The 288358-nt window shown below is 32.9% G+C and overlaps 10 protein-coding genes and 1 long non-coding RNA gene across 12 annotated transcripts; 3 read left to right on the forward strand and 8 right to left on the reverse strand.

The window, feature by feature from the left end:
* Window positions 1–24303: 24303 nt before the first annotated feature.
* Window positions 24304–32368, forward strand: LOC135126530 (endocuticle structural glycoprotein SgAbd-2-like). Its single transcript, XM_064052555.1, has 3 exons — window positions 24304–24326; window positions 24487–24770; window positions 31980–32368. Exons 1-3 carry the CDS (start codon window positions 24318–24320, stop codon window positions 32320–32322), a joined length of 636 nt encoding a protein of 211 aa, XP_063908625.1. The 5' UTR covers window positions 24304–24317; the 3' UTR covers window positions 32323–32368.
* A 14817-nt stretch (window positions 32369–47185) lies between these two features.
* LOC135126531 (transmembrane protein 127-like) lies at window positions 47186–48594 on the forward strand. The gene is made up of 4 exons (XM_064052556.1): window positions 47186–47342; window positions 47392–47628; window positions 47677–47844; window positions 47896–48594. The coding sequence occupies exons 2-4, from the start codon at window positions 47406–47408 to the stop codon at window positions 48201–48203; spliced, it is 699 nt and encodes a 232-aa protein (XP_063908626.1). The 5' UTR covers window positions 47186–47342; window positions 47392–47405; the 3' UTR covers window positions 48204–48594.
* A 38-nt stretch (window positions 48595–48632) lies between these two features.
* On the reverse strand, window positions 48633–50065 carry LOC135126532 (nuclear receptor-binding factor 2-like). The gene is made up of 3 exons (XM_064052557.1): window positions 49917–50065; window positions 49244–49841; window positions 48633–49195 (listed from the first exon to the last, which is right to left on the reverse strand). The coding sequence occupies exons 1-3, from the start codon at window positions 49938–49940 to the stop codon at window positions 48984–48986; spliced, it is 834 nt and encodes a 277-aa protein (XP_063908627.1). The 5' UTR covers window positions 49941–50065; the 3' UTR covers window positions 48633–48983.
* A 292-nt stretch (window positions 50066–50357) lies between these two features.
* LOC135127346 (uncharacterized) lies at window positions 50358–117538 on the reverse strand. Its single transcript, XM_064053791.1, has 2 exons — window positions 117170–117538; window positions 50358–50534 (listed from the first exon to the last, which is right to left on the reverse strand). The coding sequence occupies exons 1-2, from the start codon at window positions 117386–117388 to the stop codon at window positions 50358–50360; spliced, it is 396 nt and encodes a 131-aa protein (XP_063909861.1). The 5' UTR covers window positions 117389–117538.
* A 4025-nt stretch (window positions 117539–121563) lies between these two features.
* LOC135127032 (platelet glycoprotein V-like) lies at window positions 121564–122972 on the reverse strand. The gene has a single exon (XM_064053328.1). The coding sequence runs from the start codon at window positions 122554–122556 to the stop codon at window positions 121621–121623; it is 936 nt and encodes a 311-aa protein (XP_063909398.1). The 5' UTR covers window positions 122557–122972; the 3' UTR covers window positions 121564–121620.
* A 198-nt stretch (window positions 122973–123170) lies between these two features.
* LOC135127033 (phospholipase A2 inhibitor-like) lies at window positions 123171–181455 on the reverse strand. Its single transcript, XM_064053329.1, has 2 exons — window positions 181326–181455; window positions 123171–124053 (listed from the first exon to the last, which is right to left on the reverse strand). The coding sequence occupies exons 1-2, from the start codon at window positions 181420–181422 to the stop codon at window positions 123227–123229; spliced, it is 924 nt and encodes a 307-aa protein (XP_063909399.1). The 5' UTR covers window positions 181423–181455; the 3' UTR covers window positions 123171–123226.
* LOC135126595 (uncharacterized) lies at window positions 125980–152371 on the forward strand. 2 transcript variants are annotated; one of them, XR_010280073.1, is made up of 3 exons: window positions 125980–126152; window positions 151908–152151; window positions 152211–152371. It is a non-coding gene; the product is annotated as an uncharacterized LOC135126595 (long non-coding RNA). The 2 variants fall into 2 exon arrangements; XR_010280074.1 differs by lacking the exon at window positions 125980–126152 and adding an exon at window positions 141422–141493.
* Window positions 160498–161465, reverse strand: LOC135127031 (leucine-rich repeat-containing protein 15-like). The gene has a single exon (XM_064053327.1). It carries the CDS (start codon window positions 161417–161419, stop codon window positions 160562–160564), a length of 858 nt encoding a protein of 285 aa, XP_063909397.1. The 5' UTR covers window positions 161420–161465; the 3' UTR covers window positions 160498–160561.
* On the reverse strand, window positions 164958–170244 carry LOC135126777 (toll-like receptor 6). The gene is made up of 4 exons (XM_064052915.1): window positions 169352–170244; window positions 167422–168218; window positions 166278–166562; window positions 164958–165868 (listed from the first exon to the last, which is right to left on the reverse strand). The coding sequence occupies exons 1-4, from the start codon at window positions 170202–170204 to the stop codon at window positions 164984–164986; spliced, it is 2820 nt and encodes a 939-aa protein (XP_063908985.1). The 5' UTR covers window positions 170205–170244; the 3' UTR covers window positions 164958–164983.
* Window positions 170401–172641, reverse strand: LOC135127034 (leucine-rich repeat-containing protein 70-like). Its single transcript, XM_064053330.1, has 2 exons — window positions 172588–172641; window positions 170401–171296 (listed from the first exon to the last, which is right to left on the reverse strand). The coding sequence occupies exons 1-2, from the start codon at window positions 172612–172614 to the stop codon at window positions 170466–170468; spliced, it is 858 nt and encodes a 285-aa protein (XP_063909400.1). The 5' UTR covers window positions 172615–172641; the 3' UTR covers window positions 170401–170465.
* A 693-nt stretch (window positions 181456–182148) lies between the features above and the next one.
* LOC135127035 (leucine-rich repeat-containing protein 70-like) lies at window positions 182149–183331 on the reverse strand. Its single transcript, XM_064053331.1, has one exon. It carries the CDS (start codon window positions 183306–183308, stop codon window positions 182253–182255), a length of 1056 nt encoding a protein of 351 aa, XP_063909401.1. The 5' UTR covers window positions 183309–183331; the 3' UTR covers window positions 182149–182252.
* Between the last annotated feature and the right edge of the window lie 105027 nt (window positions 183332–288358).

Genomic DNA, 288358 nt, shown 5'->3' on the forward strand with positions numbered 1-288358 from the left:
CATCCATTATCACAATAACTAGTAATAAAACTTTTAGCTAATATTTCTCTCGCCCATGACCACGTTTAATTACCATTTTAGTTAGAATATACAAAGATGTGGTTATGTTGTTTTCGTAATAATTTGATAAAATTTCTATTGACAACAATGTTTGCCTGATTTAAAACGAATGTACAAATCAGCAAAAATCGGGTAAGCAGTTAAAAATGTTTGACGTATCAAAAATTGTCAAAATTTTCAAAACCCTACGTTTAAACAGTTAATTTTAGGTCCCCTGGTCTTTTATTTTTTGATAAATTTAAAGCAATTTGGTGTTTTGTTGTTGGATGAAGTTGAAACAATCTTTTGAGGTTTTAGTGTTTTATTTTTACGAATTTGAAAAAGTCTTGGGTGCCGCAGTGTTTGGGTACCCATGGTGTATTACGAGTTGGGAGCTTTTTTGTAAATTGTTTAAAACAGTTTTGTGTTGGTGTTCTATTTTTGAAAAATTCTGACCTAACTTTTTTTGAGTTAATTTTGGGACCCCGTTTTTTTTTGAAAAATTTAAAACAACCTTGAGGTTCCAGGTATTCCTGTTTGGAAAGAATTTGAAAATGTTTTGGTTTTATAATAATTTCATTAAATTTCTTAGAGCATACGTCATTTACTAAAATCAATCTTATCTTAGCAGGTACTAACCCCGCCCACCCACCTTTTCTTTTCTTAGAGGGTATCTCATTTGCCAAAATCAGTTTTCTCTTACAGGTACTAGCCCCGCCCACCCACCCTCTCTTTTCTTAGATGGTATCTCATTAGACAAAATCAGTCTTAGCTTAGCAGGTACTAGCCCCATTTACCCGCCCTCCCTTTGTTAGAGGGTATGTCATTTGCCCAAAATCAGATGTTTCTTTGCTTTATTTATTAATGAAAAATTTTGTTTTGTTAATTATAATGCACATGGTGATTGTCCTAAAAAAATAAAAGGTGGATTTCAGTCACCATCGTTACTAATAAATCAGAAAGTAAGCCGGAGGTATTTACGCATTAAGTGCGTGCAGTGTTGCCAATTTTACTTTCATAAAATTATGTTTCTTTATCATTTTTTTTGGGACTTCCGAAACCCCCTACATAACATCCTGAAGAGTTAGTTCGCCATTTTCCAGACACCCGGTATAGACGGGCACAACATTACAATATCTCAAATTTTCGCGGAAATAGGGTAAATCGCTCTTGATTTAATCAATAACAAAATCGTGACCGAACCAGTGACATTTTCACGACACAGCCATGCAGCAAAGCGGATTCATAAACCACAAGTACAGAAGTATGCTACTTTATAAAATTTAAATGGTGTATACTAAAACAATTCTGAGTAGAGATCGTCAGATTGTTTACATAGATCACTGGCCAAATTTTGGTTAGCATTTTACCATCTACACGATATTCCTAAGGCACATATAAAATTTGACAACAATCGAGGTAACATTAAAGTAGCCATTCGCCCTATGAAACCTGTTACAATACTTCCTTGGTTTACACTCGGGAAGTAAAAATACTGCCCATGTTGTGGTATTTATTCTTCATGAAAGAGATACTTTTAATATAAAAAGCACTACATTAAAAATACACGAAAGACATGAAATCAAATCCAAATGTTCAGCTATGGATCACTGACTATTCGGAACTGATTTTTAAACCGTTACTGCGGCAAACATAATAATAAGTTATTTTTTACAAATGTCAGATTTCATGTTGCTGTTTCAAAGTTCATAGAACATGAAAATGCAGGTTATATTTTTAAGCCTATACTTCGTTATAGGTTTGAGATTTCAAGCTGATCACCTAGTAGTTTCGAGGGTTATCTGTTTAATAACATCAAGAGACGATAGAGAAATAGGAAGACAAAACCTGCATTTTTGTATTCTCTGAATTTGATATGAGCTTTAGGTATTTAAAAATATTTTGAAACGTGGTGCCAAATTTTTTGAGATAAATGGACAATTGTTTTTCAGCCAATGACCTGCTGACCACAAATAAATAGACAAATGGAAATAGGAAACTAAAATTTTGTACTTTGTATACGAGATTAAGCTATCACCAAAATGATGCACGAAATTTTATAATCGCTTATTTCTGTGATAAATAGAGATCTGTAATATGTGGACTTCATTTTAGTGCTTATCACAAAAACTATTTAAATATTTTTCTAAAATCTTGAAAACACTGTAAGTTGCAGTAAGCGTCACACTGTAAATGTCAATGTATATAAAGTTATCCCTTAAAAGTTTGATGAAATTTTTTTTAAACAAAATAAATAAGTTGTTAAAATTATTATAAAAAAGAATGTACTCAGAAAGCAAGTATCTAGTTTTTCTAAAATTCTACATTGTACACAAATTAATATTTTTTACCATAATATACAATAATTCGTCTGTCGTTTAGCGATTTATTTACCGAACCGATACTTGTATTTGTTATGTTCACAGAACAAGTTTTTTTTTAAGTAAACACTTCGAATAAATCACTGAACTAAACCATATCACGCAGAACTGCCGGATATTAAAATCATGCAGACAAAAACCTATAAAAAAGCAACTCAATATTTTTGAAAAACTATTGAAATCAAGCTTTCTGTACTGGAAACACCCAAAAAAGTCGTATAAAGTTTTTGCTTGTCTTTTTCTGCGTAGAGTTTTCGTGAATACAGAATTATTGAATAACAACAAAAATTTAAATATTGATAAGGAGACATGACAAGACTGATTTGTTTAGATGCATATTATATTTTGAATCTTAAATATAATATAAATATTTTTTAATGTTAATTGTTATTTATGCATCCACCTTCATTTTTTACCCTAGGCATTCAGATTTTAGCAAAAAAGATCCAAATTACATCGTCACATTTTATACCAGTATAACACCACTAGTTGGGCCACATTTTTTTACACCGTAACTGGTACGTAATGGACTGCACGTGTCGGAATTGACATACATATCCTAGCTGTAATATTGATCAGAACATTGTTCAATGGAAAAACTCACTAGAAACGAGTACAGTATTGTATTTTATCGCTGCATTCTACATTTGGAGCATTTGTTCGAACGTTCCCTCGCTTTGCCCGTACTCCGCGCCAGACCGTTTGAATCCAAGGCAGTGCGGAGTATGGGTGATTAAAATATGATACACTTACGATTTCAGAAAAGCAAACTCTACGAGAATCTCTACAAAAATACAAACAATTATATTTTTATTCCCAAGCATAAGCTACTCTTTTATATATAGAGGTTATAAATAAAATTTATCAAAATCAAATTTTATCTTTTCTTTTTTTCAAAGCACTTGTAATTTACTTAAAACATTTTCCAGTGTACAGGTTGTTCGATTTATATGTTACACAATGAGACAACCAACATAAAAACGTCCTCAAGTTGGCGCTTGACAAGCAACCTATTTTTTCATCGTGTATACTGGTCACAGTGGGAAAGAAGAAAGATTTAAAGATTTGTATTGAAAAAAAAAACATTAAATGTTATAATTATTTCAAATAAAGTTTATTTAAAAAACACTACTTTTTATTTTTACCTTTCCCATCCCCCAAAAAGGGTAACCTTATTAACAACGTTCAATTTCTGGATGACGACAGATCAGTAGAACATCTTTCTGTCCATTGCAGTAACATTTTCGGCTGCTGGCTTTTCCACGATAATTTAACATAATTTCCATAAATTCCCACTTTATAAGTTGATAAAAAGTCTTTTTGTCAGTTAAATTCGAAGAGAAAGTTTTAAAACGAGAAAAGCTTTCCTCATAGTTGTATTTATATCGATTAATCACGCCAGTTCACTCGGTCAACTTCCAGCAACAACGCGACGAAAATCAATTTTCTCACACAGCCCAACTTTGCGTTAAAAGTCATTTAAATTACAGGCAATCTTGTCAGTCTTAGTGGCTTCGCCCTCAACACGCCGTCTACAAAACACTTATTTGCCCCCAAACGCTCAAGTTTGGTTTTTAGAGCCCGCAAGTTTTGCTTTCAGGCACCAGCTGCTTGGAGGACTTTCGCCAGATTCTCCTTTCCGCCAACAACCTGCCCTTACATCACCAGTTCAAATTCCCATTTTGAAACTACAAAACGACAACAGCGGTGACGGTGACTATAAATTTAGGTCAGTTTGAAGGGTGTAACCGCCATTAAACTTTAACCAACAAAATTAATTTTAGCTTTGAAACTGCAAATCATATTGTTCGGCAGGAAACAGGTCGAGTGAAAAGCGCTGATTTCGGTATGGTGTAGGGATCTTACTGATATACAGGTCTTGTGAGGTTGCACAGTGGCCGATGGAAGGGTTTATCGTGCTGAAGAGGCTCATTTACCCACGGTGGCTCCTATTTGAGAAGTTACTTTGAAGCGTTTGCAGTTAATGTTGCTGAGGTAATTGCCGTGTAAGCAGATGCACCGAGTAATCGATAAGTGTCGCTTTCTAAAATTTAATTTATGTCTGGAACTTACTACTAAAATAATATCATTATTTATGACACGAACGTTGAAAATTACAATTTAATCAAACAAAATATAGGATAATGCAGTTTGTTAAAATTGTTTTGTCCATTACTTCTAAATTTATAGTAAACTACATTTGTTAGAAAACTTCTGACCAGCAGGTGCGGATCTAGACACTACACCAACGGATTTTAAATTGTTAGTTACATCTTACTAACAGTAAATAAATCACAGAGTGTTGGACAAGCTGAAACAATAGAAATTAGTTATATATTGAATAAACTTCCACTACTTTATCAGTGTGTCAAATTTTGAAATACTGTAAAATAAACATCACAGAAATGTACAAGCTATAGGTTAAAAGTCAAGATGTCGTTAAAAGAAAAAACTACCACTGATCACACTAAAAGGGTATATAAGTCTTGATTAAATTCAAGATCTCGCTACCAAAGCTTTGAGTGGAAAGCTGTTACCACCTGTGAACTCGCAAATCTTTTTATTACTTTTGTTTTATTTGTGTCGTTAAACTTTTACAAATATATTCTGCATTGTTAATAAAGTAAATTACTATAGCCCTCCACTGACTCGGAAATTACAAGCATGGCAGGGCTTCTTGTTAGTTTTTAGTATTAGGTTATTTTAATCAACATAACCAGGCTGTTCGAACAATTTAGGGAAAATAACTCAGTTTCTGACCGCTTTTGACTTTTGACGACTACTGATTTGTTAAAATTTTTAACCAGAAAATTTTCAAATAAAATTTGACGGACCAATACGTAAAATCTGTATGTCCACGTACAATGACAAAATGCAAAACAGCCCTGTGTATCAAAATAGAATATATGTCATACTTTAGTATCATGAAGCCGTCCAGAAAACATGAAAGTAGCCACTTAAATTTGTTAATCTTTACTTCTCAAGTCTAAGCTGTAATAGGTCTATCAGACGAACGGATAATTTCATGTTTTATTGACATTTCCGCCTGGCTGTCGTCTGTTTGTCTGTCATTTGTGACAATATTTATTATAGATAGTCTCCGAATCTACTGAACCGATTGTTGTCAAATTTTTTATGTATCTTAGTAATACCGTGTAAATAGTTGCACGCTAACTAAAATTTACCAAATTGCCCCTATTAACAATGTGATAACGTCATTTCAAAATCTTGCCTTATAAATGTGATTTCAATTTCGTTTGCACTTGTGCTCTATGAATCATTCTTTATTTCTTAGTCTACACATCCAGAATTTTTAAATTTTATATTAGCACAGGGTGCAAACGCCGTACTTCATAAATTTTGAACGTCGAACTTCATACATAATAAAGATCGTACTCTATAAGCAACACAGGGTTTACTTTATACATTCTATACGCTGTACTTTAAAAAGATTGAATGCCGTGCTTTATAAACGATGAAGAGTTTCAGTTAAAGTTTTATGGACCACGATAAAATTTTTCGGTTTCCTGTTGGTAAGGCAATGTTGAGAATATTTTTCGTAACTTAGAAAGTGTATTTTATCTAGAGGGGTAATGTTTCAAATAACAAATTTAATCTAAAGTTATTAACATTTGGGTCATATTTTTATTAAATTTCGTTTGTTGCTATTTTTTATATTGTATTAAATGTAAGGTAATTATGAAGCCATAAAAATTTATTTGATTATTTCGTATCAAAAATAGGTCGAAAAACCTAGTAGAATCTACCGTTCCTGTTAATTCGAAAACGTTTGTCTGTACATCTGACATCGACACAACGGAGTTTTAGCACAGGCTCCTCGTACGACCTTCATGGGAACTCAAATACAACAAAATATTGTAATAAAAACGAATGGCTACTTTCATGTTTTCTCAACCTTGCGGTTATTCATTATACAGTTGTTTCCGAAACTACTGTTGTCATATTTTATAGATATTTTAGGGATGTAGTTCTGTACTTGTGGTTTATGAATCTGCCTTAATGTTTACATTATTCATCCAGAGTTTAACAAAACTATCAAAATTGTATGAAAAGATTTTACAGTAATATAAGAAGAACAGTGAGCAACGACCGATTACCACAGTTGGTTAAAGCTTAGTGTCAACAACCATTTTTTTCTTACAGTGACTGGTATTATCTAATTTTTTTTCTACAAAACTGGAACTGTTTAATTGTACTTGAGAAGTGAGGGAAGTTCTGTGTAATAACATTAAACCAATTTTTTACTTCCCGAGCAAAGAAAGTATTGTAATCGAGTCCGTCAGCCGACTCTCTACTTTTACATTTTCGCGGTCTTTCATGAGCCCTAGAAGACGAAGAACTAGGTCTCCCGTTTCCGTCTGTCTGTCCGTCTGTCCGTCTGTCCGTCTGTCCGTCTGTCCGTCTGTCCGTCTGTCTGGCCCGGATTTTTATTAGACAGATAATCTCCGAAAGTACTGGGCCGATTGTTGTCAAATTTTGTATTTATACGTATATCATGTAGATGGTAAAACGCTAACCAAAATTTGTCTAATCATCCCCACCACTAATGTGATGACGTCACTTCAAAATTGTACATAGTAATTGGGTTTTAAATTGTATCAAATAACATAGTCTTACACATGACTCCGCATTGAGATTTTACCCAAAACGTCCAGATTTTTGGGAAAAAAATCAAAATTATGAAACAACATTTTAACATTTAATTTGGAATCTACAAAACCGAATGCTTTGAAATCTTGCAGATGGTTTACAGTTATGATAAGCATGATAAAATTTTAATCACAATATATTTAGTTATCCCCTCCAAAAAATTGATGACGTCACCCCAAAATTTTGCTGAATAAATCCTATCTAAAATGTACCAAATATGATGAGTCTCGTCTTGTGATTTATCATTCCATTCATATTTTTTGGATTTGCATATACAGGGTGACTCAAAAAATTTAATAAATGGGCAAAATTTATTTTATTGATTTAATCAAGAACTACAAAACCGAATGCTTTCAAATCTTGGAAATGTTTTAAATTTATCATAAGCATGGTAAATTTTTGATAAAAATATATTTGCTCATCCCCCCTAAAAAATGAATAACGCCACCCCAAAATTTTGCTCAATAAATCCTATCTAAAATGTACAAAATATGATGAGTCTCCTCTTGTAATTTATCATTCCATTCATATTTTTTGGATATGCATATAATACAGGGTGACCCAAAAAAATTTATGAATCCGTGAATTTATTTTATTGATTTAATCAGGAACTACATAAATGAATGCTTTGATATCTTGCAAATATTTTAAGGTTATAAAGAGGATAATAAATTTTTAGTCAAAATATATTTGCTTATCCCCTCCAAAAAATTGATGACATCAGCTCAAAAATTTGCCGAATAATCCTAGCTAAAATGTACAAAATATTATGAATCTCTTCTTGTAATTTATCATTCCATTCATATTTTTTAAAATTGCATATACAGAGTGACTCAAAAAAACTAATGAGTGAGCAAATTTATTTTATTGATTTAATCAGGAACTACAAAACCGATTTGAAATCTAATGCGAAAAAAAAACATAATAGGCATGCAGTCGTCACGTTTCCGACAGCGAGGGAAGTACTGTCTAAACTCTTTAGACCAATTTTTATGCGTATCTCAAGGCAAGGTGACTGAAAAATCACGTATAAAATTTTTAACCCCTATCACTAAATATGATGGATTTTTCATTTCTGTAAATAACCAATTGTTCATATCCTCCATAAAAATGGAAATATTTTTAAAACTGTTGACCAAAAAACTCTTTCAACGAATGTCAGTTTTATTCATAAAAAAAATAAATGATCGAAGTTTATTTACACAGAAAAAATTACATCTTGCTATGTTTATTTTTATGATAACCTCGACGAAGTAAAAACTATAGGCATAAGTAACACTTCCGCAGCCTCTTACAAGTACAAACAATATAAAATATATTTAAAACAGATAACCAACGGGAAAAATGGTCTCTTAGTAATAATAAAAAGCTCTAACTTCAAGTATTTGTTTATGCATCGGAAGAATGTCACGTAGGAATTATTACTTAAGCCACCATCCAACAGAATGTTTTGAATATCATTATTTTTGTTGTGACGTCATAAGCATACATAGTACATAGCGCGAGAGGAAAAAAGAAACGACCAAGTTTAACATCGAACGTACGACCGCCGGTCCGCGTGCTGACGCTTTAATCGCATGGCCACGGCCGATTATATCGTGAGTTAGGGGTTAAATGTTATTATTTTTTGTTATATTTTTGTGCACATTTGACGGTTTAGGGGAAAAAACTCAACGTGGATTCGTACACCACAAGTATAGGAGTGTATTATTATATAACATTTAAATCTTTTTGAAATAGAATTCTTTGAAATGACATCATCAAATTGGTGATGGTGATGATTTACCTAATTTTAGTTAGCGTCATGATATTCCGAATATACACTGACCGCCAAAAAAACCGGCCACCCTAAAAAATTTTGCGAAACCAAACTTAAAAAATTATATTAATCTTACTAGCGATCGTTATTTTATTAAAGAACCATTCACTATTAACACCTGATGTATAAATTAACAAAAAAAAAGAAGTCCAATAAAAGCAGAATTCAGAATTAAATTTAATTTAACAAAATAACAGAAACAGAACGACAATTTGAGAGACGTCTGTAAGAGTTAATGGAATTGTTTTCGCGTGAAAACGTTTATTAATTGGCAAAATTATAATCAAATGATGAAAAACACTGTTTACAACAACAGCCTCCTTTTTTGTTTTTTTTTTTTTTAAGAAAATATCGTACTTGGTCTGTTTCTGTTATTTTATTAAATTAAATTTAATTCTGCGATGATTTGTCTTCTTCTTGTTTTTTGCTAATTTGTACATCATGTGTCAATAGTCAATGGTGCTTAAATTAAATCGATCACTAGTAAATTAATAATTTTTAAAGTGGTTTTGTGAAATTTTTTAGGGTGGCCGGTTTTTTTTTGCCGGGCAGTGTATTTACAAAATTTAACAATAATCGATCAAGTAGTTTCCGAGATTACGTGTCCAGTAAAAACCTATACAGGCGCCAGAAACAAGAAACTATTTTTCCTCGTACTCTGGGGATGGAGAAAACAAAAAAGTAGCCATTCGTCCGATTTAAGATGCATATAGTGTGTTTCACCTATTTATCCGTGTCACAACTTCTTCAAAACAAATTATGATTGAGAAACCTGAAGGCACAGTTTAAAATCAAATTTGCTTTAAAAAGTATATAATTTATATACCGAGTGAATCACTAAGGGCGCCGTCATCGATATCTCATTAATTACTACAGATTTAAAAAAAAGTTAAAGACTAAAGTTATGTAGTTCTTTTATAGACCTAGATTTTTTTTAATGGAATACCCTATATATGTATATTTTACAAACTCTGGTCGACCCTATTATGACCATACTTTATTTTTGAGATTTCAATACGACATTTAAAAAAAAAACCCTATTGCTATTTTTGCGAACCTCTCCATTGGTAAACAATTTTAAGAAAATTGGAGTAACGTGACAACGTTGCATCACAATTTCAAAAATAGAATACGATTTTAAATCCTAGGAAGATACCGATAAGAATATCTTAAAATATATAGGTGTTCTATTTAATTATTGTGTGTTATCTCTCAAAAACAGTCTATACAGTTAAAAATAATTTTAGTGCATGCTTCTCAAAAAAAAAAAAAACTTACAACTTTGGTATCTGACTTTTTTGTTTTCCATATTTAATGAGGTCTCCATTAAGCTTCGTCTGACCTTGATCATTTGATAAATGATATATACTACTCTGATCTAGTCTACTGTATGATCGACATGATCAGACTGATCACGAAACTTGCGAAAATGTCACAAAAATGCTTTTTTGTAATTTTACTTTAGGTTTATATCTATTTTAACAGAGTTTTCAACTAGTTTGATTAACCAATTAAAATAAAATCTTTGCATTTTTCAAGAGTTTTTTTATTAATTTCGGAACTTATATTTTATATTAAGATCAATTATAACTACACACTCAAAACTAATATTAATACAACAGTTTAGCAAAACTATTATAAACACAAAATTCATTCGATACTTTAGTAATTGTTAGCAATATACAATTTTTTTAAGTACGGACCGACCGTTGCCAGAAACCACAAATTGAAAATGTAATCTTTATTCCCCCCAGAGTTCTAACTAAACCATCTAAAAGTATCCACTCACAAAACACCGTAACAGTTTTGTGGCCCAAACAAAGTTCAGTTTAAAGCAGAAAATTTAATTTACTCTAAATTACAATCTCTACTTCAAATAAAAGTTGGACTACTTTAAGCAAAAGTGGTTGGGGTAAATATTGCAGTGAATATCTAAATACCCCGTGTACACTTAGGTGCAGGTCCAAATCCCTGTAAAGGATGCTCACTTTTAGTTACTAAAATTAATTCCTGTTGAGCACGGTCTCAACGGTACATAAAAAAACACTTACAGAGTCAATAAATAAAAAATGAAACCAAGGTGACACGTATGCACGTGGCAACTCTTAAAATGGTGGCTGTTTTATACATGTAATATTAAAAGTCCTAGAATTACAGTGTCCGAAGGTCCTCACTAAATTCGGGGTAGATATACTTAGTTTTACGCGCTTTTTTTACAGTTTTCGTATTAATAATTACCGTATGAAGCCAAACAGTCCCTCTGTTTTTCACTAATCTCCACATTAAAACACACTACTATATAGACAGTTCTAGTTTCTTCAGGTTTTATTTCTTTTGTATTCGACAAATCGTTAAGCGTAAAAGCCGCGTGTGAAAAACAGAGCTTACAATTGATCATATTCTTTTCCATGCAGCTTACGCATCCATCATTCTTTATGCTTAACCTCCGTCTTGTCGATGGAAATTTCCTGCGAAATTTTACATCCATAATTTGGTCGGTTTAGAATCTCAAGACTACTTACATAATCAAACGATTTATTTTGAAATAAGACCGTGTAATATTAACTAAAGCACAAGTAATTAAGCCAAACTACGGTCTGTGGTTTAACTCAGACAAATTGCAACATTTTTCTTGTAAAATCCTCCATGCATGCGCAGCCAATTTTTAGAAAATAAAAATTTATATCCGCAGTTTAGTTTAGCCGGGAAAAAAATTTTTAATCCAAATTTTCTCCAAAAAAATTACGTTTGTAACGATCCCGCGCGTTTCATCAGTAACACAGCTTCGAACTTCGAGTACAGTTTTAAATATTAACACAATGTACTTTTCAAGCGAGTGAAATAATTTACGAGAAATATCCGCGCACGTAGGGTTATTTATTATCTTCCGATGTAATAAAGTAGCCCAGGTTTCGCATTCTGCGACTAAATCATTATTATTCCAATAAATAATCGATCAGAGCGTCACCGTGACATCCAATTTATGTACATCTAACCTAAGTACAGCGATAAATCTCCGATTGTAATTTCAGAAAGGAAATTCTACTCCCTTTACGACGACAACATATCTTTTATTATTTACCATTTGCAACATTTTGACTTCTTCTCGGCGAATAAATCGACCCTTCCTGCGCTATATTTGAGGACGATTTAAGTTCTATTTGGTGTGTGACTGATTTAAAGTTTTATACCTAACATCTCTGCAATTTTCAAGCGTGTCGCTTTCCGAACCTCGGCGGCAACACGTTTTACCGAAAATTGCGAAAAAATGGGCGCAAAAGTGTGGTGATGAAACTTTAATGGAACTCGTACTGATTTCTATCTGTCTTTTGTGTGCGACATCTTCTTAAAGAGAAATTGCTTTAAGCAGTCACTAGAGCAACTTAGAGTAATTAAAAGTTTAACTGGCAGTTTATTCATAAATGTCTCCTGGTATTTACCGTTGAAGCTTAGTTTGCAAGTAAGTAAAACATGAGTGCAGTCGAAACTGATTAAAGAGCAACCTGCAAAGGTTGTGCAGGCTTCGAGTTGCAAAGCTTTTTCCCGCGGAGAAAATTACTACATCGTTGAAAACGGAATACAAGCCGATTTTCGTTATAAGTAATTCGATACATTATTGAAAAATTTATTAAAGCACCTGGAGGCTATCAATAGCGGTTTAATTAGAGGATATTTTCGCGAGAAACCACCCACACTGTACATGGAAAGACACGCAGCCACAATGTTCTAACTTCGACAGCTAACTCGGTTTTGATTTTAAGAGCTAATTAACTACTCTCAACAATTTCCTATATTGAATGAAAACGAGCAAAATATTACAGAAATAAATTTGACATCGCTTAATTGTCAGACTTCCTGTTCATTTTACGTCGATAAATCAGTAAAACAGGGACGTAATTCTGTATAACATTAGTCTAGTTAAAAGCATTTTTCAGTTTGAAACATGTCCCAAAGGTTTCTGCTGACGCAGTTTGGAACTGCACGACGATTCTTTGAAACATCACTCCTTTTCAAACTTCGTCGTAAAGATGTAACGTTTAATTCAACTTTTTTACGACAACGAGATTGTTGCACACGCCCCAAGTGTAATACGAGAACTGAAAGCCGGAGAAGTTTTTCAGCTTTTTATTTTTACTCCACATCGTAACATCCAAGACTTACGTGACTTACAATTAGTGTAGGTTGTGTTCATTCAGTTGAAACAGGAATTGTGTCGGTACAGCATAATTCAAATGCGTTCGTCAATAAATGGAGGAATTTTGATTTTTCAAGCATAATTATTAAATAAAGACAGTCTCCTGTACTTCACGTGAGATTAGATGAGAATGAATTTTTAGCAATTTCAAAATTCCAAAAATATATCGAATGTGAGCATATCGAATTAATTTCTACCTTTTAAACAAAAAATATGTTTACTGAATTTCAGCAGCCCTTGTCATGCGTAATATATTTGGGCCTCAAAAGCGCCTTTGCTTTAAATCTTAAATGAAACACATGTCAAAATATTACAAAAGAACGTTTGATGTTGATTTGTCGTTTTCATTTTATTTGATTTTGTAACACATGTGCTTTGCATTCCTGATTCTGTGACAATTTATTTGCACTAAAGAAATTATTTTTAGGTATATGAGTTATCCAAAGTAACGTATCTCTAAACGAAAAAATTGGTCTAAAGGGTTTAGACAGTACTTCCCTCGCTGTCGGAAACTTGACGACTGCATGCCTATTGTGTTTTTTTTCTCATTACATTTTTGTAGTGGGAATTTAAAATAAAATTGCGATGACGTCATCAACATTTTTGCAAGGACACGTATATCAGTTTGAATAGATGTAGTGTAATACTAAGAATAAAATTATTATATTCTCAAATTTTCGGGAAAATGAATTGGGTCGTTTTGAATATTGATTTGTAATAATCAATAAAATAACGAAACAATTTACTCACGTATACGTATCAGAGGCAACTGAAAATCGTGTATGTATAAACATTCTTAATTTAAGATGACATGCGTAACAGCATACGTGAGAGTCAAACAGAGAAACTGTAAACAAAACGACCATCGGTTTTATTGCTTCGACTTCCGCTTATTATATAAAACATTGGGTTTTATTTTAATTCTTGACGGTGAAATTCACAATTGGTTGATTATAAACATGTCTATTTCACATTCGCGGAACCAAGTGAGCGCATAAAACAAATGCAGGTCTGTAATGTTAAAGTCGATGTAAATAAGCGTGCTACCCTTATGTTTCAACCGAGTTTTTCCTTTAACAAATTTTGTGTACCAAATTGGGTTGGTTGGGGTGTAATACTAATAATAAGTGTTGCCTTTAATTTAATCAATAAAATAAATTGACTTCATTAATTTTTTTGAACCACCTATTAAGAAAATCTAAAAAATATGAATGGAATGATAAATCACAAGTACAAACTCATCATATTTTTTGCGTTTTAGATAGGATTTATTCAGCAAAATTTAAGGGTGACGTCATCAATTTTTTTAGGAGGGATGAACAAATACATTTTGAACAAAAGTTTACCATGCTTACAATAACTTTAAAATATTCCCAAGATTTCAAAGCATTCGGTTTTCTAATTCCTGATTAAATCGATAAAATAAATTCACGCCTTCATTAATTTTTTTGAGTCACCCTGCATATGCAAATCCAAAAATATGATTGGAATGATAAATCACAAGTACAGACTCATCGTATTTTGTACATTTTAGATACGATTTATTCGGCAAACTTTTGAGCTAACGTCATCAGTTTTTTGTAGAAGATAACCAAATATATTTTGACTAAAAATTTATTATGCTCTTTATAACCTTAAAACATCTGCAAGATTTCAAAGCATTCGGTTTTGTAGTTCCTGATTAAATCAATAAAATAAATTTACGCTTTCATTAATTTTTTTGAGTCACCCTGTATATGCAAATCGAAAAAATTTGAATGGAATGATAAATCACAAGAAGAGACTCACCATATTTTGTACATTTTAGATAGGATTTTTTCAGCAAAATTTTGTGGTGACATAAATTTTTTAGGGAGGACGACCAAATACGTTTTGATCAAAAATTTACCATGCTTATGATAATTTTAAAATATCTTCAAGATTTCGAAGCATTCGGTTTTGTAGTTCCTGAGTAAATCAGTAAAATAAATTTACGCTTTCATTTATTTTCTTGAATCACCCTGTATATGCAAATCCAAAAAATATGAATGGAGTGATAGATCACAAGTACAGACTGATCATATTTTGTACATTTTAGATATGATTTATTCGGCAAATTTTCGAGCTGACGTCATCAAGTTTTTGGAGGGGATAAGCAAATATATTTTGACTAAACATTTATTATGCTCTTTATAACCTTAAAACATCTGCAAGATGTCAGAGCATTCCGTTTTGTAGTTCCTGATTAAATCAATAAAATATATTTACGCATTCATTAATTTTTTTGAGTCACTCTGTATATGCAAATCCCAAAAATATGAATGGAGTGATAAATGACAAGTACAGGCTCATCATATTTTGTACATTTTAGATATGATTTATTCGGCAAACTTTCGAGCTGACGTCATCAAGTTTTTGGAGGGGATAAGCAAATATATTTTGACTAAACATTTATTATGCTCTTTATGACCTTAAAACATCTGCAAAGATTTCAGAGCATTCGGTTTTGTAGTTCCTGATTAAATCAATAAAATATATTTACGCATTCATTAATTTTTTTGAGTCACCTGTATATGCAAATCCAAAAAATATGAATGGAGTGATAGATCACAAGTACAGACTCATCATATTTTGTACATTTTAGATATAATTTATTCCACAAACTTTTGAGCTGACGTCATCAAGTTTTTGGAGGGGATAAGCAAATATTTTTTGACTAAAGATTTATGATGCTCTTTATAGCCTTAAAACATCTGCAACATTTCAAAGCATTCTGATTAGCAGATTAAAAATTAAATTTCAAAATGTTGTTTTATAATTTTGATTTTTTTTCCAAAAATCTGGACGTTTCGGGTGAAAAGTTGATTCAGAGTTGTAAACTACATGTGTAGGACTATGTTATTTTATACAATTGAAAACCCATTCACTATGTACAATTTTGAAGTGACGTCATCGCATTAGTGGTGGGGATGATTAGACAAATTTTGGTTAGCGTTTTACCATCTACATGATATTCTTAATATAAGTACAAAATTTCACAACAATCGGTCGAGTACTTTCGGAGATTATCTGTCTAATAAAAATCCGGGACAACAGAGGGACAGACGGACAGACGGACGGACAGACGGACGGACAGACGGACGGACAGACGGACGGACAGACGGACGGACAGACGGAAATGGGAGACCTATTTCTTCGTCTTCTAGGGGTCATGAAAGATCGAGAAAACGTAAAAGTAGAGAGTCGGCCGACGGACTCGATTACAATACTTCCTTTGCTTACGCTCGGGAAGTAAAAATGTTTATATAAAGCAAATATTACACCAAATTTTTTGAAACTTATTTAGAAAGTGGATGTTGTTATTTTTACGTACTCCTGTACTTGTTGTTTATGAATCCTCTTTAGATTTTCCCCGAAACAACAAAATTTGATCACGTCGAGTGTTCGGTTTCAAATAGGTGACGCGAAACTCGCATACGTTCGATGTCGCATGGGGTTTTTTGTTTTTATATGTTGTATTGAACAAATCTCTTTTACTAGTATTACATTGCACGTGTCAGAATTGAAAGACAGTGTCCTTGTTGAAGTAATCTTGATCGGACCATTCTCAAAAAGGAAAACTCATTAATATAGGCATAACCTTGCCCTTTATCAATGCATTCATATTTTTTTAACAATTGTTAATCCGTTTCTTATAATAGTCACTTCAACCTAAATATAAACTATGTATGTTTTCGTAGCATAAGGCGTTCGAATCAGACAAGAAGTTGGATGCCGTACACAAACAAACAAAATTATAGGCTGTCATAGCAAAAAAGTTCGCAAAATCAAAATTTTTAAATTTTTTATCACGCCGTATTTCAAGGATGAGCGAAGTCCTGTGTAAATAATCTTCTACCAACTTTTATAAATAAAGTTGTATACGGGGCGATATTGAAAAATTAAAATTTTTGAGAAGTTGGCCAAATATCCTCAAAAAATTTTAAGATATAGACATAGACGAAGTGATTCGAAAAAGACAAAGTGTTAATGACCCCGGCCAATATTTTCCTAAAATTCGATTTGAATATTTGTTCAATTTTTCAAATATCTTGAAAACTCAAAAAAAGGTTAAAAAATTGATACGTATCGGGGATATATTGAAAAATTGATCCTCAGCAAATTTTGGGATATAGATCTTGACGAGCTGATTGGGAAAACATAAAGTGTCAATGGTACCCCCACCAAGAGTTTCGAAATATTCGGTTTGAAAATGAAATTTTGTAAATATATCTCAAAATCTCGAAAAACGTCAAAACATTCATGTTCATATCGAAAAATCGGGATTTTTGAAAAGTCGCCCAAAAATTCTCAAAAATTCTAAGACATAGAAAAACATAAAATGTTAAAAAGTCCTCGACCAAGATTTTTAGAATTTTTTTTAAATAACTTTAACCTGCGAGGAATGTCAAAAAATTTAAAGGAGAATATTGAAAAATTGGGATTTTAAAAAATTCAACTCTCAAAAAATTCTGGAATACAAATTTCGTCGAGCTGATTCGAAAAACACAAAGTGTCGATTTTAAGTGAAAGTTTTCCAAAATTCGGTTTGAAAATATTTTTTGCTTAATATTTCGAAAGCTCGAAAAACGTTAAAATCGTGTATTGAGAAGTTGAAATTTTTGAAAAGTCACTCAAAAATCTTGAAAAAATTCTGGGATATAGATCTTAACGAGCTGATTCGAAAAACAAAAAGTGTTAAATAGTTTTCGACTAAGATTTTCTAAAAATTCGGTTTGATTATGAAATTTTTTAAATAAACTTAAATTGCGACGAATGGTCAAAAAATTCATATAAAACCACTGAAAAATTGAGATTTTTAAAAATTCGCCAAAAACTTTCACAAAATTCTCGGATATAGACCTCGTCGAGCTGATTTGAAAAACATAAAGTGTCGATTTTAAGTAAAGATTTTCCAAAAATTCGGTTTGAAAAGGTTTTTTGCATAATATTTCGAAAGTTCGAAAAACGTTAAAATCCTGTATTGAGAAGTTGAAATTTTTGAAAAGTTGCTCAAAAATCTTGAAAAAATTCTGGGATATAGATCTTAACGAGCTGATTCGAAAAACAAAAAGTGTTAAATAGTTTTCGACCAAGATTTTCTACAAATTCGGTTTGATTATGGAATTTTTTAAATAAACTTAAATTGCGACGAATGGTCAAAAAATTCATATTTTAATTGAAAAATTGAGATTTTTCAAAAATTCGCCAAAAATCTTCACAAAATTCTGCGATATGGATCTCGTCGAGCTGATTTGAAAAACATAAAGTGACGATTTTAAGTCAAGATTTTCCAAAAATTCGGTTTGAAAATGTTTTTTTGTTTAATATTTCGAAAGTTCAAAAAACGGTAAAATCGTGTAAGTACTGAAAAATTAAAATTTTTAAAAAGTGGCTGAAAAATCCTTAAAAAATTCTGGTATGTAGACTTCAATGAGCTGATTTGAAAAACATAAAATGTTAAATGGTCCCCGACCAAGATTTTCGAAAAATTTAATTTGATGATTTTTTTTAAATATGTAACTTTAAATTGCGAGGAACGGTCAAAAAATGCTTATGGGAATATTGAAAAATAGAAATTTTTAAAAATTCGCGAAAAATGTTCACAAAATTCTGGGATATAGATCTCATCGAACTGATTCGAAAAACAAAAAGTGTTAAATAGTTTTCGACTAAGATTTTCTAAAAATTCGGTTTGATTATGAAATTTTTTAAATAAACTTAAATTGCGACGAATGGTCAAAAAATTCACATTGAGCCACTGAAAAATTGAGAATTTTAAAAATTATATTAATATAGACCTCGTGGAGCTGATTTGAAAAACATAAAGTGTCGATTTTAAGTGAAAATTTTCCAAAAATTCGGTTTGAAAATGTTTTTTTGTTTAATAATACGAAAGTTCAAGAACGGTAAAATCATGTACTGAAAAATTGAGATTTTTGAAAAGTGGCCAAAAAATCCTTAAAAAATTCTGGTATATAGACTTCAATGAGCTGATTCGAAAAACATAAAATGTTAAATGGTCCTCGACCAAGATTTTCGAAAAATTTGCTTTGATGACGATTTCTTTTTATAATTTTAAATTGCGTGAATCGGTAAAAAAATGCATACGGGGATATTGAAAAATTGTGATTTTAACAAATACTCTTTACTCCAAAAAATTTTTGAAATACAGATCTCGTCGAGTTGATTCGAAAAACATAAGGTGTCAATTTTAAGTGAAGATTTTCGGAAAATTCATTTTGAAAATGTTTTTTTGCTTAATATTACGAAAGGTCGAAAAACGGAAAAATAGTGTAGGTACTGATGAGTTGAGATTTTTTGAAGATTTGCTCAAAAATCTTGAAAAAAGTCTAGGATATAGATTTTAAGTAAACATTTTCGAAAAATTCGGTTTGAAAATGTTTTTTTGCTTAATATTTCGAAAATTCGAAAATATAATATCGTAATATAGTATAATCGTGTAGGTTTTGAAAAATTGAGATTTTTGAAAAGTGGCCCAAAACTCCTCAAAAAATTCTGGTACATAGACTTCAATGAGCTGATTCGAAAAACGTAAAGTATTAAATAGTTCTCTACTGAGATTTTAGAAAAATTCGGTTTGATGATGAAAATTTTTAAATAACTTTTAATTGCCAGGAGCGGCCAAAAAATGCATGCGAAAGTATTGAAGAATTGAGATTTTTAAAAATTTGCCAAAAATATTCACAAAATTCTGGAATAAAGATCTAGTTGAGCTAATTTGAAAAACATAAACTGCTGATTTTAACTAAAGATTTTCGAAAAATTCGCTTTGAAAATGTTTTTTTGCTTAATATTTCGGAAGTTCGAAAAACGGTAAAATCGTGTATTGAAAAATTGAGATTTTTGAAAAGTGGTCTAAAAATCCTTAAAAAATTCTGGTAAATAGATCTCAGTGAGCTGATTCGAAAAACATAAATTGTTAAATGGTCCTCGACCAAGATTTTCGAAAAATTTGGTTTGATGATGATTTTCTCTACAATTTTAAACTGCGAGGAACGGTAAAAAAATGCATACGGGGATATTGAAAAATTGGGATTTTAAAAAAATACCTCTTCCCCTAAAAAATTTTTGAAATACAGATCTCGTCCAGTTGATTCGAAAAACATAATATGTCGATTTTAAGTGAAGATTTTCGAAAAATTCAGTTTGAAAATGTTTTTTTGCTTAATATTACGAAAGGTCGAAAAACGGTAGAATAGTGTATTGAAAAATTGAGATTTTTGAAAAGTGGTCTAAAAATCCTTAAAAAATTCTGGTAAATAGATCTCAGTGAGCTGATTCGAAAAACATAAATTGTTAAATGGTCCTCGACCAAGATTTTCGAAAAATTTGGTTTGATGATGATTTTCTCTACAATTTTAAACTGCGAGGAACGGTAAAAAAATGCATACAGGGATATTGAAAAATTGGGATTTTAAAAAATACCTCTTCCCCTAAAAAATTTTTGAAATACAGATCTCGTCCAGTTGATTCGAAAAACATAATGTGTCGATTTTAAGTGAAGATTTTCGAAAAATTCAGTTTGAAAATGTTTTTTTGCTTAATATTACGAAAGGTCGAAAAACGGTAAAATAGTGTACTGAAGAGTTGAAATTTTGCGAAGAATTGCTCAAAAATCTTGAAAAAATTCTGGGATATAGATTTAATATATCAGCTTATACAGAGATAAGTGGATTCGAAAAACATAAAGTATTAAATAAATAGTTTTCGACTAAGATTTTCGAAAAATTGGGTTTGATAATGAAATTTTTTAAATGAATTCATATTTCGAGGAATGGTAAAAAAGTTCATATAGGAAAAATAGAGATTTTTAAAAATTCGCCAAAAATTTTCACCAAATTCTGGCATATAGATCTCGTCGAGCTGATTTGAAAAACATAAAGTGCCGATTTTAAATACAGATTTTCAAACAATTCGGTTTAGAAATGTTTTTTTGCTTAATATTTCGAAACTTCAAAAAACGTGCATTTCCTGAAAAATTGAGATTTTTGAAAAGTGTCCCAAAAATACTGAAAAAATTCTGGTATGTAGACTTTAATGAGCTGATTTGAAAAACATAAAATGTTAAATGGTCCTCGATCAAGATTTTCGAAAAATTTAATTAAATTTTTTTTTTTAATATGTAACTTTAAATTGCGAGGAACAGTCAAAAAATGCTTATGAGAATATTGAAAAATAGAAACTTTTAAATATTCGCCAAAAATTTTCACAAAATATATATAGATATAGGTAGATCTCATCCAACCGATTTGAAAAACATAAAGTGCCGATTTTAAGTAAACATTTTCGAAAAATTCGGTTTGAAAATGTTTTTTTGCTTAATATTTCGAAAATTCGAAAATATAATATCGTAATATAGTATAATCGTGTAGATTTTGAAAAATTGAGATTTTTGAAAAGTGGCCCAAAACTCCTCAAAAAATTCTGGTACATAGACTTCAATGAGCTGATTCGAAAAACATAAAATGGTAAATAGGCCTCAACCAAGATTTTCGAAAAATTTGGTTTCATAACGAATTTTTTTAAATAACGTTAAATTGCGAGGAACGATCAAAAAATGCATACGGGGATATAGAAAAATTGCGATTTTAAAAAATACTCATTATCCTAAAAAATTTTTGAAATATAGGTTTTGTCGAGCTAATTCGAAAAACCAAAAGTGTCGATTTTAAGTAAAGATTTTCAAAAAATTCAATTTGAAAATGTTTTTTGCTTAATATTTCGAAAGCTCTAAAAACGATAAAATCGTTTATTGAGAAAAGTTGAGATTTTTGAAAAGTTGCGCAAAAATCTTCAAAAAATTCTGATTCGAAAAACTTAAAAAATGTTAAATAGTTTTCGATTAAGATTTTCGAAAAATTCGGTTTGATTATGAAATTTTTTACATAACTAAATTGCGAGGAATTGCCAAAAAATTCAGACGGGGGTACCTATTGAAAAATTGAGATTTTTCAAAATTTGCCAAAAATCTTCACAAAATTCTGGGATAAAGATCTCACCAAGCTGATTCGAAAAACGTAAAGTTCAATGGTCTACGACCAAGATTTTCGAAAAATTTGGTTTGAAAATAATTTTTTTTTTCAATAAGTATTTCGAGAGCTCAAAAACCGGTAAGAAAATTTGTTGGTATTGAAAAATTGAGATTTTTAAAATATGACTAAAATAACTCCAAACGTTCTAGAATAGAGATTTGGACGGATTCAGATCTTCGAAAAATTTGTGTTTTTTTTTTCTCGGAAAAAGCTCAGGTTCAGAAAAAAATCTGACGAAGGTTATCTCACTACACAGGATGTTATAAAAAAATCTATACTATTAAGTATTATAATTTCGAATATCGATTATTAAATCTTAACAATAATATGAATACAACACCCTGTATTTTATCGTTCGTTTGATATGTTGCTGTGTCTCCTATAAAAAAGTGAAAAATCGCAGAAACTATCTATTAATTTTTTTGATTAGTAAACAAGCAGTATTATTTATATCAAGCCTCATTTTTAATGAAAATTGATAAAATATCTTTTTTTAGGTGACGCCATAAAATTTCTGTAAGTACAAATTGTAAAAATTGATGAAAACATTTCTAGAAAAAGCAAAAAGTGGAAAGTTAAAATTAGATAACAGTAGCTTGTTATGTTTTATTTTTACGAGTACTTTATTTAACGAAGGATTTTCGCTTCAACGAAAATATGTATTTTCGTATTCTAAAACCTATAAAATAGGAAAATAACATGAAAAATTGTACAAAATGACTGCATTATAATAAAAAAATACAATAAAAAAATGTACACAATATAACTATATTTAAAAATCTAAGAATTGACTTCACTATTGCTTTAAAGTGCTTACTTAAGTGGTGCTTTACATAAGCCTAGATGAGAATATTAATTTATTAGTTTTAAGTAATAATAATAAAAAAATATATTTTTGTTTTTATCGTTGCAACATGATAAATTCTTCTTGTGTTAAGATATAATTTAATCTTTCTTTTTAACTGTGTTTAACATAGTCGTAACCACATTTTCGATTATTTTAAGGCGTTTCGTCTTTGTAAAGATCGTTATTTTCTCATACAGAACACAAATTCATTCATTATACTTATGATAACAAAATTTTTAAGCAATTTGAAACAAATGATGATTTTATTCAGAACTGAAAGTGACCATCTTTCAAATATTGCTAAACAGACTTTATTTTGCATATTCATCAACGTATGACTGTTTTCGTTACAAAGTAATTTTAAAACAATTTGATTAATCAGACCTTCTATTTTTCCTTTTTTGCAGTCTGACTGAAGAATTTATTAAACACAAAATATGATAATCAAAAAATCAACGTTACTCTGCTCCAAAGCGCTTTTACGAGCTTCTTTATTTAACAAACGGAAAATCAAAGCGCTATTGTAGCTAAGTTTATAAACGAGCTCGGTCATCTGGAAATTTGAGCGTTTATTTTAACGACCACTACCTTCGGCTCCGTCTATTTAATTAAACAGTTCCTAGAAAATATCAATTACCAATTACGGCAACTAATTAAAGCACCTTTTAACTATAGACTGCTAATTTATAAAGTGTTAGTTTATAATGAATGCCAAGGTAGCTACACTTATTTATCGATTAATTCCATATCACTGTTACCATGTAGTCAAGTACCTCTACATAACGAAAAAATTTTGGCTGTACCTACGCCATCCTCTCCTTTTCAATCAAACCATTTCAGATGCGTCGGCTTCTCAATCTCTTTAATTCGATTTGAATATTGACCTTTTCAAATTTGACATACTTAAGTTTGGATGCTATCAAAGTTTTTTCCCTCTTTGAAGTCTTTATTAAAAGCGTCTACCTCCCAAAGCAATCAAAGCTCCTTAATTTTTCTCGGCTAATTAATAGCCGTTTCTCTATAAAAGGAAACCGCTTTTAAATTAAAACCCGAATGACATTTGTAATAATTGATCCGAATTATGGGAGAATTCGCAATCGTCCACAATAGCATTTCTAGGTCACTTATGATGCATGGAACCTTTCCTTATTCTCCACACCTTCGAGATGAGTACACTGTTATGATTACCTTGAAATGAAGCTCCCGAAATCTCCAAACCGATTATTATCTATAAAAGCGAGCGACTTATTCTCTTGTTCATTGTATCTTCAGCAGTGCTAAAACCACCACAATGAAATTGGTAAGTCTTCAGCGTTTAGTACACATTTAGCACAATAGTTGTAATACAAGAAAAAAAAATAGTTTTTGTTACATAGCAGAAAAGTTCGTATTTTTCTTTTGAATATGAAAATTTTCGCAGCACGTGGAAGCCCCACTTGAAAATCCATGAATAATTTCAGGTAGCTTTGATCTTCGTGGTCTGCGGGGTGGCGGCTAACCGCTTGGAGAACATATATCTGCCGCCGGTGGCGGCGAGAACGGCTGGCGGCGGCGGCCTTTTAGCTCCTCCAGCTTTCGGCGCTGGAACGGCGTCGTCCTACGTCCCTCCCGCGTCTGGACCAGTTCCATCCCAAGTTTATAACGCACCATCTGCCAGGACTTATTCAGGACTCGCAGGGGGCGCACCTGTTGCTATCCTTCGTTTCAACAATGACAACAGTGGAGACGGAACTTACAGATTCGAGTGAGTCGGTTTATTTTACAATTTAATCCGGAGATTACGCGCCACCTGTTACCGACACACGGAAACATCCACTGAATGACGTAAATAAATTGCACGAATATCCGGTTGTATGGTGCTATTGATTTGGGCCGAATTTCTTCTTCGGAAGCAGAAATTGCCAGGGCATGTGGAAATCGAACGTTATGAACAGAAATCTTTGAGGGTCGAACCAACAAGCAAATTTTAGATATGAAGTGCTTGCCAAAACGTCACAAATAAAACGATATTTCAAATTGTTGTGTTGAATAAGGCACATTTTATTAGAGTTTGAACGCGAAAACGAAAAGTTACTTTTTTTCTGAAAAGCTGTATTTTGACTGTAAGAAAACTAAGTTCAGCAAAAATGAACCAATTTCAATATTAAACAAACAAAATATATTTATTAAAGCTATGAAAAATGTCTGCAATATTTGCACATTTTTGAGAAATGAAGCGATGTGTGTATTTACATAGAGACATTCAATTACATTTTCTTCTACTGCTGTTTTTTTGTTGATTTACTAGTTATTCAAAAAAGTCCCCACTAGAGATAATTAGAGAGATTTTTTATTTTTTTCATAGTAAATCATGTGAAAAATAATTGCTGCTATTTTTTGCAGTTTCCTTCATGCGTTGTTTGCATACAGTATGTAAAAAAAGTATTATAACAATGTCACGTAGACGCATATAAAACACAATAATAGAAAAATCCACAACGTAAAATTCTCTACAGGTTTTCACCCTAATGCCACCTGCTTGTGTCGTAACGTGCAGATGAATAATCTAGCACACGATGAGGGAAACGTATTTCAAGCCGAACAGGTCATGCATTTTTTTATTTCGCGTACTAACGTAGCTATAATGTATTCCACGTAAATTATGAAGAAAAGAAAGTTACGTTACCTATTCTTCATGTGTGTATGTAATTTTATGTACAAATGATGTAACAAAATTACTGTTGAACATGCAGTAAAACTAAATTAAATTTAATGTTGAATAATGGCGCCGAAAACGTATAATGGCGAGCGCGGCTCAAAACTGCCACCTCTAGATTTTTATTTTTAATTACAACACAGGATTTGCTTCTCCTAAATAAAATTTACTTACACGTTGTTTTTGACAAAATGACCTACCTATTTTTTTAACGTCGAATGGTCCGTGATGAAATTCTTTTAATAAAATTCGTGGCAAACCGTTTGTATTTTAAAATGATTTTTGAATGTTATACAGAAATATACTCCTATACTTGCAGTATACGAATCCGCTTTCAGTTTCTTCGCTAAACGGTCAAATTTTTTTGGAAAATTTTTGGAAATTTTGATTTCAATTTTAATGTTTATTGGAACAGATATCCTGACGGTGGTTTGTAACTGGCGGATGATTATCTACAATTTGATACCAATTATCGATCGATTGAACCCATTTTAGACATTTTTTTGGAAAATTTTTGAAAATTTTGGAACCATAGATTACCTTTATTTCCATAGATGTTGGGAAGGCGATTTCGGATTTTTTACCGGTGGAAGATTATCTACAATTTGACACCAAGTTTCGGTTGATTGAAGACATTTTAAGCAAATTGTTTGTAAAATTTTTGAAAATTTTGAACTCACTTTTTGTGAACATTTATCGCAACGGTGATTTCAGCTTTGTAAATGGCGGAAGATTATTTACAATTTAACACCAGTTTTCGATCAATTGAACCAATTTTAACTATTTTTTTGGAAAATTTTTGGAAATTTTAATTTCACTTTTCGTGTTGCTTGAAACAGATATCCTGACGGCGATTTGTAACTGGCGGATGATTATCTACAATTTGATACCAATTATCGATAGATTGAACTCATTTTAGCCATTTTTTTGGAAAATTTTTAAAAATTTTGGAACCACATTACCTTTATTTCCATAGATGTTGGGAAGGCAATTTCGGATTTGTAACCGGCGGCAGATTATCTACAATTTGACACCAGTTTTCGGTCGATTGAACCAATTTTAACTAATTTTTTGGGAAATTTTGAATTCACTTTTCGTATTTATTGGATCAGATGTCGTGATGGCGATTCAGATTCGCAACGGGCGGAAGATTCGATATAGTTTGAGACCAATTTTCAGTCGATTAAACCCACTTTAACCATTTTTTTTTTAACATTTTTTCGAAATTTTGAATTCACTTTTCGTATGTATTGGAACAGATACCCTCACGGCGATTTCAGATTTGTAACTGGCAGAAGATTGTCTAAAATTTGACACCACTTTTCGTTTGATTGAACCAATTTTAACCATTTTTTTTAGAAAATTTTGAATTCACTTTTCGTATTTATTGGAAGAACTATAGTGACGGCGATTTCAGATTTGTAATTGGCGAAAGTTTATCTACAATTTGACCCTAATTTTCAGTCGATGGAACAAATTTTAATCTTTTTTTTTAATTTTTGAAAATTTGAATTTACTTTTCGTGCTTATTGGAACAAATATCGTGATGGCGGTTTCAGATTTATTACTGGCGAAATAATATCAACAATTTGGCACCAATTTTCAGTGGTTTGAACCAATTTTAACCTTTTTTTTTGAAAAATTTTGAAAAGTTTGAAATCATATTTTACTTTTATTTCAATAGATGTCGTGAAGATGATCTCGGATTTGTAATTGGCAGAAACGGATCTACAATTTGACACCAATTTTTCAGTGGATTGAACCGATTTTAACCATTTTTTTTTGCAAAATTTGTGAAAATTTGTGAATTCATTTTTCGTGTTTATTGAAACAGATATCCTAACGGCGATTTCAGATTTGTAGGTGATGAAAGATTATCTAGAATTTGACACCAATTCTCGGTCGATTGAACCAATTTTAATCAGTTTTTTGAAAAATTTTTAAAAATTTTGAATTTCCTTTTCGTGTTTATTGCAGCAGATATCCTGACGACGATTTCGTATTTGTAATTGCAGGAAAATTATCTACAGTTTGACACCAATTTTCGGTCGATTGAACAAATTTTACCCATTTTTTTTAACTTTTTGGAAATTTTAAATTCACTTTTCTCGCTTATTGGAACAGATATCGTGGCGACGGTTTCAGATTTGTTACTGGCGGACTAATATGTGCAATTTGGCACCAATTTTTAGTGGTTTGAGCCAATTTTAACCATTTTTTTGAAAAATTTTGAAAATTTTGAAATCACATTTTACTTTTATTTCAATAGATGTCGTGAGGACGATTTCGAATTTGTAATTGGCGAAAGAGTATCTACAATTTGAAACCAGTTTTTCAGTGAATTGAACCGATTTTAACCATTTTTTGGGAAAATTTTTGAAAATTTGTATTATTGAAACAGATATCCTGACGGCGATTTCCGATTTGTAGCTGATGAAAGGATTCTCTAAAATTTTACACCAATTTTTGGTCAATTGAACCAATTTTAACCATTTTTTTGGAAAATTTTTGAAAATTTTGAATTTCCTTGTAGTGTTTATTAGAACAGATATCCTGAGAGCCATTTTAGATTTGAACTGGCGGAAAATTATCTACAATTAGACACCAATTTTCGGTCGATTGAATCGGGAATTTTAACCTTTTTTTGGAAAGTTTTTGAAAATTTTGGAACCATATATTACCTTTATTGCAATAGATGTTGTGAAGGCGATTTTGGATTTGTAACTGGCGGAAGATTATCTATAACTTGACACTAATTTTCGGTTGATTGAACAAATTTTAACCATTTTTTTGGAAAATGTTTGAAAAATGGAAAAACTAAAAAATTGAAAAATCAAAAAATATTAAAATAAAGAAAATAAAAAACCGAAACGAAAAATTGTAGATAGAAAATTTGGGAAATGAAAAATTGAAAACTTGAGACATTTTAAGTAGAAAAACTCATAAATAGGAACTTGAAAATTCAAAAAATCGCAAATCGATAAACTTAAGCAACAAGAAAATTAAAAATTGAAGAATTGAAAAATTCAAGTCCAATAAAGCTGCAGAAGTGTTATTTACGCCACTGGTTTTAGCTTGATGGAGGTTATAAAAACAAAAATCGCAAAAAAATTATGAAACGCAATTTGTTGGGTTGCAGTTTAGGGGCGAAGGAAGTTCTGTCAAATAATCTTCGACCAATTTTTACTTCCCGAGCGTAAGCAAAGGAAGTATTGTAATCGAGTCCGTCGGCCGACTCTCTACTTTTACGTTTTCTCGATCTTTCATGACCCCTAGAAGACGAAGAAATAGGTCTCCCATTTCCGTCTGTCTGTCTGTCTGTCCGTCCGTCTGTCCGTCTGTCCGTCCGTCTGTCCGTCTGTCCGTCTGTCCGTCCGTCTGTCCGTCTGTCCGTCTGTCCGTCTGTTGTCCCGGATTTTTATTAGACAGATAATCTCCGAAAGTACTCGACTGATTGTTGTGAAATTTTGTACTTATATTAAGAATATCATGTAGATGGTAAAACGCTAACCCAAATTTGTCGAATCATCCCCACCACTAAAGCGATGACGTCACTTCAAAATTGTACATAGTAAATGGGTTTTCAATTGTATAAAATAACATAGTCCTACACATGTAGTTTACAACTCTGAATCGACTTTTCACCCGAAACGTCCAGATTTTTGGAAAAAAAATCAAAATTATAAAACAACATTTTGAAATTTAATTTTTAATCTGCTAACCAGAATGCTTTGAAATGTTGCAGATGTTTTAAGGCTATAAAGAGCATCATAAATCTTTAGTCAAAAAATATTTGCTTATCCCCTCCAAAAACTTGATGACGTCAGCTCAAAAGTTTGTGGAATAAATCATATCTAAAATGTACAAAATATGATGAGTCTGTACTTGTGATCTATCACTCCATTCATATTTTTTGGATTTGCATATACAGGGTGACTCAAAAAAATTAATGAATGCGTAAATATATTTTATTGATTTAATCAGGAACTACAAAACCGAATGCTTTGAAATCTTGCAGATGTTGTAAGGTTATAAAGAGCATAATAAATTTTTAGTCAAAATATATTTGGTTATCTTCTACAAAAAACTGATGACGTCAGCTCAAAAGTTTTCCGAATAAATCGTATCTAAAATGTACAAAATATGATGAGTCTGTACTTGTGATTTATCATTCCATTCATATTTTTGGATTTGCATATGCAGGGTGACTCAAAAAAATTAATGAAGGCGTGAATTTATTTTATCGATTTAATCAGGAATTACAAAACCGAATGCTTTGAAATCTTGGGAATATTTTAAAGTTATTATAAGCATGGTAAACTTTTGTTCAAAATGTATTTGTTCATCCCTCCTAAAAAAATTGAATAAATCCTATCTAAAATGCAAAAAATATGATGAGTTTGTACTTGTGATTTATCATTCCATTCATATTTTTTAGATTTTCTTAAGAGGTGGTTCAAAAGAATTAATGAAGTCAATTTATTTTATTGATTAAATTAAAGGCAACACTTATTATTAGTATTACACCCCAACCAACCCAATTTGGTAGACACAAAATTTGTTAAAGGAAAAACTCGGTTGAAACATAAGGGTAGCACGCTTATTTACATCGACTTTAACATTACAGACCTGCATTTGTTTTATGCGTTCACTTGATTCCGCGAATGTGAAATAGACATGTTTATAATCAACCAATTGTGAATTTCACCGTCAAGAATTAAAATAAAACCCAATGTTTTATATAATAAGCGGAAGTCGAAGCAATAAAACCGACGGTCGTTTTGTTTACAGTTTCTGTGTTTGGCTCTCACGTATGCTGTTACGCCTGTCATCTTAAATTAACAATGTTTATACATACACGATTTTCAGTTGCCTCTGATACGTAGGTATACGTGAGTAAATTGTTTCGTTATTTTATTGATTATTACAAATCAATATTCAAACGACCCAATTCATTTTCCCGAAAATTTGAGAATATAATAATTTTATTCTTAGTATTACACTACATCTATCCCAACTGATATACGTGTCCTTGCAAAAATGTTGATGACGTCATCGCAATTTTTTTTTAAATTCCCACTACAAAAATGTAATGAGAAAAAAAACACAATAGGCATGCAGTCGTCAAGTTTCCGACAGCGAGGGAAGTACTGTCTAAACTCTTTAGACCAATTTTTTATCTTCGCGATACTCTTCACATCTGTTTAAAATTTTAGTATAACCTATGAAACCTCTGAGATTAGATATCCCTCAAAATGACCCTTAGCTATCGTTTGGGAGGTAGAGGAATTGCTTACTGCCCTTGCCTTTGAAATAAATTGCAGTAAAATTTTATCCTCTCCATAAAGTAATAAAATGTTATAGAACTCGATGTTTTAGTGTTTTTATGGTAGCGGATAACAGGTTCCTCCTACCGCAAAAATGAAAAATTTTTTTGAATAATGTTTTTATAAAAGTGTTTAAATGTTTGGGTTTATTTTGCATGTGGATAGACGCAAGCGACGTCAATTCGCTGTCGGTTTTCAATTATTCTACACAGTGTTGACATAACTTGCGTCTCAGATGTGCAAGCAATTTAGTAAACCGACAATCAATTAACCTGCGTGTTGATTTTGCTAAGTGTACTTCCTCCTGGGTATTATTTTTCAAAAATATTGACAATATTTTACTTAACTTATTTCAAGACTCGACATAATTTGTCACCACATATTTTCATTTCTGTCACAAAATCCTTCTAAATTACTATAGAGATAAAATTAAAGGCTTCAAACGACGTGTTTTTACTGTAGATAGATTAGTTGTCTGAAAATGTGTTTATGATGTACGCCAAAAAAAAAAAAATTCGTCCGTTGAGTTGTGTGAAAACTTATACAAAAGCTTAAAGCAATCCCTTTCACCAGTCTGATGATCGTTTTTCTAGCCGCAAATCCAGACTCCTCTAAATTTTCCCCATTATTTCGTCTAACGATTTTCAACTGTTAACAACTATGCTCTAAGTTTCATGTAGCAGACACTCAATCATGCTAAAGCACCATTACTTCCACTTTTTACGAAACGAGACAACAGCAAAAAGCATCCCCGAAAAAACCTATGACAAAATAAATTTATATACGGTGACAGCCGCATTAGACATGTCTACTAAGTTGTATCTGCTCTGGGCCATCAAATGTACAATTTATCACAGTAAACAGCCAGTAAAACCCCCTCGACGGACTATCCTTTGAAATATATTTCTAATTACTCGCATGTTGTCCTCAGATACGAGACCGAAAACCGCATAAGTCAACAAGAATCCGGCCAGCTAAAGAACTTTGGGACGAATCAGGAAACGAATGTCGTACAAGGCACTTACTCTTACACGGGTCCCGATGGGGTTACTTACACTGTTAACTACGTTGCGGACGAAAATGGTTTTAGGGCCAGCGGCGATCATCTGCCCACGCCGCCCCCTGTACCTGCCGCCATTCAGAAATCTCTCGAGATTAACGCCGCTTCGAGCCGTTCCGGTTATTCTGCCACGGACTCGTTTACGACTTCCGATCCTAGCAGGCAGTACCTGGCACCGCAAGCCGCCCAGCGTACAGCAGGATACAACTACTGAAAATACTTGACATTGTATATATCTAAAATAAAGAATTAGTGATGTACATTTGGTGTTTAACTTATTTGAAATATGCATCCTATCTTTTTGAGTGAGAAATTTATCCAAAATTTTGGCGAAACAAGGATATTGTAATTCAAAAAGATTCAAAAATCATAAATTAAGATATGAAAATCTTACTCTTGTGCCAATAGGATTCTGATTCTGTTCTAAGACACATATAAATAAAAATATCGACAGGAAATTCAAATTTTGACGCTTCTTCTAAGCAACATACACCATCCATTTTAAAAAATTAATAAAAACTTAATAAATTTTAATAGGCTAAAAACTAAACCTATATCTAAATATCACAGCTGTTCCAGAATTTTGGGCTATTTGTGCAATTTAAAATTTCGAATGTTAAAAAAGTCACTTTTACCCCATGAAGTAATTTTCGAATAGTTTAGATTTATTAAGTAAAACATGTGCCTGATACGTCGGATAATCTAGGACTAATTTAATGTTTTTTTACGTTTCATATCTGCTAGAATATGAAAAAGGAAAACTAGGTCTTCCGTTTCGGGTATCTGTCGTCATTCGTGTGTTGGCGATTTTATTAAACAGACAATCTTCAAAAATACTGAACTGACTGTTGTGATTGTTATGAAATTTAGGCATATTTCGAAAATATTATGTAGATCGTCAAACGTGGATTTTATAAATTGTTAATCAGAATTCATTTGTTCATCCCTTCCAGAAACTTGATGACGTCATTTAAAAATTTTGTTAAGTAAATCTTGTTAAAATTTACATATTACCATATGCCTTTTATTATATATAAAATCATAAAAAATAAATTTTGTAAATAAAAATTAAAATTTATTTGCTCATTAAGTATGAAATCGCAAAAATGTCTAAATCTAATATCTTCGTTATTAACAGACTTATTGTTATGAAATTTTAAACTTGGCTTGTCCAAAATTTTCTCTATGTAACACAATGGCAGTTTTTTAATGGTTTACCAACATAATTCTTTTTAAAATTTTGGTGAAATGTTTCATCACGTATACATATTTAAAAGTCAGAGCTTTTACCTTACAAAAATACAAAAATTACAAACGAAAAATTACCTGCTTAAAATCTACTTTTACTGTATCTCATTTCAGACAAAAAACGTCAATAATATTTCTTTTGTAGTTTCTAAAGTTTTGTAAGTTGAAAACAGTGGTGAAATGTACCCTTCGAAATTTTCACAAATAACTTTAGATTCTGATATCCCTAAAAAGATTAGACCGTCGGTTTTTACAACTTGGCTCAATGATTACACAGGGTGATTTTTTAATTTCTGGTCTAGTTTCCGCTGCCCAATACGTCACTAGATATTGTAAATCGTCTCTAATAAGAATATACAACTTGTGTTGTAGTAGGTTGTGTATAATCTGGCCTTTTAACATAACCTGAGTTGTGCTTTGGTCTCATTTTTCCAAATTCAAATTACGACCTAATTTTCGGCCAATTTGTTTTGTCAACAAATTCTTGGGTAACTCGAAGAACAGATATTAAAAAGATCATCAAATTTTAACATTGATTTAGAGATTAATCAGTACTGACTAAAATTAATTTATCTCCACCAAAAAGTGCATGTCATCTCAGATTTATTTATACAAATAAATCTTTAACAAATAATGAATCTTGAATTGAGCCATCCCTAGTATTTTCCTAACATATTTATCTTTTACATTCCGAGCCCAAGCTAAGGAAGTATCGTAATAGAGTCGATTCGGCGAATGGGTGTGAAAGTACATGAAAGTGTCTTCCCAATTTTTATTAGACAAATCATTTCCGAAACTACTAAAATTTTATACGTGATTTAAGAATATCGTGTAGATAAAACACCAACAAAAATCATCACCAACAAGTAAATGAGGTAAAACAAATTTTTTCATAGTAACTCCTATTTTCGCTTTATAAAATAACATACTCCTGTACTTGTGGTTTATGAATTCGCTTTGATTTTTATCACAATTACTTTACAAAAATCTGTGTCCAATATTTAGCCACAAGTGTCACAAAGCAGATATTTGTGTTACGCAAATGTGTAAATAACTTTGGACCAATTTTTTTTTAGACTTTGAGTTAGTTTGAATGTTTGGCCTCAGATACAAGGGAAATTCGTTTTAAATAACTTTAGACCAGTTTTTGTATTGTAATCGAGTCCAACGGACGACTTGTTACTTTCATGTTTTCTCGACGCTTTATGACCCCTAGAGTACGAAAAAAGTGGCCTCCGATTTCCGTCTATCTGTCGCCTGTCATTTGTGTCCATTTTTATTAGACAGATAATCTGAGAAACTACTGGACCGATTGTTGTCAAATTTTATATGTGTATGAAGGATATCGTGTCTGTAAAACGCTTAACAAAATTTGGCTAATCATCTCCACCGACAATTTGATAACATTCTCTCTTTATATTGAGCAATGAACATTATTTAAATATTATGAAATAATATATTCCTGTACTTGCTGTTTATGAATCTACTCTGATTTTCTTTGTTATTATTATATTTTTTATTGTTTAATCCGTCTTATTCTTTACACACATAATGCGAACTTCTACAAGCGGATCAATGGTAGCGTGCCTGCTTGATAGATGAGAAGTTTGTGGTTGGAAGTCTAAATTTTAAAGTGATCAAATGAAGAACGAGTTAGCCATTTTTCTCGAAAATGAGAGAATACAGTAATGTTACGGAATAAGAAATATAATACTAATATTCACAACATTCTGTTCCATTGTAACTTAATTAATAAGTTTAGTCGCCTCCTCTATTTTGAAAAGACAAATAACTGATTCAAATGAAACAAATTGGTACGTGCTTAATCGTCAGATTCTTTCGATGTATAAACATAAACAAACGAAATTAAACATGTACACAGAAGACACCTTAGACCAATTTTTTAGGGTCACTTCCAAATTTTGTCTCATAAAAACATTGTTACGATGATCGGTGAATCGGCGTGGGTGTAAAACTCAACAATTTATTTCTTACTAACTCGAATTTACACGACTAACTATTACAGGGATTATGTATAAAATAATTCCGGCGCAACTTCTGTTAACTCAACTGGCTGAAATTATTCAACGATTATTAAATCGTTCCCGAAGGTGGTTTATAGTTAAGCCCATACTTCCGCGATCGAGGTATTTCTCGAATATCCATCGCGACTTCCGCTTCCAGGCTTTTCGAACGCGCCTTCGAGACTTTCCTGGACGTCGCAATCGAGACTTCCAGTAACCAGCTCCAGACTTGCCTTTATGCGATCGCCGCTCGGCCGTTCTGACTGATGATGACTCACCCATCATCTTCGTACATTCTAAAAAACCCATAGGCGTCGTACCGGGGCAGCGCATGCGTTTATTTCATAACAATATTTTGTCCATTATTTCAGATATAACTCACTCAGTTTCTTTAATTTTTTTATAACCTACAACCTATCAAAAATAGCAAGCTAAACCTATTTTTCTTAAGCAATTTTGTGTATTTTCTACCGTATATATTCAGACGGAGTTGTTACCTATCTTACTAACAGTATTTTGCCCCCTAATAACGACTCCCTCATGTGCCTCTTCTTTTTTCAGGTACAAAAACATTTATTATAAAGGATTTTTTTTTAAATAATTGTAAACAACCACAATTTCAAAATAAATAGTTCCAAAATTGAAAAAATGACAACGAAACAAAAAAATTTCTGCAACCAATGAAAAACTGCAATTTAGAGCTACTCCTCAGTGCAAAACTTAAAAATTCATTTTAAAATCAAAAAAACTTTATTTCACCCCAATTTTTTAAATATAAAATTAAATACTTCGTCTCTTAGGGTATGTTCGTATAAAATTCAAAACAAAACACAAAAAAACATAAAACATCAACTACGTGACCGACCAATTAACACAGTGAAATGCATTTTTTTTAATGCTTTTTTGGATACTTACTCATCAAATTTTACGAAACTTGCTACTATGAGGTCCTTTCATTCGTTTATAAAAACGGAAGGGTTATATTAATTCAAAAATTGTAGTTAAAAATGTAATTTTTAATTTACCTGCCGTGAGTTTGATCCCCCTCGGTGCAAACTTAAAGCTTAAAATCTTACCTGAATCACGCCAATTAAGTGTAGTCTCCAGTGTTCAATAAGAACACTTGAGTGAGATAAGTAAAGTCTAAATTAAGGCAAGGAATAAATCATTCATTAACCCCAAGTGAGTATTCTTATAAACTGTGATTTTCATTGCCATTGTGATATTTAGCAGAGGCAAAATAGACGCGAAGTTACTTAAAAGTGCAATTTTTGTTTCAAATTTTGAAATAACAAAATAAACTCATAAACCTGCACTTTCGTGTTCTACGAATCAAATGCCACAATACTTCTAGTTACCATAAAACTCTCATTATATTTATGTCAAAAAGACAGCTATTGTTCCAAAAACTCTTGGATATCATAAATTCAAAGACCCAGTTCTATGTTCTCTTTATCTTCAATCACGTTGTTATAACTTGTGTGGATTTTGCACGTTATATAAGTTGTTGGTATTGTTATTTTGAGCCGTATTGTTATTGTTCGTGAAAATTACGAAGTATAAACAACTATCAACAAATTGTAGATCTAATACCAATTTAACATTATTCTCGAAAGTTGTTCCATTCAACAAAATCCTTAAAGTTCCCTTTATTTATTTTAAAGTTTATGTATTTTATGAAACACGCTCGAAGGGAAACTGAGAATTTGTAAAAGTGGTAAATCTAAGACAATGAATACACAAAATCGTGGAACACTAGTTGCTACAAATAATGTTTAAATCATTTTTATACCTAAATATATGTTCTTAAATTCTTAAAACGATTTGTTAGCAAGAAAATAAGAAAATAATATTGGTAGGATAATATTTTTAAGACTTTAAATATATATTTTCACGTCCAAAAATGGCACGATTAAAAAAGAGAAAATCTGAGCAGTAATTGACAAACCATCGGTAAAATAAAATCAAATCTTAGTTTTCTCTTTTTTGATTCGTCATGTGATAAGAGAGACAGAATCCAATATGTATTCCACAGTAAAAAAAATTAAACATGCAGAAAATTATATGTTAATTCACAGTACATTCTAACTTGTGCAAACTTGTAACTTTATAGAGACTGAAATGCATCGAAATGAAGCTGTAAAACATCAAGGAGATACTTTAAAACTTATGTTTTATATATTCCTGTTCTTTATGTCTTTCTCATCACGAAAAATTATATTTAAAATAACAGTCACGGAATATATTGAGAAATTCTTCTAGAAATATGTAGAAATGAAATATTTTAAATTAAATTTAAAAATATAGTAAAAATTCGTATAGAAACAGACACGTGCTTTCCTAAATTGTACGTATTTAGTATAATTTTTTGTTAATTTTTACGACAGCAGAATTCTTACTATATTTCCCCAAAGATCATCTCTAAATTCCACGAACCAAATTCCAAGTTTGCAATGCATACGTTTAAGTGGAAGCCAGACTTGAAAAATCAGCAACCATAAAAGCTGCTCTTTGTGGAGTATATCAGAATTTAACTGCAATATTTTCTAGAATGCACTTTAAGAATTTAATTAACGTACTACGGTTATTTTAGAGTAAATGACAATTTTAATTAAAAATCAAGCCGTAATCCCTAACGAACAAAGCATCAATATTAATATTTAAATGAGCTTTAACATTGTAGTTAATTATTGCTATCCGGTTTGACTAAACTGTGCCATTAGCTGTTGCAATCAATGCCCTTAATAGTTGCATTATCTAATTAAACAGTTGTCGATCATTTAAATTAGCAGCTACGTTTCTCCGAAATTAGAGGACATGATGAAAATTTAATCCGCAGCTGCATTTTGCCTATAGGAGAAAAGGGAAAAACCAAGTTATCTCTTAACGAATTTCCATAATAAAACTTTTTATAATCCATCTTTAGAAGTTTAAGTACCGATAAAAAACTTTAACGTGAAAAACTTTAAATCAGTAAGTACAGAGGAAAGCATTCGCCGTAAAAAAGATAATGTTAGTGTGCATACTTTAGAAAATTATTTTAGTTGGAATGTTAATAAGAGAAGTTGCGGACATTCCACACGTCTCACTATGCAAATGACCATTTTATATTTTCCGCAAAAATTTTAAGCACTCGACAAAAAATATCATAGTCATAATCTCGCAAGGCTAGCGGAAATTATTATGTTAATATTATTGACTAAAGCTAATATTTTTTTATACTTAGGTATGTGTGTTTTTTATCAAACTCTGTTTTATAGTGGCACTAATGCAAAATGCAGCCACATTTAAATTTATACGGTTGTATTATTAGGTATTTGTTTTGGTGAGATGTCGAGAACGTTGAAAGTTGAAAGTCGTGAATTTCGAATATCGAAAGAGAGCGGCAACCCACAATTCCAGAGCGCAAATTGGTTCTATATCATGATGTGACAGCACACATTAAAGGTGTTTATAAAAGACTAATCCATCAACCAGAAATTTACAGGAATGTAACTTTTGTCTCACGTCGCTATAGCAACATTTAATAAAAATAATACTTAATGTTTAACATGTAAGGTCAATTCACCAATTGATTAAAATCATTATTTCAATAAAGCGGCCAAAGTGAATGGTTGTTATGATGAAATGATAATTTCTGTAAGATTTGCCCAAAAAACGAACTATTCTGGCATATATAGTATGTTTTATTGTCTAGAAGACTTAACGTGGTTACAAAGTTTGAAGTGCCAAAATTTGTATTTAACTTTTTTTTTCTAGTTAAATGTGTTTAAATTTGTAATTATGTTCAACTTTTATCATTAACATATTAAAGCATATAAAAACATTCTTTAACACCTTCGCAAAAAATTAAAAAATAAATTTTTATTCTCACTTTCCCGGCTCCTCCACCATTTTTGCATCACACGATTTATTTCTCTATCCTAAAATTCCGTTTCTATGTACTTTTAATTGCTAAATTTATATTTATTAATTATCTCGATGACTAATGAAAATGTTACAAAAAATTCGATTTTAATTTATACAGTTTTCAAAATATTTTCATAACAAATCACGAAAGTGATACCAAGGAAAAATCAACAAAGCAAACGGAAGTTAGAATATAAAAAAGTGATCTTATGTTAATATACCGAAGTTCCCTAGCTCCTAAAGTATAATCAAACAAATCCAGCTTTTTAGAAGAAAAAAAAAAAAACAAAAGATAATATCAGTCACAGTGTAACAAAAAAAATGGCGCACGAGGAGTTCAAACCCACATCCTTCGAGTTATTAGTACGCCATTTGAGCTAAAAACAGTTGCTAAACGTTCTACTTATATCGGGTGATTCTTTTAATTTCTAATTTAGTTATCCAAGAATTTGTGACAAACAAATTCATACGAAAAGCAAGTCATATTAGTAAAACGTTAAATTTTTTATCTTTTCTTTTGCCAAATTCTACATGCTGAGGGCAGAAATTGAAGGCGGATTACTAAACCACTAATACAGAAGTATGTTATTTTATAAAATTTAAGTAGCAAACAAAAAAAATTGGACGAAAGTTCAACAATTTCCTTATTTTTAAAAAATTATAAAATTTAATTTTGGATTTTTTTCTGATAGCGTCTATAAAGTAAATAATATTAATACGTTGATAAAGCATAAGCATAGACCCATAATATTTTGCTTATTTTAGATGGGATGTATCGAGCAAAATTTGGCGGTTACTTCAATTTGAGGGAGCGGGCAGAGATAAAATTTTGTTATCGGTTTAAAGTTTTCTTGACTTTTTAGGAACTTCAGATAATTTTTATCATACTAAGTTAAATAGTAAATGTTGTCATGTGATTTTTTTTTTTTTTTTTTTCAAATATCTAAGTAAAAACTGAACACGGATTCATAAACCACAAGTGTAGGGGTATGTTATTTTGTAAAATGTAAATAACACTTTTTCTGAAAAATTATAACATGAAGTCATCAATTGGGCGGGGTGGGACATAAATGTGCGGTTTAGTTTGTAGGATTACGTCATCATTGTGAGGGAGAGGGCTATAAGCGGATAAATTTTGATTAACGATGTATCATGCTTCCGATAACCTTAAAATGTTTGCAAGATTTCAGAGCATTCGGTTTTGCGATTTAAAACCTAAATTGTAAAATATTGTTATTAATTTTAGTATTATTATTTTTTTAAACCTGGACGTCTAGAATAAAAACTTAGGGCGAATCTCTAACCCACAAGCGCAGGAGTATGTTATTTTGTAAAATTGAAATACTATTTATTCGGCAAAATTTTCAAATGACGTCATAAATTTTTAGGAGGAGATAAACGGATAAATTTTATTTAACGTTTTACCGTTCTTACAATAACCTTAAAACGTTTGCAAAGTTTCAGAGCATTTAGTTCTGCAGTTTTAAATTTACCTTGAAAAATGTTGTTGTACAATTTTGATTTTTGTTTCCAAAAATCTGAAAACATAGAGTAAATAGTCAACACGGATTCATAAACCACAAGTATAGGGGTATGTTATTTTATATTATTTAAATTAATTAATTATTGTAAATTTTTGAGATTACGTCATTTTATTGTTGGTGGCGATGATTAGACAAATTTGGCATTTTGACATGTACACGATATTGATAATCATAACATACATTATTTGACAACAATCGGTCCGATAGTTTTGAAAATTATATGTCTAATGAAAGTCTGGACAAACAGACAAACGGACGAACGGACTCATTTAGTTTGGTAAATAAAAAGTCACTACAGACTCCAAAGTGAATAGTTTTTGGAATCAAATTTTTACTGTTTTCATCACTGCAATCATATTTTAATTTATTTTATTCCAAATATCACTCATAACTTTATCTTAAAATCAAATTTTATGTTAGCTACCTGTTGAGCTGGTAGCCGAGAAATTTCTAAAGATGTTAAAAACTCGTTTTTTATTTTATCGCCTTAAAACGTTTTTCTAATGTGTTTTTTTTCTTTTTTTTGTGTTTTTTTTTTATTGTTACAAATGTTTTAACAATTTTATTTCAATAAGCAGTTAAAATACAGGGTTATCAAAATTGATTGAGAGAATTGGTAAACCCGAACTTAAATAATTTGGTTTATTAAGTTGTACAAAAATATTATCCGTTAGATTTAAAGTTTCAAATTTCAAAACTCAGTGACGTCTTTTTTCGATTTTTTTTTTTTTGATAAAAAATATTAGTTGTCAGATTTGAAGTTTCGAACTTTATATACGAGTAGCAATAAGGTATAGGGTGCGCATCGACCAAGGCGATTCCTACAAACGTTAAAGTTTGTCCAGAATTATAAGAATTTTATGGACTCCCAACGTTAATTTGTTTCACAGCTCAGGCGTCAATTCTATTGTAAAGGTAAAGAGCCTGTCAGGGGAAAGCCGATCTTTTCTGTACCTGAGTTCGCCCCGCCATTGATTAAATACATATAGATAGACCCATGCTATTGTTTGGAGCGAACAGGCCAACGGCCGGCGAACAAGAGATGGCGCACCAACAGTCGGCCGTCAAACGCCGGCGAAAAACTTGGACACCAATCGCGCGCGTAGATAACCCAAATCGCAGCAACAATACATTTAATAAAGCTACCACTCGACAGAGGGCGACGAAAACAATGTGTAAAAATCTCATAGTAACCATTTATATAATTTGCAACGTTGCCAGATGAGCCTAGCACAACTTTGCCGTTATTTCTAGTCGATTAGATTTTATTTCGTTTAAAAGTTTCTGGTGAATAAATGGAATTATTATAATGAATAAACAATACAAACAAATTATTACTTGTTATTTTAAATACTTGTTAGTGTTGATGAAAAAATAAATGGTAATTAAAGTTATTCTAAATACGGTCCGGTCCGGTAGCTCAAATTTTACAGTACGAGTGATATGTTTCAGGACGAGTAGGTAGCCGAGTCTTTAATTTCGAAACGAGTACTGCGAAAAGAGTTACCGGACGTATGTTGTTATGTATTTTATTTCATACTGTCAACATACTTTTTTATTCGATAATATTATTATTATTTTGAGAAAAAATCCAAATCGAGTCACTTTTTCTGACATCGTTAGCAACCGCTCTTTGGTAAATGTTTTAATTTGTTTATTCGTGCAAATCAGCATCATATGTTTAAACACATAGTACTTATAACACTTTACAGGACTTATTGTTTTGTATAATCCGACTCGATGGACGAATGTTTTGTGCAATCCGTCTCGAAGGAGCAATGTTTGTGCAACTCGGCTCCTCCTACCAGTATTTTTTGTAATCTGGTTGATACGACAATGTGATACCGAATTGTACTTTGATATTGCTCCAAGGACCTTTGTTTTCTTGCGTGCGAGATAATAGACAGCGTTCGGTTTCGATGTTTAATACAGGACGGTTACAGAAATACTAAATTTACATTTGTATTTACAATAACAGGTAAAGCAAAAGAGACCCAAAAGGGTCAGTGGCCGCTTCCGGAAATGGAACACTTGTCCTTTTTGGCTCAATTTTATCGCACTTGTCCGTTTTTTTGATTTTACCGGAATCGTTCGATCCAGTAAAACGTCAAACTTGACATAGTATAAAGTAAAATAAATAAATTTTATTCAATTTTGACATGTAAACAAACGTTTATTTTGCCGTCAGTAGGCCACTAAAGCTTTGGTTTATCCGGTAGCACCATAAAATTTTTAAACCGCTGTCAATTCTGACGTTTCTCGAATGTGAACTTTGAATCACCAATTTTTTCACAATTTGGGACTTGGGGTTGTCAAAATTGAATAAAAGTTTGTATTACACTCGCGCTTAAAATGAATGTGTAACTCGTGGTCTTAAGGCGCTCGCGGCATACGCCGCTCTCGCCTTAAACTGGCCGCTCATTAAACATTCACTTTAACCGCTTGTATAATAAATAACTATTATGATGTAAATACAATTGAGTATATCGATAATTCGCTACTGAAAATTTATTGAAATATAATTTGTGTTAAAAAAAGATTTTTGTGGTTTTATGGTTTATTAACATAATTTACTTATTTGAAATTAAATATTTTTAATACATAGCACAAGTTCTTGATATTCTTTATTTTTATTCCAAGTAATAATTGTGTTTCCTTTAGTTTTAATCAAGAAAATTTTTCGGTTATTATCTAACATACTTTTGTACATTAAGAAACTCCATTCCACGTCACAGGACGTTACAGGACAATATTTAAATAAATAAAGAAGTCGTTTTATGTGTTTTAAAATTCACTCTTCGGACTTTAGACTTTTTGGTGTTTCACTTCGGCACAAGAACTAGTCGTATCTCAAAGAAAACAAACAGTGGAATATACCGTATTGTACCTATATTTCATAGTAAAAATGTCTAAATTTTTTTATGAAGAGACAGACTGTTCTAGGAAACTTTACTAAATCTTTTCATTTACGAGCTATTGAAAGTCCGCCGGTCTCACTGATACTTCTTACTTGGCTCCTACGAATGAAGCGAAAAATGCACAGATTGAAAATATAGTAAATGGGGTAGTATGTATGCGTGATATGTCGTTAGACATTAGGTATTTTGCAAATAAAATTTATTTCATTGAAAACAGAAACAATAAAAAACATATCTGTACAAGTTTGGAATCGATATGGCCAGTTGTTTAGAATATGCAAATATGCTTTTGTTCGTATTTACAATTATTACGAAACAGGTTATCAAATAATCTATTTTCACATGGCGAGACTTCAAGCGGCCGAAGAATTAAAAACCATAAATTTTCATTGAAGAAACAAACTCTTCCAAGAAAATGACCAAATCTTTTAGTTTACGCACTATTGGACGAGCACTCCTTAAAACGGTCAGTATACCTAATCGCATTATTCCATTGATACCTACCTACCGAAAACGTTGCCAGATGAGCCTAACACAAATTTGCGGAATTTCTCGTCAACCAGATATTATTTCATTTAGAAGTTTCTGGTAAATAAATGGGATTATTGTAATGAACACATAAAACAAATAAATTGTGATTATTATTTGTTGTTTTAACCCATTAGACGCTTATAGGCTTATAAGCATACTTTTCTTGAAAAATCTGTAATAAATTCAGTGAAACATCTTTGTGCCTTAATTCCTATTGGTAAACTGGGATTTTGAATAGAGGTCGCAGGAAAATTTTGTATGGTTTTATGGTTTATTTACATAATTTTCTTATTTACAATGAATGTTTTTGATATATAATACAAGTTCTTGATATTATTTATTTTAATTACATTTAATAAACCATAAAACCACAAAAATCTTTTTTTAACACAAATTATATTTCAATAAATTTTCAGTAGCGAATTATTATCGATACACTTAATTGTATTTACATCATAAAATTTATTTATTTTACTTCATACTATGTCAAGTTTGACGTTTTACTGGATCGAACTATTCCGGTAAAGTAAAAAAAACGGACAAGTCCGATAAAATTGAGCCAAAAACACGGAGGTAGAAGACACTCTTCTACCTCCGTGGCCAAAAAGGACAAGTCTTCCATTTCCGGAAGCGGCCACTGACCCTTTTGGGTCTCTTTTGCTTTACCTGTTATTGTAAATACAAATGTAAATTTAGTACTTCTGTAACCGTCCTGTATTAAACATCGAAACCGAACGCTGTCTATTATCTCGCACGCAAGAAAACAAAGGTCCTTGGAGCAATATCAAAGTACAATTCGGTATCACATTGTCGTATCAACCAGATTACAAAAAATACTGGTAGGACGAGCCGAGTTGCACAAACATTGGTCCTTCGAGACGGATTGCACAAAACATTCGTCCATCGAGTCGGATTATACAAAACAATAAGTCCTGTAAAGTGTTATAAGTACTATGTGTTTAAACATATGATGCTGATTTGCACGAATAAACAAATTAAAACATTTACCAAAGAGCGGTTGCTAACGATGTCAGAAAAAGTGACTCGATTTGGATTTTTTCTCAAAATAATAATAATATTATCGAATAAAAAAGTATGTTGACAGTATGAAATAAAATACATAACAACATACGTCCGGTAACTCTTTTCGCAGTACTCGTTTCGAAATTAAAGACTCGGCTACCTACTCGTCCTGAAACATATCACTCGTACTGTAAAATTTGAGCTACCGGACCGGACCGTATTTAGAATAACTTTAATTACCATTTATGTTTTCATCAACACTAACAAATATTTAAAATAACAAGTAATAATTTGTTTGTATTGTTTATTCATTATAATAATTCCATTTATTCACCAGAAACTTTTAAACGAAATAAAATCTAATCGACTAGAAATAACGGCAAAGTTGTGCTAGGTTCATCTGGCAACGTTGCAAATTATATAAATGGTTACTATGAGATTTTTACACATTGTTTTCGTCGCCCTCTGTCGTGTGGTAGCTTTATTAAATGTATTGTTGCTGCGATTTGGGTTATCTACGCGCGCGATTGGTGTCCAAGCTTTTCGCCGGCGTTTGACGGCCGACTGTTGGTGCGCCATCTCTTGTTCGCCGGCCGTTGGCCTGTTCGCTCCAAACAATAGCATGGGTCTATCTATATGTATTTAGTCAATGGCCCCGCTCTTCTGCTAAACAATAAAACTGACAACAGGGCTATAAAATTGAATTAACTTTGGCAGTCCATAAAATTCTTATAATTCTAGACAAACTTTAACTTTTGTATCCGCAACTGATTCAGGTGAGTTCTACAATCAACTCCCAGTTCTCTTGTCACGCCACTGAATTCATTGCCACATAACCTTAAACAAATCTGCCATAAGGTTGACAAACTTCACGACAAAAACAGGGAGTACCAACTCTCTCAATCAATTTTGATGACTCTGTATACTTTTTTCTGTAAATTAACAAATATTTATTTTGTTATTTAGAACAAACAACTTTGTTGATATCTTTTATGGTACAGTAGTTGGCTCCAGAAAAAACAGGAACGGAAATTGTGTACAATGTAAAATGTACCGATCACTTGTCAATTTTACAAATCTGTTAAATATTTGTCATTATTTTGAAACAAAATGTTTGCAATGTCATTACTGTTTTAACCTATTTCAAAATAGTCCCGTTTAAACTAGGAAAATTCACACAGTGATCTGTCATAATAACTTTGACAGTTTCCGTTTTTTCTGGAGCCAACTGTACTGTTTTACGTTTATATTTTAGGCTGCCGTAGTCACCATAGAATTGGTAATATTATTACAGAAATTTATAAAAATAAATTTGTTTGATTAATTTCAATTTAATTTGAAATTTTCAAAATTTCTGTTCTTTCTAACAAGTACTAACATATTTAAAATAATTAACACAAACCGTTTTTTATTCACCAACATCTCTAAATATGACACTATTCTGACATCTTTGACACCACTTAAGAGACCACTCATAAGTTACAAAAAGAAATATTCAAAAAGTCATCTACTTTGGAACAGAAATTTTCCTGCTGTCGTGAAAATCTTAGTGTAATCTGAGGATATAAACCACGATTTTCCAGAAGCATTTCGAGGTCATAATGTTGAGTATCTGAGAAATATAGCACTATTATTTTGACATTTTTGACACAAATTAATATAGCACGAGTCTACAAAAAAGCACTGTATATTCAAAAGATGTCCACCTTTGGAATCATTCATTTGTGATTGGCTTTAATGAAGATGCTTAATCTAAATAAAATTTTATACTTTGTTTCGTTCATTTTTCAACTTAATTTTAACTCCATCGCCCGAGCGCTCTAGGGTACGCCACTGCTCCCACAGTGCGTTGAGTTGGCGATTGGCACACCTGATGTCACCGTATTTTGACGTTTGACGTTTGTCAAAATAAACATCTCGCCGAAATATCCTCGAATAGTTATTTTTAACCATTTTGCCCCCAGTTGTACATTTTGTTCACCATGGATTAACCGACACACTTAATTATTATGCTTTAATAGTATTGATTAGTGCAAGGTGAGCATTATTAATTGGCGCAAAATCAACCTTCTTCCTGTTATTTTAGGTAATTCCAACACCATGCCAAGGTCGTTTCTAACATCAGCTTTTCAAAGACTAAACCCCAAAGACGATGACCGCAATTTGATCTCGGCAACATTCCATATGATAACAATAACTTTAATTAGTATGAGCCTTGTGGACTTGACCTGGTTTACCATGACAGGAGACGTCGCTGTACCTAATCTCAGCTTGGGGCAGTTTTTTTGGTTTGGGTATGCAGGGGCTGATATTAATTACGCAGGTAACGTGAAAATTGTCTGAGGAACATGATTTGGATTGTGTTTTGTAGATTACGACTTTATTAATTCAACTATTGTAAATATGATGAGGACAACAATTCTTCTGTGTTTTATGGCAATCATTTTTAGTCTGGCTGGGTTTTTCCTTGATATTGTTGGTCCAAAAAGTATTTTATATAGAATGATAAGAAAGTATGCAGTACCTGGGACATGCACAGGTATACTTTTGTCTTAGTATTATTTTTTTTTTTTTTAATTAAACGTTTTAGTATTGTGGATAATGGCGATCGTCAGCGTATCATATTACATAGTATTGTTATTAGAGGATTCGCTCGCCAAGTTATACTCTCAAACCAATATTACAGTTTCATATGGTTATGGGTTTTATCTGTTGGCTTCAGCTGGTGGAATTGCGTTGGTTGGAATATTTTATAATTTGATACTAGCGCATCATCCTGTTGGGTATTATAGGGATGACGATAGGTGCTTGATTGGGTTTGATGATGGCTTAGATACTTTCAATAGTCCCACACCACCGCCGCCTTATAACGTCCCTCCTCCTCCTTATACCCCTTGATATCTGATTGTCCAACTCTACAATAAAGTACCATAACTATATACCATTAGAACCTATATTTTGCTAAACTTTATGTGATAGATTATAATTCTAGTCTGCTTAATTAAGATGGTACATCGTCACCAAAGAGAATATATTTTTGTTTATGACCTGTGAAAGTCCATAGGAATTTTTCTGTAGAAACTTGTTTTGTTTAATTTCTCAAAGAAACGTAATTTTCAGTCAAATTTCAGATATGCTGTATGTTAAGCAAAAATAGCATTACTTCAGTATACAGGGTGTAACTCCATCAGATATGTATTATTTTTATCAAATTAATGTAGGTTTCATGTTGATGCAAATTATTTGCTTCATGAATGTATCCATCAATATATTTTTCACAAACTTTAAATTAATTAATTTTCTGATTTCACCTTCCTCAAAAAAACCTTAAAATTTTCTGAATGTTTATTGACTTAACAAGTTAATATTCACATCAGTTTTAAAAGGGTGTAATAGATTAAAAAATATTTTCATTAAAGCCTCACAAAAATAAAATAATTTAAAAATAACAACTATAGGTAACATAAACACCAAATTTGAATTTGCTACATGTTTCCAACCACAATTTTGAACACAATTACATTGTTTTTTTTTGTAAATATTAATACTTATCGGTCACGAGAGAAATCAACAGAACGTCAGCAAATTCTGGTGGTTTCTCAGTTTTAAGGACCAATATAAAGGCTTTCCCTTGTAGGGATGCATAACAATTTTTTCCTGAAGCACAGTTCATGCAATTCAGTTATTTGTACCATTTAGGTTCAGGTTATTAGTGTTCTTTATTAAGCTCGAAAAGTCAAAATTGGGCATTTCTAATGGAGCTAAAGATGGAAGACCTCGAATCTCATGGACTTCAGGACTCAACTCACTACATGGTGAAAACACATATGGAGAAGTACCCCCAGAGGAGTCAGTAATCACTTTCAAAGTATTACTAGTCTTGGCGCCATCTAAAAACCTTTTTTAGAAAACACATCTACAATTAAAAATCACTTTACCTTTATTCTTCTCACATTCCAACTTATAAACCGTGGCTTTTAATCGCGCAATTTCGTTTTCTCTCTCTTCCAGTTGAACTACAAGCGCTTGTACCAACTCTCGTAACTTTTCACTCAACCCTCTAAACTCTTCCAGATGTGTCATTACATCAACTTGTCGTTTTTTCCCAGAAATGTTTAGGCCATCACAAGTATCACTAGTGGTAGTTTTCTCCTCGTCAGTTACGTACGTCGCCATGTATTCATCATCACAGTTCCTCTTAATAAGAACTTCAATCAGAGAGTCATGTGTTTCCATCGTTCTATAAATTTCTTGCTGAAGCGTCTCCCCACTCTCACACTCAAAATTTACAACCCTGTTTTTCACCGATTCCTGATACCGACGCAAATCTTCAAACTGCGTTTTCTTTATTTTTAACGAATCGACGAGCTTTTGGTGACTGTCTATCTGAAGCTGGAGTGATTCTCTCGACCGTGCGTTGTCTGTTAACTGTAGCGAATCGTGCAAATATCGCATAGCGTCTTTGTGGCATTCCATGCTTTCGTCGAATTTTTTCTGTTTTAAGAGAGCTTCGGCCCGTCTGTCCAACTGGTGAGCCTACAACATGTAAACAAAAACAAGAGGTCATGACCTAATTTTACGCAGGATGGAATATCGGTGTGATAAAGTTACCTTATTTAATGGAGAATTTTCCATTGTAGTTGACGAACTTGGCTAACAACTAAATTTGTCATAAAAATATAAATAAAAGCAAAAATGTTGTTGCACTGCTATAAAAATAACTGTCAATGATCTGTCATATCACGTGAGCGCTGATTGGCGGTTGGGATGAAGAGGAAAACATAACCTATGATAAGTTTTATTTATAAACAATATTTTCGTAATATGTAAATTTTTTGTTTTATTTAGATTTTGGTGATACCTACAATTAGTGAATACAATTTCATTTACAATGAATATTATGGAAATACGTTTAATGTTGCTTGGTGTCATTTTGTACAGCTAGCAGTGGTCAGTGGTTCTAAAACGGTTTCTCTGAAACAAAATTAAACCAGTAGACCACAATAAAATGCCAAACTGGACTCACTCAACTCACCTGACATATAAAACTTGTCATTTGAATGAATTTTCTTCACTTGTGTTAATACCACCTACATATTTAGTGGTCCAAAACCCAAAAATCTGATCCCTCCATAAAATTCTGGATATAAAATCGCGATCTTTTCTATAGAACCACTCCCTAGTGTAAATTTTCAAAATTTGTTTGGTGTATGTGACCTTGACGGGTTTCTGGGGGAAAACATATGTGTCAAAAATTTGACAGGTTAGATGGCCCAATGTAGATATTTTATTTTAATAAATAGATGAACAGAACATACAGTCTGCACGGGATACAGTGCGGCATAGCTGAGGGCAACCAAAACATTCGTGTTGTGCAAGGTTAGTTAATAGAGAACAGGTTACCACATAAACGAGTATGTGGGCAAAATCGCTTACGGGGGAGGAGAGGTGTCAGCCCCATGTGACGTCAAAATGAGGTTGGTATTATTTGGGAATTTTTAGTAACTTGTAATTTTGAGTTGGTGTGACCGATTAGCTGATGCCTTTAATCTGTACGATCTGTACCGCTAATTCTGACGTTTGGTGTTGGTACTGCGACTCGTGTAACCCTATTTTGCCTTAAATTAAATTTATTTGTGTTTAAGCTAAAATGAAATGTTTTGATATATTACTAGAAAGGAAAAAGTAAACCAGTAAATGATCTGAAAAAAGATTTTCAGATTTTTTTGCATTAAAAAATCAGTTAATAGCGTCGCATTTGTTATTTTCAAGTTCTACTGGCAGCAAAACATTTTTCTTAAGGTTTATTAAATTGTTCTTTACACAGGATTGAAATTTGCGAAGTAGAAGCGGTCACTTGATTAAAAGTTTCCGTTTTTAGTGCGTTACTCGAGTATTTAAAACGGGCAATTTTCGCGCCATTTGAGAGCCCCTTGTGACGTATCAATATGGCATCCCAATGTGGCAACCTTATCTATTAAATGACTGCGTGTTGTGCAGAGATTTCTTAGTAACCTAGATACGGCCATGGGCAGCAAAGTGTGGAAAAACATGTATGAAAATAGTGTCGACATACTTTCAGTTCTCTGTCTTTCTCTTACTCGTTGTAATGTGCACTACATGCTAGTGTTATCATCGTCTAATTCTAGCGACTGTTAACATTGGTTGATAATTTGGCGCACTGATTTAAAATGGTATAAAAGAGAATCATAACTCGAGTTTTTTAACAAGTGGCAAACGAAAAGTTTCTAAGCAATCTCCAAAATGATTTGTAATGTTAAGATTAAAATATTACACGGACAAGATCGTTGGAATAAATTTGACTGTCGACTTCCCTTTTTTCGTACTTTTTCTTTATCATTCACACCGGCGAAACTCTTGAAAAATGACATAATACAATTTTCTTATAGGCAAAAGTTTTTGTTGCCACGAACGTTTCTAACATAAATAGAGAATCGTATTGTATTTATTTGCATGCACAATGTTGAGAGCTTAAAACGAAAAAGAAAAAAGACGTACAGCTGTGGTATAAATTTATTAACATTATTATTAAATATTGGTGATTTAATGTAATCTTAGTTACTCATTAAATAAAATGTATTTTACTAATTTACTTCTTATTTTCGCCTGTTTTGAAGCAAAATTTACCAGTTTTGCTTCGTGTTGCAAGCGGACTTTTAAATTAATAATTTTAAATTTGCGCTATTGCCTTCATCAATTGTATTTTGTGATTATCTAGTAATCCCTGAGAAATGCACTCATTGTTCATGTCGGGATTATTAAAAATCTTAAATATTTTTGCGAAACAAAAGAATTATTAGATCTTTCTTTGCATACAACACACACACACACTCTGTAACCCATTTTTAGAAATTCTATGCAATTTAAACATATAACCGTGATATAAATCTTATAACCTAAGAAATCTCTTAGAACAAACTAACAAACACACAAACACCGGCGATTGTATGAATTAAGAACCGACTTGCGCTAGCAGAATTTAAGGGTTTACTGCGCAAAATCGTAAATTGCTAGGTTTAAACAAAGACCTACAAAATCATACTCCTGCGTTCCCATGCTGTAAAAGAAGATGGAAAGCAAAACGCATAGTGTACATGTTGGCCAAGAACGTATGTTCGCTTTTGCATAGGATCACCGTATCTAGGTTACTAAGAAATCTCTGGTGTTGTGCTAGTTTCGATTGCCTTATCAACTACCGCTACCAACCGCGTTCGGCGTAAAGTACTAGATAACAGGGCTACCAACTTGACTTTTTATCGAGTGGTTCCGTAGAAATGACCGCTACTGTACCTAAATCAATCAATTCATATTTTAACCAACCTTTTGATAATTTTTACTTCCCGAGCGTAAGCAAAGGAAGTATTGTAATCGAGTCCGTCGGCCGACTCTCTACTTTTACGTTTTCTCGATCTTTCATGACCCCTAGAAGACGAAGAAATAGGTCTCCCATTTCCGTCTGTCTGTCCGTCTGTCCGTCCGTCTGTCCGTCCGTCTGTCCGTCTGCCGTCCTGGATTTTTATTAGACAGATAATCTCCGAAAGTACTCGACCGATTGTTGTGAAATTTTGTACTTATATTAAGAATATCATGTAGATGGTAAAACGCTAACCAAAATTTCTCTAATCATCCCCACCACTAATGCGATGACGTCACTTCAAAATTGTACATAGTAAATGGGTTTTCAATTGTATAAAATAACATAGTCCTACACATGTAGTTTACAACTCTGAATCGACTTTTCACCCGAAACGTCCAGATTTTTGGAAAAAAAATCAAAATTATAAAACAACATTTTGAAATTTAATTTTTAATCTGCTAACCAGAATGCTTTGTAATGTTGCAGATGTTTTAAGGCTATAAAGAGCATCATAAATCTTTAGTCAAAAAATATTGCTTATCCCCTCCAAAAACTTGATGACGTCAGCTCAAAAGTTTGTGGAATAAATCATATCTAAAATGTACAAAATATGATGAGCCTGTACTTGTCATTTATCACTCCATTCATATTTTTTGGATTTGCATATACAGAGTGACTCAAAAAAATTAATGAATGCGTAAATATATTTTATTGATTTAATCAGGAACTACAAAACGGAATGCTCTAATATCTTGCAGATGTTTTAAGGTTATAAAGAGCATAATAAATGTTTAGTCAAAATATATTTGCTTATCCCCTCCAAAAACTTGATGACGTCAGCTCGAAAATTTGCCGAATAAATCATATCTAAAATGAACAAAATATGATCAGTCTGTACTTGTGATCTATCACTCTGTGGTGACCGAATTTAAATCAAACTTTTCGCGCTGAAATTAATTGACAACGGCGCGAAATCACATTTAAATAATTTTAATTTGAAAAAAAAAGAGTTCAATCACAAAAAGGAAATCCTTAAACATAGGCAACCAAATATGCATGGATGGTCTAATGCACGTAGCGCTTAGGAGTTAGTTGCATGATCTTTGGGTTAGATGGCAGCACGTAGCGCTAGGGTAATTTCAGTTAGAGGGTTGGTAGAAAAGCGGCATGGCGGTAGAATGTGTCATTCTGGTGTGTTTCGTGTAAGTGTAACCACGTGGTAAGAGCTAGGTTTAAATTAGTTGGTTTGGTAGTTAATAAAACGGGAGGAAGCCTTTGTTTAACGACGATCAAACGTATTTTTCATAATGATACAGTTGTCCCCAACCCGCGCGGTAAATTCTTGCGCCCCTTTAATCGAAAATTGCAGACTTCCGGTCGGACGCGAACACGTGTTGTGAATCTGTTTCTTTGTTTGTAAATTCACCAATCAAGCTAGTTTTTCTTAATAGTCAGCTAGTGCAAACACAATTTAACAATCAGGATTATTTAAATTAACCATTTGCTAGAAGATTTCATGAAATTCACTTAGTCAGGAAAAACACCTTATGTTTAATTACGAATAGGTCTCTGGATGCATATACGTAAGTGTTACATTATAACACTTCTAAATTCTTCACACAAGATTGCTAATAGTTCATTTACGGCAGTTAAACAAGTTCATTATACTGCGGACTGGCGGGGGGGTTATGATATTTTCTCCCCTTAGGTGGTTATCATCGTTATCACGATTAATTCATCGGGGCATGTTTCGCAACGCCAGATTGATTAATTAATTAAGGCATGCCCCCAACGCTACAGAAAATTCACGTTACCGAGACGCTTTTTCCTCGCAACGATTTGGGATTTACATCACCGAGACGCTTTTTCCCTCGGAGCGATGATTGGATATTTTTGTATTTGTTTATTATGTGTTTTGTTGGGGTAACCAGTTCGTAGTATTTTAACTTCTCAAAGTAAATTATTTTTGAAGTAACCAATCATTTAGATCATGATATAATTTGGCATAATGTAAACTCTTTGTTTGAACTGTTGATAAAGTGTGGCAAATATTAATCTCCTGTAAATTATGTTAACTCTGCAATTTTTCACATCGTACTATATTTCTTAATCTCACAATCTTAACCTCAGTAATTTTATTTGTTGTATAAATTTAATTGAACGTAAATTTCATGTTCTACAGTTCTAACCTCACATAACATTTCTATTTGTACAAGTTTATTTCACACCAGATCTTTCGTCTCATAAATCCTTGCTAAGTTTTGTTTTGTAAATACTTTGTTGATGAATGTTTTCTATCATATAAATTATTTGATGTCCAACTTTAATCCCACATAAGAATTATTTGTTGTTTAAGATTTCACAAGACTGTATGGCGAATTTAAATGTTGTTTATTGCTCTTTGAAACTTTAACACTTGTTCAGTTGTTGTTAACATCAGAGTTATAAGAGATTGAATGTTTTAAAATGGAATTGAGGTTAAATGACACAGAAAACGTGGCAGAAGCGAGGTTTGGTTCCTAGTCGAGCTGGCGAGATTTATCGCGCCACCTGTACAAGTCCACAGGTTTGGATAGATTCAGGGGGCGGCCGCCGACGTTGTGAATTTCTCGATTTGGCCCAATAGTCGAGATCTTTGCGGGTTGGACGACCGTAATGGCCTAGTTCCGCAGGGCAAAGTTCGTCATGGGATATGCGTGTGGGGTAGGCTTTGCGATAGATAGAATCATCGTCGCGGGGGGAGAACAGTTCCAGACCGGTAGCTCAGACTCCGCTTATGCTACAACGCTCCAGGGGTACTTTTGTTGTGCTCCTATTAACTGCCGTAACTTAAAAAGGGAAAAGAGATCGGCCGCCACACGCCTGTAATAACTTGTGTACTTGCATCCAGTTACTTGATTCGGTTTTTGCTTTGTTTTATTAAACTTGTGATATTCCAATATTTGCATTGATTCCAAACAAATGTACAGAATTTCCGTTTGTTCGTTTTTCGTGTGTGTATGTCTGTCAATTCGCGAGTGTTTTTCTTTCACATATCTTAAGGTGTTTGAAATGTAATAATATGTCGTCCGGGAATAAAAACCAAAGGGGGTTTTTGCGCTGAGGAGTAAATCTTCGAAGCGTCTTTCCCCCTGTGAGGGTGCCGTACTCGCCCTCCAAAACAATTTTGTCTATTATTTCTTGCGCTCTCGACAGTGTATGCACTTGTATGAAAGAACTTCTTCCCGCCATTTTTCAAAAACAAAAAAAAAACACAACGTAGGTTCCTATTTGTTAGACGATCACAGCCAAGGCCAAACTTTGAATTTTTGAATTTTTCGCGGGCCTTTCAAACTGTTTCAAGGTCAATTTTTAAGGCGGGAAGTTTGGGTTATCACAACTCCATTCATATTTTTTCGATTTGCATATACAGGGTGATTCAAGAAAATAAATGAAAGCGTAAATTTATTTTACTGATTTACTCAGGAACTACAAAACCGAATGCTTCGAAATCTTGAAGATATTTTAAAATTATCATAAGCATGGTAAATTTTTGATCAAAACGTATTTGGTCGTCCCCCCTAAAAAATTTATGACGTCACCACAAAATTTTGCTGAATAAATCCTATCTAAAATGTACAAAATATGGTGAGTCTCTTCTTGTGATTTATCATTCCATTCAAATTTTTTCGATTTGCATATACAGGGTGACTCAAAAAAATTAATGAATGCGTAAATTTATTTTATTGATTTAATCAGGAACTACAAAACCGAATGCTTTGAAATCTTACAGATGTTTTAAGGTTATAAAGAGCATAATAAATTTTTAGTCAAAATATATTTGGTTATCTTCTACAAAAAACTGATGACGTCAGCTCAAAAGTTTGCCGAATAAATCGTATCTAAAATGTACAAAATATGATGAGTCTGTACTTGTGATTTATCATTCCATTCATATTTTTGGATTTGCATATGCAAGGTGACTCAAAAAAATTAATGAAGGCGTGAATTTATTTTATCGATTTAATCAGGAATTACAAAACCGAATGCTTTGAAATCTTGGGAATATTTTAAAGTTATTATAAGCATGGTAAACTTTTGTTCAAAATGTATTTGTTCATCCCTCCTAAAAAAATTGATGACGTCACCCTTAAATTTTGCTGAATAAATCCTATCTAAAATGCAAAAAATATGATGAGTTTGTACTTGTGATTTATCATTCCATTCATATTTTTTAGATTTTCTTAAGAGGTGGTTCAAAAAAATTAATGAAGTCAATTTATTTTATTGATTAAATTAAAGGCAACACTTATTATTAGTATTACACCCCAACTAACCCAATTTGGTAGACACAAAATTTGTTAAAGGAAAAACTCGGTTGAAACATAAGGGTAGCACGCTTATTTACATCGACTTTAACATTACAGACCTGCATTTGTTTTATGCGCTCACTTGGTTCCGCGAATGTGAAATAGACATGTTTATAATCAACCAATTGTGAATTTCACCGTCAAGAATTAAAATAAAACCCAATGTTTTATATAATAAGCGGAAGTCGAAGCAATAAAACCGATGGTCGTTTTGTTTACAGTTTCTCTGTTTGACTCTCACGTATGCTGTTACGCTTGTCATCTTAAATTAAGAATGTTTATACATACACGATTTTCAGTTGCCTCTGATACGTATACGTGAGTAAATTGTTTCGTTATTTTATTGATTATTACAAATCAATATTCAAAACGACCCAATTTATTTTCCCGAAAATTTGAGAATATAATAATTTTATTCTTAGTATTACACTACATCTATCCCAACTGATATACGTGTCCTTGCAAAAATGTTGATGACGTCATCGCAATTTTTTTTTAAATTCCCACTACAAAAATGTAATGAGAAAAAAAACACAATAGGCATGCAGTCGTCAAGTTTCCGACAGCGAGGGAAGTACTGTCTAAACTCTTTAGACCAATTTTTTTGAATACATTTTCATTTTCTTTAAATATTACCACTGGTGTATGGAAACGTATTGCTTAATATTAGTTGAAACCCCTTCCATTGTGATAGTAGGGTTTGAAAATCCGAAAATAACAACGTTATCACAGTTTTGTGCTTGCATATTAAATGCGTCGCCTGCGTTGATAGTTTTATCCTTCACTGACATTTGACCAATTTGACTGTAAGAAGAAATTGTTGATTTGTTGGTGAAGTTTTTCGTTGATTATTGATTGATAAAAAAGGTTTCGGTTAATTCTTACACCTCTCTCTTACACACTTGTTGATCGCGTTACACATCATCAAGACAAAAATTTTAGTGAAATAAAAATGAAAATTTACTCAAAGTTTAAGGGGCTAACTTGCGTATGTTGACCGATTTATCAACGTACTCCAATACCAAATAGATTAGCTGGAAATTAGCGGTTGATGACTTGTTTCATCAATCATCACAATTGAGAGGGGAGGGTGGGCGGGGTTTATATTTGGAACATTTTTTTTTTTTAATACACGAAATCTTTTCCCAACAAGAAACTAAAAACATATTTAACTATCTTGTTGGTCAACTAAAACTATAAGTAATTTAAAATAAATCCAAGGGGCGGAGCGTAATTGCAAAATACATATTTCCCTACAACATTTTTGAATATGTTTTAAGTTGTTGTTTATGAAAAGAAGACTACGTATATTAAGAAGAAAGGGCAAAATATAAGTGTCACCCACTCACCCTATCTCATTTGTAAGAATTTTTTTTATTCGTTAGCAGACTCAGCGGCGGAGTTGAATTGCAAAGTGCATATTTCTTTACAAAATTTTACTCATTCAAGAACATATTTCACATGGTAATTTCTTGTAGAAAAATGAGGTTTTTGCAGCTAAGCTCCTCCCTCGACTCATGATAAATAAAAAAATCATCACAATTGAGAGCGAGTGGGTGTGCGGGGCTTATATTTTGTACATTTTTTCTTAATATACAAAGTCTTCTTTTCTTGATAAAACAATAAGAAACTGAAAACATGCTTAACTATTGTGTTGTTCACAGAAAACGATATACCTATATTAAGAAGAAAAAAAAACAAAGCTTAAGCACGATCCACCCGTCTCGATCTCAATTGTGATGAAATTTTCATTCGTCGTCAGACCGAGGGGCGGAGCGTAATTGCAAAATATATACATATTTCTCTACAAAAATTTACCGTTTTGAGCATGTTTTAAGTTTTTTGTTGTGAAAAGAAAACTACGTACCTATATTAAGAAGAAAGAGCAAAATATAATATTATTTAATAGTTAAAGAATGCAAACCTCTCAAATTTTCCCCAAGAGTGATACTTTTTTATTCACGGGGAAAACCTCTGCTTCTGTGTTGGGAACTCGTGGTAGGTGAAATTTGTATCACTGTTTAACCAGGATGGTATACAACAATGCATTTGCGTGTTTTACAAAAATTACATACAAACAACAATTGCATCAAATTCAAATTTGAACTGTCATCCAAAAATAACTAGCGCCCTCATAATGAAAATGGCGTCGAAAGTAACTACTGGGTTATCTGTCAAAAGTGGCTATTCGGCAGGCTTTAGATCATTATTTACTCATGCTGCTTAACATGAAAAATAAATCCAGGTACTTTTGCTCTGTGTAGGATCGTCTAATTCATATCTGAGTCTAATTCTGTAAAGTAGAAACTAGAAATTATCATAAAATATAAAAGTTTCTGTTAAATACACAATTTTTTTTTTCTTTGGGAAGCCGAGAAGCGGTCTTACTAACAAGATTTTATTGTACTTATTATGAATTTTGTATTTGAAATCGAAATTTGTAAAGGTGTATACGATAAACCACATCTAGGAGTATTTATTAACTGTAGAGTTTCTAGATTTAAAGTACCTATCATCATAAAATTATGTATCTATTTTTCTACATTGATGTAAAAGTTTTCGGTTCGGTGGACAAAATTTCAAAAATTAATACAAATAAAATTCAAATTTATTTGCAAAAGCCAAATAATTTTTTATGTGGTCGTTTTTACAGGAGAAACTTACAAGTCCATTTATAAACAATCAACAATAAATAAATGGCCAACAAAATGTAATTTGTGCATTCACGCTTAGAATCACCTAGCATCTTTTCAACGGAGGGAAGAACGTCAAGAAAGAAAACGATTTGCCTTAGCAATAGTCTTTCTATTGATCACAAGAGGGCGCGCAGTGTTTAAATCTTAATATGAAAGCGGTTACCAGTGCCGGATTCAGGAAAAGTTAAAACACGACATGAAAAGTAACCCTACAAAGTAGGCGAGTATATATTATACAGAGTACTTTTTTGCAAGTGCTCGATTTTATGAAAAAATCGCAAAGTTTAGTCTTAATGAAATATCAAAAGTGGCTACTTCCTCTATAAATTTCATTCACGTATTTGCAGCTCGAGCTTTGAAACTGGATTGTGTATTGGATTCGATTTATTCTTAATTGGAATTTAAAAAAAGAATTTGTCGCTTCCTTACTTTACAAAACAGTTTAATGCGACCTAAAAGAATCATATTTCAAATTTCACAAAATTTCACAGCCAACTTGATGTACAGTTTTTTATAAGTACCTTGTACAACATTTATCACGTCTTTGAAAATGAACTAAAACAAAATTTAGGTATAATTTTCAATGCTATCATAAGAAAATTTGTTCAACGTAACATTGGGTTGATAATTACGGAATTTAGACAACCATCTGTTGGTACCTATAGCGATAATTTCCATTAATGTTTACTGTGTTTGTCACAGACTTTAGTCAGTACATAGTACCTAATAGAAATTTTTGGAGCCTTAAATTAAATCCATAAATCCCCATATCTCTCAATAAAAAAGTAGGTACAATGTTCTTATTCAGTTTTGTTGATTAAAGTCGAAGGTTTTCACTATTTTGCAACAGTTTTGTATTTTCTTTGAACTCCTTTCAGCAACCATGTTTATAATTATAATTCTCATTTTTCAATAAAAAAACTCAGTGCTATGAGGTAGCTAAGAAGTACAAAGAATATAATAGGTAGGTACATAAATACATATCTCCATAATTCCTAATTTTCAAAAACTGGTAAGTATTTTTTTTAGAAAATTTTAAAGCACATTTTTTACTAATGAACAACCTGAGACCTATTTCATCTTATTTCTACCGTAATCACAGTATGCGTAATTTAATATGATCCCAAGGATACGTAGGGAAAAACGCATGTGTTTTATTAATCCATATCTATTGCTGTGTATAATTGACATTTGACAGTGTGGTGTTAATTTTATTATACGAAAAAGAGAGGTTAGGTTGTGCCATTCCGAGTTTTCAGCTTTCCTCGATTAAATTTGAGGGTTCCCATTTACATACAAAAAATCAAAGCCAGCTTGATAACTTTTTCAATTGAATACTCGATACTTACGAACACAACGAAATCATGGGTTATAATGATAAAACTGAATAATAAAATTTTGTAGCTGAGAAGGTGAGGGTGGTGAGAAGAATGGAAAATGGCTAACCAAACAATAAAAAAAAATAGAAATACCCCGAACCTGGAAGTACAGTTTTATTGCCAATATTTTTTGCAAAATAAAACTTTTAAGTTGTCGTACTCTGACAAGATAGAAATTCAAGAACAAATCTTCAAACATCCATGGCTGTCTTTGATCGTGTTTTTTATTGACATCTCGGTCGTTCTCTTTGGATTTAGTTTTCAAAAAAGTACAAACACTAATGTAAGAGATATGTATTGTTTAATGACCGTATTAAAAAAAACATTTTCATAATTTTTAATAAAACGCTTAAAACAACGATCTAACAAAGCTGTTGTATTAGCTACTAGATAGTACCATGTCAATAAAACAAAAACTCTTCGAGTAGATCGTGCAATTTATTTTTAAAATAATGGTGTTGGCAACACCAAGGCGTTTCTTATTCAGTCTGAGAGTTTGACACTTACGGTCAAATAAATGTCATACAAAGGATCAAATAGCTGCAATGCCAAGTTTATTATTTTAAAAATAAACTACACAGCCCACTAGACTAGTTTTTTCGATTATATGGTACTAAGTCAATCAATCAACGGGTGTTTAAAAACTTTCCAGATTAGGATGGTTTCTTTGATGAAACCGCCAAGATATTAAAATTAAAATGGAAACGTAAGATTTAAATTATTTAATGTTGCAACTCTTTGCCGAGATGGAATCGTTTTTCCATAGGCTACCCTATTCTAAAAATTTTTTGATCACCCGTTATAACAAGTAACCAGTTTTAAGAAAGTCTCTACGTTTGGTAAACGGGATTTTGAACACATTTTCATAATGTAGTAGATATCTCCATTATTAACAGACTTGTTATGAAATTTTAGAAACGTGATATTTTTCATCACGTATCTTTAAAAAACAATATCTCAGTTATTTACGGAAATTCGGAACGCGGTTTTCGCCATTGTTTTTGGTTTACACAATCATTAGGACTTTTTTGTCGGAAATGGAATACGGTGAAAGCAATTTTCCAGACCAAAACTAATTTTTAAGTTTTTCTTTCCTCTGTGAGGTGTTAGTTTTTCTTTCCACTTGTGTGATTTGGAGCTCTTTTGAAAACTGTTATTTTTTTTGGTTTTCTATTTATTCTATACTATTTCTCATTCAAACCTGTTTAGATAAACGCCATTAGAGAATTTTATATGGCTATTAACCTGACAACATCTAGGTGAATAAAATTTTGAACGGCGTCTTGAAATAAATAAATACAAAAAAAGTCGAGTTTCCTAGACCACAAATTGGTACACAGTAACCTCCAATTTTTTTTGACAGTCTGACTTCACAATGCTTTACTTAATCTAGTCCATACTGTGTTAACACATTGTGTTTTATTACAAAAATAATTACTGTCATTCAATATTTCCTACTCAAAACTCTTTGAATATAATTTAAAAAGCGAAGTAAATTTCCATCCCTGTTTTGTGCAAGTTAATTAGAATTTCCGCGTGAGCTAGTTAAAAGGTACTGTTTCAATTCTTAAAACGTGAAAGAAAAAATGAGAAACCCGTAAACAAAAGTAAAAAAAATTGTGTAACCGTGCCGAGAATTTTTCACACTTGCTAAAAAATTACTTCCGACTCTCCTTTGTGTGCAGCCCCCGGCGACGCCTTTGAAGTTTCATAAAACATCTCAGCAACAATTTTTAATGGTTGCGTTCAAGAAGGGCACCAATAGTTAACCCTCGAGTTCCCACAGAGATTTGTAGCTGGCCGTCTGGCGTTTTACTAAATCAAACCAAGCCCATTCCCCAGAAAATATGCAGTTGTTTTCAGTATTGAAGTGTTATGTAGCACGTGCTGAGAGCTCAATAATATGAATGAGTTGTGGTAAGACCGACCCTTTTCATGTACAGCCACTCTATAATTTAAAATCAGAACCTGCAAGTTTTTATAGTGTACTTTGTGGTGAAGAAGGTGTGCTAGATATATTTATTATGATTCACAAGCCCATATAAGGATCCACAAATTATTGCTCACACTGTATACGTGATCGTTTTTCCTCGCCATTAAACGCTTTTTTCTCTATACGAGCTGTCTTCTTTTTTCAAACAAAAGGTAATTTGTGCAAATCATTGTAAATTGCAGCAGTGCAAAGCGGCGCCAGGTGATTAGCTTAATCGTAATGTGATATTATCCTGATTATGGTAGCTGACGACGGGAGGAAATTGAGGATCGCCATTTACGGAAATGTTTAATAAACAAAGAAGTCGAAGAAAAAGGCATCAATTAAAACGTAAGGATTTGCAGAATAAGGCTGTGAGAGGTTGGGCGCAGCCCACGGTTGGATCCCCTTCTGCTGGCATGAGCACCAATAACAACAAGAATTGTTACGTCACTCTTTACTATATTTGTAACAAGAACGATCTTGTAAACAACTGCGATAAACAATAATTAAAACAATGTAGCTGGATGCACATGATGCAAACTCGGTATGGTAGCGCATTAGATCGGAACGTTTTATCTTTCTTGCAAACAGGTTGAGTAGACGTTTCATTTGATTTTCAATAGATTAGCAAAAAGTTCGCAGAATGCAGTACAAAGAATTCTAAGTTGTACAAATGAGAAAATGATGACACTGATAAAGACGATTTTTTTGTGGTAAAGTACTAAATAAAATATAGCGTTATGTGAACTGTGAAACACAGTTTTTTTCTCTGCTTTTAGTTTTATAGCAAATATTCTTGCAATAATTTGCAAATATACACAACTCTCACCAAAAAAAAAGACATAAGAGTGCTTTGTAAAATTGTAAATTTTATTTGTAATATTAACGCAGTTGAAAAATTAATTTAAAAAGCTTGTGTAACAGACTTCTTGTATTACTAACATAATTAGTTTCTGATGACCACCCACTTTATCTAAATTTATGATTCTTATGTAAGATACAACAGCTCTTGATTCTGTCCATTTTAGGCTTGTACCTTTCATAAATAATACATACATTTTTTTTCTGAACATTTTGAAGATAAGTAAATTCACTGTCAAAGATTTAATCATAAAAAAGTATGAAGTATTCAGAAAATTTATGGATACCTATAGATATGTATTTTTCTCACTTTTTCCCAAATTTATTGTTGACTTTTCCAAAATCGACAAATGAAATGTGAGAAATTTTAGAATTTAAAAAAAATTTATGTTCAGACCGAATATTTCGAAAATTATTAATATACATATACCTGTGTCTGGAAAATGGTGGATTAACGACGTACGTTATGTACGGGGTTTTGAGAGTCTCAAAAAAATTATAAAAAAATTCTTTATGATATTGATTACGAAAAAAACATAATTTTATAAAAGTAAACTTGGCAACACTGCACGCACCTAATGCAGCTTACTTTCTGTTTTCTTAGTAACGATGGCGACTAAAATTCACCTTTTATTATTATTATTTTTTTTTTGGACAATCACCACAACAACCAGTAGTCCTTAAACGTTGTTCAGTAATAGATATTAATAAAACAAGTTGTTATTTTTCATTAATAAATAAACCAAAAAAAAACATGTAGTAAGGCATTTATAATTTATAAACAAAACAAACGTCTTTGTTGCTGACTCTTTCACTTGAATGTACTATAGTCATCAGTACTTGCTCAGATAAAACTGATTTTGGCAAATGACATACTCTCTAGGAAAAGAGAGGGTGGGTGGGCGGGGCTAGTACTTCCTAAGATACGACTGATTTTGGCAAATGACATACCCCTCTAAGAGAACAAAGGGCGGGTGGGTGGGGCTAGTACCTTCGAAAATTACATTGAATTTGGCAAACGAGATACTTTCTTAGAAAAGAGAGGGCGGGTGGGCGGTGCTAGTATAATCAGCAGAATCGTCAATAACTGAAATATGGCAGTTTGTATGTTTTTGAAAAAGTATCTTTTAAACTGAATATAAAGTTTAATTTTGCGATGTTTTTGTGATAATCTCTATATGGTAAAAAATATCAGTATATCGATAAACAATATTGACACATTTTAGGTGGGATGTATCGGAGAAAATTTGGCGATAACCTCTTCAATTTGGGGGGAACAAGGAGTTCAAGGCTTATTTTACGTTTTACCGTGCGTACGATACCTTAAAGCGGCTGGATTACAACATTTCCTTAGCTTACCCTCGGGAGATAAAAATCTACAGTAATACAAAGACCAACACTAATATTTAAAGAAAAGATCTCCAGGCTTATGGCGTAAATGGCAACTTTTGAAGTTAAAATTTTTATAATTATGTGTAATAAACATAATTAAGGTGTCATATTTATAAGAAGTAGTAATAAAGGGAACATAGATGACCTTATTTTGGCTACTTAAATTAATTAAGTTAATTTGTATTTAAAGCTTTGACACATTTGACGACACTTAATATTACGTTTGTATCACAAATTTCAAAATTATGTTGGTAACAGGAGACATTTTAAAAATTTTACAATATAATTTTATGTATAACTTTCTAGATTCAAAGAATTACATGTTTTTATAATCTGGCCTTCACAGACTGTTCCAAGTTTTTATTTTTATTTCCAAAGATATATGCAAATTATTATAATTATAGTAATAATAACCCTTAAATTTAACACTGACTTGTTTTTCAGCTGCAGTTGTGCTTCGATTTCCTTGATGTTTACATGATAAACACTAATTTATTGATTTGTAGACTTTATTTTTTATTTATTTATTAATACCGAATGGCTATTAATGTATGTGATTTTTTTATCAAGTTGGCAACTTATTTAAAATTTTATGATGGAGTACCTGATTGTCACATTGGCATTTATTACATTAAGTCACGTTTGTAGTCAAATGATTATGGATATGTAAGTATACATATACAGGGTGGCGCACATCAAATGAAACTTAAGGTGCACTAATTTAATGTAAATTTCACATTATTAGTTTAACACTGCACCATTTCAAACGTATGCTCATTGTTCTTATACTGGTATAAAATGCTATTATATAATTTGGATTTTTTTGTGAAAAATTAGATGCATAGGGTAAAAATTTAAGGCAGATTCATCAATCACAAGTACAGGAATATGTTATTTTACAAAATGTAAATGTCGGTTACCAAGCAAAATTTTGAGGTGATGTCATTAATTTTTATTAGGGATGATTACACAAATTTTAGTCAGCGTTCTTCGAATTTTTCAATGACAACAGTCCGGTTATTCTTTACTTCAGACTTTATTCAGAATATTGTTTTTTCTGGAAAGCTTCCATTTCTCGATCGTTGCCATTCGGTTTAGGCTTAAGTTCGTTTCTTCGTTAACAATAAATTCAAGAATCTCTATCCAGCATTTTGCGGTTATTTATTTTTTCATGATCAGTTCCTGTTTTCAATGCAAATCCTCTTCCTTTTTTCTCCTTGGAATAGAAATTATTTTCGGTGTTCAAAAAAATTCTATAATTCAAGTTACGTAACTCTCTCTTCATTCAACGAACATAATCCTTCCTTGAGTTTCTTTTTCTCAGTTCTCTCAAAAACAAACAGTTTAATATACTGTGATAACCCAAACATACCTCCAAAATTTGACATGAGCATAAAATTTTAAAACCCGCAACAAATTCAAAATTTGGCCTTGAGTTGTGATCGTTGACAAAATGGAACCTACGTTGGGTGTACGCGTTTTTTTGTTTGGCGGAATACATTCACTACAAAGTGGTGAACCCCAGGGTTGGAAAAGTGTCCTTAAATCAAAATGGCAAAGATGAAGCGCAAATTATTTATTCTTCCATTCTGGAGATAGCAAATAAATCGTATTGAAAGTAACTGAAACTGGAACCAAAGACTGTATCGCACTCCAAATCATGGACCAGGGTTTCGGAATCGATGCCGCTGATCAAGGCGATCGAGCTCTCTTCAGTTTTCAGCGTTACGTTGCGATATTCACGACCTATAACAATACGCATCCTCATTTCACAAGGGAGTAGGTACCTCAGGCTAAAACGGAAATTAGAAAAAAAAAGGGTTAACGAACCAACTTACGCTAAAATTCTCTCTGCCAACATTATTGCAATTGATCAATAAACTTCAACTTGTTCATTTAGTTATTGTTGATTAAGAGTCCAGATTCCAGGTGTCGACATGGATAACAAATTACTGTCCGCGTTGACATCCCTTTACACAGGTTACCGCATTAATCTGAAATCTGTACTCCCGAAGGTCTGATGATTAAATTAATTAGCTGGAACTGTAAAGTAATTGTACCTTTGTTACGCCACACTGTAGCAAAATCTTTAAACAAAGAGTTTACATTACGTTAAATTATGCATTAAAGTTAAGTTTAATATACGTATCCTTCTTGCCACAGCAAGAATGAACATGTTTAAAATGGTACATTTTTGTAGGGGAATATGGATTTTGCAGTTATGCTCCGCCCCTTGGTCTTACAACGAATGAAAAATTCATCACAATTGAGATTGGGGCGGGTCTAGGTGGGGCTTAAACTTTGGGTTTCTTCTTTATTTAATAATTATATGTAAAAAGAAGAAGCATGTTTTATTTTTACGTAATACTCACCTCTACCGGAAAATAAATCAAAATTAATTATTACAGTTTTCTTAGAACATGATTATTTAAGAACATGTTCCACATGGTAATTTCTTGGAGAAAAATGAGGATTGCAATTAAGCTCCGCCCCCTGACTCACGACAAATAAAAAAATCATCACAATTGAGAGAGGGCGGGTGGGCGGGGCTTATTATTTGCATTTTTTCAATACCTATACGTCGTCTTCTTTTTACAACAAGGATCATAAAACATGGTTAAAATGGTAAATTTTTGTATGCAAATATCGATGTAATTATGCTCCGCCCCTCGGTCTAACAACGAATAAAAAATTCATCACAACTGAGATAGGGGCGGGTGGGTGGGGTTTAATTATTGGCTCCTTTTTCTTAATCTGCACCTATTTTAGACAACACGATATTTAAACCATAATTATAAACTCAAATTTACCATTTGATATTTGAAGTATTTTATTGTTGAAGGAAGACTATGTATATCTACTAAGAAAATCAAAAGTTAAGCCCCACCCACCCTCCCCATCTCAATCGTGATTAATCTTTTTATTCGTCGTGAGGCGGGAAGTGGAGCTTAAATGCACAGTTCGTAGTTTTCTACAAGAAAATAGCACGTGGAACATGTTTTAAGTATACCGTGTTGTTGAAAGAAAACTACACATTTTAAGAAAAAAGAGTCAAAAATTAAGCCCCGCCCACCCGCCCCCATCTCAATCGTAATGAATTTTTCATTCGTTGTGAGATCGGGGGGAGGTGCTTGACTACAAAGTCCATATGTTTGAGGCATGATCATATTGTATAAAATAGACTATTTTGAGGAAAAATAGGGAATTAATATTCTTATTCTCTCAAAAGCAAAAGAAGACGAAAGTAGAGAAGAAACTATACAAAAATAAAAATTTTTAAATTCACAACTTGACTTTGCTGTAAATTTGTAGCACGAATCTGTAGATCTGTCAATACTGGTGACGCAAAATTCATCACAATTGAGGTCGGAGTGGTTATAGGTGGAGCTTAATCTTTGACTTTCTTTTTGCTTAATACATATAGTTTGCTTTGAACAAGACGATTATTTAAGAACATGTTTCACATCATGGTAATTTCTTGGAGAAGAATGAGAATTGCAATTAAACTACGCCCCCGACTCACGACGAATAAAAAAATCATCACAACTGAGGGCGGGTGGGCGGGGCTTATATTTTGTTTTTTTTTTTAATGTACGTGAGCTTCTTTTCACAACAATAATCACAATTGAGATAGGGGCGTGTGGGTGGGGCTTAATTATTGGCTTTTTTTTCTTAATTTACACCTATTTTCGAGAACACAATATTTAAACTAATTCTATGTGTATGCACTAAGAAAATCAAAGGTTAAGCCCCGCCCACCCGCCCCGGCTCAATGATTAATCTTTTTATAATATAAAAACTAAACAAAAACATCCAGAAGAAGATTAGAAATATCGTTAATCAAAATAAGTTGAGCTTGAATAAATGAATTTCGACCACGTGTTTCACAAGAGCCTTTTCCATAATTGCAGTTAAATTGTATTTGCGCCATGAACAGTTAAAAATCTTAACATGAACTGTAAATTTGTAAACAATAAAATAAAAATAATAGTTCTCCAAAGTTTCACAACATAATTATCAGATTAGAAAATCGTTAATTCATTGGTCTTACACTAATTACGCTTAGTGGGAGGGGACTATGACGTCGAATGCGACTCATTTTTGTTTAAACAATTGCCCTCTTATAAAATTAGAGCGTAAATTTTATATATCTTTTCTGTTTACAAACATCGTGTCACTAACAGTACAAAACAAGTGACCTTTTTGAAGACTACCTGGGTTACCATAGCTTGGATAAAAGGGGAAAACTCAATCAACCACAAGTGTAGGAGTATATTGTATAATATTTTAATAATAGTAATCTACAAACTTTTGCGATGACGTCATTAAATTATTGGTGGGAATGGTTAGATTAGATTAATTTCGGAGATTATGTGAGGAAACATACGGAAACGGGAGACCTGTTGTATAGTAGTCTAGGGGTCATGACACGTTTAAAAAAGCAGCAATCGGGAGATCAAAGGCTGAAAAATAGTCAAATAATTCAAGAAATGCTTAGAAAGACGTCATGCTCCAGACTTCCTCCATAGGTATGTTTCTAAATCATTTGGGTTAATGTCTAACCTAACCTTGTTTTCATGCAAATGAGGGTAAATTTATACACTGGAATTATACAAACAAAGTAATATATTTTCAGTGTGTCTGGTTTATAGATTATACTTTAAGTTACAACTGCAATACAGACATTTAGTAGAGATTTAAATGCTTTACGATTATTATGGCGCAAATTACGTTCCCTATAACGACAAAATTAGCAATTTTCAAAAGATTTGCTGTCACAAATACAGCAGGAGGTTGAAACTGTTTATGCGCACGTGGAATACTTGTTTTTGTTGACAGTAGTTTACACCACAACGAAAATATATCAACAGGAAACGTCCTCAAGTTGGCATTGGATGAACAAACTGTGTTTTCCATCGTCTAAAATGTAACGCCAACGACAGGACTGTGGTTGTTGCTAGTACATTACTTGAATCTGCAGGACAGACATCAACCATATTGACATACAATTGTACGATTTTCCTCTGTAAACATTCGTTTGACAATTATTTTGAGTTTGGAACAAATTTGGTGGTTAGATCTGTGTCTAACTGTACTACCACAGTACATCTGTTTGGTCTTCGTGGTTTCAAAATCGTGCGATTTGCTCCACTGCGCACTTTAGATTCTCTGATCGATTACCCCTCAAAAAATATGTTAAAAGCCCAAGATCAAATCGATTACGGTCCAGATTTACAGATCTAGATACGGGCCCAAATTTCCCACAAAGGTTCCGCCTCTGTCCTTCCAATACCTGAAATTGTTGAACCTGTTGACCGCAGGAGAGTCAGCGCGTGCCGACTTGATGAAAGTTACGTCAGTGTAACTGGCGCCTGATCGCCCACGTACCAAACAGATAAAAACACGAATATTAAAACGGATATTATTATTATGAATGTAAAAACTTGTGCGCTTTAACATGCTCCATTAATCGAATCCTTTTCGTCATTCATCTGGACGACAGACAATGGCACAGCAGCAATTTGTAATTAGCGGTAACGAGACCGGATGTCTTGCTTCTAATTGGATGATAACACTCAAAGATGCGTCGTAAATTTTTGTCTGTCTTCAAACGGCACTCGATCCGGGTCTGCTGCAACCAGAAATTCCCGTCGATTAAATTAATTGTGAATTACAGCAACGTTGCAGCAATTAAACATTAAAACAACTGTTATGTAACTGTTCACACTTGAATAAATAAAGGCGCTTAGCTCGAACACATTGCGGCTAAATTGTCTACCTGTGCTGTCTCAATGAGTAATTTAGTTCTACGAGAGTTTTCTCGAGTTAGTACATTATTCAAGTGTGGCGAATAATTAGGCATGTTGGTAATTACGGATTTGGAAGATAAGTTACTCGGGGAAAAATTTTTGGCGTCGATCGCTTAAACCAACTTGGACGAGAAAACGGTGGTCCAATCTTGTTTGGCCATTTACGCGAAGAATTAAGTGATTGCTGGTTCTTAATCTTGACACAAATTACTTTCGAAAGCAGAATTCGATTAAATTCCCATTTTTGTCGCAAACAGGTGTTTGGTTATGTGTATTTCTTTATTCCGATAAGAAGATTTCTTCACACTGAACAAGGATTTTTATTTCCAGAATTCTTAGAACCTGGTTCTTAACCAAATGGATGTGTATGTTTATATTGTGGTGACCAACAAATAACAAGATATAAATAGAGGAAACAAGCGAAGTTGTTTGTAGGCATAGAAGATCCTAGTGACGATATTTTTCGTGCAGTTAATTATAGATCAAATAACAATTGACTAACTCTGAAATGAGTCATGGCATCGACGTTTTTTTTTCAGTTTTTAATAATTCATTCACTATTTGCTCAAAAATGTAACGTAATTGAATAGGTGCTTGAAAAAGGTATATTAATTAAAATGTTAAATTAAAATTTCATCATTCGTGCCCGAAGATAAAAAATGACAGGTAACCAGTTGCGCTTTCATTAAAAGATAAAAAAACCGACTAGACACAATAATGAAATAGTCGTCGCCATTATAAATCAATACAAATAAACTCTCGCAATTAGTTTATTGCTAAAATTTACGAAACGTGTTTGACCTCTTGAATGATTTTTTAACTCGGCTGCGCCTCGTTAAAACAACTTCATAATCGTGTATCAAATTATATTAGACATTCTTGCCTTGAAAATAGGTCTTAACAAATGTTCAGAACTACATGTAGGGCTAGCTAAAATACATTTCGTTATCTCACATTTTTTCTTCTTTAAATGCCCCACTGTTTGGCGAAAAATTTAATTTTATCTTAGAAAAATAATATATAGTAGTGTTATGTAGGAGATACATTGTCTGTGATAATGTGAAAATGCGTTAAGAGTGCACTGGAAGTGTGGATGGACAATCGATAATCGTTTGGTGATGGAATGCTCGAAATGCGGAAACAGGGTGTAGAAATAAATAGTTGATACTTTAACCATTGTAGAAAAAGGATATCTGTCAAAATCTCGTTCATTATTACAACATTGTTACCAATAGTAAGATTTGAAAATCAATGAAATCAGAAGTAGATTAGTAATAATTAAATATGTCAGGAATTTTTTTTTGGAAACGGAAAAGAAATTTTGTTTCAGAAGAAAGAGAATATAGCAGGTTGAAGAGAGAACTAGAATCTAGAAAATTCTGGGACATTTGAAACCCGGAACTCACACTTGAAAAGAAGTTGTTACCCCGACAGTCCCGAACACTTTTGTCACCAAATAACGAAGTCAATAATTGGTCTAAGATCCTAGATAGAAATTCTCTTGTCCCTAGAGTATAGTCCAACAATTCTAGCTTTTTCGAAAAATGATAAAAATTTAATTTTGTAAATTTTATTTTTTTGTCAGCCCCCATAGATTAAAATAAAATATGTGTGGACTGCTAAAGCACAGATAAATAATCATGCTATGTATATGTTTCAAGTGAGTTCTTACCTATCAAAATTTTGTGAAGACCTCATTGTATAATAAAAATTAAATATACGGTATTCAAAATTTGTAGTAAAATACCACGTATAGAGTATACAAAATTAGACTTTGTGGTTTATAAAGTAGTGCGTTTAACATTTATAAAGTACCGCGTTCAGAATATACAAAGTACAGCTAAAACAAATTCTAGATATTGTAATGTTCCGGTTTTATTTAAAATTTCGTGCTGAGAAAAAAAAATCCATTCAAATAATTTGAATTTGGAAATAAAAAAATTGATCAAACTTACGCAACCATGTGTAAAGATCTTCAGTTACAGTCTACCTAGAGAATAAGTGAATATCACTTTTTAGGTTGGTAGTTGATTAGGGGTTGGCAATTCAGGGAGGGAGCGTCCCCGCAGGTTAAATTTAGTTTGTAGCCAATTAATTGTTAATGTTTTTCTAATTTGAAATGTGTGAAATTTTGACAATGTCGTCATCACGTGTTAATTTTGTTTGATTGTTTGTAAATTCACAGTCGATGTTAAAATTTTTGACTGTTTTGCGTTCAAAACAATTAACAGTCATTAGATTTTTCATATAAACCACGTGCTAGGAAATTCACTTATTCAGACTTCAGTCATTATTTGTTCATCGCGTTATATCAAAGTTTCTGAATGTTTAGCACACTTCTTATCTTCTCACTCGAGATTGTTAATGGTCTACAGGATCCAATGTGTTTTATTTTTTAAATAATTTGAGAGAATCTCGAGAGCCTTTGGTGTTCTATTTAATGGAAAATTGGAAAGAATCTAGAGGATTAATTATGTTTCATTTTTGAAAAAATCTGAACGAATATCGGGGGCCTCCAATGTTCTATTTTCTAGAGAATTTGACAAAATTTCGGGGAATCCTGATATTTTATCGTTGAAAAAAATTCACAAAATCTCAAGAACCCCAAATACTTGACTTTTTTTTTTTTAAGAATGTCGGAGCCTCCTAGTGTTTTGTTTATACAAGAATTTAAAAGGAGCTGTGTACGAGATCCCTGTTTTTTTAGAGGTATTTGAAAAAATCATGAAGTTTTCTGGTGTTTCAGTTTTGAAAAAATTGTAAAGAATGTTCAGAAAGTTTGGTATTTAGTTATTGCAATAATTTGAAAAAATCTTGGTGGTCCCTTGGTGTTTCATTCTTGAAAATATTTAAAGAAATTTAAGGAGTATTTGGTGTTTTCTTTTTGGAAGAATTTAAAAGAATCTCGGGAAGTGGTGTTTTATTTTTAAAATAGTATAAAAGAAACTCGGAGACGTCTGGTGTTAGAAGAATTTGAAAGAATATTGAAGATTAATGATTTTCTATTTTTGAAATACTTATCTTTAAAGAATTTTCGAACATTCGGTGTTTTGCTTTTTGAATAATTGGAAAGAACTTTAGGACCTTGGACGTTTTACTTTTGGAAAAATTCGACGAAGAATTTGAACGATTCTTGAAGATTCCCTTGGTGTTTAGTTTTTGGAATTATTTGAAAGAATCTCGGGGACTCCTGGTGGTTTCTTTTCTAAATAAGTAATTTAAAAGAGTCTTGGAAATTCCTCGTGTTTCATTTTTGAAAAAACTTGAAACAATCTTTGGACGTCTGATATATTATTTTTATTTTAAAAGAGTCTTCAGAATCCCTGCAGTTTTATTTGTAGAAGGATTTGAAAGAATTTTGAAGAAAAACAATAATTTGAAAGAATCTCGGGAGCCTTTGGTGTTCTATTTTATGGAAAATTGAAAAAATCTAGATTAATAATGTTTCATTTTTGAAAAAAATTGATTAAGATTAAATTTTTTGAAAAATTTTTGAAGAATTTTCAGGAATTTGATTTTTGCTTTTCGAATAATCGGAAATTGGGGATCCTTGGTATTTTTATTTTTCATTTCTATAATAATATTCGCTGGTTTTTGTTCTTGAAAGAAACTTGGGTATCTTTGGTGTTTTATTTTTGGAAAAAATTGATGGAATCTTCGCAATCCTTGCGATTTATTTGTTTAAGAATTTGTAAGAATCTTGGAGATTAATGGTGTTTTACTTTTTTAAAAATTTTACAGAATCTCGGAGCCCTATGGTTTCTGTTTTTGGAAGAATTTGGACACCTGATGTTTCATTTTTGAAATACAAAATATTTAGGTCCCCTGGTGTTTTATTTTTATTTTATTTTTTGGAGGATCTCCGAGGCATCCGATTTTTGTTTTTAGAAAAATTTGAAAGAATTTTAGTCTCCTGATTTTTTTAATTTGAAAGTGTCTCAAAACCCCCAGTATTTTGTTCTTGAAAGAATCTAAAGGAATTCTGGGAATCCCTATTGTTTTTTTTTTTAATTTGTAAGATTCTTGATTCCCATGTTTTAGTTTTGAAGAAATTTTAAGAAATTTTCAGTGTTTTATTTCAAATTATTTTTATGGGATTTAAACTAATCTTAAACGCTGATCCATTGTAAGAGAAAAAACCTTGAAATTTCAATCAGTCATTAATATCCTCGTGGATTCGAAAAAACGGCCAGGTCTCATTATTCTTTTGCAAGTTTAATAATTTTCATGCAGCTTGAATTCGAACAATTATTCTTGATGGCGCTGCTCTAGAGCGCAGCGTTTCTGAGACCAGCTTATTGTAATTTGATGTGTTTTTTTTTTGTTTGTTTGTAGATATATGATTGGGAGTTTGATCCTAAATCCTTTGTTTAAAATTGTTGATAAGTGTGACTTAATTTAACGTCATGTAAATTCTTTGTAGGTTGAAATTCGTGGCATCTAGTTAAAGTTTGCAATTTTGTCGTTACCCAAATAGATGTTGAAATTGAGACTTCATTGGGAGACTCGTATCCGCGTCAAACGCGCAGCTGGCTAGTTTACGTAGACCGGGTAAAGAGTATAATATGCGGCAGGTTTTTGGAGTTGAATCAAACACATTTTCGTTAGCGTTTTATTCCGAATATTCATATAAAATTAAATAACAATCGGTCCAGTAATTTGGGAGATAATAAATATCGACACTGACGACAGACAGACCGGCAGACCAACGGGGATACATTTTTTCATACTCTAAGGATTATATTCTAGGGAGAAAATGTGAAGTTAGCCGTTAGCTCACGCTCGAGAATTGAAAAAGGTTCTCCAAGGATTTGTCTTACAAAGTGCAGGAGAAGAGAACTGAGTCATTTGGCAAATAATTTTAAGAAGAGAGGGAACGAGGCTAAATTCATGAAGACAGTTTCCTAAATAATTCAATTATCGCAAGCGAATAAGGTGAAAAGGTCACTCTAGAAAAGGGAAATTTTGATGTGGTAGAAATATTTGAATAAGGACATTTCTCATATTTCATGGTAATAGCCAAGGAAAAGAAGTCCGGGAGCTTCCTGGAGATGACAGAGTATTCCAGAAGAGGATAATTTTAAATAAAGTTTAAACCAAAGTTTGATAATGGACTCCGGCAGAAGAAAAGAACTATTGTAGAGAATCTAGAAGTAGTGAACTACCATAAGGCTGTTATCTACTAAGACGTATGTTTAGAGCTCTGTTAAGTTTCCAAAATTTTCAGTCATCATTAGGACATAAAGACTTCCAAAAAGAAAATTAAGACAAATAACTTTCATTGTATTTTTTAAATTTTTGAAGCTTGAGATCTGTTCAAATGTGAGATATTGCCTTTTCTGTAAATTATTTATAAAAAAAAACCTACTAGGAAATTAGGTCGCTCTGAGTAATTTTTCACTGCATTCTGTAGTTTATTGTTCAAGTGTTGGTTGTTAGTGAGTTTACAGATGGGTCGAAGTAGGTCATGGAAGCGTGCCGCCTATCACTATATGGAATTTACTAAACGCCAAACGACTCGCGACAAATACCACACGCATCTGTATAAATGCTTCATATTTGATTTAAGAATAAAACTAATTCATTACAATAAAAAGAAACAAATTTGTAGCGATTTAATATCACAATAAATGTTGAAACTGTTCACCTTTTGTTCAATGCATTTGTTCACTCTCTTTTTAATTTCAAAAATATTCTGTAACATCCTTTCGTCAATACTTTGGACCCATTGTTCAATTTTATGTTGCAACAGGAATTCCTGACTGCTGACACAATCTTGTCAAAGATGTTTGCGGATTCTACTTTAATCCTCTCAACAACTTCCTCAGATACTAAAGGTCATCCAGATGATTTTCCTTTGTTTCTTGAATTTGCAAATCAGGTATTTAGCCAGATACCCTTGTTTACAAGGGGTTACAGAATACACACACTTTAAATGACAGGTTACAAATAACATTAACGACAAGTGAAAACTGTCATACTGAGGCATAATTACGCCTTTACAATCATTTATAAAAACCCTGTATATTTTCGATTACAAAGTGTTGTTCATATAAATATTTAGATTATACCATTACAGTGAGGGCTATTCTGATTTTATGGAATATAATCAGCTTGATCTTTTCTTTTAGTTGCAATATAAAAATAAATTTAGCATTTAAATGATTCCTTTCATCATTAAATAACTAATCTGGCCTAAGTTATCCAAGACGAAATATTTTACACTTTGCATATTTGGTAAATGAATTGTGATGTTATAATACTAATAAAAACGAATTGAATTCATTTTACCCTATGCTGTACCTCCACTTTGGTGTTTATAAATAATTATAAAATGTTTTAATATTCAAAATTAAAAGTTCACTTTTATACACATAAATATCAGTTTACAATTTTATTAAAAATGTAGCGGTTTATTTTATGATGAAAATTATTTTGAAACAATAGTAGTAAAAAGCTTGCATTTGAGCAATAAAAGCTCTATTTTAATTAAAGCGTCTCCTAGTATGATGTAAGTGAAAAATCAACCATGGGTTCATTACTCGAGTGAATTTTATGGTACTACATAAATACCATCACCTTGACAAGAGGAATCAAGATGTGTGTCTACTAAAGTGACTTACCTAGCGCCATAAGCAATAAACTGCAATTACAAGTTTGCAAATAAAAGTCTTTTGTCTTTTCATTTATCCTCCTCTGTATTTATGTCTTAGAAAGTGTGATAATTTTCTTGATTGCGTTATGACTGACTATGCCGTCGCCTTGGGTATTAATTTTCAAACTTTCCATTTTCCACACTCGTCATTCTCATTACAAAGCTACACAAATTCAATCAATGATCATCTCCACCTAAACGTTAATGAATAAAGAAACCTGTTCGTTCCTCACAGACTCCATTGAATAAATTAACAAAAACCAATTCTTCGTTATCGAGCAACACATAATCTCTAATATCTAGTAAAAGTTTTAAGAATTAAGGTCATCGAGTGGGTTTTATGAATGGAAAGATTCATGGAGGGGTATATTGTGGGAGTGGCAAATAAAAATAAAATACACAGTGTATACCGCACAAGTGCTAGAGCCTGTTGTTTTAGATAAGGTCAGTTAGTGCGTAGGATGTAAAAATAAATCCCCGGACACCCCAAAACAACGTGATACTTCTGCTCGACTGGACACCTGTTGAAACTATAATATTTCAAGAGAACCGCACAATTCAGAAGCCCAAAAATATGATAATGGCGGGCACAAATTACACGGGTTCATGTGGGCAACACTTAAATTTACTAAACGATGGTCGTCCGACGGGCATCAAGTCAGACTTGTCGTGGGTCTGCTCTTTCTTTCTCTTGCGAAACCACATAATTAAGGAATTAATTTTGATTCGCCATATTCGGAAATGTTACTTTTAATTTAATTTTATTTCACTCCATTTAATCTGCTAATTTGGGGTTTGGGCGTGGGTGGAGATTTAGCTGGACTGGTAGGTATGAAAAATTAAGTTAGTGTCATGTTTTTGGTATAATAGCATGTCGCGACAAATTTCTGTCGTCTGTAAAGATATAATAAGGGCACATTACGCACAAATTTTCATTCGTTATCGTTTTTTGAAACTCACGGAAGAATAAGGAAAAATTAGTCTAAAATTATTTCGATCGAACTTCACAAGTGTAGCCAAACAAATCCTGCTACTATGAAAAAATATAAGAAATGTTTGTGATTTTTGTTTTCTGATAACTTCTACAAAGTAATTTCTGAACCTCTATAAAATACCACCACGGGACGCAAATTCCAAGGGGACGCGGTCCGTACAAGTAAGGACAATATGAAATATATTTAATGCATATAATGTGCGGGAAAAATGTTTTGAAAAATCGCAAAACTGAACCAGTCGAAAAATTGAAAAATCGAAAAATCAAAATGTTGAAAAATCGAAAGATCAAACAATCGAAACATAAAAAAATAAAAAAATTGAATAATCCATGAATTGAAAAATTCCTAAAATAGAAATATTGAAAATCGAAAACTTAAAAATCACGAAATCAAAAATCGAAAATTTTTTAGAATCATCACACCAAGACGTCGAAAAATTGAAGTACCTATTAAAAATTAACAAATAGCTAAATCCAAACTTCAGAAAATCGTAAAATTGAAAAAGGTAGAAATTAAAAAATAGAAACATTGAAACACCAAAAACCGAAAAATTGAGAAATTAAAAAATCCCAAAACTGAAAGAAATCTCGAAAAACTGGGAAATCGACAAATTGAAAAGTTGAAACGTCGAAAAATTGTAAGTCTGATAAATCGAAAAGCAAAAAAAAAAAAAATCTGAAGTTTGAAACACCGAAAAATTGAAACATCGAAAAATCGAATAATCATTAAGTCGAAAAACTGAGAAATCAAAAAATCGGAAGAACGAAAAATTGAAAAATTGAAACGTCGAGAAATCGAAATATCAAAAGATCGAGAAATCGAGAAATTGAAAGTCGAAATGCCAAAAGCTGCCAAACTGAGAAATCGAAATAGAAAATTAGTAATCGAAAAATCGGGAAATTGAACATTTAAAAAAGTCGAAAAATCTGAAGTTTGAAACACCGAAAAATTAAAACATCGAGAAATTGAATAATGATTAAATCGAAAAACTGAGAAATCAAAAAATCGGAAGAACGAAAAATTGAAAAATTGAAACGTCGAGAAATCGAAACATCAAAAGATCGAGAAATTGAGAAATTGAAAGTCGAAATGCCGAAAAGCTGCCAAACTGAGAAAAAGAAATAGAAAATTAGCAATCGAAATACGGGAAATTGAACATTTAAAAAATCGAAACTTCAAAATCTGGATAAAGTAAGAAATCAAAAATTTTAAAAACTGAAAAATCGAGAAATTGAAAAACCCAAAACTGAAATGTTGAAAAATTGGAAAATTGAAAAGTTAAAAAATCCAGAGATTTAAAAACCGAAAAGTTAAAAAACTGAAATATCAAAAACTTTAAAAATCAGAGACCGAAAAACCTAAAACCGATTAGCGAAAATTCGAAATATCGAGAAATCGAAATATCAAAAAAATTAAAAATCTACTAATTTCTTGTTTATTGACGTAACTGTAAGTCATTTACATAACAATGTACATGATTTATTAAGTTGTAAATAAATAAAAAAAATTATGTAAATGTAAAAAAAATTCGAAAAATAAAAAAAAAATCAAAAATTGAAACCTTGAGAAATCGAACGTTGAACAATCGAAATATCAAAAAGTTGAGAAATCGAAAAATGGGAAAAGAAAAAAATTTAAAAATTTAAAAGTCAAAAAATCAAAAAATTGAAAAATTCAAAAATTCCAAAATTGAACTATGGAAAAATGAACTAAACTGAAAAATTGAAAAATCGAGAAGGTAAAAAATCGAGAAATCGATAAATCGAAACGAAAAATCGAAAAGTTTAAGAATCGTAATGTTGGAAAATGCCAAAACTGAAATATCGAGAAATTGAAAAATCGATAAATCCAAAAATTGTAAAACTGAAAAATCGAAGAAAAATTGGGGGATTGAAAAACTCGAAAACTGAAACATCAAAAAGTTGCGAAATCGGGAAATGGCAAAAACAAAAAATCGAAAAATCTAAAAGTCTAAAAGCCAACAAATTTACTGAAAAATTCAATAAATCGTAAAACGAAAATATCGGAGAACTCAGAAATCAAAAATTAAAAAGTCGAAAAATTGAAAATTTAAAAATATCAAGAAATTGAAGACTCGAAAAATCCCAAAATTGAAATATAGAAAAATGAAATATTCGAAATATGCAGTAATCAAAAAATTAAAAATTGAGAAACTGAAAAATAGAAAAACCAAAAGGTAAAAAATCGAGAAATCTAAAAATTGAAACGAAAAATCGAAAAGTTTAAGAATCGAAATGTTAAAAAATCCCAGTACAGAAATATCGGAAAATTAAAAAATAGATAAACCCAAAAACTAAAAAATCGAGAAAAAATTGAAGAAATGGAAAGATTGAGAAATCCAGACGCCGAACAATTGAAACATCAAAAAGTTGAGAATTCAAGAAATGGGAAAATCAAAAAATCGAAAAATATAAAAGTCGAAAAATCAAAAAATTTATTGGAGAATCCAATAATTGACGAATCGAAAAATTGAAAAATCGTACAACGAAAATATGTATCTAAAAATCCCAAAATTGAAGTATACAAAAATGAAGTAAGTATTTGAAAAATGAAGTAATCAAAAAAATCGAGAAACTAATAAAAAAATATCGAAAAATTTATAAACCGATAAATCGAAGAAAACTTGAAGAATAGGAAAATTAAAACCAATCTGACGCGTATTCGTTCAAAGATATCCCTATTGATTATTATTATATCGCTTGTTTAAAATATACACACTATATATTATAATTTGACAACTTGTTTGATTCACAGACCAAAGCGCGCTCAGGCCAATGTCGACTCTAAGCGTTCAGAATATCTGCGGGAAATAGTTATTATTTAGATGCTTTTATTTACAAACATAATATCACATCTCGCATGTTTCACTCAATTTTTAAAAACTTTTAGCAATAATAAGCTCTCAGTGATCGAAAAACTGAAAAATTGACTTTATCGAAGAATAAAAAATTTGAAAAATCGAAAAACTGAAAAAGCCAGAAATTGAAAAGTTCCCAAAACTGATAATGTTGAAGAAATAGAGAAATCGTAAACTTAAAAAACTTGGGAATCTAAAAATCGAAAAACCGAAAAATTTTCAAAATGGAAAACTAAGATGGTAAAATAAAAAAATCGAAAAATTGAAAGCTAGAAATATTGAAAAATTGGAAAATCTAAAAATTAAAAACAATTGGAAAATCGAAATATTGAAAAACTGAAAACTCGAGATGTCGAAAAACCTAAAATTTTAAAAATTTAAAAATTATAATATAAAAGTTAAAAAATTGACAAATCGAAAAATCCAGAACCTGAAAAATTGAAAAGTCGAAATACTAAAAAATCTCAAAACTCAGATATCGAAAAATTGAAAAATAGGATTGAAAAAAACAGACATCAGAAATTAAAAAAAGCGAAGTTGACAAATCGAAAACTTAAAATTTCGGAAAACAGACAAATCAAAAACTTGATCGAGAAATCGAAAAGTCGAGAAATAAAAAACCTGAAAAATAAAAAAAATGAAAAATTGAAAAAACGAAAAGTTCAAGAATCGAAAAATTGAAAAATTGTAAAACGGAAATATCGGAAAGTTGCGAAATCGAAAAATGAAAAATCCAGAAATCGAAAATTATGAAAAAACGGGAAATTGAAGAATCGAAAAATCGAAGAATCCAAAAATTTGAAATATCAAGAAATTGGAAGTTTCGAAAAGCCGAAAAATTGTTATAAAATTTTGATATTTTTTCAAAAATCTCGATGTTTAGAATAAAAATTAAAAACGAATTCATAAACTACAAGTTATTATTTACTTGATAAAGTTCTATCAATTCTAAGGGGGGTGAACGGATCAATTTTGATTAACCATTTGCCATGCTTCCGATAAACTTAAAACGTTTGCAAGATTTCAAATGATTTGTCTAAAGATGAATTGTAAAATGTTTTACATTTTTGATTTTTTTTTTCAAAAATCTGCACGCCGGGGCTGAAAAGTCGACACAGATTCGTAAACTACAAATGGAAGATTACGTAATTTATAAAATTTAAATAACGTTTACATTGGAAAATTTGGAGGGGGCATATGATGTCATTCTGTTGTTGTTGGGGATGATCAGACAATTTTTTGTTAATGTTTTACCATCGACACGATATTCCTCACATACATACAAAATTTGACAACAATCGTTCTAGTAATTTCTAATAATATCTGCTTAATAAATCTGCACAGACTGCGGACAGACAGACAGGCAGACGGACAGAAATGGCAGTCCTATTAAAAATAGGACATATTGTATGGGTCATGAAACGTCGAGAAAACATGATAGTAGCCAGTCGCTCGAAGGAGTCGATTACAATATTTTCTTAGCTTACGCTCTGGAAGTAAAAATGCAAAGAAATGGAATACTTCGCTGTTATTACTCGTATCCATTCTCCCTTATTTTATGTTTATTGGACAAAAACGTTTTATCCTTCCCGGTGTGGTTCTAGGGTCAAAAATCAAGGCGGATTCGTAGAACACAAATATGTTATTGTATAAAATTTAAACAGCATTTACCATGCAAAATTTTGAAGTGTCATCATCAAATAGTTGGTGGGGATAATTAAACAAATTTTGGCTAGTCTCAGCGTTTTACCATCAAACGACATTCCTAAAGTACTGGTGCTAAAATAAATCGTCAAAAAATACAGGAAATGAAATTCTTTACTTTTTTTAAAACGCTTAATTATAAAATCAGTCGTAGAAAAAACGACATAATTGGAGTAAGCGGTTTTTGTGAAATTTCGCCATTTAGATTAGTCATTTAGGAGGCAACGAACGTTTGCGTTATCCTTAATAACACAAATTGTTGTCAACAGTTCAGCGAAAACGTGGTTTTAAAATGCTAAACCATAGATTTCTCGCTACAGTTACCGTTATACGATTTTATGTTTCTGAAACCTGTAGTGCAAATCAACGCAGCGTGCTTTTTAGGCTTTTGGTAAATACCAAAAGTTTAAGTGACTCACATACAAAGAAAGGTCAAATAATCCTCACTCCATCCCGCCTCAAATTTTAATTAAAATTTGTAAAATCTCAGAAGCTCGTAACCTTTTAAACGGTAAGTGAAGCTGACATGTAGGCTGCGGTTGTCGACTTTTTATGCAAATGTTAGCCCCTCCGTAATTAAGTTAATTAATTTTCCAATAAAACTGTTGAAGATCCTGATAACCTTCACCTTTTCTATAATTTGTCAAACCCCGGCCGCAAATCATCCCGGAGTTGGAAACCGTGACTATATAAAGCAATTGTTTTTGCTTCGGAGAATTCCTCGCGAAGACATGCCAATAAATTAGCGGCAAAATTAATCCAGGTCTAAAATAGGTGTTTGAATGTTGCGGTTTAGAACCCGTCAGTCTAGTCTCTTCCATGATGTCATTCATACCTCTCTAATTTTTTGTTACTTCAATATCTGCCATAACCGACCGGAAACATTCATCGTCGAATTTTTTTCTCCTTTATTTAAATAATAAAATAGATGGCCTTCGCTGTATAGCGATTTTGCCAACTTAATCGCTATCTCGAGCCAAACCCAAACCAGAATTTTGCATTTTTTATGGGTACAGCACGCGAGCAAACGTATTCATGAGGATTTTTTTCGCCAGCTACATTCATTGATGGCTTGTGATTCGCGCACACCTGAATTTCCAAGACGAGTTTTTTGACCGTTAATTGTTTGATCAAAATGGTGGAGATTGTTAGATAATGTGGGACTCGCTCGGTTTGTTTTTTTAAATGTTCAAGTGGTCGGTTTTTAAAAATGCTTTCGAGTATTAATCATTGCGGTATAATTATGACTTTTTTCACCTCCCTCCTGCCGCTATCGGTGATTAATTATTGCAATGGATCGAACATCTTTGGATCGGTGAATCGTAACTTAACATTTATCGAAGAATGCGCTTCCAGGTCATAAATTTTCTTTTATTGCTCAAAAAATATATCATCAAGATGTTATGAAACAAGAGTAAATGGCGAAAAATAACCGATATGGGTTCACTAACTGCTAATAATGTTAATGGCTAGTTGTAATATCAAATTTTAACTACCATTAAATTTGTTTTACTTCACCCAGACACCATATGCGTCTACAAACCAGTAGCCAAGTAGATGTAAAAATTTCAATATTTGATCTTCGTGGCGAAAATATTCATCATTAAAATGTACTTTTGTGGGATTGACTTCAAATACTTATATTTAACTAACCATTTGAATCTTTCGAGAGTCCGTCGGAAAAAAGTTAAGTTGGCTTAACTTGACAGTTATCTTCTGATATTCTGATATTATTATTTTTATATTTAGAAAGTGCACGAACCTGGCTAAAAATAATCACTTTAGTATTAATTCCACCAGTCCAATTTTTCCATAGAACTACCCATCTTGTGGTTCACTTTTTAAACTTGACAGTAGGTGGTTCTATTTCAAAATTTAAGATGGTAGGGAACTCTGAATGAAAAATACGTTCTACATCAAACACTAGACGGATTTTACTGCTGCTATTATAGAAAGATCGTCCTGAGAGTTTTTTGCTGGAACACCCTGTATATGTATCTTGCCGAACATTTTTCTAAAAATATGTCGGAATGATTTTCAACAATTTTATATACTTGGTTGAGGAATATTTTTCACAATAAGTTTTTAAGTAAGGTTGTTTTTCGACTCGATATTCAGCATAACGAGAAACTCAAAGTAAACAAATGTTAGGTAATCGCATAAGCCGTGTCTGCGACGCTTTTATACCAAACAAACACTGAATTTATTTTTAACGTTAAAATAGTGAAGTGGAGAATTTGCATTGCTAAAAACTATAAAGACAATGACATCTCTGATTTTAAAAATGTTAAAATTATACTAATTTGTTATCATAATATTTTAAATAAACAATATTCCGAACTTCCTAGTGCAAAGGTGTCTTTACATAACGAGATAAATTTGTTAATATATTGTGATATTTCTACTTAGATTCTTTTTCGATATGAATTATTTGCAGTAGAGTAGGTCTACTATATTTAGATATAATTTTTTTCAATTTTTTTACAATCTTCGTTTTACTACATGATAAAAAACATGCAAAGTAAAAATATAATTAATTTAGTTAAACATTTTCTTCAGAATTTTGTAATTTTGAATTTATTAAATTTTCTATTCAAGAATGTACATATAATACATTTGTATATGTTCAGGATAGACATCTAAACTCATTAAAAATGACATCGTGCTATTTATGAAATCTTTGGTTTCAAACCATTTCTATTTGACAAAAATGATTGTTTTTAACTTTCACAGTCAAAGCATGCTTAATTAAAATTTCTCTTAATCTCAATTGCCAAAATCAGTTTTATCCTAGCAGGTACTAGAAACGCCCACTCACCCTCTCTTTTTTTAGAAGGTATGTTGTGGGCCAAAATCAGTCTTATTTTAGAAGGTACTAATACCGCCCACCCGCCCTCTGTTTTCTTAGAAAAATCTCATTTGCCAAAATCAGTCTTATCTTAGTAGGTACTGGCCCCGCCCACCCACCCTCTCTTTTCTTAGGGGGTACATGATTTGCCAAATCGATCTTATTTTAGAAGTTAGTAGCCCCGCCCACCCACCCTCTCTTTTCTTAGAGGGTATGTCACTTGCCAAAATCAGTTTTTTTTCGCAAGTACTAGGATTAAATTAAATTTGACATTATAATTCCTACACAGTTAAAAAAAACATTCGCTAAGAATGGAATTCGACCTCAGACAGCTGGAGTCCAAGTCTGAAAATCTACTACTGCATGAGTGAGAAATCGGCTACATAAAACATATTGCACAAAAAAAAAATTGTAAGTAATTGTGATAAAAATTAAAACGGATTCATATGCCACTAGTACAGTATATTATTTTATAATATTTAAATAACCTTTACTACACAAAATGATGAGGAGATGTGACCAAATTGTCGGTGGGAATGACTCTACAACTTTTTGGTAAGTGTTTTACCACCTACACGATATTCTTAAATCGTATATAAAATTTGACAACAATCGATACAGGCAGAGGGAAATAGAAACCTATTTTTTTGAGCACTAGGGGTGATGAAACGTCGAGAAATGATGAAAGTAGCCATTCGCCTGATGAACCCTATTACACTAGGTGCTTCCTGAGTTTATGCCCGGGAAGTAAAAACTCAAATTGGCGTCGTACGAAAAAGTATCTTTCTCGCCGCATTTTATTCACAATGTATAGTGAACAATTACTTTACGAAAAAAGAGAAACAAAGGAAAACATTATTGCTACAATTTTGTAATATTAATATTACTGCCTAAAATATGAGTCTAAAAATACCAAAAAAATACGTAAAATGCTCTGAAATAAAAAATAAGTCGTGAATAATATATTAAACATTTCAGCAATTCCGCATCTTTATCCTGAATTGAACAATTACTGATATGACGTCACAGGCAGATCTCGGAACCATTTAATTTTTATAACAGGATAGTTATTCTTTTTTAAGAGGAATCGCTGGGTTTGGTTCATGGGATTTCCAATACATTTTAAGAACAGTCTATCTCCATTATTAAGGCCAATCGCTACATTTTCTTCATGGAATTTTCTGCACATTTTCATAATGTAATGTCTCCATTATTAACATTTCGAGACCTATATCTCAGAATTGTTTGTGATTTTTAGACAACTTTTTCAAAAATGAAATTTCACATGGTAATTTATCGTAGCAAAATGTAAACCCGCCCACCCGCCCTGTCTCAATTGTAATGAATTTTTTATTCGTCGTCAGCCAAAGGGGCGGAGCTTAACTGCAAAATACTTCTTTATAAGAAATTAAAAACATGTTTGAGTATCGTGTTGTTCAAAGAATACTATGTATAGCAAGAAAAAAAGGCAAAATATAATTAATTTTTTGTACAGAAATACGGATTTACTAATTATGCTCCGCCCCTAGGTCTAGGTGAGGCTTAATCTTCGGCTTTAATTTTTCTTAATATACATAGTATTGTTTGAACGACACGATACTCAAAAACATATTTTTAATTTTTTGTAAAGAAGTAAGTATTTTGCAGTTAAGCCCCGCCCCCTTGGTTCACGGCGAATGAAAAAAATCATCACAATTAAGACAGGGCGGGTGGGCGGGTTTACAGTTTGTCTTTTTTTCTTCGTATGTGTAGTCATCTTTTCACAACAAGAAACTTAAAACATTTTAAAAATGGTAAATTTGTATAGGGAATGAGGAATATCGATTTTGCAATTACACTCCACACAACGAATGAATAATTCTTCACAATTGAAATCGGGACGGATGGGTGGGGCTTCTCTTTTGGTTTTCTTTTTTAATTACATAATACATTTAGTTTTCTTTGCATAACATATTACTTAAGAACATATTTCGAATGGTAATTTCTCATAGGCAAATATGGATTTTTAGCTTCCATTGACTCACGACGAATAAAAAAAACCATCAGAATCGAGACAGGGCGGGTGGGCGGGACTTATATTTTGCCTTTTTTTCTTAATATACATGTCCATCTTTTCACAACACGAAACTTAAAACATGGTTAAAATGGTACATTTTTGGAAGGAAATGTGGATTTTTCAATTATAGAGCAAAGCCTAATTGCACAATCGATATTTCCTTATACAAATTTTCCATTTGAAACATGTTTTAAGTCTCATGTTGTGAAAAGAAGTCCACAGATATTAAAAAAAAAAGGCAAAATGGTTGTGAAATTTTGAATATAAGCTGTCCATAACTTTATTTTTTGTTAAAAACAGTTTGTGATCATAATTTTTTTTTCACTTTTGTGAAATTTTTGTATAACATATTTTAAAAAATAATCAAAATAAATATCTAATTACTGTTTTCAGATTAAAAAACTCCAGAAATTGTACCAGATATATGGTTGATTTTCTTTGTTAGAAACTATACAGAGTAAAAAAGCTTGTAGAAACGTTTATTTTTACTATATCTTAGTTCCAACAAATAAAGTCGAAAATATATCTAGTAGGGTACGAAGTTTTGTAAGTTGAAAACAGTGGTGAAAACCGGGCTCCAAAATTGCCATAAATAACTGAAATATTGATTTTTTAAAATACATGATACAAAAATTTCAACAAAACTATTTAAAAAAACCTGTCCTCGCATTAAATAGTGAAAGTGCTGGAAGGTTACATTTCAAATTTCATAACAATAAGTGTGTTAACAATAGAGATATTACACTGTGAAAATATATTAACAACACCGTAAGAGTCAAACGTAATGACTCCTCTGTTAAATATAACCTGACTGTTTTAAAAAAAGTTTATCTTTTTTTTAAAATTTTGCTAAAATTTTTAGTCACGTATCTTAATTATTATCAATAGGTATGGAAAATTCGAAATGCAGTTGTCACCACTGTTTTCAGCTTACACTACTCTATAAATCGTAGGGAAAACAGCAAGTTGTGTCGAGGAAACGATTTTTTACTGAAATTCATTTTAGATAAAAAAAAGTCGTTAATGTTTTTCCAATAATTTTTGCAAGCTGAAAACAGCGGTGAAAACCGTGTTCCGAATTTTCCATAAATAATAATCATTGCGATATTGAGTTTCAAAAGTACGCGATGAAAAATTTCACCAAAAAAATTTTAAAAACAAAATAATAAACTATTTAAAAAAATGGCCCCTAGTATTATACATAAAGAGAAAGTTGTAAATATACTAGAGTTAAAATTTTATAAAAAGTCTATTAATAATGTTAAAAATATATAATAATGACATGGGCCAAACGGAGCGAATCCTCCCTTTAGATACCGTTAACTAAAACAGTTAAATAATAGTAACACGAAATAATAACAGAAGTATTTAATAGAGAACGTTAAAATGTTTCGTCACGTATCTCATTTATTATCAATAATGGAAATTTCGAAATGCGGTTTTCACCACTGTTTTCAGCTTACAATTACTCTATAAAATCGTAGGAAACAGCAGGTTGTGTCGAAGATGCTACTGTTTACTGAATCTCATTTCGACAAAAAAGGTAGCAATGTTTGCTTTTCTTATAACTTTTGTAAGCTGAAATCAGTGGTGAAAATCGCGTTCCGAAATTTTTATATGTAATGGTAAGGTCATTGAAGAAAAAAATCACCAAAATTCTGAAAAAAAAAGATGAAGTGTTAATAAAAGTGTCCTTGCATTATGTAGAGAAAGTTGTTGCAGGTTATATTTAAAATTTCATAATAAGTCTGTAATGGAAAAATCCTATGAACCAAAAGCGGCAACACCTCGTCTTAAACACAATTAACTAAAACAGCTAAACCAGAGTAAAGTATTTTCAATGAAAATGTTATTCAGAATTTATATTGTAATATTGTATTGTAACAATTTTGTAAATCTTTTCCGTTATTTGTGTATCAATTTTTTTCTAGTCAAGGCCTCCAAGTTTTATTCAAAAATTATTTGATCCATTTTTGTTATGTTTTCAATTACCTATATTTGTGACTTTCCTGCTACTAATCATTGCAGTTAACGGAAAGTCTAAATACTTTTATATTCCTTTTAGATTTTCAGAAAAACGTTAGTGAAAATTATTGACGACAAAATATAAAGTACATTTTTGGATTTTTTTATGGGATAATATTTATTTTGCGCAAAATAAATTATTTACATTTATATCACATATGCCAGCATACATATTTATTTTAAACAGTAAACACACCGGATTGGAAAAACATGAAGTCTTATATTAAACAATTTTCAAGCCCAAAAGCAAAAATTCTAAATTTCTTTGACTGTGTAAAATTACTTTTGTTTTAACGTTTTGCACGCTCGTTTAATCTGAATATATGGCGATTAAAACGAACAAAGAAATCTTTTCCCCAATACCCAGGCAGGTAAAATCTGAAACCAATCAGAGGTTGGTCAAGCGAATGCCTTCCATTAAAAATCTTGCAGCACCAAATAAGTCTAAATTTATTTGCTTGTCTACAATGTTGTCAATGTAAGCTTGTCTGTCCCTTTCACTCCTACTAGGCCTTGTGATGTTACCATCATGTTCACAGATGAGCTAATTAATGCTACATTCAGTGCAACCCTAGTAAAACAGATGTGTTTACTCGGTCAAAAAACGCCAAAATACTTCTCCCATCATTACCAATCAAACCTTAGAATTGCGCAAATAAATTGAAAATAGAACACGCTGCATATTTATAAGAATTCGCAATTTATTATGCACAGTTTTAATGAGTTCATGAAACCAGCAGGTATCTTGGAAATCATCCAATAATTCAATTAGCATGCTGCACTACCGCTTTTTTTACATAATTTCTTAATTACAACTGTCGAGTTAATGCAAGTAATAATTAATACAACTGGTGACGTTAATCCAAGGTAATAAACGGCACGCACAGCACTCGCAGTTTCATTCATTATGTTTGTTCTTTAAGTCTAATCCACCAATAACAGCCCAATAAATTAGCACTTATGCCTCAATGAAAACAACGTTAAAAACTAGCGAAAAAATGAACGCGTAGGTTTGTATTTATTAAGGTCGTTATTTCACATTTACCTTATTTAATCGCGTAAAGTTCTGAAACCGCGCCACTTCAAGTGACGTAATTAACAGCTAATTGCCGCACAGACGCCAGATTTGGAATGAGTAATGAAAATTTATGTAAATGAAAATTTTCGTCATAAGGAGTCATCATTCCGGAAGTCGCAGCGATTGGAAAGACAGCTTTTACAAAGTTGTAATAATGCTAATGGTTGTTGTAATCGTAATGTTACGTTTGAAGGTGGTTTTTAGATAATAATTCTTACGTTGAAGTGTCCACAAATGTTAATGGTATGTTAATGCGGCTAGTAATATAAATGGATTAATATTATAAGATCCCTGTACACCAGTGAAGTGAGCGCAGATTACTTTTAGAGTGGACAACAACAAAAAGGTTAAAGTGACTTGAATGCATGTATGCAATGTCGTAAAGGTGATAATAATGTGCAGAAAGTTTTTAATGAAGGCTCATATGCGCATTAAACTCTGCAATAAAACTGATGGAAACAATAAATTTTTTGAAAATGTTTGTATGGAAAGATTTATGTTTTAATTACTCAACTACGAGTAGTTTCTGTTGTTTTCTTCTGGTTAATATTCACAGACTTCGAAGACGGACTCGTTATTGCTATTATTGGTTACTAGAAATTTGAAAGTCCAAATATACACATAGTTACTGTTCCAACGTAAGCATACTATTATATGTTTTATGTCATTTTTGTAGTAGAACTTACACGAGTTCGACAGTGTTCGATCAAAAGTGGAACTCGTAAATGTCATTGCAGTTAATGAAACGGAAAATGGAATAAAAGTGTAAGGAACATAAAATCTAGCTAGTGGTTTCAGCTATCAGGGAAAAATATTTTTTTGTATTTTAAGCAACGAACATTTGTTTGTTGATGTCAGTAAAATTTCTGCATATTGTCTTGTAGTTGGGATTTGGTACCATTTAACTTAAAATCCAAATTTTAGCTGGACATTATTCGCCTTGAGGTCTCCAGCAATCGATTTTTAGAAGATTTTTGTCCTCATAGCTTGATCTTCAGACCAGATGCTCTATTAGCTTAGTATGAGGAGACGAATATAACACGTGGAACGGGTGTCATTTATGAATTAAAAAACTATGCTACAAATTGTAACAGGACATAATTCCAGATTGTTTTAAATTTCCGCTGCTGGCGGTTTTCAGCATTTGATTCCTCGAAGTTTTCTAGTCTTACACCCTAATTTTCAGACTGAAAACTCTGGCAGTTTACTGTGGAGAGATGAATGAATATATGCGGGACGGATGTCATTTATGATTTATAAATTATTAAAAAAAAATAACATAACTCCAGAACGGTTTAAGTATTTGCTTTGTGGTTTCCAGCTTAAGTTTGCTAGAAAATTTTTTCGGTTCTCAATTTCGAGGAATCATAAATTTTCTAGTTCAGCGGTATAATTTTCAAACCGGATACTCTACTGTCTTAGTAGTATGTAAAATGGTACCGTTGTTATTTGTAAATCAGAAACAATATTCCAGAATTTAGCGGGACATAACTCTAGAACTCCAGATTTTTCGAGGTTTTCTGGTTACCCCGGTTATTAAATGCGATAATTTATCAATTTAGGATGAAGACACGAATGTTATGGGATGAATATCATTTGTGAACTAAAAAAAAAGAATTTATATACTAGTGGAATTAACTCAAGTATTCGGTCTAAAGTTTTCAGCATTCGATTCCTGGAAGTACTCTAGTTGTTGACATCATTTTCAAATGGGATACTCTCCCAGTTTATTATGGAGAGAAGAATATATATGGGACGGTTGTAATATTTATTAATTAAAAACAATAAAATGTTAGGATCATAACTCTAGAACTGTTTTAGTGTTAGCTGTATGGTTTTAAGCATTCTATTCCTCTAAGTATTACAGTCTGAAACACCAAAATCCTCATTTTCTCAAAACACCAAAATCCTCAAATCCTCAAAACACCAAAATCATCAAATCCTCAAAACATCAAAATCCTCAAGTCTTCAAAACACTAAAATTCTCAAATCGTCATAACATCAAAATCTTCAGATCCTCAAAACACTAAAATCCTCAACTCCTCAGAACACTAAATTTCTCATACCCTCAAAGCATCAAAATCCTCATTTCCTCAAAATATCAATATCCTCAGATCTTCAAAACGCTAAAATTCTCAAATCTTCAAATCCGCATAACACCAACATCCTCACATCCTCAAAACACCAAAATCCTCATTTTCTCAAGACACTAATATCCTCAGATACTCAAAATACCAAAATCCTGAAATTCTCAAAACGCCAAAATCCTCAGATCTTTAAAACATCAAAATCCTCAAGTCTTCAAAACACCAAATCCTCAAATCCTCAAAACACCAAAATCCTAATTTTCTCAAAACACCAAATTCCTCATATCCTCAAAACCCCAAAATCCTGAAATTCTCAAAACGCCAAAAACCTCAAATCTTCAATACTTCAAAATCCTCAAGTCTTCAAAACTCCAAAATCCTCAAAACACCAAAATCCTCAAATCCTCAAAACATCAAAATCCTTAAGTCTTCAAAACGCCAAAAACCTTAAATCCTCAAACACCAAAATCGTCAGATCCTCAAAACACTAAAATTCTCAAATCGTCATGACATCAAAATCTTCAGATCCTCAAAACACTAAAATCCTCAAATACCCAAAACACTAAATTCCTCATATCCTCAAAACATCAAAATCCTCATTTCCTCAAAATACCAAAATCTTCAGATCCTCAAAACACTAAAATTCTCAAATTCTCAAATCCGCGTAACACCAAGTTCCTCATATCGTCAAAACACCAAAATTCTCATGTTCTTAAAACACCAACATCCTCCCATCCTCAAAACACCAAAATCCTCATTTCCTCAAGACACTAATATCCCCAGATACTCAAAATACCAAAAATCCTCAAATCTTCGAAACACCAAAATCCTCATTTTCTCAAATTCCTCATATCCTCAAAACACCAAAATCCTGAAATTATCAAAACGACAAAATCCTCATAGCTTCAAAACTTCAAAATCCTCAAGTCTTCAAAACACCAAAAACTTTAAATCCTCAAACACCAAAATACTCAGATCCTCAAAATACCAAAATCCTCAAATTCCCCAAACACCAAAATCCTCAAGTCTTCAGAACACCAAAATCCTCAAATCCTCAGAACACCAAATTCCTCATGTCCTCAAAACACCAAAATTCTCGTATCCTCAAAACACAATTAAAAAAATTTTTAAAATTTTAGCATGTCATAACTCCAGAACTGTTTAAATATTCCCTTTTCAGCATTTTATTTCTTGATGTTTCGTAGTCCTACAACCTGATTTTCGGACTGAATCTTCTGCCAGTTTAGTATAGAAAGACGAATACTCGTATATATGGGACGAATGTCATTTATGAATAAAAAAAATCAGAATGTAGCGAGAAATAATTCCAAAACTGCTTAATTATTCCCTTAGAACCTTTCAGCATTCGATTCCTCGATGTTTTTAGATGTGGGAACCTGAATTTTAAATGCAACACTGTACCAGTTTAGGATTTGTTGATTTAAAAAAAGTCTAAATTTTAGAGGGATATAACTCTAGAATGGTTTTAGTATTCCCTATACGGTTTCCAGCCCTCTATTCCTCGAACTGTTTTAGTTTTAATGCCTGATTTTCAGATCTCATACTCCAACAGTTTAAGACGGAGAGATGATTCTATATGGGACTTGTGTCATTTATAACTAAAAATATATCAAATTTTTGCGGGACATAACTTCAGAACGGTTTGAATATTCGCTTTGAGGTTCTCAACATACGATTCCTCGAAATTTTCTAGTCCAGCCGTATGATTTTCAGATCTGATACCTAGTAGCCTAGTAGTATGGCTAGCCTAGTAGTATGGAATGGTATGGTGGTCATTCTAAATCAAAAACAACTGATAATTTAGCGGGACAGAACTCCAGAACGGTTTAAGTATTCGCTACATGGTTTTCAGCATTCTATCCCTAAATGTTTTAAAGTACTACAACGTGATTTTTGGACTGGGTAGTCTGCCAGTTTAGTATGGAGAGAGGAATATATGGGACGGGTGTCATTTATGAAATAAAAAAACAAGTTCAGACTCTACCGGGACATAACTCGAGAACCATTTAAGTATGCGTTTTATACGGTTTTCAGTATTCGAAGTTTTCTTAGTACTCCATAGTTTAGTATGTAGAGAAGAATTTATATGGGATGATTGTAATTTATAAACTTAAAAAAAATAAAATTTTGTGGGACGTAACTTCAGATCGGTTTAAGTATTCGGCGTGTGGTTTTCACCATTATATTCGTCGAAGTTTTGTAGTCCTAGGACTTGAATTTCGGACCGGAGACTTTATCGGTTTAGTACGGAAAGACGTATATTATATGGGACGGGGGTAATTTATTTTTTAAAATTCAAATTTGAAACAGTCAATTTCAGAAGAGTTTAATATTAGCCTTGAGGTTTTTAACATTCGATTCCTTGACGTCGCCTAATCCTATGATTGCATTTTCAGACCGGATGCTCCACCAGTTTAGCATGGAGTGTCAAATATATGAGACGAATGTCATTTACGAATTAAAAAACAATTTTCAAATTTTAATGGGACATAAATACAGAACGGTTTAAGTAGTCGCTATTTAGTTTTGAACATTCGATTCCTCGAAGTATTGTAATCATACAGCCTGATTTATGGACCCGATATTCTACCAGTTTTATATAGAGAGACTTGTATATACGGGACGGGTGTCATTTATGAACTAAAAAACAAGAAAATTCTAATTTTGCGGCCCATAACTCCAGAACGGTTTGGATATTCGTTGTGGGGTTACAATTTCACTAGCACTGGAAAGTACTAAATTCAATAATGAAAATATCTTGGAACTATCAACATTCGTATTCGTATTGCACGCAAGACCACTGCAAATGACAAAAAATGAATAATGCATGAGTAATTTCAAAAATTTGCAGAAATGCATGACTTAACATAATTCTTGATTAACATCTTTATCCTAACCACAAAATGTATGAGGTCAGATTAAGGAACTGTCAAATGAATCTTTATTAAAAAATTTACGTTTAAACTGCAGTCATTAATATCGTTCCATTCATACGATTAAAGTTGTACATCACAGGCATTAAAATTTGTCATTCGATTGTGTCAAAATGATTTTTAAGAATCAGCCTGCTTTTCCAAAAACCTGTTGTCGTAGGTAATTTTGTCATTTTGTCACCGCTCTGTGTAGTCCAGGGCTAATTTGTCAATGTTACGTTGACGGGCCACGGCAAAAAGTATAATTTAAAGCTAACCATTAGAGAAATCAATTACCATTGCCCATTACTCCCAAAACTTGTGCCTCTGCCGGAAGCGTTCCATCGCACGTGTCCTCGATGGCGAATCGAGATTGCCGCGCTCCGGGCGCTCCGGACTCCGGTGTCATTGCGTTGCGTAAGCCATTCACAAATCTCCGCACCCGTTCTGTCACCCTTCTAGTTCATTCATCTGTTGCCATATACGGCGAATTCTTGCACAATTTTACTCTCCGCTTGCTCAACGCTCTTCAAGCCCATTCATGTCTGAACGCATTAAAATACAGCGACAGCAGTTATAATAAGATTATAGCCATACCTGTCGAATATATTAGCATATTTTTCAAACGGTCCAGAGTTATTTAGCGTTTCTGTCCAATTTTTGTTACGTGGTAGCACTGATTTAAATCCGTTAATGGATGGTTGGGGCTAATTGCGACCGGGGACTATCTAAACAGAAATAACTATAATTAGAACGTTGCTTATTTAATTAAATATTTAGAAGTCGATTATGCTGTTTAAAAAGAATTTGAGTGTGCAAGCTGTAATTTATTGGGAATTATGTAAATCGACGCCCACACGCGTGTGTACAATAATAATTAAAATGTTGTAAAACAGCGACTCAATTGCTTCAGAATCCCGAATACGACGGCGTCGTTTCGGTGTCCCTTCACTCAACTTTGGTAAATTGAGACAGGTAATTTCTTTACAAAATTAACAGACTTGGTTGGAAGAAAACAATGACGGTGTTGAGCGTCATTACTATTCAAAGTGATTATTCATATCGTTTTACTGTAACCACAACAAAATATCATCGCTGTATAAGGAATTTCCTGAGCATTTAATTGGTGTTTCGCAACGCAGATTTTGCGTTAGTAAAAATACAATAGATGGCTTTATAATTATTATTAGCATAAATCACTCTTTATAACAGTATTGATCCCGTGGGTTCAATTTTTCGTCTTTATTTTACATTAACAACCAAGTTTATTCACTAGTTGGATATAATTAAAACTTATTAAACAACTTATAAGCAATTTACGATTTATTAACTTATCAAATGTAAGCAGATTTCAATTCACAACACTTTACCAAAACAAATTAATGTAATAATGAAAATACACACGAAAGCAATTACTGAAATAAGTGTTTTTTTGTAATTAACAAAAAATATTTTCATCAAATTTGTTGCTGCTACTAGAGTAAAAAAAAAAATTCGGACTCCGCAATTCAGTACAAATTAAATCATCATGCAAGTATTTGAAGTAATATATCCACAAACCCAAAAAAAATAGCTGAATTGCAAAATTTGCAAATACGGAAAAACTACCTACGTTTTAATAGTGACCCCCAGAACCTGAAAGCTATAGAATTTTGCAACAAACGCCTCATTGCAAGGTCGATGTTGTGCAGGCAATTAGGAAAATAATTCAGTCAAATGTTATACAACGTCATAAAACTGCAAGCCGATGATTGTTGACAGCAAACTGTGTGTTGTTGTAGTTTTAACGTACTAAAATTTTTTCCTTCACTTAACATTGTTTAGATTTAATTAATTAAGTGTAAAGAGATTAATAAAATTTAATGTATTCTGTTACTCGTGCAAAATATAATTGTAATCAGGTTATTTGTTGTTTAATATTTCAACTATACCTGTATTTGCATAGCTTAATCATACTTCTTGTTAAATTGACGCTTAATAATAATGTAAACGCAAATTGTGTAATAAAGCAATAATGCAGAAAGATTTATAGCGATTATTTTTTTATAGAGAAAAATTCCTCCTTCTGTTTGTTTTCTTGGAAAGTACGACGTTGTTCATTTTCATTAAAATAGCTGAAACGAAGTCCTTCAGGCGACTACTTAAATCTGGTCGAGAAAACGTGTTTTTCATTACCTTTCCATGACTTTCTTCCTTCATCGAATGTCTTCATTCATAAATTGGACACATTGTCAGTGATTGACAACGGCTGGCTTGCTTGGAATCGTTGTCATAATCAATAATGTCAATTGGAATTTCCTTCTAAATCTTCACCTGTATAGTTACCACTTGCTTTTCTGTTCGATTTATCATCTAGTTTTGATTTTCTTTGATCTTGTTTGTTTCTTGATTGTTCAGTTTTGTCGATTTGCCTTTTATTTCCCTGTATTTTGTTACCATATTGTTCCGGTGTGGACTTTGGTGCCAATAAATTTAAAACAGTTCATTTCAGTCGTTTTCAGTTGCAAATACAAATTTCTATAAATGTTGTATTGATTAATTAAATCATAAAATCTAAATCATGTCAATTTTTACTGTTTTTTGCTTTTACGTTTTCTAATTCTGAGTCAGTTTATATGCGACGTCAATATCGTGAGCTGTTTCAATTAAAATTATCTTGTTGAGACTTCACATTTTTGAAATAATTGATGACGCATATGTTCCAGTTCCAATCCCCAATTTACTGGACAACAAATGTTTAACTTTTGATTTTTCTTTACCATTGTTTGCCTGATTGCAACTAGAATGCTAAGATGAAATTATTTCTAACTTGTAGAGTTTGGAAAAAATAACGTAACGCATAAAAGATATTTCGCATAATAATACCAATAATAATAATTACACTACTGTATTATCATTAGAAAGTGTTTACTCTCAGTTCCATTCAACAGGTACCTATAAGACGTGTATTTTGGGGCATATGTTACAATCCCATCTAGGATAAAGTCTGAAGAATTTCACTCCCGATTTCTTCATAGTTTTGGAAAAATTTTTGTGGATTCGAGCTTGTGGGGCTTTGAATAATTCATATTCTGTATTTCATATTTTAACAAATTAATTTAGAATTTTACAAAAATGACCTTTTCCGTTTTCACTCCCCGGCTACAGTCATATTTTCTGAACATTTCATGATCTCTAAAGAAAGGAAAAATGGGTCTTCCGTTTCAGTCTGTTTGTCGCCTGTCGCTGTCGTCTGTTGTCTGTCTCCATTTTTATTAGACAGATAATCCTCGAATCTATTAGACTGATTGTCGTCAAATTAGTAGGTATTTTATGAATATTGTGTATATGGCAAATGATATTTAAATTTTATAAAATTACTTATTCCTGTGCTTGTAGTTTATGAATCTGCCTTGATGTTTTTCCTTAGATTTTCAGATTGTCACAAAAAATCAACATTGCATAAAAAGATAAAAGGAATCATGACTTTAGTTCATTGTGATGATAACGCGAAGGTCGTGGGCTCGATTCGCTCCTGGATCGCTTTTTTTTTCTTCCACTGTGACCGGTATTATCCATTTTTCCCTAAAAAGCTGGATTTATTTAATTGGACTTCGGAGGCGAGGGAAGTTCTGTTTAAAGAAAAAAAAATCTGTTCAATGCGCAACAAGTTTCGAGAATCCAAGTTTTACATTTGTGGATTTTTTCTTTCCGAGTATTGTAGCACTAGACGAACGGCTACTTTCGTGTTTTGTGGACGTTTCATGACCCCTAAAGTATGAAAATATAGGTCTTTCGTGTCTTTGTCACATGTCTTCTTCTGTCGTCAAATATCGTGTAAATTTTAAAACTTCATCCCAAAGTTGTCTAATCATTCCCACTAACAGTTTGACGACGTCACCTTAAATTTTACATGGTAAATAATAATTAAATTTTATAAAATAACATACTCCTGTACTTGTGGCTTATGAATCCCCCTTTTTCTTTAGGCGTCCAGACTTTCATGGACCACTTTTTTCTTACACTGTGATCAGTGGTGGATGGGACCTGCTGAACCAAAGTGGGACAAATTTAGGCCGACGTCTGTAAGACCGAATTTTACTTCATTTTAAAGTATATAAAATTTGGTTTTAAGATTCTGGTGCACCACGGCTACTGGCGTCTTTGGAAAATTCCCAAGCCTTTGAAGTAATTTGAAAGAATTTCGAGAAGCTTGAAAGATCTTGTCTCTTGGATCTCTTTTGTTTTGTTTTTGAAGCAGTTTGAAAGAATCTTGGGATTCCTTGTCTAGTTTTTGCAATAGTTTGAAAGAATCTCCGTGAAACCTTTTGTTTTGATTTCGAGGTAGTTTCAAAGAATCTTGGGGACCCCTTCTGTTTTATTTTTGAAGTAGTTTGAAGAAATTTCAGGGACCACTTGTCTCTGTTTTTTGAAGCCGTTTGAAAGAATCTCAGGGACATCGTATGTTTGGTTTTTGAAGTAGTTTGAAAGAATTTTGGGGATCCCTTTTGTTTGGTTTTTGAAAAAGTTTGAAAGAATCTGGGGACTCCTTACGTTTTGTTTTAGCAATAGTTTGACAGAATCTCGGGAATCCCTTGTCTTGTTCTTGAAGTACATAATTTGAAAGAATCTCAGGGACCCATTGTGTTTTATTTTTGAAGTAGTTTGAAGGAATTTCGAGAATCCCTTTTGTTTTTTTTTTGAAGTAGCTTGAAAGAATCTCGGACACTCCTTTTGTTTTGTTTTTCAAATAGTTTGAAAGAATTTTGGGAATCATTTGCTTTTGAAGTAATTGGAAAAAACCTCGGGGGCCCTTGTGTTTTATTTTTAAAGTAATATGAGAGAATCTCGGGGACGCCTTGCCTTTTATTTTTGAAGTAGTTTGGAAGAATCTCAGGGACCACTTGTCCCCATTTTTTTGAAGTGGGTTGGCAGCATCTCCGAGATCGCTTTCGTTTTGTTTTTGAAATAATGTAAAATAATCTTGGGAATCACTTGTGTTCTGTTTTTGGAGCAGTTTGAAAGCGTCTCGGAGATCCCTTATATCTGATTTTTGAAATAGTTTGAAGGAATCTCGGTGACTCCTTTTGTTTTGTTGTTGAAGTAGTTTGAAAAAATCTCGGGGACCCCTTGTGTTTTGTTTATGACGTAGTTTAAAAGAATCTTGCGGACCTCTTTTGCTCGTTTTTGAAGTGATTTGACAGCATCTCCGAGATACCTTTCTTTATGTTTTTGAAGTAATCTAAAAGAATCTTGGGAACCACTTGTGTTTTGTTTTTTGAGTAGTTTAAGAGAGTCTCGAGGACTCTATGTGTCTGGTTTCTGAAGTACTTTGAAAGTATCTCGAGGACATCTTTTGATTTTTGAAGTAGTTTCAAAGAATCTTGGAGACTCCATATATCTGGTTTTTGAAGTAGTTTGAAAGAATCTTGGAGACCTCTTATGTTTAGTTTTTAAAGTAGTTCGGATGAATCTCGGGAACCCCTTTTGTTTTGGTTTTAAACTAGTTTGAAAGAATCTCGAGAAGCCCTTTTATCTTCCTTAGTAGTACTTAGTTTAAAAGAATCTTGAGGATCCCTTGTCTTATTTTTGAAGTAGTTGAAAGAATCTCGGGGACCGCATTTGGTGTGTTGTTGAAGTAGTTTGAAAGAATCTCGGGGACCCCTTTTGTTTTGTTGTTGAAGTAGTTTGTCTTGCTTTTTGAAGTAAAAAGGAATTTAGGAGTCCCGTGATTAGGGGGGAAAAAATTAGACACTTGAAAGGCAGAAATTTTACTTCGTTTATAAGTAATGTTACGACACCTTTTGTGCCGACCGACCTATGCTCTGGTGGAGATGGGGTATACAAAGAAAGACGGTAACTTACTTATATCTAATGAAACAAGGAATACACTGGACGCGACACAGCGCCCTTCAAATCACAGATTAATTACCAAACTACACCTTAGCACCTTAGCTTAACATGTACACAGTGGGTCGCACACAGCGCCCTTTTTGATACGAATTACCACCATACAAGTTGCTTCCTCCCTCCTTTGTAGGCAAGTCCTGCGGGACGATTCGTAGGGGGGAAAAATCTGGCTCGGCGGTTCCTCTCGTTTTCGTGACGCCCCCTTGCCGGCTCAGTGGGACGAGTCGGGAGGTGTGGAGGCCTGAGGAATTCTTACGGTCTCCCCAAAGGTTTTTCGTTCTTCTTCCCAAAAGAAACTAGTAACGCCACGTCGAGGAGGAAAAAGTTGTAGAAAAAAACAGAAAAGAAATCGAAAACTTGGCTGTCTCTGTGCAAAGGAAAACCTGGTTTATACGGGATCTCGCAAGGGTGACTTACTTACGGTTCTCTCTTACACTCACTCGCACCCCCGGTAACTTTTCCGGGCTGTCGCTCCCCCAAAAGTTACAACCCCGTACTTTTTTGCGTCCGTTGCCGACCGTTACTCGATTCTGTTTAAACGCGATCTCGTCGGATGAGTTGCGGAAATTCCCGATTAGGCGACCAATCGCGCTTTCCCTGCTCAAAATGCCACTCGTTCACCGCAGTCTCTCACTTGCGCCTGACTCGCTGTTATCTAGGCAACCCCTTATTTTCGAACCGTAACAGTAAGTATATAAAATTTGATAGATCGCGGCTATCAGCACGTCTGGAAAAGTCCAAATTTTTCGTTCGCCTCTGACGGTGATTGGCGTTTTTTTTTATTTTAATTAATAGGGGTTATCATATAATAAATAAAATTTCGCAATTTTGAACTGTATTTCAGCCCAAAAAAGAATCTTAGCACAATTTTTAATGCACACCAAAGCAGCAGTAATACATTCTTATGGCAGCTCTATAGTTAGTTTCAACTTAGAATAGTTAATTCTCCGCAAACATAACAAAAATTGTTTTCAACGAAGTAGCACGAATTGACTTAGTTTGATGTAAATCATTCCATATTGTTTAAGAGCAAAAGCAGATGTCGCTTGAGGGTTGCGATGTTGAAATTATGCCGAAACTTGTTCGGTCTTGTTTACACAACTCAGACAACCCACGATTGCTTTGGATGCTTAACATTAATGCAATCATAAAAAAATATCGTCAAATGTAGTAAAAATGTAACAATTTTAATTTTTGGGAGGCAAGCAGTGTAAGTGAAAATTTCTCAAAATTCTGACGTAGTAAGCAAAATCTTTCTAATATGTTTGTTTATTTATTTTTTTTATGTTGCTGGTCCATTACATTTTTTCTGATCTACTCGCTAATTAAACTGCCCGTGTTCGCCTAGTGTTGGTTTGTCCTTAGAAATTACCATAGACTTGTACAAAGTGAAGTCGTGTAGGAAATGGCAACCTGAACAAAAGCTGCAACTCTATGGTGCAGTCAATTATGAGGTATTTATCCCAGCACAGTATTTTGCTTGTCATTAGCGCTTTCAAGTTTTAGATCTGCGAGCTGATTAGACAATACAAAGCGTGGGCCCTTGTAGCCGTGCATTATGAGCTCGTTGATTTAGGGGTAAAAATGTCCGTCTGCGAATGCGATGACGGTATCTAGGTGTGTCGATTTTTGCAGCGACGCTGTATAATCTCCGGAAAAAGCGCTGACAACAGTCTTCGCTTGTGATTTATTCCCCGATTGAGTGAGCAATTTAACGATGGAGCCAATGGCAAAACGCTGCAATTATTCGTGAGGATTTTTGCCGGCGATATGTAGAATATCAGAGTTCGCTAATGCATCTTTGGCCCGAGGGAGCGCAGTATCGTCTTCGGCCCACACTCGGTGAATCAGCGTTCAGGTGTGATCGGTTCATTAATAAAAACACAAGCCGTTGATTAAGGTTTACTATAATAGGAAGAAGGTGCGGTGCAGCGGAAGAAACTAGCGACTGACCTAAAATATACACTCGCATGTAAATGTAATAACAAAGGTTGCGCAAGGAGATGGAGGGGACGTCCATACTGCAACACGAACAGATGAATGAACACATGTTCATGAATGAATGATAAAGTAAGTGAACTCGTGCCGAGAGATAACGTATGATCGAGCAGGGTCAGCGGGCGTGGAGCTGTCAAGGGTCGGGGTGGCGTGGGCGCCCAAGAATGGACCCGAAGGAGTGTCAATATGCTCCGAAACAGATTTCATCTGGTGCAGATGGTGACGTCGCAATCCGCGCTTTTCGACGTTTTCACACTTTCACGTTCATGCCACTTTTACTATAAAGTGTAATTGACGACACTCGACTGCTGCCACCTCGACCGCAAACAAACATCTATTACATTCACTTTTCTTGTTTGATTTGTTGATTAAAATTATTGTGCATTAACTAGAAAACGAGCACACATTCATCACTTTCGGACGTGGGAATCTGTGAAGACTGGATAAGGTGTCGTGATAACATCAAGCAACACTCATTATTTCCTTACGGAGCTTTTTTCTTCAATGGAAGAAGCTAATCTAGATCGACTTGAGAGGTTCATGGTTAAAAAACAAATAATACGGGATTTTCTGTTTCGCGCGGAGGAATAAAGTATGAAGATGACAGCATTTTTCACCTATGACCTAGACAATGGAAAGAAAATTTCGTCTGCAAGCACAGATTTATTTACTAAAAATAACGTTGTGTGTGCATATTTGCTTCTAAGATTTGCCGACAATAGCTACTAATTCCTGGAAATGCAGAAGCAGTAGATTTTATTCACCCGTTTGTTCTTTTGTTATAAGCCGGTTGGTCTTGTTTTATTTGCTACAAACCACAGATGTTAAAACCAGAGAAAATCGACAAATTACAGCTTCACTTTGGACGAAAAAGGCCTTCTTTTCCGTTATTTGTTGGCACAAAATTTAAATTTACCCACACGTACCAAGGTGACGCATTTAGAAATGTTAAACAATAACTGCAATCATTTTCTAGTAAACTGAAGATTAATGGAGCCAAAGTAGATTTTCTGCTTTAGATTTGTCATTTGTCAAGCGTTATAAAAAATTACATATCAACCTTTTAGCAAATACTTTTGTAATACAGCTATGACTGTCAACACAAATTTCAATTTCGCGCCCACGGTTTAGCCCACTTCTATTTTCCCTCTATTCAATGCACTTTTTGTCTTTGCGTTACTCTCTGATAAGGGTCACACCCGTTTAAAATTAGTGTCGTTATTGTCAAAGCTGTGAAGTACTTCCACGTTTCCAAGCTAACGACAAAATAAATTTTGAGTCCCGGGTGTGTCAAAAATATTAAAAATATTAAAACAGCCAAGACACATATCTTTATTTTTATTCCCCGATGTACTGCAAAACACCACGAAATTCAATATAAAAGAATCTGATTAATTTGTTTTAATTATTTTTTCCTTTTAGTGACACCATGCACTATGGAAAAAAACAAAGTGATTTCAGATCAATTTTGTTATAACTTTCTTTGTTGTAAGTCTTATGTTATTAGACAGAACATTCCTCACCTTTGAAGTACAATCAAGGAAATCCAAAACTTCGCGTTTTTATTATGACGCGCAACCATTTGAGCTGTGACTGCCTCCTGTACGTTCCCGGTGACTTTTTTAACCTCTGATCTAGTCACCCAAGAATTTTTTGACAAAACAAATTGGCATAACTTGAAGCTGCGAAAATGACAACAAAGCACAATTTAGGTTATGTTAAATGGCGAGATTGTAGACAACCCACCACAACACAAGTTGTATGTTCTAAGAAACAATCTACATAATTGGGTGACATAATGGAGAGCGAAAATTAGAAAATTAAAAAGATCACCCGGTATTAGTGTGAAACATCATATAAATTTTAATTTTTTTTTCGAAAATCGGGATGCCTAGGGTAAAAAATCAAGGCCGATTCATAAACCTCAAGTACAAGAGTAAATTTTACAAGGTTTTAGAAGGTTAAAGATCGGTAACCAGATGTTGAACAGGGTTATAGGCAGGTTATACTGGGGCCCTTAGCTCAGTTTGACCTCATTTGACCTGAGCTGGGAGTCCCACTACTTTTTATCCAACGTTTGTCATCAGTCATCACCTTGTGCTCCGTCTACCTGACCCCGAGGACGGTCGTGTTTTTGGGCAGATTTATTTATTACTGTGCATTCAAAGATTTTACTCTGAAATGATGTCTTTTATTTCTAACTTAAATAAAGAATCACACTTACAAGCTTTTCTCAGTGCAAAAACTTTGCAAGAGAATAAAAAACCTTTAATAAAAAGTTTTAGTAAACATCTTACAAAATACGGTGATAAAATATGTATTTGGGCAACTCGAACACTGCAGAACAGATTTACTGAAAAATGTAACCAGTCAGTAATCGATGATCTGAACAGAAAAATTGTAAACGGTTGTAAGTTGTATTTCGTCAATAAAGGATCCATCGGTCAAACTGTCAATACAGAGTTTACTGAAGGATGAAGAAGACAATGAATCATATGAAAAACACTTAACTGTATTATTTATAAATCTGTACTTTTTTATTAAGCTATATGAGGGGATAGTCGGGATGGAACTTGGTCCTGCGCAAAAACATGACCGTTCCCGGGATTAGGTCGACTGAGCACAGGGCCATGGCAAACATTCGATAAAAAATAGTGGGGCTCCTAGCTCAGGTCTAATTGAGCTAGGAGCCCCAGTATATAAATACTGTTATATATAGTTAGTTCGTAATTAATTTGACTGAGATATTTGCAAGGGTCCTGTAGCGACTTGTTTAAATCTAGGTAACCATCTTTAAACATTACGAAATTATTAATTTACTACACGTAATTTGTTACAGATTGACGAGGATCTTTACTAGGGAAGTTGTTCGGGCATTGTTCGCCTAAATGCCAAACATAGGATATACAATTTTACAAGTATACAAGTATAGGCCTCAAAAAAAAACCATTCTACTAAATTTGCTATTGCCCTGTGCTACAAAAAAGGTAGATTTTTTAAAGCAATTTTTTGTTTTAAACACAATAAAAATTAGTCTAATGTTATTTACACAGAATTTCCTTCGCTTCTGAAGTACATACAACAGCTTCTTAAAAAATTATTAAATTTTATGTTTCTTGGGATAATCTCTATAAATTAAAAAAATATAGAAAAAATCAGTCACCGAAATATGATTCTCGTACTGGTTATACTAGTGTAAAAGGTTATTATGAAATTCTTTTGCCAAAAAATGTGGATTGTAGGGTAAATATTCAAGGCGATTTCATAAACCACAGGTATAAAAAGCTATTATATAAAATTTAAATGGCGTATGTTTCAAAAAAATGAGGGAACGTTATCGAATTGTTAGTAGGGCTGATCACACAAATTTTGGTTAGTATTTCGCTATTTAGATGATATTCTTAACATACAAATAAATTTTACAATAATCGGTCTGGTAGTTTTGGAGCTTATCTGTCTAATAAAAGTCGACACAGACAGACACACGATAAAGGACATACATACGGAAACGGGAGACCGTTGTTTTTGCACTCTAGGAGTCATGAAATGGTGAGAAAACATAAAAGTAGCCATTTGTCGCATAAACCTTATTTTCTCAGCTTAGTCTCTGGAAGTAAAACATTAATTATTTTGTAATTTAATAATCAGTATAAATAACCAAAAATTATTAAATTTCTTTATAATAGTTTAAAATATTCGAGTTAAAATATTGTACGTTATTGCAAGAGAGGTAATAATTTAACACTTTTACCAGATTTAAGTCATAAGTTTTATTACAACTCGTACATTGGAGATACATGTTAATTTTTAAAATTACCTGACCTGACTTGATGTGATTTAACCTGACCTGACTTCGCTTGACCTGAACTGACTTGATCCGACTTAACTTGATCTGACCTGACTTTGGTTGATTTTAATTGACTTGACTATTATCTTATTACTGGTAATCATCGATCTTATTTGTACTATACCTACTGCCACTAGCCCACATAATTTGATCTGACCCGTTTTGAGTTGACTTGACCTGACCTAGCCTGACTTGACCGGAATTGACGGGAGTTGACCTGGTTTGACTTGCTTTGACTTGACTTCACCTGATTTGACTTGACTGGTAAGCTATTGTAGATACACCACTGCTAATCATTAATCTTATTTCTATTCTATTACCATTTGCAACGTAATTTGATCTGATCTGACCTAACCTGACTTTACCGAACTTGACCTGAGTTGACTTGACCTGATTTGACTTAACTATTAACGTAGTATAGAACCACATCTGGTAATCATTAGTCTTTTTTGATAAATTACAGTAAATTACAGCATAGCGTGTGTTATTAGCAGAGTTAGGCACAGCCGAAGTGATGGCGAATCAATCAGACAAATATAAAAACGACGGCGCGACGGCAGGCGATAAATTTGGCTGCTTGTGAGTCATTTTTAATTTTGAAAGCATTTTAACATCTACGAGAACTCGTATAACTGAGGAAAATCTAGAAAAAGTTATTAAGAATTCTCAAAGTTGTAGGCCATGACTGCATTAGCGCTGGAGATCAGAGAGTAATGACTAATCAGCATCACTTCCGCAATGCCGAAGTCTAGTTATTAGTGTGAAGTGTAAATTTATGTAAAAAAGTACGTAAAAACGGCACAGTAATACAATTCGCTGAAAAAGACACGTTGCCACGAAAATAAAAAAGTAAGCAAACATCAACATAATGATTGCAGATTTTGTAATTATAAGCAAATGTATTTTAACTGATTCCTCAAAATTGGTGCCGTCATCACAAAAAATACTTATTAAATGCATTTTTGTTTAAAAAAGCGCCACAAAATGCGGTATTGCTGTTTTTTCAGCAATATTCTTTTCGCTTTATTTACAGACATTATTCTGGTGTAACAACCGTAGCACCGGAAAAATGTACACAATCTAAAACGCAGCGAAAGCAGGTCTAATTTAATGTTTGATGTTTGGCGTTTATTAGCTCGCCCAGAATTTCCTTGTAAACGTAAAAAATTAAAATGTATGCAAACAAGTCGGGTTCGTCAGCCTGTCCTGAACCTGCAGTTACCCTTTTACGAGTACAGTTAGAAAAATTAATTTTTTACCAAATATTTTTACAGCATAAATTACAGTTTTTCGTTCTCTTGTTGTTAAACACCTGTCGACAACCCGAACCGTTTTTGACTGCATAGCCTCTAGCTTTTAAAATAAATTTAAATCAACCTACGACCATCAAGCTCTTTTTTTTGCCTTATTGTTCGCCACAAGACTTCCTGAATGTATTGTTTGGAAGCGTCTGCTTGTAGTCGATGAATTATTACAAATTTGGTCAATTATTTTTGAATTATACCTTATCCAAACAGATAAAATCTTATCTAAGACGACGATAATAAAGATGTTCAATTGATCCGAGCGGCTGAAAGTCGATCTACATAGTCAAATCCATTAGTGGACCCTACGAAGAAAAAAGCTTCAAGAAGCTCGCCGAACGCTGCGTTTTTAATTAAACCGTGGCCTTGGCGGCAACAATAAATTCGTCGGTAATTTATAGAGCAGGCAATTATAGATCTGATCATGATTTGCACCGAGGGCAGTAATTTATTGGACTGTATTGTATGGTCAGCAGTGTCTTTGAACACTCCCAGCCACTGTCGCTTTCGCAGTTGTCAGCGTTCTAGCATGCAGGATAATTATCCTTCATTGGGCGAAAAAAAGGAATTAGCGTTTCATCAAGTTTTTAGAATAAGGGGCGGAACTGAACTCCGTCTTCATCTACCTTAACAGGATGAATAATGGACGGTTAAATACTAATGAGTTTCCTACTAATGTCTTCATATCTATTACTTAGACTTGTGGGTTTGATAAATTAGACGCGAACAAAAAAATAATTTGCTTACCGTGTCCACCGCCTCTACGAAGAAGAGTTCTTTTATCAACTCGCTGATTGTTGTAAATGCGTTTCGCTGATTCTTTAATTTTCGAGTTATTAATTGTGGATACCTGACTATTAATCATCGGACCATCTCTAGCCGCTTAGTCAGAACCAAAACCTTTTGGTCTTATATTAGTTCCTAGTGCAAACGAATCGTTAGAAATCGAACGACACTGAATTTTTTATCAAACTGATCTGTATTTTGTTTTAAATTGAAAACTTAGATTGTACTAATTTAAAAATTAATCAACAGACGATTTTACAAATTTTGACTTTCACTAAGTTCGATTTCAGAATACATGAAAAAACTGAATTTGTAATAACATGTGGTCAATTTGCATAAATTTTATACGATGAGTCTGATGGTGTCAAAAGTTCCAAAACATGAATACTCACAAGAAAAGGTTAATTTACCTTAAAAATTTGGATATAATAACAGACAAATGCACAATTTGCCGGTGCGATTAGTAACACACATTAACATAACAATCCTTGAAAAGTGGCTAAGATATCGCGCAATTCTAATTATCGACCACCTGTTGCGCACTTAAAAGCTATAGTTGCAATCATTTGTTTGATCTTTATCCTAAATGGACCCATTAATAAGTGTGATAGGAAAAAATACAGGAAATCCTAAAAAATCTTGTTAATATCTATTAGAAGCAAAACATGAATGAAGTTACGTAAGTTGTCGACGACCTTCACGAAAAGATTATTGAATAAAAGCATGTATTTTTAAAACAAGGACGTGAACCCTTGCCGAATGTTTCATGTGTTTACGATCAATTTCGGTAAGTTAATTAGGATGTTTTCTCCTTGTGTCGCAACGGATAAATAATTCAAAAGATTTAAAACGATGAATGAAAAATTTTATGCGTTGCTGTAACAGGAGGAAACATCTGCTTTTTAAGATCCTTTCATTCAGATTATTGTTTCTTTGTGTCACCATAAGGGAATTTGCAACAATTTGCAAGTGTAAATAATAATACATCCTTGTAGGACATGGATTATCTGATGTAGGTACTCTGCGAAATGTTTTATTTAAATTCATTTATTACAAATAACGAATGTTTTTAAAACACAGCCAACAAAAAATTAAAAGCGCGATAATGGTTATTATAACACATATGGTAATGATACATTTTTGTGGCTTTAAATTGAAAAAAATTCTTTAATATTAATATGTATTTATCTCGAAGAAAAATTGGTTCGAGCCAAACTTGTTTCAAGACAGTCCACGAATAGATGTTTGTTTAAAACTGACTACGTATTGTAGAAAAAAGATCACTGTAGAACTTTTAGTTCTTTTATCGTCGCAGATCTTTTAACTAAAGTGTTTAACTAATTTAAATTGCTTTTTAATTTTGAGAATTTATTTTGTAATTAAAACTAAAAATTTTTTAGGTACATTAAGATCAGGTTATGGCCCTCGTAAACTCACTCAACACCTGCGGACGTAGATACTAATGCGATTTTCGTCAAGATCTAGTTCCTTTTAATAAGTCAAACGCGGAAAAATCTTCAAAATGCGTCCAATTAAAATTCTGAAATTGTTTAAGAGTCCGCCTGCTTCTAGATTGTGTGGCGCTTGAAGAATTTTAACAAGAAACTAATAGCTACACTGATTCAACATTACCAATTATAATAATCCAAATATTTTGATAGGAATATCATCATTATCATTATTCAGTTTTGAATTCCAACTTTTCATCACGTTGCCGCCGTTATTTTCTCTTTTTTTATTAATCTCGGCTCGTCTATTATATAAACATAGTCAGTAGTCCGTGTAATCATCGTGTAAACGGCATTCCTTTTTAGTTAAAGTGGTCCTTCATCAGATTAAGGCCGAAAACAGTCCCCTATCAATCACTTTACACACTATTATTTTCCTGCAATAATTCACTTTGAAAAATTAAATTGGTTAGTTGTCGATTTCGTCAAGATTTACGAATCATCGCAAGATTGTCGACGATAACTTATTGCCCGGTTATGTTAATCTTATTACCGATCCGGCTTAATAGTTTTACGCATGTTTGACTGGAGGTGAGAAGATATGATCTAGAAATACACCCTAATGTTGTAATTTATATGGATGGGACGTTTCGCCTTATAATTAACTTGTAGTTATTTCTAATAACATTCTGACCATTTACCGTAAACTACCAGATACCTTGTAGCTACAACTACAATAACTCAGGCTCAGGCACGATTAGGACGTCGCAGGGTCGGACTTCACGTTATTACACTTGCAGATTCGTTGCTATGTAGTGAAGGAATTTGTTGTTATCTTTCCTCATACTACCGCAGGTACAGAGATATTGAAAGAAGCGAAAATTCTGATTCTTATAACCATTGGGCAAACTTTTAAAATTTCAAAAGAATTATTTAAAGAAAAAGTGTGGTCCTAGAATAAATATTTTTTAACATATGTGTAACTGCAACAAAAGAAATGTCCAGGCTCCACATTTCAAGTGAAAATCACTTGATAAAGTTTGGAAATGAAGTCATTAATTTCTTGAGGGGACTGGCCAGCGTTTTATGTCTTAAGCTCTTCTTTGTTTTGATGATGTTAATAGTACTAATAATAACACATATTTAAAATGTGTTCATAACTAAAGAATTCCCCCAGTTATCAAATTTCTAGCATCCAAGGTAATGATTAATAACTCCTGTATTGTTATAGTCTATTCCTCAAATGCTACTTTCATGATTTCTCGACGTTTCATGGCCCGTAGAGTGTGAAAAAATATGTTTTCCGTTTCAGTTTGTCTGTCGTCTGTTCGTTGTTTGTTACCCGTTGTCTGTGTTGATATTTATTAGACCGAATTATAAGCATTTGAGAGATACTTCCAGTTTTCTTAACGAAAAAATTATGTTTACACTTTTGTCCTTGCCTAAAGTTATTTAAACTTAACTGGTTCGATTTAAACCACTCCAATATCATTGACTGCGTTTATTCGCAGAGTGAAGTAGTATCGCCAGGTTATAAAATAGAACCCAGTTTCAAAAATTAGGCATATCGTTGATATATATTAAAAATAGCAAGGGGCTCCTTACTGAACCTTGCGGAACACCATTATTTCTATTGGTGCACTATCCGAAAGTTTCCTTTAATTTTAACTATTTAGTTTCTATTTTCCTAATATATAGGATCTTAATGCATTTAAATTAAAACGTTCTATTTTATATACCTACTGACAACTTATCTAATAAGATATAGTGTAGTAAACGTAGTCAAGAGCATTGGAGAGGTTCACAAACGATACTGCTCCCAGCTGCTTTCTTTCCGGATAAGATATAAGCTTTTATGGTAGAATGTATTTCTCTAAAAACATACTTTGTTACTTTTATAATATTTAGTTTCAACGCTAAAAACATACTCTTTTACTTTTGTAATATTTAGTTTCAACGCTTCTTGTTTTAGATGATATTAACAGCTTGTAAATGTCAGACTATCTACTGAATGCTTTAAAAAGTAGCTGTCTACAGTTCTGTTTCTTAAATATCGAACATTGTGGTGCTCATAATTTTATTTATTTACTTGATAAGGCTACTAAAATCCTTTTTGGTATAATCCTTCAAAACTGACACTAAAATTCGCCGAACATTATTTTTTTGTTAAACAATTATTATTATTTTCTGATCACTTGTTAAAGTAAATGTGATAAAAATCAAGGTGGATTCATAAACCACTAGTACAGGAGTATTTTATACAATTTAGATAACCTTTACTACGCAAAATAATGAGGGAACGACATTATATTGTTAGTGGGATGACTATACAAAGTTTTAAATCACGTATAAAACTGGACAGCAATCGGACCAGCAGTTTGAGAGATTGTTTATCTAGTAAAAATTGACCCAGACAGATAACAGATGACAGACAAACGGAATCTGGAAACCCATTTATTCATATTTTGGAATGTCGTGTGAAAGTAGCCATTCACCGGATGGACCCTCTTTCCTTGGTTAAATGATTTTAATTCAATTTTATCCATGACAAACATCAAAGATTTGACTTTAAAAAAATCATTTTTTTTTTGTTTAAAATACATATATTTTGTGCCAAACATCTTCCAAGTAATACAAATTGTTTTGAATTGCTATTATTTTTTTAAAATCCTTAATATTCCAATTTTTTTTATACATTTAATTCACAATCGCTGTTTATAAATAGTTTGAAAAATAATGCTGGAATACATAAATTAATTAATTTTTGACTAGATTGGAGCTGATTCCATAAACATCTTCTGAATTGTTATTATTCCTACTATTGATTACCTGCCGAACACCTACAAAAGACACTTCAGTAAATTTAAAATTAGCATTTGACAAGTTATTCTTCAGCACAGAGTGATTAGTATTTTTCTGCTAAATTAAGGAAGTTTTTTAATAGGGCTCGTCCCTCAAATGACTACTTTCATGTTTTCTTTGACGTTTCATGACCCATAGAGTGCGAAAAATAAGTTTGTCTGTCATGTGTCTATGTCGATTTTTATTGGAGACATAATCTCCGAAACTACTGGACGGATTGTTCTCAAATTTTGTATGTATGTTAGGAATACATCAATGCTAATCAAAATTCGTTCAATCATCCTGACCTGTTGATTTAATGACATTTTTTTATATATGCCATTTCAATTTTCTAAAATGACGTATATTCCTATACTTGTGGTTTATAAATCCGCCTTGTTTTTTAGCCTAAGCATCCAGATTTTCGCAAAAAAATCCAAATTACATCATCACATTTTCACATTTTGTAATAGGATAAGGGTACTGCGGAAAACTTCGTAAAAAATGTTTTTCAAGGGAATATCTCAGTAGAGCCAGTCACAGTCTTGCGTTTTATTAATGTATTCACAAGTTTGGACCGTTCACCTAATATCTCCGTACTCCGCGCCAGACCAAATATAAACCAGTTAGCAGACTCTGTTTTCTTAACATAATGCGCTAGAATCAAAGGCAGTGGCGTAGAATGGATGGTTAAAGTATGATACATTAATGTATTCAGAAAAACAAGCTATACAAGAATCTCTAAAAAATACAAAAATTTTGTTATAATAATTTTTGAAACATGAGGAATTTGAGTGTCGTCCAAATAAATTTCGACTAATTTTTAGCACGTCTAGATGAACGTTGTCACAGTCTGAGTGTCGCCTAGAATATGGACTTCATACTTTAAAAAAAATATATTAGATACTTCACAACCTATGTCATTATTCCTTATATACATATATATACATACTTATTTATCACAAAATTGATTTTATACCTTTCATCCTGCGTCCAATTTATTGCTTGTGGTAGTTATAATTTTAATGTCTAATAATTTTTTGGATAGTTTTCTACGACCCTAGCGTGATATAAGGAAGTATTGTAATCGTGTCCATCGGACGACTGGCGACTTTAAAGTGTTCTCGATGTTACCTGACTCCTAGATTACGAAAAAGTAGGTCTCCCCTTTCCGTCTGTCTGTCTATCTATCTGTCTGTTGTCTGTTCGGATTTTATTAGACAGAAATCTCCTAAAATACTAGCCCGATTGTTGTCAAATTTTGTAGGTGTATTAGGAATATCATATTAGGTAAACGCTGCTCGAAATTTATCTGATCATCCCAACGACGTGATGCCGCCCGCTCAAAATTTTGTACAATAAACATAAATTTCATAAAATAGTATACTACTACACTAGTACTTCGTGAATCCGTACTGAATTTTTTATTATTAGAAAATTATTATATGTAAAGGTTCAATCCCACAACGTTTCCATTTTTTTTTTTTTTTTATAAGATTAAGTCACTCCATTTCCATGAAAATTATAGTAATGTCGCCCGCGGCTATATTAATAATAATAAAATAATTATTATTACTATAATAGCTCCTCAAAAGTATATTCCGATCGTTTTGCCCCATTATAGCTTAAGTAATCCGTTCTCTCAATCATCATCAATCAATCAAATTTCATTTTCTTTTAACACAAATGCATGCTGATGCTTGTAATCTGAACGTGCTTACAGTCAATTCTTCCGAAGGATAAACATGAATACTCGAAGTTTAGCATTTTACTATGAGGATCAAAAAAAAAATCACCAAAATAAATGTAGTTATTTTGATAGCCTTAGTTGGCAACCATGCAAGTTACTGTCGAACGTTACGTTGGCACAAAAAGCCAAAATATGATTGAGTTCTCGTTTTCTGACCTCGTTCTAGGTGCTTTAAGTATCGATATCATATAATGTTTATATACATGAGATGATATGTAAATTTACGTTATGAATAGATTTAGTCATCATATTTGGGTAAAAAAGAATACAAAGGGCAGATAAAAAATGTCAGTTATCGGTTAAATTTGAATTATTCCACATACTATGAAGTCAGGAATATTAAAGCACACAATAATGCTTTAAGAGAATCTATTAAAGCATTGTTTTAGCTGAAACCGTGCTTTAATGTGATTCTAAAATCACCAAATAAAAAAAAACATTTTTTATCCAAATATGTGACGACGAAAAGACAGACAGATAGACAAACAGACGGAAATGGGGAACCTATGGATTCGTCTTCGATGATTCTGGTTAGTTTCAATTAAAAAAAAATTATTACCATATTAACCTATTTATTTCTAGATATTTTGTTGGGAGTTCAACCCCCAAGACACCCCTGCACTTCATTCCCCTAAGCACAGCATCCTGCAGAATTTTTTTCTAAAGCATTTTCCGCTAACGCGTCCGCCCCCTGCATATGACTCACATTGTCATAAATCCATCATTCCAAAAAAAACCACTCGATTAACTTATTCACCCTTCATTTTCCGCCCCGCCGAATCCTACGAACCTAATGCGAATTCGATGTAAATGTTCATCCCCCGTTTTCACCCGTTGCATCCGCCCACGCTCCGGAGCAGTGCTTAAATGTCAATTAACCGGAATCCCCCGTAAAAACTCACCTGTTGATGGTTATGTTCCGGGCTGACGACGCCTAAGCTGTCAAGCGTGAAATTTGGCGAAAGCTCCAGCATCCAGCGAACGGAAGGTGGGAACCTGTTGGAATTCGTCGAGGTTTGTTGGCAGATGAGTTCAATTGAAAGGTCAAAGTTCACGGGTAGACGCCTGTCGCACTTGGACTCGTCGGGCGCCCACGCCAGCGTCAGGGCCTCGCTCAACATTTCAGCCAACAAAGCCAAACAAACAGTCGAAACGGACAAATTCCGGGTACTCAGCCCAAGGTAGGAATGCGGGTTCCGGTCACTTTCCGGGAGTGAATGTGACAGTGCTTGGGTTGTTGCCAGTGAGGGATGCTAATCTTGGGAAGCGAACGCGAGGTAAGGTTATGAATGGAGCTAGGAAGAGAGATGGTTGCTGCACTTGTTGATTCTGAGTGGAGCAAAAACATACAAAAATGTGACGAAAATATTTCGGAAGTGAAACCAGATTGAACCGATTTGTTTTTGTTTTTCAGAATTTTCTGGAAACGGAAGCGCTTTAACGATTTTTTACTTAGAGGGTGATTTAGACGAAAACTCCGATTTAAGAAAAACATATGTAGCGTTCTATTTATAATAGTGTTTCGACATATTTGTTTCCAAACAAAAAAAAACTTAAATCGATAACGTGATAAATTACGTATTTATTGTTTTATAACGTCAGAAAGATACGACATCAAAATATATCAACATTTTATCATTTTTCTAAAAAACTTAATGTCGGGGTTAAAAGCTCGTAAATCTTTGTCTCTGTGTAGTATAGTATAGGGAATAAGATGGTATCGGTTTGATCTGGTTCTACACAAACTTATTTCCCCCGGAAGTAAGCGACCTTTCGCTTGAGTTTTACTCCACCATCTGTACAAGACAACTTGATGGTAATTTCGCGTGGTATAGCTGGCGATGTGGGATTAGGATAAGTAATAATATAGGTAGAAAAGCTTTTTTGGGCGAGAGCTTTTTCAAACTCCCTTATTACATACTGATGATTTAATTATAGGTGTGGGCGGTATGACCTTTCATTAATGTAGCTATCACCCGATTATTTTTGTAACAACGTTCTTTGAAATGAAAGCGTGTTAAATATTTCCGCAGATGCTTTTCCATGTTAAATTAAAATTATTAATTATAGTAAACTGTTTATTTTCTTAATGGGACCTTCTTGTTACGTTTTCCCCTTTAATTCTGAAAGATAATTTAGAAATATGTATGAAGATTTTTTTTTTGTAGAATTTTCCGGCTGAGCACTTTTATCATCGAAAATGGCTGAAATAGCTAGACTGAGCGCTGGTAAAAATTTTATTTAAGATTTACTAATTCGTAGTACAACTTGGGTTTTAACCGGTCTTAATAGGCTTGGAATTTTGATATCTTATGAAAGAACAAAACTCTTATAATGTCTAATTTATATTTCGCCATATACCAAGTACTTTATTTCCATTAATCTGTACAATATGCTCCAAAGTACTAACTACGTGAGAAATAAATTGGCCAGAAGTTAGATAATTTATATTGTTAATACGCCACCGTAAAATTTATAACAACTTTACAAAGTGTTCGGCTTAAATTGTCAAATAGATTTTTTTTATTGTTCTGCAAGTTTGCAATGAAAATGATAATAATGAAGCTGCACATTTTTACTAATACACCACAATCCACCAAGAAATTAAATAATAACCAATAGTATATAAATATCTACAGAATAAAAGTAAAGGGCTCAATTTAAGTCGGGCTAGGGTGGGTCAAGTCAGGTCGGTTCGGAGTGGGTTAGGTCAGGTTAAATCAGGTCAGGTCAGGTCAGATTAGATCAGGTCAGGTCTATTCAAGTCAAAAGTTTTTCTAGATTTGTGTCAAGAAAAGAATATAGGAGAAAACAACAAAGAGACAACATTGCATCAGGAAGAAGCCTTGATAAATTGGAATAATGCAGAATGAAACTAAAACGAATTTTCCATGTTCTAAGTATGTATAACTGAAACGGCAATTGACTATTTGGTAGTGAATGAAGATACAAATACCTGCCTTTCAGTGCAAGACTAGAGATAATACCTGTTGAAAAATGAGAAATCTTCTAAATACTTAAGACTTTTAAGGAAATTTGACAAAATTCAGGATCAGTCAATTGACAATAAATCAAAATAATTTTGGGAGATTCGACTGAAGAATAAAAATTATGCTGTTAGTAGTCACCATTCAAGAAAAAAGCAACAAAGGAATAAATGAACACCAATAAGGATAACGGAACACAGCAGAAGAACCTAATACTAACAATTTCTTCCATGACAAGAAACCATGAAATGAGAGATGACAATAAAGAAAAGAGTGATTCTTTCCTTGAAATTGGAAATAGGTTTTCTAGACCAGACTTTAATTCGTAAAATGTTGAAATAATAGTTGAAGATCGGACGAAGCTTACCAGAGTTCCTACAATGTTTTTTTTATATGTGAAGCGTTGAAAAACATCCTTGTTCCTTTCAAAATTTGCAAATGAACAGAACTGAATCAACAGTTAGAAATCGATGTTGGTTGACCTCAAAGTTAAGGATAAGACTTTAATAGTAGAACGTACAGAATAAAAATAAAGGGCTCAAGTTAAGTCAGGCTAGGGTGGGTCAAGTCAGGTCGGTTCGGAGTGGGTTAAGTCAGGTTAAATCAGGTCAGGTCAGGTCAGGTCAGATTAGATCAGGTCAGGTCTATTCAAGTCAAAAGTTTTTCTAGATTTGTGTCAAGAAAAGAATATAGGACAAAACAAGAAAGAGACAAAATTGCATCAGGAAGAAGCCTTGATAAATTGGAATAATGCAGAATGAAACTAAAACGAATTTTCCATGTTCTAAATATGTATTACTGAAACGGCAGGTGACTATTTGGTAGTGAATGGAGATACAAATACCTGCCTTTCAGTGCAAGACTAGAGATAATACCTGTTGAAAAATGAAAAATCTTCTAAAAATTTGCAATCCAGAAAAGATTTATCTGGGACGCATCGATGTAGCATATCTACCATTAAGAAAAAGCGCTAATACGTAGACTTTTAACGAAATTTTACAAAATTCTACAAAATTTTGCTACTGCAAAAGGATTAGTCAATTGACAATAAATCAAAATAATTTTGGAAGATTCAACTGAAGAATAAAAATTATGCTGTTAGTAGTCACCATTCAAGAAAAAAGCAACAAAGGAATAAATGAACACCAATAAGGATAACGGAACACAGGAGAAGAACCTAATACTAACAATTTCTTCCATGACGAGAAACCATGAAATGAGAGATGACAATAAAGGAAAGAGTGATTCTTTCCTTGAAATTGGAAGTAGATTTTCTAGACGAGACTTTAATTCGTAAAATGTTGAAATAATAGTTGAAGATCGGACGAAGCTTACCAGAGTAAAAGGTAGAAAGGAAAGGTAATTGGAGAATTGGCGACATTGTATATTTGAGAAATCTATTTTAAACTAAGGAGCACCGTCAATTTTCAAAAGTATGACACACTTTAAAAAAATTTAAATGACATGATGGATCAACAAACCCTTTTACACATGATATCAAATTTCAATATCATTTATTAAGATAATATTATTTTTTTAAATATTGAATAAAAATGTTTGTTCTTTTTTTTAATCAATGAATTTATTTCAACTTTGGTATCATGTGTAGAATTAAATAAGCTCTCAAAATATAAATGCAAGTTTCCACGAAACAAAAATACCAACTCTTGCCATATACCATATAAATCCGACCTATAAATATTTGCTAAGACACTATGCATAAAATCACCTGTGTGACAAATAAAACAAAAAATAACAATTTATGTATTATTACGTCTTGCAAATGTTTGGCGAAAGTACAAGGGATTTGTCTGCTAAGCTTCAGTGCATCTTACAAATACCTACTTCCTCTACCCGGCCTTAAGTTATTTGTGTAACAGATAGACTCTTTACTTTATTCATTTTCTTGAACGCAACGACGTTGTATGGTTTCAGGGCGAAAACTTTATTAAGTTGAAATATAAACAATTCTTTATTTTGACATCTTGCTAAGAATAGTGACTTTTATATTCATCATTTTGGACGTGTATTCAGCGTGTTTAAATCCTTTGTCAGTAGACAAAAACCTAAGAGTTCCGGTTGACGATTAGCAGTGAACTCTAATTATCAAGTTTTATTTTTAGAACATTAATAACACAATTCTTAAATTTGATAATTCGTGAAATATTGTAGTTTAATTAGAGCAGCAAATTGCAGCAGTTGTTTTTATTGAAGTATTGATTCCTTTTACATCAAAATTATTCAGATTCAGATGTATGAGTGTACGGTTGTGGAGCATTTATAGGACTTTGAAATTTAATTTGTCAAACCATTGTCAGAAGTATTTTATTAAAATTTCTATAGTTAACATGTTTCCAATACATTTTTCAATATGGATCATATAGTACATTTTTGTGATTTTCTTTGGCCAAAGTTTTAATTTTTTTAAGACACTCCATATGCCAAGAGTTGGACCAAATTTTCGTATAGTTGGCCACAAAGACCGTAGCAAAATGTCTCTGATCTATACATTCGATTTTATTGGCTCTAAATGATAACCAGTCTATCTCCCGACCAAGCAAGAAGTCTCCAGTCATCGTTTTTAATTTATTTCCATCCAGTGATAGTGTTGATATTGTCTTCATTCCGCTAAATGCATCTTTATCAATTCTTGTAATATAGTTACCATCAAACCATAAAATGAAAGGTCCTGGAGACTTGATATTACCAAAACTGCTGGCAGGTAATTTCGTTAGTCTGTTGTATCTAAGATCAATAAATTCTAAAGAAGGGGTCTGCAGAAACCAATGAGGATCCACACTTTCAAGTTGATTAAACGACAAACCTATGTATTTCAAAGTTGTCATATTGTCGAAAGCGTTGGGGTCTATTTGATACACACTATTGACGTACAGTTCCAGGTTAGTCAAATTAGATAAAGAGTTGAAAATTCCTGTCTTGATATGCGGTATATTGTTTGCAGTAATCTTCAACCTTCTTAACTTTGGTAAATTCCGAAATGTTCCAGGCTCGACATCAGTAAGATTCTGCTGATCTATTTCCATCCACTCGATGTTTTCTATGTCAGCGATCAATCCAGGCGTCAGAACATGCATTCCGTGTGTTGAAAGACTGTAGTAACCACTCATATCATATTTCATGTGATATGTGATTCCATTTTTCTCAAACGTGGTTGCATCACTTGATACTGCTAAAATATAAATAACACTCAAAAAACTCAAAATTTTAGACATGTTATTGTGTTGCTGCAACTGATTTGTTTCAACTGAACGCAAGAGGATGTTACGCTTTATAAAACTCATTATCGCTAATTTATTTTGTTTATGATATCCAATAATCGTTTTTTTCTCTGAATTTAAAATGTGTATTTTGCATTCACATACAAGATAAAAATTGTTTGTATTTTACCCAACATAGTTCTCCTTGAATTGAGTTAATAAATAAGTAATTATTGATTAGTTTAGTTCTAACTATAAGGCAGTTTTCGTTGATTACACTTTATCTCTTTAGTAAGTAGAGTTCGCCCGCTATAAAATTTAAATAGCAATTATAAATATTTATCATTTTGGACGTGTATTCGACATGTTCAAATCCGTTGTCAGTTATATGAAATTTCATCGATTATAATATTCCTATATTATATTGATAAGCTTTAATCGCTTATCAGAATGTTATTCGTACATTAATAACCCTAATCAAATTTCTTAAATCTGATAATTCGTGAAATATTTTAGTTTGATTGGAGCAATGAAAAAATGTCTTATATTAAACATCTCTAAAATACAGTGTTTTTTTTATACAAGTATTGATTCCTTTTTACATCAAACTTATCCACATTCAGATGTAGCAGTGTACGGTTCTGAAGCACATATAGGACTTTGAAATGTTGCTTTATCATATTATATAAGCTAAACCATTGTGAGAAGTTTTTTATTAAATCTTTCTATAGTTAATATGTTTTCAATACATTTCTCAGAATGGATCATATAGTATACTTTTGTGATTTTCTTTGGCCCAATTTTTAATTTTTTTAAGACACTCCGTATTCCAAGGGTTGAACCAAATTTTCGTATAGTTGGCAACGAAGACCGTAGCAAAGTGTCTCTGATCTATACATTTGATATTATTGTCTGTGAATGATAACCAGTCCATCTCCCGACCATGCAAGAAGTCTCCAGTCATCGTTTCTAATTTATTTCTATCCAGTGATAGTTCTGATATTGACTTCAACCCGTTAAATGCGTCTTTATCAATTTTTGCAATATCGTTACCACCAAACCATAAAATGAAAGGTCCTGGAGACTTGATATTACCAAAAATGTTGGCAGGTATTTCCGTTAGTTTATTGTAGCTAAGATTAATAAATTTTAATGAAGGTGTCAGCAGAAACCAATGAGGATCCACACTTTTAAGTTGGTTATACGGCAAACCTATGTATTTCAAACTTGTCATATTGTCGAAGGCGTTGGGCTGTATTTGATACACCCCATTCAGAGACAGATCCAGTGTAGTCAAATTAGTTAAAGGGTTGAAAATTCCTGTCTTGATCTTGGGTATGTTGTTCATAGTAATCTCCAACATTCTTAAGTTTGGTAAATTCTGAAATGCTCCAGTCTCCATATCAGTAAGATGCTGCAGTTGTATTTCCAGCCACGTGATGTTTTCTATGTCAGCAATCAACCTAGCCGTCAGAACACGAATTCCGTGTGTTGAAAGATTGTAATAACTAGGGTATGTAGGGTATTTCATGTAATAAGTGATTCCATTTTTCTCAAACATGGTTGCATCAGTTGATACTGCTAAAATATAAATAACACTTAAAAAACACTTAAACATATTATTCTGTTGCTGCAACTGGTTTATTTCAACTGAACACAAGAGGATATTTCTGTTAGACTATATAATACTCATTATCGTTAATTTATTTTGTTTATGATATTCAATAATCGTTTATTTCTCTGAATTTAAAATGTGTATTTTGAATTCACATATAAGATAAAAATTGTTTATATCTTACCCAACATAATTCTCCTGGAACTAAATTAATAAATAAGTAATTAATATATGTATGGTTTACCCGATAATACAGTTTAAATAACAAAATTCTATAATTTCTAGAGTAGTTATAATAATTATATAATTGTTTGTTATTATTTAATGCTTGTAAATATAAGCATGTGTGTTTTCGCAACATAATTTGTCCGTATCATACACAGTGCCGAAATATGGGTGATTCAAGTATGATACATTAATGATTTTAGAAAAAGAAGCTCTACAAGATTTCTAAAAAATATACTGTGTTATTAAAGAAACAGTTGGATGTCGTAGACCAGCCGTATGTTGTCAAAACACATTTAAAGGTTATCATTTAGCTTCTTACACTGTTACTAGTATTACTTAATTACTTATCTGTATTGAGCAGTTCTAAAGTATAGGGGTAATTTTTCGAAGAAGCGAAATTTGTTGAATTATGCTTGAGGCTAGTAAATACTGAAAAAATATTACTGGTCTGATAACTCGGTAAAGTAAACAGCAGAAACGATTTTTTCTATTTTTTTAACATTACTGTTGCTGGAATGATACACGAACTTTGTTAGCTAAATGAGAGCCTATAGTGGTTCAAGAAAAAGTATAAAGCAGGTTTGGTATTTTATTTATACATGTTATGATTTATGAGCAATAATAAACCCATCGGACGTCTCGCTATTTCGAAAAATAATGATTAATATTAATTACCAATTTAAAATTTCGACTTAATACTTATTGGAATTCGTTTCACAACAGCGCCTGTTATAAATAACATTACAAATTAATAATAACAAGGCGTTGAGGGTTAATGAAATTAATTTGACAAGAAATTTTCATAATGACCTTAATGGAATTACATAGAAATAATTTATGATAAAATTTTACGTAATAAACACATTTTGTTTATACCGAAAGCAATATCACTGGTCGCTTTAGCATATTTATTACTAATATTTCCCAGTTTTAATACTTTTAGTAGAACGAAGTGCAATAACGTAATACTATTTGCTCGTGTTGAGTGAGAAACCTGTTGGGATATCTTTAAAAGCGGTCGATATTTTCTACTTAATTTTTTTCGTGTTGATGGAATTTCATCTGCAAGTAAATAGAGTAGATAGAGAGAAAATCTCCCGGATTACTTTGAATGTACCTGCTAAATGGCTTTTATTATTTGTTACTATAGGAACATTTCCCTTGATTTTATTGATCACCACCGAGCTCGATGCTTAAATCTTGAATGATGAATGAAAGTTCTTACGAAATGTCATGGCCGCGTTGTCATAAATATAAGTCTTTTGAGCCATTTCTGTAGTTTTCAATTGAATTTTTTATTAGATAATGTAATCAATATGTTAAAAATACACCATTGATGCAATTTCCAGCAAGTGCTTCGATCGTTCCATTGTTTTATTAACAGCACGCTCACTTAAATTTTAATATTTTAAAACATTTCATTCTGCTTTTACAGTGGGTAATCAAAATTAATGACTGTGCGATATTTAATTGTTCGCTAGATTCATACAACGTTTGCAGTGATAAAGAATTCAATTTCACACTTATCTCTAAAACGGTGTTTCCATTCTCTGTATCATTTATCACAGGTTCATAAAAATCGGATAATTGTAGATTCTTCCAGTTGGATTAGTTTCATTCGTACCGTAGAATGAGCGAGTGCATATTATAAAGTGTGAAGTACATCCTGTTCATAAGCTTATTGCAGCTCATAATGATATTACTTATGTAAAGGATTTATTACCTGTCTCCACGAACATCGTAACATTTCTAAATAAATCCAGTAAGGATTCTTTATGGTCCTGGTATTCCTTCTGGTGAGAGAAAATGAGCATATGATGGAACAACTCGAGTTTACGTATGTACAAGTAGACATTAGGAATTCAGATAGGCAGTGCGCCTTCTGGTGGTGCAAATGCGAATTTATGATGATTGCGCATTAATTCTATCACCGTTCGCTCCAATTACTTATCAATAATGGTTTCAAATAACAATGGAATGTAATTTAGGTTACGTGGATGCCATTGTGCAACATTATTTGATTCTACCGGGTAGTTTGTATATACAACAGTGTACTTACAAGTACAACTAGTGCCGAATAATTTTTGAGTGCCGCTTACTTCGTGCGTACGGATACTATTTTTGCCGCCTGTCAGAAAAGTTTCGCGTACTATAGATGAAAATTTACATAAAAAAACACGATAGTTGCTTGTCATTAATCACGCAGATTGTGTCACAAGAATCATAATACCACGACAGTAGCGTCAAATATTTCTAAATTCCTGTGCCAGTCCTTTTATCAGTAATTCAGTATCGCCAGATCCAGCCTATACACGGCTTTGTGCACTTAAAATCGTTTAACTTTATTTTATGACGTTATAATTAATTTGTGTGGTCATAAAAATTCGGTTTATGCATGACGTTTATGTCTGTAAGTAAAACATGTCCAACAATCAATCCGATGTTATTAAAGATACCGAAAGAAATCTGTTCAGGGTATTAAGAAATAATAAAAAGGAAACACACGAAAACGATTCCCCAAATTTATGTCCATAATAAATCTCCAGAATTAATAGATCTCGCGGTGTGTATAATTCGAATAATGTTTAACCAAATCGCGTTTTTGGGCCCCGTAATATAATTATTAGGACTTGTTGAAGGTGTTTACATTTCATTTAAAATTACAGGTTATTATTCAAAATGAGCGACAGTTCGTCGAATCGGAAAATTACAGGATTAGAATTTAACGCATCACGCACCCAAAATTTGCTGTCTAAAGCACCTCATTACACACATCCGTTATCAATGAAACTAGTAAAGTTTTGCATAACCCGGTTCTGCGTGGGAGTCCTGAAATATGTTAATCTTGTTGTGCATTTTCCGAGCATGAACATCCGAAATTCGTGTTCTCCGTCTCGAGCTTCGTTCGCTATTATTAGTACGCTTGAGTTTTCTCTCATTCCCGGTAATGGATAATTTTCGATGATATCCGTTATTATTTAACGCTTAGTCGATGTTCCTGACATACGATATAAAGAGAACGTTCATAATTAATAAGGAAGAAATGTTCTATATAATAATATAACAGTAACAATAACACCAGTAATGATAACAGTAATAATGATGACAGTAATGACAATGATAATGATAATGATAAAAGCAACAATAACGTAGGAACAACTTGGCTGAACTCTGCTGGAAATGAAAGCATGTACGATCAGCAGGTGGGTGAATGTCAATCATAATTTTAGCCCGAAGCAACAAGTCGTGACCTAAGTCAATCCATCATGCAGGCAGAGAGTGCCAATAGGCTGACCACGTTTAATTGCATTTGGAGATGAGAGTTCAACTGTAATTAATAATTAAAGTTTGACTGTGATGGTGAATTATTGGGCGTTGGAAGGCCTGTGGCTATCAGATCGTGAATAAATAATAAGATGTGAGGATCAGAAAAACGCCACGGATCTTGTTAATGAGAGAGGAACAACTCGAAAACGACCGGCTGAGAGTCATACAACTCATAAACATAATAACGAACACGAGATTATTCATTTAAAGCAGACACGTGTTGGAGAATCGGCGAAACGAAATCGATAAATTTTTGGATGGAGCAAACTGCTAATTAAAAGATCGCTTAATGGGGAAGACTCGCCTACAGTCAAAATATACACACTTAATGATCGTACAGGAAATCTAATTTGTTGAAAAAACGATTGAGATTTCGTAAGAGATTGCTTTACGAGAAGGTGATTCAAAGCTGTACCTGTTGAACAGACTTTGTTAAACAGCGTAGATTAGTACCCACATTTCCTTTATTTTAATAAGTTTTTAGTGTCACTAATATGATAATTAATTCTTGATAAACACTACGGCTCTGATGTATGATTCGAGTCTACGCTTTTAATTTCCTACGAGTTTCTAGGAAATTTCAAGGGAATCTTTGTGTTATCGTTTTAAAATTTAGAAACGGCAGCTTGTCAAAGTAAATCAGCTGTATTTATTGTACGATCAAATCTACGAACACATTGAGGTGAATTATAATGCCAGGTTCCCTTGAAATCTAATTTTAACATCAGTAGAAAAATTGTATAGGTTTACAGTTTAGGGGAAAATAGGAATTTTATGGTAAAAAGTACTATTCAAATTACTACATCCAGTAATTAACACATTGCTTTATATTGCAAATTTCCAAATATTCATTGTTAAACTTAATGCAAAATTCAAATGATTGATTTAGAAAGGGATAACAGGTTTGATACAGTAAGTATTTTGTATTAGATTATTCGTTGTCAAAAGTTGTTGCACTTAGAGCTGTATTAAACAGCTTAAATTTATGGAGTTCCTGGTCATTACTGAAAAGAATTTACTCGGGAATTCTAGTAAACAAGGCACTGGTGTCAGGATGACAGGGTGGATTTATTTACAAAAGAAAAATGTCCTGATTAGCCTGAATTGGAGAATTTCGACTAGGTACAACATAGTTGAAGTTAAAGAAAGTACATATGGTTAGTGTTAACATTGGAAAGAAATGTCGGTGAACTGGAACATTGCCATAGAAGCTCACTATCAAAAAAAGGTTTTGCTTATCATCCCCGTACCTCATCCATTTCACATTTCAGTGTCGCCGCTTCCTCAGGAACCGCAGCAGCATCGTTCAATGAGTGAAAGTTCCTTTGAAGTAAGCTAGTTTTTAATTTGAACCAAAATTTTATTTCTATCTCTACTGATCCATTAGAGTACTCCAGGTGCTTCTTCTCTGGAGAGAGAGCTGGCGCCCGAGTAACCGTCCAGTCGAAGGCCAACTAGCTTGGTGTTAATGCCCCCTCTTCTCCAAGACCGTCTCCGTCGCCATCACCGATCCCTGGGTTTTGTCGTAAAACAAGACCAACACTTTCTTGAAATTAAAAGTAGGTTTGCCACGTCAGATTTAACGTTGTCAAGTGAAGAAGAAGAAGTTAGTGCTAAAAAGTGGAAGAATGAAGTAAGCATAAAGGGAATCTACGAAAAAGAGACTAAAAACAGAACACGGTAGACCTATGTCGTCGCTTTTTAGTATGTTATGTTATATAATTCAAGATTTATAGATAGGACGAAGAGAATTTGGGGAATTGATGCAAGTCAAGAAGAGAATGGACAATGAAATAAGGAATGGATGAGGAACGGTAAGAAAAAGCAAGAAACAAAGACCGGAGTTGGAGTTAGTCTATGAAATTAGGATTGGGGAAAGGTAGCTGGTCATGCAATATTACTGTTGGTTATTGGCTTGAGAAAACCATGATTTTTAAGCGATCTTACTTTTGAGGTAACCTCGAAAGGTTATCTTAAAGGATCCTTGCATAGCATATATTGTAGTCGGTAGAACCAAAATTGAGAACAACATACGCCCCACTTAACTAAGTATAAGAACGCGTCGAAAACAATTTCGGGAAACTTTTGGCAGCGTTTGATTCGAGGTATGAAATCAGTCTAAAAAAGAAACAGAGTTCAAAAAGTTTGGAAATCTTACACTGGCGATGGGCTCGGGTGGAGCCACAGAATTATAGTTGAGATAAAGGAAAGACGGAAGACTGTGGTGGCATGAGCCAAAGACGTCTCACCTGACAATCTTCTCAGCGCTCCCATACTTATTAAGGTACATGTGTTAACTTAACTCTAATGGTTAAGCTAACCTCAATGTTCCATTTTTTCTGATCAGCACCTTCACTGTTATTACTCATGTTAATCAACCAACTTGTGCAATATTGGTTCGTTTTATTTCTTACTATGTTCTTGACGTGTAGAGACTTTAAAGTTTTTATCAAGATTTATGTCTAGATATTTAATAAGTACTCTTTTTGTTTTTTGAAAGGCGGTTTTTCCGGATTTTGTGTTAATTGTACTTCCTTGAGTTTCCTCCTCCCTGCCAGCAGCAGTATTTCTGTTTTCGGTTTTTTGAGTTTCATGTTTTCTATCTTCTTCTCTATGGGTTTAAGTGCCATGATTTTCGTTCTAATTCCTCGCCAACACGACCAGGACAACCTTCCACGAATGCTATTGGGTGGGTTCCGAGTGGTACTTTTGCATAAAGAACTTGGTCATAAAAGTAGTTCGACAGTATGGGGCCCAGGACTGATCCCTGAGGGTCTCCGCCGGACATATGTATCCAGTTCCCATATTCTGTTACAATCCACCTGTGTGTGAAGTAAAGAACGCGTTCTTTATGTTTAGTAGTATCATTTAGTAGTAGGGAATCCTCGCATTTTAAAGGTTTTTTGTTAATTTCTTCAACTTTTTATGTCCACACCGCTGTATATTTTCCTCTTTTAAATGCAAATTGATTTCTTGACCCACCCCACCCCCTTTGTTTTCTATTTCTTTCTCTAGGCTTTCTCCTATCATCCTAGTAATTTCCTGATATTGTCCAAGAAACATATGCGGCGATATTCTGTAGATTTTTTATTCTCTTTTTCGGTGTTTCTATGAGCATCAATCTAGCCAGTTTCCATCGATCAGGAAATCTTTTTCTAGACATTCATTCATGACTCTTAAAATCACATCAGCACACTCATCTACTACCTTTTTAATTACTTTTGTTGGAATACGTTTATGCCGGGAGCTTTCAGATTTTTCAACGTTTTGGTTGCTTGATGTAGTCCCTAGGTCCTATTTTAAATTTACTTGTCATAATTGTATGCTTCTCCCCAAGTGTCACTGTTTAGTTCTTCGCTTTTTCCTTAGACGACTGAATTTCCTTTCTAAGTTCTTTGAGTATTCTATAGCACTTCTCTACTTCTTGCATTTCTTTCTCCACTCTGCCAAGTTGTCATTACAGCAATATACGGCCTTTTCGTTGTGTGTGGGACTTCTTATTCGTTTAGACATCCGATCGCATGCTCTAGTCATTTTGTTTATCAAACCATTGGGTATTACATTTTTGCTTTTTCTTCGTTTATCACTTCTTTTAAATGTTCTCTCAGTTTGTCCATTTTATCCCCTGTTACTTCCCATCCTTGATTTTCCGTTATTGTGGTCACCGTATTTCTATCAACCTTCCAGTCTTACAGTCTATTGTTTAGTCTGGTTATAGTTGGAATTTTTCCTTCATTTACCACTTTTCATGTTCCAATTTACAGTAGGGGCCTAACTGGAGTAGTTCTTGCTAATTCATGAATTGGCATTATACTTTATGGCACCTATTATGTTGTAATCCACTTTCATTACGTTCTCTCCATAGAAGTAGTATTTACTAGTATAGAAGGACAACCCCAGATCCCAAATTATGTAAAATTCAATTCATTACCTTATTTGCAGGAGTTAACATTACGTCCTCCCTCAACATTGCCTAGGTCTAAGATAAATACCTCGTCAATATTCAGGTACCCGATGCCAAACACCATGAAATATTGTTTCATCAATTGGATCAGTTAAGTATTTCTTTTGTTAGAGTAATGTTTTTAATTTTTGTTATCTAAGAAAAATTCTCAGCTTCGCGAAAAACCTTAATTCTTCTGAACATAACATCATCAACTGAATAATTACAAGATTATCCCTCAGTTGAACATAGATCTTTTGAACTCCATATACTGTCTTCATCTTTCTAATACTCCTATAAAACTAGTGCAATGGACTTAAATTCCATGTACAAAGATTATAAAATATTTTTAAAAATAGCAACATGAAAATTATTGTTATTACAAGATAGAGCATCCCCACTAATGGAACAGTTATCCATCTTCCATGATCACACCCATTTAGTTCTAGTAATTATTACAATTTTTTTTGGACAAATAATACCAGGGTTATTTGTCTCTCTTTCTTCTTTTTTGTTTCCGCAAAACCTGTATATTTTTGTACGCTCTTCCGCCCACAGGTCTATAGTAGGCAAATACCCTCCCAACATTTGAAGAGCTTCTGTTGAAACTGTTCTATTGAATATGGTCTTTCTCAATAAAATTCTTCTTTAGACCATTTCTGGTTTATTTCAATACTAGGCTATCTCCATAGCCTGTCCTCAAATCTCTGCCCCATATATCATTTTGGCGATCGCCGACAGGCTCACTATATTCCTTTTAACACTGCTTGGACTCGCTGGATTTGGTATTAGTCTGCGTAGGATATTTACTAACTTGTCTGTTTCTTACCAGTTTCTATGATGTACCACTTCTACCTTCATTTCCCTCATATGCCTACCTATCCGCGGCAGTTGCGTATTCACTTCCGTTTCGAATGTTTCCTCCGTATTACCGCTTGATATCAAAACTATATCATCAGCATAGGCAGCCATAATTGAGTTTGGTCCGATCTCACATCTTAACAGACTATCGTACGTAATATTCCATAGGATTGGGCCCAATAGGGATTTCTGTACTACTTCACTTGAAAATGAAAAACTCTGTGGATAGCTCCCTATTATTTCCCTGTCTTGGAAGTAGTCCTTGATTATCTCCTTCAGGTACAAGGGGGTTCCCACCAATCCAGCTGCCTCATTACCACTTACACATAGTTCTCTATTATGTTTAATAATACTGGTTCCAAATTTATCTAATTCGACCACCTTATGTACAGCATTTTTATTATTATGCTTTTCCCTTCCGTAAACCCATACTGGTTTTCACAGAATCCCCCTATCCCCCTTTTAATTTTATGTGCTTCATGAGTCTTTCTGCTACAATCCTTTCATATAGTTTCCTCGCCGAACTCAGCAGGCGTCTATGCCTAATGCACCCTGGTGTATTACCTTCCACCCCTGGTTTCTTTAAAAATATAGTTTTCTTCCAGATTCTGCGAAAACTCCTGTCATGTATAAGCCTGTTATACATTTTTGCTAGTTCACTTGGTCTTTCAACCAATATTGCTAACCATTTCTTAGCGGTCAATCCATCTATGCCAGGTGCTTTCTTTTTTTCATTTTCTTCGCTGCTCTATGTAACGCTTCTAAATGAGTTCTGACCTGACCTGACTTGACCTGACTTGACCGGACTTGACTTGACCTGACCTGACTTTTCAGACTGCATGGGAATCTTGGGCCCAGTTTAACTCCGAACGTATCGATTATTTTGCTTCTAAATAGTCTGTGAAACTTGAATTTAGGTCAACATGTTATATATAGGAACATTTTGGCTTGGCTTTGGCGGAAATAGTTGACATAGTTGATCCACGTGATTGTGGTATGCTACATACTAAAAATTATACCGGTATTTAAAAATTCCGCTCTAAAAAATGTATGTTACGCTGAATTTATCTATATTGTCACCGGAATATATTAACTAACTGGATTTAAATATTTTGAAAGCTTGGCGCCTCCCCTATTCACACCGACACCAAACCGCGTAAAAGATGCCCAAGGTGTACGCATGTGTTGTAATAAATTACCAAATTATTCAGCGTTCAGCGTTGCTTATAAATTTAAAGCAGGAAGTAACACTTTAGAACAAAGCCAATTTGCATAAAAAGTGAGCAGTGATCGACGATATGACAAACGTTGCAATTTATACGTTGCGATTAAGTTTCCTGCAGCTTGCACATAAGGTATCATTTAGTGCCGTATTGATGTCGATGGCAGAGACGTATTAAATCGCATTTGCACACTGCAGGCTCCATTTTTGGCAAAGTTAAGTATGCGCATATCGGGAGAAAATTATTACGGGAGTTATTTCACCGTCGCAAAAGTGTGATTTAACACAACAAAGCAGGAGGAGCGCTTAGCCCTGATCCTGAATTATAAGATTGCGGCAAATTGTCGGCCAGAGAGGCCGGCTAATTCTGAGTAATCGCCGGTCCGAAATTATTCAAGAGGAACATTGCATGCTTATCTTGATCTGTTTTTTCCGTGGAGGGGTGAGACGGCGTCGAAACCTGATCCCAAAGACTCATATGAATAGGACGTAATGTTCACATATATCATAGTTAACAAATATATAGCCATAGAAAATTGTATGGGTACGGCTGAGAAACTTAACTATTTATCTTGTGGCCTTATATGATACAAGAATTACTGCATACAACATAATTATAAATTTATGCAAATTGACGTTTGGTTATACTGTTAAAATTTACATCCGCCGTTTAGACCATTCCGGACCATTGTTTGTTGGTTTTCCGGCTCTAATCTTTCTGTCCACTGGCAATTATCGTTTCCATCATTACGAATAATTACGGACAATGGGCCATTAAACGTATCCAATGGTCCCTATTATATTCGCATTTGCTTTATTTTCTTATTACCGAGCGCTAAACGGCAACATAAAAATGCGTGAATTGTGGACGCAATTACTAAATGCATCTGGCAACAACAGGACCTCGACCGGTTCCTAAATGCACCTCGTGAATAGAACCACACGAACAACAAGGCATCCAAGAAGACAAATTCAAATTATGACCACCATCCAAAGTGTTAGAATAGCACAACATTTTTTATTGACTTTTTTGCTAAAATTATTAGCAAAAACAGTCCAAAGTAATACAGAAATGTGATTCTCTGATTTGAAACACCAATTAAAAAATTATCTTTAGCTATAGAAAATAAATAAACAAAATATATTTCAGTTCATTTAATTCTCCTCATTTTCATTGCTACGAAAATGCTCATAAAGAACATTGTGCTGGAACTAAGTTTTCCCCTTTTCTCTGTCACTCTAAAATAAAGGTTCGTATTTGAAGAATAACAAGTTAACAAGATAATCATAGTTTATGTACCAAACCAAGAAACTCGTCATATTTCAAACTGAGAAATTCAACTGAACTTGGTTTTGTGAAATTTATGAAACATTAACAAACGATAATGGTAAGTTTGCATACAAAAGAGATCAAGTATTTAAACATAAACCGGTACTATAGTAATATTATTGGAACATAAAAAAACGCAATACAAAACTTGAGTGGGCCGTGTTTAAAAATAAAAAAAACATCACCAATAATATGTAAATTTATTTCCCATCCTTCGTCACCTTTTGTCTCCGTATTCGAATCGAACAAAACTGCCTTAGATGCAATAACTTTTAGTCGAAAGTCTTCTAAATCTTTTATTCTAGTTTATATAGCTTTTGGTGTTATTTTTAGTTATTTTACGGTTATAGAATATAGTTCTTTTCTTCTAGGACACCGTTTTAACATTCATGCCTGCTACTAATAACAAAAGTTGTACAAAACTTTGAAAGTAGAGATAATTTCGACGTAAAATCAAAGACAAAATAAAGCACAAAAGCCAGAAACAAATTTATCATCAGTCTTCTCGTCACGGGTGGCGTAGAATTGCAACTCTCTTCGTGATCCGCTCGTCGTAGAAGGAATTCCGGCACTCGGCGTAATCGCGGCACTGACCGTAAGTGTAATTTGTGAGGCTCTTAATTTTCTTAATACTTTCGTCTCGGGTGGAGTGGAATTACGGTTCTTTGTGTCATCCGCTCATCGTAGAAACAATTATGCATTCGGAGTAATCGCTCCAGTGAAGCAAACTGTCAGTCTAGCCAACCACAAATCTACACCACACCTTTAATCTTTATTTTTTTAGTATAATCGTTTATTTAGTAAACAATTTTTTTGTGAGTAGAAAAATATATTTAAAGGAAGATATATCAAGGCATCATCAATCAAATATAAATATGGATATTCATAAGTACATACGGACAAATGCTACATGATCTCTCTGTAGACAAGTTTCGTCGAGTGTCTTCCTATTCGACGTTGTTTTATGAAATTTAATAGAGTACTTAATGTTGAGTTTTTTGGAGATCGTTAACACGTGAGTGGAAAAATTGGGTTTATACCGGGTGTCTGGAAAATGGTGTACTCTTCAGTACCTTCTGTACGAGGGTTTCGGGAGTCCTAAAAAAATAATAAAAAATTTGTTTATGATGTACTTAGATTACGAAAAAAACCTAATTTTATACAAGTAAAATTGGTAACACTGCACTCATCTAATGCATGCTTTCTGATTTCTTAGTAACGATGGTGACTGAAATCCACCTTTTATTTTTTTATGACAATAAACATAACCCGTAGTCATTCATCGTCATGCATTATTATTAATAAAATAAGCTGTTATTTTTCATTAATAAATAAACCAAAAAAAAAACATTTTAATAAGATATTTATAAATTATAAACAAAAACACAACAACAAAAGAAAAATCCATTAAAGCATAACCAATTAAGCACTAGAGATGTTCTAAATTCCGGCCATGCACAAGTAACATAAGTAAGCTCGTAATGTTTCCAAATTTTGATCATTTTTTTGTAAAAGTTAATCATCAGTACTTGCTACTGATTTTGGCAAATGACATACCTTCTAAGAAAAGAGAGGGTGGGTGGGCGGGGCTAGTAGCTGATATGATAAGACTGATTTTGGCAACTGACATACCCTCTAAGAAAAGGGAGGGTGGGTGGGCGGCGCTAGTAGCTGTTAAAATAAGACCGATTTTGGCACATGACATCCTCTAACAAAAGAGAGGGTAGGTGAGCGGTTCTAGTACCTGCTGAGATAAACTGATTTTGGCAAATGAAATATCCTCTAAGAAAAGAGGGGGTGGGTGGGAGGAGTTAGTACATATTTGATAAAATAAGACCGATTTTGGCAAATGACAGCCCCCTAAGAAAGCGCGGGTAGGTGCGGCTAGAGTCTGTTAGGACTGATTTTGGCAAATAACATAATTCTCTAAGAAAATAGAGGGCGTGAGGGTGGGGCTAGTACCTGCTAAGATAAGATTGAGTTTAGCAAATGGCGTATCCTCTAAGAAATTTAATTAAAGTACTATAAGAAAAGGCACTAAGGCTCCAAGGCACTTTAAAATTTTCTCCAAACAGGAATACCTAGAACCTCAAGATTGTTTCAAATTTTTCAAAAAAAAAGAAAAACTGGATCCCAAAATAAACTCAAAAACAGATCAGGTCAGAATTTTCCAAAAACAGAACACCAAAGTCCGCAAAAATTGTTTTAAATAATTTCCAAAGAAAATCTCCATGGGCTTCCAGAATAATACACCATGGGTACCCAAACACTGCGGCACTTTTTCGTAAAAACTAAAACACTAAAAGCTTAAAAAATTTTTTCAAGTCCATCCAGCAACAAAACACCAGATTCCTTTATATAAAACACCAAAGGACTTAAAATTAACTGCGACATTTTAAACGTAGGGTTTTGAACCTTTGACATTTTTTGATACGTCATACATTTTTAACCGCTTACTTGTTTTTTGCTGAGTTGTACCTTCCCTTGAATTTTATCAATTTTCCACCAAAGTGTGAGATGGGATTTTTTAAATATTTTTCTCACCAGTTGATTGTTAAGAGCGTAGCGGAGAGTTAATCCGTCATTTTCCAGACACCCGGTATACGACTCATTCGTAGTGAAATCGTAAAATACGTAGGTATTTGTAATTTAGTATAATATATACTTCAGTATGAAGTTAAAAATCAAACAACTTTAGAAAAAATATAATTTTTACGAAATTAATTCGTTAAATTATTCCAGAAAAACCAGTTCGTCTTTATAATAAAAACAAGTATTCTGCGGTACGTGGTTTGGTGAACTCAAGAATCTGAAGTATTTGTGACCAAGAACTTTCTTCTTTCATCTATTAACTTGCTTCTGATTTTGGTTTTTATTTGCTAACCATTAATTAAATGAAGTATTTTAATATTTTGCAAAATGTTCGTCAGTACTCGTCGATTTGTCTTTATCCTTAGTCTGTCTGTACTTTATTTTTCGTATGTCTCCCTTGTCGGTGTCTCAAAATTTGTATTATTAAATCAGTGTTGGGTGTTGATATGCAGACAATATTTTTGTGTTTCAAAAATAAGGAAAGTTTTTTTTAAAAGGATTTACAAAAAATTTACTTTATAGAGTGATATGATGTATCACTGAATAGATGAAAAATCTCGGCCGAACGCTTGTCGTGTATACAAACGCGCGACCTTGATCAGAATTCGAGAATCTTGTTCACGCTTATGAATTAAAACCGCCTTGTTGCTAATTAAAATCGGTTTGTAGATACATTTACATATGAGTTAAAGAGAGATGGATTTTTGAAATTTTCAAATTTACGATAATCTGACAAGACAAAAATTCTATCAAAGACAGAACTTCAAAAAGTCGTGGCTGTCGTTGATCTTGTTTTTCATTGCTCTCTCGGTACTAAAATTCTGATTTGCACAACTTTCTAGATTAATGCCAATACTTTTTCTGGATTTTAGAAAGATACCTGAAAGTTTGAGACATAACGATAAACAAAGATCATTAATTACAATGAATTAAATAAGTTTGATTGTAGTAAGTCAGGAAAAACAATATATGAAAGTAATGAAAAAAAGTCCTCTAGTAGCCAATGAAATTTATTTTTAAAATAATGCTGTTGGAAACACTAACGTGTTCCTTGTTTAGTCTAATCGTTACGGTCACATAACTGTCAAATAGAGTGTCAAATAGCTGGAATGGCATTATTTTAAAAATAAATTTCATGACCCACTACAAGACTTAAAATGAACTATATTTCTTCCGATGTTTGCAGTGGCATCTAAGCTCAAGATAAGAAATTTAGAACATGTGCAACTAAAAGACGAAAAATGGGAAATAAATTTACATAGTGTTGGCGAATTTTATATTTTAAACTTGATTTATTCTATTCTAATAAGTTTTGATTTACAGTTTTTTAATATTCAAATAATTTTTTGCTATAGTATCGATTTATGTTTAAAATACTTATTAATCTGATTTATGCAAACGTGCCGTTAGCGTTTGTTGATGTTGCCTAAATTTCACTAAACCAGCTTAAGTTAAATTTCTTATTTTGAGGTCTAGCAAGTTTCTTCATTTGGAATAAGAAGACTAACTGTAAGCAAACTATAACTATCTAGACTGCTTTTTTGGCCGTTTTAAGCATAATACATGTTAAAATAGTCCTTATTGTAAATTTGAAAAATATACTATATGTGTGGTTTTACAACACATTAACGGCAGTTAAAAACAAGTGTGACAAGTACTCCTTACACACATTTTTTTTTACAGGGATCGGTTAATTCTAAAAAGAAGTTATAAGAATCCCCTTCGATGAATTGAACGAGAATGGTAACAACTTGTGAAATAGCGCTACTAATTAGCAAATCAGTTATTTTCTCCATACAAAATTAATCGAAAAGCTCAGTATGTAATCTGGACGTTAAGCTTTTATTGCATCAGATATTAATTTACTGCGGACTGATTCCGACAATAAAACAACTGATCGTATAATAAATTATTATTAACGAATTGAAGAATATAATATTTATAATTTGTCTTTAATTTATGAGTATGACATAACCTTATATTTAATTACGTGTTGTGCAATGAAAATAATTTCGCATCTTAATAACGTTTTTAAATTTCTCTGTGCTTTCTATAATTCTAAAAAAATTATACTTAACTACGCGCCTGTTTACTCCTTCAAGCTTAAAATATTTGTTTCCTATAAATAGTGCTCATATTTCTTGCACCGTGCACCTTTTTCTAACATAAATCAGTTCCATGGCCTAATTGCACTATTTATAACCTGTGGAGAAGACAGCTTGACGAGAATTCCGACTATTTCTAAGAAACCACGCTCTAGGTGTAAATTCTGTAGCGGCTAGCACGTTTAACCATTTGTATAACATTAGTCGAAGTGCAATCCGTGCGTGTAATTAATAATGACGTTTAGATACAATAATAAAACCTTGTTAACAAGCACAATTTAGAGCTTCTGACTGTCAATCCATCATCCAATCGAATTTGCTTTCTTTGTTGATATGTCCGGCCCACACATTATTTGGTTAACAATCTCGCCATTAGCCGTCCAATGTTAAACCCATTGACAAGTTCCTTATAAGGCTCATGTTCCGGTCAAAATCGTATTTGTAGTCTCATACTGAAAAACACACAACTATAATTACCCGCTCATTATTCGTCTTGCTCCAAATTGAGAAAAAAGCCCCGGTGTCGGGAAAGGAATAATTCGAATCAGTTTTGCTAAACAGCTGCGCTAATTTCAGTTACTATAATGCGTAGAGGAGACATGTGGAACCAATTAGCAGAGTAAAATGAAGCTTATAATTTGTTGGCGCAATACCTTTTAACAGTTTTGTGTATTGAGATACCGATTTTATTAACACTCTGGTTTTCGAATATGTTTCGCTGTTTTATTGTTCAACGTGTAATCTTCACTCGTTATCTTATTATAACGCTTACAAGAAAAAAAATCCGATCCCAATTAATATTCATGCTCGGACCCATCTTTGTTGGGAGCGCCATAATTCACGATAATTTACAGGGATCCCCGCGACCTAAAAATAAAAGGAAACACAAAGAAATCGTTGGGTTAAATGCCCCGGCGATTAACATTTTGACATTATAATAGCGGCCGTAAGAAAACAGCGTGCGGCTGAAGACGTCCCTTTTTCCCATTTGTTCGCGCAGAGTTGTTTGTCCGTACTATTGTTAAATGCTCGGTGGATAATTTAGTAATTTTCCGGACCATCATTGTTTATTGATCCCCTGTGGTTCGCGAGATGTAATCGGCGTTAATCGGTCGGGCTGGCTCGCACCTCCCCCATGGTGCATCCGCTTAAACCGTCCCATTTAAATGGGATATTATATGAGATAATAGGTATTTTTATTAAAGATGAAGATAAGGCCACTGGATTCATACGAGCAACGAACTAGGCTCCAGAGGGAATTTATACGCGGCACCACCAACAACCGGACTACCATTTGCCGGGTACTTTATTCGACGACCATAAACAGTTCCACAGATGGGACTGCCATTAGCGCAAATTCATTTCCAACCATAGGAGAACCGTTTTACAATTAACTCGTAAAATTTATGGTACGAACGTGAAAAGCAACGTCTTAACTTTCCCGGAGGTTAGATACATTGATTTTAATGGATGGCTTAAATTCAAGCTGTGTTTGCTAAATTTAGACCGACAGTTCTTGTGGACTTATTATTTGTGGTTTCCAAGGTACTGTTAAAGTGGAAACTCAAAAGCAGGAAACAGAACTGAGGTAAAATTAAACTTTATTTTTATGTTTTATGACCTCTAGAATCCGAAAGAATAAGACTCCCGTTTCCGTATGTCTGCCTACTAGACCGATTATTGTCAAATTTTATATCTGTATTAGAAATATCGTAGCGTAGATGGTGAAACGCTAACCACAATTTGGATAAACATCCCCACCAACAATAGGATGACGTCATCTCCAAGATTTACATTGGTAAATATTATTTCAATTTTATAAAATAAGACAATCCTTCACATGTGGTTTATAAATCCATATTCATTTTACCCTAGACATTCAAACTTTTGGAAAAAAAAAAATAAAAATTGTATAACAATATTTAGCAATTTAACTTTGAAACTGCAGAACTGAATCTTCAACCAAAATTTAATCGTTTAGACTCTTCCAAAACGTTGATGACGTCATCTCAAAATTTTGTCGAATAAATCCTCTCTGAAAAATGCAAAATATTATGATTCTTTTATTGTGGTTTATCACAGATTTTAGAATTACTTATACAGGTGTCTCCAAAAAATGAGTAAATGAGCCAATTGATTGTATTGATTAAAATAATTAAGAACGGCTGACTCCATTTTCCCGAAAATTTGGTAATGCTATTATTATTAGTATTACACTGTATCTATCCAAATAGACATGCGTGACCTTTTGATTTTTTTTCATCTAACTTGAACCAATTTTTTGATATCATATTTAGTCGTTTTTCCTTTTTCTTCGATTTTATAATTTTTTGATATCACATTTTTTCGATTTTTCATTTTCTTTATTTTTTCAATTTTTCGACTTTTCAATGTTTCGGTTTTATAATTTTTCGGTTTTTCCACATCAATTTTTTCCATTTTTCAATTTCTCGATTTCCAAATTTTTCAGTTTTGCAATTTTTCCGTCTTACAATTTTTCATTTTTCGATTTTTCAGTGTCTCAGTTTTTAATTTTTCGATTTTCCAATTTTTCTCTTTCTCAATTTTGTTGATTTTTTAATTGCCTTTATTTTTTCAATGTTTTTTCGATTTAATAATCTTTCGTTTATTCATTTTTTCAAATTTTCAATTTTTAATTTTTCAGTTCCTCGATTTTTCAATTTTTAAATTTTTCACTTTTGCAATTTTTGGATTTCACAATTATCCGATTTTTCGGTTTCCTTAATTTGCAATCTTTAGATTCTACAATATTTCGTTTTTTTGATTTTGCCCTTTTTTGATATGTATTTAAGTTTTTCAATGTTTAATCTTTTGATTTTTCAATTTTTCGTTTCTTCAAATTTTCAAGTTCTTGATTTCCGCTTTAGATTTTTAAGAGTTTTCATTTTGTTCTCTTTTATTTTTTAATTTTTGATTCTTCAGTTTTACAGTTTTGCAATTTTTCCATTTTTTTAATTCGGAAAGTTGATAAATCTGAAAAGTAAATAATCCAAAATTCGAAAAATTAAAATTGGAAAAACTCAAAGAACGGAAAAATTTGAAAAAACGAGAAATTGCAAAATCGAAAAACGGAAAAACAAAATATTTCAATTCCAAGAACCGAAGAAACGAAAAAGTGAAGCAAGGTAATACCACTAAAAATAGAAAAAGAAAATTACTCGTAAGATTGAAAACAACAAAAAACGAATCGAATAAAAAAATTGTAAAAACCAAAAATTGTAAAATGGAAATGTCATAGAATCGTCAAAATTGTAAAGTTGAAAAACTGTGTTATTGATAGATCGAAAAATTCAAAAGTTAAATATTGAGAAATTGAATAAATTGAAAATTGAAAAATTAAAATGAAAAAGTTTTAAAATCCTATAATTAAAAAATGGAAAACTCTAAATTCGTAAAACTGAAAAAGTGAAAATTTTTAAAAATTATTATTACGTAGTTAAAATAAAAACCAAAAAAATTGTAAATCTAAAATTGAAAAACCACAAAATTAAAAAATCGAAAATTTGAAAAACCGAAAAATTGCAAATCGAAAAATAGAAAAATCCAAAAATGAAAAATTTCACATTGAAGAAAGAAAAATTATAAAATCAGAACACTGAAAAACCGGAAAAATTGGAAAAATAAAGCAAATAAGAAACCGAAAAAGTGAAAATTTAAAAAAATTATTATTACATTTTTTATATGTAAACTAGAAAAATGCCAATCTAAAATTGAAAAAATGAAAAATGAAAAAATCTAAAATTTGAAAAACAGAAAAATTAAAATTGAGACATTGGAAAATCCAAAAATGTAAAATTTTACACTGAGAATAGAAAAATTATAAAATCAGAACACTGAAAAAAGGAAAATTGGAAAAATAAAGAAGATTAAAAACCGAAACGGAAGATTGAGAATCAAAAAACTGAAGAAATGAAGGACTGGAAAATCGAAAAATTTAAAAATTAACAATTGAAAACTCGTGAAAATGCGAATCGGAAAACTGTAAAATTTAAAAATTCAAACATTTAAAAGTTGGAAAAAAGTTGAAAAACTGATAAAACTTGCAAAATAGAAAAAGTGGAAAATTGAAATATTTAAAATCGAAGAACCAAAAAAAAAAAAGAAAAATTGAAACATTGAAAAGCTAAAATCGAGAAACTTAAAAATCGAAAAAAATTAATGTATAGCAAATTTGAAAAAAAAAACGAATCGAATTGAAAAATTGGAAAAACCAAAAGTTGTAAAATGGGAAAGTTATAGAATTGTCAAAATTGTATAGATGAAAAACGGTAACATGGATTTTGATGGAAAAATTGAAAAGTTAAATATAGAGAAATTGAAAAACTGGAAATCGAAAAATTAAAAAATTCATTAAATGAAAAAGTTTTAAAATCTAATAATTAAAATAAGGAAAAATTCTAAAATAGTAAAATGAAAAAATTAAAAAATTTAAAAGTTATTATTACATATTTAAAAAGAAAACTAGAAAAATTGCAAATTTAAAATTGAGAAAACAAAAAAAATGAAAAGCCCAAAAGTTGAAAAACCTAAAAACTGCAAATCGAAAAATTGAAAAATCCAAGAATTGAAAATTTTCACACTGAACAAAGAAAAATAATAAAATCATAACATTGAAAAACCGAAAAATTTGAAAAATAAAATAAAAATCCGGAACGGAAGATTGAAAATCGAAAAATTGAAGAAATAAAGGTGACCAAAAAATCGAAAAATTGAAAAATTATCAATTGAAAACTGGTGAAATTGCAAATCGAAAAATTGCAAAATCTAAAAATTGAAACGGTCAAAAGTTGGAAAATCGAAAAACTGATATAAAACGGGAGAATACAAAATCGAAAAAGTGAAAAATCGAAATATTTCAAATCGAAGAACTAAAGAAATGAAAAACTGAAACATTGAAAAGCTCAGAAACGAGAAACTTAGAAATCGAAAAAAATTAAGGGATCGAAAATCGAAACGAATCGAATTGAAAAATTGGAAAAACCAAAAATTGTAAAATGGAAAAGTTATATAATCGTCAAAATTGTATAGCTGAAAAACTGTGACATTGATAGATCGAAGAGTTGATATGTTAAATATCGAGAAATTGAAAAACTGAAAATCGAAAAATTGAAAAATCAATTAAATGAAAAAGTTCTAAAAGCCAATAATTAAAAAATAGAAAAATTCTAAAATCGTAAAGTTGAAAAAGTGAAAAAATTTTCAAATTATTATTACTTATTTAAAATGAAAAGTATAAAAATTGGAAATTAAAAATTGAAAAAACGAAAAATTGAAAAATCGAAAAACTGAGAAATCTAAAATTGAAAAAACGAAAAATTAATTAATTAATTAATTTATTTATTTATTTCAATACAGTGTCCAATGGACTTAAAGTCCAATAACAGGACAAGGTTATAATACATAAATTAAATTAAAATACCATACATATTACAAAATAATTAATAAATCTAGCACTTGAAAAGCCGAAAAATTGCAATTCCAAAAATCGAAAAATCCAAAAATTGAAAAATTTCAGATTGAAAATACAAAAATTATAAAATCAGAACACTGAAAAACCGAAAAATTGAAAAAATAGAGAAAACAAAACAGAAACAGAAAATTTCAAGTCGAAAAATTGAAGAAATGAAAGACTGAAAAATCGAAATATAAAAAAATTAACAACTGAGCTCGTCAAACTGCAAATTGAAAAATTGCAAAATCTAAAAATTGAAACATCCAAAAGTTTGAAAATGGAAAAACTGAAAAACTTGAAAATGAAAAGTCTAGGATTCACGTATCGTAAAATTGAAGAAACGAAAAAGTGAATAATTGAAAAATTGCAAAAAATTATAAAATCGCAGCATTGACAAATCGAAAAACTGTAAAAATAAAGACACTGAAAAATCGAGACGAAAAATGAAAAATTAAAGAATCGAAAAATTACAAAATAAAAAATAGAAAAATTCAAAAATTGAAAAATTGACACAAAATTTTAACTTGAAAACTTGAAAACTGCAAATTTGAAAACAGAAGAAACGAAAAGAAAATAAAAATTCGAAGAAATGGAAAATTCAGGTTGAAAATTGGTTTTAAATTTATAGAGGATATCAGAAATTAAAAGTCGCAGGGTTTTTTTATGATTTGTCAAAAAAACGAGATTTGTTAAGCAGGGGCGACGGAAGTTCTAGCGAAATAACCTTGGACCAATTTTTTGTGCCTCCGTTTTTGCTAATTTAGCTTCTACAGTACCCTGATATTGTTTTTCGGCTCTATGTTTTTATAACAAGTTGAAATTTCAGCCTCAAAATTGACATTTGTCAATCTTGACTAAAACATAACACTTCGACCGTTTTCTTGAAGACAGTCATCAAAATCTAATCTAATTAAACCATCTGGCACATGGTTAACGGTACTTATTCATTTAACTTCACGGTGCAAATAATTTTGTAATTCAGTCAGAAAGTGTGACTGATAAATTGATATCATTTTCCACTAATTTTCAAACCATATTTCAAACGCGACGTCGACAATTTTAATTAGAAAGATAAATCAAGTACCTAGTAAATACAGACGAAGATTTACATGTCTTAGAGCCTCATTTACATAATAAAGCAAAGATTTAATAAGTTAATTTAACTTGTAATGCCAATAACCGAACAACATCATTACTAAACATTACTAAATTTTGATTAAGAGGTATTCCATTGTGTTAGATTAATAATTGCCAATTTTAATTCCGACAATAATGTTAGTTTCTTGAACATAAAAACGGCTTATCACACCGAAGAAATATAAATGACCGACCACAACACATAACAGTTCCTGCATTTGTGTGATAAATACAAATTTATTTGCTATTGGCCATTGTAGAAGGATGGCAGGACGAGCGACGATAATTTATTGCCCAACAAAAACACAATTTGTTAGACAGCGTTTTATGTCATTGCAAAAGTCAAGGAGGTTTAAGTTGAGCGTGAATGAGAATTTTTTGTGAATAAAACAGTCACGACATTCGAATAAATCCTTATCGATAGATGGTTGCTTAATGAAGATCCAGATTTAGATAATAGCCGTTTAATTCACGATGGTAGCTCGATGGGAAAAAATAAATAATTATTTATATGACAGTCGATTGCGAGTCTCCTTTCACTGCGCAATAAAACCGTTCAATTAATCCAAGATTTCACGTTAAAGACGTTATAATTAGTCGCTATCGATGGAAATATTTCCTTAATTAGGACGAGTATCATCTATTTAGAATCCTAACGATGTGATGATACGTCTTGGAGTGAGGAGAAAAAACAGGTAGCACGCCATAAGAAGCGTGCTAAACACGACATTTCGGAGGTAATAAATTTCGTACGAAAGTATCCCTTTGGTCAGTTAATAAACTTAATTAATATCAGGATCTTGATAACGGATTGTCCGATTTTGATTTTTTTCACAGAACGAAACTGATTCGTTGCCAGGTGTTGTTTCGGTGGGATTTATTCTAATGTAGCCGAGTTGACTGCATAATTTATTTAGCCCGCATTCAGACCATTACAATGCAATTATTATCTATAAGGAATTGATCCACACGTAATAAATCACCTGTGACTTATTGAATGCAGTAAAACCGTCTACTCCTATCTGGCGTGCCGTACTGTTAATTTACACGGAGTAAGACTTTTTTCGTGTTAGATATTGTTGGCGCCGGACGTCTTGTTAAATATAAATAATAACGCTAAATGTGGAATATATTATCAGAATCTTAGTGCCGTTATAAGTGTTTGGAAGTATATAGCATTTCAACACTGAGAATGTTATGGTAATGAAAACCAGAGAGTGTCGTGATAATGAAAGCATGTATCATTTTTAGCGTTCCATGATTAATTGATATCAGACATTTGGCTTTTAGAAATGACATCCGAAAGAATGAAATGAAAAAATATATCTCAAATGACAAATTGCTGTTTCGAATTTTATACTATTTCATCCAAGACACAATTTTGGAAGCAAAACTTGCTCAAATTTTGACCCCTTTGACGACTATGAAACACATAACGATACAAAAAAGCAAATTTTAATCAAAATAGAGGCAGTCTAACGCAAAAAGTAGATGGATAAAATCGACTGTATATATTTTTGAATGTACGTAAAAAATTCTTCACAACAAAATCCATGAAAGTGATATAGCGGATGAAAATCAAGGTGTGGGGTCCAGAAAGAAACAAAATTTTTCAAATTTTAGGGCGTCAAAATGATTTTATTGGTTGTTTATTTTTCACTAACATCTTAAAATCCAGTTTTAATTTCAGTTAATGGAAATTAAAACTGGAATGAAACAATCGGTTTGCTGTTTCCGTCTGTTTGTCATCTGTCTATGATCTCTGTGCATTTTATTTGACACATAATGTCGGAAACTACTGGACTGATTGCATGGTAAATACTGTACTTTTCTATGACACTCATAAATTTTAATAAATTCGACAAAAATGTAAGCTGACGGATAAATTTTTATTAACGATTTACCATGTTTCTAATAATCTTAAAATATTTGCATGATTTCACAGCATTCGGTTTTTCAAAGTTAAATTGTAAAATATTGTTATAGAATGTTGACTTTTTAACAAAAAACTGGATATTCATAAATCACACATGCTGGAATATGTTATTTTATAAAATTTAAAACAACATTTATTTCGCATTCTATTCCTATAACCTGCAATATTTCAGTATATTCGCTTTGCAGTTTTAAAGTTAAATTGTAAAATAAAATATTGATTTTTTTCCCAAAAATCTCGATGTCAAGGGTAAAAACTCAATACAGATTCTAAATTACACATACATGGAGTATGTCGTCGCCTGAGAACTTGTTTGATCTGCAGACCAGAGCGCACTCAGGCTAATGTCGACTCTTAGCGTTCAGAAACGATTTGATCTATACGCCATGTTGGGTGATCTGATACACTTCGTAACCGGTTTCGACCATAATTTTCTTATTTTTTAAGGAATTTCTATAATTTTTCAGTTTTTCAATTTCTCAGTTTTTGGATATTTCAGGTTTAGGATGTTTCAGTTTTTCTTTCATTTTCCAATTTTTCGAAATTTCAGTTTTGGGATTTTTCAGTTCATTTATTATTCAATTTTTTAGGTTTTGATTTTTCGATTTCACTTTTTTGACTTTTTTATTCTTCAGTTTTTTAATTTCTTTTCTATGTTTTAGTTTTACGTTTTTTCAGTTTTTCTCCTGTTCAATTTCACGATTTTTAAATATTTCGATTTTTCAATTTTTGACTTTTTTAAATTCTCAATTTTTCGATTTTTCAGGTTTTTGATACATATTTAATTTCTCTATTTTTTCATGTTTCGATTTCTCGACTTCCCTTTTTCGATTTCTCAGTTTTTTAGTTTCTCAGTTTTTGGATATTTCAGTCTTAGGATTTTTCAGTTTTTCTTTCATTTTTCATTTTTTCGAAATTTCATTTTTGGGATTTTTCAGTTTATTTATTATTCAGTTTTTCGTTTTTCTCAATTTTTCAATTTCACGATTTTCAATGTTTTGTTTTCTCAATTTTTCGATGTTTCAATTTTTATTTTTTCGATTTTTTTGACTTTTTTATTTTTCAGTTTTTCCATTGTTTAGTTTTTCCTCCATTTTTCAATTTTTCGAAATTTCAGTTTTGAAATTATTCAAATTATTCATTATTCAATTTTCCGATGTTTCAGTTTTACGTTTTTTCAATTTTTCTTCTCTTCAATTTTATCATTTTTAAGTATTTTGATTTCTCAATTTTTGACTTTTTTAAATTCCCAATTTTTCGATTTTTCAGTTTTTTGGTATTTAATTTATTTTCTATTTTTTCAGGTTTCGATTTCTCGACTTCCCTTTTTTCTATGATTTCTCAGTTTTTGGATATTTCAGTTTTTCTTTCATTTTTCAATTTTTCGGAATTTCAGTTTTGGGATTTTTCAGCTTATTTGTTATTCAGTTTTTTGATTTTACAATTTCTCAATTTTTCAATTTCACGATTTTCAATTTTATGTTTTCTCAATTTTTCGATGTTTCAATTTTTCAAATTTGACTTTTATAAACTCTCAGTTGTTCGATTTTTCATTTCTTCAATTTTTAGGTTTTTGATTTTTCAATTTTTTAAGTTTTTGTTTTTTCGATTTCTCTTTTTTGACATTGATTTTTCAATTTTTTAATTTCTCAGTTTTTGGATACATATTTTAGTTTTGAAATTTTTCAAATTATTCATTATTCAATTTTCCGATGTTTCAGTTTTACGTTTTTTCAATTTTACGATTTTTAAATATTTCGATTTCTCGACTTCCCTTTTTTGATTTTCCGATGATTTCTCAGTTTTTGGATATTTCAATTTTTCTTTCATTTTTCAATTTTTCGGAATTTCAGTTTTGGGATTTTTCAGCTTATTTATTATTCAGTTTTTTTATTTTACAAGTTCTCAATTTTTCAATTTCACGATTTTCAATTTTTCAAATTTGACTTTTATAAACTCTCAGTTTTTCAAATTTTTAGTTTTTTTTTTCGAGTTCCCATTTTTGACTTTTTGATTTTTCAGTTTTTCCATTGTTTAGTTTTTCTTCCATTTTTCAATTTTTCGAAATTTCAGTTTTGAAATTTGTCAAATTATTATTCAATATTCAATTTTCCGATGTTTCAGTTTTACGTTTCTTCAATTTTACGATTTTTAAATATTTCGATATTTCAATTTAAAAATTTTTTTTCGATTTCACTTTTTTGACTTTTTGTTTTTTCAGTTTTTCCATTCTTCAGTTTTTCTTTTATTTTTCAATTTTTCGAAATTTCAGTTTTGGGGTTTTTCAATTTATTTATTATTCAGTTTTTCGATTTTACAATTTCTCAATTTTCCAATTTCACGATTTTCAGTTTTTCGTTTTCCCAATTTTTAGATATTTCAATTTTACGATTTTCCAATTTTTCTCTTCTTCAATTTTACAATTTTTAAATGTTTCGATATTTCAATTTTTCAAATTTGACTTTTATAAACTCTCAGTTTTTCGATTTTTCATTTATTCAAGTTTTAGGTTTTTGATGTTTCAATTTCTTAAGGTTTTGTTTTTTCGATTTCACTTTTTTGACATTGATTTTTCAATTTTTTAATTTCTCAGTTTTTGGATACATATTTCAGTTTTGAGATTTTTCAGTTTTTCCATTCTTCAGTTTTTCTTTCATTCTTCGATTTCTCAATTTTCCGATGTTTCAGTTTTACGTTTTTTCAATTTTTCTCCGCTTCAAATTTACGATTTTTCAATTTTTGACTTTTCTAAAGTCTCAACTTTCCGAGTTTTCAGGTTTTTGATTTTTAATTTTTCTATTTATTTAGGTTTCGATTTTTCAACTTCCTTTTTTTGATTTTTCGATTTCTCAATTTTTTACTTTCTCAGTTTTTGGATATTTCGGTCTTTGGATTTTTCAATTTTTCTTTCATTTTTCAATTTTTCGACATATTCTGGATGTCTAGGGTGAAAACTCGCCACGGATATATTAATCACACGTGCAGGAATACCCACTCCTATAAAATTAAGGATAAAAGGTCAACATGGGTTCATAAACCACATGTGTAGGAGTATCGTATTTTATAAAATTTAAATAGTATTTACTACTATAAATTTTGGAGATGATGTCCACAAATTGTTAGTAGGGATGATTAGCCAAATTTTGATTAGTGTTACACGATATTCGTAAGTCGTAAAATTAATAATTTCGTAATATAAAATTTAACAATTGGTTCAGTAGTTTAGGAGATTACTTGTCTAATAAGAATGCAAACAGACGGCAGACAGACAGACAGACAGACGGAAAAAGGGACCTATTGTTTCGTATTGAGTTTACGCTCTGAAAGTAAAAAAGATTTTCTTATTTAATATTTACATATATAGTTTTTTATGCGTCTATTATATTTTTAGGAATATTTATTGCATTTGTAGTTGTAACATCCTGTGAAAAATGCGTTGTATAAAAAAAAGGAGTAGACTGTTTCGGGATCCACCGGGAAACATACTCGTGTATTTGTACTTTATGAATCTGCCTTGACCTTTTCCTTTAGAGACCCAGATTTTCGCAAAAAAATTTAACTGATTAACAAATGCTTATAACTATAAATAAATATAAATGGTTTGCTTGTAATTCTTCCAAGGCGTATTTCACTGCAACTAGTCTTTTATACATTTTTAACTTCTAGGGTTTATTGCAAAAAAATAAAATTTCCTAAAACGAAATTTGGTACTTTTTCGAAGAAGCGGCATTTGTTGGACTGCGAGGGAAGTTCTGGCTAAATACCGTTGAATCAACTTTTTTATTACACTGTGACTGGTATTACCTATATTTCTTTAACTTCTATTGAGATAAATTACATAAATTTCGCAAATCAGTTGTTATAATTTTTCGAAGAAGCTATATTTGGTGAATTGTACTTCAGAGACAAGGTAAGTTCTGTCTAAATAACCTTAGAACAATTTTTTTAGTTTACACCATGATTACCAAGGTAGGTAGCGAGGACAGAGGGAATCCGCGACCGTTAATTGAGAAGAGAGTCTCCACAAGCACGAAGGTGAAAACGAATCGTCCGAAACCACTACCGCCTCCCCAGGGTCCGAAGAAGCCTCGTCCAGTGAGCAACCATCACTAGAAGATGTCCTTGACCCAATTTGGTTACTGTTTTGTTTTGCCTGTATTTCTTTTATCCCATAAGTTTTTATTTTAGCCATGTAGCTAGTGGCTGGGAATAAAGACCGTCTATTTCTAAACAAGAAACGGAGTATTAATTATTTCTGTGGCAGCCGTTTCGTCTCAAGATGTATCAAATTTTTCTATTAAGGCGTCAGTATTTTGTAATAATTCTCATTAGTTGAAATATTTAGCGAAATATTACGAGAAGTCTTATTTAAAAGCTCTTTGAAATTTGATTGAAATCTGAAATTATTAGCCATTATGTGAAGAAGATACTTATTTAAACCAATCTGAGATAGTCTAAAGTTATCTAGACAGAACTTGCCTCGTCCCTCAAATAAAATCTAATAAATCCAGCTTCTTCGAAAGTTTATTTAATGTTTTGTGGCGGCACAATAATAGCTAGGTAAGCGAAGTAGAGATAAGCCGCTCTGTTGCCTAGTGGTCAAGGCACCCGCCCGGCAAGTGTGGTTCGATTCCCACTGGGGCAGCAAACATTTTTCTTTGGTTACCTACAGTTTAATAACCATAATAAGTTAAAAAAACGATCGAAAATTATGTTGACAGAACTTCCCTTGCCCCTGAACTAACTGCAATAAAGCATATCAAACTTTTTCGAAAAATTAGATAATTTGATTTTGCGAAATTAATTTTTTTATGAGAACTCCTATAAGTTAAAATGAAGATATGTAAGTAATGTTAATGTAAATGTAAAGAAAATGTATATTTCAAATGAGTTTTTCATTTAAAAAACTTTGCGATAACGTCATCAAAATTTTTGCAAGGGTTTCCTATACGTTTGTATATCAATTTGGATAGTTGTAGTGTAATATTAATAATAACAGTAATGTTTCTCACATTTTCGGGAAAATGGAGTGAGTTGTTCCTGATTTAATAAATAAAATAAATTGACACATTCATTCATTTTTTTGAGTCACCTTGAATTCTAAAAAATATGATTGATCATGTTTAGCACCTTTTAGATAGGATTTATTTGGCAAAATTTTGAAATGACGTCATCAGTTTTTAAGGGAATCGTAAACAGATAAAAATCTGGATACCTCAACACGGATTGATAAACTACAAGTGGAGGAGTATGTAATTTTATAAAATTTTAGGTAACATTTGCAGTTGTAAAAGTTGGAGATGACGTCATATCATCATTGGTAGGGATGATTAGACAAATTTGGTTAGCATTTTACCATCTACACAATATTTCTAAGTCGGGTAGTTTCGAAGATTGCCTGTCAATAAAAACTGACACAGACGACAGATAACAGACAAACAGAAACGGAGGACTTATTTTTTCGTACTCTCTGGATCATGAAACGTCCAGAAAACCCGAAAGAAGCCATTCGCCGGATAAACCTTATTACAATACTTCCTTAGGTTACGCCCGGGAAGTAAAATGTTGCGGAAGAAGAAAATCTAGCAAATAACTGATTCAAAATTGATCGACAAAACAAATTTGGACTCAAAAATGTAAAAAAAATCGTTTCAATAGCGCGAACATATGAAAATTTTTGTCAATATAGAAATTTGAGAAGAAAGTATTCAAAATAGGTACCACGTATAACGTACAATTAATAAATGTTAAGTAGTTACGTTGGCTCTATGAAACGTAAAAGTTTGGTTAAAATAGAGTGAGTCAAAATAGTGGTAAAATCTAAATTAAAAGAGATTGTTATTACAGCGATCTTAAATTCATTTCGAAATGACAAGATTTCACAGGCATTGATCTAATTTCCGCGGTAGTAATACTTGTTACCCTACCGTTATACAAAATAATTGGAGAAGGTATTTTAAAGATAGCCTATATATCTTGGTCACCAATAAATTATTTATTTTAATAATAACGATTTTTTAATAGACTTTAAATCATCTGAATAAAGGTTATTCTCGCAACCAATTTATCACATCGTATAAAATGTAACAAAGAGCGGGGGGCTTACGTGGAATCCTAGGACTACTCTAACATTATTGTATCATTTGTATATGTAATTAAAACCACTTGTTGCATGCGTATGTTTTGCATATTACTCTCATCTAGACATTCTACAATTAGCATACAATTATCCAAATAGCTCCGCATTGACATTTGTTGACGATGACGCGTATTTAGCCTGACAGAAAGCTCGCTGTAATTTCACCGATGCAAAATAAAGAGGCTGCATTTGAAATTACGCATGCATGAGAATCCCTTAACCGTGATTATACTCGATATAAAAGCAATCGGACCAAACGACCGGTAGCCAGCAAGCCAGCACAGGCGTATGCTATGTATTCAGTAGATAATTAGCGGGTACGTCTAATTGGTAATTTAGCGTGTAATCCGGGGCAGCAATCCGGTAGCCCGATCCCCGCCTTATAATAACAAGCGCAGCAGCAGGTCGTTCTTAACTTCCCTACACACACACATTTCATTCGCAGAATATAATTTATATTGACCATACATCAAGCGCTTGTTGTTCAACGTGCACAGATTATTTTCAATTACAACCTTTATAATAATAATTAATCGTTGCTTCTTCAAACAGCATCTGATGTATGTTCCAGCAGTGTCAACCACTGATAAATAGCCGAAGAATTCTCAAAATGCCAACTTCGTGCCGGATGATTTACAGTTCGAGCGTTCGATTTTTGCTGGCGCTATTACCGATCGAATCGTTGCCCTCGAATCTCGAGATTGTTATCATGCGAAACTATCTTTAGACACGTTTATTGAAAAAGTTTACGTCGGATCAAACTCTAGGTAAGTATTTAATATGCATCTCGAATAACCAACAATTATGTGTCCGAAATCCTAAAAATAGTTATTAGGATAATTATAGAGCGGTGAATCTGCCATAGCTGTCCTCGTCCTTTCCATTAAAATTATTGTGCTGCGCCGTAACAATTTGTTTAGCGCGTTATACTAAAAAAGCAACAACACCAAAAGACAATGTTGCCGCGTAATTAAATCCTGGCGTCAGTGGCGTACGTTGGAAATTTTGGGACCGTCCGTCAAAACCTGAACAGAAAATTGTAGCAGCCGCGGGCTGAATTATCTCTAAATGCTAAATTATAGTGTTTAGGTCCAGTAAAATTTAACGTGATGGCATAGTTCTAAACAAACATGCGTTCAATAATTTAATCAAAACGACACGAAACCGGAGCGCCGCAGCGCCCCGAACTTGTCCCTTTTCTTGTTGCGGAGAGGCAAGTCGCCGAGGTTTTGTTTAATAGGACACACCCAAAAGATATTTCGTTTCTTTTATGAGTTATGAAGCGTCTAATAAATATCCAAACAGAAGCCTTCTAATTAAAATGACAGACGCATCGGTAGCCAGAGATCAAAATCTGGTTGATAGCGAGTTGCCGCCTTTGTTGTGGCGGCCCTAGCTTCGATCGACCGTATAAATATTCATATTCAATAAATTTATCAGCCATATACCATGCAGCAACAATAATTCATTATTATTAATTGATACTGGACTCCGCGCTTTATCATTTAATGAGCCAGCTTCACAATGGTCTATTTTCGGTGAAGGAAATTTCGACGAAATTTATTATCCGGTAGTGACCGTTACAGAGAACGCAGATTCTATACGTCGATATTTCAATGCAGAGTAATGTTAGTCGGAAAGCCCTCAGCGAAACACCTGCGTTACAATAATAACAATGAAGCGCTAAAACGGCACTATTAGTGCAGCGCAGATAAGATCGTCCTTAATTCAATAAATCGATAAAAGTGCGTGAAATGAAGGCAAAGTGGCACGGAAACTCGCAACCATCTATCATACGCGCATTAGAGGAGAGGCATCGGGGACCCTGGAAGACTTATTGCAAGAACTGAAAGGTGTTGCTGCCAGAATCGTACATCATGACTACATGCCTTTGACTAAAAGCAAAAATGCTTAATTGATTACTCTAGCGTGGTGTTAACAGGAACCCATCTTTTGCACCATATGTGCAGCTGACCATGGAGAACGATCAGAGGTTATGATCCATGTCGGCGTAGTTTGCAAAAGTGGAAAGCGTAGCAGAAGCGCATGACAAACTTTAGTAGTCCACTACAGGTACCTTTCGAACAGCTGGTGATGAATCTTTGATGAGATTTGGTGCGTGCGACGTGTGGGCTGAGAATAAATAATTTTTTCCTGCTATATAGTGGTAACAGATAAAAAATATTTGGTCGAGGTGTTACGTGGTATCGCATGCCGTGCAGGTGATGAAGTGTGTTGTCTGCATATCAGATAAGCGAGTCATGTTCCATTGATTTGAAACGTCTACTTGTACTGCTGCCTGCTGTTTCTAATATGTACTTGTAAAGGATTCTTCTTTACACCTTTGTCGTGTCGTACATTACAATGTTTATTCCAAGGATTGAATTAAGCAAATCTCGCAAGCCTACGTTTTAATAATGAAATCAGTTTACGGAAATGTCTCACCCACAAGAACTTATTATGACGTATAACTGTATCTATCACAAATATCTAATTCAAATATTCCACTGTAAAATAGATATTCTAATAATCTATTTTATCATGTATGCAAAATTAATTGTTCAGAGGAACATAAGTTTCAAGAATTAAGTTTTCCCCACAATGTAAATTTTACGATATAATTTATTCCACGTCAAAATTGATAACAGCTGTATGTCTTGGAAACCTGGTTAAAATTATTTCGTGGCTATGCGTTTGGTGTATCGCTACCGATAAAAAGGTCACACATGTCCATGTAAAAGTTCCTATTATCATATTTAGACGAACCTGCAGTTATTTTGATAACTAATTGCTGTGTACTTTTCCAAAATAGATAAAAATGTGGATATAGCAGTGTAGGGTGTTGGAAGCACTTTGTAATTTGATTTTGTCACAGAAATGGCAAAATAGTAAGAAGAATTTTGTTAAAACACCCTATAATTAATATATTAACAATATTTTAAGTTCAAACTTTTAATAAGTAACAGAACAAAATCATCACAATAGAGATCGGGTGGGTGGGCGGGCCTACAATTTGCCTTTTTGTTTGAATATGTGTGCAGTTATTTTCACAACATGAAACTTCATGTCCTGTTTCCAAATCAGGGGATAGAAACTACATAAAAAATTACAGACCGGTTGCCCGTCTATCGAATTTTGCCAAATTTTTTGAATGTATAATGTCTAATAATTGTATATTTGGCGTATAAGATTCTTTTGCATTCATAAAGAAGGAAATATGTCCCCAAAGATTCTTTCACATCTATAAATAAAAAAAGGCATTAAGGGCCCTTGAGATTCTTTCGCATTTTTAAAGAAAAAGACACCAAGAGCCCTCGAGATTTCAACAGAAGTTCCCTCGCCTTTAAATTACAGGCGAACAAAAATACAATGGACATAACTTTGAGGATTTAATTTTTTTTATGATGACCGCTATGAGCCAAAATTAGTGTATGCGTGGATTGTTGCAGTACAAGTAAAGAAGCATGCTATGCACATGTTTCTAGTGAGTTTTTCTATATAAAAATTGTTTGATGACGTCTTCAACACTAAAAAAACAAAGTGTCCCCGCCCACCCACCCGTTTTCTTTTTGATCGCTCCTTTTATTGGACGAAAAGTGGATTTTATGTTGATGGATAGTGAAATCTAAATACAAAAAGTAAAATTAACCCCGCCCACCTCCACTTTTGAATTTTTTTGGCCGATTCATTGTGATCAAGATTAATAATTTTTAATGATAGTTTTAATTCAAATCTATGGGTATTAACGCTTTTAAGTCGGTTATCGGACAAATTTATTTTTCAAACTTCTCGTATTGTCGAAAACTTTGGAGTTTATAATACGAACTATAGGATTAGCCAAAGAGTTCAACGGTTTAGTCTTAATTTTTGGAATTTCGGTCATGATCTAACTAAAATTTTCAAATTTGAAAAATTCTGATATGTTCTATCAGCTACATACGTCATCAATTGAATCAAATTGCAGAACAAGTATCGGATTATTTTTGAAATTGTTCGTATAAAATTTGGATTTTATTTGCGAACATTTGAATGCTTAGGGTAAAAAATCAAGGCGGATTCTTGAACCATAAGCAAAAAAATACGTTATTTTATCAAATCTAACCAACATTTATCACGCAAAATATTGAGGTGACGTTGTTAAATTGTTGGCGAGAGTGATTAAAGAAATTTTGATTAGCGTTTTACTATATTTTGTGGCTTCTAATAAAATCGACACAGACGAGAAACGACAGAGAGTAGACAACAGATAGACAGAAACGGGAGACATTTTTTTTATTATTTAGGGGACATGAAACGTCGAGAAAACATTAAAGTAGCCGTTCGTCGGATGGACATCATAAAAATATATGTCCAATTTTTTTGTGTAACCACTCGTGTTGATGTAAATTAAACTGAAAACATTTTAATTAATATACAGGGTGAATCACTAAGTACGTGGTCCTTGTTAAAGTTAAAAAACTAAGGTTATATACTTCTTTGAATAGCATACATTAAAATTATTTTCGAGTATTCAGAGTGTTCTGTTTTTGAGACGTAACATACTTAAGTTTTTTTTTTAATAGAACACCTCTGTATACATTTTTAGATATTCTGACTGGCCTCGTTGCCTGTTTTATGACTATAGTTTATTTTTGAAATTTCGACATTACCACGTTATTTCAATTTCCTTAATTTTTTTAACAATGAAAGAGTCATGTCTTTTTATAATCTGTGTTACCGTATTTTACTGAGAGATAAAAAAATATGTGTTTTGTTGTGGTGTCAATTGAACATAAATTTTATTCCATAAAACAAATTCTAAACATTACAATTTCAAATATAGACATCTTTAAAAATTGCAGAAACTATAGTGCTTTTCAGTTAAATCTGCATCAAGTTTTCAAGTTGGTTTTAAACACGTGAACGCATTTTAATATACTTACTAAATAAAACACTAGACTCTAACGATGACTATACGATTTTGACAGTTGCTGTCATTGCTGTTAAACATTTTGCGTTAAAGTGAGTACTAATACGATATTTGTTGACAAATAGTTAAATGTTATAGCTCTTTCAAAATGACAGCAAGGTGTCGCAACCCTAAATTTGACAGACGACGAGCGATATTTCTTTAATACCAACGTAAATTCCAACTTGTCAAGGCCACCCGCGATGTACATTCTTTTGAAATCTAGGATTAGGAAATAGAAATGTTTCTTATAAAATTTTATTGCTAATAACGATACAAAAGCTGAAAAGTTGTAATATTTCAGAGGTTTTATAAACACTTTCATTGTTTATCTCTGTACAAAACATTGTAAAACGGGTTTTTTTAAAATTACCTTATTGACATTTTATTTGCAATGCTAAAAATTCAAAGAAATTGGAATAACTTGGCAACGCCGCATCATAAAAAAAATATGGTTTTCAAGAGACTGAGAATATCTGTCTCAAAAACAGAACACTTTGTATAGTAGAAAACAATTTTAATGATTGCCACCCAAAGAATCGTAAGACTTTGGTTTCCGATTTTTTATGTTTTCAATAATAATTAATGGCATATCGAGGAAAGCGCGCTTACTGACTCTCCCTGTATATAACAAACACTATCGATAATTTACTTTTTTATGAATACGAGTATAAATCATTGTTTATTATTCACTGAATTACAAACACCCATTTTGCGTTCACAGAGAAGATAAGATATTTATCTTATTCAATTAAAATATTTGTTGGAGTGGAATGAATAAATAATAAGTGATAAGTCTAATGTAGTCAATATCGTCCGGAGTCTAGAAAATTCAAAACAGAAATTAATTCTTCCACATTTCGCAATACAGAGGAGTTTTGAACTGTTCACGTACATAAATTCAAACATACAGGCGATTTAGTTAGACGCTTTATATAAACTCAAATTTGTATCAAGCATACAGCAAGCATTGTTCTAAAGATCTGCATAAGTTTGAGTATTGTGTTGCATAATTAACACAGAATGAACTAAAGAGGATGAAACATTTAGAAACATGTTAAAAATAAACCAGAAAACTGGGTAAGGCACATCCAAATAATGGAAGCAAAAGAATCGACTAGGTTTAAGTATGTAAATGATAAAATGCTATGACTCATTCAAAGTACGGGTTTCTAAGGATTTTGAAATTTTATTTTAACATATTAACATAATTTTGATATACAATATTGACCATCAAGAGTCACATTTTACAACTTTGTTGTGTTCCTTCGCCCAGGTTTCAATTGCTGTAAGACACGTCGCTGTCCAGTGGTTGTCGGAAATATCAGTAGAGTTGGCCACAAAAACAGCAGCAAAGTATTTTTCGTCTACACACTCAATAGTGTTATTTTTAAGTGACAACACGTCTATTTCAAGACCACGCAAAAAATCTCCATTTAACGTTTTTAATTTATTGAAATCCAGTGACAACGTAGACACTATCTTCAAACCTTTGAATGCATCTTTATCAACTTTTGCAATATGGTTGCCATCGAATAATAAAATGGAAGGTACTGTAGACTTGACATTAGAAAAAATGTTACCAGGTATTTCAGTCAGTTCATTGTAGCCAAGATTGATCATTGTTAGCGAAGGCGTTAAGAGAAACCAATGGGTATCCACAGATGTAAACCGGTTGTCTGACAAATTTATGTTTTGCAAACTTGTCATATTGTCAAAGGCGTTGGAGTCTACGTGGGAAATGCGATTAGCGCTCAGATCCAGTCTAGTTAAGTTCGTTAAACAGTTGAAAACTCCTGTCTTGATCTTCGGGATTTTGTTCATAGTAATAATCAACTTCTTTAAATTTGGCAAATTCTGAAATGTTCTAGGTTGGATATCAGTAAAATCCTCGTCTATCAAATAAAGTGTCTCCATGTCTTCGACATCAGCGATTGAACCAGGTTGCAGAGCGAGTATTTCATGTGTTGAGAGAACGTAATCGCCGTCTTCGTCTTTCTTAAATGTTATTCCATTTTTTTCAAACGTGGTTTCGGTAGCTGATGTTGCCAAAAAGTAAGTAACACTTAAAAACCACAAAATTTTATGCATTGTGCACTGCTGGTAAATGTCTTGTTTAAACTGAACACAGATAGATGTTGTAATTACTTTATATAACACTCATTATCGGTAATTTACTTTTTTTATGATAACTGACAGTTGTTTGTTGGTTGGAATTTACAGCACGTATGTCGTGTTCACAGAAAAGATAAAATGTGGTATCTTACCTAATTAAAGTACATATTTTATGGAGTTGTATGAACAAATAATTGATAAGTTCGTGTATCCAGTATTGTTTTGAATCTAAAGCTATCACGAAAAATTTATTTTGCAAATCTTCAGGAATTTCCTTGTCAAGATTTTTTACAGTAATGAAAAATTATGTTTCTGTGAAGCAGACACACTGTTTATTCTTTTTTTTTTTTTCTTGAATAAGGATGAAGATTTTTTTCGCTGAACATTCCGGACTTCCTAAGCCGTTTTGAGTATAACCTTCATATGTAACTTAATTTTGACCACGTTTCAAGTTAATTTGAATTGAAAGAGAGGTTTGATTCCTTCAAACACCATTCGTAGTCAAAGTTAAATAATTATGGTTATTGTATGTGCTAAATTTGTCATATTGTCAAATGCGTTTGAATCTACACGAGAAATACTATTATACTAGTAGCATTAACATTTTTTACCATTTTTCAACTATTTCCGAAAATTATTATTGAAGACATTTTTTTGTAGATTTCGATATCCAGAAGTCATTTTCGGCTTCTATTATTAGTTTTCACTTCCACTCGACGGATGAACATAATTAGCCCCGCCCACCCACCCTGTCTCCTTTTCAGTGATTCATTTTATGCGATCTGAATGAAATGAATGACCTTAAACTGAACAGAAATAAAATTTGTCATTAGAATGAGAAAAGGGTGGGTGGGTGGGGCTAGTACTTGCTAAGATAAGATTGACTTTGGCCAATAACATACTCTCTAAGAAAATAGAGGGCGGGAGGGCGGGGCTTAAAATTATGTAGGATAAGACTATTTTTGGCATTTTTGACATATCCAGAAATCATTTTCGGCTCTATTATTAGTGTTACCTCCCACTCGACAGAAGAACAGAATTAGCCCCGCCCACCCACCCTGTCTCCTTTTCAGGGATTGATTTTCTGCAGTCTGAATGAAATGAATGACCTTAAACTGAACAGAAATAAAATTTCTCATTAGAATGAGAAAAGGGTGGGTGGGGCTAGTACTTGCTAAGATAAGATTGACTTTGGCCAATAACATACTCTCTAAGAAAGTAGAGGGTGGGTGGACGGGGCTTAAAATTTGATAAGATTAGACTGTTTTTGGCATTTTTATTATATGCAGAAATCATTTTCGGCTTCTATTATTATTTTTCCCTCCCACTCGACAGAAGAACATAATTAGCCCCGCCCACCCACCCCATCTCCTTCTAAGGGATTGATTTATCCGATCTGAATGTATAGTGAACAGAAATAAAATTAGTCGTTGGAATGAGAAAAGAGGGAGGTGGACGAGGCTAGTACTTGCTAAGACAAAAACTAATTTTGGCAAATCACATAGCTTCCAGAAAAGAGAGGGCGGGTGGGCGGGGCTAGGTACTTGCTAAGATAAGACTAATTTTGGCAAACTTTTTCTGAATGATAATTATCATTCAGAAAAAGTCGGAAAGTTTCACCTTTTTTAACTTTTCTAAATGTTTTCCATTTTTCTCAAACATGGTTTCATCAGCTGATACTCACATATAAGATAAACGTTGTTTACGTCTTACCCAATAAAGTGTTTTTGTAGTTGAATTAACAAAAACTGATAAGTCGTCTTTGACCCATATCATTTTGTGTCTAATAAACTAAACGAAGAATGTTTTAAAGGAAACGTTTTTCGTTGATCACACCTTATCTACTTAGTACATATAATTTATTAAATTTATTAAAACACTATAGTTAACACGTTAACAACCTTTTAAATAAACTTAAACTTTTAGAATGTTAAACTGAATAGTGATAACTCATATTCTACAGTTTTGTTATGTTCCTTCACCCAAGCTTGAATTTCTCTACGACAGTCTGACCCCAGAGGATTTTCAGAAATATCAGTAGAGTTAGCCACGAACATCGTATCAAAGTGTTCCTTATCTATACATGTGATATTATTACCTTTAATTGATAGTACGTTTACCTCAAGACCTTCCAAAAAGTTCACCTTTTTTAATTTATTTGACTCCAGTGATAACATACATATCGTCCCCAACCCTTGAAATGCGTCTTTAAAAACTTTTCTAATTTTGTTGCCATTAAATACTAAAGTGAAAGGTCCAGGAGATTTGAGGTTACCAAAAACGTTGGCAGGTATCTTCTTAAGCTGATTGTAGCCGATGTGAATAAATTTTATCGAAGGTGTGGACTCAAACCAATGGTTATCAACACTTGTAAGCTTATTTTTCGACAAGTTTATGTTTTCCAAACTTGTCATATTGTCAAAAGCGTTGGAGTCTATGTGGGAAATATTATTAGCCTTCAGATTCAGTAAAGTCAAATTAGTTAAAGAGTTAAAGATTCCTGGTTTGATGTTTGGGATCGAGTTGAGAGTAATAATCAACTTTTTTAAATTCGGTAAATTCTGAAACGTTCCAGGCTCCATATCAGTAAAATCCTCATCTAGCAAATAAAGCGTCTCCATGTCTTCAACGTCAGAAATTGATCCAGGTTGCAAAACAGGTATTTCGTGTGTTGAAAGACTGTAATCACCATCTTCGTTTTTCTCAAATGTTATTCCATTTTTCTCAAATGTGGTTTTATTAGCTGATACAGTTAAAATGCAAATAACACTTAAAAAACACAAAATTTTATGCATACTGCACTGTCGGTGTACGCTTTTGACAAGTAGATTCTTCGAACTGAACGCAGGAGGATGTTTTTCTTACATTATACAATCGTCACTATCGCTAGTTTACTTTGTTTATGATAATATATAGTTATTTATAGCTCTGAATTTAAAACGCATATATAAAGTTTACATAAAAACGAAAACTAGTGCCATCTCATGTAATTAAAATGTTGTTTGAAGCTGGATTAATAAGCAATTGATAAGTTTACTGTAATTGCTAATAAATAAATAAATCATTAACCTTGACCGAGTGTGAATAGAACTTTTAAAATTTACGACTCACAACTACTGTGGGATAACTAACACTTACAAATTATTGTCTCCCCTGAAAAAGCATTTGGCTTTTTCACCTTGTTGAAATTTTACTTAATTTTTCTCTAATGCCCGGCCAGTTATCAATGTCTTCAAAAGCAAAAGCCATTTGAGAGAAATAAATTCTTCTGCTTACAGAAAAACGACTTACGAGTTTTGTCCAAATTGTTTCTCTCAACTACTCAGTAACTATTCTAGATATTTTCAGAAATTTCAGTGCTCTTGGCGACAAAACTACATCAGTACTCACCATGATTTCATTTTATTACTTCCCAAGCGTAAGCTGCTAGCTATTATCACGTTTCATGACCCTTAGAGTACGAAATTTTATTTTGTCAAATAAACCAAACCATCGTCAGAAGTATTTTATTAAAACCTTAATATGTTATCAATAGATTTTCTAATATGGATCATTCTGCACACTTTTGTGATTTTCTTTCGCCCAAGTTTGAATTTTTTTAAGACACTCCGTATTCCAAGGGTTTCCCCAAATATCAGTATAGTTGGCCACAAAGACCGTAGCAAAATGTTTCTCATCTATACATTTGATTTTATTATATCCAATTGATAACCAGGACGACATTTCCCGACCGTGCAAGAAGTCTCCAGTCAAGGTTTTTAATTTATTTTCCTTCAGTGATAATTCTGATATTGTCTTCATGCCATTAAATGCATCTTTGTCAATGTTTGCAATATTGTTACCACGAAACCACAAAATGAAGGGTCCTGGAGATTTGATATTACCAAAAATGTTAGCAGGTATTTCCGTTAGTTTATTGAAGCTAAGATTAATAAATTTTAATGAAGGTGTTAGCAGAAACCAACGAGGATCTACACTTTTAAGTCTGTTGTAGGTAAAATCTATATTTTGCAAACTTGTCATATTGTCGAAAGCGTTGGACTCTATTTGATACACATCATTCAAGGTTAGGTCCAATGTAGTCAAATTAGTTAAAGGGTTGAAAATTCCGGTCTTGATCTTGGATATCTTGTTCAAAGAAATCTTCAACGTTCTTAAGTTTGGTAAATTCTGAAATGTTCCAGGGTTCATATCAGTAAGATTCTGCCATCGTATCTCCAGCCACTCGATATTATCTATGTCAGCGATTAATCCAGGTGTCAGAACACGTATTCCGTGTGTTAAAACATTGTAGTGCCCAGTAGAATTTTGCATATAATATGTGATTCCATTTTTCTTAAAGGTGGTTGCATCACCTGACACTGTTAAAATGTAAATAACACTTAAAAAACATAAACTTTTATACATATTATTCTGTTGCTTCAACTGATTTGTTTCAACTGAACGCAAGAGTATGCTCCTATTACGCTATATATTTCTTATCGCTAATTTATTTTGTTTATGATATTATATTGTCGTTTATTTATCTGAATTTAATATGTGTGTTTTGCTTTCACATATAAAATAAAAATTGTTTATATCTTATCCAACCACTTTTTGACAAAATTAATGGAAAACTTAATATTGATAATTTACAATTAACAATAGAAATTGAAAGACAATCTTTTCCGAAATTCTTGATATTATAATTAAAAACATAAATTATAATTTTTGATCTGTTGTAAGATTCCAAAATTTTATTTTTTGCGAAAATATTTCCAGCCAAACCATTTTCAGAAGTGTTTTATTAAAACGTTCCATGATATGTACAATGCTCAACACGTTTATGATTTACATTGGCCCAAGTTATAATTTTTTTAAGACACTCCGTATTCCAAGGGTTGTTACAAATGTCCGTATAGTTGGCCAAGAAAACCGTAACAAAGTTTTTCTGATCTATACATTTGATGTTATTATTTTTAAATGAAAAGAACTTGATCTTCTGACCATCCAAGAAGTCTCCAGTCATCCTTTTTAATTTATTTCCATCAAGTGATATTGTCTTCATTCCTTTAAATGCATCTCTATCAATTTTTGCAATATCGTTACCAGGAAACCATAAAGTGAAAGGTCCTGGAGACTTAATATTACCAAAAATGTTGGCAGGTATTTCCGTTAGTTTATTGTAGCTAAGATCAATATATTCCAAGGTTGAAAATTCCTGTCTTGATTTTCGGTATCTTGTTAAGAGTGATTTTCAACGATTTTAAGTTTGGTAAATTCTGAAATGCTCCAGGCTCCACATCAGTAAGGTTCTGTTTTTCCATGTCCAGCCACTGGATGTTTTCTATGTCAGTGATTAATCCAGGAGTCAGAACACGTATTCCGTGTGTTGAAAGATTGTAGTAACCATTAAATATCATATAAAATATGATACCATTTTTCTCAAACGTGGTCGCATCAGTTGATACTGTTAAAATGTAAATAACACTTAAAAAGCACAAACTTTTATTTTATTGTGTTGCTGCAACTGGTTTGTTTCAACTGAATGCAAGAAGATGTTTCTGGTATGCTACATAAAACTAATTATCGCTAATTTATTTTGTTTATGATATTAAATATTTGTTTATTTCTCTGAATTTAAAATGTGTAATTGCATTTACATATAAGATGAAATTGTTGATCTCTTTAATATGGTTCACCCGTTTTACAATAATTTAAACAGGACAGACAAGGATATATTTACAAGCATGATGATTACATTTTAATAAATATTTTCCAGTTTAGATTTACTACACTCCCATTTTTTTAAAGAAAATCACAAATTGTTAAGCATAATTGGTTAGGTAAAAGCACATCATGTGTACGCATTTGAAAACTATGATAAAACTATTTTTTGATGATGTGATTTTAAGAAATAATTTAATGACACACTCTGTGGTTAATATGTTGTTTTAATTAAACTCAAGCTTCCAAAACACTCATGACTCATATTTTACAAGTTTGTTATGTTCTTTCACCCAGGTTTTGATTTCTGTAAGACACTCCAGAGTCCAAGGGTTTTCAGAAATATCAGTAGCGTTGGCTAAGAAAACCGTATCAAAATGTTCCTTCTTTACACATTTGATATTATTATCTCTAAGTGATAATATGTCTATCTCAAGACCTTTCAAGAAGTCTCCAGTCACCGTTTCTAACTGATTTGATTCCAGTGATAACACAGATATTGTCCCCAAGACTTTAAATGCATCCTTATGAATTTTTGTCATGTTGTTGCCATTAAATATCAAAGTTAAATCTGCTTGAGACTTGAGGTTCCCAAAAATGTTGGCAGGTATCTCCGTAAGTTGATTATAACCAAGATGAATATACTTTATCGAAGGTGTTGACTTAAACCAATGACTATCCACACTTGTAAGTTGGTTATTCGACAAATTGATGTTTTCCAAACTGGTCATATTGTCAAAAGCGTTGGAATCTATGTAAGAAATATGATTAAAACTAAGATCCAATAAAGTCAAATTAGTTAAAGAGTTAAAGATTCCTGTCTTGATTTTTGGGACTGTGTTGGTAGTAATAATCAACATTTTTAAATTTGGTAAATTCTGAAACGTTCCAGGTTCCATATCAGTGAAATCCTCATCCAGCAAATAAAGCATACCCATGTCTTCTATGTCGGAAACTGATCCAGATTGCAAAACAAGTATTTCGTGTGTTGAAACACTGTACACACCATTTTCATCTTTCTCAAATGTTATTCCATTTTTCTCAAATGTCGTTTTACTAGCTGATACCGCTAAAATGTAAATGACACTTAAAAAACGCAAAATTCTATGCCTACTGCACTGTTGCTGCAAGCTTTTGATGACTGGTTCGTTTAAACTGAACGTAGGGGGACGTTTTATTTACGTTATATAACAGTTATTATCGCTAATTTACTTTGTTTATAATGATACGTTATTTATCATTCTGAATTTAAAAATATATTGTTTGTTCACAAGGAAGATAAAAAGTTTTTGCATGCCTTTCAATTATAATATTTTGTTGTTGGATTAATAAATAAATCATTGATAAGTCCACTACACTTTTGGATTTAATCAATGAAAAGTATTTCGAAATAAACTGCGAAAGTTTTTTAAATGTATTCTTTTAAAATATATTTTCAATAGCTGTGGGCAACTCGAAATAACTGACAATTTCACATCCAAACAGTGAAAAGTTTTCCAAAATAAACTATGACAACAATTTGAAATTGTATTGGGTCATAGAAACGACGCTATTGTCAGAAATATTTTATTGAAACAATCTACAGCTTTTAAAAAGTAATTTTGATCACTCAGGAGACCATTAGTCATAATCTACAGTTTTGTTACGTTCTTCCGCCCAACTATCAACATAAAGAATAACTGCACCAAAATTCATTGATTTTTAAAAAACAAGTCTTTTGTTTTGTTTGTTTGACGAAAGTAAAAGAAATCATAAGAATATATCACTGTATTAAAATTTTCTGTAACAACGATAAGAAAATATTCTGCATAATTCAGTATCATTTTCAGATGTGAGAAACACAGTTTGCTTGTCCAGCACCAACTAAACGACATTTTTGTTGATCAGACTTGATTTATCAATGGTAATTTTTTTCAGTTGCGAAATTAATTAGATATCTTCCAATATTCAGATTTATAATTAAATTCCACTTGGTGCAAGATATACTAGTTCTGTAACAAGTAAATATTTTCCAGTAAATATTTACTTTGTTCGCCAATTATTATTTTTTAGATTAATCACTACCTTACAATCGAAAATTGTGAAAAAATTATTTCATGATGACACCACGACAAGAAGAATTTTATTAAAACACTGATGGTTAACATGTTAACATTATTTTAAGCAAATGTAACTTTTAAAAAGTAGAATTGATCATTCATGACCCAAAGTCTACAACTTTGTGATGTTCTTTCGCCCAAGCTTCGATTTGTGTAACACACTCCGGAGTCCAAGGGTTGTTAGAAATGTCAGTTTCGTTAGCCACGAAAACCGTAGCAAAGTGTTCCTGATCTACACACTTGATAATATTATCTTTAAGTATTAGCACGTCTACCTGAAGACCTTCCAAGAAGTTTCCGTTCACCGTTGTTATTTTATTGGTTTCCAGTGATAACATTGATAGTGTCGTCAACCCTTTAAATGCATCTTTATCAATATTTGTAATCATATTGCCATCAAATATTAAAGTGAAAGGTCCCGGAGATTTGATTTCACCAAAAACTTTGGCAGGTATTTCCGTAAGTTGATTGTAGCCAACATGAATAAGTTTAATCGAAGGTGTTGACTCAAACCAGCGGCTATCCACAGTTGTAAGTCGGTTATTCGACAAATTTATGTTTTCTAAACTTGTCATATTGTCGAAAGCGTTGGAATCTACGTGGGAAACACGATTAGCACTTAGATCCAATAGAGTCAAATTAGTTAATGGGTTAAAAATGCCTGTCTTGATTTTTGGGACCTTGTTCATAGTAATAATCAACCTTCTTAAATTTGGTAGATTTTGAAACGTTCCAGGTTCCATATCAGTAAAATCCTCATCCAGTAAATACAGTCTTTCCATGTCTTCTACATCAGCGACTGATCCCGGTTGCAAAATAAGTATTTCATGAGTTAAAATACTGTAATCGCCATCTTCGTCTTTCTCAAATGTTATTCCATTTTTTTCAAATCTGGTTTTATTGGCTGATACCGTTATAACGTACACAACACTTAAGAAACACAAAATGTTATGCATCCTGCACTGTTGCTGCAAGAAGTGACTCGTTTAAACTGAACGCAGGAGGATGTTTTAGTTACGTTATGTAACTGTCATTATCGCTAATTTACTTTGTTTATGATAATACATAGTGGTTTATCGCTCTGAAAATAAAACACATATTTTGCTTTCACGTGAATGATAAAAAGTGTTTGTAACTCATTCAGTAATAACATTTTTAATCGAAGTACTTTATTGGAATAATTTACAGTCAACATACACATATTATCTTAAGCAAATTCATGACTCATGCTCTACAGTTTTGTTAAATTGTTCCGCCCAAGTTTGAATTGCTGTAAGACACTGTGGAGTCCAAGGGTTTTCAGAAATGTCCGTTTCGTTGGCGACGAAAACTGCACCAAAGTATTCTTGATCTATACACTTGATATCATTATCTCTAAGTAATAGTACGTCTATATCAAGACCTTCCAGGAAATCTCCAGTCACCGTTTTTAGTTTATTTGAATCCAGTGATAACATAGATATTGATGTTAATCCTCTAAAGGCATCCTTATCAATTTTTGCAATTTTGTTGCCATCAAGTACTAAGGTGAAAGGTTTTGGAGATTTGATATTACCAAAAACGTGGGCAGGTAGTTCCGTAAGTTGATTATCGCGAATACTAATCCAGTTTAGCGAAGGTGTTAACTCAAACCACTGGCTATCCACACTTGTAAGCCGGTTATTCGACAAAGTTAAGCTTTCCAAGCTAGTTAAATTATCAAAAGCGTTGGAGTCTATATGGGAAATAAGATTACTACTTAGATTCAGTAAAGTCAAATTCGTTAAAGCGTTAAAAATTCCTGTCGTGATTTTTTGGACTTTGTTCATTATAATAATTAATTTCTTTAAACTTGGTAAATTCTGAAATGTTCCAGGCTCTATACCAGTAATTTTTTGTTCCATCAAGTAAAGCCTGTACACGTCTTGTACGTCAGCGATTGATCCAGGTTGTAAAACAAGTATTTCATGTGTTAAGAGGTTGTAATCACCGTCTTCGTCTCTCTCGAATGTTATTCCATTTTTCTCAAATGTGGTTTTACTAGCAGATACCTTCAAAAGGTACGAGGACTGTTTGATAAGTACCCGTTTTAAGAAAGAGAAAGCATTTTTTTTTAATTCTGTATATTTATTTCTCAACCTAGTCTCCTTTCAACTCTATACACCTCGACCAGCGATATTCTAACTTTTTTAACCCATTCAAAAAATATTATTTATGAAACTCTGCAAAATAAGCCTCTGTTTCATTGATTACTTCGCCGTTTGAAGTAAACCGCCTTCCTCCAAGCCATTTTTTTAGATTTGGAGATAGATAAAAGTCACAGGGTGCTAAATCTGGCGAATAGGGAGGATGCAGCAGTAATCCATAGCGTAATTCAACCAGTTTTGCCGTGGCAATTGCAGACGTGTGAGCCGGTGCGTTATCATGGTGAAACACAACTTTTTTTTCGACAAATGGGGCCGTTTTATCTTTAATTCAGCATCAAATCGGCTCAATAGGCTAGCATAGTACTGCCCTGTGATTGTTTTGCCATTTTCCAAATAGTCTATGAAAATGATGCCATGCGAATCCCAAAAAACAGTAGCCATAACTTTTCCGGCCGAAAAAACCGTTTTCGCTTTCTTTGGCGCACGTTCGCCGGGTAGAGTCCCTTGTTTGGACTGTTTTTTGGCTCTGGAGTTAGTGGTGTATCCACGTTTCGTCAACACTCACGTAACGCCTTCGAAACTCCTTCGAATTGTGCTTAAACATATTCAAGCAATGTTCCGAAGTTGTAACGCAATTCCGTTTTTGCTCCACTGTGGGCAAACGCGGCACCCATCGTGCCGATAGCCTTCTGATGCCCAGTTTTTCTTGAAGAATGTTGTGCACACGTTCGGTTGAGATGTTTGCAATCTCAGCAATCTCTCTGATCTTCACCTGACGGTCTGCTAAGACAATATCGTGGATTTTGTTGACCATTTCCTCAGTAGTTACTTTAATCGGACGACCTGGGCGCTCTTCATCCAAAACAGATGTTCTGCCACGTTTGAATTCGTTGAACCAGTATCTGATGGTAGTCATCGAAGGTGCTTGGTCCTTATAAACTGCCTGCAACTTGATTTTGATTTCTTCACACGTTTTCCCATCCAAAAAAAGAAATCGAATCACAGATCCATACTGCTCTTTTTCCATTTTTGCAAAAAACACAACATTGTCAAGTTTCAATAAGTGATATAACAAAACTACTTAACAAATTTGACTGAAATTTTGACAAGCCTCATTTGAAAGATGGCACTAGACCATGGCATACAAATTTTGGGTCAGTGGTACCCACAGTCCTCAAACACGGGTAGTTATCATACAGTCCTCGTATATAACACATAAAAAACACAAAATTTTAAGCATACTGCACTGTTCTGTTGTAAGTTTTTGAGAAGTGGCTTGTCTAAACTGAACGCAAGAATATGTTTTAATTACGTTATATAATCATCATTATCGCTAATTTACTTTGTTTATGATATTACGTAGTTGTTTGTCGCTCTGAATTTATAACAAATTTCTTGCTCTCACATCAAAGATAAAAATTGTTTTTAGTTAATTCATTTATAATATTTCTTGGAGTTGGATTTGAAAATAAATCATTGATAAGTATGGTTCAGCTATTATAGTTTTGCTTTAATCAGTGAAAAGTGTTTTAAACTGTGAAAATTATATCATATGTTACAACTGGTACACAACAAAAACCGTATTTGGAACAGACTGTGAACCTTCAATTGGTTATGGCGTCTTTAAAGTGTAGAAAAAGTTACGTCAAAAACTGATGCTTATTGAAAATGACATAACAACAAAATAATATTAGGTTAAAAAATATTTTCTAATTTTAGTACATCTGGTTAAGGCGATTATTAAAATAAAATACCAATGTTTTGTGTTGACAAGTTACTTTTGAAATAAAAAATAAATAAATAACTGGAAGTAATCGAAATCATAATGGTTATTAGACGGATCAATTCATACAATATAAGACATACAAATGCGCCTCTTCATTGCATTTCTGTAACAATAATAAGAAAATATCCTGCATAATTTTGTATCATCATAAAAAAATCGTTCACTGTTAAGATTAACACAGCTGTAAACCTGCGTAGAAGCACAAAATCAGTTGGGCCAAGTCCACTTTCAAATTGAAGGGGTGGGTGCACCTTCAGATGCGTCTATCATCGTTTCTCTGTTATAGTGGAATGTACTACCTACGTAAGGTTACCGGTTTTTTAATAGATACATTCGCATTCACTCCCTTCTGAAGTGTGCATGTTACGCTACTGACTGACCGTCCGTTGTCAGATTCTGATGACTCACCATTTTGAACTTAAAATAATCCATGAATGACTGAGAACAAAGTGAACAAAATGAATTAATCCGAATCTAGAGTATTTAGAAAACATCGACACTACCGAACTCTTAGGGCCGGTTGCATAAACGCAAATCAAATTTAATCTCTGATTAAGAACAATTGTAACTATGATAATAACAATCGTTACTATGGAGTTAATCAGAGATTAAATTTGATTTGCATTTATGCAACCGGCCCTTAGAGGAAAATCAGTTGGATTTAATACATCCACAGATGTAAGACGATAAGGAAATAAATAAAGACCCTTTCTTAAAATCGGATACTAAGAGACCTAAGCTGTTATGATAAATCATGGATAGAAGTCTCTGGCGTTTCTGTTATTACTTCTCTCGTTTCTTCAATAAGTTCTGGAATTTGCTTCTTTGGACGGCCACTTCCAGGTTTTCGTGCCACAGATCCATTTTCTTCTATAAAAAGCTGATAAGTCAGATATTAATATCTCACAACTCGACTGCATTTAAGATAATAAAAAAAAAACATTTTTCATTCTAGAAGAATATTACATGAAGATAGATCAAGCTTATTGACAACTGTTGACAAAATTTTATGTTTACCTTAGAGAAATGCAAAATAAAAAGAAAAACGAAATTTAGTATAGTCAAATTAAATAGTTTGTATTGTCATAGAAACGATGTCTATTTAAGAAGTACTTTATTGACGCACACTACAGTTACCATGTTCACATTATTTAATAGCAAATAGATGTTGATTACTAACTAATTACGTCATGCCTCATAAAGCATTCTCTATAGTTTTGTCATGTTGTTCCGCCCAAGTTTGAATTTCTGTACGACATTGCGGAGTCCAAGGGTTTTTAGAAATGTCCGTTTTGTTGGCGACAAAAACCGCACCAAAGTACTCTTGATCCACACACTGGATATCATTATCTTTAAGTGATAATACACCTATCTTAAGATCCTCCAAGAAATCTCCAGTAACCGTTTTTATATTATTTGAATTCAATGATAACAAAGTTATTGCCGTCAATCCTTTAAAGGCATCCTTATCAATTTTTGTAATTTTGTTGCTATCAAAGATTAAGGTGAAAGGTCCCGGAGATTTGATATTACCAAAAACGTGGGCAGGTATTTCCGTAAGTTGATTCTCGCCAAAAGTAATCCAGTTTATCGAAGGTGTTAACTCAAACCAATGGCTATCCACACTTGTAAGTCGGTTATTCGACAAAACTATAATTTCCAAACTAGTTAAATTGTCAAAAGCGTTGGGGTCTATATGAGAAATATGATTAACACTCAGATCCAATAAAGTCAAATTAGTTAAAGAGTTAAAAACTCCTGTTTTGATTTTCTGGACATTGTTCGAAAAAATAAATAACCTTTTTAAACTTGGTAGATTCTGAAATGTTCCAGGTTCCATGTCAGTAAATTTTTGTTCCATGAAATAAAGTCTATAGGCGTCTTGTATGTCAGCGATTGATCCAGGTTGTAACACAAGAATTTCATGTGTTAAAACATCGTAATTACCGCCTCGGTGCTTCTCGAATGTTATTCCATTTTTCTCAAATCTGTTTTTGGTAGCGGATACCGTTAATAGGTAAATAACACATAAAATACACAAAATTTTATGCATATTGCACTAAAGTGTTGTAGGTTTTTTAGAAGAAGCTTGTTTAAACTGAAGCAAACAGATGTTTTAATTACGTTATATAATCATCATTATCGCTAATTTACTTTGTTTATGATATTACGTAGTTGTTTGTTACTCCGAATTTAAAACACATTTTTTTTGCTCTCGCATAAAAGATAAAAATTGTTTGTGTCTCATGCAATTATAATATTTTTTGGAGTTGGATTAGTAAATAAATCATTGATAAGTATGCTTCAGCCATTATAATTTTGCTGTAATCAATGAAAAGTGTTTTAAAAGAAACCATGAAAATTGCATTAGACAGGGTCGCTAAAATGTATGGAAACGGTTAAATATCTTAGGAACCAACTGTACAAATCACCTGAAATTAGGTATAAGGATACAAGAAGTCGTGTTCTAATAATTCCTTTTCGAGATGCAAGGCTAACTTTTGAATAGAGCTTTTTTTTCTGAATTCATTAATATCGCACCATCATACTTTCTTTCTGACTGAAACGGTAAAATAAATTATTTTAAATAAGAATAAATAAAAAAAAGATGACATGGTTACTTTTGAAAATAATTTTAATTTGACTGTAAGGTGTTTCTTGCAATAATGGTGCATCTAAGTGAAACTGAACACATAAAATTATTGATGATTATCGGTTAGGGTGACAAAAGACGAAGGTTTAATGAAACTGGAAGTGTTAAAGAATGTCGAAATCAGTTCAAACAATAATAATGAAAAAGGAAAACTTTCACCCAAACAGTCCATTTGGTACAAAAACTAAACGAAGATGATTTTGATCATAGTGTTGAATTTATCGAAATTATTATGAATAGAATACAATGAGACGGAAATTTTACCAACATAGATCAAAAGTTTGTTGACAACTACTGACAAAATTTTAGATATTAACTTAGACGTAGGTACGATTAACCTAAAAAATCACTATTACAAAAGAAAACAAAACCAGATGAGGCGACCGGGTGCAAAATATTTTCTTGTGAACTTAGATTCAGTGTAGTCAAATTAAATGTTCTGTCATAGAACCGGTTTCATTTTAAGAAACACTTTATTGACACAATCTACAGTTACTATATTCATATTATCAAACAGTAAGTTCAAGCTGCTAAAGGCAATGTTGATTAATAATTAATTATGTCAGGAGGCATGCTGTACAATTTTATGATGCTGTTCCGCCCAAGTCTGGATTTCTGTAAGACATTGCGGAGTCCAAGGGTTTTTAGAAATGTCCGTTTTGTTGGCGACAAAAACCGCACGAAAGTATTCCTGATCTATACACTTGATATCATTTTCTTTAAGTGATAATACGTTTATCTCAAGACCATCCAGGAAATCTCCAGTAACCGTTTTTATTTTATTTGATTCCAATGATAACAAAGCTGTTGCCGTCAGTCCTTTAAAGGCATGCTTATCAATATTTGCAATTTGGTTTCCATCAAATATTGCGGTGAGAGGTTCTGGAGAGTTGATATTACCAAAAAGGTGGGCAGGTATTTCCGTAAGGTGATTCTCGCTAAAACTGATCCAGTTTATCAAAGGTGTTGACTCAAACCAATGGCTATCCAGACTTGTAAGTCGGTTGTTCGACAAAACTATAATTTCCAACCTAGTTAAATTGTCAAAAGCGTTGGGGTCTATGTGAGAAATACGATTATCATTCAGATGCAGTAAGGTCAAATTAGTTAAAGAGTTAAAAAGTCCTGTTTTGATTTTTTGGAGTTTGTTCGAGGTAATAAATAACCTTTCTAAACTTGGTAAATTCTCAAATGTTCCAGGTTCCATGTCAGTAAACTTTTGTTCCATGAAATAAAGCCTATAAGCGTCTTGTATGTCAGCGATTGATCCAGGTTGTAACACAAGTATGTCATGTGTTAAAACATCGTAATTACCGCCTTGCTGCCTCTCGAAAGTTATTCCATTTTTATTAAATCTGTTTTTAGTAGCGGATACTGTCAACAGGTAAATAACACATAAAAAACACAAACTTTTATGCATATTACACTGTTTTGTTGTAGGTTGTTTAGAAGAAGCTTGTTTAAACTGAAGCTAGAAGATATTTAATTACGTTATATAGCCATCATTATCGCTGATTTATTTTGTTTATGTTATTACAAAGTTGTTTGTCGCTCTGAATTTAGAACACATTCTTTTGCATTCACATAAAAGATAAAATTGTTTGTATCTCATACAACTGTAATATTTTTTAGAGACTCTATACGTCTTGTATTTATGTCAGCGATTAAACCAAGTTGCAGAACAAATAGTTTAGGTGTTAAAAGATTGCAATTACCTTTTTCGTCGTTACGTTATATAATTGTCATTATCGCTAATTTACTTTGTTTATGATAATACATTGTGGTTTATCGCTCTGAATGTAAAACACATATTTTGCTTTCACATCTAAGATAAAAAGTGTTTGTATCTCATTCAATTATAATATATTTAATTCAAACAAACTCATCGTCAGAAGCACTTTATTAGAACAATCTACAGCGAACAAACACATTAAATTCAAGCGTTTAAAAGTAATGTGGATCACCCATAAGATCATGAATCATACTCTACAGTCTTGTTATATTTTTCCGCCCAAGTTTGGATTTGTGTAAGACACTCCGGAGTCCAAGGGTTTTCAGAAATGTCCGTTTCGTTGGCTGCGAAAACTGCACTAAAGTATTCTTGTTCTATGCACTTGATACCATTATCTTTAATTGATAATACATCTATCTCAAGATCTTCCAAGAAATTTCCAGTAATCGTTTTTATTTTATTTGAATCTAGTGATAACATAGTTATTGCTGTCAATCCTTTAAAGGCATCCTTATCAATTTTTGTAATTTTGTTGCCATCAAATGTTAAGGTGAAAGGTCCTGAAGATTCGATATTACCGAAAACGTGGGCAGACAATTCCGTGAGTTGATTATCCCGAAAACTAATCCATTTTATCGAAGGTGTTAACTCAAACCAATGGTTATCCACACTTGTAAGTCGGTTATTCGAGAAAACTATACTTGCCAAACTAGTTAAATTGTCGAAAGAGTTGGAGTCTATATGGGATATAAGATTATCACTCAGATTCAGTAAAGTCAAATTCGTTAAAACATTAAAAATTCCTCTTGTAATTTTCTGGATTTTGTTCGTTGTAATAATTAGCTTTTTCAAACTAGGTAAATTCTGGAATGTTCCAGGTTCGATCTCGGTAAACTTTTGTTCCATTAAATAAAGCCTATGCACGTCTTGTATGTCAGCGATAGAACCAGATTGCAAAACAAGTATTTCATGAGTTAGAACATTGTAATTACCATCTCTGTCCTTCTCGAATGTTATTCCATTTTTCTCAAATATGGTTTTACTAGCAGATACCTTCAAAAGGCACAAAACACATAAAAAACACAAAAATTTGTGCATATTACACAGTTTTGTTGTAGGTTTTTGAGAAGTAGCTTTTTTAAACTGAACGCAAGACGATGTTTTAATTACGTTATATAATCATCATTATCACTTCTTTTATGATATTACGTAGCTGTTTATCACTCTGAATTTAAAACACATTTTTTGTTCTCACATAAAAGATAAAAATTGTTTGCAACTTATCCAATTATAATATTTTTTGGAGTCGGATTAGTAAATAAATCATTGATAAGTATTCTTCAGCTATTATAACGGGTGTTCAATTGAAAAATAACTCAGAGTAGGCGGTGGAATTTCATTCGGCACAAACGGCATTCTTACAACATCCATTTGGCAGAACCATAACCTGTTGTATGTGATATGATATGTTGTATGTTATAAGAACAAACATGCCGTTTCTGTCAAATAATATTACAATGCCTATTCTGAGTGATTTTTTATTTGAACAATGAAAAGTGTTTTAAAAGAAACTATGAAAATTGCATTATACAGGGTCGTTAGAATGCATAGAAACGGTCAAATATCTTGAAAAGCATTTGTACAAATCACCTGAAATTAGGTGTAGGGGTACAAGAAGTTGTGCTCTAATTATTCGTCAAAAAAAGTTGTTTTTGCTTCATTTGTTTTCTAAATTCAAGACTAACTTGATTTTTTTTAAATGGCACTACCATATAATTAATGCATTTTTGAATAGATTTTTTTTTCTGAATTCATTGATATGCATAATCATACTTTCTTTCTGATTGAAACGGCGAATTAAATTATTTATTAATTATTAAATTATTATTACTGTTAGAGAATATTAAAATAAAATATATCAAACCATTAAAATAGGGAGTATCAAATTTAAAAAAAATTGGGTGTCATAAAAAAAATGTTGAATGTCCTAAAAAAAAACAAATGACGCTTGCATTGCATTTTCTGACATGGCCAGATGACTTTACTATAACGTGATCAGATCCAAGGAAAGGAGAAACTAAAATCTTAACCGAAAGACCAAATGATGTGAAATGATCGGGCCAAGTCCACTTTCAAATTTAAGGGGTGGGCGCATCTTCAGAGGCCTCCGCCATCGCTTCTCTGTCATAGTGAACTTTTCTACCTGCGTAAGGGTACCTGTTTAGATTAGTGCCTAATAGATTTAATCGCATTCACTCCCTTCTGAAGTGTGCATGTTACGCTACTGACTGACAGTCCGTTGCCAGACTCTGATCACTCACCATTTTATGTTTTATCTTAGAGAAATGCAAAAAAAAATTAAGCTGACAATGTATTTCAACACACCATTAACCTAAAAATTCACTATAAAAATAGAAAACAAAACCAGATGAGACGACTGGGCGCAATATATTTTTTGCGAATTCAGATTTAGTATAGTCAAATTAAATAGTTTGTATTGTCATAGATACGACGTCATTTTATAAAGTATTTTATTGACATTAACTACAGTTACTATATTCATATTATTAAATAACAAATTCAAGTATTTAAAAGCGGTGTTGATTACTAACTAATTAGGTCATGCTTCATGAGGGATGCTCTACGGTTTTGTCATGTTGTTCTGCCCAAATTTGAATTTCTGTAAGACATTGCGGAGTCCAAGGGTTTTTAGAAATGTCCGTTTCGTTGGCGACAAAAACCGCACGAAAGTATTCTTGATCTATACACTTGATATCATTATCTTTAAGTGATAGTAAGTCTATTTCAAGACCTTCCAAGAAATTTCCAGTAACCGTTTTTATTTTGTTTGAACTCAATGATAAAAAAATTATTTCCGCCAATCCTTCAAAGGCATGGTTATCAATGTTTGTAATTTGGTTTCCATCAAATATTAAGCTGAAAGGTCCTGGAGATTTGATATTACCAAAAGCGTGGGCAGGTATTTCCGTAAGTTGATTCTCAGCAAAACTAATCCATTTTATCGAAGGTGTTAACTCAAACCAATGGCTATCCAGATTTGTAAGTCGGTTATTCAACAAAACTATGATTTCCAAACTAGTTAAATTGTCAAAAGCGTTGGAGTCTATATCAGAAATACGATTAGCATGCAGATCCAATAAAGTCAAATTTGTTAAAGAGTTAAAAACTCCTGTTTTGATTTTTTGGAGTTTGTTCGAGAAAACAAATAACGTTTTTAAACTCGGTAAATTCTGAAATGTTCCAGGTTCCATGTCGGTAAAGTTTTGTTCCCTCAAATAAATCCTATACGCGTCTGGCATGTCAGCGATTGATCCAGATTGCAACGTGAGTACTTCGTGTGTTAAAAGATCGTAATTACCACCTCGGTGCCTCTCGAATGTTATTCCATTTTTCTCAAATCTGTTTTTGATAGCGGATACCGTCAAAAGGTAAATAACACATAAAAAACACAAAATTTTATGCATATTGCAGTGCTTTCTTGTAAGTTTTTTAGAAGCAGCTTGTTTAAACTGAAGCAAAAAGATATTTTAATTGCATTATATAAGCATCATTATCTCTAATTTACTTTGTTTATGATATTACATAGTTGTTTGTCGGTCCGAATTTAGAACAATTTTTTTTGCATTCACATAAAAGATAAAATTGTTTGTATCTCATTCAATTATAATATTTTTGGAGGATCTGTACCTCTTGTACTTACGTCAGCGATTAAACCAAGTTGCAGAACAAATATTTCATGTGTTAAAAGATTGCAATTACCTTTTTCGTGGGTTATTTCATTTGTCTCAATTCTGGTTTTATTAGCTGATACCGTTAAAACGTAAATAACACTTAAAAAACACAAAATGTTATGCATAATGCACTGTTTCTGGTAAGATTTAGAGAAGTGGCTTGTTTAAACTGAACGTAGAAGGATGTTTTAGTTACGTTATATAACCGTCATTATCCCTAATTTATTTCGTTTATGATAATACATAGTTGTCACTCTGAATTTAAACCGCGCATACTTTTTGTGTATAAAACATAAACATTTTTCGTATCTCATTCAATTATAATATTTTTTGGAGTTCGAGTACAGTTTATTTAGTTCGCAGAAAAAATCAAAACTGAATTTAAAATACTAATTTTGGTTTGACATAGCGAATAAAACATTGGTCTAAAATTATTTAGACAAAAGTTCAGTTTTCTAAGTAAATTATGAAATTTCACTTTGGGAACATTGAACATGCTATGTGCATGTTACTAGTGAATTTTTTCATAACAAAATGTGGAAATGTTATCAATTTTTTAACAAGGTCACAGATATTAGTTTTGATAGGTACAGTATGAAACAGTACCGTATATCCAAAATTTATTCTTTGCATGGTATCGAATAAAATGAGCCTAATCATTAGTTCGGTGGAAATAATACCGATAAATGTCAGATAATTGTTAAAAAAAATTCTTTTGATTGTTGACTCTTTCAAATTGCAAAACTATTTCTACATTTATTATAAGAACTGCGTAATCCAAGCAGTTTTTTTTCTTAAATTTGTAAAAATAGCCACTGGCTGAATGGTTGAAGGATATATAAGAATATTAATAACAACACAAAAATTTATATTTAGTTATATACTACGCTACAATTTATTTCAGTACCGCTACAAGTGATAATAATGAAATAAAAATCCAGTTATTCTACAGCTATTATTCTTGATCGCCAGCCTCTTCGGTATCATTCTTCCTAAGCTCTTTCAGCAAGTGATTCAAATCTTTCAATTTACGATCAATCCGTTCAGCATCACAGTTCATTTTCGAATAATACATAATCACATCTTTACCATGTTGAGATGCCCACAAGTCAATATTCTTCAAACACCCACAATCCCACGGATTACCATCGATATGAGTTGTAGCGGCGACGAAAATATTTTTCAAATCGCCACTCAGACACTGTAACCGATTATTATCAATTCTTAAATCTTTCACCGCAACTTTGGACAACAAATTCTCATCCCAGCTGTCAATCTCGTTGCCATCCAGCCACAAATTATTGATTTTATCCAAACCCTTGAAGGCATCTTCGTGGATCGTCTTGATTTCGTTATTGCTTAATACAATGTTAATGGTGAGCGGCACAGATCCAAACTGCTTCTCACCTCGGAAATTTCGGAAGGCTCGAGCAGGAATTTCCGAGATGTGGTTGTTCTGGAGGGAAACTCTCGTCAGGAGCGGGGTATCGGCGAACCAGTTCTTGTCCCAAATTTTCAGCTGGTTGTCGGCAAGGTTGACGTTCAGCAGTTCCGGCATGTCGTCAAAAGCGCTGGAGGCAATTGTGTTGATGGAGTTCTTACTCAGGTCCATAGTGGCGATGTTCAGTCGATTGAAAACCCCGCTTTTGATTTCCTCTAAACCTTGGTTGTGTGTTATGACGAGTTTGCGTAACTGTGGTACATTTTTGAAAGTTCCAGGTTGTATCTCGGTGATTCCGTCGTTGTTTAGAATCAGTTCGTCTAGATCGTCGATGTCTGAAATTGAATTTTCGTACAGAACGGGAATTTCACTGTCAACAATTTCGAGTTTATCGAAGACTTGCTTTGGTAGTTTGTCTTTTAAGGTGTTTGCAGAGTTAATAGTGACGTTGAATTTTGAAGTGAACATGCTGTAACCACGTACGACTACATTTTTGAAGGTTACGCCGCTTCTGGTTCTAGCAGAGGCGGTGTACAGTAAAACACAAAGAAGAAAAGTTTTTAGCAACATCGTACTAAAGAAACTGGCTATTTCTACACATGCTTTGCTTTTATAGTGGTTCAACAATAAGTCGATTCCTGAGAAACTATTTGTTCATAATTATAAAGTTCAGAAATGATAACCTTCTGTTCACACTAATTTTATAATAATCGTTAGTGATACGCTAGAATTCATTTAATTCGTATTAAGTCAGTGTTTGGAGGAGATAACCCAGACTTATAGTTTGTTGATAAATAAGAAATAAATTATTTAATCAGTGTGTGAAGTTTTTAATTCGTTGAGGATAATTGGGAAGTGCAAACGTTTCGGGGAAGAGAAACATCTGATTATTTTTTTTTAATAAATACGTTTTAAAAATAACTTTTACGACATTTTTAGTAAAACACAATCAAATTAAAAATAGCGAATACAGATAATTAAGAGCTTTCTTGTTAATTGTGGAATTGTACGAATCAAAGTGAATATATTGCAAAATGATATACGCAAAAAAAGGTAAAACATACATTTTTGGACTAATTTTAAAGCCTAAAAGACCACTTAAATAGGTTTTGACGCGATATTAATCCTTTAATAAAAATCACAAAAAGAGCTGTAATGATTTTGCAATATTTTACTAATTGTAATAAATAACTTAACACTTACATTTTCAAGAAATTGATGGCATAATCATTTTTCTTTTAAATGGAACATCAGTCAGAGAATAAATCTGAAAATAAAGAAAATTCAAAACTACATTCTCATGATGCATATAGGGTAAGAAAAATGACATCGCCTCAAAATTATACATTAAACGTTATTCAAATTTTATGAAATAATACAATCCTACACTTGTGGTTTATAAATCTGCCTTGAGTTTTTCCCTTAAAATTACAAATTGTATAACAACCCTATAGCAAAATCAAATTTTATAATTTTTCAAAAATGAGAAATTTGTTGTACTGTAATTCAGACGCGAGGGAAGTTCTGTCGACATTTGACCCATTTTTTTCTTACTTGAAACATTTGTTGTAGTTTGGGATTCAAATTTTTGTTTCAATCATTTTTCAAAAGTAAAGTTGCTATTCAAAAAACGCACAGTACGTTATTTGAAACTTCAAAACTACTGCTGATTGTATCACTGATCTTTTGCTCCTTTTCCTTTAAAAGATTTTTACTTTTTCGATACATTAATACAAAATTAACTGCAAATGCAGAAAACAAATGAACGTAAATCTGAATCGAAAAATTTTATTCGTTAGTGGGTAAAACAACCGGAACTGTAAAAATATGGTTGAATGTTGATTTTTTATTTACCAATGACCTTTTTAAACAATATCCAAATTCCGAACATTATTGATAATTAAAATTTGTTTTTACGATTTTTTTTATAAGGCTTTTTATAAAGTAAATTTCGTGTTACGGGATGGAAAACAATACATGAACCTTTCCAAAAATAAGTAAAAATAATTCCGCATTAAAAAAAAAATCATTCAGTGCTAAAGGTTTATTTTTACGCAGAATCTGTTTCTACTGGATACACTAAAGAACGAGTTGCTACTTATAAATAAAAAATTTGGCCTAGCACTGATATCCATAAGGCTAGACAAAAGTAAATTACAATTCATTTATTCGAATCATTTTTACTTTCCCAGCGTAAGCTTAGGAAGTATTGTAATCGAGTCCATCGGGCGACTGGCTACGTTCACATTTTCTCGACGTTTCATGACCCCTATAATACGAAAAATAGGTCTCCCGTTTCCGTCTGTCTGTCTATCCATCTGTAAGTCTATCTGTCTGCCATCTGTCCAGATTTTTTGAAAGAGACAAAAATCAATCAAATATCATTTTCTATTAACACAAGTGCATGTGGTCGCTGATGCTTGCAATCTGAACGTGCTAATAGTAGAATACTTTGAAAATATAGACTTAAACACTGGAAGTTAAGATGTTTCTGAGAGTAATTTTTTCTCGTTGGTTATATGCCTTAAATATTGTGGACATTTTAAATGATACTTCAAGAAGTGTTTAAAACCAGTTAAAGTAACAAAATTAGAATTAACAAACACCAAGTTATACATCTAAATTGAAAATCACTGATTTTTACAGTTCTGTGTTTTTGTTTCCTTTTAAATTCACAATTTATTTTTCAAGTTGTGAGTGAATCAACGAAATAAATTTAACAAGACCGTTAAAAACAAGGTGTGTGATATAGAAGTCCGAACAAAGAGCAGATTATGAAGTTGAAATTATGAATTAATACGTTGTTAACTGGAAATGCAATATATACAAGCTACAAAAAATTTACGCTGTTTATAAAAATTTAATAAAATTAAAATGACGTTTCCTTTTCATGTGAGACACATTGTATATTCTCACACAACAATAATAAATGCTGTTAAATACACTCAGTGCTCCAAAAATTTGAATGTATTGATAAAGCGCAAGGTTGTACCTGTGTTTGTAGTGAGTGTAATACTAAATAAACTATATTAAGCAAAATTTGCCAATCATACGTATAAAATTTGACAACAATCGATGCGGTAGTTTCGGAGATGATCTGTGTAATAAAAATCGACAAGTGGACAAACTGACAAACAGAGAGGCGAAAACGGGAGACTTATTGTTTCGCACTCTAGGGGCATGCAACGTCCAGAAAATATAAAAATAGCCATTCTTCGGATGCAATACTTCCTTAATTTAAGCTCAGTAAAAAATTGACGAAGGGATTTATAGAGACAACCTAGAAAATATTCTAAATGATGTAAAATGAGTATCCAGCATTAATACAATGTATATAATGATGAGAAACTATCAAATGGCCATTATTCAATTAACATCCAATCTTTGGCGAACAACTCAGGACAATATTATGATTCATAAAATATTAAGTTAAACTTAAAGTACAAAATAGTATATTATTAGCCAAGGTTGCAGAGCCAAGCATTCTAGACCGAGCGCAAATTAGAACCCGAGACGCGCAGCGTCGAGAGCTCTAAGTGCGAGGTCTAGAAGTGGCTTTGCAACCGTGGTTAATATACTATTTTTTTCACTAGTAGAAACCATAAGACAATAAACTGAAAAATAAACGTTCAATTTTTTGACGCGACATGATTTTGTTTTGATTTCTAATCAAACTTGATCTAAATCTTCAACACAAAGAAAACCGTTTATACTTGTCGCTGAGTTAATCATTTTATCTTCTACCGTCTACCAACTATCATGCGTATACTCAAGTAATGTTTGTAGCACACATTTGTTCATTTTTTAAGAAATAATCAGATCAAACATTGCGTACATAACCTCAATTTTTCTTTTTGAACCCGTGGTAGCAAAAGTTGAATTTGCTACCACTAAATGAGTCGACATTTGCATGCGTCCAGGCTGCTAGTGAAAAAAGAAATTTTAAACGAGGTCTATAAAAATGGTCATAGTACCTATATAATTTTATAGGGTAGTGATAATTTTGTGATAAATTCTGCATTAATTTTTTGACTGCGTCTGAAGCACTTTGCCAAGCTACTTTTCATAATTAATGTACTTAACTATGAAAATATAAATAGTAATATAAAATAACTATAACTATGGTAATTTCTAATTACTCAATTACCACATTTAATAATTAATTAATTAAAAGTTAGTATGTTGTAAAATGTGCCTGTGTAAACCAAGAGAAATAAAATTTCAAACCAACAAGTGTACCATTTCGCGTCCTTTTTTAAAACATCTTAATAAAGTCAAACGTAGTTGAAAACCTGGCAACGCAGGAACGAAATTAATCGTCCTCATCAAGTTAAGCACTCGTGAAGCGTCTGAAAAATTCTGTCTTAAGTGTCGTCTTACTTAAGTGTCGCGATTGCGTGGTGTTTTGCGTTAATTCGCTTATAAAGCTTCTTTATGTTCGATTTTATGCCCGAGTCGTCGATTACCAGAATAAAATACCAATTCAGTACCTTGTCCGTCCAAATTAGGATATTTCGGCTTTAATATACGTCGAAGTGTTCGACGGGCTATTTATTAGTTTACTTAACCGGTTCTGGATTGAACGTACGGCAGTAAATGTTACATTAAAAACGTTATTTATTTGGAAAGGATTTGAATTGTGGTGCAGTAACGACGAGACGTCTTCACAAACACGTTCAAGTCCGGATGCCCGGATCAGTGTTCGGCGAGTGATTTAAATGCGACATCAAGCCACATGAATCTACCACTTTAGAAGCAATTTGAAAGAAGAACGAATATTGAAGTTAGTTATGCATGACGGCTACAGGTTATTTAAACGCTGCATCTATCTGCTCAAATAAATGCCTTGTAGGTTTCGGCGCATCTTGATTAAAGAAATCGTTAAGATAAACTAGAATTGACCACAATTCAGGCGATAAATCCTGATTAGCACGTCGCAAATTCCTCCATATGTACGCTAAATCGTCATTATCTTGCATTTATGACCGTCATTTTTACGCCACGGTCTGCCCGTTGTATTGGTTGGGCGAAAACTGGGGTGACGACGTGTCTACATTTTCGAAGGGGAGGGTAGAACGTGAAATTTTAGGGTGACTATATACATACTCTTTCGGCGTCATTTAAAAGTGAGGTTTTTTTTGTACCCACGTGCTTTTATTTCTTGAAATAACACATTCATATAATTTTTCAAAGACGACGTGCTGAAGCTCTAGCTCTATGTGAGTATTAGGAAACTTTGCATGGTAGACAAGCCCAAAAGCTATTAGTTTGCGTTTTGAATATACGCACTTTCCATTTTCTGCTCACAGTGCTTTTTCACTGCTTATTCTATCTGTCATGGTAATAGATATAGAGATGTATATCTATTCTCGTTGTTTATTGTTGGACGTCAAGGCAATATTGTTCACGTAAAGAAACCGTTTATAAATTAGTAACTTGTTTGCATTTTAAATGCTGAGTCTTCTATCTTGTCGCGACAAGCACCACTCCTTGGAGAAAATGTTTCAAAAGGGGTGAATCTCGGCCAAATAGATGGGTATGGTGGTCCAATAGCGACAGGCCGTAATAACAGACATTAGCGCGTCATTAATAAAGTAATGTTTTTTTTGTGCCAGCTGAAAAGCAGGGTTTATTTATTGTATGAAATATGTCTGTGTCATGACGGGACGTACGCCCCTGCTCTGCACCGGTCAACGAAAAGCCATTGTGTGTAAGATGCAGGACCGGCCATAGGGGGATGAAGTGTTGTTAAGCCTCTAATGAATGTTTTTAGTCTACAATGTTCCGAAAAATATTTGCTCCATAAATAATTTTGATCAGTTTATTTTAGTTGTTTTCAATATAAGGGTAAGAGATTTAAACATGTTATCTTTACTGTGTTGTGTGCTGTACATAAGAGTATTTTGTAAAATTGTGTCAGAACAATAATTACACAAATAAAGAACATTCCGTTGTGCGAGTGGAACACACCCAACTGCACAATTTTAATGATCAATTCGTACTCTGTTGTTAGGATCAACGAGACACACAGAGTTTTCAGAAAATGCAGTCATATCTGAATTTAGCTCAATGTAAATTACAGAAAAATTGTTTAAGTTGATTCTTACGTTTTTTTTTTTTAATACTGAATCCCAATATGAACTCTATTTTTCTTCATCACGTAAGAATTTTTCACAAAAAAGCTTCAAATTAAAAAAGTAATAGATGGTTGTAATTACAGTCAGTTGTGTGATAAATTTATTATTGCTTTTAACTTCTTTTTGATAAATTCACTTTATTTTTATTCAAAATGACAACTTCTTTTTTACAAAATGATCTTTGCAATAGGTTTTTGACCTCATTTTTTCGAAGTGATCGAATTGTAAAATTTTCAGGATTTAGATCATATCAAGCTATCTCGCTTAGACTGAGTCCAATTGATATGAAAATTACTCTCTCTGCTAATTTGATATTTGTAAACAAAAATCCTGGTTCAAAAGATCTCTCCTGGACCTCCAGATGTTTTTTAGATTTTTAAATGCTCAACGCTTCCGAAAAATGACAGCATCCGAAAAATCCGGCTTGAAAATCAATCAATGCGACTAAAAAACTTTTTTTTTTACTATTTTTTTTTACTATTTTTTTGGAATTATTTCAAAGGGATCGTATTGTCAATTGTTAGAATTAAACCATCTCAAGCTATCTTGCTTAAATGGATTCCGATTTGCCTGAAAAATGCTCTCTTTAGATGTCTTCAGGATGATCTGTTGTGATTTTTTGTTTTTTTTTTTTTAATTTTCGACTCCTCCGAAAAATGACACTATCTGAAAAATCCGTGTGTTGACTTCAAACGGACGTAGAATCCGGCCTGAAAATCAACCAATCCGATTAAAAACTTGAACAAATGTAATTGTGAATATCGGAATCCCGAGTCTTCTGCCGTTCCGGACTTACGACTGGTCAAATTTTAAATTTAATTTTTGAGTATGGGTTAAAGAAATATTTCGTTTAAAATAGTAATAATATTCAATAATTGATGGCAGAACTAGACTCAGGGATGCAAAATTAGCCTAAAAACCAAATTTTAATTAGATCGGATTTTTTTGATATTATTTTTTCGAAGCGTATTGTGAAGTTTTCAGGATTTAAGCCATGTCAAGTTATCTTCTTTAATTGGTCTCCGATTTGCTTGAAAATTGTTATCTTTGGTAATTTAATCCCCCTGGACAAGAATCATAGCTCAAGGGATGTCTCCTGGACGTTCTGATTTTTTTTTTTAGTGACAACGTTGAATCCGACTAAAAATTCAATAGATTAAAAAACTTCACAAAATCGAATCGGGAAAACCAGAAGCCGAAATTTTATGCCGTTCCGCACTATGGACTGTCAAATTTTAAATTTGGTTTTTGAATATGAGTGAAGGAACATTTCCATTAGTCTGAAAATAGAATTTCTTTCAGATCGGATTTTTTTTTAATTTAATTTTTTTGGTTAGATCGTTTATTAATTTTCAAGATTTAAGAAATGTCAAGGAATTTTTCTTAAATGGACTCCGGTTTGACTAAAAATTGTTCTCTTCAGTTGTCTGACTCTTCTGGACAAGAATCAGAACTTAAAATATATCTCCGGGACATTTTAATTTTTTTAATTGTCGACTCTTACTAAAAAATGACACCGTTCCATAAATTCGTTTGTCGCTTTCTAACGAATCCAGAATCCGGCCTGCAAATCAACCGAAGCGACCAAAAAACTTCAAAAAATCGAAGAGTGAAAACCGGAGCTCGGAGTTTTATGCCGTTACGGACTTATGGATCGTCAAATTTTAAATTTGAGTTTTGACTATGGGTTAAAGAAAGATTTCGTTTAAAGTCATGAAAATATGTAATAATTAATCCCAGAAACGGACTCAGCGGTGCAAAAGTTGTCTAGAAAGTGAATTTCACTAAGATCGTTTTTTTTTTTATTTCATTTTTTCGAGGAATTTTCAGGATTTAAGCCATATCAAGCTATAAATGGATACCGATTTGTCTGAAAACTGGTATCTTCGGTAATTTGAGCCGTCTAAATAAAAGTCAGACCGCAAAAGTTGTCTCCAGAACCTAATTCTGCAAAAAAACACCGTCCGATAAATCCTTTGTTCATACAAAATCAACATCGGACTGGTTCGAAGATCAACCAATGCGACTAAAAAACTTCAATAAGTGGAATGTTAAAAACCGAAACCCGGAATCTTATGCCGTTAAAAGTAGTGATAATATTCTTTAACTAATATCAGAACCGAACTCAGTTCGCAATTAGTCTAGAAACTAAATTTGAGTCAGGTCGGAATTTTTTTTTACTTAATTTTTTCGAAAGTATCGTGATGTCAATTTTCAGGATTTAAGCCATGTCAAGCTATTAGGCTGAAATGGATTCCAATTTTCCTGAAAAATGCTCTCTTTAGTAATTTGGCCCTCCTGGACAAGAATCAAAACTCCAAAGTATTTTCCAAGACCTCCTGATTTTTTTTTGGTTTTTTAATTTTCGACTCCTCCGAAAAATGACACCGTCTAATAAATCCGTTTATTGATTTCAAACGGACGTAGAATCTGCCCTGAAAATCAGCCAATCCAATAAATTTGAATAAAAACAACTGTGAAAATCGGAATTCCGAGTCTTATGCCGTTTCGGACTTACGAGGCTTTAAATTTTACATTTAGTTTTTGAATATACGTTAAAGAAATATTTCGTTTAAAGTAAGAAACATATTCAACAACTAATGCCAGAAATAGACTCAGTGGTGCAAAATTACCCTTGAAACCAAATTTTAATTGTGCTCAAAGGATGTGCCCAGGACCTACTGTTTTTTTTTCAATGCTCAGCTCTTCCGAAAAATGACACCGTTCCATAAATCCGTTTGTCGATTCCTAAGGAACATAGAATCTGGCCTGAAAATCAACCGAGACGACAAAAAAAACTTCAAGAAATCGAATAGTGAAAACCGGAGCTTGGAATCTTATGCTGTTCCGGACTTACGGACCGCCAGATTTTAAATTTCTTTTTGACTATGGGTTAAAGAAAGATTTCGTTTAAAGTGATGAAAATATGTTATAATTGATGCCAGAAATGGACTAAGCGGTACAAAATTAGTCTAGAAACTGAATTTCACTAAGATCGGTTTTTGACTTCATTTTTTCGAAGAAATTGTGTTGTGACATTCGTAGAATTTAAGCCATGTCAACCTATCTCACTTAAGTGGATCCGGTTTGTCGGAAAATTAGTCTTCTTGGTAATTTGATCCTCCCAAATAAGAATCAGAGCTCGAAAGGTGTTTCAGGAACCCAATGATTTTTTTCTAATTTTTTTAAAAACTGGACTCCTGCGAAAAATAACACCGATCGATAAATCTCTTTGTTGATTTCAAACGGACGTAACATCCGGCCCGAAAATCAACCAATTCGATTAAAAATTTCAATAAATCGAATCGCCAAAACCGGAACCTGGAATCTTATGCTACTCGGAACTTATAGCCCGTCAAATTTTAAATTTGGTTTTTGAATATAAGTTAAAGAAAGATTTCGTTTAAAATAGTGCAAATATTCAATAACTGTTATCCGAAACCGACTCAGAGGTGCAGAATTAGTCAATTTGCATTCGAGTCAGATCGGATTTTTTTTGACCAAAGTTTTTCGAAGGTATCATACTGTCAATTTTCAGGATTTAAACCATGTCAAGCTGCGTGAAAATTGCTTCAATAAACAACTGGTGAAAACCGGAACACGGAATCATATCTTGTTCCGGAGTTATGGGCCGTCAAAATTTAAATTTGGAATACATACAACAAAAAACCACAATTGTGTAAAAACCTTACGTAATTGAATTTTTTAAATACTTTTCTCATTTTTTTTTTCAGCACCAAAAATTATATTAAAATAACGAGATAGATTTTAAGCAGTTCGACCATTGCAAACCTGTGTTATTCCTGTTTGCAGACATCAAGAAAGTACTGTTTATCTTGCTTCCTTTAATTGGTATAAAATAACCTTCGAACTAATCATATGAATGAATAAGAATCTTCACAATTTCTTGAACGTTCATTCTGTTTTCTTCTTTTTTACTTGAAGATTTTTTACTCCTATTTTGTCCTCCGTTGCCTACAATCGACACATTTTTCTTTGACTTTTTTTTTCAAGATATTTATAATTATTAGCGTGCGATCACCTCAAATTGACCTTTAGTTGGCGCCGGATTTTTATTGCCTTCCTCATTCCTCGTTGTGAATATTAGATGACGGAAAACAGTTTGTTCGTCCAATTCCAATTAAAGTATGTTTTTACTGTTAGAATCTCATATAAAGCAGATATATACAGGCACATGAAAAAAGGAGCATTAACTGAATGACACCTTGTTAGGAATTGTTTACGGAGGAAGGAGAAAATAATTTAAAAAATCCTTGGCCTCAAATGTAAATGACATAGGCCTTCAAAATCGAATTTTTATTTTCGATATTTTATGATATTTTCTTTCACTACTTGAACGGCTTGATCCGTTTAGTATGTGGGGAGGATACTCTAGAAAGGTATAATTTTTGAGTTAAGAAACGGCTTTTTTTCAAATTTAATGAGACATAACTTCAAAACGGCACAAGAATCCACATTTCGGTTTGAAGCAGTTGCTTCTTTGGAGCTTTCCAGTTTTGTGGGCCAATTTTTAGACCAGATACTCTATGCATTTAGTATGTAGTGACGAATATCTAGAAAAATGTCTTTTCTCAGTTGAAAAAGGGACTTTTTTCAATTTGGTAAACATAGCACCGTTGTTAATATAAATATGTTGTTTTCTACATTTTTTGTTGTTTTGATCTTATATTACTTTATGTTTCTGTTCGTGTTTATAACACATCTACCAAAAACGTTATTACCTTAAAGAATGAAAAACCTAATATAAAAGGATGATTAATATGATACAACAGGTGCTAGTATTACCAATTGGTAGTCTGAAATGATCAGTCCAAACTTAGTCCAGGGCCCCAAATATTCCATCACCGGTCCTGCCCAGACCCGGCGAGGCCCGCGGCAGGCCAACATCCGCTCACGTGCTATATGCCTCTTACCAGCCTCGTGTCCGAGGGCACTCATCATATCTTCGTTCTTAATTACAGCTTAGGAATTATGTGATGTAACATGAGTCTCGTTACAGCGGACATACTTTATGTTGATAGACTGCACGTTCAATAAGTCTTTTATCACGCGATCGTCGAGATTTTTGCCGGCGAGCCTCGGGCCCGTCGTCCACTTGTGAAAAATCAATCAACGGACCATCGACTTGTTTACAACGCCTTTGTGCGGCAATCTGTCAATGGAACAGTGGATTGTTTTGATGATGATATTTATACTGCATTCGGGCGCACCCACGGCGTGATATGCACCTTTTCGAGAAAACACAATCAGATCTGCTGAGTAAAGCCCGGATAAAGGAGGGCGTGCGTCTTCATCGCACGTCGAAGTCTCCGGATGGGAAATGTAAACCGACACGTGGACAGCAGGGATAGGTGTAAATTCAAATGAAGATCTAATACATGCACAAAATTTATAATATATAACTTAACTATGTGTGTTCCATGCCAAGAGCGACGCTACAAGTATAGGTAGGTGCGTTATTTTTTGATGTTTTGAGTCCGGAAAGTAGAACTGCCGCGATGTCTAGGCTTTGGCGGTAACGATATTTCGTAAACAAGATATCCTAACAAAAGGAAAGGTTCTAAGCAAATATACTTAATTCACTTCTATACAAATAAACGAGAGTTTTAATGAGGGTGGTGGACAGGTGCAGCGAATTCAAACTTTTTACTACGGCTTTGCTTCTTCTCTTGATTAGGGTTTCTTAAGGACTATAAGTTAGAGATAATTAATTAATGAGCACAGTAATATCACAAAATAAAATTACCCAATTAGGATTGTTCTAATTGTTTTACAATTTGCATATGATAAATATAATTATTTTTATACAATAAGGCTTTTTTTCTTCCCATTTCCAATATTCTTATTTTTGTTTTCCCGTTGTTACTGAAGTCTTAGTCGAATGCACTGTAGTCCCGTTTTGCTGCAAATAACCTAGTCCTTTTTTGGTCTTAATCCTAATCGTTCTGTGCCATTCATTGAATAGTAGTTCTGGTAGCTCAAGAAACAGTACCAGCGGCATATATAACAATTTGTATTTAATTTCAAATATTTTTTTCTAGACATTGCTACCAGTTAGGAACTTGAACTTTACACAGTGCCATAAATCTTATTGTGAGCTATTCCCCATTTTTTATTGCACGCATTTCGAAATCACCCTAACGTACCTAATTTTAGACATTTCATTTCAGAGAAAATATACATATTCAGGATGACTATTACAAATTATGTTGATGAAGAATAATGTCAGATCTAAACCTATGAAGAAAATTATTGAGGTAATGCATAATTTGCAAGTACATAAATAAAAATGACTACAAAATCGCCACTGGTGACTACAACCATTTTAAAAACAATTACATACTTATAGCAAAAATTAATTACTGCTTCATATTTTGTTCAGAAATAAACTGTGAAGGAAGTCCATAAACTTCGTTCATTCTCGTATACTCGTACAAAATTCGTTAAATTGAGCTAGCTACTCGTATATTATTTGTTATTTTGACTAGAGTAATTAAGTGGAATGTTACATTTGTCAACTTGTAATATGCAAATTTTAAGTGCTTCTATACATCACACTGTAGTTTTCAGTGTGATGTATAGTCAGTCTTCTAAAGTTTTCTGCGGCTTGATAAACTTGAAACTTGTCAAATTAAGTAATCAGGTTTAAAAAAAATCTTCCCAAATTGAAATTTCCCGTGTGAGTGGCTACAAAAAAATCTATGTAACCTACTATAAATATATCGAAAAAAATCACCGAAGTGCTACTTTTTTCAAGTTTGATGAAAAACAAACAAGTATTGACGTCTGTTTTTTTAATTTGGTTCGTTTCTTAAAAAAAGGGAAAATAGTACTCTCTCACTACGCTTTGCTCATTCCTCATTGCTTCTATTTTGTGTATAATTATTTCAGTTTTTTATTTGTTGACAATCCACCTGAATAACGTAATTCCGTCGATGATTTCTTTGTTTGGAATTAATAATATTCAATAAACAAAATTACAAATTACTAAGTCTTTGTTATGTTCGAAAGCATTTGTCACATTTTTATACTTGCCGAGTGTTAGATAAGAATTATATACCAGTCTATCGGCCGAGTGGCTACTTTCATGTTTTATAGATCTCCTATTTCTGTCTGTCTGTCTGTCTGCCGTCTTCCGTCTGTCGTCTACCGTCTGTCCGCGAAAATAATAACACAAAAATAAAGATAATTACATATTTCAAGAAGAATTAAAATGTTCTCGACAAGTAAAAGTGGTAAGATTTTTTTTTATATGTTTTTAGACCTGTTTAAAAAAAATCTTAAATTGTGGAAAATTCTCTTGTCCTGCAGAATATAAACATATTTTGTTACGGCGGGAAGAAAGTTATCTATAGCAGATACTTGTGGGAGAAGACTAAAAATGGCCTTGAAGCCTCAAAGTCTCAAATAAAATGTTAAAAAGCCGCCTAAAATAGTAAATAAAATATTTTGTCCACCGTACATGCATCAGCTGTATATTTTTTCAATTAACCTTTCAGTTTTTTCAAAAAATTGTGGGTACAACGAAGTGAATTAAAATTAAGTTCTGTTGTTAAGAGGAGTCGCTATGTTTGGCTCTTATGGCGTTTGTCCATTCTTTTTCAGAATGTAATGTCCCCATTATTAACAAATAGATTTATTGTTATGTAATTTAAAAAATGTAACTTCTTCGCACATTTTACCATATAGGGTCTTTAATAAACATGCGGCAAAAATTCAAGGAATGTTCTTCGGGTTAGTTTAAGATTTTTTGTCCTTGGATAAAACTTTCTGAAAAAACAAACAATACTTTATTAATTCATACCACATGTAAAGATTCTTAGTTTACAAAAACTCCTGAAAATTACTATCACCAGTTTGTATGTTTCCATCCAATCTTCTTTTCATTGACTACCGACCGAACTTTTTTTTCCTTACTGCTTTGCACTCTTTAATTAACCGATTTCCTAAATTTTCTTCATTTTGCACAGGAGTAGATAATATAATGTTTTCAAATGGCGCAATAAATAAAAATTCAAGGGATTTGAATCTGGGGATCGAGCAAGTCCACCTCGACCAATTCAACGATCTTCATATGTTCGTACTAAAAGGTGTACCTTAAATTTCTTTATTATTATTATTATTAATTAATATACGATCGGGCAGAGGCAGCCGCCTGTTATGTCCGCGTACTTGTTATAGTTTTGGAAATTTCATTCTACCCTATAAAATTTTATTTTCAATAACGAGACGGACAGTAGTACAATAGCAAGAAATATTTACAACTTAAAGTTGTCACGTGCTGGTAATCCCCAGATGTTGGCAATCCAGGTCCGGACAGGGACCATCGTTATTCACAAACGAAAATGACCATTATTTTATGAGTACAACTACCTGCTACATGTGCTCCGAGAAATTCGGGTGAACTGGTGTGGGCCATAAATATTTCTTACCATTGTACTACTGTCCGTCTCGTTATTATCAATAAAATTTTATAGGGTAAAATGAAATTTCCAAAACTATACCAGTGGTGTATTCTTCCAAAAGATTTCGATACACCTCACTGATAAATCTTGCTGATGGAAATACTGGTTTTAGTTTTACTTTACTTTTATAGGCCAATATCTTGGAGACAAAACGTTTCTTAAAATTATATGAAGAGAAAAAAATCTTGAAATAATTTAAGGAATAACTTCTGAGTTTTGCCCCCATGTTTAGCAAAACCCTATTGGAGGCGGTTCTTTTTAAAACAGTTTATCTTTTTTTTATAACTTTGTTAAAATTTTTGCATCACCTAATTTCAAAGATCAGTATCTCAATTATTAATAAAAATTTCGAAACGCGGTTTCTACCACTGTTTTCAACTTACAAAACTCTAGAAATCCTACCAGATATATTGTTGAATTTTTTGTTGGAAACGTGATAAGTGCAGTAAAAAGAAGCTTCTACGAGCTTTTACAACCCACGCTTCTTTTTACTGCACAGGGTTGAAAACGGAGTTCCGAAATTTCCATAATCAATTGAGATATTGATTTTTAAAGATGTGTGATGCAAAAATTGCACTAAAATTAAAAACAAGATGATAACCCGTTTTTAATAGTACCGCCTCTGCGTTATGCAGAATATCTAAGCTAAAAGTCAGCGGCTTAATATCATGAAAGCGGATAGAGATGTTGAAATTCTATCGCGACACAAATTTTAATTCAACAGTCTTTTAAAATCCGTTAAAAAATATATTGCTACGAAATAAACCCGTACGCTGCCTCCGTACCAAGCCGATTTTATTCTCCCGTAGAATGTAACAATATTTTAGCATTTAAAAAAATACAAGTCCGCCTCGCGACGCCGACGCCACATATGCGTCATAGTTATCTACAATGAACTAAATTAAGCTTCCGTCTTCAAGCAAAAAACGGCGTTTATAGAATTCCAATATCTCTATCTATTCTCAAGATATTAGGCCGCGGAGTTTTAGCTGAGACATCCTGTATAGTGAAAGTTGTGAACAGGTTATATTTAAAACTTCTCAAAAATAAGTCAGATGACAATGAATCTGCGCATATTTGGTTTTCTCTAGGACCTCTTTCCACAGTAACTAGAAGGTTTTTCTTTTGATCGTTTGTTATACTCGTAAATTCAAAATTCCACACTCTATTTCTTTAATCGATCAGTATAAATCGTGTGAAAACTAACAGAAAAAAAACTGGTCTAAATTTATTTAAACAGAACTTCCCTCGCCCCTGAAGTACGGGCAAACAAATACAGCTTCTTCGAAAAACTATATGCGAATTATATTTTTTTTAAGATTAATAAAATGAAGATATGTGTGACGGCATGCTGTAGTATGTTTCACATGAGTGTTTCCACAACAAAATTTTGTGATGACGTCATAAACATTTTAGAAAAGACACGTATGTCAATTTGATAAGTTTAGTGTAATACTAATAATAACATGTATTGTATTCCCAAATTTTCAGATACCGTTCTTGATTTTATCGATAAAATAAATTGACTCAATTTTTTTTTTTGAGTCACCCTGTATAAGCAATTCTAAAAAACATGAATGCAGTATGAACATTTTGCATGGGATTTATTATGCAAAATTACTATGCTTACTTTAAAACTCCTGCAAAATTTCAAAGCATTCGGTTTTGCAGATTCAGCAATAAAGTGCCATATGTTTAAAATGTTATTTTATGCTATTTAAAAACGATTTTCTAGATAATATTTTGAGGTAACGTTATCATATGAGCACAATCGGTCCAGTAGTTTCGGAGATTATCTGTCTAATAAAAATCGACACAGACGACAGACAAACAGACATACGGACGGAAACGGGAGACCTATGTTTTCGTGCTCTAGGGGTCATGACACATAGAGAAAATATGAAAGAAACTAGTCGTCCGATGGACTCAATTGCAATGCTTCTTTAGCTTACGCTCCAGAAGTAATAATAACCTTAAATTTGATTTAAATATGGATGGAATATTTGTATTAAAAATATTTTTTCCTGAAAATAATGTAGGTACTACGAGCGTAAACAGGAAAGTGTGGCACATAATTTGACACATTTGGCTGGCGAATTCTTAATTTCTGTGTTTTCTCAACATTTCATAGCATCTAGAATGTAAAGAAGTAAAGTTCTTGTTTCGTCGGTTGGCGCTTTTATTAAATAGATAATTTTCGAACCTAATGGACTGATTTTATGAAATTTTAGGTATATTTTAAAGCTGTCGTGTAGTCTGACCAATTCTAGCAAAAAATTGATAACGTCATTTAAAAATGTTGCTAAATAAATTTAAATTTACTACGAACATTGTAAATCATTAATCAAAAATGACCTATTTATTCCTTTCAAAAATTTTGTGATGTCATCTCAAAATTTGAGTAAAAAAGTATATCTCAGTTAAACATTTTTCTAAGAGAGTTTTAGTTGTAGTTTAGTACTGTAGTCATATTTTTAAAATTCTATGTACAGGATGTCTCAGAAAAGGTATGTATTAAATAAATCCGGAAATAACATAAATACATAAATAATGTTGTTACATGGAACTCTCTGTTTATTTGATATCTAATACATTTCATTCCACAGAAGGCAAAAACCTTTGTCTATGAGAGTGTTAGCAAATCAAGACATTCAGATGTCTAGAACCAACGTTATTTCACATGTGTTTAGTTCGTTGTATTTTCTCGGGTATTTTCCTAGTTCTTTAACCTTTTTCGTGTCAGAGTTATACTTAGTTGTTGAAGCATAAAATTGGTGTATGTATTTTTTTTTTCCGTTCTATATAGAGCTCAAACTTTTACTGTATTGGTTTAAAACCTCAAAAGTTCCTTCCCTCGCCCTATGGCATCCGTCTCTTAGATGGCTGGTTTAATACTTTTTTCCTAACCTGTACATTTTCCGACTTTTTCTAATTAAAGTAAAATGTTTACTGAAATTCGTTATGAATTTGATTATGAAAACTGTAAAATTTCGAATTTTTAATACTACAACTAAATAAATTAGTGAAATGTCATCGTCGTAATGTATAATAAAATTGCTGCTATATTGTTACTTTGTTTATTTTGTGTTGGACAAATTGTTGGTGACGACCACACCCAATATTTCCTTGCGTATTTAAGGCATTCAACGCATAACAGGATAATTATGGATATATCGAATATGTTGATTTTAATGACCACGATCGAATCTATCTTGAGCCAAAATGAGGGGCGATAAGAAGGGCGTGCGTCTTCATCGCACGTCGAAGTCTCCGGCTGGGAAATATAAACCGACACGTGGACAGCTCCGATAGGTGTAAATTCAAATGAAGTTCTAATATATGTACAAATTTTAACCTTTGATTTATCGCCGATGGCCGGGCCGATGATGCTTCGCACACCACACAATGCTCATTATACCGAAAATAATTGGCCGTTGCGAGGGCACACACACGCGCGCAATTTATCGACGCGCATCAAAATAAAACGTAAATTTATGCCTAGGTTTTACGTCCGAAAACAAACTTTATTGCTTCCTTACATCTCTATAAAAATGTGTGTTATTTTATATTTATATCGGTTTACAACACCATGCGGTATCAGTTTCAAGGTGCCATTCTTCAGTTAGTGTCAAATATAAAAACCAATAAAGTTTTTATTAAAAGGAAACATGTGTTTGCTGTAGGTAGAGAACCGGAGATATAAGGTCGGCTAAATTATGATTATTCACCTATTTGGATACAATCGAATTTATATTCAATTATGCACGTTTCGATTAATAAAATTTGACAGAACAGAACAAGCTGCCAGCCGACCAGAAGCCATCAATTTGGGGATAATCCCCTACACTCCATTCATGTCAATATCCAAATATTTGGTAATCTGACAACAAAATCTAAACATACAAAATTTTATTTCCTTATTATTTCACAACCCACGGTTTTAATATAAACTATCAATAAATATATAAATAAAGTACAAAAATACGAAACGTTCTCAAAATAAACATGACACAGTTTTTGGCAACAAAAATATACGCATCACTGATTACATCCACACGAGTTTACAACGCTCATTAATGGATGCAGAATGAATTCGTAACGCGTTCTGTCACTTCACGTCTCATCATATGTCCACCTTTACTGTGTCACCTGTATTACTCTGAAAAACGTCGTTCCATTGGTTTCTGTTTGATTCTGATTTAGAATATTTTTATTTCTTTTATTTCCATTCGAATAGCCATATGGAAATCTCACATGTTGACAAATTTTTCGGAGTTTTGTCTGAATAATTCAAAATTCTGGATTTTGTGTAATTATATTTTGAAATTCACTTAATTTTTTTTTAGTTTTAAAAAGTAACATGAGTGCACATTGTCGATTTTTATTCTTTTATGACCTGCTTGAAGCTTGTTAACTGCTATAAAAAAAATATTTGTCAATAATATTCATACAAATTCAAAATTTACGAATGCAAATTAGGTACAGGTTCTAAATTTTCCAAATATTTTTAGGTAATAATTTAAAGCACTCTGTTGTCCTTAAATTATGTGTTAAGAATTATGGGGATTCGCATATCTCCTCTGAAATCGGTGATTGAATCTCAGAAAAAACATTGGTTACATTTTTTAAGCAATTTTAGTTAACAATAAACTGAGTTGTTATCATATTTTTTTTTAAGAAATGAATAAATACATGTTGGTTAGTATTTCTGCCTTTGAATATAAATCAACAGAAAAATAAAAAATTTAAAGCAACCGAGTCGGTAGTTTCCCAGATTATCGATTTAATAAATATACAGATTAACAAACAAAAGTAAGAAGTCTACTTTTCCATAGTTGTAGTATTCCATAATTTCACCCTTCACTGCTGTTGATATTAGCCCACTTAATTTCTGTAGACGTTTCACAACTCCTAGAATTGTAAATAATAGAGCTCTCATTTCCGTCTATCTGTCGTCTGTCTGTCTGTGTTGATCTATAATACCCAGATAGTCTCTGAAATTATTGGATCGATTATTGTCAAATGTTATACGTACCTATGTATGTGAGTTAGACTAAATTAGTAGTCTTCAAAGTTGCCAACAGAAACACGTTGAATATCGTGCACATATAAAACGCCAAATAAAATTTGTCTAATCGTCTCCACCAAAAATTTGATGACATGCTATCATCATTTGCGTAGTAAAGGTTACCGAAATTTTAAAAAATAATATACTCTTGTACTCGTGGTTTATGAATCCGGCTTGATTTTATCACAATTACTTTACACAATTTTTTTGTGGCGATATGTCGTTTCTGCATTAAAAGCTTGTGCTCTACCTCGTGTGGATTCGAATCTCATCCTTACCGAATATTTTTTTGTATATATGGCATTATGCCTGAAAATAATGCACTATAACACAATAGTTAACTTCACGTTTTCTTGACAGAATAAGTTCTGACCCACTTTTAGATGTATATATTATCGGTAATCAGAAGCTATATATTTACACTTTCCAAAAATTTAGTCACGTCATCTCAAAATTTCAGTAAAAAAGCAAATCTCTCTTAAAATTCATAGTGTTTTTTTTTTTGTTTAGTAGCGTATCCATACTTTTTAGAATTCTGGGTACAAGATGTGTTCAGCAAAGATACCCAATGAAGAAATTTATTTTATTGATGAAATCAAAAACGATTCAGCTCATTTTGCTGAAATTCCGGAAATACACTCCTGTTGTTACTTCTGTTTGTCTAATCATCCCCACCAACAATTTGATGACGTTCTCTCATCATTTTGCGTAGTAAAGGTTACGTACATTTTATAGAATAATATACTCCTGTACTCGTGGTTTATGAATTCACCTTAATCTTTATCACGACTACATTATAAAAATTTGTTGGTGAATATTTTCCACATAGGAATTCTTGGATTTGTGCCTGCCCAATGTAGGTTTGAATGCCATCTTTACGAAATGGTTTTTTTTACACTAATTGGTAATATCTATATTTTGTTACTTGCAGGGATTATCATAAAATAAACAAAATTTGGTAAAATAAAATTATAATTTATCGAAAAAACTGGATTTGTTGGATTGTGTTTGAGGAGCGATGGAAATTCTGTCTAAATAACATTTACACAAAATTTTGCAGAAAAGTTTTGTGCCACTTTTATGTTTTTTCGACGTTTCATGACTCCTATAGTACGAAAAAAGTAGTCTTCCGTTTCCGTCTGTCTGTCTGTCTGTCTGTATCCACTTTTATTAGACACGTAATCTCTGAAACTGCTGGACCAATTGTTGTCAAATTTTGTACGTATGTTAGAAATATTATGTAGATTGTTAAATACTAACCAAAATTTGGCTAATCATCCTCACAAACAATTTGATGACGTCATCTTAATAAACCGTGTTTTAAAATGATTTTAATGTTATACAAAAATATACTTGTAGTTTACGAATCCGCGTTTAATTTTTTCACTAAACGTTCAAATACAGTAAGAATTATCATATTCAGAACATTTTGTTCGATTGTGGTTTGATTAATAATTTTAGTCCTCTGTTTTGAGAAGACAAACTCTATCAAATCGAATTAATTTCTACGTGACATTCTTTCGATGTATAAACATCAAGCTTCAGATTGCGATTAGCTAATGCTGAAGGACATTTTTATGCCGTTAGTTTTGTGCTTTAAATATATTTTACATTGTCCGTCCGCTGGTTTTTTTCTTTGCAGCGGTTACCACAAGACGAAAATCGTAAAATTAAGTTTTATATTTTTGGATTTATCGGATTATACTTATGGCCTTCGTCCAATTTTTTACTGATGAGATTAAGATCCCCATTTTCTATGAAATGTGAGAATACCTACGTCTTTATTTAATTACGATCAAATAAGAATAATAATAATTTATATTCAAAACACCTTACTCCATATTATTGTGGCTTAATTAATAATTCTGGTCCTCTCTTTTAAGGAGACAACTCATTCAAATTAAACAAATTTCTACGTGACATTCTTTCGATGTATAAACATAAACAATCGAAGTTAAGCATGTACACTGATAATAATACACTCTTTTCCGTTAGTTATTTGCTTTGAATATATATTTCATATTGTCCGTGTGTCTACGGACGGTACCCGCTTGGAATTTGCGCCCTTGGCTTTTAATATTCATACAAAGATAATCAGGAAACAAAAACTTTTTACAATTTTTCAAAGAAGCGGAATTTGTTGACCTGTACTTCAAGAGCGAGGGAAGTTCTGTCGAAGTAACCTTGGGCCAATTTTTTCCTATCGATCTACTACTTGCAGACAATGAATTTTTGTTTACATTGTTTATATTAATGTCAAAAAATTATCTGAAGTTATTTACACAAAACTTACCCCGTCCCTGTGGCACAATGAAATAAATAATTAAGATTTTTTTTTTAACATTCTCAAAAACCATTCGTAAAAAATGTGCTTAATGATAAATTACAAGTGTAGACATACAATATTTTTTACATTTTATAAAGTATTTACCTGGCTGAATTTCAGTTCAGTCTGTTCTCTAGATTCTAAGTTAAATAAAGAAAATGAAATAAAATTAGAATTTTTTTCAAAATCCTGGGGTCAAAGAAAAAATAAGGGCGAATTAACAACCACAAGTAATAGGCATATTGTTTAATAAAATTTATATACACATTATATTTATATAGCAAAATTTTCAGATGGCGTCATCAAGGATTTGGTAGAGACTATCAGAAAAAATTTAGTTAGCGTTTTACCATCTAGACAGATATTTCTACAATACACCTAAAATTTTATAACAGTGAGAAATTGCCTAATTAAATCTCCAACAAACTGAAGACGAGAGATGGAAACGGGAGTCCTACTTTTTCATACTCTAGAGGCGTTCTGTAGGCGACAAAACATGAAATTACAATGGACCCTATTACAATACTTACCTGTAGCTGTAGCTATACGCTATCTCTCTGGAGGTGAAAATATGTCATTATGCAACATTTGTTTAAAATCGCTAAACTAGAGGGATAGATAGATAGATGATAGCAGCTCACATCGTTAATGAACACCGTAAAAATTAGCGGACCAAAGTTAAAACCTTGAGAAACAAAAGTTATATGGAAACTAAAAATTTAGAAATAACACCACTAGAGAGCGGATTTCTAGGTTTAATGCTTTTTGTGAAAAATGTAAGCACTTCAAAACTTTTTTATATCTGTAACTATGATACAATTTGGAGTCATTTGACACATTTTTTTTATGCTTATTTGCTTTTTTTTCAATTTTATGCATATTAAAACTTATATGCTTATTTAATGCTTTTTTCTACGAATATGAGTTTTAATGCATATTTTGTTCAAATGCCGACCTTGTTCGGATGACAAATACTTGTTAGTTAGCCGTATCGTATCGTATGCATTTTACCTGGACTTGACCATTGAAGTACACTTACTCAAGACCCTTTCTGTGAATAGGTTCCTGTCGTTTGGGTAATAAAATTTTATTATAGGATTGGAAAAATACTCCATAGATTTTATGACTTTAAATCCTTACTTCCGTTGATAATGAATTAAAGCTTTTAACCAAATGTTCTTTTTCGGCATTTTGCGGCAAGACCGTTGAAGATTTTCTAGAAAAAAGGATTATTGTACCCAACTACCTACGTTAAAATTTTTCTAATGGAAACTTTTAAGTAAATGAACCGTTTATTTCACAACCATCTGTCATAATACAGTGTTATACGTGGTTCTCCCTTGTTACATGTTGAATTCTTTTTCGTAATATTAATAATATTTTAAAAGAATGCCGAAAATAAAATCAACGCTGGATGAGTGGATAAGGGATTTTCCAGAATTAAAATTAGAAAACAACAAAATATTCTGCAGAGCTTGTGTGAAAACCGTAAGCCCACTAATTTTTTTTTATCAATTTTCCTTTGTTAATCCTGTATATGTACGTTGTTTTAGATTCAAAGTGATAAAAAATATAACGTGACGCAACATGTCAGAACGACTCTTCATGTAGAAAGGAAGAAAATGTTTGCAGTTTCTAAAATTAAACAGCAGATCATACAAGAATCTGTTGCATCTACTTCCACAAAAGATGAACAGTTTCAGTTTAATTTCGATTTATGTAAAATGATGATCCAGTTCAATATACCTTTAAAAAAGTTGGAGAAAGGCCCTCTTCAAGAATTCCTTGAAAAACACTGCAATCGACATATTCCGGTTGAAAGTACTCTTCGAAAAAATTATGTAGGCCCAGTGTTTCAGCAAGTTTACAACGAAATTAAACATCGCATCGGAGATAATTATTTATGGTTCGCTGTCGATGAAACAACCGATAGTTGTGGAAGATACGTGGCAAGTTTAATTGTTGGAATCTTAAATGAAAATTTCCCTAGTCGAGGGTATGTAGTAAGTTTGAAAATGTTAGATAAAACAAATGGCAATACGATTACCAGATTTGTAAATGACAGTCTTACGTCACTATTTTTGCCAAATACCGTACCGGCGAATAAAATTTTATTGATGATTTCGGATGCAGCTCGTTATATGTTGAAAGCAGGGAATAATCTAAAAATATTGTACCCCAATTTAATTCACTCTACTTGCATTGCCCACGGTTTAAACAGAGTGGCTGAAGGAATATGTTTGCAGTTTCCTACTGTTAATAAATTAGTGGCAAATGGTAAAAAGATTTTTGTTAAAGCCCCACTAAGAGTGCAACATTTTAAGGAAAAATTTCCAAACATACCATAGCCCCCAGAGCCGATTATAACGAGGTGGGGAACATGGTTACAGGCCACATTTTATTATGACAAATATATCAAAGAATTTGAGGAAGTAGTTACGGAGTTTAGCGAAGATTCTTCTCAATCGATTAAAGATTGCATAAATATTTTGGAAAACAAAGATTTGCGACAAGATCTAACTTTTCTAAGAAGCAATTATCAATTCGTATGTGAGGTAATAGAAAAGTTAGAAAAACCCAACATGTTGTTGGTAGATGCCATAAATTTAGTGAAAGATTTTAAACAACAAGCAAACGCAGTAAGGGGTGATATTGGTACTAGAGTATCTCAAAAACTTGACGAAGTGTTAAATAAAAATGCAGGTTTCGGTGTTCTTTCCGACGTTGCTCGTGTTTTACAAAGCCAGAAGGTGGAAAATTTGGAGTCAGATTCAACATTAGTTGCAAAATTCAAATTTGCGCCAACAACGAGTGTGGATGTTGAACGCACATTCTCCAATTTTAAACACATTTTAAATGATCGGCGAAAAAATTTTACAGTGGACAACTTGGAACATATTACAATCATAAATTGTTTTAAAGAAAACTGAAATACGTGTGTAAAATATAAAGTCTAGGATTATTGTAATAATATTTTATCCAAAGTTTTAAGAAGTGTTCTTTGATTTGTAATATGATTATGTTTTTAATGCTTTTTTGCTTAAAATAAAACTTTTTTATTGAAAATGTTGTGCTTATTTAAGCGCTTATTCTTAATTTTTTTGTGCTTATAAATCCGCTGTTTAAACATCACGTCTACATGGTATTATTTATTTGAAAGCAGGAATATAGGTACATGTAAAGGTCAAAATGTATAAACAAAAATAACGCCCTGAAAGAAATTATCAAGATTATCCAAGTTAGATTTGGATCTTTAGATAAATTAAATTTTAAATTTCAGAACTGTGAATAAAATTGCCGCATATTTTGTTAATGTAAATGATCACACCGCTGCAAGTTTTCAGTTCCCCAAATCAACTGAAAGTGTGTAATTAGAATTTAAATTCTCTTATTTGTTAATACACAGGACAGGTGCTACAACAAGAAAACCACAATAAATTATGCAAGAAATGAAAATACACAAAATGTATGGACTGCCAGGCATCTAGGCAGGTTAATAATTACCACACAAAGCAGCTGGTGTGAGATGGTCTTAATAACAGCATGTTTACATTGAAGAAGACGCGCGTTACAGCAGAAACGAAGCAGAGAAAACCCAATAATATATTCCCTTTTTTAAACTAACTAACGACAAATTAAAACTGCAAAAAACAAACCAGTGCAGCAAACTTTTTTATCGAGATCAAATATGTCGTAATTAATTACACAAAACGATTTGCTTCCTTTGGAGTTTTTGCAGTGATAAATGATGAGTGAAAAACTCGGCTGGCGACTGTATGAGGTAATAAGTGGTATAATCATCCTTAGAAGCAGCACGAATCACTACGAATGCGAAGGAAAGCTCTAATAAAAAAAACACCTGCCGTTTGATGTAGAAAATGTCCTGCCGTTCTGTATTCGCCATAGTGCTTCGCATTTTTTTTTAATTAATGGTTTATTCTTGTCCTCAGGAGTTATTCTTGCCGGCACAGCCTGTAGTGATTTAGTTTTTTCAAAATTAAAGATGTTCATTTTTGGTTTTAACATTTAAGAGAACTAAGAGTTGCAGAACTGATAAAACTTGAATTATGATCAACAAGTCCTCGAACAGTCGTAACTGATAATAATTCTTGAAGAGTATGTGATAATAATCAATTATTTTTATTAATAAACTATATTATCACTTGAAAACAATCAGCCGGTTTGATCTCCTCGACTCCCATCTCCGCATAACTCTAATTCGAGCCAAAAACCGAGCTGAAGTAAATCAAATGGCTTATCAGATGACAAACCCAGCATGGTCATAAAACAGTCAGGTGTGATAGCAATGTCCGGTGGCACTTTCACGAACGCGATTTGTGTTTGCTGTTGGAACAGGACGTGGAAGTCAGCAGCCAGCTGCTGTATCAGTGCCTCGAAGACGCTACATTTTTCCACTAAATCATCCGAAATACCTTGTCGCTGATAATTAAGGATCAATTTTCATGTTGTCAACAGGCGGCTTATCACATCCATCGGTGATAAAAGCGAAGACGCCTCCTATTAAGCGAGGAATTCCGTTCTTGCGCGAGATCAAAACGTGCTAGATAGGCAAATGAAGAGGGTCAATTGCGGTGGCCGCGGAGCTTTTTCACCTCGCCATCATTATCTAAAATCGGTGTCTCACTTCAGATTCGGTTTTTTGAAAAAAAAAGTTTCCGCGGATGAAAGTGAACTTATAATTTCGTGGCAACAGTGGTATTAGTGTCTGGCAGCTTAATCTGAAAACTTTTAAAATAAAAAACTACAATTATACTATTATTTGTTATATATTATCTGTACTACAAAATTTTATTATTAGAAATTATCACTTTTCATTTAATAATACAGTAATTAAAATTGTCGCTGTTTTTGGTACATACGAGAAGCACGTTAATGACCTACTTATCACAAAAAGATGTATATGACTTTAAGCAAAGATACATTTTTAACGTTATTTTATTAAGCAACGTTATACGTCATGAGTATAAAAAATTGTATTTTACTACAAATTATTGTGATAAGAAATTTTTGAAAGTTAAAAAAGATCATTTCGTATTTTTTGTAAAAAGATACTTTTGCATATTAAGAAGAATTTACAATCTAAAAAGTAAAATAAAATACAAATCCTCTGACAAAAGTTGGTAGTTGGCGAATGGTCAACAGGGGCGGATTTGATTTATTTTACGAATTAAACTGAGAAATCAGTAAAGATCGCGTACAGTCCCGATTTTTTAATCATGATTTTCAGATCTCTCAGTTTTTATTGACTTGTTTTTGTGTTGTACACTGATCTACGATTTAACGAGTACATTTTTCTATTCATTTTAAATCTGCAGTACAATATAAATTTTACAAAATTATTTATAACTATCTGTTTAAGTCGAAACAATATGCAAATTGATAATGTTACTGTTAATAACTTATATTAACTATACTACAAAAAAGATATCTCCAATTTTTAACAAAACTTTATTAGTTAAAACAAATTTTGCACAATAGTACGACCCAAAAGCTTATAATTCAATGAAAAACCTTTCAAAAAGAAAAAACAGATGGCTCTATTTCCGTTGCTAATGATAACAATAATTAATTCGTTTGAATTTTAAATATATTTTAAAAGAAATTTGTTTCGACTATAGTTGTACCCTAATGAAGTGATATTTTATTATTTTTATTTTTTAAAAGTATACTGATTTCACTCGATTAGTTTTTTCTTTAGGAGTCAAACAGGGTCAAGTTCAAGGCCTTAGAAGCAAAAACCAAGTAGATGTTTAAATTTTGTTTGTTATTTCCTAGGCTTAATCTATGACCCCCTAGAATATGAAAAAAAATAGGTAATCCGTTTCTGTCTGTCTGTCTGTCTGTCTGTCTGTCTGTCTGTTTGTGTGTCTGTCCGCCGTTTGCCATTTGCCGTCTATACAGACTTTTAGGAGACAGATAATTTCCGAAACTAACGCATTTTTGTCAAATTTTGTATGTTTATCAAATTTTCCAAATAAATATACCCACCAACATTTTCATGACGTCAGTTCAACATTCTGCGTAACAAACTATATCTAAATTTTATAAAATAATGTACTCATGTATTTGTGATTTATGAATCCACCTTGATTTTGTTTATTAACATTATAATTTTCATTACACCTTTAAAGAATTTCGAACTTTGACGACCTCAAAAATTTGTTTTTGTTTCATTCTTCCTGGACTTTAGATAATACGAAGAGTTCAATTAACGGGTCTCGAGTGCCAGAAATGAAAGTTCAAACTTCCCAAGCCCTTCGATTTTTTTTATTAATTCAAACAAGAACGGTTCATCACATTTTCTTGAAAATGTAATAGTACAGTAATGTCGCACCCGCCTATATTTAATAATAATAAAATAATAATTGAAAGAGGTTAACACCCAAAATAATATTTGGACAGTTTTGATTTATTGTACCTTAATTATTTAATTACTCGTCTCCCATGTACTGAAGCGACATTACATTTTCTTTTTCTTTTAACACAATTGCATACTTTCATCTGACGCCGTTGATGCGTGTTATCTGCACGTGCTAGTGGTCAAATTCTTTCCAAGTATAAACATAAATGGTCGAAGTTAAGCATGTACTGAGAATACAAATTTTTTAGTTGAGTATCTGCTCTAAATACTTGTGCGAACTGTGCTGGTTTTTACTTTACAGTTGTTAATCATAAAACAAAATCACAAAATCAAAGTTTACAATTTTTGAAATAACGGGATTTGTATGACTGTACTTCAGAGATGATGAAAGTTCTGTCGAAATAACCTTAGACCCATTTTTTATTTAGAAAAACGCAGCCTTCTAAGGTAATTTATGATATTGACATCCACTCCTTCATTTTTCCTTAACGACAATAATGCTTTATATATACATATCATAGTAGTTATATGATGGGGGTTCTAGATCATTCTAATTGGAAATTAACATGGGAAATCGTAAAAATTTCAGAAAAATTCAAAACATTTTGGGGTTGAGTTTTCAGGCTCACTTCGGTAGGTCGGTTTTAGGGCTAAATTTTTGGCTCATTTCGTACATAATCAGTCCATCAGTTTTTTGCAATTTTTACGTTTACCCTTATTAATTTCCCATAATAATGACCTATAACTATTTATCATATATGTAACTACTTTGCAAAGAAAAAACGTCATCTAAGACGGTTTTAATGATAGGAAGATAATTACTTCCATGTTTTATGTTATTTTTAAGTAACTCTTTAATATTGTTACGGTGATCGGTAATTTAAAAATCGAAGTGGGTAAATTCAACAATTTATTTCTTAGTAAATCAAATTTGCACGACTAATTACATAGCGATTATGTACAAAATAATTCCTACGCAACTTGACTGAACTCGTTCACTAGACTCGACTCGCTGGCTGAATAATCTCGTTCCCGAAGGTGGCCTCTATTTAAACCCTTACTTTCCTTCGAGATGTTCCGCAATCGAGGTCTTCCTGGAATACCAATCGCGACTTCCGCTTCCAGGCTTTTCTTTAACGACCGATTGTTGTCAAATTTTGTATGTATATTAGGAATATCTTGAAGATGGCTAACCAAAATTTGTATAATCATCCGAACCAACAATTTTATGACGTCAACTCATCAATTTGTTCAGTAAAAGATAATTAAATTTTATAAAAGAATGTAGTTGAGTTTATAAATCTACCTTGATTTGGTTTATTTTTGTTATAATTTTTATTGTTTAATTTATCCTGTAGTTTTTAAAGGTCCGGATTCGAACTCGATTCGCTGGGATTTCCATTTCTTTTTTTTTATTATTATTCAAAGCAGGAACGATTCACCCCATTTTTTCGAAAATGTAAAAATGCAGCAATGTCGCGCCCGCCTATATTTAGTAATATTATAATAATAAGGAGGCAAAATTAATCAAATTTCATTTTATTTTGACATAAATGCTTACTTTGATCTGTCACTGCTGTACATCCTTAACAATCGAATTCTTTTGAAATATAAGCATGTACTGAGAATACATTTTTTCTGTCGATTAAATATATTTCATATTGTGGACCACGCCCCTTTGGAATTTTCTGGAATCTGCGGGGGTGTTATTTATACCTGTGGATACCACGCATTTTTACCTGTATTTTAACAGTGCAGAGGTATCTTTATTTTATAAACTTAATCTCCTTTGTTTTGGCATAGCGGGATTTTTTTTTCAAATTATGTTTGCAAATCGATCTAAGTTTAATGAACATAATTTTCAGATTCCCTTTTCTGGGCAAATTTTGATTTCAAAAGTTCTTATTGGCATTAGCTGTATTACTTTCTATAATTTTCTAAGTTGTTTAATTTTCTTCATAATGATTGTATATTTGTTGCTATAGTCTATTTACCGAACAGATGGAGTGATCACGTGCACTTCATGTATGTGCAAAGTAACCGTCCAAGTTTACACAATAACATCAAAATTCTTCAGTCTTCCCCTATTCAACTGCCAACATCCCTCGACGAAAAATATTAGATCACATGAAATTGAAGCATTTTGACAACTCTATCTGTTCGGTGAACGGAATATAGATAAAGCAGCTTTCAAATTGGTAACTCCATTTCAGAAACGATTTACTGTAAGTTATTTCGCTTTCTTTTTTTCGTAAAAATTCAGTATTTTTTTCTAGAAGTTTCGTTGATACACTCTGTATAACCCATGTGCTCGTATCAGTCTCTCGATGATTGATTTACGGCCCGCGCTATCTCGGTATGTGTCCGGTGGCATTCCGAGTATTCACAACACTCCGATCGCTATCAGATGGAGCTGTCAACACCGAATTCTCACTTTTTATTCGCGGAGCAGCGCGTTTAAAAGCACGGATTTACGGCAAGGCGAATATTGCCTTCCATATCGAAAAACCGACGGCTTTTAAATAATAACAGATTAAATCTACATAAGGCGTACGGACTCCGTAATGGATGGTGTGTGAAGCGACCAGAGTCGACAATAGAATTATATACATCTGAATGGTTGTGGTTTTTCAGGCGTTCTATAACTCATACGTGGTATTTTGTGGTTTTATAATGCGGGACTGTGAACAAATATTTATTTCTTCTTTGGCTCCAACGAAATTGCTGGTCTGCCCCGGGCGAGACAAATCGACAATGTTAGAACCATTGATTCGAAAAGATGCAGTCGAATGGAGATTACAGACAATAATCAAATCAATAATTAAAACAGTAAAATATGTGCTGTGGCTGTGACTAAGCCGTTTTTCAGAGGTTGGGTCGATCGGATCGCTCACTCGCGTACAGCTGGTCGACAAATCGTGATGTAAATTGGTATAATAATTCAGTTAGTTTTTATTGATAGTTTGATAAACCGATTGGTTAATTATTGTTATTATACAACTAATTGAAATATTGCACCTATAGGATAGTGTAAGACACGTTTTGCGTAGCCGTTTAATTATAGTTCTAACATATTCTATTTTCTATATTTTGATTGGTCAATGAGCAATAAAGGAAAACATTTTATTTTATTGCTGTTATCGAAGAAAAAAATTTAATTTATAAAATTGCCGTTTAATGCAAATTGACTGAGCTAGGGTTCACAAAGTGTATGGTTTTATAATTTACATGATGCGAACAATAAAAGTTTATACATTTTGAACGCGCGATTTGCATAAGCAAAAAATTTATACCTGTAAAAAACAAAAATAGAAGTGCAATCTTTGAACACAAATTTGACAAACAATGCTTTTTTTTCTTATTTTTGTCTCCCGTTATCAATAACTAGATATGGCAAAATATTATGCGAACGCTAGAAAATTCCTGTCTACGTCATACACTAAACGAAAAGATCACTCTTGGCAACCAGATTCATTCGCGTTGTTCCATCGGACCGTGATTTCAATTAAAGCAGAAGATATCAAATTTATTATGTAACCATGATGCAATATTTATTTAAATGAATAATTAAATCTGCAAGAAAAATAATTTAAATCGTGATAAAATTTGTAAATTGTCCATAAATAACGACAATTGATACTTCAGCAATAATATAATTTATTGTAACATGACAAGTACCTTGTTAATCGATATTCATTCCAATAATATTAAGTTCGACAAAGTCAATTTCTTTTACGTAAATAGCAACAGGTTAAGGTTCAGGCACTTGACATTTTTAAATTAAAAAAAGAAGTGCATTTAAGACTGAGTTATGTAAGATTACAACAATAACTAACTGTTGAAATTAAGTTCATTAAATTAATGAATTATCCAAGAGTGCTACGAAAATTAGGTTATCTTAATTGTAATTACTGATTGAAATTCTATAGTAAAATTTATTACAACATATAGAAAAAAACATCAATAATTTTTATTTAGATTATTTAGTACATTAATAACCCGAATACACTTTAGCCACTGCCGCTAAATTTTAGGAAAGGTTAACAAGTTTCATTAATGAATTTGACATCTTCCGGACAAACTTACTTTGGAAAATTACACTGTTAATTATCTTGCTGTTCGACCCATACTCTCTCTCCGAAAGGGGCTTTTGCCAATATTTTCATAATTAAATATTTCTAGGGTGTCTAAGATTTCTAGAAATGTACCGTAATTAACTACTCAAACTAATTTTGAGTAATGGTTATTGACTTCGTATGTACTCAGATTCGGTAAGTGTGATATATTTTAACTAAGAATATTTTTCAATGTAATTTGGATCTATTTTTCAGCTTAATTTTAAAATAATATACATTTTATAAAAATTTCTAAACAGACTCTTCGGAATAATGCTTTATCCTGTTATACCTACAGCGTGAGTCACTAAGCGCAGGGTCCTCGAGATAGAAAAAAAGCCAAACACTAAAGTTCGATGCTTAAAAGTAGTATAGATTAAAATAATTTTCTGCTATAAAGAGTGTTTCGTTTTTGAGACATAGCATACTACTTCAAATAGACCACACTGAGATTTACTCTTTACTCTTCACTTTTTGTTCTTTTTCTTTCAATATTTTTACAACAGACTCTTCGGAATAATGCTTTATCCTGTTATATAGCGTGAGTCACCAAGCGCACGGTCCTCGATTAATCAATCAGAGATAGAAAAAAAGCCAGACACTAAAGTTCTATGCTTAAAAGTAGTATAGATTAAAATAATTTTCTGCTATACAGAGTGTTTCGTTTTTGAGACATAGCCAGGCGCGGATACAGGATTTCGTTCAGGGGGGGGGGGGGGGGGGCAATTTTTGTGCAATTTTACCTATCTACCAGAAATTCGTGCTAAACAAAAAAATTTATAAAATTTTAGCTAGTATACTCTTTTTCACATAACATGGGTGACATTTGGTTCTTTTCATTACACGTATAGTGTACAGTAGAACCTCGATAATCCTAATTAATTGGGAAAAAGGTGTGTTCGGATTAACGATTTGTTCGGATCAGCAATTTTCCCAAAAATCTGAAAGGGAATTCAATAACAACTTCATACACAACTGAAAACAAACTTCAAGAAATAAACCTAAATTTTATTAAACAAAAATTAAAGAATTCTTAAGCAACAATGGATAATAATAGATACATTCTAAAAAAATATTACTCTGTGACCATAAACACGCTATCTTTTGGAATAAACACCCCGGGATCTATACCCTAAAATTTTTCAGAATTTTTAGATGAATTTTTCAAAAATGAAATTTTCTATTATGTATTCGTATTACCTCCATTATGCAAATTTCGACCCATTCTCGACGATTTTCGAAATTTAACTAAATATTTTCTTGTAGATTTTGGACCTCAGAAGTCACTTCTGGCTTCATTTCTTCGATAACCATTTTTCCAGAATCGTTGAAATATCGCAATTTTTAAAAATTTCGAAAAATTCGAATTGCACAGCGAATTTTCCGAAAATATTGCTCAGTTGCCATAAACATGGTATATTTTTGGAATCAGCACGTCGGGATATATATCTCTGAATTTTTTCAGAATTTTTAGGAAATTTTTTCGAAAATGAAATTTTTCTCATGCAAATTTCGACCCATTTTCGACGATTTTCGAAATTTAACCAAATACTTTCTCTTGTAGATTTTGGGTCTCCGATAACTTCATCCGTTTTTCCAGAATTAGTTAATTAATTCAGTGCTTTGAAATATCGCAATTTTTAAAAATTTCAAAATATTCCATACAACATATGCAGAAAGATCTTGCGTCATTTTTGGAAGTAGATGCATGTTTTCAAGTTCAGATCGGATTGCAGAGTTTTTGTTCGGATTAAAGAGGCATCGACTTCAACTAGCCTCTGTTCGGATTCCTGGATGTTGAGACAATCGTGAGTTCGGATTATAGGAGGTATTTACAAAATGAAATGATTTCAAAATTTTGAAATTGGTCAAAATAAAGTACCTCGGCCGTGTGTCAGGGTGGGGGGGGGGGCAATTGCACCCATTGCCCCCCCCCTGGATCCGCGCCTGGACATAGCATACAACTTCAAATAGATCACACTGAGATTTACTCTTTACTCTTTACTTTTTGTTCTCTTTCTTTCAATATATCGATGTCTCTCAAATTAATAAAAACTCGTAATAACTATCAACTTTAAATATAGAATATACTAGCCTATAATGAAAGAGGACAAAAAACACAATAAGATGTTCTATTTGAAAAAAACCGAAATTTGGACATTGGAATTGTAATAAAATTTAAAACTTGTAATAATTAAAAAAAATATATATATATGCACACTATATACTAAGAACCAGTTTTGTTTCTATCGCAATAAAACTCATACCTTTATTGATCTTTCCACAAAATATTATAACACAGGTTATAAAAATAGCCCTATCGAGAATTTTTTTCTGAATCCTTCCGTTGCTAGAATATGTTAAGAAAATTGGAATAACGTAGCAATGTCGCATCGGAGTTACAAAAATACAGTGTGATTATAAAATCTAAGAAGAGGATAATTTTAGTCGTTGACTTTTTTCTATTGGTAATAATTAACGGGACGTTGAGAAGCGCACGCACTTAGTGACTCACCCTGTATATGTGATGTGGGTAACCTGGCGGGTAAAGATTGCGCACTTATCGTAGCTTATTGTAAAAACTATGTATTTTCAATTCAAGGTCACCAAAGTTCAATTTTTTTAATAGAACACCCTATTTATTTTCAAAGTTTGGAATTCTTTATAAAAAAAAAGATGTACCATAGAATTTTCAAGATATTTGCATTTTTATATGAAAATAAAACCTGGTCATATTTAAAAACTCGCAACTCCACTTGTTAAGATAAGACTGTGCTTGGCAAATGATATACCCTTTAAGAAAATAGAGGGAGGTTGGGCGGGGTTTGTACTTCCTAAGATACGACTGATTTTGGCAAATGGCATACCCCCTAAGAAAATAAAGGGCGGGTGGGCGGGGCTTCTATTTTCTAAGATAAGACTGATTTTGGCAAGTAATATAGACTCTAAGAAAATAGAGGGCGGGTGGGCCGGGCTAGTACTTCCTAGGATATAACTGATTTTGGCATGTGACATACCCTCACAGAAAATAAAACGAGGGTGGGTGGGGCTAGGAATTGTAAAGATAAGATTGATTCTGGCAAATGATATATCTTTTAAGAAAACAGAGGGGGGGTGGGCGGGGATAGTACCTACTTACAACTTAAACAATTTTACACTTTTGAGCTTCATTTTACCAAAACCCAACACCAACTAATGCAGATGCAGGAAGAGAAGTCGAAAAGAAAGTTGTAGGAGGGCTTGGTGTATTTAACTCTAGAAAAGAAAGAGACAAATTATGTCGGGGGTCTGTAAATGTGTGTCTTAAGTATTTTAAAACCTACCTAATACGTATTTCTATTCAATAAATATTGTTCTTTGATAGTTTACGCAGATAGATTTGGATTATTGAATTGTGGGAATTTTGCTAACGGGATTCCCCCAACCCTTTTACCCAAAACTCAACTGTTACCATGATGTCCCAGGTCGAGTGGAATACTTCTGGTGGTGTTAACTTCCATCTCATAGCCAATCAAATGAATGATGAAAAGCGAATAGGGGTGGGTGGAATGGTTCCACTTCTGACTTTGTTCTAAATCTTGGATTCTACCGTTTTCTAAAATAGAATTCAATTCCCATTTTACAGTAAATAAAATAAGTCAGTGAAATGGATAAAAGAGATTAGAGGGGGGCTGGATTCAGTTTTTTCAACACCCCTTCATTCTAGTGACTACTCTTGATATTGTTCAGTTTTGTTTTAGCAAATACTCGCCCCACCTACCTGCTCTCCATGTTCATTGGCCAAAATTAGTCTTATCTCAACAAGTACTAGCCCCACCCACCCGCCCTTTATTTTCTTAGAGGGTATGTCATTTGCCTATATCAGTCGTATCTTAGGAAGTACTGGCCCCAACCCAACCGCCCTCTATGTTCTTAGAGGGTATAAAATTTGCCAAAATCAGTCTTAGCTTACCAAGTACCTTATAGTACCGAAGATATTAAATGTGAACTTCGCAAGAAACATACACTTAAGGGTATAGAAAATTCAGATTTTAGAACAAAATAGACAGAAAAAAGTAAAATATTTAAGTCGAAAAAATGCAAAAAAGGCACTCATGATCAAAAATAAGCCAATAGGCAAGACAAATAGAGCTCAAACAAAACGATACACATTTATACAGGATCACTGGAATGTATAGAAACACGATCTCCCGTTTCCGTCTGTCTATCTATTTGTCATCTGTGCCGATTTTTATTAGACATGTAACTTCCGAAACTACTGGGCCGATTGTTGTGAAATTTTGTATGTATATTAGGAACATCATGTAGATGGTAAAACGCTAACCAAAATTCGACTAGTCATTCCCACCACCAATCGATGACGTCCGCTCATTATATCGCATAATTAACATTGCCAACATTGTATGAAATAATATACACCTGTATTTGTGGTTTACGAATCTCTCTTGATATTGTTTATTATTATTATTATTGTTATATATATATATATGGCATGGCGCAGAGATAATGTGCCTGCTTTACAACCCATTTTCTATATTTTTTTAATAATGATTAAATAATAATAATAATAATAATAATAATAATATTCAGAAGAGTTTGTGCAATTCAGCTTTATTAATAACTTTAGTCCTCTGTTTTGAGGCGACAAACACATTTAAATCAAACAAGTTTCTACCTGATATTCTTTCGTTGAGAATGTTCTTATTACCGAGAGGCAATTTTTTCCCGTTGGTTATCTGCTTTAAATATGTGTTACATTGCCCCCACGGCGCAGGGACTGCGGGGGTGTTATTTATGCCGCTGGTTTTTACTTTATAGAGGTTATCACAAAACAGATATTGCAAAATTTTTATTAATTTTTTAATTTTATAATTTTTCAAAAAACAGGATTTTTGGCAACTTTCGCGTATTATGATGGAATATCTAGAGCTTCATTTCAACCTTGATTATACAAATATCCACTTATACGAGGAAATACATATAAGTAAAATGGATGACATATCGAAATTTAAAGTAGGTGCTGCGAACAAAACGAGAGAAAATAAAGAAGGGAATTTTAACACTATACACTTGAAATTTAATTATAAAATTGCTTACGTGGGCATGTATGATTTTGCACTTTTTCTTATTTACGTTTAAAGAATATCGTGAACAAAATGGGCCTAAATTAGAGCTTTGTGTAACGCCATTGAGTGTTGGATAAATGGTAAATATTTAATCTATGTTCTTGGTACTCTACATACTGGAACCGTTTTGTCCAGTTTGGTACAAGTTGGAGCCACCTTTTCAATAAAATCGGAAAATTTCAGAAAAAATGTGTTACCATGAAGAAACCACATTTTGGTCTAAATTTTTTTCTTTCAGCTGATATATATTATTACGATCTGCAGCACTGAACAATAGTTTATCAAAATTTTTTTACCGTGCATTCTGCTTGTGATGCATCTGATGTTCAAGCAGCACTGGCCACAATTGAGGTAAAACAGCCTTTTTCAGAAGCTCCCAGTTGTGCACACGGTGGCTATGGTCACGTTGTCGTGGTGGATGCGATCGCAGGGCTGACAATTTACGATGTTCGAGCGACCTCTCCTGCCCGGCAGCCGATTGTCTGACAAGCTCGCTAACGCATTACTACAAGACACTAGCGGGAGGACATCAATATATGCGATACCAGATCTGATGTCGCATATTTGCTTAAACGGCTACACAGACGGCGTAATATGGTAGCTATCACATAATTTCCCCGATAAGGCGTTTTCTGGAAATGGAACTTTACCGTGTACTAGTAAACTATTCTTCCAAACGCAACCATAAAAACCTTTTTGCTCGTTTCGCTCTCGAACAATAAGGGATTTGTGAAAAAACTCGACGGTACTTTTTTCGTACCTGTTGCATGCGGTCCTAATAATAGCCGTATTCACAATTGATTGCTCGACACGCCCACTATTGTTTTAAAGCCGCTGTTGATTGTCTTCAGGTCTATGCCGATAAATAATTGCAGGGAAATATCAGACTTCACATCTTGCGAGATTTATCTGCCCCCACCCTTCGACAAATGGCCATTGTGCATGAGATCGCACCGGGTAACAACTCCGCGCTGCCCATCTTGTAGATATGATAATCTGATAAATCTGAGCTTTGGACTTTCGCGGAATGATAAAGTGTTTTGTAATCTCTACGATCAAAACAATTAATAAGGCTGCACGCTTTTAGAATTTCTTAAGATGGTGATATTTTTGGCCTGGACAATTAGATGCCGCTGCGGTCGGTTTCTGCTACACCAAGACGCAAGTCGGCTTGTCAGGGGCGGATTAACAATTTTTTACGGATGCTAATACTACTAATCATCCAGACGGACTATGTTGATCGACTAATACAAAAATAAAATATGAAAATACAAAATCATCCAAACCTTTTAAAACTATATTCGCTGAAAATATATATAGTTTGATGAAATATGAATATGATCTATGTAAATCAAATCAAAATAAGCGTAAGCTAACGAAGTATTGTAATAGGGTCCTTCGAGCGACTGACTACTTTCATGATTCCTCGACGTGTCATGATCCCTACGGTACTAAAAAATAGGTTCCGGTTTCCGTCTAAAAAAGTTTACCACTTTAAACTTGTTTTGAATTTTTTATTATGAAAGAAAATTACGTACATACACTAAAAAAAGACTAAATATAAGCCCCGCCCATGCATAAAAAAATCATCACACTTGAGATAGGCCAGGTGGGCGGGGCTTGCTTTTTGTCCTGTTTTTCTTACTGTACGTAGTTTTCTTTTCACAACCAAAGACTAAAACTTTATTCAAATGGTAATTTTTTTAAGCAAATATGGATTTTGCAATTACGCTCCGCCCCTCGGTCTGGCAATGGATGAAATATCAATCGGAATTGAGACACGGGCGGGTGGGCGGGGTTTAAAATTTACCTTTTTTAAAATATATTTATATAAATTTACCATTTTGACCATGTTTTAAGTTTCTTGTTGTAGACAGAAGATTGCGAATATTAAGAAAGAAACAAAAGCTAAAATATCAGGCCCGCCCACCCACCCCACGTCAATTGTGATAATTTTTCTTATTCGTCATTAGCCAGAGGGCAGAGCTTAATTGCAAAATCAGTATTTTCCTGAAAAAAATTTACCATTTTAAACTTATTTTCAATTTCTTGTTATGAAAAAAAAAATACGTATACTAAAAAAAAGGCGAATTATAAGGCCCGCCAATGCATAAAAAAATCACAATTGAGATAGGGCGGGTGGGTGGGGCTTGCATTTTGTCCCGTTTTTCTTACTGTACGTGGTTTTCTTTTCACAACCGAATGTAAAACTATCAAATTAGTACATTTTTTAAGCAAATATGAATTTTGTAATTACACTCCGCCCCTCGATCTGACAAGGAATGAAAAATTAATCGGAATTGGGATGAGGGTGGGTGGGCGGGGTTTATATTTTTCCCTTTTAAAAATATATTTCTCTACGAAAATTTACCATTTTGACCATATTTTAAGTTTCTTGTTGTAGAAGGAAGATTACGAATATTAAGAAATAAACAGAAGTCACAAGATAAGCTAACGACGTGCCCTCAATTTTTATTTAGTAAATGCTATATAAGTTTTACAAAATGACATACTCCGATACTTACGGTTTGATTTTTGAAAAATCCAATTTGCATCATTATATTTTATGCAAGTATTAAGGCAATGACGTGTGATGAACTCCGTGTTAGAACCATAAACATGTTGAATTACTAACGCAAAGTTTTTTTATTGATCAAATCAAGAGCCATTCAAGAATTAAAGCCCGCATTATAATATGCTGGGTCGAGTAAATTCAGCTGGCCTTTGACATTACTTAACTCTTATGCCGTGTATTACTATGAGTTTAATTTCTTGAACAATTGTTATGAATGAAGAAGCCATATACAAGAGAAAAAATAATTTTACGTTATGAAGTTAATAAATTTATGGAACTTGATTTTTTAACCTGCCAGTAGAATCAGTACCTAGCACTCAGCGTAAGGCTCCCGGTCTAGGAAATAAAGTAAATTTTGTATGTAAATTACAATCGATTTTATTGTCTACACGTACGCAATTTTCAGATCAATTGATGATGATAAAGACAATAATTAGAACTAACGGCCAATGGCTAAATAACCAGATGTCATATAAGAATTTAACATTTTCCTATTGAAAATTATAATAAAATATAATCTTACAAATACGGTGTCTTTGTAATTTTTACTTCATGATAGCAAACCAGAAAAGTATTGTATTACGGTATATTTGGTGAATGACGAGTTTTCTCGAAATTTCATAGAATTCTAGAATATATGTAGAAAAGTAAGGTATCCTGGTTCTATCCTACGTTGGTGGCGATTGTATTAGACAAATAATCGTTAAAGATAAGGTATAGATTATAAATCGTTAACACGAATTTGTCTGATTACCCCACACGCAACTTTTAAGAGGTAAATCCTATTTAAGATTTAAAAAAAAAATAATAAAATTTTACAATTTAACTTCGGAACTACACCTTCCTATAAAAATTTCCACACTATTTAAGGTTATCATAAGCCTGGTGAATCACTAATGAGAATTTATTTGGTTATCTCCAACTTTTATTAAATAAACCTTGCTTAAAACTTGTATTATAATATGTTCTTTTATCTCAATAATAATTTATCATAAAAAATATTTGTAAGGTAAATTTTAGTTTGTCTACGAGTCTACAAAACGATTTTTTACTTTTCATTTGGTGAACGGCTAAAATGCAGTTTTCGCAAAAATATTAGCTGAAAATAATGGTGGGTGGGTCAGTTGCGCACAACGGTCTGAAAAACTTGCGCATAATTTTAAGGCTTAATACCACAAACAGTATGCGTGGTTGTTAGCCACATTAAAATAAATAAATACTCTGAGAAATAATTTACCTTTCACACAATGACACTCAAACGTATTAATCATCAAATATGTATATAGAGATGAAAATATTTTTCTTGCTCTATTAAAAACAGTTACTAGAAAAATTACTTTTTTTTTACAAATCTATAAGAAACATTTTTTACAAAAGTAGATTTGCTGATATTTTTGTCCCTGTACTACTAAATTTACTATGAAACTCATGGAACTATAATGTCTGAGGATTCTTATCACTAAGTACCTGTAGGCAATGACAACCTCTACTTGCGCGTAAGTGTACTATGGCCCTTTTGGGGATGAGACCTGCCACATGAGGTAAACTAACCGCGGCTCGCAAGTGACCAACACCCAAATAATGCACTAATAGGATCCATTTGACGAATAATTTACTTCATACCAAGTCGGTTCAGGTCAGGTCACCTCAGGTCACGTCAGGTCAGGCCAGATCAGGAGAAGTGACGATTTCTCAACGTTTCATCCCCCGTTACTGTCTTTTTGTTGTCTGTCTGTCTCGTCTGTGTGGATATCATTAGATAGATAGTCTCCAAATCTACTAGAGTGATTATTGTAAAATTTTATACATATTTTAGGAATATAATGCGAACGGTAAATTGTAAACCAAAAAAAAAATATTTCGGATCATTCTCACCAATACTTTGGTGACATCGTCTGAAAATTTTGCCTCGGAACTACTATTTAAGTCTTATAAAATAACATACTTCTATGCTTGTGGCTTATGAATCCGGCTTGATTTTTTTTACCGTATCCAACAAAATTTTTCGAAAAAATTAAACTTATATAACAATATTTCACAATTTAACAAACATCAAAACCGAGACTCCTGAAATCTTGTTCGGTTTTAAAAGAACTTGAAAAGGTGCTGGAGAGCACCTGGTGTTTTTTTTTAAGAATTTGAATGTATTTTGGGGATCTCCATTGCTTTGCTAATGAAAAAAATACAAAACATTTTCGATAACGGAGATATTTTTTTTTAAGAAGTTGGAAGTATCGTGAAACCCCTAATGTTTTATTTTTAAAAGAATTTTAAAGAATCCCTAGAGATCCCGATCTTTTGTTACTGCCCAAGCCTAAACGAAGAAATAAGTCTCCCGTTTCCGTCTGTCTGCCCGTCTGTTTGTCCGTCTATCTGTCTGAATTTTTTTTAACATTTTATGGACCTTGGGTGTTTTGTTTTTAGGAAAATTTTAGAGAATCTTGGAGGCCAACAGTCTTTCGTTTGTGGAAGCATTTAAAAGAATCTCTGGAAGTGTCTCAAAATTTATTTTTAGAAGAACCGAAGAAGTGGTGTTTGGTTTTGGAAATATTTTAAAAATTGTTATCTCGTGTATTATTTTTGTATAAATCCAAAAGAATCCTCTGGTGATTCCTAAGGAGTCCTAAGATTTCGTTTTTGAAAAAATTCGAAAGAATTCGAAAGAATACTCCTGAATAAACAATTTTAATTTTTGAATTTAGAAACGTTACTAAAAATTTGGGGAACGTGAGGTTTGTAACGAATCTTGAAAGACACCTGGCGTTTGTTTTTGAAAGAATTTAAAAGAACTTGAGGATTCTTGGCGTTTTACTTTTATAAAAGTTGAAAGAATCTTGATGGACTTTGCTGTTTTGTTTTTGGAAAAAAAATACGATTCTTAGTCTAACTAATGACAACGTGAGGTTCTGTTTTCACGCGTTAACCACGGGCTTTATTATTGTGTTTGTAATCACAATAAAATTTTAGTACTGTTGAGTTTAATGTTATCGCGAGCATACTAAATCGTTAATAAAAATTTCTTTATTATTTATTTTTACAAATCGTATCTAAATTGTCAATAATATTACACTATAGATATGGATCATTCTTAATTCAACATGATGAGTTATCAGAATCTGACAACGGACTGTCAATCAGTAGCGTAACATGCACACTTCAGAAGGGGGATGGTTTTTTTAATTTATTTTGTTTTTTTTTTAAATCGCAAAAAATAACATAGGGAAACATAAATTTAAGTAAACTGGTCAACACGCGAGCGCGAATGCGAATGAATCTATTAGGCACTAATCTAAATAGGTACCCTTACGCTAGAAAAGTTCACTACGACAGAGAAACGATGACGAACGCCTCTGAAGGTGCGCCCACCACTAAAATTTGAAAGTGGACTACGTAGTTTTACAGCTGTGTCGATCTCTGATGTCTATCTGTTGAAATTAATGTATGTATTAATATATGTTTTAAAGAAAACTCAGTTGAAAGATAGCATAGCATGTACCTTAATTGTAGTCAACAATCTTATATCTTTATTTTATTCGTAAAATCAAATGTTTATAATTTTTCGAAGAAACAAAATTAAAAGTATTTATTCATTCCGTTTAGATATTTACTGATGTCACAAAATTAGACTGAAGTAAATGTTTTTTTTAAATAAGCTTCGACATTGAACGTCAAAAAAAATTAATTTAATGAGTAAATTAAGGATGGTTCCTCAAATTTTCTCAAAATTCTGTTAAACACTATTACTTATATATCTCGAGTGTAAGCTAAGTATTGTAGTAGGATCTTGCATTTTCTTCTATTGTCTGTCTGTCGTTTGTGTCTATTTTTATAAGACAGAAGATAATCTCCGAAACTTGTGGACTGATTGTTGTCAAACTAGAATCATCTCCACCGACAATCTGATGACGTCCTCTCATTTTTTTAGTAAAATAACATTTTCTTGTGCTTCTGGTTTATGAATCTGCCTTGATTTTTTTACCGCAATTTCCCATAAGTGACGGTGAATAAGACGATTCCGTGGTTCAACGTCCGAAACCTGTTGCGCGTTCGATTCCGCCTCATGCACCTTTCTTTTTTCGTACACTGCTTACACTGCTATTATTTTTTTATGGACAGAAATTATCACAAATAAAATTTTTAAAAGAAGCGAAAGAAGGAATAACGTTCGACCAAATTTTTGTTTTAATATGTAGATGTTACCGTAAAAAATTCAGTTTCAGAATGATTTTTTTTAAAATTATCTGACAAACTTGTTTGAGTGTGATGTAAAGGCCAAGGAAATTTTGTGTAATAATTAATAAATGATTTTGGATCAATTTTTAATGTGATGTATCTATCAGATTTTTTTTGCATTTGATTGCAATTTTGACAATGTATTTAATAACAATCCCATATAATTGCAGTCGAAACTGCAACTAATATTGTTCCTAACCAAATGCATAATAAACTCGTGAATGCAATTTTATGCGGCGAAATTTTCCTCAAAAGTATACATATGTTAACTAATTCATTCGTTTTTCTATATTGTTACATGAACACAGTAAAATGGAGTTAAAAATGTCAAAAAATTTACCAGAACAAATTTAAGACGATTTTATTGCGTTTAAGACTTGAATGTTTAATTATGCCATGCTCATGAGACACGTCGTAGTAAGTCCCGCTCTAATTTTGTGCTTACATTCGTATGATGGTTGACCTAAAAAATTCTATATGCCCTCATATGGAAAACAACAATAATATTTTAAAATAGTAGCATTAAATTAAAAAAGGGACAAAACTGGAGAGTTTCACTGTATACAAATCCTGATTAATTGGGGATTTTAGAGCTTGGAAACAAAATCCGTGTACTACCTAAACACCAACAATGAATTTTTACAAAACATTTCTTCATAGTTTTCACCCAATTAAAATACATTCGTCCCGTAACCGATTGTGACAGATAATAGGTACCCGAACAACACCACGAGGTCTTTCTAAATACCATACAAGTCTAATGTTTCCCGTTGTATAGCTGGGTGGGGCTTCAAGTTGCTTGGACATAATCCAAGCCATCAACGAGCACGATTCAATAGAGACATTCGTGTAATAGAAAATGCGTTCCTTGTATGCATATAACAAGATACAAGTACGTTGTATAAAAGTATTGCGGGTATGTCACCGTCACTGGTCGTTGCTATAGCGGCACTAGTTGGACACTAACTGATAAGATAGAGAGCGAAGCGGTGTATCGGACGGTTTACAAGCGCCCAATATCTTTGAACGTAAATCATGAGCTTGCTCCATATATGGTGGATGAGAGAACATGCTGGGCGCCCTGCATATCAAGCAGGACACTCCTCGACGAATCCTTACCCTCGATGTCGCACACGACTGCTTTCGGTTGATTTATTGATTGTTGCCGCAGCCAGAGTGTAAAAATTACTCCCAGTATTGTTATTATCTTGTCACATATTTTTCGTTAAGAAGAAATTTCAAGATACTGTGTTAAAATAAATGGATAATTACTTGTTCCGTACTTAAGACAAGAGCGAAATTTATTATGTCGACAGATTTTTTTCGAAGTTTACACATCTCTACATCCTAAATACTGGATTAAAAAAATTGTTTCTTGAACAGTCTGATCATGTTCGCCACGTCAGCAAATGAGATGAGTAGTGGAGTGATAAGTGCATCAATGACTTGTGAAATTAGAGTGTATCTTACGAAACACTAATACAACTTCTAATAAAATTTGGATTCAATTTTTAATATCGTAAGATTAAAATTTGCTCAAAAACCTATATTCATAGAATGTACGTATACCATCCGCGTGATGCAGAGAATAATATTTAAATCTGGGCTAAATCTTCCAAGAATCTATTTTGATGAAAGAGAACAAAGCCGTGACACAAAGCAAAGGAACTTAATTTACACAATAATATATCATGATCAAGCACATTAAAAGACTCCGGAAAACCGTTGTATACACCATTAAAGTGTTTGTAATTTTTCTTATTTGAAGAATAAACACAAATTAGTGTACGTCATTGGTTACGAAATGAATCAATACAATATTTATTTTTAATAAATTATAGACGTCCATTGGCTTTATCGACTAGAATTTTGACATTTTTTCCCATAAGGTCTTCTGATCATAATGGACGATACGTGAAAAACCCATAAGCAAGGAAAAAGTTGTGTTGTTTACGAACCTAATATAAAAATATTTTCCAACGGGAGATACACAATTACTGGAAAATTACACTGACACTGAGTTTATAAAGAAAAGGAAAAATGATAATAGCAATAATTTCATACTCTTCAGATATTTACTTAAGATATTACATGAAAGCATTATCGGTGATTTAGCTAACAAAGTTACAATACAGCAGAGCTGATTGCCTCGAACTTAACCTAGGAACTAAGAAATTCAACTTTCCAAGTGGTCAAGATCAATCGACGATAATTTACGATATTGTGTAAAAAACGAATCACAAAAATAATTCTGCTACCTTCTAAATAATTTACAGAAAATCGATTTAACAATAACAGTTGGAAGCCAGATTAACGCTCCGTATTCAAGTTGCAATTCTACTAATGCATAATACAGGTTCGAAAGCGGGATTTGAGCGGGATTTGTGTTAGTAAACTGGCTCCAATTTCTATACGTGAAACCATATACCTATCTTATAAGACGATATTATTATTGTCAGGTACGAAAGACATTTCATTATCAAATAAATAGCACTCCTAATCTTAAAAAAATCTGTTCGGTGTTTCTGGAAAAACTTAAAACTTTGCACTTGCCTATATTCAAGGGTTATTTTTTAAATGACTTTGCAAAAATTCATATATTTAAAACAATTAAACGGACAGTACGGCTTAAAACCATGAGCAAATAAAAACTTCCTGAAATAATTAAGTATGCAGATCATTTATAAAATGTAAGAATAAGGCGAGGACCAAGTTTGAACCCTGACGCACCTCCGATGTTACTTGTTGTAACTTAACGAATTGAAAACCGAAATATACGTTAATCACTAGAGTTTTTCAAATATATAATTTCTCAGACTTTGCTTGCATGAACGGTCATAAAAAATAATTTTTTCTACTTTGCGTTAACAATGGCCTCATTATTAAACCGAAAACAGTTTAATAATGGGATCAATTGTTAAACTGTATTTCAGGTGGCGTGCAAGCCCGCTTCTTCCATTTTTTGAGGCAAACTTAGGTTAGATTGTTAGTGTTCGGTGGTTAGATGTCAAACTTTGACATTGTGAAGTCAGCCACAACGCTACAACTAACGTTTCGAATTAAAAGGCCCTTATAACCTTGAATTTTTATTAATTTTTTGTTTCCGATCAGATGCAAAGTAGAAAAAATAGTATATTATACTCGTTTAATAAGACGCATTGTGGCACTTATTCCTTTGGAGCACTCCTCGCTGCGCTCGTCGTGCCCCAAACCCATGCGTGCCACAATAAGACGTCTTATTAAACTAGTATAATAATATACTATTGTGTATGGTTTAGACCTAAGTTATGATGAGATATTTGTAGAGTTCGGCTTGCTCTGTCTATGTTTTTGATCGTTTAAAATTGAAACACATGTTAGGTAATTATTTTAGTCTTCTGCCACCAAAACGACAAATGTCTGGAGAAATTACAATCTCTATACTATATCAGAGGTTTCGAACAGATGCAGGAATAAAAACGTTTTCTTAAAATAGGTTTTATAATTTGCCGTAAGATCGCAATTCTTGATTCAATAGAGTTTCAGCGCAGGCTGTTCATGCGAATTCCATTAGTATCAGTGAAAACACATTTAAAGTATATCTTGCAGTAAAAGTATATTGCAAGTAATAATTTGAAATAAACCAGTTTAACAACTTCTTTTTTTTAATGACGTTATACATCATAGGCTATTTCTTTTATACACGCAGTGAAGTATTTTAAAGCTAAAGCTGTTTCCTAGAAACATGAATTTTCTTATAAATACAGTTCAATGTAACTGATATTGTTGTTGGCATTGAGTACAGTATAAAATATTCAGTCGTATTAATCACTTTCAACTCCACCCATAAACACGACAAAATAACCAGGGGTAAGACAAAAGAGAAAACACGAAAAAAGATAAGCAAATGAGCGCGTGAAATTCCAAACTCAGAAGAAGAATGTATTAAAGTCAAACAAATGTAAAAATAATATAATGTAATAAGTTTTATAGACCTCTTTAAGATACAAGTTTATTTAGCCACGAGTGGAGCGAGTGTTTAAAAAATGAGTGTCCAGAGAGGTTTATAACCGTGTTACATACTATGCTTTGTCTACGACTTCAAATTAAAACCATACTTATGGAAACGCTGAAATTTCTTACCCTCCAAAAATAAAACACTAACATCATGAATTCCATAAACGTTTTGGTTAAACTAATTATTCTTCTACTTAATTTCAATGCAGAACTCAGCGTTAATGATTCTAAAAGAGCACAATTTAACCTGCAGTTGCTGCACCATCCCCATGTCGTTTAAGGTGGTCAATATCAGTCCAGTCAAAATTTATGAACTGTCAATTTGATAATAAGCAACCTCAAGCCGTGACTTAAAACAGCGCCGTTAATTTCAGCCCGTGGCTTAAGTGGCTGTTTAGTCACGACATGTCTAACTAAGTCAGCGCCATCGAGAACTATGGAAGTACTGTAACAGAGTAAGGTGCATCTTGCGAACGGCTACTTTCATGTTTTCTTGACGTTTTATGAGCCCCAGAGTCTGAAAAAATAGGTCTCTGTTTCGATTTTTTGTAGTCTGTCTGTCGTGTGTGTAGATATTTACTTACTTACTTAATCCTCGGCCTGATCTACCGGCATTGCCAATCTAGAAGTTGAAGCTACTCATGTTGTCTCTACTTTTCCTGTATTGGCTATGCCTCTTCTCCAATTCTCCCTACATCTTGTTAATATTGCTGCTTCGTTCCAATCCATTTTAGTCATTCCTCTGTCGTCGGTGATTCCCCCTTCCCTTTTTTCTCAGTGCTTCTCTCTTCCATACTCTTCTTGGTAGCCTTTTTGGGTTTATTGGAGTTCTAACTCCTTTCTTTTCGTATTAGAGAACACGTACACGACGCGCGGCGGAATAGGATGTCGAGTTCGACACCGACACCGACACCAGTCTGAACAAATGTAATCATGATGCGCTGGATGGCGGGTGATAATCATCACTTATTCCATAAATACAATTTATGGAAACGTAACTACTACAACGGCTAAGTAAATGAGATCGCGAATTAACAGCAGAGTACAACGAAGCAACGTTATTCTATTCTCAAATAAACGTGCAGCCCGTAACTGCAATGAATTCCCATGCCGTACGAGCCGTACCGAGGTTGACCTTGTTTAACCCGACGGCCATCCGCTGTCTATTATAATAATAATTAATTACGATATTTCTATAAGATAAATAAATAAAAAAAGTATATTTTATAATAAACAACAATTGACAATACATGGATATGTATTTTTATTAGCACCGTCATCGTTATTAATCATCATTTTGTCCAAAAATACAAATGCAACATATTTTTGGTTTTTATTATTTTTTAAAAGAAAATTAATGACTTCACCGCGTATACGTGTGTAATTTACATACATTGACAACGGAAAATTAAAACTACATCCGTGCGTCCCTGGGTCGATGCACTCTTTTTTTCTTCTTTATTCTTCGTTCCAGCAATTTTGCTCTCAATCTTCTCCTTATTTACACATTTTTTATTTCGTCAAATAGCCTTACTTCCGCTATGTTTCTCAAGTTCTTCATTTCCTTAGCCTGCAGTCTTCATCTCTGCTCCTTAGTGAACGTCCGTACTGATACCCATATATCAACGTTGTGCATTGTAATCTTGGTATTTATAGTTCTCGGCTGTTTGTCCATATTTTTGTTCAATTGGTAATATAGTCTGGGTGTGGCGTCCATTCTTCCCTCCAGTTCTTCTTTAACATCTTCCGATAGTGCAACTCTTAAATACACAATAAATAAATAAAATAAAGACAAAAAAATGACGACAACCACCAACATGATACTTCTACACCCTGAGGATTTCTTTGAAATTCCACCCCAAGATACCTCCCCGATTTCCGGGTCTCAATCATTCTTCCTTCTATACCTACACTCATCTCTCGTATCGTCCTTCCTACCAACAGTACCACTTCGCTCTTATCGTGTGCAAATCAGACACCATTGGCCCTCATCCATACACTCAAGAGTCGCAGTGCCTCGTTGGTCCTTTCTATCAGGTCTTCCTCATTCTTTCCTATCACTATTACCGCCAGATCATCCGCATACCCGAGTTTCACCCCCATCAGGTATCTCCATTCTTAATACCTCATTAAAGAAAACCACTCTATCGCTCAGTTAAGACCACACAACATTCACGAGGTACGGTTCCACCCCCATTGTAACCAAACGTTCCAAAATCCCCCTGCACGATAGCGTAAGGCATTCCGGACGTTCACAGTCCCCATCAGGCAAAACCGCCAGGTACCTCATGTACCCACATTCGTTCCTCTAGTATCCTCACATGCGTCAATCATGGTGTCCACCATCGAGCGACCGGCATTCTTTCATCCAGCTTGTCCATCCCATTCAGCAGGCAGATGGGCCTATACCGGGTGTCTGGAAAATGACGAATAAGCTCTTCAGTACGTTAAGTGAGGGTGGGTGGGAGGGGTTAGTACCTATTAAGATAAGACCTATTTGGGCAAATGAAATACCCTCTAAGAAAAGAAAGGGTGGGTGGGTGGGGCTAAGACCTGCTAAGATTAGACTGATTTTACCAAATGACATATCCTCTAAGAAATTTAAGTAAATTATTATAAGAAAAGACACTGGAGGCTCCAAAACACTTCCAAATTCTTTCCAAACAAGAATATCTAGAACCTCAAGATTTTTTTAATTAAAAAAAAAAAAAAATCTCCATGGGCTCCCAAAATAATACATCATGGGCACTCCAGAATCTCCCGAATTAAAAAAAAAACACTGCGGCACTCAAGACTTTTTCAAATTCGTAAAAAATAAAACCTTAATAAGGGCTAGTTTGATAATCAAAACTCAAAGGACCTTTAACTAATGGGAGCTTTAAACCATTGTTTCAACAATGTGTTTCCATGGTAAAAATCCAACTTAAATTTTAAAGCTCCTTTAACTTGATTATGAAACCAAAGCTCGAAAGATTTTTTCAAGTTCATCCAGCAACCAAACACCAGATTCCTTTAAATTTATCCGAAAATAAAATACATTTTAAACGTAGAGTTTTGAAAAGTTTGATCATTTTTGATACGTCAAAAATTTTTGACAGCAAACTCGATTTTTGCTAATTTATACAAGCAAACATTATTGTCAAATGGAATTTTATCAAATTATTACAAAAACAACACAACCATATCTTTGTACATTCTAACTGAAATGGTAATTAAACATGGTCATGGGCGAAAGAAATATTAACTAAAAGTTTTATTACTAGTTATTGTGATAATGTATGTATTGTTTAGTTGTTAAACGTAGCAAAAGAACCAATTTTGAAATCATTATAACTCCACCAAAATGTGAGAAGGATTTTTTTTACTATTTTTCCCAGACTTAGCAGTTGATTGTTAACAGAGTCGCGGAGAGTTAATCTGCCATTTTCCAGACATCCAGTATTTCGCTTTCTCTCCTTCCTATTTTTCTTTCTCAATCAACACCAGTCTTGCCACCGTCCATTCCTTGGGAACTTGCCCTTTCTCCAGACACATCCACATTCTTTCGCATAAATCTTACATACTTTTGATAGTATTCTTCCCGGGCCCGGTGCCTTGCCCTTCTTTACCTTCCCGGCCGCCTCCTACAGCTCGTCAAGGCCAGCCTTCACCCTTAACGAGCTGCAGGAAGCGGCCTGTCCGTCCACCACTAGATTTATCCACGCTAGAGGCCCGTGTTCGAGAATGAGCTTGCGGGTCTCTTCCAAGATATTCTCTCCACACGCAATGCCTTTCATTCATCTTTCCATCCATTTCGTTACAATCTTGTACCCTTTTCCCACACATTCCTATTTACCGTCTCGCATACTGTCTTCCACACCTTTTCCTTCGATCTTTGGATCATGATTTTCAGTTCTTTTTTCTTTTGTTTATATTCTATCTCTTCCTCTATCGGTTTCTCTTGATTTCTTCTGGCACCTCATCTATTCCCTTCTCTTTCTCAAACATTTTTTCCTTTTATTCGCTATTTCATCCGTCCACCAATACACTCCTTTCATCTTTCCCATTCTCCTCCTCTACTTTAGTACACTGTTACACGTTTCCTCTAACACTCTCATCGTCTCACAAACCAAATCCTTCCCTTTGTCTATCATCTTCGCTCTTTCCTTCATCACTTCGGCCAGTCTTTCCATTTTCTCATCTACCACTCTCCATCCCCAGTCCTTCCTTCTATCATCTCGTCTCATACATGCCCCTATCACACCTAGCGCCCATACGATGTCTCGATGATCAGTCATATTGCCCTGTTTTAGCACTCTCTATTCTTTCATTCTTATAGGCACCCCTTCCGTGCTGAGGGTTAGATTAATATGCGATTTCTGAGAGCCTCGCAGGAAGGTGTGGGCGTTTCCATAAGTATGATTCACCATACATCTCTCAGCCATCCAGTCCTCAAATATACTACCTCTTAAATCATTCATGTGACCTGACCTGACCTGACCTGACCTGACCTGACCCGACCCATCTGTTCTAAACATTTGGTCCTGCGAGCCGGATGAACAAAACTAATTTAGATACGAGTACGGAGTATCACCTATAGTTAGTTAACATGGGACACTGAAAATACAATTTCACAACTGGTGGCTTCTCTTCTTGGAGTTAAAAATCCGTCCACTTTCGTTCGACTCATCAATATATGATTTTTTTTAATGTGAGACATAGTTGCGTAATTGTAAGCCAAAACAGTGGTCGATTATTGCCAAATGATAAAGCGTCGACGTGACATTTTAATGACGGATTCACTTCTTGCTTCAAGTGTTTCTCCGATGCAACGTAGAAAATGTAGTCTTTGTCTAACCTTTGTCTAACGCAACAGTTATCCATTGATTTGGTAATTCACATCAAAATAAAAAGTATGATAAATACCTCGGGATTTCACACGCCCGTATCTAATCAAGATAACTGTCCTTGCAACTCCATCAGTCACAGTCCTTGGTGCTATTTCTCCAGGACTCGTTCCGTGCATTTTTACTTCGCCCAATAATTTCTTGTTGCAAAATTAGCATACCAACTCTTCACATGTCACACGGTGCGAGAAAAAAATTAAAGACTCGTTCAGTCGTAATGACCCGTTATTACTCAAGATTGAAACTTACACGGGATAACTACGTTTATAATTTAACTTCCCAGTTTGCTAAACCTCGAAACTACAAGCTCGTTCCACAGACTCCACAAGGTACACACGTATTACAAAATTCAATTAAGCTTGATAAGACGAATCTCGTATAATGGAAGAACGACAATTCACAACATCCCGGACACGACCGAGTAATTTTGTCGTCGCGGAATTTAATGTTTAAAGACATCTTATTTTATTAAAGCGTGCCAGCCATTTGTATATAACTAGAACAATTTTAACATTAAGTCCAGACAAACCGACAATTCACTTCCATAAAAAATATCAACATGAATATGAATCATTAGGCCTCGCGAGCACGTACTCGGACCAGAAAACATTACATGAATGACTGGAGTAATTGGATGGTGTCATGTAGACAAGAGTTTTACGAGGCGATGTCGGAGCCCTCAACACCCTCAATAACTCACTCAAGTCTTGACGTCGAATGGATTTCATGCACCTTGAGGCACGTCCACGTTTCACTGCGTTAACGTCGGCGAAATTCGATTGGACAGAATTACCGACAACCGGAGTCCTTCTTGCATGAACCGGCCGTTAATTCGCTGCTGGCGCCTGAAGATGAATGAAGGGGTCACAATTAAACTTAACTATGAGGTATGCGCTCGAATGAGGAAATACGTTAATAAATCAAATGAAAGAAGTAGAAGTCGCTACAGTTAGGGTAAACGTAGGTGACCCGATTTGCTTCCTTATGCCACCACATTGTATTTTTTTAATACAGAGTAAAATTATTCACGTTTCATGCATATATTTAGCAATTAATTTCTGACAACTCTTTTCCTCACTTAAAATCATTTCTGGAAAATTATTGATCTAGAAAACTATGAAACAAAAGGCAAAAAATATCGAATAAAAAAATTCAGTTTATAAATGGACGCCCAGTAATAAATAAATCTGACTAATTGGGAGAAAAATTTTAAAGCAATTTACTATCAAAGTTTTCACTGTACTAAAAATAATAAAAAATAAATCACGTAATTTTATAATTTCCAATGCCGTACAGTGAATATACTTCAACATAAAAATCAGTAAAATATGTGGCCAAATTTTAGTTTTTATAGTGTTGATGATTAACGAAATTATAACTTAGCGCAATATAATGGGTCTATTTGATTTATTAGTTGCCAAGGTCAATCCTGCAAACTTAGAACTACGTATAAGGGAACAAGCCGAATTTTTACGTCTCGAGTGTAAGCTTTCATGTTTTCTCTACGTTTCATGATCCGTTGAGTATGAAAAATAGGTCTTCCGTTTCCGTCTGTTTGTCGTCCGTCTATTTGTCGTCTGTCGTCTATATCGATGTTTGTAATTATCACCTACATAATCTCCAAAACTACTGGACTGATCGTTGTTAAATTGTGTGAATATAGTAGGATCATCGTATAGACGGTCAAGCCTCAACTAAAATTTGTGTGATTATCCCCACCAACAATTTGATAACACCAGCTCAAAATTTTGCATGGTCATCCTATTCAAATTGATTTTTATAAAATAGCATACTCCTGGACTTGTGGTTCATGAATCTATGTTGATTTTTACCATAAGCATCCTTAATTTTCCAAAAAAAAAATAAAATTTAATAACTAAATTTTACAATTTAACTAATATTTCCCCAAAAAATTAAAATTGTATAACTAAATTTTACAGTTCAATAACAAAAAAGATTTCTCTAAAATTTTAAGAAAACCTTGTGCATTAATATAAGATGTACATTGAGCAACTTCTCAGCTCATGGGGCATTTTTTTTACCTTATTATCTATTTTTTCTAACGTTGAGTATTTTTTTTGAAACTGTTTATATTGCTCCCTTGATGACATCAAAATATAAAACACTTTCAAATAAATATGTTAAAATCTCACCTTTTCTGTCTGTCTGTCGGCTGTCTGTCGTCTGTCTGAGTCTTTGTCGATTGATAAGCTCAGAAACTACCAGCCCGATTGTTGCCTAGTTTTTTATATATGTAATCTAGGAATGTAGTTACGTGTTTGTGTAAAAGGTTAGGATGGTAGAACTCCAACAAAATTTGTCCATTTATTCCCACCAACAATGTTATGGCATTGATGACAGTTATCTCAACAGTCTGCGTAGTACTCATAGATGTTGTGTAAATTTTATTAATTAACATAGTCCTACACTTGTGGTTTATGAATTCGTCTTGATTTTTTACTCTAGATTTCCGGATTTTTGTAAAAAAATTAAAATTTTATAACAACATTTTTCACATTAACTTTGAATTTAGACAACGGAATGCTCTAAAACATTGCAAAAATTTTAAAGTTATCATAATCATGATAAATCGTTAGTCAAAACTTATCCCCTTATGCTGTCCTCCAGAAAAATTGAAACTCTGTCTGAGTCTGTCGATTTATACCTAATCTGCGAAACTACCAGACTTTTTGGTGCCTAGTTCTATACATATACAGTATGTCCCCGGATTGAGTTCATAGGAGGAAAAAAAACTGTATTTTCTATTTTTCAAAAAAATGACATAGGAATAACATTTTTTGCTTAATTCAAAACAAATAAATCTGCAATTAAAACTTCAATATTCCTGGTCTGGACTCTTAAATTAATTTTTTCATATTTCTAAGTTCTTCGTTACTTTTAGTTTTTTTCGATTTTAAGGACACAGCCTAATAATATTAAAATTTTAATTGCAGATTTATTCGTTTTGAATTAAGCAAAAAATGTTACTCCTATGTCATTTTTTTTGTAAAATAGAAAATACAGTTTTTTTTCCTCTTGTGAACTCAATCCGGGGACATACTGTATGTATTTTAAAAACGTTGTTATATATTTGTTTAGAATGTTAAGATGGTAGGATTCTAACAAAATTTATCTATTTATTCCCACCAACAATGTGATGACACTGACGACAGTTACCTCAACAGTTTGCGTAGTAAATGTTGCGTAAATTTTATTAGTTCCTACGCTTGTGGTTTATGAATCCGTCTTGAATTTGACTCTTGGACAAAATCAAAGTTTTATAACAACATTTTACAATTTAACTGTGAATTTGGTAAACCGAATGGCTTAAAACACTACAAAAATTTTGAATTTATCATACTCATGGTAAATCGTTATTCAAAATGTATCCTTTTATTCTCCCCCCCTCCCAAAAAAAAAAAAAAATGATAACCTAATCTTAAAATTTTGCAAAATAAATCCTATGTAAAAGGTACAATATGGAATTCTTACTTGTTTATATATGCATTCATATTTTTTAGAACTGCTTATACAGGGTGACTAAAAAAAATAATAAATCAGCTCATTTATTTGATTTTGTGTTGGAAAATTCACTTGAAATAAGCAGATAACATGCTTTTTTTCCTTTCCTGTAACACTACACACATATCTTTATTTTAACTTACAGGGATTTGTTATAAAATAATATACCTACATTTTTCGAAAAATCTGGGTATGTTATACGCAGTTGTACCAATTTTTTCGACTGTCTACAATTTGTGTTGACGATTTTATTAAATACATAAACTTACCTTACATTGAGCAAAATCGAAAACTCAGCGATAATGAAATAGCATTCGACATTTCCAAATAAATGTGAGACGAAGTCGAAGGTTACAAACAGGCTCGAGGCGGAGCCGAGAGTTGCAAGAATATTCACAATAATCTAAAAGAGACCAATTTTACTTCCTGGGCGTGAGCTTTTATGACCCTAGAATACGAAGAAATAGGTCGTTCGTTTCCGTCTGTCTGTCTGTTTGTCTGTCTGTCGTCTGTCTAGATTTTTATTAGACAGATAATCTCCGAAACTACTGGACCGATTTTTGTCAAATTTTGTATGTACATTAGGAATATAATGTAGATGAAAAAAAACTCTCACCAAAATTTGGCTAATCATCCCCACCACCAATGGCATAACGTCCAAAATTTATTATAGTATATTTTTTTTAATTTTATAAAATAAGGTACTCTTACACTTGTGATGGATGAATTTGTGTTGAGTTTTTAATGTAGACATCCAGATTATTTCTGGAAGAAAAATCAAAATCGCATAACATTTTGCAAATTGTAAAACCGAATACTCTGCAAACGTTTTAAGTTTATCGTAGTGATGGCAAATCGTTAATCAAAGTTTATTCGTTTGCGCCTTCCAAAAAAATGATGACGTCATCCCAAAATTCTGTCAAATAAATCCAATCTAAAATGTGCAAAATATGATAAGTCTATACTTGTGATTCATCACTGAATTTATATTTTTTAGAATTACCTATCACGGGTGACAAAGTATGAATGAGTCAGTTTAGTTCATTGATTAAAACAGGAATATGAAAATTTGGGAATGCAATTCTGTTATTGTAAGTATTACACATCTAAGTATACTATCTAAATTGATATCCATATCCTGGAAAAAATGTTGATGATGTCATCACAAAATTTGTAAAGGATAAACTCATTCGAAACATACCCGTAGCACACTTCTTTACATTTACTTTAACATTGCCTATATATATTTATTTTAACTTCTAGGAATCCTTATAAAAAATGAAATTCGCAAAATTAAATTTTACAATTTTTCTGTTTTATTGTAGGTACTTCAGGGGCGAGGGATGTTTTGTCGAAATAACCTTTGACCAACTTTTTATTATTATAAAAACGCCTCTTTGAGTTTCAGTATAAATAAATTTATACGTCTTGTTTTCCGCCATGTATTGCATATCAGACCAAATCTATTTAAATTAATAATTTGTCTTTGTTTACTCCTGTATTTTTATATATTATTGGAACAATTATTTACTGTTTTATAGTAAACTTAAATCATTTCAGAAATGACCGTAACATCGTGTTTACCGAATCATAGATAATGTTACGATAATCGGTGATTAAAATAGGCGTGGGTATAACTCAACAATTTATTTCTTAATACTCGAATTTATAAGACTGATTACATAGCGATTATGTACAAAATAATCCCGGCGCAACTGAATTGATACACTCGAATAATAAGCCTCGTTCCCGACTAGATCTATGTTTAAGCCCATACGTTCCTCTCGATGGATCGAAAACGCCGCTCCGCCACCCTGATCGCTTCGAGACTTGTCTGGAGCACCCATTCGCGATTTCCGCTTCCAGACTCTTCTCCGGCCGGCGTCACCGATAATGAGTCATCATAAATATTAGAAAGCTCTGGACGGTCCATAGGCGTCGTACCGGGGCGGCGTATGGGTTTATTTCGTAACAATAATATGGCCGTATACATTATTTTCACACGATCAGTTTCCAATTAATCATCATTTATCACAATAGTAACAACTTTATTAACTTTCTGAAAATCTTTAGTAATCATTATAATTACAGCGTCATAAAATTTTGGCACAAAATTGCTTGCAATGCTAAATAATTTCCAAATGTTAAACTTAAATTAAGCAACGAAGCGAATAGCCCTTGTCGAAATATTTATAAATGCGTTTGAGATCTGTTCGGTCAACTTTACCAGATTGGGCTCTTTAAAAGTTCATAAACTATATGTGCTTTTTATTACTTATCTAAATTTTGGGAATTCATTCGTATAATTCACTTCTGCAAATATTGTTGGTAAAATTTAATAGATACTGACGCAGCAGGCTCAAAATTGGTAACCGCAATGATTAAGTTAATTATATGTATGAAAAATCGTAGCCTCAAGGTGTCGAATACTTAGCTTCTTCTATAAATTTGTTGACAATTGCCGTCTTGTAAAGCTTTGTGTGTTTAGTAAAATCCACCTTATCTACATTTAAATGAGGCAACTTTTTTTAAATCTAATTTCTTATTGTCGTCCCACCACGAGTGACGGGCAGAAAACACCATATAGGTTAATTATCCATTTTCTCTTGGTACCTTTTTGGTCGACAAAATAAATGTCCCTAGGTTGTAAATTAATTGACAGCTGTCTTTTTAGAGTATAGTTTTATAATTTTGTTCACACGCCAATTGTCTGTGGAAAAATTGCTGTCTGCAATAATTTATTTACCTACATTGTTTTTTGCGCGAACATCTCGTAAATTACAACCTTGGTTGGTCGAATATCGCTATCATGTCACGCACCTACCTCAAGTCATTTTAAACTGTTCTTATTTGAAAATTACAGATAATAGAAAGTGTTAGTTTTCACTGTTATTTTTACGTATTTTCTTCTATTTTTCACTGGAGGTGCAAATTCTCCTAAATAAACAATTCGAAAAATTAAAAATTACTTGGACTATAATTCAATTAGAAGCTCAAAGATTAGAATAATAGGGAAGATTAAAAGATGATGCAGACAAATGTAGCTTCCTTGTAGAACACATTTGTTCTGAAATCTGACTGAAATAAATGCTACCTCTAAAAGAAGACACTTTTCCTCTACAGGTGAGTTGGAGTTAATTAAAATTAGTGTTTGGGGGTAGCAATCAACCCGCGATTAGATTCGGTTTTCGCCCCGCGATAAGTGAATACCGATGCTATCAGTCAGGTGCATTCCATCAAAATGTAATTATATTTGTAATTCGTTTTTTATGGACATGCCGCGTTTGGTGTCGGGATAGCACGAAATATTCCCAACTATTTAGCCCGGGGCGCATGAATAAATTAAAATCTCCACAATAAATCGTCGACATATGATGCGAGAGAGAACCGAGTAGATCAGGAATACATTATAAATGCAGGTTTGTTGCGGCCGCAATTAATATTTTTTTCCAGGTGCCGGTGAGTTCGCCATTAGCTCGGACCGACCGTCTAATCACAAAGCTGTCACCTGGAGCGGTCCAGGCGCGAATAGTCCGCGAGACAACAACAAGATATAGGGTTACAAACCCTGGCGACGACTTTAACCTCCAACAATATGCCCTCGTGTGCCGTAAATTGCGTCGCACTCGCCTGAATTATTGAACACTTGCATGGACGACCGGCCGTAAATACTCACCTTTATTAATCAGTTGCAAAGAGGACGGCTACAACTACCAAAAGTAAAATATTGGAGAACATCTGGACGGAGTTATGCGATGGTTCCAGGGAACGACGACAAAGCGGTTGTCAACTTACCGTTTTCGTGGATTTAAATTCGAAAAAACACTCTTACATGTCGGTTAAAACTTATTGCAGAACTTCCAGAAAGCAGAGGTTCTGTAGAAGTAACAGATACACAAAGGACCAAGAAAATCAATCCATCCATGACTTATTAGATCTCATTACGTCCGCTCCGAAATTTCGTTGTTCAAGAAAAACTTTTATACACACGTCGCTTTAAAAAGGAATGACTGAATCTTCCAGATGTTGCACTGGAAATATCATTAATAAACTAAATAAGATAAATAAAATAGGTCCTAATAGCGAGCCTTGGAGTACCCCAACTTTACTGGATCCTCTTCCAATAGTTACGCCTTGAGTGTGTGATTTTTCAAGAGATGACTTTATCCATTAAAATATAGAAAATTATTTTCTGTTATTTTTTAATTTAACTTTTTGACAAATATCATGTAATTTTGCCTTGAATACAAAATTTTTAGTTTTATTAAAATTTTTCCTAATTTAGCTATGTTTTTCATTTAACATTTTTTTAAAACTTATTATAGTTATCTACCGAAATTTTCTGCGTCAACAATGCACCATTCTTTGAGCTCAGATTTTTAAATGTTGTGACAAAATATAACTATCTTCTTTTGTGAAGCTTTTACAGATCGTCTAACTATAAAAGTAGTTTTTGTAGCGGTGTTTGTACTAAAATTCAAACTGATGGTGTAATTTAGTTTCAATTTCCGTTTGAAACCTATTTCTATTTGTAGTGAAGGTGTAACAATCTCAGTACACTTCTTTCAAAACGTTTCGTCTCCTCTAGCCGACAGTTAAGCTGCACCTGACGCTTGTCCATTATACCATTAAATTAAGCCGTCATGGTCTATTATCACAATATCACGTCGGCTTCTCTAACTGATAAGCGCAACAGAAGAACAATATAGGCGCGTGTTTATTATCCAGTGAAGACCGCAAAGAAAAAACTGGACAATTACTTCGCCATGGTTAATTTACGACGATGTGTTTATTTATTATTGATGTTACAGATGCGTGAAATCACTTATTCATTACAAAACACTTTTGTCACGATGGGCTTTACAATGGAATGCTATCAATTAGGTCAATTAGTTCCTAATTGTGCAGCACGCAGAGCTAGATTAGAAAAATAAAGATAAGATTAATTGGGTTCGTCGTATGCATAACTGGAAGCGACTTCACCGGGAAATAATGTACGATAGCGTAGTGCCGCTCCGGGGATGATAGCCATAGAGTGCGAGTTGCTGCAATTAGTGAAGCTGGCTCAAGTCGTCACTCTTTACTTATCCTCGCGGTGTCTGAGAACAAACGATATCTCCTAGTTTACGAGCTGCCCGGATTTATCCGGAGACACATGTGGTCACAGTATCGAAAAGGGAAGAAGCGAAGGCTTTATTTACGGCCGTTTGCCGGAAAACTCACGTGCCAGAGGTCGCTTCTTTGATAACTTAACGTGGAACGCTAGATGACAGGCAAGTTTGAATTAGGCGCAATTTGTTGGCCTAAATGCAACAAGCAATTCGTCCTAAAGTGTATCTGAGGTGAAATGATTAAAAAGAACAAACAACTAGGGGATAGGGGTCATAAAAACATCCATCGCAAGTCGATTTTCCGTTTTTCTTCTGTAGCTACTCAATTTATATATTTATATATTTCGTTCATATGTTTATATTCATGGATAAAGGTCATTGCGAAAAATTATTACTTGTAGAAATAAATGGTGGTCCTGAGAAGGAACTGGTAATATTTCACGGTGATCGACTTTTCATTCAGACGGATGTTTGGTCCTTACTACAACGATTCCACATTGTTTATTAGAACAAACATAAAAGCAACGTAGAATGCTACTACCTGTTTACAACAAAAGTTGAAAATGTTGTCCTCTACTAGACTACAGGCTTCAGCACGTCGCAACATGTTTGATGAATAGATAAAAAAACTCCGGGAGTTCCACGAACTGTATCAGCTGCCATTTCCACTCGTTGTTGAAGCTCTTCAATAGTTTCTGCACATAAACTAACTGTTTCCTCCAACGCCACAGACAAAACTCACACGGATTGAGATCGGGCGAACGCGGAGGTCAAGCTACTGGGCCGTTTCTACCGACCCACTGCTTAGGAAAATGGTTATTTAACCTTTCAGTTACTGGAATAACAAAATGTGGCGGTGCTCCACCATACAACTAAGCGCTCATTTACGATACCGCCTCATACATTTATGGAAAACCGTCGATGAAATCGTACTTCTTGACGAGCGTGTGGATTTTCATTGGACCAAATGTGAGTGTTGTACCTGTTGAAAACAGCATTGTGAGTGAATCCTGCTTTCTCCGTAAACAGAATATGCAATTTAAAAAGTTCATTCACAACATTGCTGTGACAACTATTCGTAGTAAATTACACGACGTGGAAAATCACCGGGCTCCAAAGCTTGCACTTTTTGAACGTGGTATGGATCTAAGGCTTGCTCTTTTAATGTACGATGCACTACAAACTGTGAAACTCCAACTTCAGCTGCAATTCGGCGAGTGCTGATATCGGACTCTTCCTCGACGCGTTCCAAAATTTGTTCTTCAGCTTGTAGTATTCTTTCGGTCCTACCATGGCCACGATCCTGCTGAGTTTGAGGTTTGCACGTATTATGATCTCGGAGATGTTGTACCACTGATGTAAATGTTCGCGCACTCGGAATCGCAGCCCATACTGCCGTTTCTATTAACCACACCATAAATCATTACCATGTCGACACGCTCTGAATTGTAAAAATTTACCATTGTCAAAGACGTTAACCGAACACACAACGGCAACCAACTGATACATGACTGGCCCTTATTGTGTTTTTATACGTTGCTTATCAGTGCGCCGCTTTTTTGGTTCGTAATCCTAGTCGTTCTATGCCATTCATTAAATAGTAGTTATGATAAGTCAAGAAACACTACAACTGGCGTGTCCAACAATTGTTATTTATATTTAATTTTAAATAATTTTGTCTAGACATTGCTACTACTTAGCAACGTCAACTTTACAAAGTGCAATAAATCTTATTATGCGCTATTCCCCATTTTATTTATTGCACACCTTTCGAAATCACCCTGTATTCATGCAATTTAATATTTTTCTTTTATTGTATCTTATTCTTGATTAAGAGGTGTAGTTAATTTGTCTTGTAAATGGAATTATTCTAATGGATAAATAAATCTTTATTATAATACATATTTTTCTCGTGTTAATGTTGTTACGTTGATCATGAGAATAAAATCGGCGTGAATTAAACTCAACAATTTATTCCTTACTAACTCGAATATACACGAATAACTATTGCAGCGATTATGTACAAAAATTATTCGGGCGAATTTCTTGACTCCACTAGTTGAATCCGTTCCCCAAAGGTGGATTCTATTTAAACAGCACGCGGTCCTTTATGAAACCCTACGTTACCACTTCTAGACTTCTCCTGAACTCCCATTCACGACTTCCGTTTCCAGGCGTTTCTTTAGCGCTCCGTCGCTCCGGCGCATTGAGGATGAATCATCATTGTGGTAAGAGCAGAGAGTTCTCGACGGCCATAGACGTCGTACCGGGGCGGCGTAAGGGTGTATTTCGTAACAATATGTTGTTTTTTGTTTCAGAATGTTAATAAAATTCAACACTCTTCCTTTGGTAGGCAAATATGCTTTTCATAAATATATTTTTACTTTCCGAGCGTAAGCGAAGAAAGTGTTGTAATCGAGTCCGTCGGCCGACTCTCTACTTTTACCTTTTTTCGACCTTTCAGGAAAGTATAGTATAGGATGTATAGTACAAAGGAGTAGGTTTCCCGTTTCCGTCTATCTGTCTGTCTGTCCGTCTACCCGTCTGTCCCTCTGTCTGTCTGTCCAACTGTCTGTCCGTCTGTACTAAAAAAAATGAATCAATCAATTTATTTTATTGAATAAATCAAAAAGTGCAAAAATGAATACTTTGAAATCTTGCAGAGTTATTGTAAGCGTGTAACTCAAATATATCTGTTTCTTCCCCCCAAGAAATTGATGATGTCATATCAAAATTTTGCCGCATAAATTCTACCCAAAATGTGCAAAATGACTTCATGAGTTTTTATTTGTGATTTATCATTGCATTTATATTTTTTAGATTTGCTCCCTATTTCCGCAAAATATATGTCATTTGCCAAAATTAGTCTTATCTTAGCAAGGACTAGCCACGCTCACCCGCCCTCTATTTTCTTAGAGGGTATGGTATTTGCCAAAGTCAGTTTTTTCTTAACAAGTACTAGTTACGCCCACCCACCCCCTATTTTCTCAGAGGATAATGTCATTTGCCAAAATGCTAGTATTTGCGAAGATAAGACTAATTTTTATGTCATTTGCCAAAATTAGTCTTATCTTCGCAAATACTAGCATTTTGGCAAATGACATACCCTTTAAGAATATAGAGGACGGGTGAAGGGGCCTAGTACTTGCTAAAATAAGATTTATTTTGACAAATAACATACCCTCTGAGAAAATAAGGGCCGGGTGGGCGGTGTTAGTACTTGCTAAGATAAGACTTATTTTGGCAAATGACATATCCTTTGAGAAAATAGGGGGCGGGTGGGTGGGGCTAGTACTTGCTAATATTAGAATTATTTTGGCAAATGGCATATTACCTGAGAAAATAGGGGGCGGGTGGGCGGGGTTAGTACTTGCTAAGATAAGACTTATTTTGGCAAATGACATATTCTCTGAGAAAATAAGAGGCGGGTGGGCGAAGCTAGTACTTGCTAAGATAAAATTGAGTTTGCCTCTATTAATCTTGTAAAAACTTGTTAAATTTAGAAGGTGTTAAATTGCAAATGTCCATAATAACGAGTTAAATTCCTAAATCTGATTGGGTGCTTATTTTTTATGTTTCATTCTGCTTCAGAAGCGAGGGAATTTCTGTTAAAACAATTTTAGACCAATTTTTATACTAGTTATTGCCAGAAATTCTTTTATTTTTCTTCTTTGTATCTGTGCAACTTATTAGAACATTCACTAGTAAACTATTTGCTAAAGAAAAATCTATGAAGTAATTGTTGAAAGTTACTATCGCAGGAAAAAGTATTGTCGGTATCCGGCAGCTGGAGGATTAGACTGCTCCGCGTCCTCATTGCGGGTTTCCATAATCTTTAAAAACTTAAAATAGAGTAATAAAGCAGACAATAATGAAACTTTCGTGGTTTGATTACAGAAAATTTTGAATTCGAAACGAGAACTTTTTGAAATAATATTTTGAACCAAACATTAGAGTGATTTTTTTTAACAATAATAAATCTTCATTTAATAAATTTATTATGAGCAGATTTTAGATGGAAAGTAGTATTTATTTTTAAAAGATCAACGCCTAAGCAATCGAAAAAACTGACTAATATTGACAATTTGAAAATAACAGAGGACGAAACTTTGAAATGAAGTGTATAAAAAGTAACATAACTTTTGTGTCTGTTCAAATGATGAAACATGTTCCCGATTATTTTAATATTTTTTTATGCTGAAAAAAATCAAAACAGGACAGCAACATTTTACGATTTAACTTTGAAACTGCAAAATCGAATGCTCTAGAACCTGACAAACGTTTCAAAATTGTTGGACGTATTTTGAATTAATTTATGGTATATTTCGATTTTAATAAAGAAAATAAAGAAAATTTTAATATAACAGGGGCTTTTAAAATACATTACCTTGTCAGTGTGAGGATTTTCCATTCTATAATGTTTAACACACAAAAAAGATCAAAAAATAGAAGACAAGACAAGACAGGTTTTCAGGAGCTTAGAACATACATGAAAAAACCTGCAGTTTGATGTATAATACATCTACACTAAAATCATTTGATCATAGAAAAAGGGAAAAATTGTTGTGCCTCCACTCTTAAGTGAAATAATAGATCGATGACATCATTTGAGAATTGTCTCATTACTATTTAGATGATGAATATTTTACTGTCACAAAGAAATTAATAGCAGAAAGTAAATTTAGAACTATTCAATATTTAATAAAAATGATACAAATGCGATGAAAAAGTCCGATGAAGTTAAAAATTTGTGAAACTCAAAATCATTATTTTAAATTTAATTAATACTGCTGTATAATGAAAATTATATTTATACTGAACTCCATATTATACAGTGTGCACGTTGAGAAGTTTTACAGAATAGAGAACTTTCAACATTTGGAGATTTCCATTAATCGTAAATTATTCTTCACTTTACTTATAGGAAGCGAAATTTTTAACTTTTAATTTTTTGTCTAATTCTAAATAAACAGAGCCAAAAACCTTCATATAATATGTGACTCTATATTACCGCTTTTATGGATTTTGTATGTAATCCTCGTTTAAAGTTTTTGAAAGTTTCCGTAATCCTGTGTTTAGAACCATGAGCAATCGACAATTTAATGGCGCATAAATATTTTAGTCACCTGCAAGCTGCTGGTCAAAAAGTAGAAGTGATGACGTCAAAGCCGAACGTCTAAATGTTAAGAATAATCTAGAAATAAAAATGGGATTGCGTAAACTACGTGACGTATTTACTACCACCGTCACCGCCAAAAAATAGTCTCTGAGAATTTTTTCCCCCAATTAAACATTAAACAAGTCGATAGTGGTGAAGGTCTTCCCACTTTTCATGAATGAATAGCTCAGTTGTACACAAATGATTAAAAATCAATAAGGTCGTTGGCTATTTTTATTTACAAGCAGCGTCACGTTTGTTTTATTAATTTGTTACGGTGTTCGATGTTTGCTCTCTTGCGTCAATACTAAAACAATCCCGCCGCAAAAATAGCAAGGAAACTCATCGCGGCGTTCCCGAATTTTTCTCCAGAGATCAATTAAATCCGCACCAAGTAATTGTTGTGGCACATAATAACGACGGTACGAGGCGGTCACGATCGGTTAATTTATAGTCCATTCTTGGGGCGGAAGGACAATGCGTTCCGTCGCCGGTAAAAATCCTCCAGGAGAATACCTGAGCGTCCCATTCCGGGATGTCGTCACGCACGGTCTGCTCGCTGTTTTAATAGTGTTGTGTCTGATCCGACCAAGCCCGGTAGATGAAATTATTATTACATCAGTGATCTTTGATCCCGAGAATCAATCACGCTAGTAGCTTCTGTAATAGGACTACACTTATCTTAATTGCATTCTGCAGCTGTTCGCGGACCATCGCGGCTACATACTCGTCGCGGCGGGTCGGCCTTAATTAACACTGCCGTTTAGATCAAATTCGTTAATTGTACAGCTCGAACGAAGGCATCCGGCAATTACATACACACCTCTTTCATTACACATCTTGGCAGTTGGAGAGGAAGATACGAATTGAAAAAGATTAAAAAGGCTAGTGAAGATGTGACACGGACAGCAAAACTACAACAAGAACAACTAGCTCAAGCATCCACGCTCGAATTCGAGATCCGTAAGTCAAAAATTTAGAAAACGAATATCGTCAAAATTGTGGGTGTTCACTGGGTATTAAATAACTTGCTAACTAGAGAGGCAGCTTAGTTTATTGCAGCAATGCACAATAATATTGTGATGTAATAACAATCTTAAGTACCTTATGTAAGCTGTCGAGTTGGAAACTGAGACCCAACAACTAAAAGAACCTTCTTCAGTCCTCATTATTATATTCATTAAAACGAAGAACGTTTATGAGCTCCAAGAACCCAATAATCTGATATCACAAGTACCTATATCTTCCCTGACTCACTACGATACTGTGATAACTATCGTAAATGGTTTCAGGATTAGCTGATGTTTCATGATTCAAAAATTGTACCAAAAATGTGACAAAAAAAGAGTAACTTTCGCGAATTCGCCTATTCAAAGTATCAGTGATATTTTACAAATATGTGTAAATTTAACTCGATCCTGAAGATGATGAAAAGAAACACGTGGCACATGGCTATATTTTCCTTTCCATTATCAATTATTTAAGTCGTCACTTTCAAAAATGGAGTTCCTACACTTCGTTTTCCACATTTGTGACAACGTGACTGTGTTCGTATTGTTTTATAATTGTGTCCTTCTGACGTGGAAATTAGCGAAAATCTTGTATTCAATACACTAAGCAGTTTAAAAAGTTTCTTCACAAGTTGTTCTAACGATATTTCTCCCTACTTTTTTAAAATGTGTAGTCCATCTTCTACTCAGTCTACTACCAATACCTTCCTTCGTTAAAAAGACAGTTGACTATCAAATTTTATTAACACAGATTAAGTTGTTTGGTATAAACGGAAATCTTTTAAATTGGATTGCATTTTATCTTTCGAATCACTCACAGGCTGTTAATATTAAAAATCGTCTATCAAAACGATTCGAAGTCACATCATGGAGTCCCACAAGGTAACCACTTAGGCCCAATTCTCTCTCTATTATTTATTACTGATAGTTCGTACCAATTTGAATATTGTCCTACTTATTGTTTGCCGATGATTTATTACCATATGAAAATATTCGTTTTAATTAAAACAAAACTGTTTTTTTCTTTGTATCTTTATTTTTTTTTTAGTGTGTCATTGTTCTGTCATTGATTTTGCCTCTCAGAATAAATTGTTCTGTTAGGCAAAAACTGGTAATAAATAAGTAAATAAATAAATTATTTCAGTTGTTGACATAATGAGTTAGGTGAAATGTCGATTTTCTTGACTTCACATTTTTCAAATCTCTAATAGGTGTTTTGTTTTCTCAATTATTAAAAGAATGGTTTTAAAAATGAAGTTTTACATACATGATTTTATGGTTTATTAACTTAAAACAATAATCATAAGCGTATGATGAATTTTTCAAAACCTTGAAATAGATAACTAGAAAATTAATTTTTTCTATTGTATTTTTCAATAGTTCACAATTTGGTGGGCGTCTTTATTTCGTTTAAATTAAAGTACAAACATAAAAAAATGGTAATTAAGCTTATTATGACAGAAATTCAACTAAACCTACTTGAAGTTTGTCCACAGAGCTAATATAAAATAAAAAAGCATGTGATTTTAAAGTAAAAAATAAAACCGGGTTCATGAACCACAAGCATAGAAACATATTATTTAATGAAATTTAAATAATAATAATAATATCTTTAGTAATGCCAACAATATTACATTTTTGCTGGGTCACACCGAGGTTTAAAAGAATAACAATAATGTGTTCCCTATTGTTAAAAAAAAACACTAATAAAGCATTAAACCAGTATATCATCCAGAAATTCATTTACATAGTGGGGCACATTTCTCGTTAATATATATTTGACCTCTTTTTTAAATTTAATTTTTTTTTCATATTATTCAATGCGGATGCTTAAAAAATAAATACCCAATCAGATTTAGGAATTTAACTCGTTACTATGGACATTTGCAATTTAACACCTTCTAAATTTAACAAGTTTTTACAAGATTAATAGAGGCAAAATCAGTTTTATCTTTGGAAGTACTAACCCCGCCCACCCGCCCCTTATTTTCTCAGAGAATATGTCATTTGCCAAGGTAAGTCTTATCTTAGCAGGTACTAGCCCCGCCCACCCACCCCCTATTTTTTCAAGTAATATGCCATTTGCCGAAATAATTCTAATCTAGTAAGTACTAACCCCCCCACCCACCCCCTATTTTCTCAGAGGATATGTCATTTGCCAAAATAAGTCTTATCTTAGCAAGTACTAGCCCCGTTCATCCGCCCTCTATTTTCTTAAAAGGTATATCATTTGCCAAACTGCTAGTATTTGCTAAGATAAGACTGATATTGGCAAATGACATAATCCTCTGAGAAAATAGGGGGTGGGTGGGCGGGGCTAGTACTTGTTAAGATAAAACTGATTTTGGCAAATCACGTACCTTCCAAGAAAACAGACGGCGGGTGGGCGGGGCTAGTTCCTGCTAAGATAAGACTAATTTTGGAAAATAACGTATCCTCTGAGTAAATAGATGGCAAATCTAAAAAATTTAAATAAAATGATAAATCACAAGTAAAAACTGATCACATTTTGCACATTTTGGGTAGAATTTATTCAGCAAAATTTTGAGATGACGTTATCAATTTCTTGGGATTAATAAACAGATACATTTTGATTAAATGTTACTATGCTTACAATAAATTCAAAACGTCTGCAAGATTTCAAAGAATTCAGTTTTGCAATTCTTGATTTAATCAATATAATATATTGATATATATTAGGGAGGATGGGCAAATACATTTTGATAAAAAATTTAAAAATGTTTTAATGCTTATGATAATTAAAAAAAAATTCCAAGATTTCGGTTTTGCAGTTCCTGATTAAATCAATAAAATAAATTCGGGCATTCATTAATTTTTTTGAGTTATTCGGTATAAGCAAATCCAACAAATATGAATCGAATGATAAATCAAGTATAGACTCATAGTTTGGATATTTTAGATAGGATTTATTCGGCAAGGTAATGTAATAATAAAAAATAAGTAATAGTTTGATTAAAAATGTATAATAAATGTATATTAATATAACTTTAAAATATTTGCAAGATTTCAAAGCATTCGCTTTTGCAGATTCAAAATTAAATTGCAAAATGTTGTTATATATTTTTGACTTTTTTACCAAAAATCTGGACGTTTCAGGTAAAAACGGAGTCATAAACTACATGTGTGGGACTATGTTATTATTTAAAACCCATTTACTATGTATGATTTTGAAGTGACGTCATCACATTATTGGTGGGGATGATTAAACAATTTTTGGTGAGCGTTTTACCATCTATATAAATACAAAATTTGACAACAATCGACCCAGTACTTTGGAAGATTATCTGTCTAATAAAAATCCGGGGTGGCAGACAGACGGACAGACAGACGGACAGACGGACAGACGGACAGACAGACGGACAGACGGACAGACGGGCAAACGGACAGATGGACTGACAGACAAACAGACATGTAGACAGATGGAAACCGGAAACCTATTCCTGCGTAGTGTAGGGGTCATGAAAGGTGAAGAAAACGTAAAAGTAGAGAGTCGGCCGACGGACTCGATTACAATACATCCTTCGCTTACGCTCGGGAAGTAAAAAATAAAGTTCTATCTATTTCTGATTTCTGTTCGGTTATTAATTTTTTCATCATGGTATTGTTGCTCTAATTATTCAATTTGAGGCAATTAACATTGTGAATCAATTCCTTATCCGCCGTTTTAGTTAAAATTATTTCAGTTCTGGTTGAACTTGTATTACCTTGATCTTTTACCTCCCAAGTGTAAGCTAAGGAATTATTGTACTAAGTACTGGTTATTTTCGTGTTTTCTCGACATATCATTATCCCAGGAGCACAAAAAAATGTTTCTCTGTCTGTATACAATGTGTTGTCAAATTTCAAAACATACTCCTACACGTATGGTTTATGAATCCGTCTTGAGTTTTTACCGAAGAAATCAAAAATGTATAAGAGCATTTTACAAAATAACTTTAAAACTACGAAAAACCGAAAATTTATCCGTTAAATTGAAATATGTATAACACGATCCTATACTTGAGGTTATGAATTCGTGTTTAGTTTTCACACTAGACATCCAGATTTTGGAAAAAAAATTGGTCTAAAGAGTTTAGACAGTACTTCCCTCGCTGTTGGAAACTTGACGACTTGACGTCATCAACATTTTTGCAAGGACACGTATATCAGTTGGGATAGATGTAGTATAATACTAAGAATAAAATTATTATATTCTCAAAGTTTCGGGAAAATGAATTGGGTCGTTTTGAATATTGATTTGTAATAATCAATAAAATAACGAAACAATTTACTCACGTATACGTATCAGAGGCAACTGAAAATCGTGTATGTATAAACATTCTTAATTTAAGATGACAGGCGTAACAGCATACGTGAGAGTCAAACAGAGAAACTGTAAACAAAACGACCATCGGTTTTATTGCTTCGACTTCCGCTTATTATATAAAACATTGGGTTTTATTTTAATTCTTGACGGTGAAATTCACAATTGGTTGATTATAAACATGTCTATTTCACATTCGCGGAACCAAGTGAGCGCATAAAACAAATGCAGATCTGTAATGTTAAAGTCGATGTAAATAAGCGTGCTACCCTTATGTTTCAACCGAGTTTTTCCTTTAACAAATTTTGTGTCTACCAAATTGGGTTGGTTGGGGTGTAATACTAATAATAAGTGTTGCCTTTAATTTAATCAATAAAATAAATTGACTTCATTAATTTTTTTGAACCACCTCTTAAGAAAATCTAAAAAATATGAATGGAATGATAAATCACAAGTACAAACTCATCATATATTTTGCATTTTAGATAGGATTTATTCAGCAAAATTTAAGGGTGACGTCATCAATTTTTTTAGGAGGGATGAACAAATACATTTTGAACAAAAGTTTACCATGTTTATAATAACCTTAAAATATTCCCAAGATTTCAAAGCATTCGGTTTTGTAATTCCTGATTAAATCGATAAAATAAATTCACGCCTTCATTAATTTTTTTGAGTCACCCTGCATATGCAAATCCAAAAATATGAATGGATGATAAATCACAAGTACAGACTCATCATATTTTGTACATTTTAGATACGATTTATTCGGCAAACTTTTGGGCTGACGTCATCAGTTTTTTGTAGAAGATAACCAAATATATTTTGACTAAAAATTTATTATGCTCTTTATAACCTTAAAACATCTGCAAGATTTCAAAGCATTCGGTTTTTTAGTTCCTGATTAAATCAATAAAATAAATTTACGCATTCATTAATTTTTTTGAGTCACCCTGTATATGCAAATCGAAAAAATTTGAATGGAATGATAAATCACAAAAAGAGACTCACCATATTTTGTACATTTTAGATAGGATTTATTCAGCAAAATTTTGTGGTGACGTCATAAATTTTTGAGGGGGGACGACCAAATACGTTTTGATAAAAAATTTACCATGCTTATGATAATTTTAAAATATCTTCAAGATTTCGAAGCATTCGGTTTTGTAGTTCCTGAGTAAATCAGTAAAATAAATTTACGCTTTCATTTATTTTCTTGAATCACCCTGTATATGCAAATCCAAAAAATATGAATGGAGTGATAGATCACAAGTACAGACTGATCATATTTTGTACATTTTAGATATGATTTATTCGGCAAATTTTCGAGCTGACGTCATCAAGTTTTTGGAGGGGATAAGCAAATATATTTTGACTAAACATTTATTATGCTCTTTATAACCTTAAAACATCTGCAAGATGTCAGAGCATTCCGTTTTGTAGTTCCTGATTAAATCAATAAAATATATTTACGCATTCATTAATTTTTTTGAGTCACTCTGTATATGCAAATCCAAAAAATATGAATGGAGTGATAAATGACAAGTACAGGCTCATCATATTTTGTACATTTTAGATATGATTTATTCGGCAAACTTTCGAGCTGACGTCATCAAGTTTTTGGAGGGGATAACCAAATATATTTTGACTAAACATTTATTATGCTCTTTATGACCTTAAAACATCTGCAAGATTTCAGAGCATTCGGTTTTTTAGTTCCTGATTAAATCAATAAAATATATTTACGCATTCATTAATTTTTTTGAGTCACCCTGTATATGCAAATCCAAAAAATATGAATGGAGTGATAGATCACAAGTACAGACTCATCATATTTTGTACATTTTAGATATGATTTATTCCACAAACTTTTGAGCTGACGTCATCAAGTTTTTGGAGGGGATAAGCAAATATTTTTTGACTAAAGATTTATGATGCTCTTTATAACCTTAAAACATCTGCAACATTTCAAAGCATTCTGGTTAGCAGATTAAAAATTAAATTTCAAAATGTTGTTTTATAATTTTGATTTTTTTTCCAAAAATCTGGACGTTTCGGGTGAAAAGTCGCTTCAGAGTTGTAAACTACATGTGTAGGACTATGTTATTTTATACAATTGAAAACCCATTTACTATGTACAATTTTGAAGTGACGTCATCGCATTAGTGGTGGGGATGATTAGACAAATTTTGGTTAGCGTTTTACCATCTACATGATATTCTTAATATAAGTACAAAATTTCACAACAATCGGTCGAGTACTTTCGGAGATTATCTGTCTAATAAAAATCCGGGGGCAGACGGACAGACGGACGGACAGACGGACGGACAGACGGACAGACGGACAGACAGACGGAAATGGGAGACCTATTTCTTCGTCTTCTAGGGGTCATGAAAGATCGAGAAAACGTAAAAGTAGAGAGTCGGCCGACGGACTCGATTACAATACTTCCTTTGCTTACGCTCGGGAAGTAAAAAACAAAATTTTTTAACAACATTTTACAATACACAATATATTAATGTTGAGCCCGCCTATATTAAATAACTATAATAAAATGAGAATTATAAAATTATATATTTAGAACGCTTTCCTCCATCGTATTATTATTATTATTTTAGTAACATTCACACAGCCTAAGAATAAATCAAAATCAGCAAAAATTTATCGCTTGCAGTCTGAGCAAGTATCATTCATATCAAAATTGCTGTCAAGTTATTATTAGATACAACTTCCCTCGTACATGTGCAATTAAATAAATACAGCTTTTTTATAAAAAAAAAAAGTAGGTATTATCAAACAGTGCACGAAAAAAGGGGACCATAAGGAGATCGAACCTGTGACTTTCGCATTATTAGCAGTACGCTCCAACCAACGTGAGTCAACAAGAGTAGATGTTTTGTAATCTTATTTACTGATAAATCCTAGGTAAACTTTTGAACAGGATATGTGATAGCAACACATTAGAGAAAAAACAAACTAAAGACGAAACTCGTGAAAACGATATGGCCCGGAATAAAACGGTTAAGAACCAATCAGCCGGAAACCAAACGGCGGGAGCGAAACAAGAGATTTCTAATTACAAGTGTGCCTAAAGACAAGTAGTTGATCATCCTATTCTCTTCGTATGTAAATTTGCTGCTGTCAAACTGACTATTTAAAACATCTACAAATGGTTTAAATGTGATCCACATACCTCAATCATATCTGAAGATAGTATTCAGCTTAGCTTACAAATCCGTTAAGTTGACACATAAAGGATCAGCTTTGAATCAAACAATATGCATTGTTGCTGTACCTCTATGCACTAGAACTGCTCGTCGAATTATTATTTATTTGGTATTCTAAATCATTTTAAATCAACATAGCTTCAAAACACATTTAGGTTTAAATGACTAATGCACTTGAGAAAGGAGACTATTAATAAATTAAATTCTTAGAACGTTGAAATTTCACTTTATTAATAACATTTGCTTGTTAATAATCCGTAATTTCTTTATTTTTATTCTTCAACCATATAATTTGCTTATCGATTTCATGGAATCAGTTTAAATTTAGTATATTGATTCATTTCTTAAAATTAGGAAAGCATGACAAGTTTTGGAAAGTCATTTCAGCTTTAAAAAGTCTGTCTTGTATTAAAATAATTTAGATAATTTGAACGAAAAATTTGTCCTTTTTTATTTTGTGTTATCTTTTGAATTTTGTAACAAATTAAGTGCAACGAGGTGAGTTCAACACGAAAAGAAAAAGCTAAAAACGTGGTACCGCCGAGCAGATCCTGCTCTCATCCACCTTCTCGGATTACAGTACCTGCTGGTCATGCAGAATCCTCTAATTAATTATAACATTAGCAGGATCGGCAATCGTGTTAGTGATAAAAATCCCCCATAATTCAGATAATAATTTTATTTACTACACGTTCATTTAATTAGAGCGCACTCTTCTTTTTACCAATGAAAAATGAGCAGACCTTCTAGAGTGGCATAGTGAAAAACTCGTCTTAATAAACAGCGAATTCAGTCTTATGAGGTTGCAGCGTTGTCACGTTATAATTATCACCTCATTTGGCGATAACACCGTCGACTCGTAAAATCCGTCGTCGTGTAAATACTTCAAAAGACATATTTAAATGTAAATTCGGTATCCTGTTGTAGCGCGCGAGAGCGCTCACAGAAAAATGGCCACAATAAATGTACACCATAAAAGGTCCGCTATCATAAGACATAGATAATCCGAAACAGGTTTAACAATATTGGGCAGTAATTAATTAATCCTGGGGCGAGCTATGTGTCGTGCACTCTTGGCAGGCGATTACATCAAACCAGTCTGTGCCAGAGATGAGATCCGCGATAAATGTACCAGATAAGTGATCGCCGCGCTGTGAGTTCGACCTTTTTCGTATTTAATTAAGGCAATTAAGTGTCTCATATACAACAACCCCTGCAGATAATATCGGAGATGTCGATAAGCCGCGGCTCAGGTGTGTGTTGCAGAGCTGAGTTATGTCACACTTACCACTCAACTCCCGATAATTAGGTGGGATCATGATGTGTATGGAACATCCAAGACGATCTTATCGGATTTTAGACAAAACGTCGCGTGATTTAGAATGGATCCTTGAACTAACCCTGACAAATTCCCGCGCTTTCAAATTGCTTCGTCAGTCAACACGGCAGTGCTACTGAATTTGCGCTTCATACTACTACACACGTTTATTATTGTTTTTAACAAAAAATATACGTTGTTATTACAAAATACGCAACGTAAACAGAAATATCCTCCTTTTTGAATTTTTTCCGTCTGCTCGTGGGTGTGTAGTTCGACTATTTGAGTGCTCTACCTTTTTGTGCTGTAAACAGTGCCATTTTTTACTTTTAATATTACAACTATACATCAAATAGTTTCTTTTTAAGTGACATTTAAAGTGAATTACTTTGTTTTGGCCTAAAAGTGCAGTTTGACTTTGTTTTCTCACCGCAAACCGTTATTCCAATTTTTTAAAAAAAACGCTGGTGACAACTGATAAGCAACTCCGCTACTTCTTATACCGCATAGAGGAAGGAATCGTAACATCGTCTCATCATCGTTTCCATTTTTAAGTCACTATAGGTACTACTACCAGGAGTAGTGCTTAAAGTGAGTAGTTAATCGTGCTTTCATTTGCGCCGGGCGCTTTGTGTCGTCTACTTCTTATTAGACCAGAACGTGATTATATACACTAAACTTCATTGCCAAGCTGGAATTATGGTTAACGTATGTTGTCAATGTTTAAACAATGTTGGTACACAATCCATTACCACCTGTGATTTGTGCAAATCGTCGTTGCATTTGTCCTGTTTGAAGTTGACGGCTGACCAGGCTCTGCTCTTCGGTACATCTCGACCTCCCAACATCAAATTATTCTGCAATAGATGCAATGCAACCATAAATTTAATTAATGGGGTTAAAGAAGAGCTCAAAACACAAATCAATCAGCTCAAAGCGCACTTCGATCTCAAAATAAAAGAAGTCGTGGAAACCGTTAATGCTAGCTCTGCTTCAAATGAAAAGAGAGAAGACATTCTACATGAGTCTGTCGAAAGAACAATTCGGTCAAAGAACATAATCTTGCGTAATGTGCCGGAGGATGCAGATATTTCTGACGTAAATATCGCCAATGACATCTTGGAGGTGATTGATGATAGCGTAACGGTTTCTCCAGAGGACATTTTCCGTATTGGTAAGAAGTCCGGCAATCGTCCTAGACTTCTAAAGTTACGCTTCAAACATACTGAAACTGCCAGACTGTTACTCAAGAAAAAATTTAAATTAAAGGAATCTTCGTTCTCTGGTGTTATTGTGACTGATGACAAGACGCCTAACCAACTTGCGTATATTAGCACCCTTCGCGATGAACTACGTAAACGTCAATCAGCAGGTGAAACCAACTTAATTATAAAATATATTAAAGGTGTTCCACGCATTGTTGAAAGTACCATTTCTTCTGTTTCGGAAGTAATATCACCGTCTTTAAACGTTTAAAGCCCAACAGTCTCGTCGACTTAACTATTTATTATCAAAATGTTCATTCTATTAGAAATAAAAATGATGAAGTTTTTACAAGCCTATGTGAATGTGAATATGACATTGTTTGCCTTAGTGAAACGTGGTTTGATGATAGTAACCTTAACGCTGAATACTTTCCTTCAGCCTACAATGTGATAAGAAGTGACAGGAACTTCCATGCAACCGGTCGTACGAAAGGAGGAGGAGTAGCTCTTGCAATACATAACAAGTTCTCCTATGAGATTATCCAATGTCATGCTTATGAATTCAATCCACTAATTGATATTGTATCTGTCAAAATTTCTACCGGGATTCATGTACTTCACATTATAGCTCTTTATATACCCCCAAATATTACATCTGCACAATACCAAGAATTTTGTACTCAACTTGAACTTATGCTACCTTGTATGTCACATGTTATGCTTCTTGGAGATTTTAACGCCACAAAATATACAACACCCAATGGTGATATTAAATCCAATGCTTTAACTGATTTGATATCCTTCGCTAATCTTACACAAGCAAATAATGTTCTCAATTTCTACAGTAGAATGCTTGATCTTGTGTTTCATAATCTAACATTTTGTGAAGTAAATCGCAATGTTTTTCCTCTTGTTGACGAAGATAACCATCATCCGGCTTTGGAAATAAATATACGCTTAGCAATTAAGAATCCTTCCAAATTTAAAAATAACATATTAACAACCAAATACAATTTTCGTGGCGCTAATTTTATAGAATTGTACAAAATGCTAGAAACTTATGACTGGTCTCCTATTTACAACATTAACGACGTAGAGAAAGCTTGCTTTGTCTTTTATAACCACTTGTATTCCATTTTAGACCTACACGTCCCGAAATTTAAAGGTAAGAAAGCAAGGTTTCCTAAATGGTATTCGTCTGTATTAAAACGCAACATTTTCCTAAAAAACAGGTTATACAATAAATATAAAAAATGCAAAACAACAGAAACACGTGATGCATTTGTTGCTATCAGGAAAATAGTAAAAAGTCAAATCAAGCATGATTTTCGTATTTACCAACTGAACTGTGAAGAAGAGATTATTAAAACTCCTAAACGCTTTTGGTCATATGTACAAGATAGGAAAGGACAGACTCCTGTCTCTGGACGAATTAGCTCCAATGGTCTAATTTATGATAAACCCAATCAAATTGTTAACGTTTTTGCCGAATACTTTTCGTCCGTTTATCAAAATAATGATATACCATCACCAGCTGAGGTATCAGTGGACAGTGACTCCATTTTACTCAATTCCATAAGCGAATCTGAAATTCTCAATGTAATAAAAAATTTGAAACCTAACTTATCTGCCGGTTTAGACAATATACCAGCAATGTTAATCAAAGATTGTTCTAACATATTTGCTGATCCTTTGAAATATATCTTTAATTTAAGTATAAAAAACTGTGTATTTCCTGACGTTTGGAAGATGTGCCGAATTTGTCCTATATATAAACACGGCAATAAAGATGAAGTCACTAATTATCGTCCAATCTCTATTCTTAATAATTTTGCCAAGATATTTGAGAAGGTTATTTATAATAAAATTTTCAAACTTGTTAATGGAAAGATAAGTCAATTTCAGCATGGCTTCGTACCTGGAAGATCTACAGTTACTAATCTCACGTCTATCTCTCAATATTTGATGAACTCTTTAGATAAAAAGAAACAAGTCGATGTTATATATATGGACATGTCAAAAGCTTTTGACCGAATTAATCACAAATTACTGCTTGCGAAGTTATTACGTTTGGGGTTTTCTGAAAATTTAGAAAGACTTTTCGCTTCTTATTTACACAATCGCATTAATAAAGTAGTTGTCAATGGTTTTACCTCCAATGATATCTTACAAACATCTGGAGTACCTCAGGGTTCCCATTTAGGTCCGTTACTGTTTGTATTATTTGTTAATGACTTATTCTCATCTGTAAAAAACTGTGAATGCCTAATGTATGCTGATGACCTAAAGATATTTATTGAAATCTCTAATATCGAAGATTGCCTTCGCTTGCAAGAAGACGTAAACTCTGTAATTCAATGGTGTGACATTAACAGTCTTTGTCTTAACAAAGACAAATGTTTAGCGGTGACATATGGCAGATCTGTAAATAAACTCTCATATGAATACAATATTAATAACTTTGTGTTAAAAAGATCTGATTTAATTAAAGATCTAGGAATTAACTTTGACTCTGCATTAACTTTCCGCAATCATTTTGATGACATTGTAAAAAAAAGTCTCGCTACATTAGGGTTTGTCATACGTAATACAAAAACATTTACCAGTATCATGACCTTAAAAATTCTTTATTACAGTTTAATTCGATCACGCTTAGAATACGGCTCAGTGATATGGGACCCCTATTATCATGTTAGTATTTTAAAACTGGAAAATGTTCAACGTAGATTTATAAAATATCTACATTATAAAGAGTTTGGCAATTATCCTGTTCGTGGTACGTCTCAAGAGTTGTTGCTTTCTATCTATAATATTGAAGCTTTGTGTTTTAGGAGAACTAAAATGCTAATCAAATTCATATACGATTTAGTCCACAATAAGATTGATTGTATACACCTATTTTCGCAAATCCGTTTTCATGTACCAAGACCTCAATCTAGGTATCCACTAACGTTTAGCATAGAACGTGTCAGAACTAATTTGGGCTCCAAAGCTCCGTTAACTAATATGCAACATAAGTTTAACACTCTTTGTCATAATTGTGACTTACACTTTGACAGTTTGAATAAAATATTAAAATATATTGATAATAATTTACGATATAAGATAACATAATTTAATTTTTCTTGTCATTGCCAGATTTCATATTAGTTAGTTATTTAACCTTAATGTAATGTTTACCATTTGCGCTGTTTAAATTTACATTGTTGTTCTTTGTGTTAATTATTAGTTTTTGTTTTAATTCTGTATATCCTCGAGCTGTATCTTATTTTACTTTACCTATATATTGTCCTATAAATGGATAAAGTCTGTTGGGCAATAAATTTATTTATTTATATTTATTTATTTATTTTTTGAAAACATGTGGGTCGTGAGATTCCGCGAATTCGAGTGAACTTTGATAATTTCCAAGATATGAGTGAACGGTGCAACTGGGAAAACCTAATTATATGAAACGAAAACAAATCTGCTCACTTTCAAATTGACGTCAGCTACGAAAAGTGCAGATTTTAAACGAGTTTTGCGACAGATTCTGGCCGAATTTTCCAATACGATTCCCACTTGTTCAACTTGTTATGGAAGTAGACACAAATATGAAGCAGTCCTCGGATATTAGCCTTAGCGACCCAAAATAAGCAAGGAACGATTTTTTTGCTTCCAAAGTGTCAGTTTATTAATGGTGTGGTTTCGTAACAATTAACAACGTTTAATTTTATTATGAATTTAAAACTTTATAAAGTTTTCAAATTATTCATCACTGACTGTAAGTTCTGGACACCGCACTACTTTTTTACTTCCATAGAGTAAGCCAAGAATTGTAATAGAGTATGAAAATATAAGTTTCCCGTTTCCGTCTGTCTGTCTGTCTGTCGTCTGTGTCTGAGCTATCTGACCGATTGTTGTTAAATTCTACATAATATTTGTTAAGATTGAGAATATCGTGTAGATGGTAAAACAAATTAGCAATTTATTAATCATCTCCACCAACGACTTGATAACACTAACTTAAGTTTCCTCATAATAAATCCTACTTAAATTTTATAAAATAACATACCTCTGAACTTATTTTTTTAACAACTTAGTAGTGTAAGTGCTACAACTTTTAACAATTAAATAATAGCTACAATGCTTTCATTAGTTTATATTTCGGTGTCCGGTAAAAGACAAATTGAATGACAAATTGCGTGGCCACCTCCGAAACGTTGCAACACAATTAAAAGACTGCGACTGGGTAACATGCAGGGTGAGTCACATTTCTCAATCTCATTAATTGTTATCATTAGAAATAGAAAAAAACGTCGATTGTTGTTCTACGATTCTACTTATGAGAACCATATCCTAAAATTATTTCCAACTATACAGAGTGTTGTGTTTTTAAGGCATAACTTAATTTTTTAAAATGAAATACCTCGTGAATTTTTACATATTGTGATGGAACTCTTCTTACCTAGTTTTCTTGATTTTTTTTGTAGCAATACAAGAGACACAAAATACTTTATGGTTTTCAAATAAAACACTAAAAAGTTTGAGTTATTTTAAATTATTATTAAATTAAAACACTGGGAACCCGAGATTCTTTAAGGTTTTTACTCAAATAAAACACAAACGAGCCTAAGGTGCTTGCTTTTTTAATAAAACATTCAACCTAAGACCTCCGGTTGTTTCAGGTTCTTTTTAAAATAAAACACTCGGAATTCGAAATTATTAAAGTTCTCAAATAAAGCACACGGGGCCTAATGCTCTTTAAAGTTCTCTGTGAAATAAAACATCCAAAGTCTCGAGATACTTTCAGGTTGTGTTTAAAATAAAACACTCGGGGCCCAAGTTTCTTTATGCACCTTTCTAAGATAAAATACAAGAGATCCGAGATTCTTTAAAGTTCTTTCTTAAATAAAAAACAGTTGCGTCTAAAGTTCTTTCAAACTTTTTTAAATAAAACATTCAGTTATTTAAGGTTCCCAAATAAAGCACTAGAGAGCCTAAGATCCTTTCGTGTCCTTTTTAAAATGAAACATCCGGAATCCGAGATTATTTAAGATTCGTCAGTTTTTTTGACTAACATAAAATACCAGAGACCCAAAATTCTTTAAGATGCTCAAATAAAAAACATCACGGAGCATAAGATTCTCTCAAGTTCTGTTACAATAAAACAAAAGGGAAACGAAGGTTCTTTCCAGCTTTTTTTTAAATAAAAGATTCGGCACCCGAAATTCCTTAAGGTTTTCAAACAGAGCACTAAGGAGCCTAAGGTTCTTTCAAATTGTTTTTGAAATAAAATAGTCGAAACCCTGGACACTTTAAGGTTCTCAAATAAAGCACAAAGAAGCCGAAGGTTCTTTCAGATTCTTTTTGAAGTTTTTTTTTATAAAATACTCGGAACCCAAGTTTCTTTATGGTTCTTTTTAAAATAAAACACTAAGGAGTTTGAGATTCTTTATTTTTTTTAACGAAATTAAAACACCAGGGATCCAAGATTTTTCCTCGAAAAAAACCCCAAGGGTGTCCAAAGTTTTCAGGGTTTTTAAAATAAAATATTCAGTTATTTACGGTTCCCAAATAAAGCATTAGAGAACCCAAGATTCTGTCAAGTTATTTTTAAAATAATACTTGGAATCCGAGATTATTTAAGACTTTTCCTCAAATAAAAGATTAGGGATTCTGAGGCTTTTCAGTTTTTTTTTGTAACTAAATTCAAACACCAGAGACCCAAAATTCTTTAAGATTTTCAAATAAAAAACGCTACGGAGCTTAAGATTTTTTCAAGTTATATTAACATAAAACACGAGGGAACCCAAGGTTCTTTCCAGCTTTTTTCAAAATAAAACATTTGGCACCCGAAATTCTTTAAGGTTCTCATATAGAGCACAAGGGAGCCTAAGGTTCTTACAGGTTGTTTTAAAATTAAACACTCGTGACCCTGGACACTTTAAGGTTCTCAAATAAAGCACTAAGAAGCCGAAGGTTCTTTCAGATTTTTTACCCAGAGTCTCGAAATTCTTTCAGTTTTTTTTAATAAAACACTCAAGTTTCTTTGTGGTTCTGCTTAAAATAAAACACTAAGGAGTTTAAAATTCTTTATTTTTTATCTAAACTAAAACACCAGAGATCCAAGATTCTTTAAGGTTTTTCCTCAAATAAAAGACTAGAAATTTTGAAATTCTTCATTTTTTTTAACTAAAATAACAGATGAAAGACCCAAAATCGTTGAAGGTTCTCAAATAAAAACACTACCGAGATTAAGATTCTCTCAAGTTCTGTTAAAATAAAACATTCGGTACCCGAAATATTTTAAAGCTCACAAACAGAGCACTCGGTAGCTAAGGTTCTTTCAGGCTGCTTTTAAAATAAAACACTCGTGACCCTGGACACTTTAAGGTTCTCAAGTAAAGCACTAAGAAGCCTAAGGTTCTTTCAGATTTTTTATAAAATAAAACACCCAGTCACGAAATTTTTCAGGTTTTTTTTAATAAAACACTCGGTACCCAAGTTTCCTTGTGGTTCTTTTTAAAATAAAACACTAAGAGTTTAAGATTCTTTATTTTTTTAACTAAACCAAAACATCAGAGATCCAAGATTCTTTAAGGTTCTTCCTCAAATAAAATACAGGGGTGTCTAAAGTACTTTCAGGGTTTTTTAGATAAAATATTCATTTATTTAAGGCTCCCAAATAAAGCACTAGGCAAGCTAAGATTCTTTCTAAGTTGTTTTATAAGATAAAATGTTCGGAATACGAGATTATTTAAGATTTTTCCTCAAATAAAACACTAGGGGCAATTTGAAGAATATTTTAATTGAGATTAAGGTAATCAGGCATTTAACGAATCGTTTAGCGACGTCTGATTGGCGTAGAGTCGATCACGTAGTGCTTTAACACCGTGTTAAAAATTTAATCGCAATTAAGTATTTAATTGAACTTCTGCAAACCGGATCTAAGGATTTTAAGATTCTTCAGTTTTTTTTTAACTAAACATAGATACAAAATTCTTTAAGGTTCTCAAATAAAACACCTGGAAGCCAAAATCCTTAAAATTCTTCCTCAAACAGAGTACAAGGGAGCCCAAGGTTTATCTTTTTTTTTTAATAAAACATTTGATGCCAGAACTTCTTTAAGGTTCTCACATAAAGCACTAGGGAGCGTCAGGTTTTTTCGGTTGTTTTAAAAATAAGACACTCGGGACTCTTTAAGGTTCTCAAATAAAGTGTTAGGAAGCCTAAGGTTCTTTCAGATTCTTTATAAAATAAAATACACAGTCTTGAGACACTTCCAAGTTCTTTTTAAAATACAACACTCGGGACCCAAGTGTCTTTATAGATCTTTCTAAAATAAAACACTAAGGTGTTCAAGATTCTTCACTTTTTAACTGAAATAATACACCAAATAAAAAACAAGGGTGTTTAAAATTCTTTCAGGTTTTTTTTAACATTCAGTTATTTAAGGCTCACAAGTAAGGCACTGGGCTGTTTAAGGTTCTTTCAAGTTCTTTTTAACAGAAAAGACTCGGGATCCGGGATTATTTAAGTTTGTTTCTCAAAAAAACACTAAGAATTTTAAGATTATTCAATTTTTTTAACTAATAAAACACCAGAGACTCAACATTCTTGAAGGACCTCAAATAAAGGTTGGTTTTAAAATATATAAAACACTCTGAATCAGGAATTATTCAATATCCTCAAATAAAGAACTAATAGGAAGCATAATATTCTTTATAAAATGAAATACCCAGAGTTTCGGTTACTTTTAAAATAAAACACCCGGGACCCAAAATTCTTTAAGGTTCTTCCTTAGGTAAACAAACCACAAGGGAGTCCACAATAAAGAATCGAAAAACGGTTGTTTTTAAAATTTGTTTTACAATATTTTATGGAGAAATAAATAATGCTACGCGTTTTGTTATGGTATAAATAAAATTGAACCTTAATACAGAGTGTTTATAATTTATTCAATATTCAAATATCGACCTGATTTGACTTTTTTTGGGTTTTATAACTAGGGTTTATTTTTGCAATGTGAAGCGACGTTGCCACGTTGTTCTAATTTTGCATCTTAGTTTACAGAGTGTTTGTATTTTTTTTTTAATTATTACAGTTCTCTAATATCGATTTGTATTTTATAGAACACTCTGTGTTTCATTACTATTACTTTTTTTTGTTAAGTTTTTTCTTTATTTAAAGTAGATAATTACTGAGCAATTTCTTGTTTTTAACCAATATATTGAAAGAAAGAGAAGGAAAAATAGAATAAAATGCAACGTGTTCTATTTGAAAAACACTGAAATATCGATATTTGAAAATTATAACGTTTTATTTTTTTATACACACTGTGTATACTAAAATTTAATTTAATAACATTGCGTTGCGATTTTTTTGAAAACTTTGCATTGCTAAAGAAGCTCGAGAAAATTGGAATAACACAGAAATGTTTCATTGGCATTTCAAAAACAAAATGTGAAAGGGCTAACCAGAGAGTGTAAAAATATATGTAGATCTAAACGGTATTGTGTAAATATCAAACGTCTTAAAAAATAAATATATAAAAAGTATTTCAGTAAATATTTAAAATTAACACAACATTCAATTCCCCTAGAGTTTTAATATCGATTTTTCGTGTATGGTTAAACAAAATGCCAAGCCTTCAGACTCAGCTAACGATGTAATTAAATACAGACTAGGAAAAGAGTCAAACTTAGATCATAAAAATAAGATTAGGGAAATTCAAGTTGGCAAAGAAGAAATAATAAGCATGACGTGTTTGTGTAAGTCGTTGAGACATTTATAAATAATAAATGAAAGTTATGCAAAGTTGCGATTTATAATTTATGAATGAGTTCCACTAGAAAAATCGAAGGCATCTAAAAATAAGCACTCAACAACCGTGAAATTTCAATATCAGAATTAATCAATGAATACTAAGAAGTGAAAAGATTTAATAAAAACGTATTTGCTTCTTTCATGCTGGAAGAAATTTTGGGTTTTACGAACTAATGAATAAACCTGACTGGAAAAGGTATTTCGATGTTGACATCGACCAGAAATGTATTATGTAATTAACAAATAAAAAAAAATTATAACAGTCAGTAATAATTAACCAAAAAAAGATTGATATAATGTAATTAGTACTATTTTAAGTCACTTTGTACCTAAGCACTTATTTAAAAATGAGCAGCAGCAATAAATCTTAGCACGTGTAATTAACGACTAGTTTTAATATCTACATTTTAATTAATTTGGCTCTAGTGAAAGTCGAAGTCAAGCAAGTAGATGTCAGTTCTAGTGTTATTATTATCGTCACACCTGCATTTCTTTCTTAACGTTGTATTAATATAAGCACCAAAATTTATAGATTTCCTGTACAACTAATACAGTCCGATAAGAATCTTTCATTCTGTAAAAAATACAAATTCGGTTTCATCATCCGGGTGATACTGCGTCCGGTGAATATTTCCGTTCACGAAACGGGGTTTACTGCGTCCGGTATTTAGTTTTGTTAAAACAAAGAGAATATTTCTAGCAACTTGTTAAACTCTTATTTTTTTCTGTGTCCCGATGCGACGAGTAATTAACCCAAAACCGTGTCCAATAAAAATTGATTGGAATTCGCCACGCTGGCAAGTGCTCCATTATTATCGACGCTATTAATAATCCAATATCTCCTTCTTTCAGGCCACTTGTCAAAATAACATATTCTACACGTACGCCATGGATATTAATAACATTGAATAATTACACATTATAGACGGTTTCATAATTAAGATCTTATCGCTCTCGCAATGGTGTTTCGTTAAACGGCTGAGCCCGTAAAAATGCAATATAATTAATTCAATTAGCACCTTACATCAAGCATAACTAATTAAACGTTGCCTTAACAGTCGGAACATTATTGCTTCCTCGAAAATAGGAGGATCGGGCTGCTACCATCTCATCGCACCCTCCAAACCAGAAAATCGCGCTTGATTATGACACCGCAGGAATGCTTGCGATGTTGTAAATGCTACCTTCACAGTTGCATTGGTCACAACGCGAGCTTTTCGCGCCATAAATTTCATTTACATAGGCAGCAGTCCTCGGCTAGAATGCGAACTGTAAGTTAATGGATACTTTAACGGTTCCGTTTCTAAAGAGATGGTATTGTGCAGGACCGAATCAATGCTATTTATTTGTACGATCGTAAGTTTAATGAGCAATGCCGGACTGGTTTTCTCACAATAACGTCCTGCGGTTCGTGCGTTTAGTAGACCAGCAGGAAGTGATCGCAGTCGTATTTAATCTTACCAGTACGTGATTGATGACTTTTGCATAGATTACAACAGTACTTGGCCGCTAAACGAGGATACTTACTCGAAAATGGACGACTTGTCATTAAGCTCACTTTGCTTTTTTTTCTTGGATTCTGCTTTATCTGTCATAGAACTACCTGAACCAGTTCCAGCGAACGCGCCGATCATACAAGAGGATGTTTGGACCGCATCCATCTATTCTGGCTCGCGACTACAAAACAATCTAAATCAGAAACGGGAGTTAAGGAACCTATAATTTTTTCTAGTTGAAAATATTGCTGTGTACCAACATCAAAGAAAGCCGACAGGATTGAATAATCAAACCTGACGTACTGTTGTGACTGTTATTTACTAGATCTGCTCGATAGTTGATTGATTAAACATTGCGTTATTAATTGAACTCAGATCAGTATTAAATACAAAAGACGGGCATTTATTTCTTTTTGTCAGGTGTCGTCGATTCTAAAAAATCCATTTTTAACAACATTTAGACTAAGATATATATACGCATTTGTAAACCCAGCTATCATTTTGACGTCCCTTGAAAATAACGTAGTTTCTGTCTTGAATTTTTGCAAATCCTGAAGAATTCTCGAGACAAAACAGGCTCTTACTTTCTCTGGAACGTAAATCACTATTTACAGGATTCTGGTTTCAGTCGCCACATCCATGATCTTTACGAAGAATGCGTTAACGAGGTCAATAGGTGAAAATTATGTTCTCATAAAAGAATTCTTTGAAGGCAAGTTGCAATAGTGTATAGTTGAAAGCCCGCTTTTCATTGGAGATAATCGCCACAAGTGCTATTACCGTTGACAGAGTACTTAATTCATCTATTTTATCAGTGCTATGCAGTTTCAAAACCATCTCGTATTAAATTACTGTTGAAAGAATCAAATTAAAGGCTTCAAGTTGGACGCCGGTTAAAATAAATATTATTTAAAATAGCCCGTTGTTACTCCATATAAGGTGACCATCAGGTAAATTATGGATATTTATGGTAAACACATGGACGAAGATAATAAGCGAAAGATTCAGCTAATTTGTTCACTTCATCCGGAACGAAAATCAATTAATTTATTACATCATTAGACTTTCTAATGATGACAATCAATTATTTTATTACTGATTCGGCGATACGTTTTTTTACAGTTAGGCCAACGTCAGCCGATAAATAATAAAATAAATTATTATAATACTGTTGTGAAGCGATTATTAGTGATAATAATGAAGCAAAGCGCTGAATCATTGCCAGAAGCTCGATGGTAGCGTTTTCGTTACATTTGACGTATCATTAAATTGTGAAATTTACATAAATTTTTTGATTGGCATCGACCATCTCAAGATACAAATTGTTTTTAGGATGAGAGGCTTAGCAGGGTCGGATCCACATTGAATTTATTATTTATCTTCAGAGTTTAGCTGATTATATCTTGCATAACAAAGCGGTCATTATTTATGTATAGAGTAAAGCTCGACTCCGGTCTCGGAACCACTCGATGCACCACTTCGCTTCATGCTCTTACATCATCGCATTAAGCAAATGGTGATCCAATTTGCGATTTTATTTAAAACAAACAGATTAAACGAGATTGCATCCTTTTCGCATTTATCGGACTACGTGAACAGTAAAACGAAAATCATGTTGTAGCAATTAAAAAGAAACTATAAAATTAAATATAACAAGAAAAAACCGCGAGAACAAGTAAGGTTTAAATAAAGACGAAGAACGAGAAGAAACAATTAATTTATTGTGAAAACTTGAGAAGGCATAAGTGGAGGAGAAAGTAAAATAAGTGAAGATTTATAGAAATGATGAACTCATGCTCATATTTCGTTCTTCAAAACATCTTAAACTATAAAATTTATATTTAACAGACGAGTATATCATTCTTTAATGTTTCCCTTGTCTGGTCTGAAAGAACCTCTAATATTTTTTCTGGTCATATTTTTATTAAATCTTAAAATATCTTTTATTTGTCTCTTGTAGACATCACTTTTTTAATATCTCAATTTCATTGTTCCTTTGTGTATTTCCCCGTGGTTTATGTTTTATTTACCAAAATACACGGTTAGGTTTATTTTTTAGCCTCGTGGGTTTACTGCAGCCACCATCGCAGATAAAAAACTGCTGTTTCAATATACATCGACGTTTTCTTGAAAAGTTATCGGAGAGATTAATTTTATTTTTAAAATGACACTTTTTTAACGTAAAAATTTATTTTTTGCACATTTACGTCATCATCAACGACTTGTTTAAATGGAAACTTCAACTTGTTCCTTCGGAGATTTTCTTTACAAAATTTTCGATGCAAAATGCATATGACCAGATTTAACGCCCTTTGCTTTTTTGGTATTTAAATCTAAGCTCAAATCAAATCAGGTCAGGTCAGGTCAGGTTAGATTAAGTCAAAGCGCTAGTTTAAAATTAGTGTGAAACCTACAGGATGTTTCATTTGAACTCTACAGATAATAATTATGTATTTGAGTTTTTTTAAAGCTCAGAAATTAAAATTGGACAAAAATGATTTCTGATGCAAAGCTGGTTTGATTAACGGCTTTCAATATATCTGTGTTTCTTTGTAAAATAAATGGTCATATTTAAAAAAATCTATTCTTGATTCCTTCATCTTAAAACATGGAGGTTTGGACTTCTGTACAAAATCTTCCAATTTACCGTGCTGTGACAAAGATATAAAAAACTAAAGAGTGCTTTAAGATATAGATCCTATAATTTATTACTTGCAAGCTCATTTGTAGGTAACCTTGGTAAGCTTTCTTCTGACACAAAATATTTTGAGGCTTGTCTTCATAATTTTTTTGGAATTCTTATTAGGATAAACCCTAACAGAACTGGCATCAAAAAAAGATTCATTAGAAACCAATTCGAAAATATTATAAAATACAGACTGTTCCGTTTGAAAAACTTGGGAAAACTAATAATTTGCAAATTTCATCAATTTCTAGAATCAAGTTTCAACCTTGTTTCACTTTTTAAAAATATGTTAAGGCCAAGGGAATGAAAAGTTTTCTATAAAATTCCAAACCTCTATCTCCAAAAATGGTGAGACTGTGAAGTTTTAAATGTAAATTAGGGAGATAAATAGATAGATTTCTTATTACTACATAAACAATTACTTAAAAATGTAAATACCTTGAAAACAGTTAATCAAGAGATTATTATTATTATCGTTTTTTTTATTTTTACTTCTAAGCTAAGGAAGTATTGTAATAGAGTCGGACGGACGACTAGTTGCTCTCATATTTTCTGGACGTTTCCCGAGAGTAACAAAAAAAAAGGTCTCCCATTTCTGCCTGTCTGTCTCCCTGTCTGTCATCTATGGAGACAGATAGTCTCCGAAACTAATGCACCGATTATTGTCAAATTTTGTATATGTATTAGAAATATCATGTAGATAGATGGTAAAAGGATAATCAAAATTGGTCCCCACCAACATGCAGATGGCAGCTCTATATTTTATGCAGTAAAAAATATTTGAATTTTATTAAATACTGTAGTCCTATAGTTAAAACATTTTTATTATTTAATTCTTCCTTTATTTTAGATACATACAAATGAATGTTTTGGGGTCGCATTCACTCCACGGTATTTCGAACATTTTTCTTTTATTGATCAAATCAAGAAAGGTTCACCCCATTTTCTCGAAAATGTAAGAATACAGTAATGTTGTGTCCGCCTATATTTAATTACAATAAAGAATTGTCATAATAATGATTACTCACCCAAAATAACCATTTTGCCCCATTGAAGCTTAATTAATTATTTCTTTTCTCTGTTTTCAGGAGACAAAATCAATCAAATTTCATTTTCTTTTAACAACAAAGCATACTATCCATTCCAAAAACTTCCAACAGATCAATGGGACGTTGGGCTGTCTAGCGTAAAAATATCTATTTGACTAAGTTTTACACTCAATGTTGGTGATTAGGTGATTATTACGATTTACATTTAATTTGAATGTAATTATTAAAAAACTTGATTTAAACACCTGAAGGTGATATTACTTTCTTAAAAACAGTTTTATAACATTTCTTGTGTATTTTAGTTTAAAATTGTGTTTGAAATTTCGCGCCTAGTTTTGACAGCGTAGACTCACAAATATAACCAAGTTTCTGGAATGAACACTACACTGATTTGCTGCCGCTGATGCTTGTTAGCTGAATGTTCGAATTCTTTCGAAGTATAAACATAAAAGGTCAATTTGAGCATATGCTGAGAATACATTTTTCCACGTTTGTTATCTGGTTTAATATATTTCATCTCCACCGCAGAAGCATGAGGAGTGTTGTTTAAGCCAATTGGTTTATGTCTTTTCAAAGAAATAGGATTTGTTCAACTGCATTTCAAGGGCAAGGGGGTTTCTTAACAAATAACCGCCATACTATCCCCGCGCGAGATCCCGTTCCAGGGTCGCCGCCCCTAGATCCAGGAGGAACCCGTTCTGAAGGAAGTCGCCGTCCAGGAGGGAACGACCGTGTCGGATGTTTTACTCTTTTCCTTATTTTGTACAGATTCTTTTATAGATATTTAAGATTATTTTATCCGTAAGAATATTTTAGCCGTGTAGCTGTGAAGAGATGGCAGAGAATACACCCGATTATTGTTAATTTTCCTCAGTTTTATTTTATTCCTTGTTGCCGGGGACGCTCACCAGACCACCTGCAGATCCAAGTCTCCGGCTTTGGAGCAACCCCGGCCCTCCTTCCCCCGGAGAGGGAGCTGGCGCCCGAGCACCGCCGCTCCCGACCTAAGGCGCCACCCTCCGTGGCGTGAAGGTGTCCGCATAAACCTAGGTCGGCCAACGTGTTTCTCTTCAGCGGCACTAGTCAGCCCAAGGCTTGGCACCGAGGCACGCCACCCACACGCGTTATCGGACAGTCACTGGAATTTCGTCGCAAAATAAAAAATATTAAGGGTGTTTTATATAAAAAAAAAAATATAAACAGGGTGCTCAAAAATGGTGCACTAACTCAACGGCACCTTATTAAGTTCACAAGTCAAAATCCAGAAAAATCATTAGAAGATTCCTTAGTTGTTCACTTCTAGAAACAAAATATCGATTTAGGTAGATCAAAAAATCTGAAAAATTAGCCACTGTTGTCGGATTCATTCTGAACAAATTTTAATTTTTTTTATTATATTACAAACTGAAAAAAACGATGGACAAACACATGATAACTCCAAAATTATTTTGAATGGTAAAAGTCTAATTGATTTCATATACCCAGTACTAAATAGTGGATTAATAAGTTGAAACATCGAAAAGAAAAATTGAACTTTGACAAAGTTCCACATATGCACCCAAGGATTTTTTAAATTATTTGTTTTCTGTTCAACAGCCCTGTTTAAAACATGTAAAACTTATTTTGGTGTATAACCTTGCAACAAAATGTCTTATTTGAATAAAAAATATAAATTGGTTTTCTACAAGGACTTTTTCGGTAGTCTATGATAAATACTAATCTTCCACTAGACACTTTTGTCAAATTTTTAAAATGCCACGTCATGTTTAAATTTTTTTAAACCATCAACCATTTTCTCATAATTTCCAGTGGCGGCTGGTGACCTTTGGAAATGGGGGGATACAATTTGATTGATGAGTTAAATATGAAGATATAAAGCAGGTTGTCATTACCAATTAATAGACGAAATTGTGTGACGGAAATAAATACAAAAATACATTCAATAAAAATAAAAAAGGATTTCTCCACATACCTTTTTGCCTTCGGTGTTCATGGCATCTAAAAGTTCATTTTGGACAGTTTTAGGCGTTCCTTTAAAAACCGTTGCTTCTTTCAAATGATCTGATAAAGTCGAATTCAGCCATAAAATCAATCAGATCTCGAAATATACCTGGATTTTGCGATTCCCTACTTTCGTCATGTCCACGTAAAGCAAATTCAAACACTCCACAAAACTTAATGCACCAGCCGCCCCTGATAATTTCTCATAATTTTTCTCAAGATGCGATTACTTAACAATTACAGTGAATATTTCCCTTTTTGTTTTTGATTTTTAACATTGAATTTTAGTTCTTCAATTTTTATTATCAATGGCTATTTTTAGAAAAATGGTCACGTTTTTGCGTTTTTGGAATCACATAATCAAATTGTTTCAACAAATTATCATTGACAGGTAACAATCCTAACAAGACTTGGTCAATAAAGTTTTTCAATTCTGTGCTACCCACAGACAGGCTGCTTTAATGGTCTACAATCGAAAAGGGAACGTCACCACATCACTACCCGTTCATCCATTTTCTCGGCGTTGACCAAGTGCTCCAAATGTGTTGTCAAAAAACTGGTCAACTTCACAAATCTACTTAACTTTCATAGTTAATATTTTTATGGATTAATCTTTGAAAAATCTCTTATAGTATTTTGGAATGGGATACCAAGAAATTGCGGATCTGCTCCAAGAGCTGCCACAGATTTGGAAATTCTTGGACTTCTACAAAATAGTCAGCAAACAATGTTCTCTAGATTTTATTACAAGAAAATCAGCAGAGACGACTGGTGCCGAAGGGCTTAATGACACGTGCCCCCTCCCAAAATTACAACGTTCACAAACACACTTGACATGGCAAAATATTAATTTGCATCAAATGTATCCCGAGACCAAATCATCACTCTTTTGCACGTTTTGTTTACACCGTTGCCATGGAAACCGCACCTCTAGTCGCTGTATTTGGCTGGAATCGGGCCCTATTTGAACGGTGACCGCTAGCAGGAACTCAGTTGCGAGATTTCATTTTCATCCCGCGCGAGAAGTATGTGTATATTACGCGATAAACTAATTGATATTTAGGACCTGACCTTACATGACCTGGCCTGCCCTGACCTGACCTGATACTCAAGTTCACTTAGAAGAAGGGTAAAATTAACGACGATTGCCGTATTATGTTGTGAACTCGATTGATTCAGCCTTTGAAAGCCACTCTTTGGATTACGTATGTAGTACTTCTTTATTTTTTAAATATCAACAGTACATTTCTAGAGCAACATGCTCTAAATTCAACTTCTGTAACAAAATAACAAAACAACGTTTACCCATTCTTCGAAATACTTTATCACAATTTTTCTAAAATTTTCCAAAAATGAAAAATGTTCACTCATTCTTTTGTTCTATTTTCCTGACAACACCTGCCACCAAGTCTAGCCAGACATTTAAAATATCTACAGCACTTTTCATTGTGACTATTCTCAAGCACCTGGCATGTCCTTGCAGTGATGGAAACTGTGTCGATTGAAGCGACACGACGGCTATGTGCCGAATCGCGCGTGTAGACCGCCCACAATCCTCTTGAAGAGTCTCTCCGGTAGCTGGTAGTTGACGTACCGACCCACAGCGTAGTGCAAATGGCATTCGATTAATTTCATCCACCGCATAAATACATCAGAATCAACGTTTATTAATGCAAGACACCTAGTCGAAATAAAGAAAGTTTACCGTCGGCCGTCAAAAACACAAAAGATCCACACTCGCGACGGCATAGAGAAGCAAAAAACACGCATCAAGGTTCTGAAGTGAGATAAAAGGCCTTAATTAGATTTTTACATTTTGCATCAGGTCTAGCCACAATACGATACTAATTACCTCATTAGTTTTCATTACCTGTTGCGGCAATGAGTTTGTAAAAATCAAATAATTAATTTGAGATACTTACGCGATAAACTCTTTTATAATGAAATTAATAATCTGTGTTTAATCTGCTTGTAGTTATGACTCTCGAAAAATCGTACACAATTAATCTCAGACATTATGGGTTTGAATTCGACCCACGGCCCACCTTGAAATGAAATGCGGCCTTGCTGGAGAGGAAACGACACCCATCTGGAGATACAATGCACTCGGGAGATCTTCGGTTATCGCGTTCACCTAGCGAACAACACTCTAACATAACTAACTGTTACAACTTCAAAATTTTCACTTAGTAGTAGATTGATTCCCTTTAATTGTGTATTAGGGGGTTGATTTTGTTAAAAACTTTTCTATGCTGTAACTCTAGACACAGCAATAAACATATCAATTCCAAGGATGACAAATTCCTGCTATGTTGAAGGTCCGATATATATTTTTTTAATTATTTGTCTAGTATTAATTGTTTTTTGAGATACGACGGAAGGAATTCGCGTGTGCATGACGGAAGATTTCCAACCGTCATCCCCGACTCCGAGTGTATCCGAAAGAATTGCGAAATAAATCATTAAGGGGCGCCCGGGGCGCCCGTCGTAATTCCTGCTGTCGAAATTTGAATATTTATACCGTTTGAAAGAAGATTTAATATATCTCCGTTGATTTTTATGATGAAGATAGCTCTGGCGCCTAAAATGTTGTAGCGCGCGAGCCGAGTCTTTTATGGTAAAGAAAATGGCCATTTACAGGGGCCTGCGGTAATAAATATGTTTACTTCTGCGTTTATTTCGGTTTATTATCTACGAGCGAAAGTCGTTGTTTTTTACTCGATGGGCAGTCATAGTTAGGTGGTCGCTGATCCGGAAACCTCGACGGGTGACTCCTAATGAATTCCCAATCTGGAAGATATAGTATTTGGAGCCCGCAGCATAAATGAGCGATATATTTTATTTTTTATTAAAAGGTTTATTTTTTGTTAGCTAATAACGCAAAAACAACTTAACTAATGAGTTCTTCGACTGGTCCTTTTTTGCAATGTGTCAATTTTGAAAAATATTCTATAATAATCGTAATTTTTCTGGTCTGAATGGAAAGATACCTGCTAGGTATGTCGTTCTCAACAAAAGAAAGAGACGGAAGGAAAATGTCCAGAAATAGAATGACCAACGAGGAGAACTTCGGTCTAGTCGAAGTATTCCAATTTTTGAGGGATCGTTTTACAACCTGATGAGATTAATGTTCGGAAGAGAACAGTGAATAACTGAAGTATCGTAGAAATCTATTCATCATTCTGTTTGTTTCTATTTTATTTTACATGTAATATATGGTATAAAAAAAATGGTGGAACTACTCTGGTTTAAACAAATTGCAACTCGACAGTCTATTTATAATACTTATTACATCATGTCTATTCTTGAAAAATTGCCTGCAACGTAGCATGTACCAATTTAGTCGGTTAAAAACGGCACAAAGCTTGTTTAGCCCTCACACATCATTACAAAGTGCGATAGCGTATTAAAAGTGTTTAAAGGTAATACCGGTGGGCATATTAAACGGTATCCAATATGAATCTCTGCTTGAGATTATGATGTACGATGATAGTTAAAACATTGCGGTAGCTGAAGAAAGAACATGCGTGGGTTTTATGTTCCACCTCGCTTGTTTGGCTAAACCACCTGAAGATAAATCTAAACTTCTTACGTATATTCTGCTTCCAATTTTTTATACAAAAGCTGACTTGTATATGTGCGATCGGGTTTCGACTAATTCGATGACTGATACGACGTAACGGACATAAATAACAATTACCTGAGATATTTATTAATTTCCGTATCGTTTTACGCGATCTTGATGGGCACATGAAAATAATCCTAGACGCACGTTGAAGGTATTTTCTATACGGTTTCAATCAATGTTGGTGGTCCAGAATAAAATATTATATCAGATATAAAATTTAAAAATCTCCACAGCCCATAATAACCTATAATTATTTATAAGGACGCTTTCCCATGCCTAATATGAAACAATGAGGGTGCCTTCTATATCATTGACCTTTGTCTCGTCTTCTACGATGTACCAAGAACAATGAAAATCGGTCCTGTCGCGCCGACCACCAGTAATCAACCCAATTAGCTAATGCTTTCTGGATATTACACGACCGCTAACGTGCGGATTTATTAAGACATTATTGAATAAGTTCGCTAAGACAGTCGGCTCATATATAATTTTCATTTTTGGATGTTCTCCAACTGAAACTGAAGGTGCGAATTGACGCACGTTTTCACATAACTGCGAGCTAACGACCTTTTGCCGGTTTGTTTTCGAGGCTTCATATAAAAAATATGGACTAAAAAAATCTTTAATGCAGTTTGGTCGCTTCAAAAATGCCGTTGATTGTAATCGAGTTTGCGTTTACTTTACTGGAACCGATACGATCTGTTTACAGTTCACATTAGCGCACTCCCAAAATATTTTAGCAGATTATTCGAAATTTCGATATGTGTTAATGTTTAATTATGAAGAGTATTTTAAGAAAAATTTCAGGCATTTTCAGGCTAAGTACTTCGGTATTTATACGATAACAGCTTTTCTCCACAAACTGCCTATAATTTAATGAAAAAGTGCTTCAGTTTGTTATTTTAAAAAGTTATGAATGGATTTTAAGACGTGTTGCATTGAAATATTTCTAAATAGCTAGACTTAGGTATATTTTAAAAACTATTAAAGATAATAACCATTAATTATAAAAAAAACGCACGTTTTATAGCTCCCTTATCACGAAGATGAAGACGTGTTCAAAAATTTGAAAGTATTGTTGTGTCTGGTATTTCCGACCGTTTTTGACAACCACTGTCTTGTTTGAGATGTGAACTTACGATAAGGTTAAAGGTGGGTATTTCTAGAAGGAAATTTGCAAAAAATTCTGTAGTTCAACGAACTCGATCCTCCGAGTAGTTCATATTTGCAAATGCAGTTTTTATATCAAAAGATATTTTATTTTTAGCACGCAATATCTTGTGACAATGTAGAGCCAGCTGTGATCCCGTACAGATATAAATAAATAAAAAATGCAAATATGGCGTAATATACCTAATTTCTTAAAACAGAACTGATCATGGTGTGTCGTATGACGCATAAAATGTTAACTGTGTTTGACGTAAAGTTCAAGAAATTACAAAGTTTTCCGAAAATACTTTTGACTTGAAAATTTGCGAGCGAAAATGAAATGTATACAAACAATAACAGTTATTTTGTTATTAGGCTTTCAATGCTAAAACCTAGACAAAAATATTTTTTTATTAGAATGTAGAAGTAATATAACGTTGCTCAAATAATTTAATTTCAACAAGATCAGATGATCACTATTTCAAAGTCAGAACTTTATTTTATAACGCTAAATAAAATTAATAAATAACCTTTTTTTAATATTCATTTATATTTTTATTTGACATATATCTGGCTGTCCCTTTTTTCACCTCTTTCTTTCATTTAGGATTGGCTGCATACTTATATCTCCCGCTGCACAGAGTATTTTACCTTAAAATTAAAAGATCAATGTACTTGAAAACAACTGCAGGTATAAAAAATTGGTCTAAGGTTATTTAGACACAGAATCCAATAAATCCAGTTTCTTCGAAAAATTATGAAATTTGATTTGGCCAATTCTATCTATTTACGATAACTCCTAAGCGATTAAAAATGTAGATGACCACCAATCACAGTGTAAGGTATTCGATCGTCACTACACCATTCAACCGTAACTCATATACCAACTAGTATAAAATTTTGGAGTTTTTCTAGGAAAATCTAGATAGCTAAGGTAAAACTTAAGGCGAATTCATAAACCACAGGTACACGAGTATGTTATTTTATAAAAGTACAATAGTATTTACTAAGCAAAATATTGTAAGTACCTCAACAAATTGTTATCGAGGATGATTAGATAAAGTTTGGCTAGTGTTTTGCCATTTACGCTATATTTTTAACAATATAATAATATAATAAATTTATCAACAATTGGTCTGGTAGTTTCAGAGATTATCTGTCTAATAAAGGTCGACACAGATGATAGACAGACGGCAGCAGCGGAAGACTTATGTTGTTAATATCATGAGACACCGAGCAAACATGAAAGTAGTCATTCGCCGAATATTATTTCCTTAACACAGTTGACACAACTATTTAAAAATCCTTTTAGAAAAATGTCACCTTTTCGTTGGTTTTACAAAACACTCAAAAATTGAAAGTCAAGCTAAATAGACAAACTCTGGTTGGGTTTGATAACGTATATTCACTATAAAATGTTTTTTTAAAGATATTTCTAACAGGCAGACAAACGGAAACGGGAAATCTACATGTTCATACTCTAGAATGCTATAGTACTACAAGTTAAAAAATTACACAAAACTGTATCTACAGAAAAATATTGTTTAGGGAAATACGTTTATCTTATTTTTTAATTATTTATTATTAATTTAAATAAGATAAATTTTATTTCGATGGACAAATACCAATTGTTCTGTTATGAGATTTCTTACTTCCAGTTTGCTGCCCGAATGTAACTGAGTCCACCGAGCGACTGGCTACTTTCATGTTTTCTTGACGTTTCATAATCCCTGGAGTACGAAAAAATAGGTCTCCATCTGCCCGTCCATCGATTTTTATTAGACAGACAATAATCGATCTCCTAAACTACTTGACCGATTGTTGTCAAATTTTACATGTATTTTAGGAACATAGCGTAGATAGTAAAACAATAACCAAAATTGCGATAATCATTCCCAGCAACAACGGGATAACGTCATCTCCAAAATTTACAATACATCTTATTTAAATTTTATATTTGTGGTTTATGAATCTGTGAGCAAAACCGAATGTTCTTGCAAACGTTTCACAATAAGCATGATAAATTTTTAATCAAAATTTATCCGTTTATCCCCTCCCAAAAAATTGATGACTGCGGCTCAAATTTTTAGATATTATGTACATGTGTGATCACCCCACCTCAATGCTATTTAACTTTCATAAAATAACATAATTGTGATTGTGGTTCATGAATCCGTCTTCAATTTTACTTTTATACATACATACATAAGAGGAAAAAATACAAAACATCAGCTATCAACAGGTCGATCCCTTTATGGGCCATTTTTTTTCTTCCATTGTGACTGGTATTATCTACATTTTTTTTTAAACTGCTTTGTCTGTACTTGAACGGCGGGGGAAATTCTATCCAGGGGTAGAATGGGCCCTCTGGTAATCGGAATTTTTTCAGAGCGCCGTTGCCCAAATACAAATTTAATATACTTTCAAATGAAGTAAAATTTTGACTTTTCCGGGAATCGTTGGTCTAAATTTTTCCCGCCCTCCTGATGTTAGGACTCCGATATTCTTTCACATTATTTCAAAAATAAAACAAATTACATACTTCAAAAACAAGAGAAGGGATCACAAGATTCTTTTAAACTCCTACTTCAAAAACCAGACACAACGGGTTCCCGAGATTGTTTCAAAATTTGTAGTTAAAAATAAAACACAAGAAGTCCCAGGGTTTTTTTCAAATTACTTAAAAAACAGTATAAGGGATCCCCTAGATTCTTTCAAATTACTTCAGGAACAAGACCCACAACCGGTCCCGAGGATTCATTTCAAGCTACTCCAAAAACCAGACACAAAGGGTTCCCAAGATTATTTCAAACTATGTACTTCAAAAATAAAACACAAGAAGTTCCCGAGTTTCTTTCAAATTACTTCAAAAACAAGACCCAAAACGGGTCCCCAAGATTCTTTTAAACTACTTCAAAAACAAAACACAACGGATCCTGAAGATTCTTTCAAAGTACATCAAAAACTAGACACAAAAAGTCCCACAGATTTTTTCAAATTACTTCAAAAACAAGACCCACAACGGATCCCGAGATTATTTCAAACTATGTACTTCAAAAATAAAACACAAGAAGTTACCGAGTTTCTTTCAAATTACTTAAAAAACAAAATTCTTTCAAATTACTTCAAAAACAAGACCCACAACGGGACTCCAAGACTCATTTCAAACTACTCCAAAAACAAAACAAAAGGGCTGCAAAATTCTTTCACACTACTTTAAAACCAGAAACACAGAGTTCCCGAGATTCTTTTAAACTATGTACTTCAAAAATAAAACAGAGTTTCTTTTAAATTACTTCAAAAACCAGACAAGTGTTCCCCAAGATTCTTTTAAACTACTTTAAGAACAAAAGACAACGGGTTCCCGAAATTCTTTCAAATTACTTCAAAAACAAGTCAAGGGATCTCAAGATTATTTTAAACTACTTCAAAAACCTGACAACGGGTCCTGAAGATTCTTTCACACTACATCAAAAACTAGACACAAGGAATCCCCGAGATTCTTTCAAATTAATTCAAAAACAAGATCCACAACGGATCCCCAAAATTAGTTTCCAACTACTCCAAAAACAAAACAAAAAGGGCCGCAAGGTTCTTTCAAATTACTTCCAAAACCAGACACAACGGGTTCCCGAAATTCTTTCAATCTTTGTACTTCAAAAATAAAACAAAACAAGTACCCTAACTTCTTTCAAATTACTGAAAAACAAAACAAGGGGTCCCCTAGATTCTTTCAAATTACTTCAAAAGCAAGACAAGGGATCTCAAGATTCTTTTAAACTACTGCAAAAACCAGACACAACAGATCCTGAAGATTCTTTCAAACTACATCAAAAACTAGACACAAAAAGTCCCAGAGATTTTTTCAAATTACTTCAAAAACAAGACCCACAACGGATCCCGAGATTATTTCAAACTATGTACTTCAAAAATTAAACACAAGAAGTTACCGAGAGTCTTTCAAATTACTTAAAGAACAAAATTCTTTCAAATTACTTCAAAAACAAGACCCACAACGGGACTCCAAGACTCATTTCAAACTACTCCAAAAACAAAACAAAAGGGGCTGCAAAATTCCTCGCACTACTTTAAAACCAGAAACACAGAGTTCCCGAGATTCTTTTAAACTATGTACTTCAAAAATAAAACAGAGATTCTTTCAAATTACTTCAAAAACAAGTCAAGGGATCTCAAGATTATTTTAAACTACTTCAAAAACCTGACAACGGATCCTGAAGATTCTTTCACACTACATCAAAAACTAGACACAAGGAATGCCCGAGATTCTTTCAAATTACTTCAAAAACAAGACCCACAACAGGTCCCCAAGATTCATTTCAAACTACTCCAAAAACAAAACAGAAGGGACTGGAAGATTCTTTCAAACTACTTTAAAACCAGAAATAAAGAGTTCTCGAGATTTTTTAAACTATATACATACTTCAAAAATAAAACATAAGAAGTCCCCGAGTTTCTTTTAAATCACTTCAAAAACAAAAAGCAAGGGGTTCCCGAGATTCTTTCAAATTACTTCAAAAACAAAACACTAAAATATGCAAAATGTTATCAGTGGTGGTTTAGTGATGCATTCATACTTTTTATAATTACTTATACAGGAAGATTAAAAAAAAATAATGAAGGAGATAATCTATTTTATTTATCTAATGAAGAACAGTTCACCCCATTTTTCCGAAAATTTGAGTATACAGTACTGTCAATATTGCATCATCCAAATGTCCTTGCTAAAATATTAATGACACCATCATAAAATTTTGTTATAAACATATGCACAGCATGCTTGGACTTTAACTGTCCGTACGTATCTTTATTTTAACTTACAGAGGTTATCATAAAAAATTAAAATTCATAAATTTTAATTTATAATTTTTCGAAGAATCTGTATTTTGTTCGCTTACACTTCAGGGGCCAGGGACGTTCTGTCTAAATAACTTTAAGCCAATTTTTTACCCCATGTTTCAAGTAATTTGATGTTTTAGTTAAAATGAAACTCCTTGTAGATATTTGATATATTCGAATATACAGGGTGATTCAAAAATGGCGCACTAACTCCATGATACTTTGTAAAGGACTGTTTATATTTTACTCAATTATAGAAGGCCTATAAAGTTTTATTTTTCTTGTATCGATAGTGTTCTTCATTTATATAATAAAACAAAAAACTAAAAAAGTGTCCAAAATTCAGAATTTGCGTGGCTACTTTTTCACATTTTGTAATTTTTAATTAAAATTTAATGTTCTGATGATTTACGGTTGAGTTAGTGCGCCATTTTTTAGTCACCCCGTATAATGCAAAAAATATAATCCTCTTTTTAGACAGCTTTCTAAAATTTAGCTTCTAATTATGTTTATGAGCATGACTCTAAGCCATCTAGGCAAAATCTTGGTTTAAAGTTTACCGTATGTACAGAGTGTTGAAATTACTACTGCTTGACAGAAACCATGTTGAAAAATCTATAAAATCTAACATATTTTTATCTGTTAGTAACACAAAAGTATACAAATATAGCTGAAATAACAATTTTTTCATACATCAAAAGTCAGTTTTTACATCAACGAAGTGCTGAGGACTGCATTAATACATACATCCGAAAAACGCCCTTTAAAAAACAAAAGTTGCATTCATTTCTTGAGAAACCAGAACATATTTGAGAAGCAAGTCAAAATGAAACAAAATCTTGCAATTGTCCTTCACGGATAAAATTTGAAAAACTCCAATATAGAGTTACGGAAATAGAAATTATGTAGCATAATAGAAAATTGCAACCTTTGGCATCAGAAATGCTCATAATAAGTAAATAAAAATGATTAAGTGTGTAATGAACGGAAAATATAAGCAAAATGGTGACATTCCCCCCAGGTTTAATTAAAAATCTAAAATTAACAAACCAATTTTTCTCCTACGCTGTTCACATTAAAAAATGTGTTATCACAAATGATCCGCTTAACGATTTTAACGTAATTTATGTTATTTACAATGAAAATCTAATATCGAGAGGAAAATTAAAAATTGTGGAGTTAAATATAATCCGAGCGTAAAATTAGTTACATAAATTTATGTCTCAACAAACAGTTTGTAAATTAATATAAATTTTCAGTCGAAATAATATTTAGACAGATACTTAAGTTTTATTTATCCAGCAATGAAAATATGCGTCAAAAGCTCATCCGGGATAAATCTGTAACCTTTCCGGATCTCTTCATCTTCGTAATCGCCGAGCGTACATAAATGTTTATTTCTTCTCCCATCTGGAGCGGTTTGGATAACAATGATTGATTTTTGGTGTAAGAGCGAGAAGGAGAGCCTGTGGCTATCAGTTGGGTCCGGATATCAGTGTTCTTAATCGCTGGTCGTCGTTCAACAGGTGAAGGTGTTTTGGTTTGGGCTGTCAGTCAGTTGAACAGACGCTTTAAGTTTCAGTCACACTCTATTACCCGCTTGTCTCTTGTTTTCTTCAAAGGACAACAAACGATAATTGATGAAGTGGTTTATAATGGGAAGATAAACAAGTTTGCTTTTCTATATGGTATTATTTTCCAATCAGCACCGCGTCACAGAAGTACCAATTAAGCTTTTATT

The sequence above is a fragment of the Zophobas morio genome, unplaced genomic scaffold (assembly GCF_036711695.1).
Source record: "Zophobas morio isolate AGI-343-1 ecotype UQ-CSIRO unplaced genomic scaffold, CSIRO_AGI_Zmor_V1 ptg000011l, whole genome shotgun sequence".
NCBI classification, from domain to species: Eukaryota; Metazoa; Arthropoda; class Insecta; order Coleoptera; family Tenebrionidae; genus Zophobas; species Zophobas morio.

Bases quoted from the DNA above. Each gene is read 5' to 3' on its own strand.
- LOC135126530 (XM_064052555.1), top strand. The intron at 24,771-31,979 runs GTGAGTCGGTTT...TGTTGTCCTCAG, and splicing joins GACGGAACTTACAGATTCGA to ATACGAGACCGAAAACCGCA.
- LOC135126531 (XM_064052556.1), top strand. From the start codon at position 47,406: ATGCCAAGGTCGTTTCTAACATCAGCTTTTCAAAGACTAAACCCCAAA. The intron at 47,629-47,676 runs GTAACGTGAAAA...TGTGTTTTGTAG, and splicing joins GGCTGATATTAATTACGCAG to ATTACGACTTTATTAATTCA. The intron at 47,845-47,895 runs GTATACTTTTGT...TAAACGTTTTAG, and splicing joins AGTACCTGGGACATGCACAG to TATTGTGGATAATGGCGATC.
- LOC135126532 (XM_064052557.1), bottom strand. From the start codon at position 49,940: ATGGAAAATTCTCCATTAAATAAG. The intron at 49,842-49,916 runs GTAACTTTATCA...TACATGTTGTAG, and splicing joins AAAATTCTCCATTAAATAAG to GCTCACCAGTTGGACAGACG. The intron at 49,196-49,243 runs GTAAAGTGATTT...AAAGGTTTTTAG, and splicing joins GGAATGTGAGAAGAATAAAG to ATGGCGCCAAGACTAGTAAT.
- LOC135127346 (XM_064053791.1), bottom strand. From the start codon at position 117,388: ATGTTGAGCGAGGCCCTGACGCTGGCGTGGGCGCCCGACGAGTCCAAG. The intron at 50,535-117,169 runs GTGAGTTTTTAC...GTTTTCCCCCAG, and splicing joins CGGAACATAACCATCAACAG to AAACCCGTCAAGGTCACATA.
- LOC135127032 (XM_064053328.1), bottom strand. From the start codon at position 122,556: ATGAGTTTTATAAAGCGTAACATCCTCTTGCGTTCAGTTGAAACAAAT.
- LOC135127031 (XM_064053327.1), bottom strand. From the start codon at position 161,419: ATGCATAAAATTTTGTGGTTTTTAAGTGTTACTTACTTTTTGGCAACA.
- LOC135126777 (XM_064052915.1), bottom strand. From the start codon at position 170,204: ATGCATAACATTTTGTGTTTCTTAAGTGTTGTGTACGTTATAACGGTA. The intron at 168,219-169,351 runs CATGAATGATCA...TTTACATTTTAG, and splicing joins CAAAGTTGTAGACTTTGGGT to CGGTATCAGCTAGTAAAACG. The intron at 165,869-166,277 runs GTAAATCATAAA...GAAACAAATCAG, and splicing joins AAATTATAACTTGGGCCAAT to TTGAAGCAACAGAATAATAT.
- LOC135127034 (XM_064053330.1), bottom strand. From the start codon at position 172,614: ATGCTTAAAATTTTGTGTTTTTTATGT. The intron at 171,297-172,587 runs GTTATATACGAG...CTTATCAAACAG, and splicing joins AAATTTTGTGTTTTTTATGT to TCCTCGTACCTTTTGAAGGT.
- LOC135127033 (XM_064053329.1), bottom strand. From the start codon at position 181,422: ATGCATAACATTTTGTGTTTTTTAAGTGTTATTTACGTTTTAACGGTA. The intron at 124,054-181,325 runs GTAATTGCAATC...TTTATATTTTAG, and splicing joins TGAAATAACCCACGAAAAAG to CAGTATCAACTGATGCAACC.
- LOC135127035 (XM_064053331.1), bottom strand. From the start codon at position 183,308: ATGTTGCTAAAAACTTTTCTTCTTTGTGTTTTACTGTACACCGCCTCT.